Raw genomic sequence first — 280,468 nt, forward strand, 5'->3', positions numbered from 1 at the left:
AAGGCTAATTATAGCTTTATGGATCTAAATTGAGAAGTGGTGATTCAGTTGAGTTTAGTAGAGTGACTGATGGCGTGAGTTTAGGGGGGAAAAAAAACACAGGAAATGAGTTCTGTTGTGGAGTTTTAAAGAATGACCAGTATGGTCCGACAGTCGGAGAAGGTATAGCACAAAATTATATGGTGATAAGTAGCTCAGTGACGTTAGGGAAGAAATTAAAATGGGGCACAGGTAAGCTTTTCTATTTTAATCAGACTAATGCTTATAGACCAATTTTCCTAAAATAATAATAAAAATAGCTGACATCTTAAAGTTCTTACCCTTTGCCAGGCATATACATAAATATGTACATGTGGTTTATACGTGTATTATTATATGTATACATATTATTTCTTTAATCCATAGCAATCCTATGAGGTACTTACTTTTATGACCCTTTTATAACCACAAAGTGGTTAATTGAATTGCCTGAGGTCACCCAGCTGGTAAGTGATGAATTTGGTCAGTCTGATTCAGACCCTGAGCTCTTATCCACTATGCTACCTTTCCAATTTCATCTGTCTAGAAAGGGTATTCCATATGGCATAGCAAAGAATCGACAATTCTCAATTAAAAAGTGATATTACTACGGTGTAACAAATTCATTCTCCTAATATCTCTTGAATCTGTTTCTCTTTCTCTCCCTTGACTGCCACTGCCATAGTCCAAACCATCCTCACCTCTTACCTGGACAATCGCAGTAGCCTCCTGCTTTTACCTTAGCTTTCTTCCAATCCTTCTTCAGAATGATCTTACAATACATAAATAGGACCGTGTCCCAGGTCCTCACTTAAAACCCTTCCATGGGCTCCCATATCTCCACTTGTTTCAATGTTTTCCTCTTCCACTGGACTGCAAGCTCTCTGTTGGAGGCGACTGCTCCTGTCTTGTCCAAATGTTGTTATCTCCAGCATCTAGCATAGTGCCTTATACATAGTAAAAGCTAAATAAATTTTTGTTAAATGAATGGAATCTAAATGACCCTTTAAAAAATATATTAGTCACTTAAAGAGGAAACAGGCTAATAGGGGATAAGGGATGGGGGCATTTAATTAGGGGATAGGTTTTCCATAATTCTCATAAGTTGTAATCACATAACAACTTGTTTATTCTCTTCTTCTCTGTCTTGTTCCCTGCTATATCCTAGCTCTAGGTCAGGTTCACAGGAGGTAACCAATGAATATGTATTGTATGAATAATTTCAGTTACCAATGTGAATTGGAAGCTGATGAATCAAAGATGACAAATAGTACTGATAAGGACAGAACTGGAATTGGAACAGGAGACTATAACCATAGTTATGGGAGCTTTCGAGGATTAGGATTCTTTTTTCGTTTTAATTAAAATTCTTTTTGGACGTTTATTTATTTTTGAGACAGAGACAGAGTGTGAGTGGGGGAGGGGCAGCGAGAGAGGGAGACACAGAATCTGAAGCAGGTTCTAGCCTCTGAGCTGTCAGCACAGATCCCGACGGGGTGGGGCTGGAACCCATGAACCGCAGGATCATGACCTGAGTGGAAGTTGGATGCTTAACAGACTGAGCCACCCAGGAACTCAGGATAAGGATTCTTTTATTCATTCAATGAATATTTATAAGTCATCTATTATGTGCCAGATTCTGCTAGGTAGCCTCTGCTGTAAAGAGCTTACAGTCTAGTGATAAATAAATAGGCAATTAAATTCAAGGAGAGAACTTTCCTAAGGGAAGACAGGAAGAGTGTGCTTCAGGGAACATTTAGGAGGGGACATATAACCCAGACTTGGGTTGTCAGAAAGTAAATGTCTAAATTGTTAGTAGCTAAAGTAAGAGGGTATGGAAAGTGATGGAGAGGATTTGTATGGGAAAGCCCTGAGGTAGGAGAGCCCTGGTAGTTTCTCCTTAGCCTAAGGTTTCTGGTTAACTTTCGTCCATCCAACAGATTTTATTGAGTTCATACTATGTGCCAGGCATTGTTAGGCCATCATTAAATTTTTACTTCAAAAGTAGTTGTTGTGCTTCATTTTAAAAGCACACACACATATAATTTTAAATTCATTAATTTATTAAACTTCTTATTTGAAAAATTTTTCTTTCCCTTAGCCTTTTCGGATGACACAATATTTAGCTGGGCACCCCTCTGACCCCAAAAGTGCTTTGCAGATGCTTTATGAATATTTACGAATTAATAAATAAATGCATGTAAGAGTATCTAATCTGACTCCAGAAAGTAAAAGCCTTGCATGGTTGCTTGTCAGTACATCTTTCTTCCTATGATGGAAATGCTCCAAATCTCCACTGTCAGATGATATGGTAACCACTGGCCACACAGACTACCAAGCACTCAAGAAGTGGCTAGTGCAATTGAAGAACTAAATTTTAAACTTTTTTTTTTTTTTTTTTTTTTTTACTGTTTATTTATTTTTGAGAGAGAGGGAGCAACATGAGCGGGTGAGGGGCAGAGAGTCCAGGCTCTGAGCTGTCAGCACAGAGCTCGTTCCTGGGGGCTCGGGGCTCCAACCTTACTCGAACCCACAAATGGCCAGATCGTGACCTGAGCCGAAGTCAGAACCTGACCTGAACTGGGAACCTTAACCCTGAGCCACCCAGGCGCCCCTGAAGAAGTGCATTTTAAATTTTACTGAATTTTATTTTAAACTTAAATAGCCACATGTGACGTGGCAGCCTTAGACGGTAGTACAGTTGAAATAATGCGCTTGGCACTGGAACCCGGTAGGTTACCGGCCTCACGCTTAAAAATAGAGACTGTTAATAAATGGCAATAAAACGTCTGAATTCTGGGCTGTTGAATGCCACAGACAGCACTAAATATCTGTGCACAATGGCAAGCCATAATTAGCACTTCAGTCACCGAAGACTAATAAACCTTGCAACCTGGCATCCTGACAAGACACCTAACCCAGCGCCACGGGGTGAAAAGGTTGAAGGCCAGGGAACTGGACCGTAGGCGCGTTCGCGGCAGTCTGCGACTTCGAACAGCCTCATGGACTTTGTAGTTCAACATGGCCCTGACATCACTACCGGTGTCACCACCGCGTGACCTAGAGGCTCAATTTCCGGTAGCCTGTTGCTCTACGGGAGTTGTAGTCAATAAGTGAATGCTAGACTTGGGCTCTAGTGGTCTGGAAACTACAATTCCCGGCGGGCTACGGGATGCACAAGGCAGTAGTTAGCTGTGAGCGGGCGATTGCCTCATCAGGTGTAAAGTGTGTGCTTCAGTGTATTGGGAGGCCTGGCTACCCCCAGACGGAAGGGAAAGGTTGGGATCACTGCTTTGAGAGGATCGCCGAGGTCACTGTCGTGGGTTGCAGAATTGGTTGGGCGGTGCCATGGCGGTGAGTTCTGGCGGGAAGAGAGTCCGCTCTGCCCGGCCCTATAACCCGGCTGATCTGTTTCCTTTTGCCAGAAGCTGGGGTTTCCATGTGGTAGCCGTTGTCCTGAAAGGAAAAATCCTTATCTAAACACAGGGAATGCCTTGACCCCCACGTTAAAGGTGTGGATGTTGTGAGGATGCGCCTTTTCTTGCTATCTGTTGAGCCCGGAACTGGTATCTTTAACTTTACACACTACTTAATGTTACGTGTGTTAATTTCACGACGTGTCTAAAACCCATTTGGAGAGAGGGAAGTAGGTAACCTTGTTCCTCCTTTAAAAAAAGTTTTTTTTTTTTTTAATGTTTATATATTTATGAGAGACAGAGACAGAGCATGAGCAAGGGAGGGGTAAAGAGAGAGAGGGAGACACGGAATCCCAAGCAGGCTCCAGCCTCTGAGCTGTCAGTACAGAGCCCAGTGTGGGGCTTGAACCCACGAGTGGTGAGATCATGACCTGAGCCCAAGTCGATGCTCAACCCACTGAGCCACCCAGGCGCCCCCTTTGTTCCTTCTTTTAACAAAAAAAATTTTTTTAAACAGACACAAATCTATCTCTACATTCATGGTGTTTACGTGTGTGTGTATGAGAGAGTTACATGCTAAAATATTTGGTAAAATATGTCTGGTGCCAGTAAGTCCTATTGACAAAAATAGAGCAGGAAGGGGAGACTCTTAAGTGTGAGGTGGGGTAGGGTTGCAGTTTTAAAACTGTGATCAAGGGGCGCCTGGGTGGCTCAGTCGGATAAGCATCCGACTTCGGCTCAGGTCATGATCTCACGGTTTGTGGGTTCAAGCCCCGCGTTGGGCTCTGTGCTGACAGCTTGGAGCCTGGAGCCTGCTTCGGATTCTGCATCTCCCTCTCTCTCTGTTCCTCCCCTGCTCTCACTCTGTCTCTGTCTCTCTCTCAAAAATAAAGATTAAAAAAACGTTTGTTTAAAAAAAAAAAACTGTGATCAACAAAGGCTTTTCTAAGAAGGTGGCATTGTGGCAAAAAGGAGGTAAGGGAGCAAGCCATGCAGCTATATGGAGGAGACGATATCTAGGCAGAAGCCACACTGAGTGAAAAGCAAAGAGGATTGTATATCCAAAGGACAGTGATACTGGAAATGATGATAGTGTATGTGATGGATATTGATGGGCGGATGGATGTAGGTCATGTAAGGCTGCTGGGTTCAAGAAAGAATGGGAAGAGATGGACTGGAGATCATGAGTATGGATAACTCTTGAGGAATTTTATAAAGGAGAGCAGAGAATTGGGGTAACAGATGAAAGTCAAAAGAGGACTTTCTTTTCTTTTTTTTAGGTAGAAGAAATTACCAATACTTGTATGCTCATGGGAATTACCCTGTAGAAAGGAAACATTGAGGTGGAAAAGGGATGATTGCTGAAGTGCTGTTCCTGAATAGAACAGAAGGGATGAGATCCACTGCATCAGTGGAAGGGTTAATAGTAACAGGAAAGAAGACAGACTATATAGGTACACAGGCATGTGGGTAGGTAGATGTGAAGAGGGAGGCTGTGAAAATTTTCTGTTCACTTCTGGGTTCTAATTCAATTAAGAACCAAGATTAACAGCTAGAAATGAGGGTGGAAGAGGAATTGTTGGAGGATTGAGGAGAGAGGAGAAAGCATAAAACAATTGTCCAGGACATTGCCATCAATAGAACTTTTTATATTTGCACTAATTTGGGAGCCACTAGCCACATGTGGCAACTGAGCCCTTGAAATGTGGCCAGTGCAATTGAAGGACTGAATTTTAATATAACTTTAAAATTAACAAGTCATGTGTGGCTAGTGGCTACTGTATTGCACAGTATACACATTAAAGTTTGAGAAGCACTAGTCTAGGAGAAGGAGTAACGAAGTGGATTTCAGAAATTAGTAGTGTGGCTGGGCATCACTTGATATTAGTGGACATGAATTTAAATGGAGGCCAGTCAGCATGGTTGAGTGCTTATCTCTTGCCACTTTCAGCTGCCTAGGTGAAGGAACAGAGCAGTTGGATGGGGCGGATGGATGGAGTTTTGCCAGGCAAGAATGGTAAAGGGAAAACCGAAGAATTATACAGATGGATTTAAGGGACAGAAATGAGGACATGGGGTGGTAGGCGCCTAAAGATTAGCGAAAAAAGGTCATGATCAGTAGGACCCAATGGGGTTGAGGAATTATTAGAGTTGGAATTCTAGCAGAGTTAGGATCAATAATATCAATAACTGACATTTCTTATGTGTCATGCTTTTTGTTTAGCATTTTATTTGAATTGTCTTGAGTGTTCACACTAATCTATTTGAGTTAGGCACTCTTATTTGCAGTTTACAGATGAAGAACCCCATGCTTAGAGAGCTTACCTAACAGGTCTGATTTCTTATAACTAGGACAGGATGAAAGTGATCAAAACTCAAAGGGATTGATTCATTTTTTAGTCACTATGTCACCCTGCTTCCCAGGAAAACACATGCCTTCCAACTCCTGGTCCAGAGCTTTTTCTTCTGTTCTGAGTTGCTCATTGCCTCCCACCAACCCCTCTCCCCCATGATGATATCCTTAGCTGATGTGGAATTTGCAGGTCTTTCTTTCTTTTTTCTTCTTTTTTGGTGTTAGTGGGAATGAGCTTTTTCAGTTTGGAAGACTTTAGTACATTTTTATTCTTTTTATGTTTTGTATAAGGAAACTGGCAATATTTCTGGTAGATCTGATTGTTTTACTTTATTCACTTCTTGGCCTCTGCAAATATTCATGTTTTACACTGTCATGGTACTGGGCTGACCTTAAAGTTAGTTTCATTGCAAGAATCCAGTAAGATCTCCCTTTAGAAAGAACAAGTAACAATAAAAATAATAAAATGTACCGATTTTATTTTGTGTTTTAAATGTACTGATTATTCTGTGCCATGCATTAGTGTTTTACAAAAGTTTTCATCTGAACAACCCTATAAAAGTGGGTGCTTTATCCCCATTTTATTGATGGGGAAAATAAGGCATCAGGTCTACTCAGAGGAAGAATTAGAATTCATTTGGTCCCACACCGGAGTTCATTCTGTTAATCATTGTGTTACCCCCAATTGCAAGCTAATTAGGATATTTCTTTTTTTTTTAATAACTTGTTTTATTTTTTATATTTTTTAAAATTTACATCCAAATTAGTTAACATATCGTGCAACAATGATTTCAGGAGTAGATTCCTTGGTGCCCCTTACCTATTTAGCCCATCCCCCCTCCCACAACCCCTCCCGTAACCCTCAGTTTGTTCTCCATATTTATGAGTCTCTTCTGTTTTGTCCCCCTCCCTGTTTTTATATTATTTTTGTTTCCCTTCCCTTACGTTCATCTGTTTTGTCTCTTAAAGTCCTAATATGAGTGAAGTCATACGATTTTTGTCTTTCTCTGACTAATTTCACTTAGCATAATAGCCTCTAGTTCCATCCACGTAGTTGCAAATGGCAAGATTTCATTCTTTTTGATTGCCCAATAATACTCCATTGTATAGATATACCACATCTTCTTTGTCCATTCATCCATTGATCGACATTTGGACTCTTTCCTTACTTTGGCTATTGTCGATAGTGCTGCTATAAACACGGGGGTGCATGTGTTCTTTGAAACAGCACATCTGTATCCTGTGGATAAATACCTAGTAGTGCAATTGCTGGGTCGTAGGGTAGTTCTATTTTTAGTTTTTTGAGGAACCTCCATACTGTTTTCCAGAGTGGCTGCACCAGTTTGCATTCCCACCAGCAGTGCAGAAGGGTTCCTCTTTCTCTGCATCCTCACCAACATCTGTTGTTGCCCGAGTTGTTAATGTTAGCCATTCTGACAGGTGTGAGGTGGTATCTCATTGTGGTTTTGATTTGTATTTCCCTGATGATGAGTGATGTGGAGCATTTTTTCATGTGTCAGTTGGCCATCTGGATGTCTTCTTTGGAGAAGTGTCTATTCATGTCTTTTGCCAAATTAGGAAATTTCTTTTGCAAACATCTTCTGTAAAGAAAGTTTTCTGTTTCCAGAGGAAATCTTATCAATAATAAAGTGTGTAGGACAATGAACATGTGATAGCATGGATAGGATATTAGTTTTTATTTTATAATTGAATTTATAAATAATAAACTAAAATTTTCTTCATATCAGAGTAGTATTTATTTTAAAACATTTGTTTAATGTTTATTTTTGAGAGAGAGAGAGAGAGAGAGACAGAGACAGAATGCAAGCTGGGGAGGGGCAGAGAGAGAGGGAGACATAGATCTGAAGCAGGCTCCAGGCTCTTAGCTGTCAGTGCAGAGCCCGATGTGGGGCTCAAACTCAAAGACCATGAGATCATTTCCCGAGCTGAAGTTGGATGCTTAACCGACTGAGCCACCCAGCATAGTATTTATTTTTTAGAGCTTTTGACATTTCTGTTTTTATTTTTGTGTATTTAAAATTTTTATTTGTGTATTTTTGAGAGAGAGGGAGAGAGTGAGAATGAGAGAGAGAGAGAGATCTCGAGTGGGAGAGAGAGGTAGAGAGGGACGGAGACAGAGAATCCCAACCAGTGGCTTGAGGTCAAGCCATTAGATTATGACCTGAGCTGAAACCAAGAGTTGGACACTTAACTGATGAAGCCACCCAAGCGCCCCAAGCTTTTGACAGTTTTAATCTCTTCTAGTTACATATCAGACTTTTGGAGGGGATCTGGGGATGTGATATATGAACATAATAGCCAATCTAAAAAAATTATTGTTTTTAAACTTTCATTTGGAAAATTTAAATAGTGAGCAAAATAGAGATAATAGTATTATGTACTTCCGTGTACCCATCACCCAACTTCAATAATTGGCAGTTCAGGGCTATTTTGTTTCATATATCCCTTCCTGGGAGCCTGACCCTCCACCCCTCAGGATTCATTTTAAGCAGATTCCAGGCACTGTACATACATATTTGACATAGTTTAGTATAAGTTTTTACATCGATACATATTTTAATATTTTTTAATGTAATGATAACTTCTCTTAAAACATAATCCCAATGCCATTTTCATACCTAATAAAATCACATGATGTCTAGATGTCTCTTTGTGGTATCGGTTAACATTATCATGCATTTACCATGGGTCCAGCCCAAGGTTAAGTCCTTTGTCTGTATTAACTCTTTCTTTTTAGTGTTTGTTTATTTTTTTTTTTTTAATTTTTTTTTCAACGTTTATTTATTTTTGGGACAGAGAGAGACAGAGCATGAACGGGGGAGGGGCAGAGAGAGAGGGAGACACAGAATCGGAAACAGGCTCCAGGCTCTGAGCCATCAGCCCAGAGCCTGACGCGGGGCTCGAACTCACGGACCGCGAGATCGTGACCTGGCTGAAGTCGGACGCTTAACCGACTGCGCCACCCAGGCGCCCCAGTGTTTGTTTATTTTTGAGAGAGAGACAGCATAAGTGGGGGAGGGGCAGAGAGAGAGGGAGACACAGAATCTGAAGCACGTTCCAGACTCTGAGCTGTCAGCACACAGCCCAATGTGGGGCTCGAACTCACAAAGTGTGAGATCATGACCTGAGCCAAAGTCAAACACTTAACCGAGACACCTAGGAGCCCCTTAACTCTTTTAATTTTCATACCAATACTATAATGTTAGTATAATTTTTATTCTCATTTAAAGATAAAGAAGTAGAAGCTTAGAAAGCTTAAGGAATTTGTCTAAGGTTCTACAGCTAGTAAGTGGTGGCAGCTAGGACATGGCTAGAGTACTAGGAGGAAGCAGAAATAGAAGTCAGAAGATGAACATTTTTGTACACCTTGACTTTTTGCTGACACAATGATCTCCGAACTTCAGATTTATCATTTATCATCTTTGAAATGGTAATCACTGGTCTGCCTCCTTCTTAGGGTTATTGTTAAGATGCAAAAAGTTAATGTTCATAAAAGTTTCAAGAACTGCAGAATATTATGAATATATGGAAGAGCTTGTTATCTTTTTTAGTGGTTCTTTACTGGGGATGGTCTTGTCCTCCTGAAAACATTTGGTCTGGAGACTGTTTGGTTGTCACAACTAGGGGATTCTTCTGGCATCTAGTGGGCAGAAGCCGGGGATGCTTCTAAGCATCTTACAATGCACAAGACAAAACACAAAAAATTATTTAGCCTAAACTGTCAAAAATGCCAAAGTTTTGAACCTCTGACTTGTCAAATAACCTTTTAACTAATTATTATAACCAATTGTCTAGTTAAATAACCAGTGAAGAAATTAAGGCTCAGATTGATCAAGTCACTTCTCAAGGTCAAACAACAGTTGGTGGTGGGGCCAATATCAAGGTTTCATTACAATTGACCTTGGATGTTTTGATGGACAAGTTTTTCTGAGAAGCAGAAACCTCAAAGAAGAGACTTTGTGCATTTAATGTGTTCAATAACAGTGAAAAAAAAACATAGTTCTTAGTAATTTGTGAAGACTGTTTCTTTCATGTCCTTTACAGTGGGTGACCTGAGTGGTGCCTGGATGGCTCAGTCAGTTAAGCCTGTGAGTTCGGCTCAGGTCATGATCTCGCAATTTGTGAGTCGAGCCCCATGTCCGGCTCTGTGCTGACCGTTCAGAGACTGGAGCCTGCTTCAGATTCTGTGTATCCCTCTCTCTCTGCCCCTCCCTTGCTTGTGCATGCTTGCGTGCATGCTCTCTCTGAAAAATAAATAAACACTAAAAAAAATATATAAAAAAGGAAGGAGGGAGGGACTTGGCAGAAATGAGACGAGAAGGGCCTTAAGTGCCAGATTTAACAGGATAGACTCTATCCTGACTGCTATAGAGATCCTCTGAAAAGGAATTGACTTGATTATATTTGTGTTTTGATATCATTTCCACTCAGCAATCCTGTAAGGATTTATAGAAACAAAATATTTCCTTGTCACTTTTATTTTCCTTTAATTACTGGAGGAACTTGTTATGTCCATGATTTTTCTTTTTCTTTTTTATTTCTGTCTCTTTTTTTCAAAGAGTTTATTTATTTAAACTTTTTTTTAATGCTAATTTTTGAGAGAGAGAGAGTCACAGTTTGAGCAGGAGAGGGGCAGCGAGAGAGGGAGACACAGAAACTGAAACAGGCTCCAGGCTCTGAGCTGTCAGCACAGAGCCCAATGTGGTGCAGGGCTTGAACCCATGAACTGCAAGATCATGACTTGAGCTGAAGTCCGATGCTTAACTGACTGAGCTACCCAGGTGCCCCTTTAAGATTTTATTTATTAAAAAATTTTTTTTAATGTTTATTCATTTTTGAGAGACAAAGAGAGACAGAGCATGAGCGGGGGAGGGGCAGAGAGAGAGAGGGAGACACAGAATCCGAAGCAGGCTCCAGGCTTTGAGCTGTCAGCACAGAGCCCGACATAGGGCTTGAACTCACAAACCATGAGATCGTGACCTGAGCCAAAGTCGGACTCTCAACCAACTGAGGCACCCAGGTGCCCCTTTAAGATTTTAAGTAATCTCTACATCCAGCACAGGGCTAGAACTCACAACCCCAAGGTCAAGAGTTGTGTGCTCCACTGCCTGAGTCAGCCAGGTGTCCCCAGGACTTTTCAAAGTAGGGAATTCTTTCTCATTTCTTCTCTGCCTCTCTGGCAAGGTTCTTCCTTTAATCCATCATTTACCTCCTCCTTGTAAGCTGATATTTCATCTTTCTGTTGCTTGTCTTTGTCTCCTGTTTTTTTAACTACGTTAAAACTACGATGGGGCGCCTGGGTGGCGCAGTCGGTTAAGTGTCCGACTTCAGCCAGGTCACGATCTCGCGGTCCGTGAGTTCGAGCCCCGCGTCAGGCTCTGGGCTGATGGCTCAGAGCCTGAAGCCTGTTTCCGATTCTGTGTCTCCCTCTCTCTCTCTGCCCCTCCCCTGTTCATGCTCTGTCTCTCTCTGTCCCAAAAATAAATAAACGTTGAAAAAAAATTAAAAAAAAAAACACAAAAAAAACTACGTTTAACTACGTTAAAAAATAGGAAACCATTCTTTGGTTTAAAATATAGAAAACAACAGAGCTGATACCTTTTAGTAGATTTGTATTAAATCTTAATTTTAATAGTGTTGGTTATTTTATTACTTAATACACAAAGTATATTTAAGATAGTTATTGGAGAAATAATGTTAAGTTTGGGGGTTTTTTATTGCACATAATTCCTCTTTGCAAGTGTTCAAATTTGTGTAACCGTTTAAAAGTCCAGTATATTTGTGATACAAATAGAAAGCTTATTGATTGATAGATTCATTGATTGAGAGAGAGCGAGAGTGTCAGCTGGGGATGGTCAGAGAGAGAGGGAGAGAGAATCCCAGGCAGGCTCCACACTCAGCACAGAGCCTGATATGGGGTTTGATCCCATGAACCATGAGATCATCACCTAAGTTGAAATCAGGAGTCAGGTGCTAAACCAACTGACCACCCAGGTGCCCCAAAAGTAGTTTTTGTAAGCTCTACATACAATGTGGGGCTTCAACTCACAACACAGAGGTCGAGAGTCACATGCTCTACTGACCGAGGCCACCAGGCGGTCCACTTTTTTAAAAAGTAGTATAAAATATATGTGTGTGTGTGTGTGTGTGTGTATTAATTTTTTTAATGTCTATTTTTGAGAGAGAGAGTGAGCGAGGGGGAGACAGAGAATCCGAAGCAGACTCCAGGCTCTGAGCTATCAGCACAGAGCCCAGTGTGGAGCTCAAACCCACAAGCTGTGAGATCATGACCTGAGCCAAAGTCGGATGCTTAACCAACTGAGCCACTGAGGCGCCCCTTTTTTAAAAATTAAAAAAAAATTTTTTTTTATTTGTAAATTTAAAAAAATGTTTATTTTTGAGAGAACGCCGGTGGGAGAGGGGCAGAGAGAGGTGAGCAGAGGATCTGAAGCAGTGTCTGCACCACAGCAATGAGCCTGATGCAGGGCTCGAATTCATGAACTGGGAGATCATGACCTGAGCTGAAGTTATATGCTCATTCGACTGAGCCACTCAGGTGCCCCAATGTTCTTTAAATGTTTGTTTATTTTGGAGAGAGAGAGAATACTTTTTTTAAATTTAAAATTAAAAAAAAATTTTTTAATGTTTGATTATTCTTGAGAGAGAGGGACAGAGTGTGAGCAGGGGAAGGGAGGGAGACACAGAATCTGAAGCAGGCTCGAGGCTCTGAGCTGTCAGCACAGAGCCCAGCGCGGGTCTCGAACTCACAAACTGAGATCTTGACCTGATCTCACGTATATACATATGTGTGTATATACATTGTGTATCTATTTAAAGTTTATCTGAGAAAGAGAAGAGAGAGAGCATGTGGGGAGGGGACAGGGAGAGAGGGAAAGGGAGAGAATCCCAAGCAGGCTCCACACTGTCAGCACAGAGCCTGACATGAGGCTTGAACTCATGAGCTGTGAGATCATGACCTGAGCTGAAGTTGGATGCTCAGCTGGCAGAGCCACCCATGCACCCCTAAATACATATTTTTAAGTGAATTATATGCCCAGTGTGGGCTTGAACTCACGTACCCAAGATCAAGAGTTGTGTGCTCTCTGGACTGAGCCAGCCAGTCGCCCCAATGGAAAGCATTTTTTACATTGTTGGGTAAAAAAAGGACAGAGAGAGGCACTCTTAAAGGAGACTGAGTTGCAGTCTTTAGGTAACTTGGCAAGGTCGTCTTGTGTAGTAGGTTGTAAAAGTATGAGTAGAACCCAGAGGCACCTGGCTGGCTCACTTGGTAGAACATGTGACTCTTGATCTTGGGGTTGTAAGTTTGAGCCTCATGTTGGGTGTAGAGATTACTTAAAAAAAAAAAAAAATCTTAAAAAAAAGGTATGATTAGAACCCAGGTATTTTCTCATTTGAAAATGCACAATCTGGGAATGTTTGCACGTAAGAAGGGGGTAAAATCCCATTTCAGTTCAGATAACTATACCAGAAAATACATTTTAGAGACTAATACTAAATTTCAAAACAGAATTAGATTTGTGTATGGTCCATTAGTATCCAGCTTTCATACTTGTCTGCTCTGTGTTTCATTCCACGCCAGCTTTGGCTTACCTGCTTTTAGCATCTGTTTTTCACACAGTCACAAACTGAGAAGGAAGCTCTAGCGCTTCCTTTTCAGAGGTAGAATGATCATACATGTTTTTTTGCTTTTGCTTTCATCCACAGGCAGCTTATGGAAGGATGGCATTGTTGATGGTACATCTGATATATTAGAGACATGCTTGCCATTCTGTTTCATTTAAATTTCATGTTAATAGTCTGTTAACCATTTTGGAGAGGAGTTCTTCATCAGTTGCCTTGAAAAAAAACATGTAGATTACTAACCCTTCCTCAGCCTCTTCCCATTGGGTCTCAGCATCCTTTGATTGAGCATTATGGCAGCTTGGCCATCTTGTACTTTTCTAAGTATTTGTGCATCTTAACTAAATAGGAACAGTATCTGTTTTAGTGTCTCATTTAATAGAAGTATTTCAAAGCCCTTTATATATTTTAGTAATTCATTAACTATCCCTTTGGTGTTTAAAGTAGACAGATTGTGATAGCGCAAATTTTAAATCTTGTTTGTTTAAAGTTCATGATAACCATGGAAAAATTGCCTATCAGTAAACAGCTTGCTCTATGTGAACGTATTTTTTTTTCTTTTTTTAAAGCAAGACTGTCCAAGTATAGAGTGGATTGTTGTATCTCTTTTGTGTCCAATAGGAAAGAAAAGGAACAGCAAAAGTGGACTTTTTGAAGAAGATTGAGAAAGAAATCCAACAGAAATGGGATACTGAGAAAGTGTTTGAGGTTAATGCATCTAATGTGGAGAACCAGACTAGGTGAGTAGTACTTTATGAAGTTCTACACCTTGTGTTCCCAAAACTGTTGGCTACAGAAACTGCTTTGTGGAAAGGATAAGGCAGATTGTACTTATAATGTCTGAAACGGGCTGAAGAAGGTTACTTTTATTTTCTCGATTTCAAAGTAGGATTTTCTTTCCAATAGAATTCTTTTTTTTTTTTTTTTTTTTTTTTTTAAGTGAGCTCTGTGCCTAGTGTGGAACTTGAATTCACGACCTTGGGATCAAGAGTTGCATGTTCTCTGAGCGAGCTAGATGCTCCTCCTATAGAATTCCTAAAGGACTTTTTCTACATAGCTTTTTTTTAACTAATATTTTTCATATTTAGACAAAAGAGAAAGTTTTGAAGTTTTGTCTTTCCTAACTGATAAAATGAGATTATTCTAGTAGAGATTCATATTATGGTGCTAATTATCTCCAAAGACACCAAGTATTAAATTTTGAAGGGTTTCAGGGGCACCTTGGTGGCTTAGTCAGTTAAGCTTCTGAATTTGGCTCAGGTCATGATCTTGTGGTTCATGAGTTGGAGCCCCACATCGGTCTCTCTGCTGTCAGGGTGGAGCCCTGTTCAGATCCTCTGTCTCCCTCTCTTTGCCCTTCCCTTGCTTGCTAGCTTGGGTGTGTTCTCTCTCTCTCAGAAATAAATAAATGCTAAAAAACAAAACAAAACAAAAAAAACAACAACAACCCAACTCTTTAAAAATTTTTTTTCAAGGGTTTCTGTATTTTAAGATCTTATTTCATAAATACTGTATTGCCTTGGTTTTAAGCATCAATTATAAGACAAGCCACAGGTAATGATATGGTACTAGGGAAAAATAAAAACAAAATAACTGCCCCCAAACAGTAGTGTAATAAATGTATGCATCAATTATAGGAGCATCTCAATTTCAGATATGTTGAAATGTAGAAAAATGTTCTTGTTACAATGACGAAATACATTGACAATAATTAAAATAGTAGCTAATCTTGAAAACTTATTGGTTGTTATGCAAAGGCTTAGGAAATATTCCATTTTTAGTATGCCTATTATCATTTAATCTTTTTTTTTTTTTTTTTAATTTTTTAATGTTTATTTATTTTTGAGACAGAGAGAGACAGAGCATGAACGGGGGAGGGTCAAAGAGAGGGAGACACAGAATCTGAAACAGGCTCCAGGCTCTGAGCTGTCAGCACAGAGCCCGACGCGGGCCTCGAACTCACAGACCGTGAGATCATGACCTGAGCCGAAGTCGGCCGCTTAACCAACTGAGCCACGCAGGCGCCCCTCATTTAATCTTTTTAATAACCCTTTAAGGTTAGCAGTATTTTTATCCTTATTTTATTTTATTTTATTTCTTTATTAATATATTTTTTAAGCATTTATTTATTTTTGAGAGAGAGAGTCAGAGCACAAGCAGAGGAAGGGCAGAGAGAGAGGGAGACACAGAATCTGAAGCAGGCTCCAGGCTCTGAGCTGTCAGCACAGAGCCCGACATGGGGCTCAAACCCACAAACCGTGAAATCTTGACCTGAGCCAAAGTCAGATGCTCAACTGACTGGGCCACCCAGGTGCCCCTATTCCCATTTTATAGATGAGGATACTGAGGTACAGGGAGGCTAAGTAACCAGTTCAAGGTTGGATAGCTAGGAATTGACAGGGCCTGGACTACTTTTTAGGACATTCTGATTTCAAAAGGTACTTTCCTTGCTACTAAGCAACATGCTAGTGGAATTTTTTTATGTTTATTTTTGAGAAAGAGAGAGAAAGCGTGCATGTGCAGGGGGGTACAGAGAGAGAGGAGGACAGAGGATCTAAACCAGGCTCTGTGTTGACAGCAGAGAACCCGATGCTGAGGTCAAAGGCACAAACTGCAAGATCACAACCTGATCTGAAGTCAGACACTTAACTGACTGAGCCACTCAGGCAACTCTGAATTTGGACTTTTTTTTTTTTTTTTTTTTTTTTTTTAAGAAATTAAGAGTGTTGCTGTAATATAAAGTCTTTGATGTTATACTTTATAGCTTTTGCTGTTTCTAGAATTTTGGCCAACTTCAGGTAAAGTTATCGAGAGTGAACTGAAAACTTTGTTCCATGAAAGAAAATGAAGTGAGGGAACTTAGAAATGTAACATTGAATGAAAAAAAAGTTTTTTTCAGTAATATCTCTACCCGACATGGGGCTTGAAATCACAACCCTAGAGTCGCTTGCTCTACCAACTGAGCCAGCCATGTGCCCTGGTGTATAATTTTTAATGAAGCCCATAGGTGAGCAAAAGTAAGTGATAACATTGTTTAAGGACACAGAGATATAAACTATTCAGAATGAAGGGAATGACAAAAGTAGATTTCAAGATACTGGTTTTCTCTGTGGGGAGAGGGCTGAGGAGCACACAGTGTAGATTCAGTGGGCTCATCACTTGGATAGCATGCTTACAGGCATTCATTTTATTGTGCTTTGTAACTTTTATAGGTACGTTATACATTTGATTGTAAGAAAAAATAATGTAATAAACAGCTTTAGAGAGACACTTCTTAAATTAATTTTCCATGTGTCATGTAATACTGAAGATGTTTTATTATAGCTGATGGACTTTGAATTGCTTTATATATATCAAATGAAGGCAAATCTCATTTAATCACTAAAATATTAAATTAATCCAGTTTCCTAAGAGTATTAAAATTATCCTCAGTAAATTATCTTTACTCAGCATTTTTAAGTTAAACCTCCAGTATTTGCTGCAAGGATATTTATTTCTTTAATATCTAACCATAAACATTTTATTTTTTCTAAATCACAATTAAGTTTCAATTTCAGAGGGCTTTTAATTTCCACATTCATATGTTTACTTTTAAAGGTCTTTTAAATAATAAAATTTAAACAAGTTGTTTGTAATAAGCTTTCCCTTCACCCTACCTCCTCATTTTAAAAGGAACTTAACATTTTCTTTTCTGTACTTTGTTTTTTCATGATTGTTTTGCAGCAAGGGCAAGTACTTTGTAACCTTCCCATATCCGTATATGAATGGGCGCCTTCATTTGGGACACACATTTTCTTTATCCAAATGTGAGGTAATGTTTCCTCTGTGGTTAACATAATGGGATTGAGAGTCTTTGATAATACTATTTTGAAGAAAATGGCATATATGGGATTTCCTGTTAAGAGAACTTAGAATTCCTTAATTTTAAGCCTAAATTTTATATTTTTACCTATATTAAATATTCTTATATTTAATTTGTATATGCTGTGTGTATGTGTGCAGGGTTCTAATTATTTATGCATGGTCATAAGTAATTCCTTTTTGGTGAAAAGACAGAAAAAAAGAACAATGGGCCAGAATTTTGGAATGACTTCCTTCTTTTCTTTTTCTTTCTTTTTTTTTTTTTTTTTAAATATTTATTTATTTATTTTTGAGTGGGGCAGGGAAGGGCAGACAGAGGGAGACAGAGAATCCCAAGCAGGCTCCACATTGTTAATGCAGAGCCTGATGTAGGGCTCATTCTCATGAACCTGATATCATGACCTGAGCTGAAATCAAGAGTCAGACTCTTAACTGACTGAGCCACCCAGACGCTCCAGGGAATGACTTCCTTCTAAAGCAAGAGAGGAAGAGGAAATCTGAGCCCATGATCTTCATGAACAGTCAACATTCTGTATTCATCTAGCATTTAAACTTATAATTTAAATTTAGTTTTCTTTTTGTAGTTTGCAGTAGGATACCAGAGACTGAAAGGAAAAACTTGTCTGTTTCCCTTTGGTTTACACTGTACTGGAATGCCTATCAAGGTAAGATTGCTTTTGGGATTGGTTCCTACTCTTTTTAGCTTAAAGCAGATGTAATGTCCAATTTAAGAGCTTGAAATAGTATTTTCAGGTATTTATTATAATGCAATGTCTTGGCATGAGCTGAATTCATTATAGTGAAAACTATTTTTTTCAATTAGAAACAGTTAAAAAATATTTTTTTAATGTTTATTTATTTTTGAGAGAGAGAGAGAGAGCGTGAGCAGGGCAGGGTCAGAGAGAGAGACAGAGACACAGTATTCGAAGCAGGCTCCAGGCTCTGAGCTGCCAGCACAGAGCCCGATGCAGAGCTCGAACCCATGAACGGTGCGATTGTGACGTGAGACGAAGTTGCACGCTCAGCCAACGGAGCCAGCCACGCGCCCTGAGAAACAGTTTTTTAAAAGTTTATTTATTATTTATTTTGAGAGAGATAGAGAATGAGTAGAGAAGAGGGGCAGGGAGAGAGAGGGAGAGAATCCCAAGCAGTCTCCATGCTGTCAGTGCAGAGCTCAATGCAGGGCTCAAATGCATGAACTGTGAGATCATGACCTTGAGCCGAAGTTGGAAGCTTAACTGAGTGAGCCACCCCGTGTCCCATGAAAATTAAAATTTAAAAGGCATTTGAAGAAGTACTTAAATAAAGGGTACACGTTAAGGTCTAAGTGATTTCTTTTAACAAAAAAAAATTTTATTTTTTTATTTTTTTTAATTTTTATTTATTTATTTATTTATTTATTTATTTATTATTTTTTAATGTTTATTTATTTTTGAGACAGAGAGAGACAGAGCATGAACAGGGGAGGGGCAGAGAGAGAGAGAGACACAGAATCTGAAACAGGCTCCAGGCTCTGAGCTGTCAGCACAGAGCCCGACGCGGGGCTCGAACTCACAGACCGTGAGATCATGACCTGAGCCGAAGTCGGATGCTCAACCGACCAAGCCACCCAGGCGCCCCCCAAAAATTTTTTTTAACATTTATTTATTGTTGAGAGACAGAGACAGAGCATGAGCAAGGGACAGGCAGAGAGTGAGGGAGACACAGAATCCAAAGCAGGCTCCAGGCTCTGAGCTGTCAGCACAGAACCTGACGCGGGGCTTGAACCCACGAACTGTGAGATTATGACCTGAGCCAAAGTCGGGCGCTCAACCAACTGAGGCACCCAGGCGCCCCAGGTCTAAGTGATTTCTCAGTAATTTTTGTATCTCTATTGGTGACCTTACATATTGATATTTCTGTTTTCAAGTTAGATAATAACTATTAAAAAGTATTCATGACATACATAGAGTAATAAACAGTTTTTTAAATGTATAATACTGTTTGTTTTAGTTGTATCATATTTTGATCATGTTTGCAAATGTCTTCGTTTGTCATAAATTTATATTAGAAATAATTCTCAGTAAAGAAGGGGCCAGACAATTATTGTCGAAAGGATTCCTTAAATGTAAGAGGGTTGGGAAATTTAACTTCCCATTTCTTTTGCTTCTCCAACCTTTTATTTTGAAAAATGTCAAACCTGCAGAACAGGTAAAAGGATAGAATGAACAGCCATATACCCTTCACTCATAGTTACCGAATATTAGCATTTTCTATAATTCCTTTGGTTCTCTTAATGCACATGTAATACATGCATACTTTCTTTTCTCTGTTTCTGTGAACTCACTGAAAGTAAGTTACACATATCATGCTGTGTTACCTCTAACTACTTTAGCATGTGTCTTTTGAGAACAAAGGCATTTTATACATCATCACAGTTTCATTATCCCCTCCAAGAAATTTAACATTGATGTAATATTAGCATCTTCATCTAATCTCTAGTCAGATGTTTCTAGTTGTCCCAAAATGTCCTTTCCGACTTTTTTTTACTTTGTGTGTTGTCGGTCACACATTGCATTTGGTCATTAATTCTTTTTGGTTTCTTGTAGTTTGTCATGACGTTGATGTCGTTGAAGAGTGTATGCTAGTTATTTTGTAGAATGGTCCATAGTCTGAATTTTCTGATTTTTTCTTCATGATTACATCTGGGTTAAATATTTTGACAAGAATACTACATTGGTGAGGCGTAAACTTCCCATTGTATCACATCAAAAGGCATAGAATGGCACTTTGTCCCATTTTAATGATGTTGAGCTAGTAACTGTCAGATTTATTCATTCTGAAGGTGGGTTATTGAAAAGTAATCTACAGATGATACTTTGGGAGCCTCTGAATATCTGGTTATCCAATAACCCAGTGGTTTTAGCATCATTTGATGCTCCTTGTCTGCTTCACTTATTGAGTGTTTACAAAATGGTGACTTTCTAGTTGTGTCATTCTTTCCTTATTTGTTAACTGAAATTCTTCTGCATGGAAGAGTCCCCTTCGTTTTTAAAAGTCATAATCCTATATTTGCATTTTTCTCTTAACTTTAACTTGGTGTCGTCTTTGTGTGTATATATATATATATATTACATATACATATATACATGTGTATACATATACATATATAATACATATACTATATATGTAAATATATATACACATACATAATATACATATATATATGTATGATATGTGTTATATGTGATATTATAGTGTAATTGAGAGGAGCTGGGGTGGAAAGCCAAAGTTCATGTGTTATCTCTGCAGCTTGCTAGATTTATAACTTTTAGATAAATCCCTTCATCTCTCAAGTGTGTGTTTTCTAACTAAATACCTGTCCTATCTACCTCGGAAGGTTGTGATGATGATGGGGATATAAAATAGTAATCTTTAAATTGATAAATGCTGTGATTCATATTGTTATTCAAAATGATAACACTATGTCTTACATTTTTCTCTTAAAATTATTTTTTTTTTCATGTTTATTTTAGTTTTGAGAGAGAGACAGAGACAGAGTGTGAGCAGGGGAGGGGCAGAGAGGGAGACACAGATCTGAAGCCAACTCCAGGTTCTGAGATGTTAGCACAGAGCCCAACACAGGTCTCGAACTGGTGAACCACCAGATCAGGACCGGAGTTGAAGTCGGGTGCTCAACTGACTGAGCCACCCAGGCACCTCATGTCTTATGTATTTTTGAACTTTTAATGTCTAACAAAGTATACTACATTAAGAACTTTGAGTGTTGAATAAATGCTTGCTGAATAAAAGCAGTAAAATACTAATGTATAAATTAGTGAATTTTGAGGTACATGAATTTTATCATGTGAGTTTTCTATTGTGATCCACATGTGTATAGGTGTATTGCAGAAAATTTCAGAGTCAATTTTAGTTGGCTGTAAAAATACCAAAAAATTCAAATTGTTTCTACCTCAAATTTTGAACTTCACTCTAATGTTGTATTTGTTATAGGCATGTGCTGATAAACTGAAAAGAGAAATAGAGCTTTATGGTTGCCCCCCTGATTTTCCAGATGAAGAAGAGGAAGAGGAAGAAATCAATGTTAAAACAGAAGATGTAATAATTAAGGATAAAGCCAAAGGAAAAAAGGTTTGGTGGCTAATAATATTTATTTTGGTTGAAATTTTATATTTGTCTAATTTATATTTGTCTTTTTTTTTTTTTTAATGTTTATTTACTTTGAGAGAGTGTGCATGGGGGAGGGTCAGAGAGAGGCCGGCAGTGAGCACAGAGCCTGAGGCGGGGTTTGATCTCACAAACCATGAGATTACAATCTGAGCCGAAATCAAAAGTCAGACGCTTAACTGACTGAGCCACCCAGGTGCCTTGACTAATTTATCTTTGTATTTTCAGGACTTAGCACATAAAAAGTACTCAGTAATTTTGAAAATGTAACAAAGCCAGAAATTATTTTTCTGACTTTTCGATGGCCTTTTTTCCCCCTTTTTGCTTTTTTCGGCAATAAATTTTAGATTTAGAGAAGAATTGCAAGGTAGAGCGGAGTTCCCTCATGATCCCCTAAGTTCCCCTAAGGTTACATCTTATATAACCATGAAAGCTAAGAAATTAACATTTGAACATATATAACCCTGAAAGCCAAGAAATTAACATTTGAACAATCCTATTTACTGAACTACAAACCTCATTTGACTTTGAACAGTTTTTTCATTAACACCCTTATTCTGTTTGCAGGTCTAATCCAAGATTCCACATTGCATTTACTTGTCACATCTCCTTAGTATGTCTCCTTAGTCTCTTCCATCTTTGTCTTCCTTGATTTTCACACTTCTGGAGAGTGCTGGTCAGATAATTTATAGAATGTCCCTCAATTTGAGTTTGTTTAATGCTTTCTCATGAATCATGAGTTGATTGAGAGGTGACATGTCCTCCTCATTGCATCGTATCAGTGAGCGAATGATATTGGTATCTCATTACTGGTGATGTTAACCTTGATCATTCGGTTTAGGTGGTGTCTGTCAGGTTTTTCTACTGTAGGGACTCCATTTTCCCCCTTGATTTGTATATATTTTGAGAGATACTTTGAGGCTATGGAAATAGTATTATTTATTTATTTATTTATTTATTTATTTATTTATAATGTTTATTTATTTTTGAGAGACAGATCATGAGTGGGAGATGGGCAGAGAGAGGGGAAGACACAGAATCCGAAGCAGGCTCCAGGCTCTGGGCTGTCAGCACAGAGCCTGATGCAGGGTTCGAACCCATGAACTCTGAGATAGTGGCCTGAACTGAAGTTGGACGCTGAACCGACAGCCACCCAGGCGCCTCAATATCTTCTTTTTAAATATTTTCTCATTAATTTTAGCATTCATCTGTGGATCTTGCCTGCCTGCTATAGTTATTACTGTGTTCTTTTTTTTTTTTTTTTTAATGTTTGTTTATTTTTGAGAGAGGGAGAGAGAGAATTCCAAACAGACTCCACACTGTCAGTGCAGAGCCTGATTTGGGGCTTGAACTCATGAACTGTGAGATCATGATCTGAGCTGAAATCAAGAGTCAGATGCTTATTTGACTGTGCCACCTAGACACCCTATTACTGTGTTGTTCTAATAGTGATTTTCCATTTCCCTCATTCTTTCTCCATTTATTACCTAGAATTCTTCGGAAAAGAATAGTTGTCCTCTCTTCCCCAGTTACTTATTTATTCAGTCCCTTTTTATATCGGTGTGGATTCATGCATATTTATTTTATTCTTTGGGTTATACTCCAGTACTCTCTGGTGTTTGGGGGTTGTTATTGTAATTACTCAACTTGTTCTGATTTTGGTCATTGAGAGTCTTTTATGCTGGCTCCTGTGGCTATCTGATATGCTCCCATCTTTTTTCTTTTCTTTTTGAAGTCCTTTATTATTTTCTGGTGCCAAGATACTACAGCTTTGTCTTAGATTTTCCCTGTTCCAGCCCTGGAATCAACCACATCCCCAAGGAGGCCTGTTTCCTTTAGTTGAGAAATGGTATTTAGAAAACTAAGTTCTGAATGCTAGGTATACTCATTGTAGCTCCTTTCAGTAGAAAGAGCAAGGAAATATATATATTAACCCTGGTAACCCACATATATGCACCTGTCTATAATAGTTCTTTATCTCTATATATGTGTAAAAAGTTCTTACTGGGAGGTACCTGGCTGACTTATTTGATAGAGCATGTGACTCTTGATCTTGGGGTCATGAGTTTGAGCCCCACAGTGGGGTTAGAGTTTACTTCAAAAAAAAAAAAAAGTTCATACTGATAACTTTGGCTCCCTGTTAGCACCATAAGGCTCAGTCTAGCATTCTCCCTTTGCCAATTTGTGACTTCTTTCTCTGACATTGAGAAATCTGGCCCTCATTATTTATAGTATATAATTTATTCAGTCCTAGTCTACTGGTGGTTCAGAACTGCTTAACCCATACTCCTGAGAGGAACAGTTTTACCAACTAAAGTACAGTGTTTGTATATACTTTTTGTTCTTAGAATCTAGTCAACACATTCTTTTCCAAAGTTACTTTTTTTTGTTTTTTTTTTTTTAGTAAGCTCCATGCTAAACATGGGGCTCTCGAAGTCAAAGTCCCTGAGATCAAGTTGCATGTTCAACTGACTGAGCCAGCCATGCACCCCTCCAAAGTTGCTTTTATTTATTTTTTAAATTGTTTTTATTAGTTATTTTAAAAACAAAATTTTTTTTTTTAATGTTTATTTACTTTTGAGACAGAGATACAGAGAGTGAGCAGGGTAGGGGAAGAGAGAGAGGGAGACACAGAATCTGAAACAGGCTCCAGGCTCTGAGCTGTCAGCACAGAGCCTGATGTGGGGCTTGAACCCACGAACTGTGAAATCATGACCTGAGCCGAAGTCAGACGCTTAACCGACTGAGCCACCCAGCTGCCCCTTTATTAGTTATTTTTGAGAAAGAGAGAGTGTGAGCAGGGGAGGGGCAGAAAGAGCAGGGGACAGAGAATCTGAAGTAGGCTCTGTGCTGACAACAGTGAGCCTGATGTGGGGCCTGAACCCATGAACCATGAGATCATGACTTCAGCTAACGTTGGATGCTCAACCGATTGAGCCACCCAGGTGCCCCCCACTCCCCGACAAAGTTACTTCTAAAACTCCTTTTTTTCCCACTCACTTCAAAGTGTGGTTGTATCATATATTAATAATACTATTAGATACATTTGTCACAGTCTGCATTTCGTCTTTGGTTCCTCCCACATCCTGGTGGATTTTTTAAACAAATGTATATACAATAAAATTCAATCTTTTTAGTAGATAGTGGTGTTGGTTTGACAAACACATGGAGTTGTGTTTCTTTTTTTTTTTTTTTACTTTTTTTTTAAATGTCTAATTTTGAGAGAGTGAGACAGAGTGTGAGTGGGGGAGGGGCAGAGAGAGAGGGAGACACAGAATCCAAAGTAGGCTTCAGGCTCTGAGGTGTCAGCACAGAACCTGACGCAGGGCTCAAACCATGAGATCATGACCTGAGCCGAAGCTGGACTCTTAACCGACTGAGCCATCCAGGCGCCCCTGGAGTCGTGTTTCTAACCCCACAGTACCATACAGAGCAGTTCTATCACCTCCCAAATTCCTTCCCTGTCTTTATAGGTTTATAGTTCAACTTCTTTACCCACCTCCATTGCCTGACATTTGGTTGCCTTTTTGATATTGGTAAATATTAGAAGAGGACAAAACTCCTGTCAGTAGCTTATTCATAACTAAAAAAGATACATATGGCATTAGGAAGAAGGAAATCGAGCTTGGTGATGACATCTTATCTTTGATGATAATTCTTTATGGTTTCAACGATTTAGTTACCTCTGGTGTCAAGGTCTTAATATCAGACTGTTCGGTTTGACAGACAGAATAGCACATTTCAATTCGTTAGTAATCTGACATATCAACAGTATGTTTTGGAATGAAAAATTACTGCTAAATGGGATTATTTACTTAAAATGATTGTGGTCCTAGAATTTGGTAATCATTTGTTGGTTGGTTCTTGATGGAGTTTGTTTTTACTGGTTATTTTCAGAGTAAAGCTGCTGCTAAAGCTGGATCTTCTAAATATCAGTGGAACATTATGAAATCCCTTGGTCTGTCTGATGAAGAGATAGTCAAATTTTCTGAAGCAGAACATTGGCTTGATTATTTCCCACCACTGGCTATTGAGGATCTGAAGAGAATGGGCTTGAAGGTATGTCCATCACTCCTATAGTTTAAGAAAATGTGAAGAACACATTTGTATTTATGTGATTTCTGTGAGTTTGGACCATCTCATAATTTAGAATAATTTATTCCACCTGTATTCCAGTAATGAATTAGTTCTGTTATTGTTATGGGCCTTGATGTAAGCAGTGAAGTACTTTAATATTTGTTGTATTGAAAATGTTTTAATATGTTAGCAATTAGTAGAAGGGAATTCTGTTCAAAGACTATGAAGAAGGCAAAGGTTAGCTTGTATATTTAGGAATACACAAAGGTGTTATTTAAATGTTCCTTCTTAACTTATAATTTCTATATGTTTGTTATATGAATATGTGTGCTTAAAAACTTACAAGTTAAATACAAGTTAATATAATTATAATATATATTTAATAGGTAGAACCTGAATATTGTTCTCCTTTTAATGTTTGATATAATTTTAAGTTGGAAAATAAAGAGTGGAAGAGTAAATAATTGGTGGGAGCTTTTATTCATAGAAACTATACACATTTCTCAAAAATCACGTATTTTCTTTTCTGTAGGTCGACTGGCGTCGCTCCTTCATCACCACTGATGTTAATCCTTACTATGATTCATTTGTCAGGTGGCAGTACTTAACATTAAGAGAAAGAAGTAAAATAAAATTTGGGAAGCGGTGAGTTTGTCGTCCTTCAGGATAATAAAGCAAACATTTCACTCTGCATTGTAATTCAGTGCCCGATAGATAGCTTCTTTTTTTCATTATCCTTTCTCTTCTTATAACTTTTTTCCTTTTTGTTCTCATGTCTCCTTTGTTTTCCTTTTTGTCTTACCAGCATTTTAGTGTTTTACCAGTGTTTAATGTCTCTGAGCTGCTAAAAAGAGGGAGAATAGGAGTATTGGCTGTTATGATCTCCCTAAAGATTCTTTTCAGTATTTTCAGTCAAGCAGCAAAAGAATTTTATATATGTGTTAGTTTATCTACTTTTTCTATAAATTGTTTAAGATTCTTCCTTGATTCTATGGATTAATTAAAAACTATGTGTGCTTCATAACTGAATTTATATTTTAGAATCTGTTTCATACCTACTGGCACAAAAAGAGACACTTCGAATCTGTTTCATACCACCAAGCCAAGACCGGTGCATAGTTTTCAGGGGTATTACCTTTAATGAAGGCAGAAAGCTTTCATTAAATAGGCTGGCCACTACTCATAAAAGCATAAATAATTGATGTAGACATTTGTTCAGTTAAAAGTTTTAGTTAGAAGAAATATTATAAGATATTAGCAATAAAGGCAAATACATTAGGATAAAACTTGTATATTATAATAATATTTGTTACTTACTATTTATTTTTTAGGTATACCATTTATTCTCCAAAAGATGGACAGCCTTGTATGGATCATGATAGGCAAACTGGAGAGGTAATTATTTGTGACATAGAGTAGCTATTATAATAATTCTCACTATGGCCATAGAGTTTACGGAATAGATCAGGAACCTAAAAATAATTTTATTTCAGTGCTGAGGTGTATTCTGGTGGCTGTGAAGAGGGAAACAGAATGTTACTGTAAGATTCTGTGTCTTGTCTAAGACCTTGTTACTCCAAAGGTGGTCCTAGGACCAGCTGCATCTCATCTGCTTGTGAGAGAAAAGCACATTCTTGGGCCTCATCCCCAAATTGCTGAATAAGAAGCTCTGAGGGTGGAGCCCAGGAATCTGTCTTTAATAAGCTTTCAATATGACTCGCATGTAGGCTAATGTTTGAGGAGCGCTCCCTGGAGAATACACTGCTCTAAAAAGAGAGATGGGGCAAGGTAATGAGATATGTGGCTAACTGATGTGCACAGATTCCATTTATACTTGCTTTGATCATGTGCTTGCTTATTTCTGAAGTACTTCTAGTCATGCATGACATCAGTTCATTCTACATTCCTTAGTAACATTATTCTTTGTAATACTTGAGTGAAGCCAGGGTCATTTGCCTAAAGCTGTGGCACAGTAAATGAACAACAATGCCAGAATCTGAACTTAGGATTCCCTATGAGTGCATCTTCCTTTGTTACCATCTTTGAATGCATTTGTAGTCTAGCGACTACTTTTCGAAGTTTGCTTTCAATTATGGTGTAACTTATCTAACAGAAATGAGAGTTGATCAAAATTTTGAATTCAGAAGACCCAGTTTACTGACTGTATTAACTTTTAATATGGTCAACACCAGCAGTATCCTAAATTCCAGTAGTATGCCATAGTTTTTCAAAGCATTTTACTATTCATTTGTCCTATGTATTCTTTGGGTAAGTCCTGTGTGAGTCACAGTACGGTTATATTACAGTTGAAGGATTTGTCTCCCTTGGATTAAGATATTAGTAACAGCCCAAGCTAGGTTTTGAATGCTTGTGCTCTGGCCCCTGGTCCAATATGTTTCTATGATGCCTGCTCTGGGGGATTGTTTGATTACATATTCTGACTCCCATTTTGGTAAACACCGTTTTGGGTGATTACTCTAAGTCACTTTTTCCCTCCTCATTCTTCACTCTCAAGTGCATTCTTAGCAAACTGTCCTTACTTAGTAGAGTCTGGGCCTCCTTTACTAGTTCTGATTTGGTGTGGAGTGGGAAGGTGGTCTTTCAAGTCACTTCTTACACCTTAGACTTTATGGGAATATAGTCAGCTCCCTACTGGCTGACTCCTTGTAAGAAAGAATTATTCTAACAATGCAAGAATCCATCTAAGAAATTTGAATCCGATCTCTCACTTCTATGTGTGGGTTTAATTCAAGTCTTTTTTCTTCTTAAGGTTTGGTTTTGTTTATTTGTTTAGGGTGTGGGACCTCAGGAATATACTTTAATCAAGTTGAAAGTGCTTGAGCCGTACCCATCCAAATTAAGGTAGGTTCACTGCAGAGTTATTGCATTATCTTTTTGAAGTAACAGATAGATGCAATAGAATCCACAACACTTTTTTGCGTAAACATATATTTTTTTCTTCTTAGTGGCCTGAAAGGGAAAAATATCTTCTTGGTAGCTGCCACTCTCAGACCTGAGACCATGTTTGGACAGACCAACTGTTGGGTTCGCCCTGATATGAAGTACATTGGGTTTGAGACGGCGAATGGTGATATATTCATCTGCACCCAGAGAGCCGCCAGGAATATGTCATACCAGGGCTTTACCAAACACAATGGAGTGGTGCCTGTTGTTAAGGAATTAATGGGAGAGGTGAGTTGGGTAGCAGATTTTTAATTTTAGTGCTTAAATTTAGAGGAACATTTTATCCATGACACTTGAGAAAAGAACATTGGAAAAATCATTTTAATTGAGGAATACATGCAATGTGTAAATCGTTAAGTTCAGTATTTTGGTGCAGTTTTATTACATGTGTACACTTCACCCTAATCAAGATACAGACCAGTTCCAGTAGTCCAGAAGGTGCTCCCACGTCCATCTTGCAGTCAGTACCCACCCCTGTTCCACAAAGGTAACCACCACTCTGCCTTTAGTCACCAAAGATTGGTTGCTGTTCTTGAACTTGACGTAATTGAATTATATAATCTGTACTCTTTTGTGTCTGGCTTCTTTTGCTCAACATTAAGTCTTTGAAATTCATACATGTTGTGTGTAGTAGACTTGTTCTTTTTTTATTGCTGTGGAGTATTCCTTGTATGACTATATCACTATAGCATTTTTGACTCTTATGTTTCAGTTCAGTAAGTATCTGCTTGAAAAATATAGACAGTCCTCCCCGAGAGATTTAATGGTTGCAGTGTAATATGATTACCTGTGTTTCTGGTATAGAATTGCAGCTGTTTGTTTTTCTGAAGAATCTTGGTTGATGGTAACTAAATCTGGACGATTATATAGCTTTTATTCTTATACTTTATTTACTTACCAAAATTTCAGAGTATATTTTATTAAACCCTTTCATAAATGCTAATCTTAGGTATCTTGATAAATCACATTTTCAAATTTTTTTTAATATTTAGTTTTGATTTTTAAAAAAATATTTATTTTTGAGCCGAAACAGAGTGTGAGCAGGGGAGGGATAGAGAGAGAGGGTCACACAGAATCCGAAGCAGGCTTCGGGCTCTGAGCTGTCAGCATAGAGCCCAACGCGAACCATGAGATCATGACCTGAGCCAAAGTCAGACGCTTAGTTGTCTGAGCTACCCAAGTGCCCCTCTTCCTCTTTTTAATATACAGATGGCAGTATATTTTGGGGCATCTGGCTGGCTTAGTCAGAAGAGTGTGTGACTCTTAATGTCAGGGTCCTGAATTTGAATTCTGCACTGGGGGGGGGGTGGGTAGAGATTACTAAAAAAAACCCCCAAAACCCAAAAAACAACAAATGGCAGTATACTTTATCACATTTTTCTGCATCTTGCTTTCTTCTTTTTTCTTTTTTCCTTAGCTATGTCTTGGTATTTGCCTTGTGGGTGCATAGCTTCCTTATGTCTTATGTTTTGCAGCCACATAAGTAGTCCATTGTGTGGCTGTACCACAGCATATTTAACCATTTTCTATAATGCACACTTGAATAGTTTCCTGTCATTTTCTGTTACAAGCAGTGCTGCCACTTCTCATCAGCTGTTGGAGTTGTGTCTGAGAAGTTTTTAGGAATAGTGTTAATAACACAGATTTTTCCTGTTACTAGTGCAATTTCTTTCCCTGTAAATTTGAACAGATTTTGGAGTGAGGAAAATGGGTGGTATAAATTAAAAAATGGCTTTTAGCCCTTAAGACTCTTACGATATTTAGCCTTCACCCACGTGACTGTAAGTTCCATAAAAGCAGTTTCTCTTTGAATAAAGCGGGCCGGTGGGAACTGTGTGCAATTGAGAAGTGCAGTCTTTAGCTTAGTTTTGAGAGTATGGGTTCGGTATTGTTGAATCTTTGGATTTTTTTTTAAGAGAAACTAGATGTATGTTTTTCATACAATTTGTCTTCCTAGTCATTGTTTCTGTTTTTTTTTTTTTAAGTTTATTTATTTATTTTTATTTGGAGAGAGAGCTAGAGAGCAAGTTGGCAAGGGGCAGAGAGAGAGGGAGACAGAATCCCAAGCAGGCTCTGTGCTTTCAGCGCAGAGCCTTATGTGGGGCTTGAACTCACTGTGAGATCATGACCTGAGCCGAAGTCAAGAGTCGGATGCTCAACCAACTTAGCCACTCAGGTGCCCTGCTAATCATTGTTTTAAATGGATATACAGTATTTTATTTTGTTTATATCTCATATTTTGTTAAATGCTTTTTCTATCTTTTAAATTTTAGCTGTTTCCAGGTTTTGCTGTTGTAGTTAACACAGCATTGGGTAGACTTCTCAAAGAAAAAATGTTTTTTTCTTTTGAGGTAAATTCCTAGGACTGGCTGGATCTAAGTTGTGTGAATGTTTTTGTGTCTCGCTATGATTCTTACATTGTTTTCCTCAAGGAGTACAATGCCACCAGCAATGTATTAGTGTGTTAATTTCCTCACCACCTTATGACATCACATTTGGGAATTATAATTATTTACAACTATTTTTAGTCTAGTGTGTATAAAAGAATGAGTTTGCTTTACTTCATGTATTTTTGAATGTTAGCTTCTCAGGGCTTAAAAATATTAACACTTTTAAATTTGAGTAAAATAAGTTTTTTCACCTTTTATGCTGATCTTTTTGTTGCACAGGAAATGCTTGGTGTGTCGCTTTTTGCACCTTTAACATCTTATAAGGTGATCTATGTTCTTCCAATGCTCACCATTAAGGAGGATAAAGGTAAAGAGTTTCTTTCTTTCTAGAAATACTTTGGTGATTGCATTCTGGTTGTATTAATTAATTTCATACTTTCTTGTATAAGGCACTGGTGTGGTCACAAGTGTTCCTTCTGACTCCCCTGATGATTTTGCTGCCCTCAGAGATTTGAAGAAAAAGCAAGTGGGTATCTGAGTTTCATGTTGTTATTAATTCTTTATCATCTCATTATGTACCATTGAACCAACTATGAAATGAAAAAGCTATCATATCTTGGAACTGTTATCTCTACCTTATTTCTATATGTGTATATATTTGAAACATAATATTTCACAGAATTTTTAAGACTTCTAGAGTTTAGGTTTACAGTAAATTGGAGAAGAAGGTAGAGAGATTCCCCTTGTTCCCACACATGCACAGCCTCCCCCATTATCAACATCCCCCACCAGAGTGGTGTATTTCTTACCATGGATCAACCTACATTGATGCATTATAATTCCCCAAAGTTCATAGTTTACCTTAGGGTTCACTCTTGGTGGTGTATATTTGGGTTTGGACAACTGTATAATGACATAGATTCATCATTATTATATCATATAGAGTATTTTCGCTGCCCTAAAAGTCCTGTGTGCTCTTTTTGTTCATCTCTCTCCCTGTGACCATGCTGTCAGTGCAGAGCCCCATGTGGGCTCCATCTCACAAACCATGAGATCATGACCTGAGCTGAAATCAAGAGTCGGATGCTTAACTGACTGAGCCACCTCGGTGCCCAATGTCTTTTAATTCTTGGTACTGTCTGTTGCAGAGCAGCTTTTAACTTTAATGAAGTTTGATTGGTATTTCTTTCACGGATTAGGTCTGTGATATTGTATCTAAAAAGGCACTACCATACCCATGGTCATTTAAGTTTTCACCTATGTTAGCTTCTAGGAATTTTATAATTTTATGTTTTACATCTAGGTCTGTGATCCGTTTTGAGTTAATTTTTATGACAGTGTAAGCTGTATATCTAGATTCATTTTTTTTTTTTTTTTTTTGCACCTGGGGGTCTAGTTATTCCAGTAACATTTGTTGAAAAGACTATCTTTGAATTATTGTATTGCCTTTGCTCCTTTGTCAGAGATCAGTTGACTCTCTTTATGGGCTCACTATTTTGGTGCACTGAACTATTTGTCTCTTCTTTCCAGCACTACACTGTCTTGATTACTGTAACTTTATAGTAAGTCTTGAAGTCAGATAGTGTCCGTCCTCCAATTTTTTTTTTTAGTACTGAGTTCACTATTCTGGGTCTCTTGCTTTTGTATATAGCTTTGCGATCAATTTATTGATATTCATAAAATAACTTGTTTGGATTTTCATTGAGATTGTGCTGAATCTGTAGGTTAAATTGGAATTGGTAAGAATTGACATCTTGGCAATACTGAATCTTTCAGTCCATGAACATGAAGTATCTCTCCATTTATTTAGTTCTTTGATTCTCTTCATAGAGTTTGTAGTTTTTCTCACGTAGATCTTATGTATGTTTTGTTACTTTTGTACCTAAGTATTTGATTTTGGAGGGAACGCTAATATCAGTGGTACTGTGTTTTTAGTTTTGAATTCCACTTGTTCATTTTTAGTATATTGGGGTGCAATTAACTTTTTTAAAGTTTATTTACTTATTTTGAGCGAGGGAGAGAGAGAGAGAGAGAGAGAGAGAGAGAGAATGCGAGTGGGGGAGGGGCAGAGAGAGCGAGGGACCGAGAGAGAATCCTAAGCAGGCTCTGTGCTGTCATTGCAGAGCTTGATGTGGGGCTCAGGCTCACAGACTTCGAGACCATGAACTGAGCTCAAATCGAGAGTTGGTTTTAATTGACTCAGTCATCTGAGGTACCCCTGGAATGCAATGAACTTTTATATATTTTTTTTTTTTATTTTTTTTTTAATTTTTTTTTTATAAATTTTTTTTTTTCAACGTTTATTTATTTTTGGGACAGAGAGAGACAGAGCATGAACGGGGGAGGAGCAGAGAGAGAGGGAGACACAGAATCGGAAACAGGCTCCAGGCTCTGAGCCATCAGCCCAGAGCCTGATGCGGGGCTCGAACTCACGGACCGCGAGATCGTGACCTGGCTGAAGTCGGACGCTTAACCGACTGCGCCACCCAGGCGCCCCAACTTTTATATATTAACCTTGTATCCTGCAACTTTGCTACAATTGCCCATTAGTTCCAGGAGTTTTTTTCCCTTCATTCTTTTGGATTTTCCTACGCAGATGATCATTCCATCTATGAACAAAGACAGTTTTATGCCTTCCTTCCCAATCTGTATACCTTTTATTTTATTTTCTTCCCTTATTGCATTAGCAAGGGCATTCAGAACGATATTGAAAAGAAGTGATGAGAGGAACATCCTTGCTTCATACCTGATCTTAGTGGGAAAACTTTGAATTTCTCATCCTTAGGTGTGATATTAGCTATGGGTTTTTTGTAGATAGTCTATCAAGTTTTAGAAGGTCTGCATCTATTCCAGTTTACTAGGATTCTTTATCAGGAATGGGTGTTGGATTTTTTTCAAATGCTTTTCTTGCATCTCTTAATAGGATCATGTGATTTTTCTTTTTTAATGTTTTGCTGGATTCCATAAAACTTTAGAGAAAGTTGTGATATTCATATTCACATTTTCACTGCAACCTAGAATATGAACCTCATTTTCAGTGGTGTATGTGTGTGTGTGCGTGAATTTTTGCTTTTGGCTTGCTCTTTCTTTTTAATTTTTTAAAATGTTTTCATTTTATTTTTTTTTTTTGAGAAAGAGACAGAGCATGAGTGGGGGAAGGGCAGAGAGAGAGGGACACACAGAATCTGAAGCACAGATTGTCAGTCTGTGCTGTCAGTCAGCACAGAGCCCTACGCGGGGCTCGAGCTCACAGACCATGAGATCATGACCTGAGCCGAAGTTGGACGCTTAACTGACTGAGCCACCCAAGCGCCCCATTTGGCTTACTATTTCATCATTTAAGCAATTCACTGTAATTTAAACTGTTGAGTTTTTTAGTGACATAGATCTCTTCTTGAGATATTTGGTAAAATTAAAAAATTTCCATACGAAAGGGAGAACAAATAGTTTATATTTTAAATTCTATTTGTTTATTTAGGAGAACAAATATTTTTTAAAAAGTTTTGGAGTTTGTTCTCTCAATGATTATGCCAATAAAGTGTTGATCATTAGTGTTAATTTGTAAAATTTTTTTGTAGCCCTTACGAGCAAAGTATGGAATTAGAGATGACATGGTCTTGCCATTTGAGCCGGTGAGTACACTGAGGACTCAGAATATTCATACCCATCTCTTTGTCATTGAAAAAAAGAGCTAGCATTTTCCTTGTAACAAAATTAAATAATTAGTGGATATAAAAGTAAGAGGGAGTTTGCTTAGAGTTTATTTACTTTAATTTGCTATCTGTTGTGGCACTTAAGAGTGAGAGAAAGACCAAGAGTAAGTATTTTCTTAGCACCTGGCACCTGCAGTTCTGAAACAAACAATGTTTTTAGCATCACCAGTTTTATAGTAGCTTATTTTGCTAGTAGGGCCAATTTCCAAGCTTCTAAAGACAAAATTTTGCCATGTTAGCCATGAATGTTTATGTTCTCATATTAGTGCCTGGTGAAGAAAAAAAAAAATTAGTTACTAGCAAGTAACTTTCATGAAGAATCTAGAAGACTTTTTATAAACCAGAAGTAAGACCATCCTTAGATTTAGTTTTTTATATCATTTTGCTAGTTTTAGAATTATATGCCATTACAGGGTTGTGAGCTGGAGAAGGTGTGTTATATAGTGAGGGAGGGACAATTTAGGGGTTGGTGCAGAGAATTTGGGTAGTTCCTGTGGAGGAGAGTAAGAAGACAAATTCACAGCTGGATGTTAGTCACAGTGATTACCTAATGTGTGGTGCTCTTGTAATGGTGTATAAAATCTGAAATGACTTCATTGGACAGTAAAGGCAAATGAATTATGCACCATAGGGCCGTTTTTATGATCATTCAGTGTGAATAAGGTCCTGAAATTGCTGTTCTTTACAGGTGCCAATCATTGAAATCCCAGGTTTTGGAAATCTTTCCGCTGTAACCATTTGTGATGAGTTGAAAGTTCAAAGCCAGAATGACCGAGAAAAACTTGCGGAAGCTAAGGAGAAGTTATATCTAAAAGGGTTTTATGATGGTGTAAGTTATAATTTTTTAGTTTTGCTCTGTATATTTTTCAATGATTTAGAAGAAAATAGAAAGATTCAATATAGTTTCACCTACATACTGATTTGAGAGATGATATGAGATTGTGTTCTTCTGTTTCCAAATTTATTTATTTTTTGTTCAGTGGCCCTTATAGAAATTATATATTTGTGTCTTTTAGGAATGTCTAAGAAATGAGTTTCTTGAGAAGATTATTTAAAGTTAGTTCATGTTATTATGGAGTCAATTTCATAGGTTTATTGCATGGACAATACCTGGTCCCTTTTGCTCTTTTAATTGAGGAGTTCATATTTTAAATAAGCAGTTTTTCTCATTTAGTTGTTAATGTCCACTAAATGCCAAGGGAGTGCAACAGACATGTTTGGAACCTCTCTTTTCTCCTTAATTGTGCATGTGTTAATGTGGCTTACACATTTCCATGGAAAGAGGACTAGGCTAGAGAAAGTAAAAATCAAGCCAAGTTGCTAGTGACTTGAGGTTAAAGTGAAGATTTTTAAGGCTATAAATGGGAATTCTTTATTTTTACCTTCACTTTCATTGTTCTGGATAACCAACAATTGGTTATGTGTCTTTTTTTTAAGTGACTTACACATTTTGGGTGGTAACAAAAGCTACCGCTTATATAGATAGCACTTAAATGTTAACTTATTTAAATCTCAAAATAACCTCGTGAAGTAGGCACTATCATTCCTGTTTACAGATGAGGAAATTGACGCACTAAGACATTAAGTAATTTACCCAAGATCAGCAGATAGGTAGCCAGTGGCAGAACTGGTCTACCTGGGGAGCTTGGCTCCAGGGTTTGTGCTCTTAACCACTTTACTAACGTGATCTATAAGTATAATTTTATAGTGGTCAATTAAATTGATATAAAGCACTTCAGCATGTTAGAGGATTGGAAGGTCAGAAAACATCTTTCTTTTCCATTTAAGATAGAAACTGTTTCAGAGAGAAACAGGAGTCACATAGCTGGAGGTCAAAATATGAGCTGGAAGGGGACTGTGTGGATCTGGGACAACAATGGGCAAGCTAATACCTAGCCCCAGGATTAAATTTCCTCACTTCATTAAAGGCAGAGTTGAAAAACCAGCCTTCCTATAAGGGCCAGGTTTATCACATGGCCAAGCTAAGGAAAATGCTTGTTGGCAACAGGCAGAATTGGAAACAGAAGTCTAACTGGGGCTGAGCTGTGTGAGCTCCGTTCATTTTCCCAAAGCCTTCAGGAATGAACTGAGTGAGCCTATTGAAATTCTCTCCCCATGGAAATCTGAGAAGTGGGAAGGTAATGAGGGATCCTTCCTCATCTTGTTCGTGATAGCTATTCTAGTCATGGCAAAAGAAAAACCAAGTGTGTTGTATATATTAATCACCCAAGCTCTGGCAAAATAAAAACTTAAGATTACAAATGTGATAGATTTCACACTAAAAATATCTTAGTTGTGGATGGAAGTAAATTTAGGGAAAAATTTGGAGGGAACGCAAGGCAAATTTTAATTGTTTTGTCTGTGTTTTGTCCCCCCACTTCTCATCCTTTTAGGTAATGTTGGTGGATGGATTTAAAGGACAGAAGGTCCAAGATGTAAAGAAGACTATTCAGAAAAAGATGATTGACACTGTATGTGATAGGCCATCCTCTGAAGGCTGTTTTAGGAGAAAACCCTTTTTTTAAATTTATTTATTTATTTCTTTTTTTACATTTATTTATTTTTGAGAGACAGAGTGAGAACGTGAGCTGAGGAGGGGCAGAGAGAGAAGGAGACACAGAGTCTGAAGCAGGTTCCAGGCTCTGAGCAAGCGTTCAACACAGAGCGCGATGCGGGACTCAGACCCACAAACCGGGAGATCATGACATGAGCCGAAGTCGGACACCTAATGGAATGAGCTACCCAGGCATCCCTTTTTTTTTTTTTTTTTTTTTTAAAGTAGGCTTCATGCACAGCCCAGAGCCCAAAGCGGGGTTTAAAGTCACAGCCTTGAGGGGCGCCTGGGTGGCGCAGTCGGTTAAGCGTCCGACTTCAGCCAGGTCACGATCTCGCGGTCCGTGAGTTCGAGCCCCGCGTCGGGCTCTGGGCTGATGGCTCAGAGTCTGGAGCCTGTTTCCGATTCTGTGTTTCCCTCTCTCTCTGCCCCTCCCCCGTTCATGCTCTGTCTCTCTCTGTCCCAAAAATAAATAAACGTTGAAAAAAAAAAAATTAACAAAAAAAAATAAATAAAGTCACAGCCTTGAGATCCAGACCTGATCTGAGATCCAGAGTGCCCCTAAACTAAATTTTGATTTCTGACAGTTATATATGGCTTTAATACAGAGAGACTGTGGTCTGTAAAGCTTACTAAAATAAAAAACCAGTTTCCTCTCCATCCTTCCCACATTCTCTTCAGTTTCTCTTCCTTGGACAGGATTACTTTCAGCTGTTTTGGTTATTTCTTTTAATATTAACCTCCATCTCTCAGATCTCTAATGTAAATGCTCATAGAGTAATTTTTAAATTTTGATTTTCAGTTTTAGACATTAGCCATTGACTTTCTACCTTGGAAAATCAAGATTTAACTCTTTCTTCTACCTTGTGTCTTTCTTTCTGACCTCACCACATTTGTGTGCCCTTCCCTACCTCCCATCTTTTTAGTATAGGTACATTATGACTTACATGAGAGCAGTAATTGCATACATTAAAAAAAATATTTCTTTTCATATGTTATTGTGGGATTTCCATGTTCAATTTGCTAATCTCTTTTTTTTAAGTCTTTTAATTTATTTTTGAGAGAGAGAGAGAGAGAGAGCGCGCAAGTGGGAGAGGGGCAGAGAGAGAGAATCCCAGGCAGGCTCTGCACTGTCAGTACAGAGTCCGATATGGGGCTCAAGCTCACAAACCATGAGATCATGACCTGAACCAAAGCCAAGTGAGCCACCAGGTGCCCCCATTGTATACATTTTTGAGACATCACTGATGTACAATGAGAACTTTTCTTCCCCAGCTTTTGTTTTTCCCTGGTGTTAATAATTGTCCTTCTTGTTTTTTAATTCCTTTTTTAAATTCCTTACTTTAAATACAATGCTGTATTCCCAAACTCTGTCCCAACTCTTTATTTCTTCTTTCACTACTTTAACACATCAGTATGCTGTTGGTTCCTTCTGGGAGAAAGCTCTTCCCCTGCCTTCTGGCCTGTTTTAGTCTGGACTGGTTACTTACTGTCCTAGTGCACAAATATCTGGGATCTTCTTCCATTACTAAGAATTTTCTTTTTTTTAAAAAAAATTTTTTTTTTTTCAACGTTTATTTATTTTTGGGACAGAGAGAGACAGAGCATGAACAGGGGAGGGGCAGAGAGAGAGGGAGACACAGAATCGGAAACAGGCTCCAGGCTCCGAGCCGTCAGCCCAGAGCCTAAGAATTTTCTTTGCTTCTCTTGAGTTGGATCTCTTGTTCCCTTGATCCCATGGCTGCTGCTTAATTATTCCCTCTCTCATTTGGGTTAAGCTCTTACTCTAGTAGCTTTCCTGTAAAAGGGTACCTGGAAGGTAAATTTTTGTAAGCTTCCATGTGTGAAATATCTTGTCTATCTTCATACTTGGCTGCCTGGGGACAGAATTCTAGATTGAAAGTAGTTTTGCCTTAGAATTTCATGGACATTACCCACGGTGCTCTGGTTCAGAATGCTGTTGTGAAGTCTGAAACCATTTTGGTAATAACTCATTTTTTTTATAAATGCCCTGTTTGTCCCCCTCTCCTTCTCTTTGTATAGAATCTTGTCTTTCTTCCTGATGTTATTAAATTTCGTGATTTACTGTGGTGTAGGTCAATTTTCATTCATTTTTCTGAGTGCTTAGTGGGCTCCTTCAGCCTGAAGACTTAGGTGCTTTAATTTTGGGAAAATTTCTTGACTTTTTCTTTGATTGTTTCATCTCTTCCTTTCCTTATTTTTTGCTTCCTGAATTCTTATTCAATTATGGGTTCTCTTAGACTCTGGAAGTCTTTTTCTTTCTGGGAGAGTCCCTCAACTTTTTCTTCCTGAGATTTTGTTTGTTTATTGTGCGTTTTTTATATCTGCTATTTGTGTGTATGTGTAAAAAAAATATTTTTGTTATGGAAAATTTCAAATTAAAAAAGTGGAGAGTAGTGAGTTGAATTCCTGTATACTTATTATCCAGCTTCATCGTTACCAACGCAGGGCCTTTTTTTTTTTTTTTTCTCAATATATGAAGTTTATTGTCAAATTGGTTTCCATACAACACCCAGTGCTCATCCCATAAGGTGGCCTCCTCAATACCCATCACCCACCCTCCCCTCCCTCTCACCCCCCATCAACCCTCAGTTTGTTCTTAGTTTTTAAGAGTCTCCTATGCTTTGGCTCTCTCCCACTCTAACCTCTTTTTTTTTTTTTTTTTTCTTTGCCCTCCCCCATGGGTTTCTGTTAAGTTTCTCAGGATCCACATAAGAGTGAAACTATATGGTATCTGTCTTTCTCTGTATGGGTTATTTCACTTAGCATCACACTCTCCAGTTCCAAACACGTTGCTACAAAGGGCCATATTTCATTCTTTCTCATTGCCATGTAGTACTCCATTGTGTATATAAACCACAATTTCTTTATCCATTCATCGTTTGATGGACATTTAGGCTCTTTCCATAATTTGGCTATTGTTGAGAATGCTGCTATAAACATTGGGGTACAAGTGCCCCTATGCATCAGTACTCCTGTATCCCTTGGGTAAATACCTAGTAGTGCTATTGCTGGGTCATAGGGTAGGTCTATTTTTAATTTTCTGAGGAACCTCCATACTGTTTTCCAGAGAGGCTGCACCAATTTGCATTCCCGCCAACAGTGCAAGAGGGTTCCCGTTTCTCCATATCCTCTCCAGCATCTATAGTCTCCTGATTTGTTCATTTTGGCCACTCTGACTGGCATGAGGTGGTATCTTAGTGTGGTTTTGATGTGTATTTCCCTGATGAGGAGCGACGTTGAGCATCTTTTCATGTGCCTGTTGGCCATCCAGATGTCTTCTTTAGAGAAGTGTCTGTTCATGTTTTCTGCCCATTTCTTCACTGGGTTATTTGTTTTTCGGGTGTGGAGTTTGGTGAGCTCTTTATAGATTTTGGATACTAGCCCTTTGTCCGATATGTCATTTGCAAATATCTTTTCCCATTCCGTTGGTTGCCTTTTAGTTTTGTTGGTTGTTTCCTTTGCTGTGCAGAAGCTTTTGATCTTCATAAGGTCCCAGTAGTTCATTTTTGCTTTTAATTCCCTTGCCTTTGGGGATGTGTCAAGTAAGAAATTGCTACAGCTGAGGTCAGAGAGGTCTTTTCCTGCTTTCTCATCTAGGGTTTTGATGGTTTCCTGTCTCACATTCAGGTCCTTTATCCATTTTGAGTTTATTTTTGTGAATGGTGTGAGAAAGTGGTCTAGTTTCAATCTTCTGCATGTTGCTGTCCAGTTCTCCCAGCATCATTTGTTAAAGAGACTGTCTTTTTTCCATCAACGCAGGGCCTTTTTTATAGGATGCTATTGTTTCATGAATGTGAAATCTTAATCTTTTATTTCTGTGAGGAAGATTGTTGATATTTAAGAGTAGGTACAGAAAGATGATTGAAACCTTTTTGGATGTGAGTAGGGCTTCATTGGGGGAGATGTAGAAGGGCTTTTTGGGTCTTGGGGAAGCCTTTATATTAGCCCTGATGTCAATTAGTTAGAGCTTCTTGGATTTATTAGCTTCCTCCTAGAAGATTCTTCCACTTTCTAGCTTGAGAAGTCTAAGCTAATGGGGAGCTGAAAAAATTGCTAGGGGGAATACCAAAACTCATTGTGCTGACTCTCCACTGAATCTGTCTCTTCCCACTGTGATACCCATATCCTTAACTCTGTCTTTGGTTGAGTGACTCTTGTATCCTCTCCAGAGCATAAACCTTCATTGTTCTGCTGGCATAGGGAGGGGCATTTGCCTGTCTGCATAGTATGGGATTAGGGTGTCTGGGGTTCTGACCTCTTCTTTAGAAACTTCAGTTAGTCCTCTTTTCAGCAGAGTTCAATGTCTGTTTTTAATTTCCCTTCTTTATACCAAAGTCCTAGCTATTTAAGTTCAGTATGCAGAATTGCATTAAAAACAAAGAACAATGAATCATTTTATGAATAATTATGTTGAATTTTATCTTAAAAAATAGCCTGACAAGTGTGGGACCATAATACATTAAGAGGTATTTATATTTGGTAAACAGTTACATTCATGGTTAGTTTTCTAGTGGACGTTTTTCATGACACTATAAATCTTTAGCAACAATGTTTTTCATGTTTAGTTTTTGTGCATCTATTTTTTTAAAAGCAGTGGTTCTATGCGTTTAACTTCATATTTTCTTTATATTCTTTTTTTTTATTTTTTAGAGTGAGAGATCGAGCATGAGTGGGGAGAGAGGCAGAGAGAGGAGAGAGAGAGAATCCCAAGCAGGGTCTGCGCTGACAACGCTCACATCTCCCCCTCTTTATATTCTTACTATGACAAGGATAGGGACGCCTGGGTGGCTCAGTCAGTTAAGCATTAGACTCTTTTTTTTTTTTTTTTTTTTTTTTTTTTTTTTTTTTTTTTTTTTTTTTTTTTAAATTTTTTTTTTTTTTTTTTTTCAACATTTATTTATTTTTGGGACAGAGAGAGACAGAGCATGAACGGGCGAGGGGCAGAGAGAGAGGGAGACACAGAATCGGAAACAGGCTCCAGGCTCTGAGCCATCAGCCCAGAGCCCGACGCGGGGCTCGAACTCACGGACCGCGAGATCGTGACCTGGCTGAAGTCGGACGCTTAACCGACTGCGCCACCCAGGCGCCCCAAGCATTAGACTCTTGATTTCAGCGCAGGTCATGATCTCTTGGTTTAAGAGTTCAAGTCCCGAGTCGGGCTCCATGCTTATAGTTCAGAGCCTGCTTGGTATTCTCTCTCTCCCTTTCTCTCTGCCCATCCCCTCCTTGCTCTCTCTCTCTCTCTCTCTCTCAAAATAAGTAAATAAACTTAAAACAAAAATAATAAGGGTAAAGGGCTTCCATAGGCAATCTAACCTTCAAACCATAGAATTAGAAAGTATTGAACATCATTCATGTTCCACTGAAAAGGAATAATCGATAGCTAGGAAAGATGATCCATTTGACAGAGATACACACCTTTTCAAAAGCAAATGATGTATAGAAAGAATGGCAGGGCCACCTGGGTGGCTCAGTTGGTTAAGTGGCTGACTTCAGCTCAGGTCATGATCTCTCGGGTCATGATCTCACGGTTTGTGGGTTCGAGCCTCACGTCGGTCTCTGTGCTGACAGCTTGGAGCCTGGAGCCTGCTTTGGATTCTGTGTCTCCCTCTCCCTCTGTTCCTCCCCTGCTTGCACTCTGTCTCTCTCTCAAAAATAAATAAAGATTAAAAAAAAAATTAAAAAAAAAAAAGAGAATGGCAGATAACTTATACCGGGAAGACATACTGAAGATGTGGGGTTTTTGTTATTGGTGGTGTAACATTTTTTTTTAAAGTTGTTTTTTTATTGTCCCTGAGGAATAGAGATTGACTTGACATAATATCTGATATATTTTTATTTGCTTTCATGTAGGGAGATGCCTTTATTTACATGGAACCAGAAAAACAAGTTATGTCCAGGTCTTCAGATGAATGTGTCGTGGCCTTGTGTGACCAGTGGTTAGTTTCTCGTACAGCAAGACATTTCCTTCAGTCATTTTACTTATTCTTTTGAATTTTATGTTTTTTTTAATCAATCTGTCTACTACCAGGTACTTGGATTATGGAGAAGAGAACTGGAAACAACAGACATCCCAGTGCTTGAAGAACCTGGAAACGTAAGAAGGGAAAAAAGTGATGAGGGAAGGGAAAGGAGATCAGAAACATGGAAGACAGTGAGGATGAAGAGAGACACTGTACCTTTTACTCTCTCCAGATTCTGTGAGGAGACCAGGAGGAATTTTGAAGCTACCCTAGGTTGGCTACAAGAGCATGCCTGCTCGAGAACTTATGGTTTAGGTAAGCATGCTTCAAATTCTTCTGTTTGAATGACTTGGCCAGTTACCTGGCAAATTAACCCTTTTACTTTTTCTCTGTCTCTCCTAGTATTTTTCTGAATTGAGAGGTTTTGGTTTGAGGGTGAGGGAAACTGGGATGTGGTGCCCTACCGTCTATCTACCTGCTGGTAGAGTATGACCTCTCAAACCCACATAGCTTTATGGATTTTTTTTAATAGAAACTCTTTGTAGTGCTTCAACCATTTTGCCTTTTTAAAAAATGTTTATTTATTTTCAAGCAGGGAGGAGGGGGGCAGAGAGAGGGAGGGAGGGAGAGAATCCCAAGCAGGCTCTGCATGGTCAGCATGGAGCTGGATGCGAGGTTCTATCTCACGACCTGTGAGATCACAACCCAAGCCGAGATCAAGAGCTGGACACTCAACTGACTGAGCCACCCCAGTGCCCCTATTTTGCTTTATATTTACTAGTTCATTTTGTTAATTATTTAAGCAAATTTAAGACCTTCTTAAATAAGTAGCTTTGTAAATGCTATAGACCTTGAAGATACAGATTCTCCAGATGAAGTATCTCTTTTAAGTTCCTCAGGAATTAATTTCCTTCTTTTTATCTTGCAGGTACTCGTCTGCCATGGGATGAGCAGTGGCTGATTGAATCGCTGTCTGATTCCACTATTTACATGGCATTTTACACAGTGGCACACCTGCTGCAGGGGGGTAACTTGCGAGGACAGGCAGAATCTCCGCTGGGCATCAGGTTGGTGAATGGATGTGGCAAAGAAATGTAGTTTATTAGCAGGAGGTGTGATCTTTTGATTTACACATGGAAAGTTCCTTTTTTAAAATTATTTTATTATTTTATTTATTTTTTAAAACTTTTTATAATGTTTATTTTTGAGAGAGAGAGAGAGAGAGAGACAGAGCTTGAGACTGGGAGGGCAGAGAGGGAGACACAGAATCTGAAGCAGGCTGCAGGGTCTGAGCTGTCAGCACAGAGCCCAACGCAGGGCTCGAACCCACAAACCATGAGATAATGACCTGAGCCAAAGTCGGACGCTTAACTGACTGAGTCACCCAGGCATCCCTTATTTTTTAATATTTATTTATTTATTTATTTATTTATTTATTTATTTATTTAATTTTGAGACAGAGAGTATGTGAATGGGACAGGGGCAGAGAAAGAGAGAGAGAGAGGAAGAGAGAATATATTCTAAGCAGGCTCTGCATTGTCAGCACAGGGCCTAATGTGGGGCTTGAACTCATGAACCGTGAGATTATGACCTGAGCTGAAGTCACATGCTTAACTGAGTTATTTTTTTATTTTTTAAGTTTATTTATTTTGAGAGAGACAGAGACACTGCAAGCGGGAAGAAGGCAGAGAGGGAGACAGAGAATCCCAAGCAGGCTCTGTGCTGTCATCATGGAGCCTGACCTGGGGCACCATCTCACGAACTGTGAGATCATGACCTGAGCTGAAACCAAGAGTCGGATGCTCAACTGACTGAGCCACCCAGGAGCCACAAAAGTTCCTTTTTTTTTTTTTTTTTTAACATTTAGTTTTCATAAGAATTCATTTAGCAAATTTTGCTAATGATGTTGTTGCTTTTTTGCTGTTGAACTGAGAAAAAGTAATAAATCGTCCCTCTATTATTGTTACTGTTCTTTATTCTTAGGGGAATCTATTGTCATTTGTTATGGTAACTACATTAAGACAGAAATATCTACTTCATGGTTAGATGAAAATACTGATTCTTTCATGGAAAAAAATATACTTTTTTGATGCTGGTTTTTTTTGTTTGTTTGTTTGTTTTTATTTTAATTATAGACCACAACAGATGACCAAGGAGGTTTGGGATTATGTTTTCTTCAAGGAGGCTCCATTTCCTAAGACCCAGATCCCAAAGGAAAAGTTAGATCAATTAAAGCAGGAATTTGAGTTCTGGTATCCTGTGGATCTCCGAGTCTCTGGCAAGGATCTTGTTCCAAATCATCTTTCATATTACCTTTATAATCATGTGGCTATGTGGCCAGAACAAAGGTGAGTGCTAAAAAGGATGCAGACTAAACTTATGCCTTGTGGCTTCAAATATTTAAGAAGTTATCGTGCAAGGTATAGTTAGATTTGCCAGTTACTTTCTTTTTCTTCTATTAAATGTATACTGAAGCATAAAGCACACCTTCTCCTATCTAGTACATCCAGAAATCCTCCTACTGACTTTAGGCTCCCTCTCAGAGAGAGAGACACAGAATCAGAAGCAGACTCCGATTCTGAGCCATCAGCCCAGAGCCCGACGCGGGGCTCGAACTCACGGACCACGAGATCGTGACCTGAGCTGAAGTTCGACACTTAACTGACTGAGCTACCCAGGCGCCCCTCTAAGATCTTTTTATAGCCACACTTCTAGCCCTGCCTGTATTTTTTTTTTTAATTTTTTTTTTTAATGTTTATTTATTTTTGAGACAGAGAGAGAGCATGAATGGGGGAGGGGCAGAGAGAGAGGGAGACACAGAATCAGAAGCAGGCTCCAGGCTCTGAGCTATCAGCCCAGAGCCTGACGCAGGGCTCGAACTCACGGACCGGGAGATCGTGACTTGAGCTGAAGTCGGACACCCAACCGACTGAGCCACCCAGGCACCCCCCCCGCCTGTATTTTTTAAATAGTTACTACATAGTATTTCAGTGTATGCCTGCATCATAGTTTATGTAACCAGTCCTTCACTTAACACACACTTTACTTGTTTTTATTTTTTTCGTTATGAACAGCACTCAATAAATATCCTTGTACATTTGTCTTTGCAAATTTTTACAGATCTTTTAGCATTTACCTCAACTTTTTAAGCTTAAACTAGAATGTTTATGTTGTATTTTCTGTCTTTGAACATTTACCTGTAAAGTGACAAATGGCCTGCAGCTGTGAGAGCAAATGGACATCTCCTCCTCAACTCTGAGAAAGTAAGTAAGGCTTTTGGCCTCTCGAAAGTTTAAAATTCTGCAGAAAACTTTTCAGATACAGGAAGTTGTATTTCTTAAAGAAATAAAGAGTATAAAAATCAGAGTTAGTCTTCCATTTAAAATATATAGGACTACCAGCATAAATTAGGGAGTAGAGTGAATAGTATTAACTGAGGGGAGGGAGTGGGAAAATTTGTTATGTTATGTTATGTTTTGTTATGTTACATTACGATATGTTAGAGAGAAGGAGGGAGAACGTGAGCAGGGAAGAGAGGCAGAGGGAGGGAGAGAGAGAGAGAATCTTAAACCCTTAGGCAGGCTCCACGCTCAGCATGGTACCTGATGCGGGGCTGCATCCCATGAGCCAACTGGGATCGTGACCTGAGCCAAAATCAAGAGTTGGGTCCTCAACCGACTGAGCCACTCAGGTGCCCCAAAACTTACTTATTTTAACATTTGTGGTTAGAATGACAGAAGGTAACACAAATTGTGACTAGAGGAGATAGAGATAGATAAGAATCATAAAGATCCTAGCATTGTGACCCTAGAATATCTTTCTCATTAAGTTGAGAAGATCATTTGGTGGGATTTGTTTTATACTATGACCAGCCACTGAATTATAATAATAGAATTTTGGAATTGCCAGGATTCTTAACAGTCATATAATGTTTCTTCCCAGGCAATGTAATATTTCTGTTTATACTAGTACTGCTTCCAGTATTGTTAAAACTCTTAGTATATATGATTTTTAATAGGCTATGTAAGACTTTATGTCTCATTCATCAATATCTTCAACAGGAGGTTATGCAAACCTCATAACCAAGCCCTTGTTTGCTCCTGTGATGCTTTTGTGCACATTAGAAAGGGGTACCCCTCCTCAACCAAACCTGAAATTAAGTTACTATGTTATTTCTTAGTAATGACAATTGTAGCAAGTTGGATTTGTTACAGTTAGTGAATTTTGCTGCTCCTGTTGGAATATTAATGGTAAAACAGTATTCTTTGCTATAAATATCTGTCATAATGAGAATAGACATAGATTTAAACAAATAATAGATGGTCTGAATTGTAAAATGAAACATCATTTAACCAGTGTTCTAATATTGAAAGGGAATAAAAAAGTTCATTTAAAATAATCTCTATATTAGACCGAAAAACAGCTCTTTGATTAGAAACACGGGCTATTGGATGCGCCTGGCTGGCTTAGTCGGTAAAGCATGTGACCCTTAATCTCAGGGTTATGAATTCAATCCTCATATTGGATGTGGAGCCTACTAAAAAAAAAAAAAAAAAAAAAAGCATGGGCTATTTATAGATTTTGTTAGATCAACAAGGACTTTTGATTCTTAAATTCATTTTTACTTTGTAAGTCAAAGTGACACTATGTATGTTATATATTTATCTGTATGTATATATGTGTATATATGTATATGAATGTAAATTGTGGTATATCATGACATTCTCTTTGGTCTCAACATTGTTGTACTCTACACTGTACTGAATTTCTTAGAACTAGATACTTTATTGCCATGTAGCATAAAACTGGATAATCACCTCTGTTTGGTATCAGCAAAGTTATGATAAAGATACAACATTCTTAAATAGTAAAGATTGATAGGCTGTGCACAGTGCCTCCTTTGATGTGGTGCCCTCAGGTAAAGCACAGCTTGAACAAACAATTATTGTGACGCCGTTGACAGGAAGTTCCCTAAAAGCCTAACTCTGACTTCATACACTAGTCCTTTCATTTCTGAAGGAGTCTAATTGCTGTAAAGCTCTTCTTTATAACCAGCTGAAATGAAGTCACTTAGTAACCGGACTTTAGTTTCTATGTCTGGAAAATTAGTGCAAGGTATCTTTTCCATTCCCTCTTTGTAATATTTTTTGTCTGTGTTTATCTGATTGTGGCTAACCCATGTATTTTAATTTGGCTGATTTGGTTTATTTTACTTATATGCTTAATAATGCCTGGTCATTGACTTTTATTTCAGATGTCAAAGTCCACAGGCAACTTCCTCACTTTGACCCAAGCTATCGACAAATTTTCAGCGGATGGTGAGTATGCTTTTTTATTATTGCTATTATATAGGGTCTGATTCTCTTCAGATTATAGAAAACAAGTTAAAATTGTTTCAGTTTTACTGCCTTTTTTTTTTTTTTTGCTTTTACAGTAGTTTAAAATAGTCGTGTTTTCTTTGTGTACAAGCAATGTAATATTTAAAATGTAAGAATTGCTGACATGATCTTTTTAGGAACAGATTTGAACTAAGACTATTAGAGTCTTTTTTAAAAAAGAAACTCACTGTAATTGCTACCCGGCTTGCTTCAATTTCTTATTACTTGAAAGATGAAAGAATCGGTTTGTAGAGATGTTGACTGTAAAGCTTTTCCAAAGTATTTGCTTCGTACTTGATATAAATATGGGTCACTTAAACCTGGGAGCATTCATTTTTTAGAACAGTCTTTTCTCCTTGGCCTCAGTACTGTTCCATTTGATCATTACTCTGTCAAGGGAAGACATGCACTGTGTAACCTGAAGGAACCATTCATTACTTTGGTCATCATGTCACTTGTTTCTTCTCATCATGGCTAGCACAGTTTGAGGCCATACTGATGGGAATGGGAAAGAACTAACCTAATTAACTTGGAGAAACATTGCTTTGACTGGACACTGTAAACCAAAAAGAACTGCACATCAGTACTGTAATTGGTAAGACTATTTCTTGCGTGAGGTATAGGTTAGCAGTGTGTGCTGGGATTGAACAAATAAATCTATTGTAGATGAGAGCTCACTGTCAAAGAAGATGGAAATAATAAAGGGGGAATGCTAGAAGGCAGCCTGTGGTGTTGGATTGGAATTGGCAATATCTAATGGTTTTAATTTTATATATAGATAGATTAATGCAAAAATTAACATTGGTGTGTGCAGTGGGTTAGTGCATGTGCACACATTTCCCTAGCTGTGTGTGCCAAGAAGGCTTATGAGCAGTGACACCCCAGTGGCAGAGGCACACCTGGCATTCACATCTTGGTTTCTAACTACAGTTTTCCGATAAATGGAACTGGGGTGCCTAGGAGAAGTGACTGATTTGCAGGCTGGAGTAGGGAAAATAACAAGATGAGCATGGAACACATTGTTCCAGAAAATAAGGAAATGTTTCAATAAGGATGGGGACATTTGAAGGGCACACAGGTACTGAAGACAGAAGGTGGCAGCAGAGTAGGAGGATTCTCACTTGCCTTGTCCCATGAATACAGCTAAATAACTATCAGATCATCTTAAATAGCCCAGAAATCTATATGAAGACTGGCAGAACACACTCTACAACTAAAGATAGAGAAGGGGCCATATTGAAGAAGGTAGGAAGAAACCATGGAGACATGGTTTGGGAAAGAAACAGATCATGACAGCTGTTGGGGAGAGGGAGCTGCAGTCATGGAAAAGGATAAGACACAAACTAGCACACAGGGAGCACATGGGGAAAACAAATCCCTATAGCAAAGGGCTTGGAAAGTGAGAGAGCCTGAATTTTTGAGTACTTGTATCCAGTGGGGCTTAATTAAAGTTTGGAGTTTTAAAGGTCACTGTGCTTGGCTCTGGAATAGCCTGGAGGACATTGGGGCTGTGTTTGCCCCAATGGCAAGCAAACATCATGCAGACATATGGCAGGGAAACAGTGATCTGAAGAGCACCCGGGACACACAGTGGAGAAGTTAGTTGCTCATCTCATAGCATGTTCCGGAGTGGCAGCATTCACAGAGGGACCCCTCCAGGAACAAAGGAATTGGCAGGTGCCGTTCCCTTCCTCATCCTTCAGCATAAACACAGGGCCGCCAGTAGGAACTAGTGCAGTGCTGATACTTGCCACCTAACTTGCTTACATCAAGCCCCACCACTCTGCATTTTGGTGGAACCACACCTCCTGGTTATGCTTGCCTCAGCTCCAGTGCAGCAGGCCCCCTTCCTCAGAAGACTGGCTCAAACCCCTGCCCACACCATGTCTCTCGAACTGAGAATTTTATGAGGCCTTAGTGCTGGCAGCACCAGGTTTCATTTCACAAGCAGACCAGAGCACACCTAGTTTAAGTGCACCACATTCAGGGACCAAACACTGCCTACAACAGGCAAAGAGAGCATCTGTAGATGACTGGCCTGAAAGATAAAGCAGCCAGGAAAAACAGCAGAGCACACACAGCATACATTGGAGATATTCCTGGGAGCAGCAGGTCCTGGGGAAATGGGGATACTACACAGTAGGACACTATAGGCTTTTCTTCATAAAGCCTTTACCTTCAAGAACAGGAGACATTAGCTGACTTTCCTAATGCACAGAAACAGGCACAGAGACTCGGACAAAATGAGAAGACATAATTTGTCCCAAATGAAAGAATAAGACAAGGCCATGGCTGGAGATCTAAGTGAAACAGATATAAATAACATGCCTGATTAAGAATTTAAAGCACCGATCATAAGGATACTCACTGGATTTGAGAAAAGAGTAGAGAACATCACTGGGACCATCAACACAGAGATAAGGAATAACAGCAGAGATAACGGGCTCAGTAAACAAAGTGCGAAACACACTCGAAATGAACAGAAGGCCGGAAGAAGCAGAGGAATGAAGTAATTACTAGATGACAGAGTAATAGAAAGTAATCAAACTGAACAAAAGAGAGAAAAAAGAATTCTGCAAAGTGAGAGTAAACTTAGGGAACTCAGTGACTCCATCAAACATAGTAACAATTGTATTATAGAGTTCCAGAAGAAGAAGAAGAGAGAAAAGCAGGCAGAGAATGTATTTGAAGACATAATAGCTGAAAACTTACCTAATATGGAGAAGGAAACAGATAGCCAGATCTAGGAAACACAGAGAACCTCCAACAAAATTAACAAAAGCAGACCCATTCCAAGACATATTGTAGTTAAAATGGCAAAATATAGTGATAAGGAAAAAATATTAAAAGCATCAAGACAAGGGTGGGTCATTTGGTTAAGCGTCCCACTCTTGATTTTGACTCGTGTCCTGATCTCATGGTTTGTGGGTTTGAGCCCTGCATTGGGCTCTGTGCTGATGTGCAGAGCCTGCTTGGGATTCTTTTTCTCCTCTCTCTGCCTTTCCCCTGCTCATGTTCTCTCTCTCTCTCTCTCTGTCTCTCTCGGTCCGTCTCAAAAATAAATAAATAAACATTAAAAAACAGCAAGACAAAAGAAGATGGTTACATACAAAGGAAACCCCATAAGTTGATCAACAGATTTTTTAGCAGAAACTTTCCAAGCTAGAAAGGAGTGACATGATATATGCAAAGTGCTAAATGGGAAAAACCTGCAGCCAAGAATACTCTGTCCATCAAGGCTATCATTCAGAATGGAAGAATAGATAAAGAGCTTTCCAGACAAAAACTAAAGGAGTTCATGACTAGTAAACCAGCCCTGTAAGAACTATTAGAGGACTCTTTGAGTGGAAAGGAAAGACCAAAAATGACAGTATGGGGGTAGCAAACACAAAAGCAATAAAAAAATGAATATATCTGTAAAAAAAACAGTCAAGGAATTCACAAAATAAAAGGATGTAAAACATCATATACCTAAAACATGGGGAGGGATGGAAGTAAAGAATGGGTTTAAACTTAAATGACCATCAACTTAATACAATACAGACCATGATATGCAGAAGATGTTATGTATAAATCTAATGGTAACCACAAATAGAATACTAATAAATATACAAAGAATGAAGAGAAAGAAATCAAAATATATCACTAAAGGAAACCAACAAACCATGAAAGAGAGTAAGACAAGAAATGATCAGAGAAAATTTTCAGAAACAACACAAAACAAGTAATAAAATGACAACAAATACATATCTATCAATAATTACTTTGAATGTAAATGGACTACACACTCCAATCAAAAGACACTGCATGACATAATGAATAAAAAAAGCAAGAGCCATTTATATGCTGCCTACAAGAAACTCATTTTTTTAAAAATTCTATTTTTATATAATCTCTACACTGAAGGTGGGGCCCCAAATCACAAACCTGAGATCAAGAGCTGCACACTCCACTGACTGAGCCAGCCAGGCACCCCCTACAAGAGACTCATTTTAGACTTAAAGACACCTGCAGATTGAAAGTATGGGGATAGAGAAACATGTCTTGCAAATGGATGTCAGAAGAAAGCCAGAGTAGCAGTACTTATATTGGACAAAATAGACTGTAAAACAAAGACTGTAATGAGAGGTAAAGAAGGACACTGTGCAATAATAAAGGGGACAGTCCAACAGGAAGATATAACCATTATATCTGCACCCAAATACATAAAACAGTTAATGGCAAACATAAAGGAACTGATCGATAATAGTACAATAATAGTAGCGGACTTTAACACCCCACTTACATCAAATGAACAGGTCATCTAAACAGAAAATCAACCAGGAAACAATGGCTTTGAATGACACACTGGACCAGATGGATTTAACAGATATATTTAGAACATTCCTTTGTAAAACAGCACAATACACATTCTTTTCAAGTGCACATGGAACATTCTCTAGAATGGATCACATATTATGCCACAAAACAAGCCTTAACAAATTTAAAAAGATCCAAGTCGTAACATGCATCTTTTCTGATCACAACATTATGAAATTAGAAGTTAACTACAAGAAAAAATCTGGAAAGACCACAAATACATGGTGATTAAATACCATGCTATTAAACTTGGAATGGGCCCTGGGGTGCCTGCGTGGCTCAGTCAGTTAAGTGTCCCACTCTTCATTTTGGCTCAGGTCATATCTCACAGTTCTTGGGTTTGAGCACCACATTGGGCTCTGCACTGAGTCACAGTTTGGAGCCTGCTTGAGATTCTCTCTCTGCCCCTCCCCACACCTCTTTCTCAAAATAAATAAACCTAAAAAACAAAAAAACAAAAAACCCCAAAACATTGAATAGACCAACCAGGAAATAAAAGAAGAAATTAAAAAGTACATGGAAACAAATGAAAATGGAAATAGAATGGTCCAAAACCTTTGGGACACAGTGAAAGCAGTTCTGAGAGAAGTTTATAACAATCCAGTTCTACCTCAAGAAACAAAAAAAATCTCAAACAATCTAACATTACACCTAAAGGAGCTAAACAAAGAGCAAGAAGCAAAACCTAAAACGAGCAGAGGTTAGGAAGTAATAAAGATTAGAGTAGAGGGGCGCCTGGGTGGCTCAGTCGGTTAAGCGTCCGACTTCAGCTAGGTCACGATCTTGCGGTCCATGAGTTTGAGCCCCGCGTCGGGCTCTGGGCTGGTGGCTCAGAGCCTGGAGCCTGCCTCAGATTCTGTGTCTCCCTCTCTCTCTGCCCCTCCTCCGTTCATGCTCTGTTTCTCTCTGTCTCAAAAATAAATAAACGTTAAAAAAAATTAAAAAAAAAAAAGATTAGAGTAGAAATAAATGATATAGAAACTAAAACAAAAGCAAAAACCCCAGTGAAACAGATCAATGAAACTAGGAGCTGGTTCTTGGAAAAAAATCAATAAAATTGATAAACTTCTAAGTAGACTCATCAAGAAAAAAAGAGAAAGGACCCAAATAAATAAAATCATAAATGAGAGAGGAGAAATAACAAACACCACAGAAATACAAACAATTAGAATATTATGCAAAACTATATGCCAACAAATTAGGCAACCTAGAAGAAATGGATAAATTCCTAGAAACATATAACCTCCGAAAGCTGAAACAGGAAGAAATAGAATATTTGAACAGACTGATTACCAGCAAAGAAATTGAATCAGTAATCAAAAAACTCCCAAAAAATAAAAGTCCAGAACCAGATGTCTTCGGGGGCGAATTTTACCAAACATTTATTTATTCAAAGATTTTATTTTATTAAAAAAAATGTTTATTCATTTTCAGGGAGAGCGCGAGCAGGGGAGGGGCAGGGAAAGCAGGGGAGGAGCAGAGAGAGGGAGGGAGAGAGGGAAAATCCCAAGCAGGCTCTGTGCTGTGAGCACGGAGCCTGATGTAGGGCCCAGTCTCAGAAACGTGAGATCATGACCTGAGCTGAAATCATGAGTTAGATGGACGCTTAACCAACTGAGCCACCCAGGTACCCCACCAAGATATTTTTTAATCACAAAAGGAAAAAGTCTATAAGTCTATAGTGGAGAAAAGTCGGCAGACACTACGTCAGTGATTAAAGCTTGCAACACCAGTAAAAAGTCGTATCAGTATCTTGCACCTCCCTGATAGTGATGCACTGAGAAGACACATAACATCGCTTCTGCCAGAGGTTTATAAGCTCAGTCTAATCATGAGAAAACATCAGACAAACCAAGTTGAGAGAAATTCTATTAAGTAACTGATGAGTACTCATCAAAAATGTCAGGGTCATGAAAGACAAAGACGAAGAAACTGTCACAGATATGAGGAGACCAAGGAGGTAAAATGATTAAATGCAATGTGTTTTTCCAGATTGGATCCTGCAGCAGAAACAGAATATTAGAAGAAAAACTGGTGAAATTTGAATAAGATCTGTAGTTTCGTTAATACTGTCGTACTAATGTTAACTTCCTGGGTTTGAAACTGTGGTTAGGTAGGTTGTTAATGTTAGGGGAGCCTGTTAAATGTCTAATGTTTATGTCTATTCTCTTGCACCTTTTCTTTAAGTGTAAAATTATTTGAAATAAAAAGTTAAAAGTTTAGAGCTTCTTGTGTATTATAATGTATATTTAATGCGTACGTAACTTAATGTGACATGTTCTCATCTCCTCCCTTGTAGGCATAGATGGTAGAAAGCAATACCTACTCTTCTGAACTTGTACTTTTTCACTTAATTGTTCATATTTGAGATCATTCCATATAGATACATATCGAGTTTCCTCACTGTTTTGCAGCATTATAGTATTCCATTGTACAAGGATATCCTGTAACTTAATTAGGCTGTTATTAATGTTTTTTTTTTCAATATTTTAGAATAAAGATTCTGGTTGGAAAGCAAAATTTTGTTAGAAAGCTTAGAAGAATCGCTTTTAGAAATAAGAAATTAAATATATTTTTGTACATGGAAGGCACCAGTGTGTGTACTCATGCATTAAAATATAGTGTTTTGCTCCCTCTAAATGAGCCTTAGATGCTGATAGGGATCCCTATTACCAGTTTATCATTTTTTTCCCCTGCTTCATTAAAGACCACTTTATCTCATTAACTCAGCATGCCTGAGAAGAAACAGCTATTGATGCTAAGTGTATGCAAATAAATACATGTGATTCAAATATTTGAACAACATTGTGGATCCTACTTTTGGTGATTTTTATTTTTGTTTTAGATCCATGGCAGTCCTTTATTATTTTTTAAATTTTTTATATTTTTTTAATTTTATAAAGTTTATTTATAAAAGAGAGAGAGAGGGCACAATCAGGGAAGGGGCAGAGAGAGGAGAGAGAATCCCAAGTAGGCTCTGCACTGTGAGCCAAGAGCCCGATGTGGGGCTTGATCTCACAAACTATGAGATCATGACCTGAGCTGAAATCAACACTTGGAAGCTTAACCGACTGAGCCACCTAGGCATCCCCATGCAGTCCTTTAAAGCATCTGCTATTTCTTAATTTACATGTAGGTTTGCAGTATACCAAATTGGATACATCGTTGATATTTAGTAACCATATTTTGTTTTTAAATTATTTTTTAAAAGTTTATTTATTTACTTTGAGAGAGAGACACACACAGAGCATGAGCATGGGAGGGGCAGAGAGAGAGAATCCCAAGCCCCGCTTGAGGCTCAGTCTCAGGAACGGCAAGATCACGACTGGAGCCAAAGTCAAGAGTCAGACGCTTAAGTGACTGAGTCACCCAGGTCCTCACCAACCACATTTTAAAATCATCAGTGATCTTCCTTCTTTTTCTTTTTCCTCCTCCTGCAGGAATGCGTTTGGCTCTGGCTGATGCTGGTGATACTGTTGAAGATGCTAACTTTGTGGAAGCCATGGCAGATGCAGGTATTCTCCGTCTGTACACCTGGGTAGAGTGGGTAAAAGAAATGGTTGCCAACTGGGACAGCCTCCGAAGCGGGCCTGCCAGCACCTTCAATGATAGAGTTTTTGCCAGGTAATTTGTGGACTCTGGCCACTTTGTACTTCAGAGTTGCTTAGTCCTTGTGCATTTTTAAGTTTTCTTTTTTTTTTTTCCTCTCCTAAAATAAATTAGATGTTAATAATAGCTACTATTCACTGAAAGCTTACTTGTTCTAGGTACTCTGCTAAGCTCTTCGCATCCATTATCTGATTTTACCCTCACAGCAACCTTATGTGATAAAGATATTACTAGCTCTATTTTAAAGAAATCGAAGCTTAGAAAAATTAAGTATTTTATTAAGTACCTCAAAACTAATAGTTTCAGATGGAGGATATGAATTTGCTTTTTTCTCCAGAGCTCATTCTCATTACCATTTTACCATGCTGTCTTGGCATTAGAGTAGGACAGAATGGTTAAATGAAAAGTAGATTAAAACGGTAAGAGAATGTCATTTTTTTTTTTTCTTTCTAAAAGCACTTATCATCATCTTTGCATCAGGAGCCATCTTAAGAACTGGTGTTACAAAGTTGAATAGGACTTGACCCTTCACTGTAGTCTAGCAGGAGAAGAAAACACATATCCAACACATTACAAGTGTGACAATATAGGTAGAGGGAATTCAGAGGAGATGGCTTGTGAGTTCTGGGTTTCTTGAAAACTACATGGATTTTTACAGAGAGGAGAAAGCCATGGAGAGCGTGGTATTTGTGTGAAGCACCATATATGGGGGGGAGAGTAGAAGATCAAACAAGTTGGGGCCAGATTAGGCTAAATTAAGAAGGGCCATAGGTATGGGAATGCAAGCTGGTGCATCCACTCTGGAAAACAGTATGGAGGTTCCTCAAAAAACTAAAAATAGAATTACCCTACGACCCAGCAATTACACTACTAGGCATTTATCCAAGGGATACAGGTGTGCTGTTTCGAAGGGACACATGCACCCCCATGTTTATAGCAGCACTATCCACAATAGCCAAAGTATGGAAAGAGTCCACATGTCCATCAATGGATGAATGGATAAAGAAGATGTGGTATATCTATACAATGGAGTATGACTCGGCAATCAAAAAGAATGAAATCTTGCCATTTGCAACTACATGGATGGAATTGGAGGGTATTATGCTAAGTGAAATTAGTCAGAGAAAGACAAAAGTCATGACTTCACTCATATGAGGACTTTAAAAGACAAAACAGATGAACATAAGGGAAGGGAAACAAAAATAATATAAAAACAGGGAGGGGGACAAAACAGAAGAGACTCATAAATATGGAGAACAAACTGAGGGTTATGGGAGGGGTTGTGGGAGGGGGGATGGGCTAAAGGGGTAAGGTGCACTAAGGAATCTACTCCTGAAATCACTGTTGCACTATATGCTAACTAATTTGGGTGTAAATTAAAAAAAAATAAAACAAGTTAATAAAAAAAAAATTACTGACACAAAAGTAAAAAAAAAAAAAAAAAGAGGGCCATAGGTAGCATGAGAAAAATTTTTTTAACAGCCAATGTTAGTTGTTTAAAATGCAGCAAGTAAATCCGACTAGCTCCTTTGTTAAGCTGTTTTCATATTGTATTTTGGACTTCATGATAAAGTTTCCATCAAGAAATTGTTAAACAAGGACATCGCTAACTGCTGTTAACTGGTTTTGTGGTTGAGTGGTCTTAAATGTTTCAGGTGTTCTCATTATACTGCTTATTAGTATATGCAGCAGTTATTTATATTTTTGTGTACTTGCATTTAAACTCAGTCATCTTTTTTTCCCTATTCAATAGTGAGATGAATGCAGGAATTATAAAAACAGATCAAAATTATGAAAAGATGATGTTTAAAGAAGCTTTGAAAACAGGGTTTTTTGAATTTCAGGTAGGCCTTTCTTTTAGTAGCTGTAAGCTGTGTTAGTATGGATATGATGTATTTCACCCTTTTTCCCTCCTGCTATAACATAATAACTAAAATAGAGACTGACGGGGTGCCTGCGTGGCTCAGTCGAATGCATCTGACTTTGGCTCAGGTCATGATCTCACAGTTCGTGAGTTCGAACCCCATGTCGGACTCTGTGCTGACAGCTCAGAGCCTGGAGCCTTTTTCGGATTCTGTGTCTCCCTCTCTCTCTGTCCCTCCCCTGTTCATGCTCTGTCTCTCTCTCTGTCTCTGTCTCTCAAAAATGAATGAATAGAGACTGAAATTGTTCCCAAGCAGTTTTTAAATTCCTAAGTAATTGTGATTTTAAATATTTCTCTTTGATATTCTTTCGGTTGTGTTCACGTAATATAAGTATTTCTGTTTCTAGTAGAGCTGTGAGTTAATAAAGAGGTTAAGTCTAAAAACCAGCCACATTTTGCAGGAGAACATTTTAAATTGATAAAACATAAAGGCAAAACTGTAACTAATTGCCATTGGTTTGAAAAGAAGCGTGTTCTGATGTTTTCCACAAGGTGTCAGTATTTCCTCAAGTTTGGCAGTTCAAGTGCTTAAAGTAAAAATGTAGGTTTCCTCAATCAGTTTTGTAAAATATCACATTGGGATTTATGTAACTTGCTTTTCATAGATGTGGTTAAATAAGGATAAGTGCTGAACATAGCAGTGTGTCGTATTTATAGCCATTTTTGATACTTAATATCTTTCTTATAGGCTATTCAGAGCATCGTCAGCCCTTAATATGCAGTTTAAATTGTGCAGCCTTTATGTCTGTTAATGTATTTTTAAAATGTCTTAAAAAAATTTTTTTTGAGAATCATTAATATAAAACCATAATATTTTTTGACAATGATTGGTACACATTTAATTGCAAGGTGTTAGAAATGTAGTAAAACTGGGGTGCCTGGCTGGCTCAGTTGGTAGAGCTTGTGACTCTTGATCTCAGGGTTGTGGGTTTGAACCCCACATTGGGTGTAGAGATTTCTTTAAAAAAATGAAGTAAAACTTTTATGAAAATTCATTGTGGAATTTGGAAAGACTAAAAGCTTAAAAATGCATTAAAATAGAGGTACTGCATTTTTTCTTTTATTGTTTTTTTTTTAACGAAGTATGGGAAGAAAATGATAAATAATTTCAAATTTTGTAGGCTGCCAAAGATAAATACCGTGAATTAGCCATCGAAGGGATGCACAGAGACCTTGTGTTCCGCTTTATTGAAGTTCAGACCCTTCTCTTGGCTCCATTCTGTCCACATCTCTGTGAGCACATCTGGACACTCCTGGGAAAGGTATCTGTATACATTTAAGATTTGGGCAGTTTTGATTTGGCCCTTATTAAATAAATACAGAATAATGTTACTTAAGAGGAGAAGACTGAAAAAGAATATTTCAAGGCTAATGTTGGACTCATCATCTCGTAATCATTATAGCAAATTAAACCCAAGCTACCTTCTGTTTAGACAGATACATCATATACGTGCCTTAATTTATATACACGCCGTGTGTATATTTTAAAAACATGGGACTACGCATCTTATCACCTAATTCTTGTTAGGAAATTCTTGTTATCACCTAATTCTTGTTAGGAAAATACATTTTAATATATTTTAAAAATACATTTAATTTGAATACATAGATAACTAATTCTGTTTTTTCCAACTGTTAAAAGGTGAAAATCCTGAGAAATATATATAAATGACTGTTATGAGCAGCTTTTAACAAGATAGAAGTGTCTCTTTGCATAAATATTTTTGTTTTATATAAAATTTCTGGCATATGTAGGGCTGCATATTTAGGGCTTTATATTAGCATCCTTACTTACTGTGAAGGTAAATTCAATTATTTCTCCTAGGCTTGCAGATAAACCGATTGGATGGTTTAATAATTCCTTTTCAACTTTATAAGCCAAACTCCTTTGTATTTTTCTAATGCATGAACAATGCAAAAATGTGCCCATGATATATATCCTGAATAGCCATGCTTTCAAAACTGGGTGTATTAATAGGATAAAAACTGAGAGTTTGTATAATTTATGTAATAAAGATTAAATTTAGGCAAATTAGCATTACATAATTTTCTTTGAAAGTGAGCATCTGTGTGTGGGTATTAATACGCTTGTACAAATGGATGCTAATTAAGAATGTAGAGTCAGACTTCACAGCTTGAATTCTAGGGAACATTAGATCAGGGGCTGTGGAAGTGTGTTATGGGTAGTAAGGTTTGAACTTCGAGCACGCAATTACAGATGGTAGCCTTGGTATGGAAATGTAATCAAGAACCATAAAATAGTTGTGTTGTTTAATCCCCCTGAACTGTTTTTTTTTTTTTTTTTTTTTGTTTTTTTCTTAAAGCCTGACTCAATTATGAATGCTTCATGGCCTCTGGCGGGGCCCGTGGATGAAGCCTTGATACGTTCCTCACAGTATCTCATGGAAGTAGCACATGACCTTAGATTGCGACTCAAGAACTATATGATGCCTGCTAAGGGGAAGGTGAAGTCATTTTTTTTTTTTTTAAAGATTGTTCCTTAAAAGTTATTAGTTCAGTAACATTTGCTATGAATGGAATTTAAGACAATTATTGTTCAAATGTGTCAGGATATCTTTACTGCTAAGTCCATTTTGTAGTACGTGTGTGCTTGTTAACGTCCGAGGCAGTAGTGGTATGTACCAGGAGAGGGTTCTCTCATCTTTGATTTATACAAAAGTGATGAAATGTTGTCTTTCCTTTCTTTTGCCCCGTAGAAGACTGACAAGCAACCGCCTCAGAAGCCTTCACATTGCACCATCTACGTGGCGAAGAGCTATCCTCCTTGGCAACATATCACCCTGTCAGTGCTCCGTAATCACTTTGAGGTGATGCTCTCTGCAGACTTTCCCCCTACATTGTTGGGTGCTGCCTGTGCTGTTTTGTTTGGAGGGTGCTGACAATGTCCGGGAGAAGGAAGACGGGCGACTTTGTCTAATTGTCTTTAGGCCTGGAAAGTTTTTTGTTAGCCTTGCTGGCTCTTAAGTGGATCCTGAGGGAAAAGTTACTTTTTTTTTTTTTTATCATTTCTGAAGCTTTCTTACAAAAACACATTGGATCTAGTCATATGTAATTAAAAGATAATGAGACTTTCTCATATGTGGTTAAAATTATGAAGCCAAAGGACTGAGTTTGCCTTTTGAGTTGATTGTGGCTTGAACCCTGGGATTCATGAAGCCTTAACTTAGTTATGTTTTAAAAAAATCTGAAGCTTGGCTCTTGAGTAATTTAAAACAGAATGGTCAATTTGCTAATTACTCGTAGAAATGGAGAGCTCGTTGTTTTTGGCTCCGTCCGGTAAATAGCTATTAAATATGATTGTCGAATTTAAAGGAAACTCAACACTTAACACTTAGTTCTAAGTTTCCCTAAAGAAAAAAGTTCATCTATCTTTTTTCTTTCACATTGGAAAAATAGAAACTAAGTATATGTTGTTGAAGTTTTGCTCAGGAACAGTTATTGATAGACACAGACTGTGAAGGTACACTTAAAGAAGAGACAAAATAGTGATTATGGCCAAAGCATAAAGCAGTAACATGAAGGGAAAATTTTTAGCTTTAATTTTTGAGAATTTTATTGAGCTTTTATTTCAGAAATTTCCATACTTAATTAAAAATTTGTAAAATTTGATGGAAAGAGAAGAGCAAGTGTTTTTGTACTCCTTGTGAGCCTATTTTTATGGAGAGCTGCCTCTTCATTTGATTGTGTGTAATGGAAATAGAACGTGGTCTGTAGAATTGCTTGCAGATTTTGACTTACGCTAACTAAAAAAGTAAAAGCCATTTTGGTAGGTAGAGAAATGAAATTGCACCCAGTGGGTTACATATTCATACCAGCATTTTCAAGGAGGCAGGAGGAGAGCCAAATACAGAATGTAATGTTGCAGATATTTAAAAATGCATCTTTTATTAAAAACTGCTATTCTTTGAGAGGTTAATATTTTTATTTAGTAATCAGTGACTAGATATCATATGGTTTCATCATCTTTGGGCATTATTTGGAATGGTCAGCTTTTTAAAAAATGTTTGTTTGTTTTCATCCAAAAGAGCTAAATGTTAGTTTTTATAATAAAGGAGGATGTCCTTACGTTGTATACGGTACCATTTTGATGACATAAGGGAAAGGAGTGTTTCGTATCCTCTTTTCCGTACGTATTTTAAAACAGCACATTGACAAGTGGAGAAAGTTTTTTTCCCCCTGTACCTTAGTAAAGGTTAGAGTTGAAAGTAAATAGATTATCAGAAATTTTACTATACACTACTTTTCATTTAGATTCATTCCCAACCCTTGGTTTTGATGCCATGCTTTTAGAATAAGGAAAAAATAAGTCACCGAAAATTCTGAAAAGGCTACTTGCTTCATTTGTCACTCTGTAGAAGGGGCTACTTGTGTTTGCAGAAATGAAATGAAATTCAGACAGCACATTTGGGACTCAGCTTATTAGTGATATATGATATAGGCATTTATTTGTGAGTAGATAGAAATACTGTTTTTATTTTTATTTATTTTTTCAATATATGAAATTTATTGTCAAATTGGTTTCCATACAACACCCAGTGCTCATCCCAAAAGGTGCCCTCCTCAATACCCATCACCCACCCTCCCCTCCCTCCCACCCCCCCATCAACCCTCAGTTTGTTCTCAGTTTTTAAGAGTCTCTTATGCTTTGGCTCTCTTCCACTCTAACCTCTTTTTGTTTTTTTCTTTCCTTCCCTTCCCCCATGGGTTTCTGTTAAGTTTCTCAGGATCCACATAAGAGTGAAACCATATGGTATCTCTTTCTCTGTATGGCTTATTTCACTTAGCATCACACTCTCCACTTCCATCCACGTTGCTACAAAGGGCCATATTTCATTCTTTCTCATTGCCACATAGTACTCCGTTGTGTATATAAACCACAATTTCTTTATCCATTCATCGTTTGATGGACATTTAGGCTCTTTCCATAATTTGGCTATTGTTGAGAATGCTGCTATAAACCTTGGGGTACAAGTGCCCCTATACATCAGTACTCCTGTATCCCTTGGGTAAATACCTAGCAGTGCTATTGCTGGGTCATAGGGTAGGTCTATTTTTAATTTTTTGAGGAACCTCCACACTGTTTTCCAGAGCAGCTACACCAGTTTGCATTCCCACCAACAGTGCAAGAGGGTTCCCGTTTCTCCACATCCTCTCCAGCATCTATAGTCTCCTGATTTGTTCATTTTGGCCACTCTGACTGGCGTGAGGTGATATCTGAGTCCGGTATTTGTCCAATATGTCATTTGCAAATATCTTTTCCCATTCCGTTGGTTGCTTTTTAATTTTGTTGGTTGTTTCCTTTGCTGTGCAGAAGCTTTTTATCTTCGTAAGGTCCCAGTAGTTCGAAATGATACTATTTTTAAAGTTTATTTAGTTAGAGACAGAGAGAGAGAAAGAGATCAAGCGTGGGAGCACGCAGGCAGGGGAAGGGCAGAGAAAGAGGAAGAGAGGGAATCCCAAGCAGGCTCTGTGCTGTCAGTGTGAGAGATCACAACCTGAACCAAAATCAAGAGTTCGGACGCTTAACTGAAATGATACTATTTTTACTAGGTTGATAGCCAATAGTATCAACAGGCGTTCCTAAATGATAGTCTTTTTAATAGGTTGATAGCCAAGGATTTTTTTTTTTTTCACATTTGTGGTAACAATTTATAAGGAGTGTTGAAAAGCAGACATTATATAAATCTTGTATAATGGTTGTGTAGTTTTCATTTTGATATGACTAATGACATGTTTTTACAGGTTTGGAGACAAACAAGATCTTTATAAGACTATTTTGTTTTCTCACTGGATAAGATCTAAAGTTACAATCATGGAGGTGTTTTTAGTGTAAGGGAAAATTAAATGTTCAACAGGATGCACCTATTTTCTTTGCCTTCCCAAAAAACATATATCCTTTAAATTTAGAGGGAATAGGAGATTCCCTTCCATATTATACATTCATGTTTCATTTCCCCATGATGCTTGGGGCTGCACCATTTTCTACTGTATTCTAACAGACTAGTAGAGGCCACCATTCTATGGCCGACTTCCTGCAGGTACATGTACTATTTCGCATTATTTAAAAAATACTTTTCTCCACATTCTTCTCCAACCTATTTTTTTAGGGCAACAGCAGAAAATTGCCTGATAACAAAATCATTGCTAGCGAACTGGGCAGTTTGCCAGAATTGAAGAAATATATGAAGAAAGTGATGCCATTTGTTGCCATGATTAAGGTAAGCTGTGGACCTCATGTAGCAGTGACTATGTGAGTAATGGTTAGATGGTAGAAGGAAGGGGGAACTTTGAGTATAGTCTTTCCCAGGAAATCTGCTAAAATAGCACTTTTCAATCAGTGGTTGTGACAAATGAGCGATCATTTTGGGGGTTTATCTGTACAATTGCTGAGTATATGAAAATATGCGTTGTGGAAGAAAAACTAGAATTGTTACACTAAATGATTCTCTTCATGTTCTACCTTCTTTTCTGTTTAGGGGGGATCCATATTGTTTTTGGCTTACATTAGGGTGTTTTTGTTAGCTCCTGTTGCTGGAACCAAGGTAGTACATTTGGATAGGTTTTGCTTAAGAGGATAAACATTGATTATAGTGGTTAGACCAGAGTTTCTCAACAGTGGTCTGTTGATACTGTGGGCTGATAGTTCTCTGTTGTGGGAGGCTATCCTGAGCATTATAGGATGTTTTGCAGTATTTTTGGCTTCTACCCACTAGATGGCAATAGAACATCCTCCTCACCTGCTCAAGTTTGGACCCCAAAATGTCTCGAGACATTGCCAAATGACTCTTGGGGACATAATATGCTCCACCCCCCCCCCCACCTCTCCTGTTGAGAAATCATTGCATTAGACGCTTAGCTTTCTTCAGAGAAATAACTGATTTATTGCATTAAAAAAAATTTTTTTTAACATTTATTCATTTTTGAGAGTGAGAGAGACAGAGCGTGAGTGGGGGAGGGGCACAGAGAGTGGGAGACACAGAATCAGAAGCGGGCTCCAGGCTCTGAGCTGTCAGCACAGAGCCCAACAGGCAGCTCGAACTCACAGACCGCGAGATCATGATCTGAGCTGAAGTTGGACGTTTAACCAACCGACTGAGCCACCCAGGCGCCCCTGATTTATTGCATTTCTTAAAGAGAAACAGATGGCTGTATGTTTCTGCTGATCTCAGGCTCTGGGATCAGATAGATCTTGGTCCAAATCCTTTTTGTCCATCACTTCTTAGTTTTGAGACCTTAGATAAATCACTTAAATTCTCTGGGCCACATAGTTTTTCATCTGTAAAATGAGGAAATTAATAAAACCTACATTTTAGGAATGCTGTGAGGAATACATGAAGTAATATACTCAACACACTTTCTGTCAAAAGGTAGGCTTAGTAAATTTTTTTAATGTAAATTAGTATATTTCACTCTGCTTGGAACATGGTGGTTATTCTTATAGCTTAGATTAATTCTTTAATCTTCTAGGCTACAGATGCCTGCGTGATGGAGACCAAAATTCTAGATTGTCCTGTATTGGAGTAGATCGTATTCTTAGGAAAGCCTTTTCATTCTCCTAGACCAAAATCAACTCTCTGAGCCTATGGTCTTTGAAGTTTCAGAAATAATTTAGAATTTTGGATTGACCTACACCAATCAAGTTATAATATATATGCTGATATGTCCCTAATTCATTGGTTCCCTACTTAGCTAGTGCCACTGGTCAAAATGCCAGATCCGTTGTCAATACATGGATCCAACAAAATATTTCATTATTGATTGCAAAGGCAATTAAGTTTGATTATGTATTTTAAAGAATCCAGTGAAACTCATTTGACAAGTTCTGTAGTTAAATGATACTAGATCCAAGAGGTGGCTTTTTAGAAAACCAGTGTTAGATTGTTTCAGTAGTAGTATTTTTTTTTCCAGTAATATTGGGGACTTGCCAGGCAAATTAATGGTTTGAAACTTTTTCGAAAAGCGTTTTGTAAATCTGAGAATAAGAAAATGGCTTCTAGCACTTTTTCACAGGACAAGAAACCGGTTGGACAGTAAGTGAAAACAGTGAGTATTAGGAATCTTGTCAGGTCGCTTTCATTTAGTGCAGCATGTTCTAGGCAGTTAGCTATACTTGTGGATATAAGCTTGGCTCTCGAAGGTTATATTTTGAGTGGCAGATATTTTGTTTCATGTTCAAGAAAATTAAGAATAAATTGTTTATCATGTGCTATCAGATTATCTCAGTACCAATATAACCTAAATTTTTTTTTTAATTTGTAGAAATTTTTTGTTTGTTTATTATTAATTCACTATTCTCTGAACTAGCTTTAAAGATGTATTATCTTAGAAAATTAAAAAAAGATTTTTTTTTCTTTCTTTTCGGTTACCTGAAGGGATATTTCCACACATTTGTTTGATTCCTTGTCAAAGTGAATTCTTTGGGCTTGCATATTAAGTCATTCTAAATAAACAATGATAAAATGCTATTTCTTTTATAAATCTGAAAACCTTGTCCCTCCAGGCTTTTCGGTGTTGCCTTAGTCTTATCATACCTCAAATGATAATTATTCTGAGCCAATAATTTCATTAACGAACAAACATAGATAAGGGAAACCATGAGTCCAAGGCCTTTCCTTCAACTGTTCAAATTTGAAGATTTTATCAGTTGAGAGAAGAATGATTGCTTTGGAGGAAATGTATTCATTTCAACGTATTCTTAATGTGATTTTTATTTTTCAAAACTGTTTTGGCTATTAGGAAAATCTGGAGAAGATGGGACCTCGTGTTCTGGATTTGCAATTAGAGTTTGATGAACAGGCAGTGCTGATGGAGAATATAGTCTACCTGACCAACTCCCTGGAGGTACAAGGGGCCAGGGATTGTAACAACTAGTTCACTGTAGTAAATATAGTCCATTTTTGTTTTATATATATATTTTTAATGTTTAATTTTGAGAGAGAGAGAGAGACTCAAGTGGGGGAGGGTCAGAGAGAGAGGGAGACACAGAATCGGAGCAGGCTCCAGGCACTGAACTGTTAGCACAGAGCCCAATGCAGGGCTCAAACTCACAGACGGAGAGATCATGACCTGAGCCAAAGTCGGATGCTTAACCAACTGAGCCACCCAGGCACCCCATCTTTTGTTTTATAATAAACCTTTTTATAAACATCTTCTGTGTTTAGTACCTTTGCCAAATATACCTGTCAAAAATATTTTTGGAGGGAGGAGAATGGATGGGTATAGAAGTTGCAGGAATTAAAAAATGATTGTGATCTTATTCCATTTCTCAGTTACTTTATTTTTAATTAATTAATTATTTTTTTAAATATTTTTTAACGTTTATTTACTCTTGAGACAGAGAGAGACAGAGCATGAATGGGGGAGGGTCAGAGAGAGAGAGGGAGACACAGAATCTGAAACAGGCTCCAGGCTCTGAGCTGTCAGCACAGAGCCCGACACGGGGCTCGAACTCACGAACCGTGAGATCATGACCTGAGCCAAAGTCAGACGCTTAACCGACTGAGCCACCCAGGAGCCCCTATTTTTAATTTATTTATTTACTTATTGAGAGAGAGAGAGATAGAGAAAGAGCAAGAGTGGGGGAGAGGCAGAGGAAGAGAGAGAAAATGTCAAGCAGGCTACACACTCAGTGTAGAGCCCGGTGTGGGGCTTGACCCCATGACCCCAGGATCGCAACTCCAGCTGAAATCAGTAGTCGTTTGCTCAACTGATGGAACCTCCCAGGTGCCCCTATCAATTAATTTATACATAAAATACTAATTGTATGTGCCTGGTTTTTCCTCCCACAATTCTCCTTAAAAAAATGAGGGGAGACCTTATGTTTATATTTAAATGCTTTCAAAGTCTCTCATATTATAAGACACACTGAATTGCTTCTTTTTTTTCCTCTCTCCCATTGAGACCTCCAATTTACAGAATTGGCTTAATTAGAATCCTTTGTCCATGAGATAGTATCAAGGTCCATGCCTGGTCTTGTTCTGGATTTTTTTAAAGTTAATAATGTAATGAATATTCCTGAATTTACTCCTCAACTCAGGAACTAAGACACTACCAATAGCTTTCACCTAATTGTGAGTTTCTCCCCATTCTACCTTTCTGCCCCAGTCACTTCATATATAGTTTCTAAAAATGCTCTCGCTCAGACAACTTAGGCAGAAGGAAAGATAATTTGCCCTAGAAAACTGTGTTAGAGGACTCAAAAAAGTGCTTCAAGTGATAATGAAGACATTTGAGTTAAAACATGCAAGTGTATATTTTGAATGAAATTGTTCCATGAAATATGGTAATAAAGTTATTTCTAAATAAGCACTTTATGTCATATAATTACAAATGAGTTAATAATTAATAATGGTAGTCATTTGTGCATATTTCTAAATGTTCATATACCTGGAGGTCAAAAAAGTTCTTGTATTTTTTTCATTGGGACAATGGGGACAGGTTATATTGAAGGTCATCTTATATTCAGGCATATACATTATACTACATTTCTGAGGTTTTCCAGAAACCTCTTTTATCCTGTTTTTCATTTTCTCTGATATAGCAGGTAGATGCTAGATTTCACTATAGAAAATGGTAAACATGACTATGTCAATAATACCATGAGACATTTAAGAAGAGTTAAATAATTGATTATAGATTATAGATGTCATTTAATGTTTATTTGAAATTAATAAAGTCTAATGGTCTAATAATTAAAGACCATGTTCTTAAGAAAAAATTTTTTTTGATGGACATAAAAATGATTTAGTCTCTTTCTTTTATTTTTCTTTCTTTGTTTTTTTTAATGTTTATTTATTTTAGAGAGAGAGTGTGAGCAGTGGAGGGGCAGAGAGAGAGGGAGACACAGAATCCCAAGCAGACTCCAGGCTCTGAGCTGTCAGCACAGAGCCTGACTCCAGGCTGAAGCTCACAAGCCATGAGATCATGACCTGAGCTGAAGTTGGACACTTACCTGACTGAGCCACCCAGGAGCCCCATAGTCTTTTGCGTTTGAAACAATGTTATCTGTGGGAGCATTTGATCCTGAGTTTCAGAGCGGTCTCTTAGTCCTGTCCTGTGCTTGGCTGGCTTCCTGAGGAATACACAGACCATTTCATGTTAAGTGGAGAAGCTAGTTTTCCTCTTTGGTGAAATGAGGTGATGATTAATTGCAGTCATATTAAGTGATACTAATGACTTTCATTTTCCCTCCTTGTATTTAGCTAGAACACATAGAAGTCAAGTTTGCCTCCGAAGCAGAAGATAAAATCAGGGAAGATTGCTGTCCTGGGAAACCACTTAATGTTTTTAGAACAGAAGTAAGTTGAAATGATTTCACTGAATCATTGTATTTTAGAGCTAGAAGAGACCTTAGATATTATATCCAAGCTCGTCATTGAAAGATGGAAGGAAATGAGGTGCAGAGATGCAAAGTGATTGCTTTGGTCTAAGCCACAGTTTGTTAGATAAGAGGCTGGATTTGAGCTCTTCTAATTCTCTGGTTGATGCTGTGCTCACTTTCCTTCACTCTGCTCTTATGGGTGGCATCAGATGTTACATGTGGGTTTAAAAATCAAAATGTGATTTTCTTTTTTTTTTAATTAATTATTTTTTAAATTTACATGCAAGTTAGTTTATAGTGCAACAGTGATTTCAGGAGTAGATTCCTTACTGCCCTTTACCCATTTAGCCCATCCCCCCTCCCACAACCCCTCCAGCAGCCCCTCTGTTTGTTCTCTGTATTTAAGAGTCTCTTATGTGTTTGTCCCCCTCCCTGTTTTTATATTATTTTTGCTTCCCTTCCCTTATGTTCATCTGTTTTGTATCTTAAATTACTCATATGAGTAAAGCCATATGATAGCTGTCTTTCTCTGACTAATTTCGCTTAGCTAATACCCTCCAGTTCTATCCACGTAATTGGAAATGGCAAGATTTCATTCTCTTTGATTGCTGAGTAATAACCATTGTATATATATAACTGTTAGGGTCAGGCGTAAGGCAGGGTAAAGATAGGAGTCAGAGGCTAAAAAATTTTAGCAGTCAAAGGTTTTATTTGGGAACTAAGTTCGGGCAAGGTTCCGTGACTCAGGGAGAGAGAGAGAGGAGTCAGGGAAGTCGCACCCAGGTGTGGTGGGGTGGGGTTTTTAAGCTGCAGCGGTTCCGGGTTTAGGTCTGGGTGGGCCTTTTTCGCATCAGGTCGTGCTGTCGCTCGGTGATTGGTTGACCTCCAATTTGTTCTGGCAACTTTTCGTTGGGTTGAGCTGGCAAGATGGCCGTCCCCTCTACTGTGGTTCCAAGGACATCCTAACATACACCACATCTTCTTTATCCATTCATCCGTTGATGAATATTGGGGCTCTTTCCATACTTTGGCTCTTGTTGATAGCATTGCTGTAAACATTGGGGTGCATGTGCCCTTCAAAATAGGATTTTCAAAACCTGATTTTTTTAACCTTTTTTTTTCTTTTTTTATTAATTTTAATTCCAGTATAGTTAACAGTGTTATATTAGTTTCAGGTGTGCAATACAGTGATTCAACAATTCTGTACATTACTCAGTACTTGCCATGATAAATGTACTCTTAATCCCCATCACCTATTTCAACCATCCCCCCCAGCCACCTCCCCTCTGGTAGCCATCAGTTTGTTCTCTATAGTTAAGAGTCTGTTTTTGTGTTTGTCTCTTTTTGCTTTGTTCGTTTGTTTCGTTTCTTAAATTCCACATGTGAGTGCAATCAGTATGGTATTTCTCTGACTGACTTATTTCACTTAGCAGTATAATCCCTACATCTGTGCATGTTGTTGCAAATGGCAAGATTTCATTCTCTTTTATGGCTGAGTAACAGTCCATTCTATATATATTTATATATTTCTATTTATACACACACACAGACACCCCACATCTTCTTTATCTATTTATCAATTGATGGACATTTGGGCTGTTTCCATAATTTGGCTATTGTAAATAATGCTGAATAAACATATGGGTGTATGTATCCATTTAAATTAGTGTTTTCCTATTCTTTGTGTAAATACCCAGTAGTGGAATTACTGGATCATATGGTAGTTCTATTTTCAGCTTTTTGAGGAACTTTCATGTTGTCTTCCAGAGTGACTGCAACAGTTTGCATTCCCACCAACAGTGCATGAGGGTCCCTTTTTCTCCATGTCCTTGCCAACACCTGTTGTTTCTTGTGTTGTTAATTTTTAGCCATTCTGACAGGTGTGAGGTGTTCTCATTGTAGTTTTGATTTGCATTTTCCTGATAATGAGTGATGCTGAGTGTCTTTCCATGTGTCTGTTGGCCATCTCTACATCTTCTTTGGAGAATGTTCACGTCTTCTGCCCATTAAAAAAAGTTTTTTTTTTATGTTTATTTATTTTCAAGAGAGAGAGAGAAAGGGGGGGGGGGAGACCAAGACTGAGTGAGGGAGCGGCAGAGAGAGAAGGAGACACAGGATCCAAAAGCAGGCTGTCAGCATAGAGCCTGATGCAGGGCTCGAACTCATGAACTGTGAGATCATGACCTGAACTGAAGTCGGAAGCTTAACGGACGGAGCCACTCAGGCTCTCCTGCCCATTTTTTAATTGGATTATTTGTGTTTTGGGTGTTGATTTGTGTCAGTACTTTACATATTTTAGATACTAACCCTTTATCTCATATGTCATTTGCAAATATCTTCTCCCATTCAGTAGGTTGCCTTTTAGTTTTGCTGTTTCCTTCTCTGTGCAGGAACTTTTTATTTTGATATAGTCCCAAGAGTTTATTTTTGCTTTTGTTTCCCCTGTCTCAGGAGACATACCTAGAAAAATATCGTTATGACCGATGTCAGAGAAAGTGCTGCCTCTGCTCTCTTCCAGGATTTTCATGCTTTCAAGTCTCACATTTAGGTCTTTAATCCATTTTGAGTTTATTTTTGTGTCAACACCTGACTTTTATTAAAAAATAAAGTGGAAATTGATATATAAGATTTTTTAAATAGTGAAAAGGAGCTTTCTTACTTTAGATGAGTCTTGGTTCAATAAGGTTATTTAAGATTTTTTAGCTTCTGGCATAAACCAGATTGATGAATCATCTTACATTATACTAGAAATAACTTTTATTCCCTTAGTTTTTGGCCAGTATTGGTGAAGATAAGCAGGTTTTAGAGTTTTGGGAGATTCTGTTTATTTGCTCTCAATCCATTGCCTGGTGGAGTGCAACTGTGGGAGTCCATAAAATGCCCTACTTTTCTTGATAAGTATCCTGTTACCTTTACCACATTTAATTGAAAATGCAACAAAGAGAAAAAGCCTATTTGAAAGAATGAAGGCCTCATTACATTAAAAATATGTGGTTATTTATTCATTTATTTATTTTAAAGGTTTTTTTCTTTTTTAAGTTTGTTTATTTATTTTGAGAGAGAGGGAGTAGGGGAGGGGCAGAGAGAGAGAGGGAGACAGAGCATCCCAAGCAGGCTCCGCACCGTCAGTGCAGGGCCCGATATGGGGCTTGATCCTGTGAACCATGAAATCATGACCTGAATCAAAGTTGGATGCTTACGTGACTGAGCCACTGAGGTGCCCCTATTGTTGCTTTTTATTTTATTTTTTAAAATTATTATTTTTTTTTTCAACGTTTATTTATTTTTGGGACAGAGAGAGACAGAGCATGAACGGGGGAGGGGCAGAGAGAGAGGGAGACACAGAATCGGAAACAGGCTCCAGGCTCTGAGCCATCAGCCCAGAGCCTGACGCGGGGCTCGAACTCACGAACCGCGAGATCGTGACCTGGCTGAAGTCGGACGCTTAACCGACTGCGCCACACAGGCGCCCCTATTGTTGCTTTTTAAAGTGTAGTCCTTTCGGGGCGCCTGGGTGGCTCAGTCAGTTAAGCGGCCGACTTTGGCTCGGGTCATGATTTCGCGGTCTGCGAGTTGGAGCCCCACGTCGGGCTCTGTGCTGACAGAGCCTGGAGCCTGTTTGAGATTCTGTGTCTCCCTCTCTCTGACCCTCCCCCGTTTGTGCTCTGTCTCAAAAATAAATAAACGTTAAAAAAAAAATTTTTTTTAAAGTGTAGTCCTTTGGCCCATTGGATAGGTACATGAAATAGAGTTCCCTTTACAAATATGTTTTTGTCAAGCTACTTTCAAGCGTTCCCTTAAGCTACTATGTTTTAAGTTTTTCCTAAGACTCAGTTGACTTTTTCCACTTAAAATAATGAGCAAAGTCTTTGGCTATATAGCTTATATAATGTAGGAAATAGTATGGTATATGATGGGATTTAATCCGGGCTCTGCTTCTTACTAGCTCTGTAACCTTGTTAATGTTTCTGGTTCTCAGCTCTTATCTGTGAAAAGAGGTTTTAAAGAACTACCTTTCAGCTTATAGGAATCATGTCTATAAAATGCTTAGTACAGTGCCTGGTACATAGTAGAAACTCAATAAATGATGGGAGTTAAAAGAAAATATAATTGTTGTTGTTCTCCATCATCAGTATTGATATATATAGTCAGTCATTTTCACCTAGGCATTTGGTTGTAAGCATGAGCTTTTGTACATCTTTTATTTCATATTTGAGTATCCCTTGGTCTTGATATTAGACTACCAGCATTAAATTTTTCATTGAGCATTACTAACTTTTATAGAGATTTTCCCTCCCTCAGCAGTATTCAAGTTTGATTTTGTAAAACAATCATTTTCTCTTTATTTTCCTAGCCTGGTGTGTCAGTTTCCTTAGTAAACCCCCAGCCATCCAATGGCCACTTCTCAACCAAAATTGAAATCAGGCAAGGAGATAACCGCGATTCCATAATCAGGCGTTTAATGAAAATGGACCGAGGAATCAAAGGTAAATGGTTTTCCTGAAATGCACATTTGGCAGTAGTTTGCAGACATGAGTTTTTTTTTTTTAAAGGTTTTTTAATGTTTATTTATTTTTGAGAAAGAGAGAGAGAGAGACAGAGCATGAGTGGGGGAGGGGCAGAGAGAGAGGGAGACACAGAATCCGAAGCAGGCTCCAGGCTCTGAGCTGTCAGCACAGAGCCTGACACGGGGCTCGAGCCCACGAACTGCGAGATCATGACCTGAGCCGAAGTCGGGCACTTGACAGACTGAGCCACCCAGGCGCCCCTGGACATGATGAGTTCTAAGCAGAGGGGAGAAAGGAGCATCTGGTCTGCTGAGGGACAGCAGTGGCATGTTATGCAAAGAGTATTGGGCTCAAAATCAGGAAGCCTCTATTCTCTTTGGGATGTTGTGGCTATGCAGCTTGGTGACTTGGCCATGTCACTTAAACTCTAAACTGACCTCTTTTTTAGTAAAAAGAGGACAGTTGGATTAGATAGTTATCCAAGACTCCGCCTAGCTTTAAAATTGTAGCAAGCAATTTCCTTCTCTTAAAGGTTTTCAGACGGAAGGTGTACATACACGTAATATTTCAAATTAACCTGCTTACTAGGTCTGTTCCTGGGGAAGGAAGAGAAACAGAGTGAAACTTATTGAGCATCTTCCATGTATTAGCCATTTAATCCTTTTACTGCTCTAGAATGTAGAGGGTATTATTATTCCCCTTTTGCAGATGATGAGATAGAGTTCTGAAAGTCTAAATAACTTGCAGTTTCATTAAGGTAGTAAGTACATCCTTGAGTTGGAATCCAAACTCAGGTCTGTTTGACTCCATAGCTTGTATTCTTTCTTCTAAACAATATGCTTCCAGTTAAAATATGTAATTAATCTTAATTTCTTACCAAGAAGAAGTCTAGATCTTCTATGATTAGATTTAATATAATAATTTACAGCTTCTTTTTCTATCATTCAGCCACATTTAAGGGGGAGCAGTGTGAAGGGAGTTAGTGTGTCTTTCCATTATTTTTCTTCTAAATTATAAAGACAAATTAATCTCCAGATTCCCTATTTTGCATTCTCGCTCTCTCTTCTTGATGGCAATCAAGAGTTGATTGGGTTACATTCTATCAGTATAGAAATTTTCTGAAAAGATTTCGAAATCTAAGACAGTGACCTAATTTATGGAACGATATTCAGGCCAGCCATATCACATTTACATAGAAGACTTAAAATAGCTCTTTGGAATTCATCCTACACGTATTTTTTGTTCTTTTGAGGTCATTTGTTCATCTTCTGTGGACATTTTTTGAGAGACTATGAGTAGAGTGTATGCAGTATACATGTGGCGGCTCGTGTGTGTGTACCTGGGGCTTTGGGGAGCCCACAGAGTGCTGCTCTTTAGGCGGCTGTGTCTAGTGAAGGAGCAGGGTGCGAAGCTATTCACATACATGATCATAACCTAAGGACAAACTGCTGCATACCATAAGGGAGGTGTAGATAAAGTTTATAGCACAGAAAACAGTGAGATTATTTCCAGCTCTGGTGACCAGGGATGAATTTACAGAGAAAACACTGTTTGGATGGGACCTTGGAAGTTACATCCAAGAGGGCGAGGGGAAAGGGCATGCCAGCAGGAGGGAAACACTAATGTCTCCCTGTATAGCAGCAGTAGGTTAGGGCTAGGGAGTTTTCATTTGTAAACATTTAAAAAAATTGTGGTGAAATATCCATAACATAAAATTGGCTGTTTTTGTGCTTTTTGAACGTACAGTTCAGTGGCATCAACTTTACTTACATTGCTGTGCAACTGTCACACTGTTCATCTCCAGAACTTTTCCATCATCCACACTGACACCCTGTACCTGTTAAACAGGAACTCCCTGTTCGACCTCTCTCTACTTCTTGGTAACCACTGCTGTCCTGTCTCTTTGCATTCCACCGTTCTAGGTACCTTGTAGAAGTGGGATCCTACAATGGTGTGAAGAGGTGGTTTATTTCCCTTAGCAAAATGTCAGGGATCGTTAATGTTGTTACAGACATTTATCACATTCCCTCAGTAAACCAGGCAGTGCCATCCTTAGAAGTCACGGGCCACAAAATGCAGAACTTGAAAACTGTGCGATGTTAACGTCTTGGGAGCCTTCCTGTGGCCTTCCATTTGGCTGTTTTGTGTTGCATATATTAAGTCACGAGAAGATTTGGGGAAAGGCAGAACTCTTATCTTTGAAGAATAATATGGTGGCATTTAAAGAAAATAGCTGTGGGGACCCACGCGATAGGATTACTCTGAAGTTGTACTGTGTGAGAGGATGTATTCCTCTATTGAACATTGTGTTTTGTAATGTTAAAATTGCCTCCCTTTAAAATATGCTCAGATACAGGGCTGACTAGTTTCTTCAGCATTGTGCTGAAACGTGTTTTCTATATCTTGCTTCTTCTCGCTGGGCCTCTGGCATGATTCTTATATCCTTTGTCATACTGGCTGTGAATAATATTATCATAAACTACTTTAAGTTTGATGTTTGTAGCTGCTGTGAATTTTCGAAAATGGATAGAAACGTTAGGGTGGAGTTAGAAATGGATATTCCTTCAAGTATCTGCAGAAGAGCTCTAACCTTGAGACTTTTCCAGGAGCCCTCAGGATGCTTTGATACCCAGAGGAGCTGAGTATATTGAGTGTATGAGATGGGAAGGGAGTGAAATTCAATAACGTATTTCTCACTCTGTTTGCTGCATAGCCAGTAAGTTGTCCAATTAGTGCCAATTGCATTGAGGGTGATTATAATCTAGGTCCAGGAAGAACTGGAGTAAAACCATCATTTCTGTCCACAAAGGCCACTGAGCAACTATTTGAGGATAATGACTTTAAATCACTCCCAGCCCATGCCCCATATGAACTGATACCATGGAGGTGAAAGGCTCCATTTCACATTATCAGTCCCTAGGGACTTTCAATCACTCTCATCTTTTCTCTAAGTGCCTTAATTCTTGTGTAGTTGCAGACTTAAATTTCTACATTTGCAGTGACGAGAGAGGTCTGGGATAAGAAAAGATAGTAAAATCGCTCCAAGAATTATTGGCAGTAATGAGCTGCATGGTGAAACATCAAAGCAAATAATGTTTTGTCACTTAGATGCCGGATTGAGTATTAAGGTTTCTTTGAAATAGTTTGATTCAGAATTGCTTGGAATGATAAGGGAGGTCTGTTTCAGAGAGGAAGGGAGAGAGAGAGAGAGAGAGAGAGAGAGAGAGAGAGAAAGAGAGGAGGAGGAGGAGGAGGAGGAGGAGGAGGAGGAGGAGGAGGAGGAGGAGGAGGAGGATGATAGTGAAGGGCGGGGGAGAGGGAAAAAGTGAGAGCGAGAGGTGGGGGTGCAGACCTACAGTATTTCATGTATTTTATGCCTCATGCATAAAACCTGCTGGTAGAACTTCTCACCACATCCATAGCAAAATATTTAGTATCAATGTGCATGTTGAATTGTAATAGCTGTTAAGATAAATTGTACTCTCTCCCCCAAATAGGACTTGCAGGCAGGGTTTGCCTTCATGGTAGTCTGAGGTAATTGTTCTGTTAGCTTCACTCTCCCTATGCTAAACTTGCCGCCTTTCAGTCTTTGTCTCCCAAAGAAAACATAATGCCTAGATAACTTGTACTCCTGGCATAGCCACCAGCTGCATTAATGTCTGCTTTTATCTCTTATCCCTCTCATGCTAAGCTTCATACTCTCAAGGCAACATGAGAGAGTGTAGCTCTCAGACCACCTAGCAATCTGCTTTAGAGAGGGGTAGGAAGTAAATCAGAAAATATCTTCTATTTCTGTTGATCGGGTTAAGTATAACTAGCCATGCTACACTTAGAATGAGATATAAACGCATTTGTAGTCATTTGTGATGTTTTCCCACTATATAAAATAAAAGCATTTGATGTTGGGACATCTCAGAATTGCTGAAATAAATTTTTTTTCAGGCTCAGTTGTTGGCAGGATTTTTGGATCATAAATTTGTTCGAGGGACAAGTGCGTTCTTTGCCAGGAGCCATCTTATCAGCTTGCATAAGAGCAGATCAGGGAAATAGCAAGCAGGGTAGGGTTGGAGCTCATCCAGAAGCTCAAACCTCTGGGAGCTGTGCCCTTTCCCCTGTCCTTCCCTGTCTCTCCTTGTCTCTCAACAGCTTGGTAATACAAACACTTTTCATCCTTTGAGCAAAACAAGAAACTGGTAATGCTATTTCTTAGAGTGGTAATTCTTCCTCTAAAAGTATCTTTCCAAAAAAGCTACAACACTTGCAGTTTTAATGTATCCCAGGAGCAAGACAAGAAAGAGAAATAAGTTTTGGACTGATTGATGTTTTGAAAAATGGTTAATTGAAGCATATAAAAAGTGATTTGAGAAACCGTATAGGATAGTGCTCAAAAATATACTCCATCCTTCCTCTTGGTTTATAGTTTGAGGAGATGTGTTATGTAGAATCTCTGTATCTCTGAATCTTTGATCTGAGTAGAAGCTGACAGGATGGAGATGTGTTAGATTTAGCTTGGCTTTCTGAGATGGAGTCTTATTTAATAATCTCATGCAAATATCTTTTAGGTAAACAACCAATGTGTTTAAAACATGAATTGTCAGGTTTAGGCATGGGTTTGAGTCAGTGACTGTAATTAAATGCTCAAATTGATCTTTTTTTTTTTTTTTTTTTTCTTTTGCTGTAGACCTTTCTAAAGTGAAGCTGATGAGATTTGATGATCCACTCTTGGGGCCTCGGCGAGTTCCTGTCCTTGGAAAAGAGCACACCGGGAAGACCCCCATTTCTGAGCATGCTGTTTTCCACGTGGACCTCATGAGCAAGAAAATTCATCTCACTGAAAATGGGCTAGGGGCAGATATTGGTGATACAATTGTTTATTTGGTTCATTAAACTCATGCAAATTGGAGATATATCCTGGTTTCTGGAGATACGACTATTCTGTGTCTACAGATTGGCTATGAGAACCTAAGACTGAACCTTGATAGACTTCATTTCTAATGATCAAATTCTGCATGTATTCATAATTATACCAAGTCATCTTGGGTTCCTAGACCTAATAAATTATTTTTTTCCTCCTTGGGACTTCTGAGAGAAGTAGTTTGTATCATTTTTTATTTTTTATTTTTTTATTTTTTGGTCTTTTAACAAATTACTGCTATTTCCTAGAAGCTTCCTTTTTTAAGTTTATTTATTTATTTTGAGAGACAGAGACAGAGACAGAGAGCAACTGGGAGAGGGGCCGAGAGAGGGAGAGAGAGAATCCCAAGCAGGCTCCACACTTTCAGTGCAAAGCCTGGTGTGACTCACCAACTGTGAGCTCATGACCTGCGCTGAGGCCAAGAGTCAGATGCTTAAGCAGCTGAACCACCTGGGTGCCCCCAGAAACTTCTAGTCTTTCAGATTAACACAAAAGTGTCAGTATGTTTCTTTCATGAAGGGTACTTTATCTAGCAACTTTTCATATTATATCCATTATGGAGTTAGCGGTAAAGAGAAAAGTGAATTAGCTTGTTTTACTGTTTTAAAAAAAAACAGAACTCATGATGATTTAAAAAAACACATGAGAATATTTTGACTTAATTATGATCACTAAGTATTTTGTATAAAGAATAAATAGGTCTTGTATTTATAAGGATTTTTTTTAACTTTAATATATTCGATTAACCACCAATAATATTTTTTTCAAGGCTAATATCAATGGTTTAGAAGCAGTTTATGTAACCATCTACACTAAATTTAGGTATTTTAATATTTGTTTTTTTAAGTAGGCTCCACGCCCAGCACAGAAACCAATGTGGGGCTTGACCTCACAACCTTGAGATCAACACCTGAGCTGATATCAAGAGTCAGACGTTTAACTGACTGAGCCACGCAGGTGCCCCGAAATTTAGGCATTTTAAGAAGGATTTTCCCCCCAGAAATCTTCATTTATCAAATTTGTCTCAAGTCCAATTGTGTTTAAAGATCATGCCCACTGTATTGCAGATATATTCCTTTATTCTCGCTGGAATGTCTTGATGATATTGTCTGTGCCGTTCCTTGTCATATGAGGAAAAAGTATTAGGTATTGAATGACATTGGAGAAAAACATTTCCATTTCTTGAAGGGCTCAATTTGTGCAGAGACCAATTCTGATAACCCTAAGAAACCTGAATTCTAATCTTCAGGATATGTCAAGAGATTTTACTGAACTTCTTTATTTTGCAACATTTTGACATCACTGGGCCAAAATGAATGCTGTGTCATAGAGTCATTGAAGTAAGTCATAGAGTGTTAGAACTGAAAGATCCCTCAGAGATCAAGTGTAAGTCATTATTTATCTGCTGCAGCCCGGCAGCATAGCCTGGCAGGTAAGCTTACATACTGTCAAGCTAGGTAAACCAGGTTAGTTTTCCAGTTTTTCCATTTGCTTCTTGGGGATCTTGTCCAGTTACTCAGCCTCAGTTTCCTCATCTGTAAAATGGAAGTAATAATGTGTCTACTTTCTAGTCTTATTGTGAGATATTTAGATGAAACAATCTTAGAAAATCCTGTATATAGCATAGTAACTGGCGAGTGGTAAGCCTTCAGTAGGTGTTACTTATTAATAATTAATTTAAAAAAAGCCCCAGGATATATTGGCTTAAGATTACTCTCAGCTATAATCATGTCCTTAGTATTGGTTTCTGTGAGGCCACCATCATGTTGTTTGTCCTCCTTTAGATTCTTTTGCTGCTCTCAATCTGCACAACCTTGATTATTCCCCAAGAAATTATTCCTCAAGTAATCTTTCCTGGTGCCTAAATACAAACTCACTTATGTTTAACTTAACTTATAGGCAAATTAAACTATATGTGCTTGGCAAAAAATCAAAAAGCAAATGAGGAAGGAAAATAATTTTAATATTGTGCATGATTATGCCTATTTTATAAAATGAGCCTGTGAACTTGTGTTGCTTTGGATTAAGTGTGTGTTGGGATTCATGGATCCTCTGTTCCTGCAAGTTCATTTCCTTGGTCTCTCTTAGAATGAACATCTTGCTGGGCTGAACATGCTTCTTGTGTTTAAAGATATCTAAGTTTCGTACAAGGAAGCCTTTAAGCATAAGCCTGTTGCTTCACCTGGTGCTCCACTGAAGGAACAGCAGTTAGTTGAAATGCCAAAGGAAAAACAGGTTGCTTTGGGCTAATGGCATTGATAGGAAATTGATACCTTCCTAAAGGATTTTACTTCTTTTTAAGTTGTGAAATATGCCCAGACACAAAAACTGAATAACGATAAGAAATATTTCATATACACACAAAATATTAAAAGCATTAAAAGTTAAATTCACAAAAATATTAGCAACAGCAAACTGATCTGCCAATAGAGCAAAAACCTATATAATCACCACTCAAAGAACAGCACAACGCTGGCACTTCAGAAGCCTACCTAGTGCCTTCTCTCGTAAAGACAAGCTTGCGTCCCGTTCAGTATACAATTGTTTCTATACATGTTCTATGTGAACCTGCAAACAGTGTCTATTCTGCAGTTATAGAGTTCTGTATATGTCCTTCAGGTCATAGTTGCAGACTGAACTGTTCAAATGTGTATCCTACAGTTTTCTTGCTTTGGTTTTGAGAAGGGTACTAAAATCTACCAAGATCATGGATTTACATTTTCCTCCTTACAGTTCACATAGTTTTCGTTTCATATATTTTGATGCTGTGTCATTAGGTGTGTATCAATTTAAATTGTTATCTTCCTGGTAAATTGGCCTTTTTCCTTTTTTAAAAGAATGTTTATTTTTTTGAGAGAGAGGGAGAGAGAGCGCAAGAGACAGCGCGTGTACAAGTGGGGGAGGGGCAGAGAGTGAAGAGACAGCTGCCAGCACAGACCCCAGTCTGGGGCTTGATCTCATGAACTGTGAAATCATGACCTGCACCAAAACCAAGAGTCACACGCTTAACCAGCTGAGCCACTCAAGCACCCCAAACTTTTAGGAAGTGTTCCTCTGTTTTTAGAAGTTTTTTGCCTAAAGGCTATGATATTATCATAATAACATCAGTTCCCTTTTGGTTAGTGTTCCAGTGGAATATCTTTCTCCATCCTTTTAACCTTCTGTAGCTTTATTTTAACATTTTATTTTGACAAATTTTAAACGTACAGAAAAGTGGAAAGATTGACCAACAAGCAGCCATATACCTGTTACCTAGATTTACCAGTTGCTAACATTTTGCCACCTTTGCTTTCTCTCTCTCTACGTATGCAGTTTTTAAAGTTTATTTATTTATTTTGAGAGAGACAGCATGAGCAGGGGAAGGGCAAAGAGATAGAATAGAATCCCAAGCAGGCTCCACCCTGTCAGCACTGAGCCCAGTGCAGGGCTCGAACTCACGAGACATGAGACCACGACCCGAGGGAAAATCAGCAGCTAGATGCTTAACCGACTGAGCCACCCAGGTGCTCCTCTAAATATGCATTTTTATTTATTTATTTTTTATTAAAAAAAAATTTTTTTTAATGTTTATTTATTTTTGAGACAGAGAGAGACAGAGCATGAATGGGGGAGGGTCACAGAGCGGGAGACCCAGAATCAGGAGCAGGCTCCAGGCTCCAAGCTGTCAGCACACAGCCTGACGTGGGGCTTGAACTCACAGACCGTGAGATCATGACCTGAGCCGAAGTCAGATGCTTAACCGACTGAGCCACCCAGGCGCCCCTAAATATGCATTTTTATATAAAGCTTTTATTTTGGGATACTTTTAGATTTACAGAAAAGTTACATCTATTAAACAGAGTGTTCCTGTACATGCTTCAATCAGTTTCTTCTCATGTTAACAGACATCTCATATAATAACCTTGGTTCTGTTGTCAGAGGTGAATAATTAGCATTGGTATTTTACTATTAACTACATTATAGGCTTTATTTGGATTTCAGCAGTTTCTCGACTGATATCATTTTGCTATTATAGGATCCAACCCAGGATACCATTTTGCATTTAGAATATACTTTTAAAAAATTCTGAACCATTTGACGCTTAAGTTGCACACACCATGACACTTTACTTTTCGATACTTTAGCACGTAACTCCTAAGAACTAAGACAGTCTCCTGTATAATCACTATATATACACACACATGCATATATTTTGCTCAAGAAATTTAACGTGATGCAATAATTTTAGGTAATAAGCTTTCTTAATAAAAATGAAGTAATAAAATTTCCCGATAACTCATTAATCATTTTTTTAAAACTCTTAGGATCTAATTAAAGATCAAGCATTACATTTTGTGATCATGTCTCTTGACCTCCTTCAAACTAAGAAAATTTCTCAGCTTTTCTTCTTTGGTCTTTCATGACTAGCATATTTGAAGACTGTGGCAGTTATCAGTACTTTGTCTCACAATGTGGATTTGACTATTTTCTCATTATTAGATTCAGATTTAAAATTTTTGGCAAGACCGACTATATGGGTGACATTTCCCATTTTATCACATCAGGATGGCTATATTGATACATTGGTGTGTTTCCATTACTGGTTAAAGTGGTGTTTTCAGGTTTCTCCATTGAAAAGATACCTTTTCCTTTTTATAATGAGTAAGGTGATATTTTGAGACTTACATGAATATCCTGTTTACCTGCAAACTTGCATGGAATGGTAGCATTCATTGGTCATGTTTTCTGCCATTTATTATTACATGGGTAGTTGTAATAAGTTGATTCTTTTTTTTGGTTTAATGTTTAGTTATTTTGACAAGGAGAGAGAGGGAGAGAGAATACAAACAGGGGAGGGGCAGAGAGAGAGAAAGAGAGAATCCCAAGCAGGCTGTGTACTGTCAGTGCAGAGCCTGACGCTGGGCTCGATCTTGAGATCATGACCTGAGCTGAAATGAAGAGTCAGATGCTTAACCAACTGAACCACCCAGGCACCCCAGTAAGGTGAGTACTTAATTTTACCATTTCTTTTACATTTATTAGATATTGTTCTTCTGTAAAGAAGAGTCTTCCCTTTTGCTCTCAATTTTTTTCTTTCATCATTCTTTTCAAATCCCTATGTACTGATGGACTCTTTCTGTTCATATATGCTGTAATCTCAATACATTTACTCATTTCAGAATTACCAGTCCAATAACCACTGTTGACAGCACATCTACTAAGTAGAGGTCAGGTTTTTTTGAGTAAGTAAAATAGAAGGTTCGAAAAGTCAAAACTTGATCCACTTAGAGAATTTTTACTCTGGTTGAACCATATTACCAGCTAACCATTCTCATTAGTTTCTGCATTGTCTTTCCTGTGTTTCTTTTTCCAAAAATAAGCATGTGTTTATATGTACTTTTTAAAAACTGCGGTAGAGTTGACGACACACAATGTTACACTAGTTTTAGGTGTATAATAGAGTGATTCAGCAAGTGTTTGTGTTAGGCTCTGCTCACAAATGTAGCTACTGTCCCTGACCGTACAACACTGTTACAGTCCCACTGACTGTCTTCCCTATGCTGTGCCTTTCATTCCCATAATGCATTCATTCCATAACTGGAAGCCTGCACCTCCCACTCCCCTCCATCCACTTTGCCCACCCCCCCAAATCCTTTTCCCTCCGGCAACGATCAGTTTGTCCTCTCCATATATGTACTTTATTTTCTCTTTTCTCATGCAAAAGCAGCATGTTATATATAAGTATTTTACACCTTGCATTTTTAAGTTAACATAGCTTGGATAGTTTTTCACTTCAGTTCATAGTGATCTTTTTCTTTCCTTCTCTTCCTCCCTTTCCTCTCCCCCCGCCTCTGTCTCCCCCTGACCTTGTGTCATACTATTGTAAAGGTGTACCACAATTTATTCAACTAATCTATGGTTGGGCGTTTAGACTGTTTCTAAGCTTTTGCTATTTTATAGACTTTGTATAGAATTATATAGTAACTTTGAGAATACATAGTTTTATATTTGTGGAGGTCTATCTTTTTCTTTTTTTTTTTTAAGATTTTATTTTTAAGTAATCTCTTCACCCAACGTGAGGCTCAAACTCAACCCTGAGATCAAGAGTTGCACACTTCACCGACTGAGCCAGTCAGGTGCCCTTATGGAGGGATATCTTAAGAGTAGCTTTCTAGGGGCGCCTGGGTGGCTTGTTAGCCTCTGACTCTTGATTTTGGCTCAGGTCATGATCTCAAGGTTCATGAGAACTAGCCCCATGTTGGGCTCTATGTTGACAGCACAGAGCCTGCTTGCGATTCTCTTTCTCCCTCTCTCTCTGCCCTCCCCCCCTCAAAATAAATAAATGAACTTAAAAAAATGTCTGTTTAAGAGTAAATTTCTAGAAGTGAGCTTGTAAGTCCAAGCGTAAATGTATATATAGTTTTGTTAGCCTATAATCCGGGCAAAAAGGCATTTTAGGCAGAAGTTACAGCAGGTATAAAGGCTCTGAGGCAGGGGCATGTAGCTGCTGTGCTGAGGGAATAGGCAGAGTCCCCATGAAGCAACAGGGATGAAAAGTGACCTGCTGAAGATCTTTGCACCAGTGGCAGAGCTCAACTGGGGCCCTGGCTTCCATATAGTCAGTCCATTGCAACACACTTATTTTGTTTGTTTGTTTTTTTAATGTTTGTTTATTTTTGAGAGAGAGACGAAGAGAGAGCAGAGGAGGGGCAGAGAGTGGGAGACACAGAATCCAAAGCAGGCTCCAGGCTCCGAGCTGTCAGCACAGAGCCCGACGTGGGGCTCAAACCCACAGACCCCGAGATCATGACCTGAGCTGAAGTTGGACGCTGAACCGACTGAGCCACCCAGGTGCCCTGCAACGCACTTACTAAACAAAGAACACATGCATGCAAAACAGGAATGTATTTGACCGGAGCCTGTGTTGTCAGGGCTATCAGGGAAGAGTGGAGAGAAGTTTATATGGACCAGAGTCCAGTAAGACTCCAACGATGAGGCAGAACATAATGTTTAAGATTGGAGTAACAGTTGAAGCAGAGCAGGGCCATATTCCTAACTTTTAGAACTAGGTGTGGATAAGGGCTTGGAGGTAATGCCAGGAGTGGAATCTTTATCTGAGAGGAATGAGAAGAAAACTGGAAACAGGTGAGTAAACTGGGCCGTATTATAAAGATTTTCAGATTCCAGGATGAAATTTGAAGCTGATTTGTTTGGAGAATTACTGCCACTTTTTGATGTGTGGATGAGGTGCTAAGTGTCTTCTCTAGTTTGTGGTCGTTTTGTCCATCCCTTTTCACCGTGAAAAATTCATTCATTTAGTTGTTGTAATGATTATTTAGGAGACATCTATGTGCCTGGCTCTGGTAGGGTCTCATTGTTAGCTGATACTTCGTCACATTGTTTTCTCTCCTTGATGTATTTGGACATAACTTCACATCAGGGGTGCCTGGGTGGCTCAGTCAGTTGAACGTCCAACTCTTGATTTTGGCTCAGGCCATGATCTCACGGTTCTGAGATCGAGCCCGTGTCAACATGGAGGCTGCTTGGGATTGTCTCTCTCCCAGCTCTCCCCTCTCTCTCTACCCTTCCCCTGTTCTCTCCTTCTCTCAAAATAAATTAAAAAAAGGAAAAAAAAAAGACTCAGAGGCCACCTAAGACTTGCAGCATCAATTAAGTTTTCTAATTGCCCACTATTAGGCTTACAGCTCGATTGGTTATAAGGTGGGAACCCCTTCTTTAACTTCCAAAACAAACAAACAAACAAAAAACAACAGGCTAGGACGTGATCCTTGCTCCTAAGGGCTTAAGGAATGTACTGCATTTTCACTTTGGAGGAGCAGGTGGTATTTGTTCTTCTGTCCCTCATTCTCCTTATCCTGGGTCCTGTTTAGAGCTGTCCTGTGCAGTAGTTGAGCTACTAACCACGTGTGTCTAGAGTACTTGGAAGGTTGCTGGTCTGAACTGAGGTGTGCTGTAAAGGTGTAGAACATGCTTTCCATTTCACAGACTTAGTATGACAAAGAGAATATAAAATGTCTCTGTAATAATTTCCTTTGATATCAATTACATGCTGAGACTATGCTTTGGGTAAATTGTGTTAAAAATACATTAAGGGACGCCTGGGTGGCTTAGTCAGTTAAGCGTCCGACTCTGGGTTTCAGCTCAGGTCATGATCTTGCAGTTGGTGAGATCAAGCTCCAGGTAGGGCTCTGCACTGACAGCATGGAACCTATTTGGGATTCTGTCTCCCTCTCTCTGCCCCTCCCCTGCTCGTGCTGTCTCTCTCTAAATAAATAAACTTAAAAATACACTGAAATTAATTTCATATTTTTTGTTTTTACTTTTTTAAAAACATGGCTACTAAGAAATGTAAAATTGCCTATGTGGCTTGCATTATATTTCTGTTGGAGAGTGTGGTCTAGTAACTTGATGAAATTTAGGGTAAACATTACATCATATTGCATCATATCAAGTGGTACATAGGATGAGCTTGTTCCACTCTTAGTAATACTAAATTTGGTATTTTTCCAAACTCTCCATTATAAAGACACATTTTGATAACTTTCAGAACTTTCCATTTTAAAGGTATATATATTTTAAATCACTTCCAGAATTTTTGTTGTAATGATACTAAAAAAAAAAAAAAAATAGCAACACTCAGAACTTTCCATTTTAAAGATAGATTTTGAGTATTTCTGGAACTCTCCAGTGTTAAGATATGTTATTTTCTTTTGCAATTAGAAATCTGTGGAGTGATATTTTGGCACCTTGGGAACATCCTGTTTCCATTCTTTTTTACCTAGTGGTTTTAGTACCCCTTGAAGATCCTTTCCTGAATAAGTTATGTTAGAAGCTGTTCAAAATGGTGATTTTTTAAATGCTATTATTTCTTTTTCACAAACAGTTGTCATTCTTCTGTAAAGAACACTCCTTTTTCTTTTTTTCATTTTATTTTTTGGTGAACCAGTTATGTGGCATGTGGATTAGTCACTTCATATAATCGATGTTTGATTAGAAAAGTTAGGTGCAAGTGAAATTTTTCTTTAATATAATTTATTGTCAAATTGGCTTACATACAACACCCAGTGCTCATCCCAACAGGTGCCCTCCTCAATGCCCATCACCCACGTTCCTGTCTTCCCCAGGCCCCATCCACCCTCAGTTTGTTCTCTGTATTTAAGAGTCTCTTATGGTTTGCCTCTCTCCCTCTCTGTAACTTTTTTTCCGCCTTCCCCTTCTCCCCTGGTCTACTGTTAAGTTTCTCAAGATCCACAGATGAGTGAAAACATATGGTATCTGTCTTCCTCTGACTGACTTATTTCACTTAGCATAACACCCTCCAGTTCCATCCATATTGCTACAAATGGCATGATTTCATTCTTTCTCATTGCAGGCACATGTACCCCAATGTTTATAGCAGCACTTTCAACTGTAGCCAAATTATGGAAAGAGCCTAAATGTCCATCAACTGATGAATGGACAAGTGAAATTTTAAAATACGGAATCAGGGGCACCTGGGTGGCTCAGTTGGTTAAACATCTGAGTTTGGCTCAGGCCATGATCTCACGGCTTGTGGGTTCGAGTCCCGTGTCGGGCTCCGTGCTGACAGCTCGGAGCCTGGAGCCTGCTTCAGATTCTGTGTCCCCCTCTCTCTCTGCCCCGCTCATGCTCTGTCTCTCTGTTTCTCAAAAATAAATAAACATTAAAAAAATTTTTTTAAATATAAAATATGGAATCAGCTTACATGTACAATGGTTGTTCACTGTTTAAAGGAACCTTATTGTAAGTCTTTTTTCGCAAAGCTAGTAATCACCCATTAATTTCTGCTATCCTTACAAACTTTAATTTTCATGTATAACACATTTATTCAACAAATTATTGAATGCTTATTATGTTGCAGACACTGTGTTAAGCATTTAGAGTCGAGTGGTTAGCAGAAGAAGCGCGGCTGTCCTTCGTGGAGGATGCATCCTTCCAGATCAGGAGACAGAGTTGCCCAGAACTGAGTGAGTGAAGGCGAGTAGGAAGCTGTCTCTGCAGCATCTTGATTCGGGAGGTGTTATATAGGCTTTGCCTCACAACCCTGCTTAACAAATGCTTTGAAATTCAGAACCTGCAACAGTCATTCTCCATGGGATTGATGAGAAGGGTATATAGCAGAGCTGGCAATTCCCTCCTGTTGTCTTTCTAATGTAACGCTGAACTATGATTGTAGACCTTTTCCCTCAACTGCACTTTTTTCTAATTTTCTTTTCTCTCTGGACATTTCCCCAGCATTGCTGGGGTCCACACCTCCATAAGGCATGTCTCAGAGGCTTACTTCGGAGACTCTTAAATACCCTGAACGTGGACATGTCCAGTTAGATGTATACCTGTCTTTAAAGAAATAAGATGTCTGTTGTTACAGTGCTATGACCTCAGGTTCCAGAATATCAGTGCAACATTCTTTAGAAGGGATGTTTCACTTTGGATTAAGTCTACGTTTGGAATCAGCCTATTGTCAAGGGGAGAAGGTTAATCCCGGTGACAGGAAAACACCCCACTATGAACTGGTTTGGAAATTACTTCTCTAGATTTCCTGAGGATGTTTCCTTACTCAACATACACTCACCTCTGTTGCTTTCACTCAGATCATCCGAAGATGAGCAACATTTTATTTCCAGCACGAGGTAGAGAGTTTGGTGATACCCTTTTCTTCCAGGTTTTTCTCTTTGGGTAGCATGTCAAATCTCTCTCTCTCTCAATCTCTTTAACAATCAGTCTCTTCTTATAAGGATCCAGAGAGAAGAAAACTGGGCTTGAGAAGAAAGTAGTTGCTATCCTTTTCTATGGGTACTTGAAAAGGGACAACCGATGAGTTCCTTCGGGCCGTGCTTGGCTAGTGAAAAGAGAAGGGCTGGCTTGGGTGAAAGAGTGTCTCTTTACCCTTAAGTTACAATGTCGAACCCTGACCAAGTGAAACTATTTCTGGTGGCTGCTAGTAATTTGTACCCTTTTGAAATAAAAAACTCGAGGGCTTTGGCTTCAGTTAAATTTGAAGTAATCAAGGAGGCCTGAATGGAAGGTGGAATGAAACCTTAGAATTGCAAGTTTCATCAAGGGAGAGAGAGAGTGACAGGAAACCCCCTTCAGGCAGAAGCACCAGGCAAGTGGGGCCGTGGCCTGGGGAATGCGTTCTGCTTCGAGAAGGACAGAGTGAGGTCAGAAAGGGGGAAGGGTGTGCACTTTCAGTAGGAGCAGAGAACTGGAATGACTTGAGTCAGTGTCCTGCCTCCCACCAGATGAAGCCTCCCTCTGCTTCTGTCTCTTAGGGTGACCTCACTGCTTGGTTCTCCTGGGACTGTCCTGAGGTTCGCACTGGAAGTTCTCCATCCTGGGAAAACTGGGATGATGGGTCACCGTGGCTGAAGTTTTAGGTATTTGGGCAGCACACATGACACCTGGGAAACTGCCCCAGTTCTCTTCCCTCTGTTCTTTGTTTCTCAGAAAAGGGTACAGAATGCCCTCGGCTAAGTGCAGGATCACTAAGTGACAATAACAACAACCGCCATCAACTGCATGTCTACTATGTGCCCAGTGCCTGATCTTGTTTCACCCTCCAGGCAACTGGGGAGGTGAGATGTTTTTAATCCAGTTTTATGGAAGAGAGGCCAGAGCTGAGGGCTCTGACAGGGTGTGTTTTCCGAGGTCAAACAACTAGAAAGCAGCTGAGCCACATTTGAATTTTAGGGTGCCTGGGTCTAAAACCTGTCCTCTTCCACTAAATAAAGAACTTGCTCAATTTGATGGCAAATGGACCGCTGCTCTGATTTAGCAAAGCTCTGTGACCATCGGCCTCATCTTCTGTTTCCAAACTCTTTCCTGTTCTTTTTTTTTTTTTTTAATTTTTTTTTTTTTCAACATTTATTTATTTTTGGGACAGAGAGAGACAGAGCATGAACGGGGGAGGGGCAGAGAGAGAGGGAGACACAGAATCGGAAACAGGCTCCAGGCTCCAAGCCATCAGCCCAGAGCCCGACGCGGGGCTCGAACTCACGGACCGCGAGATCGTGACCTGGCTGAAGTCGGACGCTTAACCGACTGCGCCACCCAGGCTCCCCAAACTCTTTCCTGTTCTTAATGGTAGTCGAAGATTCCCCGGGATATGCGGGGAGCTCAGAGATGTGCAGGAAGCTACAGTAGGTGCTTTAGTCTGATACTTGTAGCAGCCCCTGATTAATTATTCAGTTTTTAAAGGACCTACTAAGTGCCTGGCACATAGAAGGTGCTCAGTGAAGGGAAGCTATGCTTGTTGTTTTAATTATGACACATGAGCTATAATCTTGAGCTGCAACTTTTTAGTGAATGCATATCAATTCGAACATTTTAATATTAAAATCACCAAGGATTCAGGGTATTAAGACACTCAGTAATACACTTGCTGAATTCAGAATTAGGCAAACACACAAAAAACAACTTTTTTTTCCCCCACCACAGAGAAGGTGCTTGCTCTCTTTGCTGTTTGATTTGGAATAGAGGACAGCCTTCCTTGCCATCATAAAAGCTGTTACACACAGAATGCTGAGATGGAAGCAGAAATTGTTTTCTAGGGCTGAAAGCTGTAAATGGTTCGTTTCAGGGAAAAATCTAATCCAGAGGCTCAGGCCTATGAAATTCCTTTACTAATATCAGAGATAATTGGAAGCTCCCAGTATAAGGACAGAAGCCCCAAGTTGTGAGCGTCACATTGAGAGATAAATGCCTTGGCCTGTATAGAGGGATGCGGGGAGCTCTTAGGCCAGTCTCTGCTTTTATTCCCTCTTTCAACACCTGAGAGTTGTACATTTGCTAGAGAAGGAAACACAGTTAAGATCACATGATTTATAACTAGATTTGAGGAGGACTCAAAGAGACATGGGCATTCAGTTTGGTCCGGTTCAACAAATAACCAACCACATGGCCCTTAGGTGTCAAGGTCGTGTGCTGGATTCTGGGCTTATATGGAGAAGCAGGATGTCCCTGCTGACCCCAAGGAGCTCACACGGAGACGGAGGAAGTAATAATAAATTAATTATAAAGGTGGTTTCCTCGGGGCCAATTTGAAATCTTCATGGTTGTCTTAATCTGCTTGGGCTTCCATATCACAATACCGTAGACTGGGTGGTCTAGTGGACAGAGATGCATTTTCTCACAGTTCTGGAGGCAGGAAGTCCAAAGGTAAGGTGCCAGCAAGCTCAGCTTCTGGGGAGGGCTCTCTACCTGGCTTGTATCCTTCTCACTGGGTACTTAACGTGGGCTCTTGACATGGCACTTCTATCTGACTAGGATCCTACCCCTATTCCTCACTGAACCTTAATTACCTCCTAAAAGCCTTCTCCAAACAGTCACACTGGGGCTAGGGCTTCAACATAGGACTTTGGGGGAACACAGTTCATATAACACAGGCCCTAACCCACATCATTAAAATGTTTTAAAATGTAACTCATACCATAGGTTATATCCACAGCCACATTTTTTTTTTTTTTTTGCTGTCCAGTAAGTGAAAGGATTTTTATAATTACTTCTGAAATTATTCGGCTAGTAGTAATTAATTCATTTTATGATTGGCACTTGTTTCTTAGTAATCATTCATACTTGGGATTTTCTGCAAAATGAGAATTCTAAATTGTTTCTCAGTGTAATGAAATATTTGTGGGTTTGTAAATTTGACGGTTAATGAGATCGGCATAATGCTAGATTTTTGTGTTTAGTTGAGCATTAGCTAATTTTGCGGTCTGTCTTATAGTTTTTATATTTTGGAGCCACTATTTTTTTCCAGGTCTCAAATACTTTTGCAGGCTCTTGGAAAGTGTGTTAGCCTCTAAGCATTGCCTGTAAATACCTAAGGGATAAAGGGGCTTCTAGCCAGGGAGCTCCTGACCTTAAGCTCTCTTCCAGGCTCTCATGCCTCTCCCAGCTCGTGTCTCACGGGCCCTGAAGACTGACTCTGTTCCAACCGTCCTCTTCCCCTCCAGCCTACCTCCTATTCATTGTTCCTTGCCATCTCTGTTACGTTGACATCACCACCCACCTAGTGGGAGACTCAGAGGTTCCCGCGGTCATCATCAGTGATCTCCATATCCACCTGTATCAGGTTTCAGAATGGTGTCAGGAAGACTGCATAGCTATTGCCTGGCAATTCTGTTATGAGTACTGATTTCTGTACCTCATGTCTGGAGACCTGTGCTGTTGGCTTGGGGCGAGACTTGGGCATTTGTGTTTTTAGCAAGCTCATGTGCTTATTAAAAAGCACACCAGATTTGGGAAGGTGTGGACGTGGGTAGCGTTGGTGGAATGAAACAGAGATATAGATCTTAACAAGAACAGTGCACCCCCGTTGCATTTATTGCCCCAGTTTAGAGATTCTCAGAGGGCCCTTCTGCTGTTTCCAAGATGCCCTGAGGGTGTTGCCTTAAGGGTCCCCAGGAATGTTCCACTCTGGCCTCCAGGCTCTAGGTCCCAGGTGCTGAGCGTTGGTGACTAGTACCGCAACAACAACAGCTGTTACGGGAAGAAATTCTGCTGTCTCTTGTTTATTTTGTCTCAAGGATGAGGCAGGCTCTTTAATTCTTCACAGCACACCAGAGACAGGTACAAACTGTTAATGAGGCTTGCCAAAAGGAAAGCACAATCTAGAATAATTACTACCATGTACAGGCTCCCTCCTCTCCATCTGCCCCTTCTGTAAGGCTAGGTACAACTTAGCCTTCACTGTGGGGCTTGCTCCAGGTATCCCCATGGTAGGAGCTCAGGTCAAACTGTCTCCAGAAAGAGAAAGACGTTTTTCCACCTCACTTTTAAAGTCCATCCCCACCTGTTGGGATGAGCACCGGGTGTTGTATGGAAACCAATTTGACAATAAATTTCATATTAAAAAAAAAATAAAGCCCATCCCCTGGGCCCATATTTCCTACTTCAGAATGATAGAGTAGAATATCTATTCCCTTCAGTGAAAACGAACCCAAATTGTACTTTGTGGGCCCAGTAGGACAATCTTACAGTACTTTTATATCAAGACATCTTCTTTTTATTTTATTAAAATTGTTTTTAAGTTTATTTATATATTTTGAGAGAGAGAGCAAGCCGGGGAGGGACAGAGAGAGAGGGAGGGAGAGAATCCCAGCCAGGCTCCGTGCTGTCGGCATAGAACTGCATGTGGGGCTTGAACTCACGAACCTGAGTTGAACCTGATCAGACTTGAGCTGAAATCAAGAGTCAGACACTTAACCAACTGAGCCACCCAGGCACCCCTCAAGACGTCTTCTGAAGTCTTGGTTGTTCACTTAAATGATACTGCATGTTCAACTTCCATAGCCTAGTCCTGATTTCCATGTCTGATTCCTTATTAATCTCTTCAACAAAGGCTCAAAACCCTTGGGGTGTATGTAGCCTCACTCAAGTCACCTTGTTACATACTCTCTGGGCATAGCAAACTAATTATATGTCCTTCATTTGACATAATAACCCTATGAGGTCAGTTTTCTTTATCTCTTATTTGGACAAACAGAAACAGGTTAAGCGACTTCACCAAGGTCACTTTTCCTGGAAGTGGCATGCTGGGATTTGAACTGAAGCCTCTTGGTTCCAAATTGTGAATTTAGCTATTAGGAAACACTGAGGAAATAGGCTGGGCATGAAGGTGGAGTGACAGGATCTGGAATAATCATGCCATTAACAGAGATAGGGCACAGTCAGTGGAGAAGGAGTGATGAAGTAGGAGGGGAGTACATGGTGAGGAGCTTGGGCTATGAAGTAAGAACCACTTGGCATACTTGGGTCCCTTTCTCCTCTTTATCACTCTGTCTTGGCTTAATGGTTATCCTTCTGAACCATTATCTTTGTTTTCAAGTTAATCACCATTTTGACTCTCCAGGAGCCATGCACCAGCCCAGGCCGTGACGAAGCAGCCTGTCTGGGGAGATACCGGCAGGACCACAATCATGATTGTCCAGACAGGTGGAGACTGGAGCACTGGCCTCTTCAGTGTCTGCAGGGACAAGAGAATTTGTATGTTTTTCCTGTTCATTTTGAGTTCTCCTTTACTATTTTCTTTCCCCAGGCATCAGATGGGTGCAAAAGCTACGTCAGGCACAAGGACAGAAATATAATGTTTTTAGAATAACTGGACTGATCTTCTAGTGACTCATATGCACTTATTGGCAGGAAAAATCCTGCTTTTCAGGGATGGGAATGCTTTTATAGAGTCAGTGGTGACTTCAGAGATTTTTTTTAAATGACAAAATTCACTGTTGGCAAAGATGCCTTAGTGGGCCCCCCCATCTGCTGCTGGTGGGAGTTTAAATTGGTATAACCTTCCTGCCGGATGGCTTAGCAATACATATAAAAAGAACCTCAAGTGTTACATAGTGTTTGACCCAGTAATTACATTTTTAGGCATTTACTCTAAGGAAATAAATCCACGTGCAAAGATTTAGCAACATTAAATTTTGCGGCATCGGATATCACAGCAACAGTCTGGAACAACCTAAAATATTTGATGGGGGCATGCATACAAGGAATTATTATACAGCCATGAAAAGTCATGTCGTAGAATAACATTTAATGGGATGAAAGATGTCTTGGTATTTTTTAAGTTTAAGAAGCAGACTATAAAGCCAAGCATGATAGATACCATTTGTGGAAGGGTGGGGGCCATACTTGAAAAATGCCAGGCGGGATACAAATACAAAAGTTTATGACATGTCTCCAGATGGTAGGCTAATGAATCATTTTTATTTCCTTTTTTTTGCTTATCCCTTACTAGTATTTCTATGAGAATGTGTGGTACTCTTATAAGAAAAAGAATAATCACAAAAGAAGCCCCCTTTGTTGACTGAAATATTTTCATATGCTTGTTCAGCTATAAAGATGTACCAATAACACTGTCCACCAGCTATGTGATTTTCCTCTGGGAATGAAAGTTCAAAGCACATTAATTTCATTTTTATCTTAGGACATTCTGATGTGTCTCTGGTACCACACGTCAGCATTCCCTTCCAGGTCCTACCTTTGCCCTAGGGAGCAACTCGGTCACAGGGTCTTTCTTGTATATGTTGGGGTGAGGTGTGTGGGGGGGTCCCTTTGTTGGATAAGCATTAGCTACTAATGTTGAAAATCCAACAGACCCTGGATCTAATATTTTGGAAGAATATGGCTTTCCGTGCCCATTGCAGGTTTCTGAGAAGGTCTGAATTTGTTTCTAAAGCCTCACAGAGTTGATCAATCAGCAATTGATCTCAGCTGTTTCGTGGTCCACAACCCTATTCAGCCGAGAGTCTTGCTGAGACCAAAGCTCTCCCACCATGTTTTGGTGCTCTGGTCATCCAGCCTTGAGCCCTTCACCGTCTGCCTGGGCCTCACAGAGGAAAGACTGCCCAGTACAAAACCTTGCCCTCCATCCTGTTCCTTTGTCCATCTGACCCAGAGCTCAGCAGGCTTCTTCCTGCCTCTGCCATCTGTGTGGACTTCTGACCAGATAATGATGGCAGCCATTCTCTGATTCTCTCAGCATTCTTCTTTGTTCTCTTCCAGATACTATGACTTTGGCTGTCCCCCAGTACTGAGGTACAGAGAAGACAGAATAGCCATGTGGAGACATAGCATTGAATTGGGAAGTGGACCATTTTCCTTTCCTAGCTTGTAGGTGGTAGTTGGGGGGACCACCAGTGCATTTTCTAGTAGGACAAAGCCTCAAATATACTGTAGTGGTGAGGAGAACATGATTATATGAGATAGACCTTGCCAGATAGAGATCCTGACTCTGCCTCTTCCCGGCTATTTGGCCTTGAACATATTCTCTGGAATTTGCCACCTCTAAAGTGAGGATAATAAAGGTGCTTTCCTCAGGGGTTGTTGTTAAGATTAAAACATAATGTCTGGAACTTGGAACTTAACTGAATCAGAGTTTTTTGGGTCGCTTGCTATCGTTGAATAGTCCTTTCAAAATTCTTGTCTACCTACAGCTTCTGAATGTGACCTTATTTGGAAATAGGGTCTCTGCAATGTAGTCTAGTTAAAAAGAGGTTATAGTTGATTAGGGTGGAACCTAATCCAATGGCTGATGTTCTCATAAGAAGCAGGAAATTTGGACACAAACACTCAAAAGAGAAAGCCAGGGGAAGAACAGAGGCAGAGATTGGGATAATGCATTCCCAAGCCAAAGAATGCCAAAGATTGCTAGCATCACCAAAAGCTTGGAGAGAGGCATGGACCAGACTCTTCCTCCTGGAGGAGGAACTTCTGGAAAGAATTAATCCTGCTAACACCTTGATTTCATACTTCCAGCCTCCAGAATTCTCCAGTGAGAATAGTTAAAAAAAATTTTTTTAATGTTTATTTATTTTTGAAGGAGAGAGACAGAGCATGAGCAGGGGAGAGGCAGAGAGAGAGGGTGACACAGAATCCGAAGCAGGCTCCAGCCTCCGAGCTGTCAGCACAGAGCCCGACATGGAGCTTGAACTCATGGACCACGAGATCACGACCTGAGCCAAAGTCAGACGATTAACCTACTGAGCCACCCAGGCACCTGGAGAATAATTTCTTTTTAAAATTTTTATTTAAATTCCAGTGAGTTAACATACAGTGTAATATTAGTTTCATGTGTATCATATAGTGATCTAACAATTCCATACATCACCCAGTGCTCATCACAAGTGCATTCCTTAATCCCCATCACCTAGTTTACTCATCCCCCCACTCACTCCTCACCCCTTCTCTAGTAACCATCAGTTTATGAGAGAATAATTTCTATCTCTTAAAGAGGCCCTGTTTGTGGTATTTTGTGATGGCAGTGCTAGGAAACTAATACACAAATATTGGACTTCATTAGAAGGCTTTGGGTAGCTCACAACATAAAAAAATCAACTAAAAACTAGGCTCAGAACAGACAACCTGCATTATCAGGAGCTAGCCGACTGTCTGGTTAATTCCAAACATTTTGATCCCTTTGAGAATAAAAGGGATAAAAATTTCCTGTCTGAGCATTGATGGATCAGATGGAGTGGAATTTGCCGGGCTTAGGTCATTTGGAAGGGCAGTCCCATCAGTATTGCCCACAGTAATGAAGGGATAATTTCCCGAAATTATTGTCGGGGTACTGTTAACAGGAAATGCCCAACAAATACCCAATGAACTTAGTGAATCTAAGGTATTAATATTATCGTTCCTGTAAATTGTTACTATTCTCTGCCATTTTGGGAGCAAAGAGTAGAGTCAGGAGACTTCAACTGGCTGCTGCACCATGATTTGTACTCAATCCCAAGGGCACCTAAAAAGTTGGCTAAAGCAATGACTATCCTCACCATCCCCTCTGCCTTAAATGTTGCTTCACTGCTTAGCTCTGTTCTCCATGCTCATTAATGTTCCAACCAACTGCATTAGATCTCCTGAGGAGTCCTAGCCTGTTCGTTTGAGAGCCCATTCTGGGGGCAAGGTGAGAAGGGAGAAAATGCAGAGAAATAGAATATTCTTTACATTTTGGCATGATCCGTGGAGGAGAGGCCCAGGATATACAGTACAAGGTGCTCTTGAATGTTCTATGTTCCAATTGTTATAACCTGGATGGGCCTCCATTTTATGACTGCGCAGTGTGTCTCTAATCTGACTGTCTCAGAAGAAAACTTAAAGATAATATCACTTTCCACCCTCGTTCACTGCACTGTGATTCCCAGGACATGGGTGGAGTAAGAGGGCTATGCATCCTGGGTTTCTTTTCTTCGTTGTGAAAAAGGGCTACTTTATCCACAGAATTCTGATTCGAGCAAACCACTGTGAAAATAGTTAACAAACTTGGGAACAAAAAGGAGAGCTGCTTTCCATGACCTTGTCCATGCCAGATTCCCATCCTGGGACAGTTTTCCATTGAATTTTGAGAATTATTGCTACAATTTGTCCTCCATTAGACAAAGGGTACATTATGAACAGCAATGATTTCCATTTCTTTTTGACATTTTGCTTCTTCATTTTATTGCAATTATTATTTTTTTTTTAAATGGCCTCTCTCTCCCCACCTTGGTGCTTTTATGTGAATTCACAATGCGCTGCGATTGGCAAATGGGTGCTTCTGCGTTCTTGAAGATGGGGTTTCTGAAAGCTCAGCTGTGAAGATAAAGTTGAGGGGAAATGCATGGCTGCTAAATGGCATTGTGAGTAGAAGGTGAGGTGTCCCAGCATTGGGAATGTTTGTGATGTTGCCCCAGAGAAGGTTTATATAGAAGGTGTAATCAACATTGGTTTGTCATTCAACCCCTGTTTACTGAGCTCCTACCTGTGTGCAGACAGATGGTGGGTGTTACAGACGTAATAGTGAATAAGACGGAGATGGTTTTGCATATAGACAATAAGCACGTAAATCAATAAACAAAAGCATGGCAGTTGTGATAAGTGCCATGAAGGAAATAAATAGGGTGCTGTGGAAGGAATCCATAGCGAAGTGGGGTCAAGGATGGCCTCTTTGAGGAACTGACTTAAGCTGATTCCTGAAAGATGGGAAGAAAGCAGCTACTCAGGCAACCTCCCTGTGGAGGGCACCATAAGCACCAGGGGGTAAAGAACTTGGTGCGACTGGTAACCATCAGATGCCCAAGATGGGGAGAATGAAGAGGGCCAGGATTTTTGTGCCCTAGAAGAGGAAAAGGCATTGAAAAGCCTTCAGCCTGGGATTTGTGTCCCTGAACTGTATCTTGGGTAAACCATAGACTCCCTGAAGGCAGGGACCACTGTTGTCTCGCTTACCACTCCGGTGCCCAGCAGAGCACCTGACCCACAGGAGGCACGAAGAACTATTTCCCGGACATTCCATCAATGAATGAACCTTAACCTGTATTCTCAATTCTTTCTTTCTTGCCCTTCATTGAAAGAATAATAAATCCTCTGAGTTGGAAGGGCTGTTGGAGTCAGCTGGTCTGGCCCCTCACCTGCTTGGTTAAATCTCCTCTGCATTATGCCTGGCGAGAAGAACCTGACAAGTTTGGCTTTCTGAACATTTCCAGGAAGGAGAGCTTCTCTCCTTTGGAGCCAACTCAGTGCTTTGAAGGAAAAAAAAGAAAAGAAAGGAAAAAAAAAAAAGAGAAGATTTTGAATAGGTTTGCCTGCACATGATGCAAAATTCAAAAGTACCTACGCCTTTGATATATTTGCCATCTGTCCACCCAGTTTCCACCAGAGGCACCTGCTCTTACTTGAGGCCAGGTAGAGTCTATATGATTGTAAAGATATAAAATAGTTTTAAATGAAAATACATTAATCTTTTTGTTATAAAGCTATCATGTAATCATCATAAAAAAGGAAAACACACAAGGCTTATAAATGAAAAAAGCAGGATCCTGTAATCCCACCTGTCAGAGATAATCATTGTCAATATTTTGGTATGTGTCCTTCCAGAAGTTTTGCTGAATGTGTCTGTGTATAATTTCCACAAATAGTAGAATTGTAAACACACACCGTTCTGCACCTTTGTTTTCAATTTAACGGTATATCCAGGGTATCAGACCATATCGGCACTTCTGGAGCTAATATTTTAAATTGCTGCATAGATTCCCTTGTATGAATGTACCATGATTTATTTATCCAGAAATCCCCATTGGTGCACCTTCATGGGGCCTCCAGACTTTTTGCTATTCACACCAATGCTCCGTGAATGTCTTCGTACAGATGTCACTTTTGCATGTGTGTGAGTTTACCTGTTGGATAATTGCTGAGGAATAAACCTGCCGGCCAAATAGTATGTTCCATTTTAAATCTTGATAGTTGCTGCCAACTGAGTCTCCATTTGGAAGTTGTACTAATGTACACTCCCGCCCACATTGTATGAGTGTGCCCCATTTCTTTTTTGAGCATCTCTTACTGGTAGATGGTTCTGACTTTTTGTAATAATTGATCTGAGCTATTGCTTTGCTGCAGCTTCCTCCCACCTTCCCTACCTTTGCTCTCTGGGGCTCCGCGCTCCGGTTTTGTGTAGGCTTTTTCTTTTTATCTTGCCTCCCCTGTGAGTTAGGAGGATGAATAATGAACCACATTTCGTGCATGAGGGTGGAGCCCATTTAGGAGGACAAGCCAGGAACATTTAAGCTGTGGGTGCTTACATAACTACCAGGCCTCTGGGTGTAACATAAGAAGAAGAGGCCAAATTTATGGTTCAAATCCCCTTTTGAGCCCGAGCTCCTTTAAACAATACATATATATAAAACAATACATTTTTACATATATGTATATACACAACACGTGAGTGTGTTCACCTTATAAAAAAAATGGAACATTACAGAACAGGAAACTATGTCTCCTCTTTTTTATTAAATCAGTTTGGAGGGTTTCCTTCCAGATATTTTTCTCTATTTATATATGTATCCATGAGTAGTATATACTATTGTTTTGTAACTCTTTAAACAAAGCATCAATAGTATTACGCTGTACATATAATGAATTTTGATTTAAAAAATTTTTATTTTATTTTTATTTATTTTTGAGACAGAGACAGAGCGTGAGTGGGGGAGGGACAGAGAGAGAGGGAGACACAGAATCCGAGGAGGCTCCAGGCTCTGAGGTGTCAGCACAGAGCCTGATGCAGGGCTTGAACCCATGAACTGTGAGATCATGACTTGGGCCAAAGTCGGCTCAACCGACTAAGCCATCCAGGTACCCCCACTTTTATTTTTCTTAACTCAAAATATGTCTTAGAGATTTAACTCTGTTGGTTCTGAATCTTCCACTGAACTCTTAATTATTCCATAGTAGGATTTATACCATCATGGCCTATTTACACTCTCATCTATTAGTGCACATTTAAGTTTTAAATTTCAAGCTGCAGATGATGCTGCAGTGGACATCCCTGTGTTCCCTCTTTGTGTGCACGTGTAAACATTACTCTAGGGTAGATACCCCTAAGTAGAATTACAAGATCCTAGAGTGCTTAAAATTTTACTAGATTCACCCAATTGCCTTCCAAAGTGATTGTGCCCATTCCTGCTTCCAGTGGGTCCCTGTTCTCTATGGTTCTCAGCAATTTACAAATTTAGAAACATTTGGCATGCTTATGGGTTTCCAATCTGTCTTAACATGCATTTCATTGATTACTACCAACAATGAGTAGCTTTTCGTGTCTTGTTATTGGCTGTTTGTGTCTCCTCTTTGGTGAATTACTTGCTCATGTCCTGTGCCCATTTTCTTCCTTCCTTTCTCCCTTCCTTTTTCTTTCTTTCTTTCTTTCTTTCTTTCTTTCTTTCTTTCTTTCTTTCTTTCTTTCTTTCTTTTTCTTCTTCTTCTTCTTCTTCTTCTTCTTCTTCTTCTTCTTCTTTGTTTAGTTCTTTATCTATTATTATTATTATTTAGTTATTTATCTATCTTTGCATGTTCTGGATACTCACCCTTGGCCTGTGATGTATGTTGCAAAATTTTCTCCTACAGACTCTATGGGACAGGGTTCCATCTTCCCACCTCAAGGTGTGAGCCAAGAGTGTGTGTCCTGCTCACTCCATCACACTGGAGCAGTAACATCTGACAAAAAGGAACTTTCCTAAAGTTGCATGGTGTAAGAGTGTTGCACAGGAATAAATACAAAGTAGTGGTAGTAAGGGTGCTGTCTTGAAGCAACAAGCACTGTGGCAAACTATGTACACAAAACATGAGGACATGTGGTGTTATGTGTAGTGGTTAAAACTTTGGGGCCAGACTGCCTGAGTTCAAATCAGGCCTGTGCTCTTTCCCTTTTTTTTTTTTTTTTTAAGTTTATTTATTTATTTTGACAGAGAGAGGGAGGGAGAGAGCATGGGCAAGGAATGAGTATAGAGAGAGGAAGAGAGTGAATCCTAAGCAGGTTCTGTGCTGACAGCACGGAGCCCAGTGCGGGGCTCGATCTCACGAACTGTGAGATCATGACCCCATGATATCATGACCTGAGCAAAATCCAGAGCTGGATGCTTAACAGACTGTACCACCCAGGTACCCCTGTCTATTCCTAAAAAATGTATGGACTTGGGTGAATTACTTTTTTTTTCTTTTCAAATTTTTATTTAAATTCTAGTTAGTTAACATACAGTGCAATATTGGTTTCAGGAGTAGAGTTCAGTGATTCATCACTTACAACACCCAGTGCTCATCCCAACAAGTGCCTTCTTTAATGCCCATCAGCCATCTAGCCCCTCCCTCACCCACCTCCTTCCATCAACCCTAGTTTGTCCTCTATCATTAGGAGTCTCTTATGGTAATTTGTTTCTTAAATTCCACATATGAGTGAAATCATATGGTATTTGTCTTTCCCTGACTAAATTATTTTGCTTAGCATAATACACTCTAGCTCCATCCACATTGTTGCAAATGGCAAGATTTCATTCTTTTTGATGGCCAAATACTATTCCATTGTGTGTGTGTGTGTGTGTGTGTGTGTGTGTGTGTGTGTGTGTATGTGTGTATATAAACCACATCTTCTTTATCAATTCATAAGCTGATGGAAATTTGGGTTCTTTCCATACTTTGGCCATTGTTGATAATGCTGCCATAAACATTGGGATGCATGTACCCCTTTGAATCTGTACTTTTGTATCCTTTGGGTAAATACATAGGAGTGCAGTTGCTGCGTTATAAGGTAGTTCTATTTTAAACTTGATGAGGAAGCTCCACACGGTTCTCCAGAGTGACTGCACTAGTGTACCTTCCCACCAACAGTGCAACAGGTCTCCCCTCTCTCTGCATCTTTGCCAACACCTGTTGTTTCTTGTGTTGTTAATTTTAGCCATCTGACAGGTGTGAGGTGGTATCTCATCATGGTTTTGATTTGTATTTCCCTGATGATGGGTGATGTTGAACATCTTTTTATGTGTCTATTAGCCATCTGGATGTCTTCTTTGGAAGAGTGTCTGTTCATGTCCTCTTCTTCACTGCCCATTTCTTCACTGGATTATTTGTTTTTTTGGGTGTTGAGTTTCCTAAGTTCTTTATAGATTTTGGATACTAACCCTGTATCAGCTATATCATTTGCAAATATCTTCTCCCATCCCGTAGGCTACTTTTTAGTTTTGTTAATTGTTTCCTTTGCTGTGCAGAAACTTTTTATCTTGACTAAGTCCCAATAGTTCATTTTTACTTTTGGTTCCCTTGCCTCTGGCAACATGTCTAGTAAGAAGTTGCTCCGGCCGATGTCAAAGAGGTTGCTGCCTGTGTTCTCCTCTAGGATTTTGATGGTTTTCTGTCTCACATTTAGGTCTTTCATCCATTTTGAATTTATTTTTAAATATGGTGTAAGACAGTGGTTCAGTTTCATTCTTCTGCATGTTGCTGTCCAGTTTTCCCAACACCATTTGTCGAAGAGACTGTCTTTTTCCCATTGGACATTCTTTCCTGCTTTGTTGAAGATGAATTGATCCTATATAGCTATGAGTCCATTTCTGGGTTTTCTATTCTGTTCCACTAATCTGTGTGTTGGTTTTTGTGCCCGTACCATACTGTCTTGATGACTACAGCTTTGTAATATAGCTTGAAGTCTAGAATCATCATGTATCCAGTTTTACTTTTCTTTTTCAGGATTGCTTCAGCTATCTAGGGTCTTTTGTGGTTCCATACAAATTTTAGGATTGTTTGGTCGAGCTCTGTGAAAAGTGCTGGTGGTATTTTGATAGAGATTGCATTGAATGTGTAGATGGCTTTGGTAGTATACACATTTTAACAGTGTTTGTTCTTCCAATCCATGAGCATGGGATGTTTTTCCATTTCTTTATGTCCTCTTCATGTTCTTTCATAAGTGTTTATAGTTTTCAGAGTACATATCTTTCATCTCTTTGGCTAGGTTTATTCCTAGGCATCTTACGGTTTTTGGTGCAATTGTAAATGGGATCAATTCCTTGATTTATCTTTCTGCTGCTTCCTTATTGGTGTATAGAAATGCAACTGATTTCTATATGTCGATTTTTATATCCTGTGACTTTGCTGAATTCACATATTAGTTCGAGCAATTTTTTGGTGAAGTTTTTCAGGTGTTCTACATACAGTAATATATCATCTGCAAATAGTGAAAGTGTCACTTCTTCCTTGCCAATTTAGATGCCTTTTATTTCTTTTGGTTTGATTGCTGAGGCTAAGACTTCCAGTATGATGTTAAATAGTAATAGTGAGACTGGACATCCCTGTCTTGTTCCTGACCACAGGGGAAAGGCTCTCAGTTTTTCCCCATTGAGGATGATATTAGCTGTGGGTCTTTCATATATGGCCTTTATGATGTTGACGTATGTTCTATCTTTCCTTACTTTGCTGAGGGTTTTTATCAAGAATGGATGCTGTATTTTGTCAAATGCTTTCTCTGCATCTATTGACAGGATTATATGGTTCTAATCCTTTCTTTTATTAATGTGGTATATAATATTGATTGATTTGTGAATATTAAATCGCTTGGGTGAATTACTTAAGTCCTCTTGCCATCAGTTTGCTTATCCATTAAAATGGATATAATAAGAGTATCTATATTATAGGATTATTGTGAGTATTAAGTGAGTTAATGAATGCAAAGTATTTTTAGCAAGGTGTGGCACATGGTGAGGTCTAATATTAGCTATTACATAATAAGAATTTGGCTTTCATATTGTTTTTGATCATATCTGTCTTGTGTACTGAGGTAATTGGATGTGTGTTTTGTTGTGTTGCCTTCAGCATCGAGTACTGCACCCTAATGAACACTTAGACAACATGGTTATATGATGGAAAGGATTAAAAATAAAAATAACAGCATGTATTTTTTAAAAAGACATGATAGTCAGAAAGATAAGGTATAGGAATTCCAATGGAGAAAAGAGCTTCTTTACAATATATTTACTGAGGATGGTGGGCATTTCTCTTTTCCAATTAAAGTGGTACAGCTTGGGCAATTGTGTAAACACAATTTATTATTCACTTAGTTTGCCAGCTTTATAATTATACAATTTTGATTAATTTTTTATTTGCAGGCATTTACACTATTTCATAATCCATGCATAAAATGAGATTTGATTGATTTTTTTTTAATGTGCCATTGATTTCCAAGTCTCCTAACTCAGGGTTGCATACAATGTGACTACTGTGAACTCACAGTAAGTTTACTGGGCCATTTGTCCTCTGGGCTGTTCATGCCAGGGGTCAGTGCTCAGTGGGGCCCTCTGATTTTTTTAAAAAAATTATTTATTTATTTTGAGAGAGAGAGAGAGAAGAGCACGCAGATGTGTGAGCTGTGGTGGAACAGAGAGACAGGGAGAGAATTCCAAGCAGGCTCCATGCTGTCACCATAGAGCCTGATGCAGGGCTCGAATCCACATGATCTGATCATGATCAGATCACGATCTGAGCTGAAACCAAGCGTCAGATACTTAACGGACTGAGCCACCCAGGTGCTCCTGTGCATTTTCTTGTGTATAAATTATGTCTGAATAACATTTATTACATACATGCTTTAAAGGTTATGACTAGCTTTTTGGTATTTAATTGTTTGTTATTATTACTGCTATTTTTTGCTGTTTCATAGTCCTAATTATTTGTATTCTTCAAGGTCGTCCTCTTTTGCGATGCTGGATGACTTAACATCTTAACTGTATATCTGGGATTCTTTTTTTTTTTTTTTTTTATATTTAAAAAAAAAATTTTTTTTTCAACGTTTATTTATTTTTTTGGGGACAGAGAGAGACAGAGCATGAACAGGGGAGGGGCAGAGAGAGAGGGAGACACAGAATCGGAAACAGGCTCCAGGCTCTGAGCCATCCGCCCAGAGCCCGATGCGGGGCTCGAACTCACGGACCGCGAGATCGTGACCTGGCTGAAGTCGGACGCTTAACTGACTGCACCACCCAGGCGCCCCTATATCTGGGATTCTTAACCTGCAGTTTGTTGATAGCTTTCAGTGGATCCTTGGACCCCACGAAACTGAATGCACAATTTTGCATGTCTGGGTATCCTTCTTTTCCCTTGAGGAGTGACTTCACAGTTATCATCATATTCTTAAAAGGGTTTGTGACCCAAAACATATTTAAAACAGAACCTCTGAATTAGATGTTTCATGCAGAATATGTAGGAAACAGTATCAGGAGTTAAAGATCAGTGGTTGAATAAATGAGAGACTGTTTCCAGTTGATGCTAAAGGAACCAAGCCTCTATTAGTTTACAGATTAAAACTGGCAGATGTCGGTGGCTCCATGAAACTAGCAAAAATTAGAGTAACCTTCTGGCCTGAGAAATAGAATACAGTCCTGATGAGAACAGCAGACAGAATCCATGCAGCATAAAAGATCTTTCAATCACATTGACAGAAAAAGATGCCTGTTATTCAAAAGTATCGTATACTGGGTCTATTTTAAATATTGAAAATAGATAGATGAACATAATAGAAGCAACAGCTACAATTCAACTGTAAAAAATTATTTAATGCTTTTCTCTTGACAGGAAAAAACAATTACCATCATGAACGCTAGCAGAATTGTATCAGGTTCAGCTTTGCCAGTGTTTAACAAAAGAAGACAATTTTGATGTGGCTCAGTTATGGCAATTTTCATACACTGAGTTTTGACAATTGGTTATTCATTCTCAGTCCCTGATTGCAGGGAGGCAGTGTAGCATTAAATTGATGGCACGGGGTTGTAAATGCTCTTTGAGATGTGGAGTTGCTCTGAGCACATCTGAGAACCTTGGTTTTCTTTTATGTGGTTATTGACAGGTTTCTGTGGTCTGTTTTGTCCAATGTGCCTCGAGTGTGACATCGCCAGGCATCACGGAGAGTGCCTTTGTTGGCCATTGTTACCTGGGTCCACCTTTGCACTGAGAGTTGGCACCAGAGAGAGACATAAAATACGGGTAAGTGTGTTTGAAAGTATATGTGAACTTGGATCTCTATAAGAACCTGGATGTCTTTCAAACCTGCGAGTTTCAAAAAAAAAAGGTCTGGATGAGGATGCTTAAAAACACCACACTTAGTGGAAGACTTTGGGAAAGGAAAGGGAAGAAATTTCTGATTTCATTCATTACGAGGATGTATGTTAACCAAAATGCCACATTATGAAGGGTACTTCAAGTGGCACCTATTATAATGCTGATTGCCAGTCACTGGGCAACTTCTGTTTCTCTTTCTCTTACTGCATCAAGAGAAGATGATGGGTAGAATAGCACCAAATTTGGAGTATATACTTGGGATGGTCTGACTTCAAATGAAGACTATGTGGCATATGCAGAATTCGCTTTGGGGGTTCCTGGGGGATGCTTCAGAGTCCATCAATATCCAGGGCAGCTGAGACTGAGGCACAGTGAGAGACTGAGCCCAGACAGATCAGACCTACCAAGATGTGGACAGTTAAAGATAAAAAAGACATCTCCTTATATATTCATGTGGAATGATCCCTAGAATATATTTTGAAGTGAAAAAAAAAGTACAAGGCACAGAAGTACGCAACTATTTACATAAAAGGACTCTATATATACTTGTGTAGACACTGAATTTATGTTGGAAGTGCATATAAAAACCTGCCAACAAAAGTTACCCCCAGGCAAGTTCACTGGGTGGCTGGGGACAGCTGTGGAGGAGGATGTTCTTTTTACTTCCTGTGCCTTCTTACTGTGAGAATTTTGAACCATATGTACTTATTACCCACCCCAAAGAAATAAATAATTATACATATTAAGTCCTAACAGAAAAAAAAATGACATGGAAAGAGAAGTCAGTGGCTTCCAGTATGAAGTCTATATCAGAAGCCCTAAGTAAGGACCGGTCTCTGAAGTGCAAGGATGGATACGCGGTTGAGCTGCTTGGCACTTGGGTATCCTGGTGGGTCAGTGTCCCTGGGCATGGATTTAGGGTATTGACTTGGTGGATCTTGGAAGCCATGGGTGGGCTAGGCCTTCAGGAAATATCGTAGAGGCCCCCGGGTAATGGTCATGAGTCTGTGTGGTTGGGCCACAACGGAGACCTGGGTCTCGCCCTAGGGCACACTGTGTGAGGACTGGCTGGCGGTGCACTGCTGTTGGCCCTTTTCCATCTGTCAGGTGGCCCGGGAACTCAAGATGAGGGCCTCCCAACTCTACGAAATCTGTGCAGCTCCGTCAACCAAGGACAACTTTATCTGACAGAGCCAGAAAACTCTTCCTCCTCACCACCGCCCCCACCCCCGCCCTCCTCTCAAACCCCTCTTAGAAGAGAGAGTTCTTTTCACTGAAATAATATGAAAATAAAGGATTTCTCCCCTACTGTCTTTCCTGTTGTTCTCTCTTTACACGCACCTCCGGGGAAGTCTCTCTGTCATTTGTCTGGATTTGCTCTTCCAGCCTCGCCACATAAGGCAACTTCCAGAGGTGAGTCTGTGCCTTCCACACCCGCCTGGCGTTTGAGAAGGTGGCATTTCCCCCTGGTCTTCCTTCTACCATCCTTTCACGGGAAGCTTTCTTTTGCTCACCCCCTGTTCCCAGAGCGCCAGCAGTGGGGCAGGAGATGGTTAATCTTAGCACCTGGACTGGACGTTGTCACTAAAGCAGAGAAGCATTGTCTCTCCCTTGTCCTGACCCCTTCAGTCCCCACGGTGCAAAGGAGACCGTCTCAGGTTGCTGCTGCTCTTGAACGCCTCCCCACCACCGGCAGATCTTCGACCTCAGGCTTGAAGTTTTAGGTGGGCAACTGAATTGTGTCTGCCCCATCCGCACCCCCCCCAAAAAAGATGTGTTTGATTTTACTCATATGTGATATTTGAGAAACTCAATAGATAATCATAGAAAAGGGAAGGAAAAATAAGGTAAAAACAGAGGGAGGCAAACCATAAGAGACTCTTAAATACAGAAGAATAAACTGAAGGTTGCTGGAGGGGAGGTGGATGAGGGGATGGGCTAAATGGGTGATGGGCATTAAGGAGGACACTTGTTGGGACAGGCACTGGGTGTTCTATGTAAGTGATGAACCACTAAATTCTCCTGAAATCATTATTAATATACCTATATGTTAACTCGCTTGGATTTAAAAAAAAAAAAAGATCTGTTCAAGTCCTAATTCCTGGGATCTGTGAATGAAACCTTATTTGGAAATAGGGTCTTGGAGATGTAATTAAGTTAAGTTGACGTCATTAGGGTGGGCCCTACTCCAGTATGACTGCTGTCCTCACAAGAAGAGGAGGAGACACGCAAACATAGATGCACAGAGGGAAGCTTCTGCAGAGCTGAAGGCGGCGGAAGAGATTGAAGAGATGCGGCCACAAGCCATGGAGCGCTGTGGGCGACGGGCAGCGAGAAGAAGCAAGACAGAATCCTCCCCTAGAGCTCCCTGCCCACACCTTGATTTTGGACTTCTAGCCTCCACAACCTGGACAGAGCGAGTTTCAGTTGTTCTGAGCTACCCTGTTTGTGGCCCTTTGTTACTGCGGTCCCGGGAAGCTGCCACACCAGCTGTCTGCCACATGAATGGCACACTCCTGCTTCTGTTAGGGCAGCAGCATGGAACAGGGCTGGGAAGTCCAGGTTCTGAAGCCCAGACTACCTCCCGCATTTGCTAATTGTGTCACGATGGGCGCAATGTCCGTGCCTCAGTGGTAAAATGGTAATGCTGACCTCACAAGGCTGTGAGGATTCTAACAAGTCAAGACTCTTAGCGTGGTGCCTGGCAAGGCGCAAGGACTCCGTAAACATAAGCGGTTGCACCTGTTTAGATGCAACTTCAGATTCACAGCAAATTATGCTGGTTTTCCATTTACAGTTGAGATCTACAATTATCTTTTCAACTAAATTTTAGATTAAAATTGAATCCATGAAAATAATATTAAGTAAATAATCATCTGGATGGTTGGTGGATGTGGCAAACATTTTGAAGGTGGTAAGGCACATTTTATTGACTACTTGTGTATGTTCAGAGTGCTCTACACGTTTTAAGGCATTTAAACCATACGTCCCTCAAGAAGATGCTATTGTAGCTCCATTCTCCAGAAAAGGAAGCTGAGCCACAGAGAGGTTAAGTGACTTGCCCAAGGCCACATAGCTGCTAGGTGACTGGCAGTTTAGGTTCTTGAGGCTGTGCTCTTGACCTCTGCATTCTGACTCGAGCAGAGATGGTTTCTGGCCAAGAGGCCTTCCTGGGCCCACGTGGTTGTACAAACTGGAAGTTTGCTCTACAGAGATGAGCTGGCCTGGCGAGCACTGAGAGGTCGCGGGGGCCATCCCCACCCATCCTAAGCAGTGGCCGTCTGACAAAGTGATACCTTCCTCTCCTCTCAGCCCTCCCTTTTGGATGTCCAGAGCAGCTGCCAGGAACCAATGCCCTTTGGGAAAATTAAATGCTCAATGTTGACTTTTAATCTGTGATAAAATGCTCCCCCTCCAAGCCAGCTACTGAAAGAACCAGACCTGAGGGACGACTAAACCGGTTTTATTGTTCCATGCTAAAACACACATTGGGCTTCACAAGCTTACAGCTGGGAACAATATGCATCTCTGATGACGGAGAGTTGGGGAATGTCCTCACTTTGGCATATGATGGGCCTCTCCCTGCGTGGAGAGCAGACGGCAGTGCAGGCCCTGGTTTCTGGTGTGGATCTCCTGTGTCAGTGGGAGGTGCAAACGGCCCTGTCCAGCAAGGGGGCCCCTGTTGCCTTTGCTTCTTTTCCTCAGTCTGGCTGATAAAGAGTAAACTCAGCACTTCACTAGAGCCACAAACCCAAACAAAACTCTGAGCTCTGAAAGTCATTGAATCTACCACCGAATCACAGAACAGAAAGCAGAATTAATATGTGGACAGTTCTTTGGAAACTGATGGTGGAGAGTCGTCCTGAAGCAAGGCAGCTCAGGGCCCTGTCTTCCGGTTTCCTCCGGAACATGTCATGTCCAAGAACAAAGGACTTAACAAAAATATGTGCTTCCTTCCCAGGAGAAAAGTTAACCAACACCCAATATTTAAGTGAGAGACAATAACTTTGGTTTTAAACTTCCCATTTCCTCAGACTTGCAAAAAGCTACCAGTGGTATAAATCTGAGGTTTTCCCAACAGTGAAGGCATGTTCGAGGTATTTTTCATCTCACTAGAAAATTCCTTTTGGTTTTCCAAGATGCAAAGTGTGGAACAGATCTCTGACGACTCCACATGGGCAAACAACACCAACACACAAGCAATAGACATTTCAAAGTAATCCATATGGATTATTATAAATTACAGAACTAGAAAACACATAAAACCCCACCAAACTTGTTGCCTTTACAGTGGAATATACTAAGGAAATAAGCTGCCAGCATTGGAGCTTTCTATTTTTTGGAACAAAGATATGAAACTTTGGAAGTTTAAGTGTCTACTGCTCCATAAAATAATTTTTTATAAGATTATGTATTTTATATATCTAAGATTTATTTACACAATAGCCCATAATAGCTAAGATATTACACCTTATTTTATAAACATCATTCACATACGTATTACCACATAAAGATTCTCTTTTGGTCCATTAAAAATACTAAAAAAACCCAAGAGACACAAGAGTCTATAGCTTTTCTGCTTATATTTCCATGGAGGAGTGAATTTTTCTCCCATTTTTTCTTTCTGCTTTTTCCCCTAAACGATACCCTCTCCCCAGACCCATGTATAGTAATAAGAAACAAGAAATGCAGACTCTGTGGTTAGTAAACTATTTGAGGGTCAATTTCCGGGCTGACCTCATTCTGACCATCCTAATTCATCCTCACCTCCTCCGCCATCCCTTATGCTGCTTTTCAGCCCATGACTATTTGGAATCTATATGGTGGGATTGACAGTCTAGAGATGAAAACTTTAGGAAATGGGGGACAGGAGGGCAGCGATACTTTTCTTAAGCTTCTGGGTTTGGCTGGGAACAAATCAGATTTGTTGTTTGATGTTTTAAAAAAGTATTTGGTCGGGGCGCCTGGGTGGCTCAGTCGGTTAAGCGTCCGACTTCGGCTCAGGTCATGATCTCACAGTTCGTGAGTTCGAGCCCCGCGTCGGGCTCTGTGCTGACAGCTCAGAGCCTGGAGCCTGTTTCAGATTCTGTGTCTCCCTCTCTCTCTCTGACCCTCCCCCATTCATGCTCTGTCTCTGTCTCAAAAGTAAATAAACGTTAAAAAAATAAAAAAAAGTAAAAATAAAAAAGTATTTGGTCTATTGGCTAAGTAGGTTCAGAGGAAGAGCTAAATTTTCATGAAACCTTCCACTTGATAAGTCACGGAAAGTTCCCAGAGACTTAAAAAAACAACCAGTGTAAAAACTAGGAGTGGTGATTTCCTGTCACTGTTAACGTGAAAGGAAGAAGAAAGAAAATGTGAGAAGAAAACAGGAATGAGAGGCTCCTGAACACAAGGCTTTCATGAGCTGATGTGGTCTAATGGTTTCTGGGGTTTAGGAATAATGCTGTGTGTTCACCTCCCCCCCCCCACCCCGCTCCACCCCCCAGTTTATGCAGCTTGCTTTCGTATGGGCAGCTTGCCTATACTTCCCTTTTCATACATCATCTATGAAAGTAAAATTCCTTCCAACTCTGACATTCTATGACTTTCCTTGGAAAATGAAGTCACTGAAACCTATTTATACGTGGGCTATAAGGCCTCACGGTAGTAACAAGTCAGTTCCAGAATATGAAGGCGGCATCTCTATACTCTTTGCTGCTGAGGCTAAAGAGGGGCCAACCAAACCTGAACTCATTCCAGAGGAAATGGAACTAACATTTAGTCATAGCAGTTAGGAGACAAGGGATGGTGGACAATTGGCAACAGCATCACTGACCATGTGTGAGAGGCAATGTCATCACTGTACTATTCTCTCTGTGGTCTCCCCCTACTTCTTGCCTTCTGACTCACCACCTCTCAGATACTGCCAACACAGCAGGGCATGTTGTTGCTTATTACCACTTTCCACCAGGGCTGAGAGTAGGTTGTGGTAAAAAGTCCAAGTTATTCATTTAATTAGGAGATGGGTGCTAGGTTGAGTCCTCCATGTGGCATCTTCACATAGAAGAAACCAGCATTTCTGTAACCACAAAATCTATCCTTTACTCTGCTCACGGTTTGGCTGATGCTTGCTCCTGCTTACCAGCAGGGCTGGATGAAAGACTCAGCTGTTTAAGTGCAACATAATAATTCTGAACTCTAAAACAACCAACATATCCAAATACTGCTGTGCTCTTGTCATTGTCTTTAAAAATCAGGGCAGAATGTGCTTTGAAGAAATTCTCACTGATGTCTTAAGATAGAGGAGAAGATGAAAATGCACAGCTCAGAGTCTCAGAGTATTTCCAAATTGCATTTATCTGTGCCATGTCTCTCTCCAGTTAACAGAGACAATTTAAAATTTGTATTTTAGGGTCAGGGTGCCTGGATGGAGCAGTCAGTAGACAGACCATACCACTCTTGACCTCAGGGTTGTGAGTTCGAGCTCCACATTGGATGTAAAATTTGTATTTTAGAGTATTTATTTATTTATTTATTTATTTATTTATTTTAACGTTTACTTATTTTTGAGAGAGAGACAGAGCATGAGCGGGGGAGGGTCAGAGAGAGGGAGACACAGAATCTGAAACAGGCTCCAGGCTCTGAGCTGTCAGCACAGAGCCTGATGCGGGGCTTGAACTCACGGACCGCGAGATCATGACCTGAGCCGAAGTCGGCCGCCCAACCGACTGAGCCACCCAGGAGCCCCTAGAGTTTTTTTTTTAAACCAGGCATAGAAGATCTTCTAGTGACTTGCCCTTTAGGATGACTTACTCTGAACAGAAAAGAATGAATGGTTATAATTGATTTTTGTATCTTTAGATTTGAAATAGCCTCACTGTGAGCACTGTAATCTGTGGTATCTCTATTATTACATCATCATTTTCTTCTGAGATTTCTTATGTACCAATTCCTCATTTCTTTGATCAGTATGTTGGAACAGAAATCCTCTGAACCAGAGAGTGTCAGGGGGAAAAGACAGCATGGAATTGGAATGGAAAAGAACAAAGATGTGGTGGATGGACACAGGAAGCTTGGTGGGAGTCAGGAGAGGGGGTGAAGGCTAGGGGTGTTGTGAAGAAGCATTGGCTTCTCTGGCTTGAATATCCAAGAGGAGAATGTGATACCATCCCCTACCTGCACTGCTCCAAATGTGAGCTGCACAGACTGGCCAGTCACAGAGTTGGAAGGAATCTGAAGTCTAGTCTTCTCATTTGTCAGTGAGGTGCCAAGGTGTGAGAAACTGGCAAGACAAAGCCTGGCTTTGACAACAGAACAGACTACCAGGAGAGGCGGGAGTCTGCTGTAACCTGAAACAGAACATGGCTCATGTGCTGTTCCCCATCCTGGCTCACCATCCACGGATACTCTGGATGAAGACAGATTTGTTCTTTCTCCTATTGCCCTTCTGTCCCAGAGGCCAGCCTGTTGGTATTCCGGTACCATCCCTGATGTCCAAGGAATATCATGTGGTCCACAAACTCTCCACTGAGCAGTTTCCATCCCAGCAGATCATTTGTGCTCTTCAGCATCCCGGTTGTTGCTAGCTCCTCCTGGGAAGATGACCAAGACCGGGTCTGTGAAGGTGAAAAAGATTTCAGAATGTATTGTGTGTGAATGGACCCTGGAGAGAATGATAGTTCTTTAAAATTCTTAAGCCTTTTGGACAGAAATCTGTCTTGTCATTTCCCAGAAGAGGTGTTGTGTCTTCAGTTCATCGTATTGGGAGGTACATGGTGTCTATTTCCCCACTACTGGAGATGCTAACTGGGGTCTTTTGGTTACAGTGGTTCTCTACCAGGTTTCTCCACTATGAAGTTGCTCTTTTCCCCTCTGTGATTAGTAAGTATCATGTGAGGAAATACTCTGAGTTCTTCAAGCTTTCATCCACTGATTTTAATACCTGTTGATGTTTCTTACCTGAACCAATTATTAGTGTGGTGGTTGCCAAATGGTAATTTTTAAAAAAAATTCCATCATTCCTTCTACATTTAGTAGTTGGCACTCTACTGTAAGGAAGAGCTTTTCCTTATATTTATATAGCATGGACTCAGGCATTTCTATCTGATGCTGAGGATTATTTTGTTACTGACAAAAATGAATAATCTGAGTCTAATGATGGAGGAATATCAGACAAACCCCAACTCAGACAGATTCTATAGAATAAAAGGCCTCTATTCTTAAAAATGCCAAGGGCATGAAAGGCAGTGAATTTTTCTTAAGTTCATTTATTTAGAGAGACAGAGAGCATGAGTGAGGGATGGACAGAGAGAGGGGGAGACAGAATCCCAAGCAGCTTCTGTGCTGCTAGCATGGAGCCTGAGGTGGGGCTTGATCCCACAAACTATGATATAACGACCTGAGCTGAAATCAAGAGTCAAGACGCTCAGCTCACTGAACCACCCAGGAGCACCAGAAGGTGGTGAATCTTGAAGAACTGCTCCAGGTTAAAAGAAAGCGAAGAGAAATGTGGGGCACCTGGGCAACACCCCGGGCTGCCCCTGTGCAGGTGGTTTGAATGCTCATCCCAGGAACTGGCTCCTGGCCCTCCTGGATGCAGATGAAGTTCCAGCTGATCCTGCTGAAGGGGGCAGGAGAAAGCCAAAAGGATGATGGGAAATTGGTCCAATAACATTTAGAAAGACTTGCCTTCTGAAAGACAGCCTCATCCTTTGTCTGTGAGTGAGTTCCTATGAAAATCCAGTAAAATAGGAAAGGAGCAGGAGAGAGACTTTTCCATCTCTTGGCCAATTTCTTTCATCTGGGGACTGATTTCTTTCCTCTTCGAGGACTCGAGCTGATTTAACCAGTTTTCTCTTTGGGGAAACTTTCATGATGATCCCAGCCTCATTCTTTGCAGGAGGGTGTGGGACTGATCTTGCGAGGGATTTATGGGAAACACTGATTTTGGGGAGTCTTCCCCAAACCCTCACTCTCCAAAGGTAGAGTTCTGATCCATCGCTACAGAGTCAGCACTGAAGAACCCTGAGCTTTCCAGCAGGCAGTCATGCTTGGGCTCAACACCGAGCTGCTCTGAGCTCTCAGGGCCTGCAAAAAGGAACGTGGCGCTTCCTCGTTTGCTGACGTGCTCCGTTCAGCACAACAGCAAGTAGGAGCTGTGGGAGTCTCCAGGTGTCTGTTTCCGTTCAGCAGGAGAAGTAGGCATGAACACAAAGTCTGCGATTACTAGGATGCTTTCTGCTCCCCACCATACCAGTAAATTCCCCCGGATTTCGAATTAGGCTCTCTTCACTCTATACCACCAAACATAGGCAGTTTTATCCTGCTCTTCATGACTGTTAGCCCTTAAAAGAGAAGGCACCTGTGTTGGATATATCCTGCTTGTCTTCCCTCTGCCTAAATTGGTGCCAGCGCTAGTGCTGGGCACATGCCTTTGGAGATGCGTTAATATCACTTGGGTCTGGAAATGGACGCTCTCATCTGCAGATCGGCCCAGAGTCAGCAGCCGGAGTCTGTCCCTCGGAGACTGAAGGTAAGGTTATTTGAGATAACTGCATCTGGGTCCCAAGGAGTAGTGGTGGTTTGTCTGCTCTTTTGAGTACATTTATTGTGACGTAGCATTTCCGAGAGGGAGTGCGGGGCCCTCCCGGGCTGAGAAAGGTAACTGCCAAGGGAAGGCTGACTGCCATGTGGATCTGACCTTCCAGGTTGTGCTAAATGATGTGGAAAGGACTTCAACTCTAAGATCCGCTGACATTTTAACAGGCACCCGAAAATCCCATCAAGTGGTAGGAGGTGTGAATGGCTGGCGTTGTGTAGCACTGGGTGGGAGCTCTTATTAGTGCTGTGTCTACAGGCCTGAGGTTTCATGATTAGGCAGGTAATAATTCTTTGTGGACTGAGCACTCAGAAGACAAGTCTATTTGAAGTAGAAAACCCTGATGTCTTTAGGAAGGCTTTTGGGTTTCATCTTAAATGAGGTGGCAAGCTGTAAGCAGAAGAGACTGGAGTCAGGCTGCCTGGGTTTATTCCTGAACCCCACAGATTCCTAGCTGTGTGGCCCTGCGGAAGTTATTTATTGTCTCTAGGTCTTAGTTTCTTTATCTGTAAAATGGGGATAGTAATAGTGCTTACTTTGTATGGTCGTAGTGGGATGTTTAAATCGGTAAATGTAAGTAAAGCACATAGAACAGTGGCTGGCACGTAGCAGGTGTTCTATGATTATTGGCACCAAAGTATTATATATTAAGGGCCCTCTTGAATGCTGTTGATTGTGATGCTGCTTCTTATCCCAAAGAACGGAAAACGCCACAGGTGGATACGGATACAGATCATTAAACTGGCTCCTTGCTCCACTCATTGCTTGAGTTTCTTTTGCCTTAAAGACTTAAATCTCCATTCTCTAAGCCGGGTTGTTAGGGTTTTACACACTTTCTAAAAATAAGGATAATAATAGCTTAGTGTTTACTTTATCTGGTTGTTGGTGAGATGGCCTCCATCATATAGATGAGAAAATTAAGACTCTGAGAAGTGAAGCCACTTGCCCAAAGTCACACAGTCACACCTGAGATACGACTCAAGTGTTCCAGTTCTATAGCCTGGGCTTGTTTGTTTGTTTTTCACTGTGTGATCCTCCTTTTATTGAGGAGGAAATTCAGGTACAGAAGTTAAGGAACTTCACTCATTTAACATACCTAGATGGTAAGTGGCGGGGCTAAAGTTTAAACCCATACAGCCTGGATCCAGGATGTGATCTCATAGTCAGTGAACCATAGTGTGTTCTTAAGTGGGTCGTAAGGAGAGTCCTTTAATGCAAAGAATGTACAGTAAAACCCTGGATTGCGTGTAACTTGTTCCGCGAGTGTTCTGCAAGACAAGCAAACCTTTCTAATAAATTTTAATTTGATAAATGAGGTATGTCTTGTAATAGGAGTAGAACGTGATACCAAACATCACATGATCACAACTGAACCAATGGTTCTTTTCTCTCTCTCTCTCTCTTTCTCTCTCTGCGGGGTTGTGGGTGATGGATTGTCTCCCATATTTGGAAGTATAGCCTGAGCTCTTAACTGCTCTGTCTGAGCAAGACTGGGGTTGGAATGGGGGAGGAGCAGAGGAAGGAGGTGGTGGCAATGGGGAGGGACACTCACAACAGAGCAATATTTTCAGAGTAAGTGGACGTGGAAATTCAGTCAGAATGTCCTAATGGTAACAAAGCAGATGACAGGCCTGGACTACACAATTCCAAACAGCCATTCTGACTGCTTCTAAAAAAAATGACAGATTGCTTTTGCTTGCTGTGTGGTCATTGCTTAAAGAGCTGTGAGTGCGAGGCCCCTTGGAAGGTGTTCTAATCCTGTAGTCCCGGAATGTAGCGTATAGGCCCAGCACCCTGTCTTCGAGTTGGGGCACAGGGCTTGAGAGAGGCCAGGCACTTGCCTCTACACTTGTGGCATCTCACTGAGTTCAACCTTCCTGTGAGGGTCTTTCTTGGCAGGAACAAAGAGGAAGAATCTATTCTTCCATTGTTGGTTCGACGCACATTTGTTGCCACACTGCGTGTCTGGATCCTTCTTAGCCTTCAGTCTCAGCTCCCATGTCACCTCCTTGGAGAAATCTTTCCTGGCCACTCTACCTAATGTAGCTTGTCCCTCTCAGCTGTTCGTTGGCAGATAATTTTGTGTCCTTCATAACATCTGTGCTATGGAAGCAGTCCTGTGTATTTAGTTGTTTATCATTCACTCCCCTTCGCGAAGGCAGGGACTTTCCTTGCACCGTTCACTGCCATATCCCAACTGTATGGAACAAAACTGCACATGGTAGGTGCCCATTCAATATTTGTTGGATGGAAATAAATGAATGAGGGGACAGTGATTTCTACTCAGGAGGAAAACATTCTGTGCCTTTAAATGGAGATGGGGCGAGGGCAGGATGCTGGCCTGCAGCCCCTTGGTCATAATGGTGTGTCCAGCAGGAGATTAACTAATCAGCACATACGTTTTCTGAATTACAAAGTGTGCCAGGGACATTTCATGTCTGCTAATTGGCACCAAGGAGGAGGGGTTTTTATCGAAATCACAGCCAGCTGGAAGCATGTCCGTGTCAGACCTACTTGCAAATCAGAATGGACATTTCATAAGCCCTGGCCACCTCGTGAACCTGCAGGTCCCCACAGATGCTTCCACCGGCTGTGCTTGTGGACCCTACACCTTACACCGTCTCCAGATGAGGAGGTGAGGTCATGGGGGGCAATCAGAAGAAAAAAGACTGTTGAGGGTTATGGCATAAGGTGCATTTAAAGTAACTGTCATATTGCCTCAACCCTGGGCCATTTACCAGCTTACCTAAAAAGTAAAGAGAACAAAAATCCGGGTTTTCTAGTTTTATGAAACCAGCCCTGTGGCTTCCTTACTGTGACCTTAGCCAAGTGATTTACCCTCTGAGCCTCAGCTGTTTGATTGAGTGAACAGAAGATACTAACACTTAGCTCCTGAACTGTTGTGAGAGCTACGTGAGCCACACACATGTCAATACTAATGACAGCTAACACCACAAGCACTATGTGTCGGGCCCTGTGCTCGTGACCTGTGTCCATTCTCCTGTTTGCTCCTCGCCGCACTGCTCAGGGAACGCACCCTTGCCGCTTGCCCTTTACAAGCAAGGGGACTAAAGGCTGGCGAGATTCAGTGACTTGCCCACAGTGACACAGGGAGGAAACAGAGCCTAGATATGAATCCGGGGCACCTAACTTGCTGGGCTCTTAACTGCCCTTGTAAGTCACCCTCTGAGGGGTTAGCTCAGTACCTGGCATTCAGTACACATGTAATGAATGGCAGCTCATGAGATTCTGTTCTTAGAATTAGCATTTCTCCTGCTCCCCTGCTTTCAAGCCTGCAAACTCCTCCAGCAACCACCACTTACAGGGTTCCTTGTGCACGCCAGCATCTGGCCTCCCTGGCTCAGTCGACGTTGCCAGTAACCCACTGAAGTGCTGATGGTTGTTTCCATTCTTCAGGGGTTAGTTAGCTTGGTCCCGGATCAGAGAGCCAAGGAGACCGGGACTTGAACACAGGGACTTGGGATTCCAGAGCCCAGATGTTTTCTCTGCACATGACACTCCTCGGTGCTAGCATCTCTCAGAATGTGTTTCTCCTCACTGAAGCTCCCCGACGTCCGAAACCTGCCCTGGTTGCCCCCCTCCCACTTCTGTCCGTACTTTCAAGCCTCGTTTTTTCCTGTACTCTCTGATGTGGGGTTGTGCCTCCATATCCATTTCTCGGTACTCCCCGCCGCTTATTAAACACTTCAGTGTACCCCATACCATGATCAGTGCATGATTTCGTTTAATCCTGCTGAGAACCCCACGATGTGGAGGTTCTGATCCCCATTTCACAGGCGAGCAAACAGGTTTGGGGAGATGTCATAACTGTCCAACTTTGTTTAGTCATTTGCCAAAGGAAACATAACTGGAAAGGGACAAAGCTGGGATGAAACCCCTTAGGATTTGATTCCAGAACCCATCACCTGAGCTATTATATTATATGATTTTCCATATCTTGTAAAAGTTCTAGTGGATTGGGAACATAGCTGGTATAGCTACTCCCAAATCCTGGTTGACCAAAGCTTTAAAATCTAGTCCTTTGTTTGAAGTCTCCATGATAAAGAAACCTAGGTTCTCAAAATTGCCAACATGTAAAAACAGCGTACGCTTAAAAAAGAACTCGGCTTATAAATAGAATGTGCAGAATGGGCTATTTGGAAATGTGGTACTGATATCTGAAACTCCCTTCCAACCTCTGACTGACTGCTCTGTTCCTCGTCATGGAAGCTGGTGCTTCTCTCTCTCTCGAGCTGTGCCTGACATGTCCTCTTCATGCAGTGAAATTTTTTCCACTTTTTTCTTGACAGAGATGCGAAACATCTCCCCAAGAAACTGGGAGTAGGGAAGGGGCAGGAATCAGGGGCAGGTACAACCCTCTGAAGACCATATTTGAATTTCTCTTTGGCCCCCCCACGTATTTTTGCTGCCTCCTTATTTTTAGATGCAGTCTGCCGAATGCCACTAGCTGTCACGATCCTCTTGGGTGGTCCAGGGAGTCGCTGTTTTCATGGCGGTGGCATCAGGACGGCTCTGACCTCCAGGGCATGTGTGACCTACAGCAATTGAACTCTGACATCACAAATGTCCTTCATCAAGCTGGTTGGTCAAGCTACCATTGATTCTAATAGCATTAACGGAGGACACACAAAATGGCTTTTGCAAATGCCCTTTGCCTTTCTCCCTGGGTCTTGGCTAGCATCCTTTTAGTTCTTACTGGGCTGTAGTTCTTGTCCATCCAGCAGCGACCCTATTTGCATAATTAGCTTGCCTCTGTGGGTGTGTATTTACCCCTGAAAGCGATCGCCTTTGAACTTAGGATGAATACCAGCATGGAGCACTGGAAGATGTTCTTGCTTTGGAGCCCTCTTGTTCCCACAGAGCAGGTGGAAGTGGAAGATCACTTTGGAGGTCATGCCCCCATCTTCAGGGTCTCTGCTTGTGCCATTTAGAGTGAGGGCAGGCAAAACCAGAAATAAACTCATGAAGAGGGAGGGGTCTAGGGGATGCAAAATGATTATCGTGTTTTGACGTCAACGATGCAGAACCACATTGTAAGCTTCGGTTCTTTTTAAAGTTGTTTGGCTGTATCTGGCTGCCCTTGTAGCAGGGGTACGTTTGCTTCTTGGATATTCTGTTCAGAACACCCTCAGTTACCTTCCTTCCCACCCCTGCTTCTTGATGGCAAGACCCTTACAGTTTTTCTCTTGGAGGGCCTGACCCTCTGAGTTAAGCTATCCCCTGACCCTGACCCCGACCCTATCCTCATCCCCATTTTTCGGAAGCACATGCTCATTTGTCCATCCTCTCCAGTCTCATCCATGTTGTGTGCTACTGGTTGCCACTGAATAAGAGGGATGAGGTGATTTAAGATTAAGGTTTGGGATTAGAGTGCTGGGTTCCAGTCCTTTTTGCCTTAGATGGGTCATTTGACCTCTGAGCCTTAATGGTAATCTCTAAGATGGGATGATGCAACACCTCCCCTCATAGGGTTGGATGGAATTACATGGTATAAAGCATGTAAAGTTCTTGATACATAGTAGGTGCTCAGTAAATGGTGACAATTATTGCTGAATGGAAAGTCATAGACACTTTTTTTTTTTTTTTTTTGGTCTCCCTCCTATCCTAAACTAATTATGCAACCTTGCAGCATTGAAACATTCTGAGTCTCAGTTTCTTGATCTGTAGTCAGGGGACAAAAATAGCTTTTCCCTGTAGACTTCACAAAGTGGTTGTGAGGGTTTTTCAGCAGCAGCAGCAGCAGCAGGAGCAGCCAGATCTGTTTTAGTATCAGACTCTGAGGACCTGCTTCTGGTTTCTGCAGGTGGCTCCCCAGAGGTGCCAGGCAGGGCCCGGAGGAGAGCTGCCTGGAAAGTCCTGTACTCAAACCATTTGGCCACAGCCACAACCCATATTTTCTCTATTCGGGTGCAGCAAGGTCTCTCTGTAAACAGCTGTACTGGGAACAGTTCTTATAAAAATCCCTCTAAACTAGAACTTCTTAAAACCTGACATGCTGTACATCAAAATCTCAATTCCCAGCCATGACCCAAAGCCTTAGAATCCTAGTGACAGAAGCCAGATGGGAGTTCAAATATTCAGCAGGGTATCTGTGGCCTCAGGTTGTAATAACCGCTATGACTAGTGTTTACTGAGCAGATCTATGAGCGGCACTGAAAATTCCATATGGTACACGTGTGGAAAGCTCCCAAAGGAATGATGAGCTCCGAGTTCAGGATAGTGGTTGTGATAGAAGTGGGGAGGAGGGGAAGAAGGAGTGAGGTTAGATGAAGCACACAGCAGGCTTCAATGGGATTGATAATGATTTTTTTTTTTTTTTTTTACAAAAGTTGATGGTAGGTATATGGTTATCTGTTTTATGATCAGTCATATATATGTACATGTGTGTGTGTGTATGAGAGAGAGACACACACGCATACCATTTAATTTAATAAAGGGAGAAGGCAGAAAGGAGTCCTCAAACCCAGTAAAATTAATAAGAAACAGCACTCTGTGAGGCCCACATATATTTTCTCTCTCTTTTGAACCCCTGAATCCCCACTGTGTTTCACACAGCCTGACTCAGAGTGAGTGGTGGATGATTGTTACTGAATGAGTGTACAGGTGAATCTGCAGCGCTCCCCCTCCCGCGCCCCCCCCACCCCTTGTCACCTTTGGTCCCACCTCTGCTGTGTTTTATTTGTCAAAGTGGAGGTCAGTAAGCAGAAGGGCTTCCTGAGAACATTTTGTTTCTGCTCTGGTCTAGGACACAATACTATGGCCTGGCAAACAGATGGCTTGCTCATTTAACATTGTTCTATTTCAAGCAGAATGTCCTTGTAAGATTTATTCTCAGGGACACCAACCCGCTGGAAAGGATCTTTGGAGTTAACTCCTCTGATTTGGTCTTGCCTGCCAGATGCATTCCCCCAGTGACTGTCATTCATGGTCACCTGAGAGGTCGCTGGAAGTGCTAACACTCCCTTCTCTTCGCCAAATGCACAACTGGGTTCTTGACTGTCAAGACAAAACAAGAGAAGCACCCGTGGCAGCAGCTGCCAGCTCTGGGATAGCCTAGCTTGCTCAGCACTTGCTCCCAGTGGGGAGACTTGATAGGACGCCGCTCCCCTGCCTGCCACAGCTGTTTACTTCCTGGAAAGGGAGTTCAGGGGCTGTGAGGCTGGTCTGTATGGGCAGAGGCGAGCGAGCGGATGAGGATCATGTCTGCTCATCGTACTGAAACAAATGACCTCCCTGACTGCCCGGTTGATGCCAGAGGAGCTGGGAAGCTAACGAGCATTGCTTGTACCTATGAAGATGTTTGGCGAAAAAGGTAGAGCGGTGAGCAAGGAACTGCCCGCCCTCTAAGTCTGCGCCTTTCCTAAGCCAACAGCCTTGATGGAAGTGATTGTCAGGGAGCTGGACAGTGGCTAGGATTTGGGGGGGAAAGAGTACTCCCAATATCTGAGGGACCTCTCTGGGCCATGTTCTTTCTGTATAACAGGGTAACAGTGGAGATACATAACAACCAGTATGGTGTAGTCACTAGCCAATGAGAATGAAAAAGGCCTTTATTGCTGAGGTCTTAGCTGCACCTGGCCTGAGCCCTTTAGCGGTTGGACGATGGGGAAAATGGCGAGAAAGGGCAGGAGTGGGGAGAGGCCTTGGGGAGCTCAGGGCCCCTGTTCACCTGTCACTATAGGCAGAGTTCAATATATTAGCCACCAGTGAGGCCACATTCCCATCTGACTATATGGTATGAGGAAGGTGGATTTGATTCTTGTACATCAGAATCACCTGGGGAGTACGTTGAAAACACAGGTGTCTAGTCCCTGCCTCAAAATTGTTGAGCCCTGTCAGGCCATGAGACCTGAGTGCCCGAGTCAGCTGATCTCTAAGGGTCTAGCTCTAATGATCAGTGCATCACTGAAGATTCTGAAGTGAAGTCCAGCTCACTCTAGGACTCTAGGAGAACACACCTCGTCCCAAGTGTAGGTCATGTGAGTGAGTGAAGCAGGCTGTTGGGGCTGGGACAAATTGAAGAGTCCATGTCTATCTAACAACAGCTCGACCCTGACCCAGCACCCCTGGATTGCTGCTGCTCTGGAACGCTGGCCTGACACGGACAGACCATGTATTGAGTCAGTCCTGAAGCTCACCAACCCACAGGTGGGGCACTGTTTTAAACTCTTCCTGCTCCAAAAGCCCTGTCTGTGGAGGGTGGAGGGTAGAGGAGGTGTCACTGGTCCCACATGAGAAAGGAAAGGAGACAAGGTCTAAGTGAGGGTCCTGATGCTGTTTAAGGAGACCATTTCCTCAAGTGTGGCCCTGAGAGTCTGTCCTCAGCTGCTTGTGCCCCTCCATCACCTCTCAGATGTCCCCCGACCCCGTCCTCCCCAGTCAGAGCCTACCCTCAGCAGCTTTCCTAGCACTGAGATGCGAGCTTCTTATGAGGTGAAGGGGCACTTTCCTAGCCCCTCTGAGCCTTAGCTGAGGGGTGGAGCTCACACAGGATGGGATGCTTGATGTGAAGTGCTTGTTTCTACCTAGGATCCCTGGAATGTTCCACAAAGAAATGGATTCCTCTAAGAGAACTTGGCTTGATTAATACATTTAAATCCAGATGTCAAATGCTTCTATCTCTGCTTGGGATGCCATTCTCCCCACGCTTTTTTCTGACTCCTATATGTCCTTCAGGACTTAGTCTAGTCTATGTTCTGACCTCCATGATGGGGCTACACTGGTTTCCTCCTAGCACCTTCACCCTGGCCATGCCCTTGCTTTAGATTTTCTCACCTGGAATTTCAGGGGCCCGCTCCCTTAAAAACATCCAAGTTTGACATGTGTGGGGTGTGCACGATGTCACTTTATAATATTATGTCAGTTAATCCTTACAATAGCCCAATGAGTTTGGCATTATTATCATTCATAGGTAGGAAAACACGGCTCAGAGAGATTAAGTAACTTGCCCAACATTACATGGCTAGTAAGTGGTAATTGGGAATTGGATCTGAAATTATTCTTTGTGTAGCAGAGCCTACCTTTGTAACCACTGTACTATGTCATGTCCCTGCAGCCTGAAGTCAGTGGCCTGAGGCCAAGGATGGTCTCTTAGTTCATAAATCATAGTCCCACGTTGGGCTTTGAAATCATAGACCTTGAACTCAAGGGTGTGGGCAGCTGTCAAAATCACTCTGCTACAATCTGTGGTTACCCTTTAAGCCTTGGTTTCCTTGGCTCTGCACTGGGACACTTACAGTTGCCTTATAAGGTTACAGCAGACATTATAGGAGAGGATGTATCTGTTGTTCTCACTGCAGTGCCCTGCTCACAGGAAATGTCTGAAACACATTGGTGGAATAAGTGATTGGAGGTGCCAGTGGGTTCACCTTTTACTTGGAAATGACACTCTCCTGCTCCTTTCAAATCCTCATATAACCCTACAGACATGGGGTTTAGTTTGGGAGGGAGGAAGTGGGATGTTGGGTATTGGTGAAGAGCCTGGATGGAATGGGGGTATCAAACTTTTGGAGTTGTTCACATTTCTCAGAAAGGCAACCCTCTACAGAGAGTGCACAATTGGAAGAATATTCTTTTTCATTTGGAAGTCAAGGATCATGTCTCCACTACTCCTGTACAACCCGCTTGTCAGCCACAACAGTTAAAAATTAACTGGATCCATTGTTACTGAGGCACAGAATAAATACTTTATTGGCTGGTCATCTCATATACCTGTCACCCTGGTAGTAGAGCAGCTTGCTAAACTCATCGCTAAACTCATTGAGGGTGTTCTTTTGAATAGAGAAGCAGCTTAGGTACTTAAATTTTGACAAATCACAGGATGCCTCCCTGTCCTTGTGACCTTCTCCCAATTCTCCATGTGGATTATTTTTCAGCTCAGTGAGGTAAGGAGTCGTTCGTGTTGCTTCTGCAAAGTAGGCAAGGGTCACATCTCACAGAAACACTAGAATGTGTCACCAGGTTGGCTCTACCAACTCCATAGGTGTGACATACGTGCAGTGTCCTTGGCAGGATTATGGTTTTGTTTTTGCTTTATTAATATCTGCAAAAGTATGTGGACAATTCAGTTGGCTGTGTGTGTGTGTGTGTGTGGGGGGGGGGTTATGTAAAAGATAAATGTTTTTAATCCCAGGATTTCAAGAACTATCCAGGGAAAAGGTCTAATTAGACCAGCCTTGTTTTTTTTAATGACACCCAGCCTTAGTGGCAAATGGCATTTATGTACTAAGGTGCCCACATTGATGGGCAAGCAATAAATGTTAAATCACAACAGTTAAGTCTAATGAGAATTAATGGGTTGTCTTACAACATTGCCTCAGCTCTCTGGGGTGCCCCCTCAGCCCCGTTTGTAAGGCTTTCGCTTCAGTCCCGTCTCAATGCAGTCATCTGCTTTTGCAGACTCCACCCTTCTGTTCCCAGTTGTCATGAGTGTCAAAGCCGCTCTTCCCCTTTTCCCTTCTTCCCTGACAGATCCACCCAATCTATCTTCCTCTGTTCTATTCGCCATCCCCACCTTTTCTCTGACTGCTTTTGTTTGTGTCTCACCCTTTCCTCCTCTGTTCCCCCTTTCCTCTCCTACCTTCTCTGCTGGGTCCCTTTGACAGCAGCTGTTCTCTGGGGAATGTCTCCACTCCAGCTTTGGACTGCCATCTCCTCACTGACCCTGCTGCCTTATCCCACAACCCAGTGAAACAGCTAGTCTGCCCCAAACGGGAACGAATCAGAGAAGGTAAAGAATGTTGTCATGCAAATGGAATATATATCTAAACTCAAGCCCCTTACGGAGTTCTTTTTAAGCATGCCGTGTTTTCTTGGGGAAGTCAGGCTGGAGCCAGGAAGAATGAACTATCCATAATTCCACACAGGACCCTACCCCCAGCTCTGTGCTTCCTGCTTTATGTGTCGTGTAGGATTATATGTAGGGAAACAGATCGAGAGGCTTAAATTGTGATCGATCATCACTTTCTCTCTGACCTTCTTGTTTGGACCAAATCCACTAAGCTGACTCCCTTTGGTTTTAGAGGGTTCTCAGAAGATCAGAGTATCCACCATACATCCTTCCCCCCAATTTTCCCTTGGCAGCCAGGATGATGACTCTGTGGAGGGAACAACGTATGGCAGCCACTAGCGGTCAGCGTACAGGCCCCAAAGATGGCAGAAGCTGTCCTAATGCTCGTTGAGAACATGGTGATGACGTCAAAGAAGCAATGCCAACATTCCCACCATTGTGAAGCCCCTGGCTGAAGCCCCTTTGAGAGTGCCGTAGAAATGCTACAGGGAACACAAGGGATGAGGGAACAGGGTGGGCAAGACTGTCTCCCACTCCTTGGTCTGAGTAGCGGCCTTGCTGCATCAAAGCATTACGTGTAGAAGCCATGCACTCTATCTTCCCACCCAGGGCAGGAACCCTGCTCCCGGCCTTTCCTCTCCCACCTGCTGGCGGAACAAGGGCCCGAGCTCGAGAACCCAAAGAATGGCAGGATGTCACCAGTGGAGGCAGACTGTATTTAAATGCAATTCACCTCTTTGGGGTCTGGGAAAAGCCACCCGTAGATTCATTTGCTGGGAAACACGGTCTGTGTGGCCGAAGCAGTGGACACTGGGGTGGTGGTCTTGCCCAAAGTCGACTTCCTCCGGAGGTCTGTCTGCTGTCCCGAATGGCAGCCGCTTCGGTGGGCGAATAGGACGGTCATCTCTGGGCCTGAGGGGGCGGCTTCGGGCTGGGACCCCTTGGGGATGGCAGGCTGTTCAGGCTTTCCTGACGGGTGGGAGGTGTACTGTTTGGCCGGAGGAGGGCTGTAATTCTGAAATCGCACAGTTTTGACTTGCTGCAAGAGAAAGGAGAGCACAGGGGCCCAGGTGAGGCAGGAGCTGGGAGGTTTTCCCAGGGACTTGAGTCCTGCTGCTTCTCCACACATGTCCCTACTTAAAACACCTTATTTCTGTGTTCCCTCGCAAACGCCTGTGTCTACTCTGAGGGTCTCGGATGCACTGCGCTGTTAGGTGCTGCGGACCCAGGAGGGAACAAGACTGCCCTGACAGGCAGTGGTAACACATGCAGAAGCCTCTAGGGGTGCGCAGGGGCCTATCTAGCAGCAGTGGGGCATCGGGGAAGGCCTCCGAGAGCCACAGCTATTTAAATTGAGAACTGAAGAACGATTAGAAATTACCTCGGAGAAATGGGAGAGGCAGTCACTTGAGAAAAGGGCTGAGGCAAGAGGTTATGGCTCCTTCCAGAAAGTACAAGAGGTTCACCTTCTCTCTCTCCACACCACCTGCCCTTCAGGCCTATCTGCAGGCCCACCTCTTCCTTGAGGCCCCCCCACCTGCTGACTCCCAATTCAAAAGTCTCATGATGGCCTTATATCCTCAGAGCAGAGGTTGCAAAGTGGACTCCTGCTGTTTGAATTTAGTCTGCAGCATGTTTGAGAGTCTGATTTAGTTGCCAACACATACAATTGGGAGATTGCATATAAAAATTAGAATTTCATATGTCTCTTAAAAAATCAAAGCTGGTACATTGAGGCCTGTGCCCCATTCTGGCAATAGCTGTCTGGAGCTGATGAGCAGGACTCCTTCATATGGGAGGCATGGTCTCCTGTCGCCCAAGCCCCTTCTCTCCCTCCCTTTTATTTTATTTTTTTAATTTTTAAAGATTTTTTCCTCCCTCTTTCTTTCACCTCTCCTTGTCTCTTATATAGCTACCTTGTACCAACAGATACTTTTTTAGCGCAGCCCTGATTTAGGGCTTAATAGTGTTCTGTGCTACTGCTTAGAAATTTCTTTCTTTCTTTCTCTTTCTTTCTTTCTTTTCTTTCTTTCTTTCTTTCTTTCTTTCTTTCTTTCTTTCTCTTCCTTCCTTCCTTCCTTCCTTCCTTCCTTCTCTTCTTTTTCTTTTTTCCTTCCTTCCTTCTTTTCTTTCTTCCTTCCTTCTTTTCTTTCTTTCTTTCTTTCTTTCTCTCTCTTTCTCTTTCTTTTCTTTCTTTCTTTCTTTCTCTTTCTTTCTTCCTTCCTTCCTTCCTTCCTTCCTTCCTTCCTTCCCTTCTTCCCTTCTTCCTTCCTTCTTTCCTTCTTTCTTTTTCTTTCTTTCTTCTTTCTTTCTTTCTTTCTTTCTTTCTTTCTTTCTTTCTTTTTTCTTTCTTTCCTTCCTTCCTTCCTTCCTCTTTCTTTCTTTCTTTCTTTCTTTCTCTTTCTTTCTTTCTTTCTTTCTTTCTTTCTTTCTCTTTCTTCCTTCCTTCCTTCCTTCCTTCCTTCCTTCCTTCCTTCCTTCCTTTTTCTTTCTTTCTTTCTTTCTTTCTTTCTTTCTTTCTTTCTTTCTTTCTTTCTTTCTTTCTTTCTCTTTCTTTCTTTCTCTATGACATTGGATCCTAGTGTCCCCCACTGAAAATCCAAGTTTCTTCATACTTTTGACCCTCACCACATCTCACAGAGGTCTGGGCACTTCTTAAATGCTGACAATGTGAGGGCTGTGTCTAACAGCTTGGGGTAAAAGGCAACTGGGGCCTAGAAAACTCTGAATTATTTGAATGCTAAAATCCAGAAAAAGAACTCCCAACATTGGTATCAGTCAACACTTTTTTTCCAAATGCTTTTCCTTACAAGCTTACAGCTTAGTGTTAAGAGCATGAGTTTTTGTATCAGATCTGGATTCTACTCCAGACACTCACATGTGTCAGCTGTCTTTTGGTAAAGCACTTTAACTCCTCAAGCCTCCTTTCCTCATTTTAAAACGAGGATGACAATAATAATATCTACTAGAGGGGGGTTGTTGAAAATAATAATAACCACTTCAGAGGATTATTGTCAGGATTAAATGAGATAAGGCATGCACAGTAGTCAGCACGGTGCCTGCCAAGTTGTTAGCATTCAGTAAATGCTTAGCAAAGAGGAGGAGACCACATCATCTTTGCTTTTGGCCTGGAATGCGTCATGGTGGGGCTGGTGGTGGAGGTGATGGTCAGTAAACTAAAAGATAACAGTCACCTAATTTCCTTAATGTCACCTCCTCTATCTCGCTGTTCCTCCTGCCTTAAAAGGATATTATTGAGAACATAAAACTTTTATAAAAACCCATGGCTTCTAGTGGGAAAAGCCCTGCACTAGAAGTTAAAAGATCTGAACTCTGCCACAGAGGTTACAGTAAAAGTTAGTTGTTGGAATCATTATAATTTGGTGTGACTTTGATAAATCCCTTAAATTTCTCCTGTGTCTCAGTGGCCTCTTCTATATCATGAACGCTTATGATCAAGCCCCGTTTAACTACTTTACACGTCTCATCTCGTTTCATCTTTGCATCAGTCCTAGGAGGCTGTTCCCGTTCGTACTGCTATTTTACAGATTAAGCAAAAAGAGTCTAAGAAAGGTGAAGTGTTTTGGTTAAGACACCAGACAGCAAGCAGCTGATCTGGAATTCAAATCAAGAGAAGGCTGATGACAAAGCCACGTTTTTTCCAACTTACCTCTGGGCCTCAAAAGACACACGTACGAAACGTTCAGGAGGCATGAAGGAGAATACAGTAACACATCTGCAGAGGGTGTCAGTGGCCTGAGGGGTGTGTGGGGGGACACTGTGTGTGAGGATTCTTTTGAGGCAATTTTGATACCTCGTCCAGGTAAAACAAACCTCGGGAGCTGGGACGCTGTGCCAAGTTAGGGATATAAAGACTTCATACGCCCCACCCCTCATGTCACCTCACTCCTACCTTTTCGCTGCCATTTCTGGAGTTTTCTGGTTTCACTAGGATGGATGGTGGGGCGGATGCAGGTGGTTTAGGTAGAGGCTCGCTCTTGACAGGGATTTCCTTGCCTTCCATGATGAGGGAACTGGCGGCTGAGCGGGTCCTGGTGTCGCCGCCTCTGCTGACACACGTGAGGGCAGGCTCCCCGGTGGGAGCGGGCTGCGGTCCCAGTTCCGCTGCCACCACCGTGGAGGGGGCAAGGGGGACCCCCTGCGGCTGGTAGAACGGGAACTGCTGAGGCCGTACCACCATGGTGGGGCTGCGTCTGAGGGAGCCCACCACCAGGGCGGGCATCCCTGACTGGACGGGCCTCTGCAGGGATCCATCTGAGGAATTACAGGACACAGATATCAGCACCGGGGGCTGCTGACAGTGGCTTCGCTTGGTCTTGTGTGGGCCGTGTGTCCTGATAGCCCAGAATAGTTAAGTACTTTCCCCATTTGAGTGTGCTCACATTCTCGCAGGGTCTTTCAAAGGTGACCTTATTCTTTTTTTAGTGCTGTTTGCTGATGCTGGCAGGAAATAACTGGCTAGCCGAATGTTTGGCGGGGGGCGGGGGGGGGGGTAGTGTCAGAAGGTGTATTACTTCCATTTGCCTCCTCTCTCTCTCTCTCTCTCTCTCTCTCACACACACACACACACACACACACACACACACACACCTACTCTCTCACTTCGGGGCCTATAAGTTGTAAAGTGAAGAACACAAACCTGAGGAGACAGCTTCACAGTGAGAAGCAAACAGAGGCGTGCAAACCAAAGAGGAAACAAAACAAAAGAAAGAGATGGAAGGAATTGAAAACACAAGAGTCAGTCAACTGGGAGGGATGAGAGGGTGGGAAAGAGGGAAGCAGAGAGGGCAGGAGGGGGCTCTGACCAGCTACTTGAAGACTATTCTAACAGGAGCAGTAGGCATAGGGCGGCGGGATTGCCCTTGCTGGGGGCGGAAGGGCAAATGGAATTAAGGGAGAGAGCGTGCAGGCAAACATGACACCACACGGAAGCAAATTTGGAAAGATTGTTCCAGAGTTAGGGCTGTGCATGGATGAGCTTTGCAAAGTCCCATGACAGAGGTTCTGGAATCAGACTTCCTCTCAGGGAGCCTGGGACAGGTCAGCCACATTCCTTCTCTGCATCTCAGCCCCTCGTGTGTAAACCCAGCACCTTACAGGGCTGCTGGGAGGCCGACATTTTACGATGTGTGCAAAGTGTTAGGACAGTGCCTGGAACATAATAAATGCCCCGTGTTTCTAACTCTCACTGTTTTTGGGTAAAGGACAACAAATCCGAAAAATACAAGGTCCAGGACTATGGTTTTATCCCTTCCTTGGGCTTTGTTTGTTTTGTTCTGTTTTTGTTGTTAATGGAGATGATCTTCCCTCAGTAAAAGGAAGCCATTCCTCCCCCTCAAATTCTCTGGAAGACAGGACATACATTGTTTTCATCTCTCGGGCACATGTCCTGTACGTGATAGGGACTTCAGTGCGCTCTGTGGGGAGACAGGAGACACACCCCTGGGAAGCACCTCAGTCCACTTCTCCGTAAGGGTCTCCCAGCATTTAGGGAGCATCAGTGACGTCCGGTCAGAGTTGTTAGTCCTTTGTGATAGCCTCTGGACACGTGTGTGAATCACAGACAATTGTGTCCAGCACAGAGGGCCTGAGCCAACACCATGTTCTGTGTCACGCCTCGTCTTCAAGCCAGATGTGAACATGAAAAGCAGAAGGCTCACTAAACGCAGTCGGTGTTCTCAGCTGCCGTGAGCAAGCCAGGCGCCATTTACACAAGTCTGCCCTTTCAATGTAGACATTTATTTTTCCACTGACAGCCCTATGGGGTGCACAGTCAATTCTCCTGTCATGTGTCTTTGCTGTGGTGAGATTGATAGCTGGACCAGCCTCACCTTGGGGAAAAGGGGGACAGAAAGCCTCCGGGACTTGAGAAAGTCAAAGCAGCGCTGTGCAGGCCTGTCCTTAGGCTCCTGGAAACGTGTGAAAAATCGGTTTTATGCCTCATCTGTTGATCTTGTCAGTTCTTATTACCAAGAGATTTAATGCTTTCTTATTTAAACGTGCATCCAGTGCAGTCACAACTCCAAGTCCGGCAAGATCTTTGCAAAGGTAGAGGCAGTGTGTGAAAGGAAGTGTGAGTGGTTGCCAATGGGGTACAGGCCTCAGCACTCATAAGTGGTGTGGACTGAGTGTGAACGTTTCAACACTGAGTCACTCACACACTGGATGGGCCAAAGAGGACCTGCTTAGTTGTAGTAGCAATGATAGTACTGATAAAATGATCACTCTATAAAAACAGCTATTATTTCTTGAGCCTTATTATGTGCCAGGCATGGTGCCATCAGTCTTACATGGATTCTTTTATTAAATTCAGACAATACCCTGATTTTAATGTTTATTTATTTTGAGAGACACAGAGAGACAGACAGGCAGAGTGTGAGTAGGGGAGAGGCAGGGAGAGAGGGGGAGAGAGGATCCTAAGTAGCCTCCATACTGCCAGCGTAGAGCCCGAAGCAGGGGCTCGATCTCACAACTGTGAGATCGTGACCTGAGCTGAAGTCAATAGCTGGATGGTTAACTGACTGAGCCACCCAGGTGCCCAGGCAGGTATTATTTTTATTTCCATTTTACAAATGAGAAAACTGGAGGCTGATGAGGTCCAGTCACTTGCCCCAGGCTTCTGTGGTGGGATTATTTAGGAGGTGTTTGCGTGTGGGCAGGGAGAAGGAGGTGGAAGGTCAGCAGGGAGGAGGGAGGAGGGGCAGCTGGGTAGAGGCAACACAGTGGGAGGTCAAGTACATGGTGGTGGGGCAGGGGGTCAGGTGAGCACCCCGGGAGAGGGCAGGACTAAGATACCTATTTTAATTTTCTTGGGACCTTTTCCTGTGCGGCATACTGACCCACATGTTACCCTCTTGCTTTGAGTGGTCATACTGCATTTTCATATTTAATCATTTTTTAAGATAGAGAGACTGTGGAGCCCAGTTTAAATCAGAAAATGTAGAATAAATCAAATTTACTTGGCTTGGCTCGTGGTCTTCTAGAGAGGTATGCAAATATAGAACCTTCGTGTTTTGTAGAACAATGGGTTCCAAACGCTTTTTAAAGTGCCTGAAAATGAGGTCTTATGTAGTGGTTCAATATTTTAGGGGATGAAAGCATTGCCACGTGAGCAGTGTGGATGTTACACAGGTAAAATAACAGCAAGCTGCAGAACAGTGCATGTGGTGGGTATGATTACGAGATGCTATGTATATACACAGAAGAGCACTGGGGACAGGGGTTATGGATATGAAGGAGACTTCCTTTTGTACAATAAAAATGCTTTTAACCTCATGTATATATTAGTCAAATAACAAAGCAAGATTTGGGGACTCTCAGCATTGACTCTCCAACCCTCTTTACCCCCCTCCCCCACCCACCTCCCCGATATTTCCCACGTTTCCCTTTTAGCACCCCTGAGGGGTTCCCTGGAGCAGAGAAGCCCTGATCCAGCAAGTACTTTGCTCGTTCTGTCTTAACTACAGCCAGCATCCACCTTGGCTGTGTTCTAATTATATGCTGGCACTCCGGGCTGCTACCATCCCCACCATTCAGTATACGTGTGTGGAGTGACCAAGGGCAGTGACCTTAAGTCGGTCTGGCTTCATCCAATAAGACCAGTCACTATTTGGGAATTAAAAGCACTCTTTACAGAGGCTTGTTTTAAAGCCAGTATCCTCCTTTTGCAAAATGTACTCTGTCTACCCCAGAGCCAGATCCCCCCATCACTTAGCTCTAGGCACGTACCTCTCTGCCACCACTTACTCTTTCTCATGCTGCTCCTCCCGGATCTCCGAAGAGAGCCCTGTCCTAAAGTCCCCGGGCTGGTTGTGCTCCTCACAGGGTTGACTATGGCGGTGGGCACAAAGACGGACTTGAAGGGACGGTTCTGCTGGGGATCACCTTCTGAAATGCTGCCTTGGGAGGACACAGAGGAGTTGGATAACGTCCATGTGGCGTAGAGACCAGGACTCCGAGAATCTGGAAAACTAGATGTCTTTCTGGTTGTTGCAAGTGTTTTAAAGAGAAGAAATAAAGAAAATGTTCAGTTATGAGTCCTATTTAAAAAAGCTCTCAACCATATACTGAATGTGGTCTCTCTTCACTCCCTTCCTATCATATATGCTCCCTTTATTAACCACACAGGCTTGATCATGTGGGTCTCACGATTTACAGCTGGGCAACTGTGCAGGTGTGCAGAGGGCAGGGAGAGGGGCTCATACTGAGGCCCCATTGGAACGAGAACACTTGACTTAGGTCATCTTTCATTCCAGCTCTAATCACTCCTAACCCCAAGAGTTTGGAGCACAAGGTTTGTACATGTTCAACTCATTTTGTGGTTCTGATTTCCTATTCATTCTGTGACTTTCCCCTTTGATTCTAAACTCAGGGAAGGCAGAGATATTTTATGCCTTATTTTATATGCTTTGTGTTCTGCATCTATTGCTTATCAAAAGTTTGTTGAATGATTTCCATGATGCTTTCAGCACTGATGCCAGTTGTTTGGGCTAACACATGTTGAGCACTTACTGTATGCTGGGCATTGGGCAGTGCTTTGCCCCCATTATCTTGTGGGTTCTTCACAACAGCCTTCTGAGGTACGTACTATTAGTGCTACTATTTTTGTTTTAATTTTTAAAAATGTTTTTATTTATTTTTGAGAGAGACAGACAGACACTGAGTGTGAGCAGGGGAGGGGCAGAGAGAGAGGGAGACACAGAATCTGAAGCAGGCTCCAGGCTTTGAGTGGTCAGTACAGAGCCTGATGCAGGGCTCAAACTCAAGAACCACGAGATCATGACCTGAGCCGAAGCTGGACGCTCAACCAACTGAGCCACCCAGGCACCCCAAGTGCCACTATTTTATGGATAAGAAAATAGAGGCTTACAGTTACTTGGCCAAGCAGCTACAAGACCTGAGATTTGAACCCAGGTCCAGGCTGGCCCTCTCCTCTACCACTGAAAAGATCACCGTCTTACCACTGAGCACACTCCCTCCTGGCTAGGGAGAGTGTTCATCATTTAGGTAGCAAGGTAAGCCCTGAATCCTGCTTGAAAGAAACAAACTGAAGCAGTGGGGAGGCCCTACACATGCCTTTGGAAGACCCTCCCTTTTCAGCCTTGGGTTCTGACTTTTAAGACTAGTATTAAAGTTTTATAAAACACCAATCTCCATTCACTCGCTTCCAGATTGCTACTCCCTGAACCCTATGGGGAATGGCTGCCATTTTACATGCCCTTCTTGCCCTTTTACTAATCCTACCCCAAAATCACAGCGCCGATTGAGTAGTCCATCGATCAGCTTGTCACTCGGATGATGAAATAACCTCCCTGGGAACAATCAACTCAACCAAGACCCTGGCTCAGAGATGCCCTCCCTGATGGCCTTCCCATTAATGCCTACAATCATTTCCCTTTATTTCTTCTCCTCCTTTTCTCTCCTTCTTTGGCTGAAAAAAGTGATATGGAGCTTAACAATGAGCCAGCCAGTGGTACAAAGATAGGTAAGGCGTTATTTAACGTGACCAACTCTGCCCAAGAAGCATATGCAGCCAAATGCCCAGGAATGATGCTTACAGTGATGGGACTTCTATCCACAGCCATCAACCTGCCTCTGGTCCTGGTGATGTCGTCAGTAAAGGGGTGTAGGCTTCCTGCCAGTAAGAGCTCCCACTCTATTCTGGAGCTGAGGGCTGGCAGTGGAGAGAAATCCTTGGCCTGGGCCTCCATGGTCATGTGCTACATCTGCCTGTTTTTTGAATGGGGGGCCTCAAGGTGTTGGATACTATAAAATGGGCTGGCCACAGGAAAGACAGGTTCCATAACCATTCCCAGCAGCAGCAAGCACAGAATACAGTTAATTAGGCCCAAGCCAGCCTTATTCCACAAGTCTCTTCTCTGAATGACTGTTGATAGACCGAGCTGCAACCTGATTTTTCTGAGCCCAGCACTAGGTCAGGTTCCAAAAACTCTTAAATCCAAAGTCCTCCTTCCAACAGGAGTCCCTCTCTGTCTTTTGGCAAAAAGCTCAGCACTTACCCAGCGCTTTCTTCTAATATCAAAGTACTTTGTGAACATATATTAATTAATCCCCATTACACTCCAGACCTGTAAACATTCTGATCCTTGTTTTCCAGATGGAGAGACTGAAAGAGGGGTTGCGGGGGGAGGAAGGAGTGCTATTGCCTCCAACTTGCTCCATTGTGCTGCTTTGAGTGTGCAGGTCTGTGTCCCCTTTCCTGTCTGTTATAGGAACCCATAAGACCTAGCCCCCTCCCCCCACCGTATGTGAAGGGGCATTTGCAGCTCTACTGTACTCACCACTGGCAGCAGCCTCCTGGTAAGGGAAAGCTTGCACCCTGGCAACTTTATATAGTTCTGTGTAGAAAGTTCAAAGAACCGAGTGTTGGCCCCTGTATTGCTTTTTCCATCCATAAGGCACCAGGGGGGTGCATGTGCCTGGTGAAGGTTGTAAGAAAGAGGAATATCCTGGATACTGGACAGAAGGGACTGTGTTGGGAGAACATGAGGGGCAGAGAGGCCTTGGAAACAGGACCTGAGGGAGGCTGCTGAGAGTCTGGCAGCAGATACCTGAGATAGGGGGCAGGGGTCTGATCAGACGTTGCTGATTGTGTTCTTGCCATGAAAGGTCTTCAACTGCAACCACATTCTTTCCTCTCTGGTTCAAGCTTCCAAGCCCTCAGAGAGAGCCTCAGATGGGCTGAGCCTGTTTCTTAGCTGGGGTGATGGGAGGAGAAGGAGAGGGAGGATAAGGAGGAAGAGCAGGATAGAGAGGAGGAGGAGGGGGACATGAGAAGGAGGAGCTAGTTTCTTAAGCCTCTGAAAAGAGAGGAAACTTGTGCCTCCCACCAAGACTATGCCTGAAGGAGGAAAAGTATGTTGATGCTAGTCAGAGGGGATTTAGAGGGAAACTTGACAAACGTTCTGCACAGTCTGAGCCTGTAGCTGCCTCCAGGGCCTGGGAAAGCATGTCACGGTGGCAGAGATTTACTTGTGGTCAACTCGGCTGGACAGGTGGGTGTCACTATCTAGCATTGAGAGAGGGCTGGCACTCTGGAGGGCACAGCTGCCTTTTATTCTCTTGGGAATTAAAAGGCTCACTTGCTGAATCTTAAAACCCTGGCATTTGGGTCAGCACTAGTCTTTGTATAGAGTTAGTCCCCAAGCTCTGGCAGGCCCAGTTCATTGGGGCATAATGCTAATAAAGCAAAGGTTCCAGTGCGCAGGGGGGACCTCATACTGTCGAGCCCTGGCTCTTTTATAAAAGGCTGCCTTCTAGCCCAAGGGGGCTGCTGGTGGTGACAGGCATCGCTGCAAACAGAAAACAGAGATGGGAACAAAACCTCACACACATGCAGAACCAAAGAGCAGAAAGGGGCCTTGCACATGTAGTCCAACCCACTCAGTCCTATCACAACCTGCTAAAAGGAGTGGAAACTAAGCTGACAAAGGACCACATCATTCAGCCCCAAGAAGCAAAAGGAGAGGGTGGCTAAGAACAAGGATGAGCTGCTCCCAGGTAGATAAATCGGGCATCACAGACCCATGTCGAAGATTACTGGTGATGGGACCTTCCTTTGCATCAGAGGACCATCAAGGAGAACTTCACACAGAGAGAGCACCAATCCTCTGTCACTTAACAGCTGTCAGGAGAATATACTCTGACAGGGATTTCCTCTTTTTGGAAATGTTGGTTCCCTAGAAGCAAAACCCACATCCATGTAAGTAGCACCTCAGTATACACATATGTTCAGGATTCTATCAACTGGAGGGGAGGGACAGATTCAATGGCAACCTATGGCTGAAACTCCATCCACTGTCTGATGTGGCTGTCTCTGAACAGGTGAGTCTAGATGGCTCATGGCTTGCCTAAGGACACAATACATGTACCTAGGAGAAAAGCCAAGGAGAGAAAGGGAAGCTGGAGCCTTGGAATACACTGGAATGGAATCCTCCATGCATTCTAGTGAGGGTAACCATTTGTCCAGATTTTCCTAGGAGAGTCTTAATTTACATCTGCTCTCCTGGTGTATTAAAAGTGTGTGTGTGTGTCTCTCTCCTTCTTTTCTTAAAAGTGTCCTAATCTGGGGGTGACTGGTTGGTTAAATCAGTTAAACATCCGACTTTGGCTCAGGTCATGATCTCGTGGTTCATGAGTTCAAGCCCCGCGTTGGGCTCCGTGCTGACAGCTCAGAGCCTGGAGCCTGCTTCAGATTCTGTGTCTCCTTCTGTCTCTGTTTATCTCTCTCTCTCTCTGTCTCTCTCTAAAAAATAAAGAAAATATTTAAAAAAGTGTCCTAGTTTGGATGATAAATTATATGGTCACACTTACTCTAATGGTGTTTTCATGGAATAACCAGGACACTGGGCTAAGGCGTGATGCATAAGCAAATGCTTTAGTAGCAGACATGGGCCTTACAGAATTGATGTCAGATCCCATGGAAGAAAGTGTTCCTGAGTTAGGGTAGATATCCTTCTTGCTCTTCATTGGCACCTCTAGACCATTCCCCCACCCTCCTCAATCCTTCCCAGCTTTGACTCATAGTATCAGACTTGACCACCTGTCGCATCACTTTGTCACCATTTCCTCTCTCAGCCTCTCTCCACTCATTCCATGAAGATTTTACCCTCTGGCCATGGGGGAAGGGAAGAAAAAAAAAGTTACAAACAGAGAGGGAGGCAAAACATAAGAGACTCTTAAATATACAGAGAACAAACTGAGGGTTGATGGGGGTGGGGGGGAGGGGAAAATGGGTGATGGGCATTGAGGAGGGCATTTGTTGGGACCTGGGTGTTCTATGTAAGCAATGAACAAGGGAATCTAATCCTGAAGCCAAGAGCGTGCTGCATACACTGTATGTTAGCTAACTTGACAGTAAATTATATACACGCGCGCACACACACACACACACACACACACACACACACACATAAAATTTGGCTTCTGGCTCACTGTCATTCTCTCTAATGCAATTGATCCTACCACAATGGTCTCATCTAGTCCTAGGGTTTTAAATACGTTCTCAAGCCTGGACCTTCTTCCTTAAATGCTGGGCTTGTATACTCAACCATTTGCCAACATCTCTACCAGGATTGCTAACAGGCATCTAAGACTTAATCTGCTGGAAACTTAGCTTTTGCTTCCCCTCACATCTCAGAACCCAATCCTCTTGGTTTCCCCCTCTAGCTCAGTAAAAGGCAACTCCATTTTCCAGTTACTTGGGGCAAAAAACTAGGACTCACCTTACTCCTCTATTCTTTCACACCCGATATTTGATTTGTCAGAAAATCCTGTGGTGTCTACCTTCAGAGTATATCCAGAATCTAACCACCTCTCCCTTCCTCCTTGGCTAATGCCTTGGCTCCATTCACCATCACTTATCCCCCAGAGTATTACAGTATCTTCTTAATTAGTTTCTCTGCTTCCACATTTCCTTTCTACAGCTTACTCTCAACCCAGCAACTACAGGGATTTTGGTTAAAATGTAAGTTAAATCATGTCACTCTTATGCTCAAAACCTTGCAATAGCGTTAAAGCCAATTCCTCATTATGACCTAGGAAATTCTATATGATCTGGCTCACCTGTTACCATTCTGACCTCATTTCCTGTTAACATCCCCCTGACTTGGTCTAAACCAGTCCTACTGGTCTTCATGTCAGGCTCACTCCTACTTCAGGGCAATTGTACTTGCTGTTCCTTGGTCTGGAATACACCTGCCTCATTTCCTTCTTCTCAGTAAGGCCATCCCTGACCAACCTATTACAATTTTAATCACCACCTCTACTAATTCAATCCTTTTCTTGTTTTTCTTCTTGGCCTTTACCATTAACACACCATTTGCATTACTTATATACCTTGTTTATTATCTGTCTGTACCACTAGAATGTAACTTCTGGTGGGCAGAGATTTTGTGTGTTTTGTCCACTGGTGTTTCTCCTGTGTCTAAAAAGGTGCCTGACACATAGTTTATGCTTGATAAATATTTGTTGCCTACAGCATCAGCTATAGACACCCTTAGTTTGCCTTTGGAGATTTTGCAACTTTCTAACAAATTCCAAGAACCTTCCACTGAAGGAGATAACTTCCGGTTCAACTTTCTGCCATGTGAATAAATCTTTTTATCTAAGCCTGGGTCTATGGAAACCCAGACTTTGCCTGTACTCTTCCTAGAAAGGGGGTCCTACCACCTCACCAGCCAACCTTATTGGAAAAAAATCTATGTGTTAGAAAGTGCAAACTTTTACGGATCCAACTTCTAAGTTGTATCCACTGGTTCACTTTCCCCTCATGGAACAGATTTCCTGTCTCCATGGCTTGTTATGGTCCCTCTGACCCTGTCTTCTGTAGCTTTACCCAAGTGTTTCTATGACTGTCTACTGTGGTGTAGTGTTCTGTCTCCTCACCATCTTTGTGGCCCTCCTCCGGACACTGTGCCCCACCTTTATGAAGCTCCCCCAAACTGGACATAGGACTCCAGCTCTGACCCCCCCCCCCCAGAGAGTACAATGGGTTATCACTTTCCTTGGAGTTATGTCATAGAGACAGTGTTTGATGTGTGGGGATGGCCTCACTGCCTTGTGACAGGCTGTGCCTGGGTGGATGTGGGATGGAGGAAGGCGGAGCCATGGGCAGTGCAGGGATCTGTGGTGGTGGTTTAAGTGAAAGGGTCGGGTGTGCTGGAGAATGAAAAAAGTTGGGAACGCTGTTAGGGACAGGGACCTACAGGGTAACCAGCCTTTGGCCTGGGGTGTGGATGGACAGGTCGTGGTCTGAGTCATGGAAACTCTGCCTACTGGCCTAGTGTCTTACGAAGTTTCCTGAAGTGCTCTGAGGGGTCTTCTGATTATCACAGGCTCCCATTATTCGGCTATACAGGAGAGTTGGGGTGCAGGATAGGAATGGGATTTTGGGGGTTCGTACTATAGAAAACCTGAAACCCAGCTCTTGAGCAGGTTGCTTAACTCTGTATATCACTTTCCTCATCTGTAAAATCACATCTCCCTTACAGGAAGGACTCTTGAACACATCCAATGAGTTAAATAAAAGATGTGAAAGTGCTGTAAAATGTGAAGAACTCTAAAAAAGATAACTTTCTACAATTAAAAAAAAAGTGTTAGGGGGTTACTAAGGCCATTTCTTGGCCTACGCTCCGAAGGAGCACTGAGTCCTTGAGCAGTGAAACCACAGATGGCCCCGGGCCTAGTGGACCCGACCTCCGCTGCCTGAGAATAGAGGGCACGCACCTGAAAATGGGGATGACATAGTTGTTGGGGAAGGTGCCAACCCGCCCAGTGACCAAGGAGACACCCCTGAGCCAGCCGTCTGGGTACTTGCCCAGGACCCTGATGCCTTCTCCCTTCTGTAGGTCCAGCTCATCGGGTCCATGGGCTGAGTAGGAGTGCAGGGCCACAAACCTGGGGAGACAAGGGAACTGGGTGAAGAAGGGGAACGTGCCTGGAGGAGGGCATGGAGACAGCAAAGAGTGAAGGGAAATGGAACCACTGACCCAGTGGTTAGAAATAACTAACTTCTTCAGGGTGAAATGTCGGTACGGAAGGCAGGTGATAGTGATGGAACCTATAGTGATAGAAGTAGCACTGGACAGGCCAACATCCCTGCTTTTCCACAGAGTGCCACACAGCTTCAGATCACTAATTTAGGCCACCTTGGCGTTTTGACAATGGGGAAACTGGACTAGGATAGAGAAAGGAGTTGGTGACCCAGAATTAGTGGCAGAGCCTGGTCTCAAACCTAGAAGTTATGGCTCTGCCCAGGATGCTTTTTCATACTGCTTAATGTATCACCCCAGAACATGTTTGCAGCCAGCAAGTGAAGGGAAAGGAGAGGTCAGAACAGAAGACTCTCTGATCCGTTCCCTCTGCTGAGAGCGGGGGCACATTTGATTGCCAGGAATGGCCAGAGGAGCTAGCTTAATGTAGGGAAGCAGACATTGGGGAGGGGAGGTAGGAGTTGATTTTAGTTTGTTAGCAGACAGTGGAATCCTGGCTGCATGGCCGGATGGAGGGCGATGATGCATTTGTAACATGGCAAAATGTCCTTGGGTTAGAGTCGTGACTTTCCAGTTTGCAGTCTACACAGGCGTCAGGCAGATAACATCTAGTTATGAGCCGGGGTGAAGACACAGCGAGGGTGTGGAAGTGAGAATATATGCTTGACTAAAAGCATTAAAAGTAACCCATGTGGGCTTGCCAGATTCAGGTTACCAATGTATGGCCTCAGGCTGGACATCAAGAAGTCCTTCTAGGCTCCAAGGACTATGAGACACTGGAAGGTTTTATCAAAGGGGCTGGGCAGGGTATTCTCTTCTACAGGGTTTCCCTCCACCAAAATGCTATATTTCAACATCTATTTATGACCCAACATTTTGATTCTAGAAGAAGACAACAGAAATTGCTCAGTATCCAATCTCCCAGCAATGTTTTGGTGTCTAATCTTCCAGGTCCTTTCTACTTTTGTAAAATAATGAGCTAGGATGATGTGGCTTGCCAATCTGTTTTTCAGCATTATTTCCTTTGAAGGATATAAGGAAGGGGATTTGTTGTCTCTTTGTATGGGATGGTCTGGGAGTGGTGATGCTTGAAGGCAGAGGGGTGGCAAAAGCGGCCTCTCTGGCCAGGACCCGGGGTGGAGAGCTGAGCTTGTTACTCACATGTTTGCTGAGAGGTGTTGCTGGGAGCTGGACAGATTGACGATGGTCGCGGAATGTCCTGGGGAGCCAGGTATGGGATGGTAAGTGCTGACCTACACAGAAAAGACAGCCAAGCAGAACCAGTGAATGCTACACGCCAGACCCACAGCAGAGCTGCTGCAGAAACCATGCAGCAGCTGGTTTCTGAACCAGAAACGATGCAGCTGGAAACCAAGAGCCTTGCCCAGTGCCACGCATCATGCATCTTCTCTGTGGTTTGTGGCTGGAGGCAGTTAGGTGGGGATGGACTGGTTTATGGCCTGCCAGGGTGTCATGCCAGGGCTGTCTTCCCAACGACTGCTCCAACATGGTAGAAGATGAAGACTCATCCAGTCGCTGGTCAACAGGACACTACTGGGCTCCTTGATCTATTCCCCCAGCCTCTCCCGACCCACCTCCCAGTGCACTTGCTCCCTCTATGGAAACTTACATTCAGAAAATGATATCATGGCTACTAATGAGAACTTGACACTGGCTAGGCACTTTTCAGTGCTTTACAAGTATCAGCTAATTTAATCCTTACTAAAGGTACTATGGGCATCCCTAATTGCGGATGAGAATTTGCGGATCACCCAATTTGAAAGAAACCAAATTTTAAACCAGGGTAGTCTAGGTCCTGAGCCCACACTCTTAATAATGCTAGTATTAATACACACACACACATACATACACACACACACACACACACACACACACACACACCAGTTTATCCAGTGACTTATGGAAGGTGAATCTGAATAGTGTTCACTTCGCCAGGACAAAAGAGTGAGCAACGCTGCTAAAAATACTTGGAAACTACTATCCTGGCACCTTGCCTATTTATCATATTACCTTATTTATTTCCTTCTTGACACATACCACAGTTGACTGCCCCACCACTAGACTATAAGTTCCATGAGGGCAGGGACTATGTCTTGTTCATCACTGTGTTTTCTATGTGCCCAATATACACTTGTAGCTTAAAGAACAAATAAATGAATGAAAACATCTTCCTACCCAGTACACCAAGGATGAAGGTAATCTCAATCATCTCCTTGTCATCCAGAGTAAATACACTCAATTTATGTTCAGTTACCACCCCCGTAAGTGATGATAACTATATATGTGTGCCTTTTTTAGGACTCTGCTTTTGTGGGCACAACTGTCATTTGTATATGTGTGTTCAGGCAAGAGTGAATGCGTTATTGAGTGCACATGTCTCTGGTTCTGTGTGCATGCTTGTTCACAACCCATGACAATCGTATGCACATGTGTGACAGCACTGGTCTACTGTACATCTGATGACATTCCCACATGTGAGTCTATGCACTGACAGGCATGTGCACTGTGACTGTACATGAGCTTGTGATTGTAAATGTCTATGCAGGGTTCTATGTATACATATGTGAACTCTAGAGGTATGTGCTGGTATATGCCGGTATGCATGACTTGGTAGTTTTGTGTGTGTTCTCTGGTGATGATTGTCTAAATATATGTGTGCTGTGCATGTATGTTTGACGTTTCGAAGCTATAGTTGCAGGATCAAAAAACCATTCCAAACAGATAACAAGTGTTGGTGAGAGTATAGAAAACTGAAACTTTGATGCAGTTGCTGGTGGGAAGGTAATAGGGTGTAGCTCCTTTGGAAAATAGTCTGCTGGTTCCTTGAATGATTAACCAGAAGTAGCATATGATGCAGTAAGTCTACTCCTAGTCCATACCCAGGAGAAATGAAAACATACGTCTACGTGAGAACTAGTACACAAATGTTTAGAGCAGCATTATTCATAATAGCCAAAGGGTGGAAATAACCCCAACGCCCACTGACTGACGAATGGACAAACAAAACATGGTGTATCTGTACAGTGGCATGTTATTCGGCCATAACAGGAATGAAGTATTGAGACGTGCTAGAACATGCATAAACCTGGAAAACATTACACCAAATGAAAGGAGCCAGGTACAAAAGACAGTGTTATATAATTCCGGTTATGTGAAATGTCCAGAATAGACAAATCTGTAAAGATAGAAAGTAGATTAAGGGTTGGGGATGAAAAGGGGTTGGAGTGCTGGTCACAGAGTACAGGATTTCTTTTGGAGGTGAGGAAATGATATAAAGTTGTGGTAATGGTTGCACATACCTGTGACTCTATTTAAAAAAACACCGGGGCGCCTGGGTGGCTCAGTCATTTGGATGTCCGACTTTGGCTCCGGTCATGATCTTGAGGTTCCCGGGTTCGGGCCCCGCATTGGGCTCTGTGCTGACAGTTCGGACCCTGGAGCCTCCCTCGGATCTTGTGTCTCCCTTTCTCTCTGCCCCTCCCCGACTTGCACACTGTCTCTCTCCCTCTCAAAAATAAATAAAAATATAAAAAAAAACCCCACATAATTATATACTTTTTAAAGTAATCTCCACACCCAATGTGGAGCTCAAACTCATGACCCTGAGATCAAGAGTTGCACACTCTTCTGACTAAGCCAGCCAGGTGCCCCTGAACTGTACACCTTAAAATGAGTGAACTGCATGGCCTGTGAGGCATATCTCAGCAAGGTCTTAAAAAAAATTCCACAGTCACCCATCTTGTGTTCTCTATCACTGTGTAAAGTGTTTTGTGCTTTGCAATCAAATATTGTCACACCAGTTCTCTTGAAGAGAGAAGAAAAGTTCGCCAGCTTTGGGCTGGGCTACTCCTTCCCTGTGACTCGACAAAACAAATCCCTGCTGGGCTTGGGACTTGTGCCAAGGGAGAGCCTTGTTATGAGAACAATTAATCTTATGTTTGTGGAGACTGTTGGACCACTGATTAAGCAGGATGCACTTAACACCCATGACTTTCCAGTGTTAGGCTTGAGTAAAATAAGCCCTTCTATCTATAAACACTATTAATCATTTAGGGAAGAGAAAGATGTCAGAATGCAAAGCCATCCCTCCATTACACTAGGCTATGTCTTTTTACTTCTCTCAGTCTTCATTTGGAGGGGGGGGTGGTCCTTCCTCCTATTTGGAACACTGAACCTGGCCAGGACTGAAATCAGTGGGCTTGTGTTTAGTGGGTTCTTTCTAATATGGAAGAGGAAATGAGGCCAGATTCTCAGGTTTTGAGATGTCTTGGAGGTGAAGGGAGAACATCCATGAACAAGGAGGAAAGAGGCCAAGAAGGAGGGAGGAGAGAAGGGGAGACAGTGGACAGTTCTGGGGGTGGGGGAGGTGTCAGAAACTGGGACCGGGACACAGTGGGAGAAAAAACAGAGCCAGAGGGATAGAATGAGGAAGAAAGAAGAAAAGGCAGATGAAAAAATATCAGAAAACTCTTACAACCCACAGAGAAAACGACAATCCAATAAAAAATGGGTAAAAGATACCACAAAAGGAGATTGAGTGGCCAAGAAGCACATGAAAAGATGCTCAACACCAGTAATTATCAGGAAAATGCGAGTTACAACTACCATGAAATATCACTACACATCTATGAAAGTGGCTAAAATGAAAACGACTGACCATACCAAGTGTTGGTGAGAATGTGGAGCAACTATAACTCTTACATACTGCTGGTGGGAAAGTAAAATGGCGCCACTGCTTTGGAAAACAAGTTGGCTGTCTGTTATAAAGTTAAATATACACTTATGCACTACTTAGCAACCCTACTCACAAGCAGTTATCAAAGTAAAGTGAAAACATACGTCCATACAAAGACTTGACATGAATGTTCTTAGCGGCTTTCTTCATTTTAGCCCTGAACTGGAAACAACCCAAATGCCAATCAACTGGTGAATGAATAAACAAATTGTGGTAAAACCACAGGGTAATGTTCCTCAGCAATGCATGCAATGGCATGGGTAATCTTAACATCATCCTAAGTAAAAGAGGCAGGACACATAAGACTACATATTCTACTTTGCTATTTGTAGGACATTCTTGAAAATACCCAAACTAGTGACAGAAAACAGATGGAGGACTGCCCATGGCCAGGAGTGAGGGGAGAGGATTGACTGATGGCAAAAAACTTTCTGGGGTGATGGAAGTGTTCTATGTCTTGATTTTGGTAGTCATCATATGCATTTATGCATTTGCCAAAAGTCACTGAACTGTGTACTTAAAATCGCTGAACTTTATTGGATGTGACTATGCTCAATAAAGCTGATAAAAAATAGGAATATATTATCTAGTTGGCAGGAAAATCCAAGGAGCCTGAGCTTGACCCAGCCCAAGCTCTGGGATTGGTCAGAGGAGGGCACAGGGATGGTTCAGCTTATTACTGGGCAGCTAGCAAGCAACCCTCATAGCAGAGGGCCACCTGAATAGGAGAGAAATCAAGAATGGAAACCTATGTATCACGATCTCGCGGTCCGTGAGTTCGAGCCCCGTGTCAGGCTCTGGGCTGATGGCTCAGAGCTTGGAGCCTGTTTCTGATTCTGTGTCTCCCTCTCTCTCTGCCCCTCCCCCGTTCATGCTCTGTCTCTCTCTGTCCCAAAAATAAATAAACGTTGAAAGAAAAAAAAAAATTAAAAAAAAAAAAGAATGAAGGAAGAATAAAAGAGGTGATAAGGGAAAGAGCAAGATAGCTAAGGGCAGAGAAGAGAGAGCCTGGTAGGGAAGGAGGACAGACAGAACAAGACAGAAATGAAGGCCCCACTGGAAAAATGGGGGACAACCAGGTGGATGGCCAACTTCTGAGGAGGCATGTATGTTCCACCAGACTAAGTGAACAGGCCTCTGGCAGGTGGTTCCCTGCGGTCAGTTGTGACCTCAGGTCCCTATATCAACAAGGAACCTAAGGCCAGATGCAAGGCCCTCCAGCAACTGGTGCTTCCTGGCATAGTGTTTGGGGGCTTGAGCAGGGTCAGACAGGATGTATATTTGAGGGTGGGGGTGGATATTTCTGCTACAATGTGAAAACAGTTTTTCCTCTTTTTTGAAGGAAATGACTCATTTAAAAGAAGTCTTTATCAGTAGCAGAAGAATCCACAGCTGTGTGGCTTCTAGGCGTTTTCGGGTTCTGGGGTATTAAATGAGGGAGGAAACAGGCCTGCAGCCTGCAGAGTTGTGGCAATGTTCTGTTGGCCCTGCACCTTCACCATCAGCCATACAGGGAGTGTGGGATGTGGCACTATCTCAGAATCTGGAGGGAAGTCTAGCTTAGTATTCAGCCATGTGGTTCTAGCATTTACTAGGGTTTGTGATTTGGGCAAGTGACTCTCTTCGGAGGGTCCTCCACTTACTCATCTATAAATTTTTTTTTTACATTTATTCATTTTTGAGAGACAGAGAGAGACAGAGCACAAGTGGGGGAGGGGCAGAGACAGAAGGAGACACAGAACCTGAAGCAGGCTCCAGAGCCCAACTCGGGGCTCGAACTCAACAAACTGCAAGATCACGACCTGAGCCAAAGTCAGACGCTTAACCGACTGAGTCACCCAGGCGCCCCTCCACTTCCTCATCTATAAAATGAGGGCAATAATGGTATTTCTGTCGGAGTTGTTAGGAGGACTAAGTGCAGTAATCAATGTAAGTTATTTAGCATACTCTAAGAGCTCAATAAATAGTACTTATTTCCATCTGGAAAGAGATTAGCTACTGTACAGGGTGAGGATGGAACATCCATCTCCTTTTATGCAACAGCTCTGCAAGATCTGGCCTTAAAGTGGGACCCAAGAATGTGATGGAGGATAGGAAGAAGCAACCCTATTCTTCTGGAGGACAGTGTCCCCAGCTCTCCGAAATGCAAGTTTGCTGTCTCTCTCCAACTCATATGGTGGCACTCAGCTATTTCTTCCTGGGTTCATGCCTTTCAGTAACTTAGTGGGCACAGGGTGACTGTCTTCCTCCAGTGTAAACTACTCTGGAGCCTGTTGTGTTTCTGTATCTCCGTATTCCCAGGAGCTAACAAGGGCCTCGAACCTACAGAAGGTTCACTCAGGGTTAGGAGAAGGGCTGCATTTTCAAGACAGAAAATTAGGTATTTTTATTATAGTTTTTGTACCCACCACCATGGATAATCCAGAGTTGGCCATCAAGCTTCATAAAGTTAAAAACCCATTTCCCTCTACATATTAAAGGAGTCTTAAGAGTCACATTCAGCACTTGCCTTGTGTGGACCTTATATGGTTCTAGCACTGGGGTTAATGCAGTGAATGAGACACATGGGGCTCCTTCCTCATGTGCAATTCACCACGTATACCAGGGAAGACAGTGAAATCCATAAGTATATAAGCATGACGTGTGCTGGGGTAGGGGAAGTTCACGGTGCTCTGGGCACTGCCAGGAGAGGCTTGCCTTGATCTCCAAGAGGTATTTCACTCTCACACCCTATGATTCCAATGCTAACTTACATAACATTCTCATTGTCATTATCCCCATTTTTCCCAATGAGGAAACTGAGATAAAAAGATTCCATGATTTTGTGGAGGTGGCCAGCAAATGGGTAGCCAGGAAGAACCCCATGCTCAGAGCGTGTTCTGTAGGACACCAAGGTTAACATTTCTAGATCTCAACATGGCTAATGGGGTCATATGTATGAGGCAGATTTGTATATCCTAGAAAAAAGCCACCCAGTCAAATTCAGTGTTCTGTTTTTATGCTCATAGATCTATTCTATTCATGATGACTTCCATCCATGCCCAAGGCCCCACGTAATGTGGAATAGATCTGACAGCAGGTAGAATAATGGTTGTTTGTTTGTTTTTCTTCTTCCTTCTCTGGCAGAACCAAGGCCCCAACAGAGTCAGGGCTCCTTCTGCCAGACTGCTCTCCCCTTCCTTCCTGTCTTAACCTATCTCAGAGGCAACCCAGCCCAATGAGTAAAGAGTGGCCACCTAGTGCTACTTATCTGTCCTGTGAGTGAAAACACCATCTGAGAAAGAGAGCTCATTTGTGAGTTGGCAGCAGTCCCTTTAGATCTACCTCAAAAAAAAAAAAAAAATCTTAAGAACATAGGTCAGCAAAGTATCTGTGAAGACCACTAATTTTACATCTTCGAGGTAGTCATCAAAGCTTAGAATATCCCCTGTGATCTGGCTCCTGCTTTTCTCTCCAGCCTCACCTTCCTACACTCTGCCACTCACTTCTTCACCTCCTTCAGCCTTGGAGTCTTTTCTCTGCTCTCTGAGCAGGTCACGCTTTCTGCTGCCCCGGATTTTTGTGTGCCTCCCCTCCCCCATCTCTGTTATTTCCCTTTGTTATGGAAAATTTAAATTACATTATGCACACAAATAAGTGCATATAATTTTATGTATCATTGAAAGGAGAAGAATAAAACTAACACCTGTATACATACCGCCCAACGTAAGAACCAGAATAAAAATAGAAATTGAATACTGCTTTCTGCATATTCCTCCATAATCAGATCTCCTCCCTCTGGCCCCTGTAACCACAGGGTTGAAATTGGTGCTCATCATCCCAGTGCTTTTCTCTGTAATTTTACCACCTTTGGCATACATCCCTAAACAACATGTTGTTTAGATTTGCCTGTTTTTGAACACAGTATGAATGCATTCACGTTGAGCGTATTCTTCTGCGAGTTGCACCTTTGGCTGAATCCTAAGTTTTTGTGGTTGATTTTCACTGCTGTCATGTATTTCATTGTATGCATATGCCACCTTTTAACCATTCTATCATTTATGTGTCATTTGGGTGATTTTCAGTTTGGGGCTGTTATGAACAATGTTGCTATGAACAGTCTTGTATATGTCCCCTGGGCCCCTGTGCAAGAGTTTCTCCACGATATATACAGACAAATAGAATTGATGGGCCATAGGGTATGAGCCTGCTAAGTTTTATTAGGTAATAACAAATTGTTTCCCGGTGTGGCTGTAACAATTTACACTTCCACCAGCAGCAAATGGCAATTCCTGTTACCCCATAATCTTGCCAACATGTGGCAATGCCCAGCTTTTTAATACCTGTCTATGATGGGTGTGAAATATCTCACTGTGGTTTCAAATTAATTTCTCTGAGTACTAAAGAGCTTGAGTTTCTTTTCAAACATTTATGGGCCATTCTTGTGTCTTGTATGAAATTCTTGTTCATATCCTTTGTCTATTTTTTGCCCTCTGTTGGGTTATTTATTATTTTCTTATTAAGTTATAGAGTTGTAATATTTTGGACATGAATCCTTTGTAGCTTGTATTTTTACTCTGTGGTGTCTTTTGATAAACTGAAGTTCTTATTTTTAATATAGTCAAATTTACAATATATTCCTTTATGGTTTATACTTTTAAAAATCTTGAATATGATTTTTTTTTGTCCCAAGGTCATAAAGATGTACTTTTCTATAGTCTTCTAAAAGTTTTATAGTTTTGCCTTTCACATTTAAGTCTTTAATCCACCTGGAATTGATTTTTGACAAGGGAGGAATCCAATTTCATCTTTTTCCACATGGATACCCAATTAGCCCAATGCCATAGTTCATCCTTCCCTTCTGATCTGCAAAGCCTGCTCTGCCATAAATCAAGTCTCATTGCTATGTCTATTTCTGGGCTCTCCAGTATTTTCCATTGGTTTAATAGAATCTCTATGCTAAATCCATGCCATCTTAATTAGTACAGCTTTGAAATAAAATTTGGTAGTTGATAGGGTAGGTCCTCACCACAACCAAATTCCATCTTCTTCTTTAGAAACATCTTGGCTATTGTCTTTCCTTCCATTTGAATTTTAGAATTACCCTTTAAGTTCCAAACAAACAACTCACTGGGACTTGAATTTATAGATAGATCTGAGCAGAACCAACATCCTTAAGATTACTGAGTCTTCTTACTCAAGAACATGGCACAATTCTTCATTTATTTTAGGTCTTCTTTAATGTCTTTCAGTAATGTTTTACAAATTTTTCCCACAAAGGGCTTGCAGGTCTTTTGTTAGATTTATTCCTAGAGATTTAAAAAATTTGGTTGCTGTTTTAAATGGTATCTTTTTAAGAAAATGTTTTTCTGTGTGTTTTCTTTTCAGAGTACAGAAATGTAATTAACTTTATTGTATTGATTTGTATCTAGTAACTTTGCTAAACTCATATTTATTCCTAATATATTTTTCCAGATTCTTCTGTGTTCTCTATATAGATTTCATTCACAACTAATGACAGCTACATTTCTCTTTTCAAATACTTAACCATTTACTTCTTTTTCTTGCTTTTACTATATTGGCCAAGTACGCCAGAAGGGACAGTGTTGAGCAAAAACACAATAGACATTCATTATGTTCTTTTTCTGAATCTAAAGGGGAATGCCTTTAACACTGCAATATTAAATACGATGTTTGCCGTGTATTTTTATAAATACCATTTATCATGTTAAGGAAGTTCCTTTTTATTTGAGTTTTGCTAAGGTTAAAAAAAATATATATCTATATAATGAATGGATATAGAATTTCTTCAAACATTTTTTTCTATAGCTATAGAAAAGATCACATGGTTTTTTCCCTTTCATCTGTTAATGTAATAAATTATATCGATTAATTTTGGAAAGTTAAACCAACCTTTCAATCTTGGGAAAAATCTACATTAATCATGATGTATATTATTTTCATACCTTCCAGGTTTGGTTTGCTAATATACACTTGAGGGTTTTACATCTATGTTTAAGAGTGAGGTAGAATTCAAATTTTCCTTTCTTACATTGTTTTCTGGTTTTGATATTAAGGCTACCTTAGCCTCATGAAATGAGTTGGGGAATGTCTTCTTTTCTTCCATTCTTTGGGAGAGTTTGTAAAGAGTCAAAGAGCTCACCTGTAAACCTGTCAGAATCTGGGGTTTCTTTGTGGGAAGATTTAAAATTTTTTTATGGGTTATAATACTATCCCAAAGGGCTGCCGATGGCTGTTTACCAGATGTCAAATGTTTTTCATAAATCCTGTTTGCTGAAGATAAGTTCCTGATTAACTTATTCCCCTGGAAGACTTCTGTTGGGGAAAAACAGTGGTGCTTGGAATATCTGCATAGAAGCTTGGAAATCCTAGCCACCATGGATCCCCATAATGCCAGTTCAAGTCTAGAGTCTACGGAATCCTGCTCTTTTAGTCAAGAAAAACCCTATGAAACAGTCACTGATTAGAGGGATTTCTGTAACTCCACGAGACACTATGCAGCCATGGCTAAGAGAATGAACTATTGGGCTGTCTGAAGTGAGTTTGAATTCTGGCACTGTAACATACTGGCTGCGTGAAGCTCAGACTTAATTCCTCTGAGACATAGTATCCTCATCTATAAAAGGGGGCAATAGTCATAGCTACCTCATAGCATTCTTGTGACCATTCATTCAGAACCTGCATGCAAAGTACTTTGCACAACGTCCGGCTGATAAGAAGTACCCAATAGGCAGTTGCCATTGTAACTATGATGTGATAGGAAGCAGACAAGACCGATTTGTCAAAGGAGGGCAGCGATAGGACTTTCTTACTGGGACTGGATGTAAGAAGGAAATATTCATTCTCTAGGACACAAGGGCCAGTCACGATAGTCCAGATTCCCTTTGAGGAAGACTAGGTGACAGGTGACTGACTGTGTATGTGGGACAGGAATTTAAGAGTCTCTTTCCTGACACTGATTGGGCTAATCGCAAGCATCCTAAGGCTTCCAAAGAAAGATAAGGACTGGCACCTCTATGTAGCTGTGCTCTGCATCGGCGGCTTCTCCTTCCTCCTCCTCCTCCTCCTCCTCCTCCTCCTCCTCCTCCTCCTCCTCCTCCTCCTCCTCCTCCTCTTCTTCTTCTTCTTCTTCTTCTTCTTCTTCTTCTTCTTCTTCATGTTTGTTTATTTTTGAGACAGAGTGAGCAGGGGAGGGGCAGAGAGGGAGGGAGACACAGAATCCGACGCAGGCTCCAGGCTCTGAGCTGTCAGCACAGAGCCTGATCCTGATGCAGGGCTTGAACCCACAAACTGTGAGATCATGGTCTGAGCCAAAGCCAGATGATCAACCCACTGAGCCACCCAGGTGCCCCTGCATTGGCTTCTTGGGACAAAGATGAAAATGCGACCCACACTTAAACCACAAAGACAAAATACTCTTTTTCTTTGTTTGTTTAAGTTTATCTATTTTTGAGAGAGAGAGTGTGTGAGCAGGGGAGGGACAGAGAAACAGGCAGAAAAACAAATCCCAAGCAGGCTCTGCACTGTCAACATGGAGCCCAACGGAGGGCTTGAATCCATGAACCATGAGATCATGAACTGAACCAAAACCAAGAGTCGGACACTTAACTGACTGAGCCACCCAGGTACCCCCCAAAATCTTCTTCTTTAAGCTGGGTCTTTTGGTTGGGCACAGTGATCCTGGCCCCACCACTCCCCTTTCCATTTTTCTATGTCATGCTTTCCTGAACTTAGAAGCCTGCTGGTAGGTTTTAGTACCAAAGCAGAGTCTGAAGGGGCACATACTATTAGGGCTTGTTCAAATGCTAGGGTATATCCATACCTTAATTATGACCCTTGCCCTCCTAGTCATAACAGTCCACTTGAGAAGGAACTGCATAGCAATAATTACAATTAAATCTTCTCATTGGGCTTCATTAAAGGTCATAAAAATTTAAAGAAGCAAAGTTCCTCTTAAATTTGGTGTGGGTCCTTTCATGGCATTTATTTGCAGAAGATGCTTGTTATGTAGCTACTAAGTACCGAGTGCCATGCTTACCAGGATAGTGCAGACTGTACAAGAAATCTTCTATCTGTCCTACACCAAGGTCCTGCCCTCACATTTGCCAGATAAGAGCATCCCAAAGAAGAGCAGTCTCTGAATATTTAGAAATTTAGAAATACTCTACTCACTTCTGATAGGCTGCACATAGTCTTTAGAAAGTAGCTTTTCACAGTGGAGAGAGTGGGGCTGACAATTCTTTCCTGGGCTAAGGAAAATGGACCCACAGGGAGAGTTGGATAGGGACAGTAGCGGACTAAAATCAGCCAGGAGACAATATAGCATAATTGTAAGGAACTGGGGTGCTGCATTCAGATTTCCCTGGGTCTGGCTCCCACTTTGTTACTCTTTTGCTGAGGAACCCTGGGCAAGCCTTCGAACCTGCCCATGCCTAAATTCATTCATCTGGTTTAGGCTAAGTTTGCTAGGTTTTCCTCCAAGGACTTGTCAATTTTTATGGGACTTTGGGGAAGATAGCTGGACAGGCCAACTGAAGTAGGACTAAGAATTAATTTTAAAAATCCTTTCCAAAGAATTGAGGAAGGTCAGAAATCATTTGACAACGTCAAATTCACTTGGTATCTTCAGAAAGTTAACTTCTTGCCATGTGTTTGCTGTCTCTTAATATTTTTTAAACTTTCTCAGTGGATATTACCACAACCACAATGGACATTTTTATTTAAAAATTTTTTTCTAATGTTTATTTTTGAGAGACAGAGAGACATAGTGTGAGTGAGGGAGGGCAGAGAGAGAGGGAGACACAGAATCCTAAGCAGGCTCCAGGCTCTGAGCTGTCAGCACAGAGCTCTATGCGGGGCTTGAACCCACGAACTGTGAGATTATGATCTGAGTCAAAGTCAGACGCTTAACCGACTGAGCCACCCAGTCACCCCACCATGGACATTTTTAAAAAGAGAAAAAAGAGAATTGTTCACTGGCCCACCACATTATCAAAGCAGTTGTCCTTGCTCCCTTTGAGTAAGTAAGTCCCTTCAATAAATGAAGGATTTATGATCTTAGAGACCACAGAATCTGGAGCTCTCTTGGGCTGATACCCTTTTGTTGGCAAGTCTGCCTTTCTTCTGCCTCGCTATCATAGGTGACAATTGGGAAAGCACCCCATACAGAAGCTAAGGCCTCTGATGTGGTTGGTCATGTGACAATTTTTCCTTCTCATGGGATTGATAGAATGTGGCTACGAAGTCCTTTCTAAAGACAAACTCAGGTATCTACAGTGCATGAAAAGGACATGTGATATTTTCCAAGCCAGTGCTTTAAAGCCCCCTCTGGATAGTGTGCTTGTTGTCTTTGTGATTCTGCTGAAATCAGGAGAAGCTGGTCCTCTCATGTATCAAATGAGATTTGAAAAGTTTTGATTGGCTGCCACTGCAGACCACCACCCCTCCCCAGGGGGCCCAGCCTGTGGTACTGAAGAGGCTGACTACCCTTTGGGTGAGCACTCTGTCTTCTCCCTTCCTGAGTGAACCACACAAGCCCAGGGCCCCAGGCTGTTTGTATAATTGATGCATCTCACCTTCCAGGGCACTGCATCTGACAGGAAATAAAGAGAGAGTAAAACCTTTCCAGATGTCATGATACATGCTAAAAAGGGATGAAGACACGGACTTGGATTCAGAACGGGATCCCTAATTTTGTCCTGTCCTGTCCTTGTCCTTAGAGCAACACTAGAAGTATTTGTATCCCCAGTCTTTCAAACAGTACCTCAGCACTCAATAAAGAAGGTCAGTGTCTAAACCCTCTGGGGCAGATGTGAGGAGACCTATCCCTTCTCCCAATTCTCTCTTCTGCTGGTGGTAAGAATCTGCTAACATCAAACAATCAAGGTGTATTTTTTGGGAGAAGTTTTACTGCTTGTTCTTTACCTTCCCTAGATGTTTCCTAACTCAGTCTCTTCTCCCAACAACGGTTTTCCACAAAATGTGAATGTCATTTGTCTCAAAAGGAGGCTGTGTGCCATTGCTGTCGAGTTTGACTCACAGACCTCCATCAACATTTGGAGAGCAGCGATTTGTGAATGTCTGATGCCCTCCACTCAAGAAGCATCCTGAGTGTTCTGATCCCAAGATGAGGCAAGGTGAGCATGAGGTCAAGGTCGAAAAGAAGGCATAGTTGCTGCCCTTAAGAGGTATATAATCTCACTGAGATAAAATGGGAACACCCAAACAGATTTTGGAAATCAAACAACCTCAAAGTCTAAAACATACTCAAGTAATTTTCCCAAGGCCATAGAGCCAGCAAAGTAGGCTGAGCTGGGAGTCAAACCTAAAAATCCTGAGTTGAGAGCCAGCCCTCTTAGAGGTCTCTTCAGTATGCAAAGCAGTGTGTGTACTTTGGAGGTTGGACCAAGTGGCTCTGACTGCGAGGGCAGGAGGGTTCTCAGGGTTCAGGAGACAGTGAGGGCTGAAACCCCCAGATGAGCCCTCTTTAGCTCCCTGTACCTCATTTGCTGGGCTGAGTCAGGAAGAGTGTGTATGGTTTCTGGAAACTCTACAAAAAGGTCTGAGAAGAGATTTCCCAGCCATGGTGTCTTGTCTTGTCTTGTCTTGTCTTGTCTTTTCTTTTCTTTTCTTTTCTTTTCTTTTCTTTTCTTTTCTTTTCTTTTCTTTTCTTTTCTTTTCTTTTCTTTTCTTTTCTTTTTTCTTTTCTTTTCTTTTCTTTTCTTTTCTTTTCTTTTCTTTTCATTTCCTTTCTTTTCTTTTTTCTTTTCTCTTTTCTTCTTTCTTTTTTATTTATATTCATGTTACTTAACATACAGTGTAGTCTTGCTTCAGGAGTAGAACCCATTGATTCATCACTTACATATGATACCCAGTGCTCATCCCAAAAAGTGCCCTCCTTAATGCCCATCATCCATTTAACCCATCTTCCCATAGACCCCGCCTTCCAGCAACCTTCAGTTTGTTCTCTATATTTAAGAGTTTCTTATGGTATGTCTCTCTCTCTCTGTTTTTATCTTATTTTTCCTTCCCTTCCCCTATGTTCATCTGTTGAGTTTCTCAAATTCCATGTATGAGTGAAATCATGTATCTGTCTTTCTCTGATTGACTTACTTTGCTTAGCATAATACCCTCTAGTTCCATCCATGTTGTTGCAAATCAGCCATGGAGGTTTTATGGCATCCTTTTACAGCTTTCTAGAGGCATGGGCAGCAGGATCTCAGGGTGGGCTTTGGCCCTGTGCAGAGGCTAGGCAAAGCCTTAGAGAGAGGACTGACTACCTTTGGATAGTCACACATGATGCTCAGATGGCCAATGGCCAAAACAGAGATGTCACCACACTCAGGGTCACTTTACCCCATCACAGGCTGGCTGTCCCTTTAATAAGCAAACTTTTTTTTCTTAAGTGCTGAGGCCAGGGCACTCAGGTTCGTACTAACCATGTGAATCTTAAAAAATCCAAAGGCCCCTCCCTTGGCTTTAGAACCCTAGTATGTGGGAGCTGAAAGTGACCCTGAAGATAATCTCATTTGGTCCCCTGAGCCTCAGAGAGGGCAAATGGAGTGCTGAAGGTCACACGTACCAGTTGGTGGTAGAGTTAGGTCAGGCCCATCACTGGGTGAGGGAGTCATGTTGGGGTAGCTGGTTCAAGGGGTTGGTTTACTTGTTTTCCAGACAATTTTTCACTCACTTTCCCCAAATATTTATTGAGATTTCCATGTACCTGTCTCTGTCCTCATGGAGCTTACATGGTAGCGAGGGAGCAGGCAACACAACAAAAACACACAAAACAAAAAGCAAGAAAACAGACAAAGTACGCACTCTAGAGGCCACAGAGTTAACTGTAGGGACCTGCTTTAGATAGGGTGTTTTTGAATCCACATTTTCCCACCTTGTTAGGATGACCTTGGCCATGAACTTCACCCAAAATCAACATGTTGCCCATCCCTTGTACCTGGAAAGTGTGCCTTTGTGGGGCACTCAGCTTTTGGGGTAGGTCCTGTTCACCCTGTAGTACATGGCGGAGAGGGGCCTGAGGATGCATCAGCTGAAGGCTTATTTTTTCCACATATGGGAGGGAGACTGTAGTCTCAAAGGCAGGGCTGTCTGGCTTCTAGCCCATGGGTGCAGGTGTTTTTGTCCTTCTGACAAAAGCCCCAGACACTAAAGCTGTAAAGTATGGATGGGTACATCCTCAGCAAGGGAGAGCATTGATTAAGTTCAAAACCCCATGGCTGGCAGGGTATGAACAAGCCAGGCAGAATGACAGCAGAACTTGGCAGTGACACCCTGTGTCCTTGTTATGCGGCATCTGTAGAGACCCAGTAGCCTGCGCTCACTTGCTCACCCATCTATCCCACAGATCTCTCCTTCCTACATTCGCTTACATACTTATTTCTTTGTTCAACTTCTCACTTTTACGAGAATCCCCTCACTCATACACTCATTTCTGTCTTCTTTCATCCAGTCCCTTAGTCACTTAATCATTCGTTAATTCACACATGTATTCAGTTTCCTGTTTATGTTTATGGACTCACATACATTGGTACATATACATTCACTGGGTTTTGCTCTCTTCCTCACTCAAACATTCGCCCGACATTTACTAAACATCTCTCGTGTCAAGCTCAACTGGGCTTAACCCCGGAGGGGCCAGGAGGCACCACTTATGCTGTCCTTATGGAGTTCTTGGCAATAAAGCAGCATTTAGATAAATGCCAAAATGAGGTGTGAAATGACAGATGTGCATCTGGAGGCAAAGACCACTTACTGTGGGGGTTTGGGTGGCACCCTCTCAGGTGATTCTTCTTCCCTGCAATGCCAGAAATGACCAGATACACATGGTATCACAAAGGCATTAAGGGCTTCAAAAGTTGCTAGACCAGTGGGTATTTGCATTTTAGAGGAGCAAAGAGGGGGCAATGTTTCAGCCCAGGGGTCAGTATGCTCTCTCTGTAGAGGGTCAGATAGTAAATACTTTCAGCTGTGTGGGTCTCTGTCACAACTACTCAGTGTTGCCACTGTGGTACCAAAGCAGCCACAGACAAGTCATAAAGAATGAACATGGCTGTGGGCCAACGAAAGTTCATTTTTGGACATGGAAAATGGAATTACATACAATTTTTGCATGTCATGGAGAATTATTCTTCTTTTCATTTCCCCCTATATAAAACTGTAAATACCAGGGCACCTGGCTGGCTCAGTCGGTGGAGTGTGCGACTCTTGATCTTGGGGTTGTGCGTCCGAGCCCCATGTTGTGTGTAGAGATGACTTAAAAAATAAAATCTTAAAAAAAAAAAAAAAGTAAAACGTTCTTAGATGGTGGGCCATGCAAAACCAGGCTATGGACTGCCCTTGGCCTGTGGGCTGTAGCTTGCCGATCTCCTGTTAGCTTAAAGAAATGAACATACAAAGGATAATTTTCAGGTGCCACTGGTGCAGACAGTTTGGGATGGGTAGTCCTTCTCCTGGTGACCACCTTCTCTGCTTATGTAGAGAGATGAGAGCCCAGATCAAAGCCCTTGATTCCAGGCATAGGGAACGTGGCTTTGAAAATAATGGGATAGGTATTCTCCAACCTCATTAATGGCCAGCCCACTTGAAAGTGACCCAGGAGAATGACTGAAATAATGAACTCTCTCCATGACCCAGTGCATGCTGGTTCACATGTTTAGGGTTTGTCTCCTACTGCTTGCCTAGAACTTGGCACATAATAGGGACTTAGTAAATCTTGAATGCCTGGCATGTGGCAGTTACACTATGCTTATGAACGGGACCACAAGGGTGGTGAGACTTCTGTAATCTGTGTCAGCTCAGGTCAAGGCTGAGGTGGCAGAGAAAGGCCTAAGAGCTCAGTTAGGTAGACTGAGCTGAGCCCAGCGAGTGGGGATGATTTATTCACATTTCTGACTCTGCCCTCTGTGTCCTCAGGGTGGCCCCAGACGCGGCTGTGAGAAAGCACACCTTCCCTAGCCCAAGTGTCTGCAGACAGACTGGTGTTTGCAATAGTCTCTGCATATGTAAGCAGGTTTTATTATGTATCTAGTTGTGCAATTTTCCACCAGGGCTTGATTGTTTTGGAGTAGGAAGAGAGGATGAAGGATGGATATTATATGCCCCAAAGCTTATGCTTTGAAATATAATAAACACTTTTTTCTCCGAAAGAAAATGGCCCATTTCCTTGGAAGTTTCCTTTTTCTTTTCTTTTTTGAAAACACTGTTCCTCATCAAAAACAAAATTCATGAAGCATTAACAAAAGGTTGTGATAGGAGCTCCTAACTTGCTTTTGCATGGAAATTATCTAAGAACGTGGCCCTTTTGTGCCTTCTGTAGAAATCCTCACCTGTGAAAAAGACCTGTTTTTCAGCTTATGCCTTGAGAAAGTATATAGCAAAGTAGCTTTTTTGCTGAATAACCCCAGGGATGCACCCTTAGCTCAGTGTAGTCCCCAGATAACACCAGAGAGGAAGGTATAGAATCACTGAATTATGGATTATGGGCCTGTACATGGATGGCAAACTCATGGCACATGTACCTCCATTTCCTCTTCCTGGGCCCATAACAGACACTGGTACTCAATCCCATCATTCTTCCTGGTAAGCCTGGTTCTTGTCCCAGAACTGCTCCTAAGTTAAGTCAGAATGTGGGAAGCCCCACTCTAGCCGCTTGAGTGGGGAAAGAGGACTTGGAGGACAGTCAGGCCCAGATTCTAAACACCCGACAAAGCACAGGTCACTCCCGCCCTGAAGAATTATGTGGCCCAAAGTATCAACATTGCAGAGGCTGAGAAATCTTGTATGTGAGTATCTCACTCAATTCTCTAATAGGTCTATGTGAAAGATGCTAGTAGTTTTACCACTTTAAGATGAAGAAACCGAGGCTTTGCAGTGTCCAGCCACATGGCCAAGGTCATTGTGCCATTAAAGGATAACACTGCCCCATATGTTCCTGTATACTGTCCTCCTTGTCTCCTGACTATTGCCCTGTACAGCCCTCTTTTTCTTGCCCTTTTAGTTTTCTGATTTTGGGAAGGGGAGGGGGAGAGCGAGCAACGGGGTTTGCATGCACATGTGTTGAAGCCCCAGTGGCCTTGGATATCAATTACCCCTGCTTCTGGCTCCCAGAGCTGAAGAGTCTATGCTAAAATTCCTGAGGTACAAGCTTGGCCGCTCTGTCTTTCACCTGGGCAGGGGCGGGTCTCCTGAGTGGCTCACCTGCTGGGATTAATTAGGAAAGTGATGATGTAAAGTTCAACTTCTCATTGGAGACATGCTGAATCAAGGAAGCAAGCTGAGCAGCAAGGTTAATTAGTGAACCTGCTTTGGTCACCAGAAACCAGAGAAGCTTCTCCCCAGAGGACCTGAGGGAGCTTGGGCGGGGTTGGGATCCAAGTGCAGGTGTGGCAGGTGGACCGGGAGTGCTGGCATTTGCCAGCGAGACTTTGGGATAAAGGCAACTGGACTGCCGGAGCTGAGGGGAGGTACTCGTGAGGCCTTGCTTCACCTGTGTTTCTGCTTGTTTGTTTTAGTGAGTTTCGTGCCCATTGTGGGGCTCGAACTCATGATCCCAAGATCAAGAGTCACATGCTCTACTGACGGAGCCAGGCAGGTGCCCCGCTTCACCTGTTTTTGTTTGTTTTTTGTTCTTTTTTTTTTTTTTTTTTAATTTAAAAAAAATTTTTTTAACGCTTATTTATTTTTGAGACAGAGAGAGACAGAGCATGAACGGGGGAGGATCAGAGAGAGGGAGACACAGAATCCAAAACAGGCTCCAGTCTCTGAGCTGTCAGCACAGAGCCCGATGCGGGGCTCAAACTCACGGACTGCGAGATCATGACCTGAGCCGAAGTTGGCCGCTTAACCGACTGAGCCACCCAGGCGCCCCTGTTTTTTGTTCTTTAAACCTAGCTGCCTTCTGTCATCCTTCAGTCTCTACCTGGAGATCCTTTTGTCAGGCGGGTTTCTCCGACCTCCCAGATGAGGTGGGCCCTCTCTAACAAACTCCTTTCGTTCCTCATCCTTAGCTCACAGCATGTCACACATTCACAGTCTTGGAATCATGTACATACAATACTTTGTTTCCTATTGCTCTTCCCTGTGAGCCTGCAGGCTCGTAAGTACAGGGACCACGTCTGTCTTGTCCACTGCCTCACGCGTGCCTAGTGCATGGGGGGCACCCAGAAATTTCTTTGTTGGCTGCTTCACTGATGGGCTGTGAGGAGCTTGGGCAACCACACAGGGGAGGACAGGGCCCACACAGAAAGCTGAAAGGTATATGCAGAAAATGGTGGACAGGTGGCCCTGCCTCAATCTTCACCTGGTCTCTCATCCAAAGCCATTCTTCCTGGAGTCATTCTTGGCTTCCTTCCCGTGGGTTCCCCCTTGGGATTACAGCTGAGGGTCTGAGCCGAGCAAGGAAAACTGCCCCAGGAGTCCCCTAGATAGAAGCCAAAAGTCATGCCCTTCCCTACTTTGAAATTGTCACTGCTTATCAAGGGAGCACAGGGGCTTTTGGAAGCGTCTGCACTGTGAGGCAGATCATCCTTCTGAAGTATGTGGCTCGTGAATGTTTTTCTCAGCAAGGCCTCAGGATGGGGGATGGTGATCGCTTCCTGACTTGACCTAACATTAATAGCAGAGTGAACACTTGTTGAGCTATTTACCACTGCCAAACCCGAGCCATTATCTCATGTACATGTATTGCCTTGTTTTATCCTCATAGCAATCTTATGCAGTTAAAAAAAAAAATTACCATCAGTCCCATTTCACAGATGGAAAAATGGAGGCCCAGAGAGATTATATAACTTGCCCCAAATTATACTGCTCAGTAAGAAGCAGAGTGAGAGTTTCATCCCAGATTTGGGGGCTCCCCAATCCCATGATTTCTCACTATACTGCCTGTGCTGAGAAACATTGCTAAAAAAGCTCTTTGCCTCAAAGAACTCTACCTGATACCTGATGGGGCTGAGAAAACTTTGCAGTAGCCAGAGAGAAAGCAGGTCTCTTATGTGATGGTGTGCCTGAGCGCAACGAGGGACTGCAGCAATGACTGTCTTTAACTAACAATAGGAACAGGTTTTCACTGTGTTACCTAGCTTTAGAATGCACTGTTAACTAATTAAGCAACATAATTCTCTATCAGATGAGTTGTATCATTCCATCTCAATAACGAGAAAACTAGGATCTGGAGAGGCCGTGCAGCTAATGGGTGGGAGTACTCAGATCAGATTCTCTTTGGCCTCCCTGGTGACATAATGGCATGTCAGATGATGACGGCACCTGCCTTGTGCTAATAATGGCTACTGCAACCTGGGACTATATGACTCAAGGATGAGACATTAAATGATATGTCGTAAGGACTCCTAATTCTGTCTTAAATTGTAATTGCTTTTTTTGGAAGACCTTGAATCTGTCATAGAAATACCTTTCTCTGCCAGTTTTCTTTTGTATGAAATGAGACAAGAACCTCTCTCATCCCCCCGTATCTGCTAGTAGTTGCGAAAAATGTACTTTAGGAAAGTCAAGTGGAAGAGGACACCTAGGTTTTCGAAGATGTTTGGCTTGTTGCCTGCTTTAAGTCAGGGGTTCTGCTCAGTCACACAAATGATGATACATTCTAAAAACTCTGCTTGGAGGAAAGAAGGTAGTAGCAATGGCTATAGGTAGTAGCAGTAACCCTGCATGGAAGGACCTACCCCTTTTGCAGGTGAGGACACCTAGGATCAGTGGGGTAAGGTACTCAGTTCGTGGTTACTTCGGTATTAGATGGCAAAGCTGTGGCATGCAGCTTTGCCTGACTCAGAGCCTTCTTATTTGTACTAAGCTTCCTTCCTCTGTAGGGAAAAATAAAAACCAAACCAAAACCCAGCAGTATTAGGTTCCATAAGCTCCTTCAGCATTTTCACTATTTACTTTCTCACAATCTGTGTGATGGGAGAAGTTTTTCCTTGGAACTCGTGAAGTCCTTCATGTTCTGATTTATGTTCTGTTCCTCTTCTGGACCCCAGGAGTTTAAAACCAGTACATAAACCTAAGTTTGGAAAAACAAAATCGACACTCATTCCCACATGAATCCTGAAGCCCTTTCTTCTTCAGGCTGGAGAAGCCTGGGCCTTTTCTCCTGGCCTTAGCCCAGGGGTGGGATCCAGACCTCAGGAGGGGCAGAAGGGTGACCATGTGGCTGAGGAGGCCAGGATGCTGAGGCTGGCCTGAAGGCAGTGATAAGGATGTAAACAAGAAGACTGGCACAGGCAGGCATCGGGAGATTAGCTCCGCTGGCAGCGGTCAGTGGAAAAAGGGGAGCAGTTTAGGGATGGTAAACACGCCAAGCCAGAAGGTGGTGAGAAGTGAGTCCTGTCTTTGAGCTAGGGAAACGCCCAGGAACAAACAAACAAGAAAGACACACAGAGAGAAACAAAGAGAGACAGAGATAGAGGGGATATAGTGGTTGAGGCATGAACTTTGGCTTCCTCAGTATATGCTGAGCACCTATGATATACAGGTTTGGAAATCACTGTGAAATAATTTAGGTACAACTCACAGTATGACATCTTGCGCACATTAGCTCTTAGAAAGTAGTAGTCAATCTTGTAGAAGAATTGTAGCTTAAAAAAATTTAGGAGGAATGATAGATTTGGAATGTCACCATTTTGCAACCCCAAATGAATGTTCATGAATGGCACCTCAAACCATTAGATGAAAGGCTGATGGGGAACCTTATAATGGGTGGAGAAGGCTGACAACACCTGAATCTGAATAAACTTTAATGCAAAATGAGAGACATTCTTTTTACATGTAAAAGAATGAATTTGGACCCCTACCTCACAACACACACAAAAATTAACTCCAAATGTATCATACCCAAATGTAAAACTATAAAATTCTTAGATGAAAACATAGGGGTAAATCTTGTGGACCTGGATTAAGCAATGGATTCTAAGATATGACACCAAAAGTACAAGCAACAAAGGAAAGAATAGATAGAGTGGATACCATCTAATTAAAACTTTTGTGCCTCAAAGGATACCACCAAGAACATGAAAAGGCAACCAGAGAACAGGAGAACATTTTTGTAAGTCATATATTTGATAAGGGACATGCACCTAGCATATATGTACATAGGTACAGAATTATTTTTTTGGGGGGAGGGTTATTTATTTTGAGACAGAGGGCAGAGAGAGAGGGAGAGAGAGAATCCCAAGCAGTCTCTGGATTGTCAGTGCAGAGTCTGTTGTGGGGCTCTACCTCACAAATTGTGAGATCATGACCTGAGCCGAAATCGGACACTTAACTAACTCAGCCACCCAGGTGCCCCCATAGGTACAGCATTCTTAAACTCAGTTAAAAGGTAAGTGACCCATTAAAAATATAGCAAAGGATATGAATAGACAGTCCTCTAAAGAATGCATATCCAATAAACACATGAACAGATGCTTAGCCATCAAGGAAATGCAAACCAAAACCACAATGGATACCACTTCATACCCATTAAGATGGCTACAATAGAAAAGGAAGATAATAAAACAAGTGTTGGTGAAGATGTGGAGAAATTGGAACTCTCATAAACCATTGGTAAGGATGTAAAATAGTGTAATCACTTTGGAAAACAGTTGGCAGTTCTTCAAACAGTTAATAAAGTTACCATATGATCGAGTAATTCCACTCCTAGTTGTATAACCATATGAAAACATGTGCCCACACAAAAACCTGTACATGACTGTTCACAGCAGGATTATTTATAATACTAAAAGGCAAAAAAACTCCAGATGTCCATCAACTGATGAGTAGGTAAACAAAATGTGGTATATCCACACAATAGTCTATACAAGGGAATGTTATCAATCGTAAAAAGGAATGAGGTACTGATACCTGCTCTAACAGATGCACTTGGAAACATAATGCTAAGTGAAAGAAGCCAGCCACAAAGGACCAAAAACTGTGTGACTCCACTAAAATCAAATGAACAGGCAAATCTATAGAGACAGAAAGTAAATTGGTGTTTCCTGGGGCTGAGGTGGGGGTGGCGGGAAATGGGGAACTTGGGGTGATGGTTCAGAGGTGTGAGGTTTCTTTTTGGAATAATGAAAATGTTTTACATTAGGGTAATGGATGCATAACGTCTGGATATATTACAAGTCAGTGAATTGTGCCCTTAAACAAAACAAGACAAAAACCACAAAAGAAGTACTTAGCACTACCCATGACGTAGTCTTGCCAAAAACCAAGTCTGAAGCTGATTAAGCCCCTAGATGTAACTACCAGTTTACAGAAAGCACAGGGGAGAGAGGCATGTGTTAAAAAATGCTGCAAAGAGGCAACTAGCAGTATCCAGAATGCAAAAATCCAACAAGACACACAACTTGGCTTCTGTAACACATGCATGGCCAAGGACAAGACAAGGAGAGAGAGGGAGCTTGTGGAATAAAAGAAATCTAAGAGACATATCAACCCAATTCAAAGTGTTTACCTCATTTGGATGCCATTTAAACAAACCAACTGTAAAAAAAAAATTATAAGGCAAATATGGACATGTGAACACTGGCTAAATAAAGAAATTGGGGCAAGTGCTCTCAAAAATAACTAAATAAACATTAAAAAAAAACCCAAAAGAAATCATTGCCCATTTTCTAATGTGTGATAATGGGATCATGGTTATGTTAAATTCTTAGAAATAAATACTGACTAAAATGTGTAAAGAGATGCTGAGATATGTGTGGATGAAGTGATAGGATGTCTGAGCTTTGCTTCAAAATAACCCAGTTGGGGAGCAGGTTCGTGAGTGGGGATATAACTTAAATAAGACTGGCCCATGAGTGGATAATTGTTGAGACTTGGTGTTATGTATATGAGGCTTCATTATACTCTTCCTTCTTCTTTTACAATGTTTAAAATTTTCCATTACAAAAAAGCTCAAAAAAATGTACAGCATAGTGATTGAAGAGAAATCTAAAACTTGACCTCTAAGAAATTTTGACTGCTAAAATTTTTAGTAATAATCACAACAATCCAAATGCTAACCAAGCACTTTACATCCACTTTGCATCTTCTGATTTTCCCAACAGCCTTTCAAGGTAGGAAACCCTTTCTGGGTTCAAGGCCAGAGGAGGTTCTCCAGCACAAAACACTGCTTGCCTAGGTGGCTCCTGATGGTTCTTTCCCGGGGAGGGGGGCTGGGATCTGGCAGAGTAGAGGGCAGTAGATGCCCTGTGGTCCCAACCCGTGTCCGTTTTTGCTTTCAGATGTCCACCAGGGAACTCCTGCTAAGGCATTACTGATAATTTATGAGAACAGTTTAAGGGGCTGTCTCTAGCCAGGGATATACTCTTGAAATTTTCACAAATTTCAAGCACCTGTTAGACTCCACACAAGGCACTTTGGGGCAGATAAAGATGATGTGGAACAAAACGGTTTGAGGGGACAGGTATCAATAAAATGGAGCCTTCCCAATTTTTACCCACGACCCTTGGGGACCATTCCATCAGTTCAAGAGTGCTCGGATAGGGGCGCCTGGGTGGCGCAGTCGGTTAAGCGTCCTACTTCAGCCAGGTCACGATCTCGCAGTCCATGAGTTCGAGCCCCGCGTCAGGCTCTGGGCTGATGGCTCGGAGCCTGGAGCCTGTTTCCGATTCTGTGTCTCCCTCTCTCTCTGCCCCTCCCCCGCTCATGCTCTGTCTCTCTCTGTCCCAAAAATAAATAAACGTTGAAAAAAAAAAATTAAAAAAAAAAAAAAGAGTGCTCGGATAACTTAATTTATAAATAGGGATTTACTGAGTGAAAATTGTGAAGATGGAACATTTATATTGGGAGATATTAACATAAGACTAGAAGCATAGGATCAATCTATTTCTGTAAATTACCTTAGAAGGAGGGTTAGCTAGAATCTTAAGCATAAATTTGCATTGAGACGGTGTCCAAAGGAAAGAAATTTTCTTAATGCTAAGTCAAAACCATCTCTCATGGTAGTCCTGAGTGCCATGAATTTGGGCTGAGAAACTCCCATCAAAGAGAGAAAAGGTGAGGGTCCAGACTTATAGTTCAAGATGCTGAAAGTTACTTTATCCAGAATATTTCAAATATGGGATTGAAAGGAAAGCTAGCTTTATAGACTTCAGAATTTCCCAAGATGTGTCACAGCTCATCTCCCCAGGAGGCCAGGAAAGATGCTTGGACTTGTCATTATCAATGGGATGGAAGAGGTGTGGGGAATGGAATTACACTTCACTGATCTGCCTTTGTCCTTTCTTTAATCAGAAGAAGGGATGGGGATTGGTAATTATTTAAAAATTTGTTTTTAATGTTTATTTATTTTTGACAGAGAGAGAGAGAGAGAGAGAGAGAGAGAGAGAGAGAGAGACAGAGCATGAGCGGGGGAGGGGCAGAAAGAGAGAGGGAGACACAGAATCCGAAGCAGGCTCCAGGTCCTGAGCTGTCAGCACAGAGCCTGACACGGGGCTTGAACTCACAGTCTGCGAGATCATGACCTGAGCCGAAGTCAGATGCTCAACCGACTGAGCCACCCAGGCACCTTCTGTTTTTTTAAAAAAAAATTTTAATGTGGTAATTATTTTAAAAAGTCAGAGGTCTCTGACTTTGTTTTTAATTCTTGAGGCAAAACATGTTATTAGAAACCTTTGTTGGGGTTTTGGAAAGTGAGCAGTAACCTAAATGAATAAAACACCATCTCCTCCCTTAAGAAGTATTCAATCTTCGTGAGCTTGGTGAGAAGATATATGTGGGGTATTGACAGTACAAAGAAGAATGTGTTATAACTTGAGTAAAAACAATGTGCCGTGAACACAAGGGGAGATATTAATTTTGCAGGGGAGAACTGGAAAAAGGTTCCTTGCAGAAATGATATGCATATAGGGCTTGGGGTCTGGATATGATTGTGACAGGTGAATGCACCAAAAATAAATTCCAAGAGAAACAGCCTTTTGTTCATTGCTCATAATAATGCAGGCACCATGCTGGGTACAAGGACAAAAAGCAGAGAGGTGGCCTAGAATAGATGTACTGTGCTTAAAAATGTCAAGTAGATCAGGCCGCCTGGGTTGGTTGAGTGTCTGGATCAGGTCATGATCTCACAGTTTATGAGTTCGAGCCCTTCATGGGACTCTGTGCTGACAGTACAGAGCCTGCTTGGGATTATTTCTCTCTATCCCCTCCTCTGCTCATGCTCTCTTTCTCTGTCTGTCAAAGTAAATAAATAAACTTCAGTCTGTCCTCAAATCCTGACTCTGTTTCTAACTTTGAGACTTTGGACAAGTTACCTAATCTTTCTGTCCCCGAGTTTTCCTATTTGGTAAAATGGGCATACCAGTGCCTACTATGAACAGTTGTGAGGCTAGTCATAATGTCTGTAAGTTATCAGTATAGATGCTGGCTTTTAGTGGCCATTCAATAAACGGCAGGTATCACTTCTTCTGTGGACTGTAGGGAACCACCGGCAGTTTGGGCAAGAGAAGCAGCTTCATGGATTTGGGCTTTCAAGACATTGTGATAGAGGCCACGACTGGAAGAATGCATGGGGGTGAAGGGGTGGGTGGGGTGAGGTGTAGTGATTGAGCATGAGCTCTGTGAGACCAAGGAGGAGGCTGAAGCAACAGTCTAGGCAAGAGATGAGGACCAAAAGTAAGGCACTGGGATGGAATGGACAGAAGCCATGACAATTCAGGTGGGAAAATGAGCTTGCTGACTAACTGATGTAAGAGGTGAGGGAAAGACAAAACTCTGGAATGATGACAGGCTTTCTAGTTGTTTAGCAGTTCCACTAACCGGCATCTGTGATACAGGAGGAGGGGCAGGCTGAAGGCGGGGGTTAAGGGGATTAGTAGGGGGGTGGCAGGTGAGGGTAGGAGATAGGGGGTATACTGAGGGAGCAGAACCTCTTAGGAAGCCCAGCATTAGAGAAAACAAGAATGCCTCATTGTTCTGTGAGTGTGGGAGACAGTGGGCAGGCAGCCTCCACATCGTGAACAAGTGAATTTTAGAATCTCTAGGGTGGGCCTGGCAGTTGTGACTTCAACTGCTCAAGGACATCTTTCTAATGCGTGCCCCATGCACTTGACTTTCTCCTTCTAAGGCGTCCCTTCTCAGTGTAGACCTTGAGATCATCTTCAGGACTCTCCCAGAGGCCAACTACATGAGTTCCAATCCTCCTACTTAACCTTCTCACCACAATTTCCCAGGGAATCTACTCACCCTCTTCAGGTCTAATCCTGAATTATTTACGAGTACAGTTGTATTTAGTGCAAAGTTCATCTTTGAGGCCATTTCCTGATGTTCTAGCCAAATGTGTCAGGTGGTTTCCCACAGGTGAGAAGACACAAAGACAACAGGAAAACAAAATTCCTTACTCTGGCTTCTCTTTTCATATACCGCTGTGAACATAAAACTGATACCACTTATATGGAAGATAACCATCAGACCACATAATAAAAACATACAGTGTTGTTCAGTTCAGAGATGGGCAAGAACTTGCCAGAAGCCCTGGGCCCCAGGCCTTGCTCTCTCTTCCTTACCAAGGCAGACTGTCAAGTGTCAGTACCAAATTGGGACCTTCTCGATATCATCAATGGACTTGGGGAAAATTGGAAAGGAAATGACTTTCTCAGTCTACAGTTCTGTGTTGTTAAATTCTGAGTCTCTGTACTGCTTAAGTCAGTGCGGGTGCCAGCAGGTCCTCAACCCATGTTAGGAAGCCCTCACTCCACTATAGGCAGTCATTTATTTTTTGTGTCTCTGCCAGAGGGCGTTCCTTGATGGTGAGAGTTTACTCTTGGTACCTCAGCAGCATACACAATGGCTGGACACAGTTGGTAGTTCATAAAGGAACAAAATGATAGTAAACAAAAACGTTTAGATGTAAAAGACTTAGGGCAAATTCTTTACTGGAGAAGGGGGTGGGCAGGGAAGAGAATGGTGGAGGGCCTCGGTGTCTAAAGCGAGTCAGGTGACAAGTCTGAAAGAATAGAGGCTACAGATATCCGATATGAACTGCACTGACATAACACTGTTGCTTGATGAGGTCTCTGTTGATGGCATAGTGTAGTGACAAGAGTGTATGTTCCAGCATCACACAATTCTAGGGGTAATCCAGACTCTGATTGTTTACTAATTACATGAACTATGGAAAAACTATTTTTTTGGGGGGGCAGCTTAATTACCTTAAAGTAGTGAAGTACTAAAGTACTTTAGTAACTACCTAAAGTAGTGATAATATCTCCCTTACAAAGGCTCTTATCATCTTTCAGGATAGAGGACAGGACTTACGAGACTAGCAAATAAAGACTTTGCTATCAGAGTATATCATCCTATCTCTCTATTTCTCTATCCATCAATCATATTAGTCTCAGTAAGTGTTCAAGATGACTATTGTTCCTGTTGTTTTGGTAGTAGAATCCCCAGTACTCACTATGGTTATGAGCACACTATAAGCACCCAACAGATGTTTATTGGTTGAAAAAGCTACACTGACCTGTGAGATCTCTACAGGAAATTATTCCTTCTCCAGGCTTTCCTGTCTGAGTATACATCACAACTATCTGTCCAGATGTTTAAGTCAAAAGTCTTGATTTCCTGATTTACTGAGTGCCTATTACAGAGTAGACACTGTGCAGGGTGCTGGGATGGGGAATAGAGGGGAAACCTGAAAAGTTAGATCCAACCTCAGCTCTCAAGGATGTTAGAGGAAAAAGGAAGCAAAAGAACTTGTCATTTGCTCAATGTTTTACCCATCTTTAGATGTAGCTTGTAAATGAAGTATTTTAAGAGCATTTTTGACAACACTTGGGCAAACATGTAGAAACACTTAAAATCCACAGCCATCTGAATTGAGAAAGGCTATTATCAATACCGTGCAAAGGTTCCCTGGGAATAGGATATGCAAATGCCAAATTTTGGAATTCTCACCTCTGTGAAAACTAGGAAGAAACACTATTTTACTTTAAATTTTTTAATTAAAAAAAATTTTTTTACTTTAAATCCTACCAGGATTCTCCACTCTGCTCTAGCCTCTCTATGGATAAGGTAAATGACTGGAAAGAAGAATTTAAAAGGCATATGAAAAGTGACTCTTGGCTAAATCTCTTGGGAAACCAACTTACAGCTGAGTGAGCTTGCTTAGATCTTCTGAGTGTGGGCTGTACTTTATAAATATCTACCTATCTCTCTCTCTATATAAAAACGGCTTTAGAAAAATTCTGTTAGTCTTTGGCTTAATTGTGAGTCACTAGGCCCCTCATTTTAGAGAGAGAGAGAGTGTGTGTGTGTGTGTGCGTGTGTGTGGTGGAGGGAGAACTCTGAGCACAAAGCGTGTATGTACTTGTAAAAAAGCATTTGGAATGTGTGTGTAGGAAGGGAACGTTATAGTTTTTTATGTAAGGAGAGAGTATGTGGAGGGGAAAATGTGTGTGTGTGTGTGTGCATGTGCGTGTGTGTGTGTGGGCATGTAGTACAGGTGGTGGGCTGAGGCACGTGAAGAACCAGCCTCTTGGAGATCCAGACGGTGGTATGAGATAGAAAATGTTGTTGATGGTGATTGTTTTCATTTTCGACCAGCATACAGGTCTTTGAGAAGCCCTTGACTTTCTCCTCCTCCTTGTCTTGTTAAAAAGGGATTAGAGTCCAATTAAGTCCTTTAATCCCAAGGTAGAGATTCATGTTTAAAAACAAGATTTACAGCTTTAAAAAAAATACATCCGTGCAAGTTGAAGTTTGTCCTTTCAAGCTGCCACCTGCCCAGTTCCAAAGAGTGTTTTCAGCAGAATCCCCAACATGGAGTTGTTCTTAATTACTTTGCCTCATACCTCCAGTCCTTCATCTTTCAAAGTACCCTCCAACCTAAATAGCCACATGCTGTTAGAAGTACTTCTGTTTCTGGATTGCTACAATCGCCCCTTGGTGTATCTCTCTTCATTTGGCAATTCCGTGATTGGGCTGAATAATAATAGTATTAACAGCTAATGCTTACTGGGGGCTTAGCATGTGCCAAGCACTGGCACTGAGCACTTTCCTGTATTATCTTATTAGGTACTCCATATAAAAACACGCAGGGCTGGCTTTGTGTGTGTGTGTGTGTGTGTGTGTGTGTGTGTGTGTCCATGTGACATGTATAGTCACATGGGGCTCTGTATTGAGAAGGGCTCTTCACTCGGTTTAATGCTCTGCTGTTGATGTATCAAAATTCTTTAAAAAAAATTTTTTTTTAACATTTATTTATTTTTGAGAAACAGAGAGAGGCAGAGCATGAGCAGGGGAGGGGGAGAGAGAGAGAGAGATACAGAATCTGAAGCAGGCTCCAGGCTCCGAGCTGTTTGTTAGCACAGAGCCTGATGTGGGGCTTGAACTCTCGAACAGAAAGACCGTGACCTGAGCCGAAGTCGGAACCTCAACCAACTGAGCCACCCAGGGGCCCCTTGAAATTCTCAGTCATTTTTGAGCAAGGGGCCTGCATTTTCACATTCCACTGGGCCCTGCAAATTATGTAGCCAGTCCTGAAAACACCCAGTAACCCACAATTTCTCTTTCCCTCTTTTCCTTCCTTTCCGCATGATGCCTAAGACATTGTCAGAGGATAGAATGGAACAGTGAATCTCTAATCATGATGCCAAAACTCTCTCTAGAAAATGGGTGCTATTGTCTCCTGGGAGAGAAGTTCTTTATGGGATGGAAACTATGTCATGGCTTTCAGCATGGGAAAGCACAGTGTCTGTGAAGATCTCGAAAGTTGTTTAACTCCTCTTGGCCTCAGTTTTCTTATCTATAAAATGGGGAGAACAGTAATAGTATCTAACTCAAGAGGCTGGTTCAAGGATGACATGGAATCATGTGTCTACAGCTCTGACATATAATATACACATTAGTTGTTATTAGTGCATTATGGATGCTCAGCAGGTACTAAATATCCAATACTGTTTATGACATGGTGTGCATCACCTGCCTGACTCCAACGTGCCCTTATCCCAGGGGTTTGTTTCCTACCTGCCCCACAGAGCTGGGAGGAATATCTCCTTTTTCCGTGTGCTGGGTGATCACAGAGGGGTTGCTGGAGCTGATGAGCACTGGGGTGCTGATCTCCACCATATGGCGTCCTGAGGGAGAATGGACCATCCTGTTGAGAGTGTTCAAAGCTGTTGTGATGGAGAACTGCCCGGGCCCTTTCCTCCTGGACCCAGGGCCCCTGCGGAGGGTGGGCGTGTTGGCTGCTTTGCCTCGGGAGGATGAGGGTACCACAGACAGGTTCTTTGTGCGGACCGATTGACGGCCTTTGTTCTTCTCTAGGAGGTGTCTTGCAGTGAGGTTGGGCTGAAAACACAGAAGGTCCATGAGAGGTTAGTCTTCCTGATCTGGTGTGAGCAGCTAAGTCCTATCCAGGCTAGTCTGAAGCGGGTTCGGATGCCGCCACCTCAGCCATCACTCTGGTCAGCTTCCTCCTTTTATATATATGTCCCAGCTACTTGGCTGCATCAAGAAATTCCGACAAGTCTCTTGCAAAGTAGATATTGCTCTCCTTCCTCACTGAGGTCTCCAGGGGTTAAAAATAAGTCATGATACTCTTCCCTGATCGGGAGCGCTCTTCCTTTACCCATTTCTCCCAGGCACACCCTCCCCTTTTCCTCCTTCAGCCACTCCTGAATGCCACTGCGTGGGCTGCAGCTTCTATCCTCTTCCACCGTGGCACTTTACACAACACACTGCAATCATTTCCTTCCCCCACTGGACTGTTAGCTACCTGATGGCAGCGAGCTCATACACGTTCGTCTCGGCCCTGTCCCACAGCGGATGCTCAGTGAGTGCTTGTGGAATCACGCATGGATGGACTTGGTCAGGTTTTCTCATCTTATAAGCATTTGAACCATAATGTAAATGTATTTGGGACTTTGAATCTTTATGCTACTTTTACTACTTTCTTTAAACACTTTTAACTCCTCACATTTCTCTCTTGTTCCATACCTCTTAGTCTCTAATATGCTGGTGTTTGGAGAAAGAAAAGAAAAGAAAAAACGTAAGTGCAAGCCCTGATTTGTAGAGTTTCCCAATTTCTACGGTGCAAATACCTACCAATGGTTTAACAACTAGCTAGCAAAATTCCTGAAAATATAAAAACCAGCTCTGACAATTTAGTACCAGCTAGGTCTAGCACAGCCACCAGCTGTGTTATATTTTGGGTTCAATTCCTTTGGAAGGCTGGAATACATGGACAGAGTTGTCCTCCAAAGCCATGTGTCTCATTCCACTTTACAGATTCATCTGTAAAGATAAAAGGGAATTTGCCCATTTCAGAACGTTTTAATGACAATATGCAGATGATTAACATAGCCAAGATAGAAAATTTTATTTTATTTTTAAATGTTTATTCATTTTTGAGAGAGAGGGAAAGAGAAGGGGAGGGGAGGGGCAGAGAGAGAAAGGGACAGAGGATCCAAAGTGGGCTGTGTGCTGACATCAGCTGGCCCATGTGGGCTTACACTCACAAACCATGAGATCATGACCTGAGCCTAAGTCAGATGTTCAACTGACTGAGCCACCCCAGGCATCCCCCAAGATAGAAAGTTTTTAAAGAAGATACAATTTCTACCTCACAAAGCTTGTAATACTGTGAAAAAGAATCATTGAGTAGGGGAAGGGGCATTACTATGTCCAGTTTATTTTATCTATTTAAAAATTTTTTAAAAATATTTATTTATTTTTGAAGGAGAGAGAGACAGAGCGTGAGTGAGGGAGGGGCAGAGAGAGAAATGGAGACACAGAATCTGAAGCAGGCTCCAGGCTCCGAGCTGCCAGCACAGAGTGCATTCAGAGGCTGATGGGGGGCTCGAACTTAGAAGCTGTGAGATCATGATCTGAGCTGAAGTTGGACACTTAACTTAATGAGCCACCCAGGTGCCCCTATTATGTCCATCTTATGTATGTATGTATGTATGTATGTATGTTTATCTTTGAGAGAGAGAGAGACAGAGCACAAGTTGGGGAGGGGCAGAGATAGAGGAAGACACAGAATCTGAGGCAGGCTCCAGGCTCTGAGCTATCAGCACAGAGCCCAATACAGAGCTTGAACTCACAGACCATGAAATCATGAGCATGGCCAAAGTCAGAGGCTTAACTGACTGAGCCACCCAGGTGCCCCTATTATGCCCACTTTAAAGATAAAAGGGCTGTGGCCCGAAGGGGTGACTTATAAATGGCACAGCCAGCAAACAGACAACCAAACAAGAAAATATCAGACAGAAGTAAGTGCTTTGACGTGATAAAGACGGGTTGGGGGAGATGCCTACTTTAGATGGGGGTGGGTGGGTCAAGGAAGTTCCCCTGAGAAGGTGGCATTTAACTGAGACACAGATGACAAGAAGGAACCAGCTGTGTGAAGATGGGGGTAAGAACATGCCAAGCAGAGGGATTATAATCAAGTAAAAAGATCCTAAGGAGGGGGAAAAACAGTCTGAGAAAAAAGCAAGAAACAGAAGCTGGAATGGAGTGAGGAGCAGGTGGTAAAGAGACCACAGAGACAGGCAGGGGTGGGGTCACAAAGGTCCTGGGAGGCTCAAGTTTATTCTAAGTGTAAAGGAAGCCTTTGGCAGGATTAGGTAGAGGAGTGACACAATCTGATTTCTGCTTTTAAAAGCTCATGCTTTGCTTTGGCAGTTTCTTACAAAGCTAAACCCACACTTGGCATCTGACCCAGCCATCTCACTCCTAGGTAATTACTGAAGAGACAGGAAAACTTATGCCTGCTCAAAAATCGGTACGCAAATGTTTATGGCAGCTTCACTCGTAGCTGCCGACAACTAGAAACAATGCATTGTCTGTCACCTGGTGCACGGACAGACTCTGGCACATCCATGCAGTGGAATGCGGCTTAGCAATAAAAAGGGAAGAGCTGCTGATATACCTAACTACATGGATCAATCTCCAATGCTTTGTGCTAAGTGAAAGACGCCAGACTCCAAGGCTACATTTTGCAGGATTCCATTGCTATGACATTCAGGAAAAGGAAAACTATAGGAGCAGAAACCAGATCAGTGATTGCCTGCTATTGGGAGTCAGGAAGGGGCTGACTACAAAGAGTCAGCATGTTGTTGCACTTTTTGGGGATGTTGGAACTATTCTAGATCTTTTTTTTTTAATGTTTATTTTTGAGAGAGGTGGGGTGCAGAGAGAGACAGAGAGACAGAGAGGATCCGAAGCAGGTTCCGCACTGACAGCAGACAGCCCAATTCGGGGCTCAACTCACGAACTGTGAGACCATGACCTGAGCTGAAGTCGGACGCTTAACCGACTGAACCACCCAGGCACCCTGGAACTATTCTATATCTTGATGGTCGTGTGGGTATACTGGATGCCTTTACCAAAATGTATAGAAGTGGACCCGAAAAGAGTAAATTTTGCCATATGCAAATAAAAACAAATACATAAAAGTTTAGACTTTTATGTATTTGTTTTTATTTTTTTTTTGTTGAGAAGTACCAGCGTACCAGCGTAGAAGTAGGGAGACTACGTAGGAAGTTACAGAAGTTGTGTCGGCAAGCTCTGATGGCAGTGCGGGCTCGGGACAATGTCTACATTCCCCAGAGCACCTCTCCCTCCATTGTTGATTTAGTAAGAGGGCAACATATACTCTTTGAGTTGAATGAGTAAAGTTCTTTATGGTCATTCACAGCTAGAATGAAATCAATTAATTTTTTTTTTCCTGCTTCCTAATTGTTCTTTTTCCCCTGGTGAGCAACACCTTCAGTGTTTTCATCAGCAACATTGACAAAGGGCTTTGTGTGACTCTTGGTCTGCCCATGTTCTGCCAACGTGATTAATAGCTCGGTTGGGGAAAGACTGCACATCTCTTAAATTTGTACCCACTCATTTGAAACAATATCCTTGAGGTTCATTGGGCTGAGCAAGGTTCACATAACCCAGGCAGGCCTCACTGGAGAAGTCCTGACAAGAATGGGTATAAGCTCAGCATTTGTTTTACCACCTTTTTATTCAGGTGTAATTCAATAAATCAAGTGATGCATTAACAAGAAAAATCCTGTTTATGCAAAAAAGAAAAAAAAAAACCCATGCCACTCTTACCAGAAAGCTTTCCTTCTTTTCAGTTGCTTTGCATGGCACTGATAATTCAAAACTTGTTTAAAGAGTTCTTAGCAAGTGCTAGTCTTAATGAAATGACTGGAGTCAAAATTTAAGTACTGCTTTAAAAAGCTCAATTTAGATTTCAAGTAATTTTTGAAAATCAGGTTTCCAGATTAGAGCAACCACTTGATTATCTTTTTCCCCTCCTAGCAATTAGGAGAACAAACGAAGCAATGGCTAGTTTGATGATAATCTTGAGGGTTCTCGTAATCACTAATTTTAGAGGTGAAGGGGTGGGGAGAGTGTCCAAATGAATAATCATTAAATGTAGAAATTTTCGAAAAAAGAGTACCAAAAATGGGTAATAAAATCAATGGTGCTTTTTCCCCCCCAGAGCTATGGAGAAGCTTCTTGAAATTATGCAGGGGACCACGCAAGCTCTAAAATGCAAAAATGTAAGCACCTCCTATGTATCCAATTTGGTATCGATTGTAGCTGATCTCTGTCCTTGGAAATTTAACCACTGTCTCCCCATCACTGTAATTGTCCCTCTTTGGTAGCGGCTCCACCACTAACCTAGGCACATAAAGCAGAAAGTGGGGCATGCATTCTTGACCACTCCCTCTCCCCTGTTCCTCACTTTTGTCAACCTCCAAGCCCTGTGGATCTACCTCCTAAATGGTGTTTGAATCTGTCTACTTGTTTCCAATTTCCCGGTCCAAGCCACAGTCATCTTCCAACGGAGCCATGCGCCAGCCTCCTACCTGGTCTTCCTGTTTTTTCCTCTCTCCTCCTCAAATTATTCTTCTTACTATAGCCAGAAGAGCAGACTTTAAGAAATCCAAGTCTGGGGGCACCTGGGTAGCTCAGTGGGTTGAGCATCTGACTTTGGCTCAGGTCATGGTCTGGAGCTCTGTGAGTTCGAGCCCCGTGTCGGGCTGTGTGCTGACAGCTCAGAGCCTGGAGCCTGCTTCGGATTCTGTGTCTCCCTCTCTCTCTGCCCGTCCCCCGGTCTTTCTCTCAAAAATAAATATACAACAACAACAAAAAGAAACCCAGGTCTGATGGAGTTACTGTGTCCCTTAGAATCTTCCAGTGGTGTCTACTGACTTCTGGATCAAGCCCAAACTTCTTACCATGTGGCACAGACCACCATACTTATCAGATGTTCCTCGTGCTCCCCTGTACTTCTCAGCTGCCTTGAAGACAGGTGGGGCTAGGGGACTGGTTCAGGCCCACGGGCCATGAGTGGAGTGACAAGTGTCAGTTTTGAGCTGAGGCATTTGCTGATACACAACTCAATCCTCCTTACTCCTCCCCTGCTATGAAGACTGGGGAAGTCCATGTGCTCCAGATGGCAACTACAAGGTGGCCCAGCCTCAGTGTGGGTTTCTAGAGTGACTATGTGAGCACAGCTTCCCACTGTTCTGTGCCAAACATGTAATGTGGGTGAGAAGTAAGTTTTTCCTTGCTAAGTCACTGGCAGTTTGGGGCTATTTATTACCATAGCATAACCTAGTTCATCCTGACGAATACAGGATGATTTATAAAGCCCTCAGTGACCTGTCTCCCACTCACTTCCCTGGTGTGTCAGGTTACTGTCTTACTTTCTAAGCTCCAGCTCTAGTATTCTTTCAGTCCTGTGGATACACTATGCTTCCTCAACCTGCCAGACTTTTGTTTATGTTACCTCCACTCCCTAAAACACTCTTCTCTCGGTGCTTACCTACATAACTCCTATCCATCTGGGTGATCTTGGCATACAAGGTATTCGCTGACCTCCTTCCCAGGTCAGTTGCACATCATTCCCTCCTCCCCCCATTTATTTCCCTCCCTTTCATTCTTTGCATCATTCATCACACTTAAAAATTACTTAATGTCTGACTTTATAGTCCCTGCAAGTAGGAACCCATTATCTCTTTTTATCTTTAGAACTTAGCATACGACCTGACTTAGCAGGTACTCAGTGAAACATTAGTTGAGTGATTGAATATATGTGTACAGGACAGGGTCACACTGAATGGTTTGTTTTCTTTTCTTTTTTTTTTTCAATATATGAAATTTATTGTCAAATTGGTTTCCATACAACCCCCAGTGCTCATCCCAAAAGGTGCCCTCCTCAATACCCGTCACCCACCCTCTCCTCCCTCCCACCCCCCACCAACCCTCAGTTTTTCAGTTTTTAAGAGTCTCTTATGCTTTGGCTCTCTCCCACTCTAACCTCTTTTTTTTTTTTTTCCTTCCCCTCCCCCATGGATTTCTGTTAAGTTTCTCAGGATCCACATAAGAGTGAACACCTAAGGTATCTGTCTTTCTCTGTATGGCTTACTTCACTTAGCATAACACTCTCCAGTTCCATCCACGTTGCTACAAAAGATTTCATTCTTTCTCACTGCCACATAGTACTCCATTGTGTATATAAACCACAATTTCTTTATCCTGAATGGTTTGTTTTCTAATTTTTTTCTCTTCATTCACTTTTTAAGCTTTTTTTTTTTTTTTTTTTTTTTACAGAGAGCCTTTCTGTGTCAGGCTAGCCTGTGGGGAATAAGCAATACACCCCTCAGGTGTTTGGAGAAGAAAGAGACAACTGAGTGTTCAACTAGTGGTTAGAAATTTTATGGAGAAAGCAGGTTTCTAGTTGAGCCTTGTAAAATGAGTGAAATTTGAACAAGTAGAGAGAATTGGGTGTGTTTGCCTGAAAGGGGCCTCAGCAAGATAAAAGGACTGGTAATGAGAATACTGTTGACTAGAGATGGTAAGATGACCAGACTCTCTGGACCCTTCCTCTATCCTTCCCTTCCATTTTTCATCCCTTCAGCATCAAGTTAGAAGAGCTATAGAGAACCTTGAAAGCTTAGAACCTGCTTTGGCTCTTATGAATGAAAGAACTGGCCCTTTTTCTCCAACTCTGCCCCATTCTATTTTCACCCTGCCTTCCTAGAGGGTGGAAAACATGCCTTTTCCTTCTTTCATAGCTCCGCCGTGCTCACTTTTAATGCTTTGTGCCTGGTAAGCATCCAATTAATGCAGTTAAACAATGAAGCCTCTCTTAAATTTGTAATGACCTGCCTCAAGCTAGGGTGAGGCTCAAGGCTAGAGAGGTTGGGAACTCCAGGTTATAGTATTATACTTGAGAAACAGGCAGATAGGGTCTAGTATGTGCTCTTCTTTTTTAAGGGAGCTTAAAAAACCTCCAGAAGTAATATATGCTTATTTCAGAAGATTTACAAAATATAGGGCAGCAGAAGAAAGTGAAAATTATCTAGAATCTCACTATCTGGTGATCACCACTGTTAACAGTTTTGTACATATCGTTCCACTCCCTGTCCATTTATATACACACATATTTATGAAGCTAGTTTAATATAGCTCCATTTGTTAATTGTGGCAAAAAACATGTAACAGAAAATTTACCGTAACAACCATTGTAAAGTGTACAATTCAGCAGTGTTGACTATGTTCATATTGTTGTGAAACAGATCTCTAGGACTTCTTCACCTTCTAAATCTGAAACTCTATGCCCATTAAACTTTACTGAATAACAAATCATAAACGTCTTTTGATAATATACCAAATACTCAAAAATACTGAATTTTCTTTAACATTATGTTTAATGGGTATATATATTTTTTCCTCACCATAATTTAAAAAACTGAAATCCTTATTGTCGGATGTTTAGATTACTTCTGGCTTTTCACCATTACACACAACGCCATGGTGAACACATATATCTTTGTGTACTTGTTTGAATATTTCTTTACAATAAACTGTCAGATTGATGCAACTGCTGAATCAGAGGAGATGTAGGTTTTTAGTGTTATTGACATGGGTTTCTTTGAGTTTGGGTATGAGACACTGCACTATTTACACTCCCATCAGAATAAAAAGGTCCATTTCACCACATACTTGCCAGAACTGAATGTTATCTTCTGGAATCTTTTCCTTGGAGACTTTAGTTACTTCTGAAATAAGCCTCATATCAAAAAGGAATTTCTCTCAGGCATCCCGGTGGCACATACATACTTCTGAGTGGGTGTGAATCAGATGTAGACTTGATACTCACGTACCTCTACAAACAAGATTGGGAAGATGCCGACTTTATCTCCTAACTTGCCTTCTGCCCAGTTCTCATCCACTCGGCTGATCACGGTGATGATATCGTCCTGAAAGAGAGAAAGTTTCATGGTCAGCATTTGCTCTCAGTTTTCAGGTGGTGAAAGCTTTTAGTGGAGAGCAGTTTGGAATCCCAGATGGTGTAAGGTACAAGAAACGTAACTCTTTCATAATTTATTTGTAAAATCTTCTTCCATAAAGGGCATAAGTATTGGGCCACCAAGACCACAGGAGGAGTAGAAATAATTTGGAGGACCAGTGGAATCCAATAGAAAATTTGGAAATGTTTCTAATTTTCAATCACCAGCAGATTCTGAGCTTTCATTTATATTAATCAGATGGAGAAATCAATATGGGAGCCACAGGGAGATCTTTAGCTTAGCAAAAGGAAGAATAAATTTCACTCTAATTTTGAAGAATTTTCAGAACCTATTCAATTTTTAATGTATCAAATGTGAGGTGGCTTTTTATTCAAAATTTTCCTATTATAAAAGGTTATAGGGGTACCTGGGTGGTTCACTTGGTTAAGCATCCAACTCTTGATTTTGACTCAGGTCACGATCTCACGGTTTGTGGGATCGAGGCCTGCATTGGGCTCTGTGCTGACAGCACAGATGCTGCTTGGGATTCTCTCTCTCCTTCTCTCTCTGCCCCTCCCCTCTCCAAGATAAATAAACATTTAAAAAAGGTTATATGAAGATTTGTAGAAACATTTGAAAATATAGTATGCAAAACAAAGAATTTTACCACAGTATATATACACTCATTGTTAACATCCTGATTAGCACATTTCCCAGCCAGAGTCTTCTCTCTGAGGATAAAACATACCCAAGTATACATATATATACATTGATTTTTAAAAACTTTGATGAAAACATACATACATATATACAATAAAGTTCATAAAGTTTAGATGTAAAGCTTGATGAATGTTAACACTAACTATACGCACGAAACCCCCATCCAGATCAAGAGATATAGACCATTTCCAGCACCCACAAGGCTCCTTTGTGCCCTTTCCCATTGCCTAGCAAGAAGTAAGCACTATTCTGACTCCTAGCATATACACTCATTCTGCCTCTCCTTATATTTCATACAAAAGGAGTCATGTAAGACACACTTTTCACTGTATACCATATCAGGAACACCTTTCCATATCCATACATGTTCATCAATCCAAATCTGAATATCCATCCACTGATTGCTCTGGCCTTCTGATCCATGCCCCTCAGCAATTTAGATGAATCAGAATCTAAGGTCATTACTGTATTATACCTTTTCTTACCTTTCTCTGCCCCTATCACAATTTACAATTATCCATTTATAGGTTATGATTTCTTTAATGCCTGTCTACCCCCTCAGACTATAAACTCCATGTGTTCAGGGCCTGTGTCTGTTCTGTTCCTTTCTGTGTCCCTAGCACCCGATACAGTGGTTCCCATTTAGTAGTCATTCAATAAATTTCTAAATGAATGTGTGCATGCATGAATAAGTCACTGTGTGAGTAAATTGTACAATTTACTGAGATAGAAAAACACTAGGAAAAGAGCAGCTTTGGGAGGGAAGATTTTTGGTTTAATTTGGACACGCTGAGTTTAGGAAGACCATGAAATTTCCTAGTGTAGCCTAAGCCTTTCATAGCTTCCAGAATGGATCAAATCTTCTCTTCTGGTTCCTTTATCATAATTTTCCATTCCCATGTCTGTTCTTTCCACTAGTCTGTCAGCTCTCTGAAGGTAGGAACAATGATTCATCACTTTAATCCAGCAGGCAGCTTGGCACATGGATGAGCTCAATGAATGAACAAGCAGGTGGAGTAAGTGTCCCAGTTTGCAAAGTCCCACAAAGGGGCAAAAAAGGAAGATGACGCTTCCTGCCTCTGCCTTCTTCCGGCAGTGTCCCCAGGGCTCGGTGTTTAATGCCTGGCCCAAAGTAAATACTCAGTAAATGTCTGTGGGATTGAACTCCCCTTCCTGTAAGTGTGATTGAAACACAGACTTTGCAGTTTGGGCTACAGAATGGCCTTCCTTAAGGGGCTCATGCTGAGGGGGCTCAGTGTTGAGTGTCGGACTCTTGATTTCGGCTCAGGTCTTGATCTCATGGGTCATGGAATCAAGCCCCTCACTGGGCTGGCACGCTGACTGGGATTGTCTCTCTCTGCCCATCTCCTGCGCGTGTGCGTACACTCTGTCTCCCTCTCTCTCACAAAATAAATAAATACACTTAAAAAAAGAGGACTCACTCTGAGGTGCCAAGGTAACAATGATCAGTATTTCAAAATATGGGGTACAGTGAGGATATCGAGACTGAGGCAATCTGCAGCAAATCTCATTTCTGGTAGTGGTGGAATAAAAATGTTTTGCAAAAGAAAAGACCTTTCCTGAGCTGCTATACCAGTGCCACTTCTAGTATTGATGTACTTCTCGTAAGCAGCGAAGAGTGAAAATCACCTCAACTTTGGCTTCTGTGAGAGAATTTGAGTGTTTAAGGAATCATAAATACCGAATACAGAGAATTAAAGCAGTCTAGACTTTAGTAGAAGTGTTGTTACTTGCACATGAGAAGAATTATCTGATAAAAAAAAGGCAGAAAAAAATCTTAATTAATGTGCTTGGAAAATACAACTTGTAAGAGGTTAGTTATATATAAAGGTATAATTATGTTATTGAATGTGTTTGGAATGTTTTGAATACAATGTTTAGTATAAAATAGAATGTTGTAAAGAGTAGAATTAGATGCTCAGAACTTGGTCAGCAACAATGTACTTAGATAAAAGGGTAAAGAGGTAAGATTTGTAGTTTTGCACAGCACACTGTCAAAATGTATTTGTAAACTGTTGTCCACATATCTGTCTGTCCCACTACTCTGCCTATGGGCAGAGACTGGGACTTGTTCAGGCTGCATCTCCAGGGCCTGCAAAGAGGTGTTCAAGAGTGACTAGAATGAATGAATGAACGAATGAATGAATGAATGTGTGAATACCTATTTTTGTAATTGCAATAGAAAAGGTTTAAGGATTTGCATCAAACTCTTTAGTAGATTTCTCTGGCAACTTCCATTTAGTTTTGAATTATACACACACATACTTTACATACATATGCACACACACACACATATATAAACATTTCTGTGTAAACTATATATGTTTTAAAAATTAGCAAGTGTTAAAAACTCCAGGTTGTGGCACAGTATCTGTGTGGTCGCTGGTGACCTCCACGGCTACCTAGAATTATACCTTGAGGAAGCTCAGGCAGTCCTGGCTCTCACTCTTGTCTTTGTCTCGTAGGTCAAAATTGTAGAGGGCCCGGCAGAGCGGGGGTGGCTGGGGCAGCTGCTTGATGACTTCCACGGAGCTGGCTGGGAAGATCCCACTGATTCCATTGATCTCCCCCTGGTACCAGTTCTCATCCAGCTGTCTCCGCAGAAGGATGACATCTCCCTTATTAAACCTCAGGTCACCGGGATTCTGCCCTCGGTAGTTGCATAAGGCCTTTGCTCTTGGCACCTGCAGTGGCACAGACCAGTGAAATATGTACTTAGCTTACAGATTGGAGGGACAGAAGTATGTATAGCATTATTAACTGATTACTGAGCACTCCCTATGTGCTAAGTGCTGGATGTAGATCATCTTCTTTAACCTTTGAGATAGACATTCTTATTAGCCCATATCTAAGTAGGGCACCTGAGGCACAGAGTGGGTTAGTACCTTGCCTAAGGGGACACATCTGGGAAAAGGCAGATAGTGGGTCTGAACTCAGACTATCTGATTTTAGAGGCCCTGTTCTTAATCACTCTGCAGGGAACAGGATTTTGGCCACAACTCTGTGAACTTGAGTGAGTCAGTGACTCTTTCTGGGGCCTGAATATTGATTTGGAATTCTGGCTTGACCTCTTTCCTGTCATGTGACCATGATCAAGTCATTTAATCATTCATAAATCTATCCATTTATAAAATGGGATAATAATAGAATATGTGCTTTATCAGGGCAGTTGTGAGGACTACATAATATTCACAATGAATTTAGCATATTGCTTGATACATAGTACATACTCCATAAATGGCATCTCTTATAAATTTTTTTTATTACATTTCTTTATTTTTGAGAGGCAGAGAGAGAGCGTGAGTGGGGGAGGGACAGAGAGAGGGAGACATAGAACCCGAAGCAGGCTTCAGGCTCTGATCTGTCAGCACAGAGCTCGATGCGGGGCTCAAACTCAAGAACCATGAGATCATGACCTGAGCTCAAGTCAGATTCTCAACTGACTGAGCCACCTAGGCGTCCCTAAATGGCATCTTTTATAATCATCATCTGTAGGGAAAGGTTAATAATATCAGTTCTACCTACTCCTCAGTGTTGACTGGGAGACAACTGAGGTGAGAAGTCCCTGAAAATACAAAGTGCTGTATGAAGGGCATCTGGCTGGCTCATTTGGAGAAGCATGAGTTTTTTTGTTTTTTTGTTTTTTTACATATTTATTTTTGAAAGAGAGAGAGATAGAGTGTGAGCAGGGGAGGGGCAGAGACAGAGGGAGACACAGAATCCCAAGCAGGCTGCAGGCTCCGAGCTGTCAGCACAGAGCCCTTTGCGGGGCTCGAACCCATGAGCCGTGAGATCATGACCTGAGCCAAAGTCAGACGCTTAACCTACTGAGCTACCCAAGTGCCCCAGAAACATGAGATTCTGGATCTCAGGGTTGTGAGTCTGAGCCCTATGTTGGGTGTGGAAATTACTAAAACCAAGCTTTAAAAAAGACAAAGTGCTATATGAGAGTGATTGCAGCATGATTTGTTCTCAGCCTTGTCTAGAAAGTGTAAACCTTGTGAGGGCTTGCATCATTAGGGAGCATTGAGACAAAGAAACATTTAGTCAGAGATCAGTCAGCACTTTAAAAAAAATCAGCTAAAGAACTGTCAAATTAGTTGTCTATCCAAATAATTATTTTAGTGAAGGGCATTTTTTTTCTAATTGAAACTGGTTTCTACACAGAGAAATGGCCTCACTCTCGTCTTGCTTGGAGTCAGTTTGGCAAACTAAAGGTTCTAATAACTTATGTTTAATAGCCCTTCATGGTCACCTGCATTGTATTTTACTTTGTGCTTTCCTCAGCAGTGGGGTGACATAGTCCCCTTTCTCGGGGGGTGGTCTTGCTACTCATAAGGGGGTGTAAGCAGGCAGTGTTCCAGTTCTCCAAGAACCTTCCGAGACCGCAATGTTACTTGAAAAGGAATTTCAAGCAGTTTAGGGGTAGAGACAAGATCTGAATAGTCCCTTGCTGACAGGATGATAGAGAAGTGCTTTTCTGCTGGTCCCTGGATACAGTAAAGGGAGCCTAGGGAAAAAGAAAACCACAGGAACACAGCTCATCCTCAGGAAACTTGGGGACACGTGAGCAAAGATGCGTGGGCTAGGAGGTTTAGCACAGCGTTATGGAGATTATAAACGGAACTGGTTGAATAAATTATGATACACCCACACAGTGGAAAACCCTGCAGTCATTAAAATTGATGAGAGAATCTATATGAGAATTACTCCTGATATATACTAAATTTAATAGAAGAGGTTAAAAACAGTTATGTTTTCATTATAAATGAAAACTAGGCTTTCCTTGTAAACACATACGTATGTTTTTACCTTGAGAAAATGCTGGATGGCCAGACCAGCATTTTAAGAGTGATTATTTCTAAGCAGTGATATTTTTGAAAATTAAAAAATTGTTTTTCTAAGTGCTTAGCCATGCTTTCTAACTATTCTACAATGAAATAATTGTATTGTCTATTAAAATTGAATAGTAGAGGGGTGCCTGGCTAGCTTAGACAATAGACCATTTGGCTCTTGATCTCTGGGTTGTGAGTTTGAGCCCCATGTTGGGTATGGAGATTATGTAAAAAAGAAAATTGAAAAAAGTTGGATAGTAGAAATAAAATGAATGAAACCGGGGAATGAAAAGTAAAAGGTATGAAAGCAATTTAGGAAGAAAATAAGCCAAGCTGAGTAGGATCCACAGATTATGCAACTACCTCTCTGGAGAAGTTTCTTATCTGAGAAATAAGCAGGTGGAAGCAGAATGAGAGCAGAGGATTTCTGAAGAATGATTTGAATCTGTTAGACTCCCCGGGCTGGGTATAGCAGGGAACAACAGTTGTCCCTCCATATTTTTTCTCCCAATTTTCCATTGTAAAAGTAAATCACGTTTTGGGGGGTACATGGCCACCTGGAACGCCGATCACATTTGCCAGCCTCTCCGGACAGCTAAGTTTTGGCTAATGGGATATAAGCGAATTTTAGGAAGTGTCGTTACTGAGAGAGATTGATTTTCTCTTTCCTTTCCTCCACTTTGCCATGTGGAATACAGACATGACTCCTGGAGTTCCAGCTGCCATCTTGAACAGTGAGGATGAGGGTCACACTGAAAGAGGGAAGGAAGTAGTCTGGGTTGCAGAGCTGTCACACAAGTCTTGAACTACTTTCACTTCCAGACTTTCATCTGGAAGCTAAATAAACTTCCGTCTTGCTTAATGCACTGTTAGTATGGATTTGTAAAAGAAAAGGGAGGAAGAATGAAAAAAATTAAGAAAAGAAAGAACCGAAGCCCTTTTCTTTGACTTTGCATAATCATGATAGTGTCAATAATTAACATTTACGGAGTGCTCCTTCCTACGGGCCAGGCGTTGTGCTCGGTACTCCACAATATATCTCAATATATCTTATTTAATCTCATGCCAACCTGTGATTAGACTCCCATGTATCAGAAGTTACAAAGTTGCCCAAGTTCATGAAGGTAGGAAGTGGTGGGTTCAGGATCTGAGGTTGAGTTTGTCTGTCCCGAAGAGCCCAAGCCAGTATTTTTCAAAATGAAGTTTGTGGTTCACCTGTATCAGACTCCTGGACCACATCCCTGATCTATTTGACCAGAATCTCTTGGAGTGCGATTCGAGTAGTTACTTTGTCATCAAGCTCCCCAGCATCCAAGTTTGATGCCCTGGTCTGAGTTACATCTTATTCTGACTAAAACAGGAGCAATGGAATTTTGATGTAGGCTTTGTAAATGGCTAAGCTGCCTTTTTTCTTTCTTTTCTGGAAGATACTCCAGTGCAAGTGGCTACATATTTTATTTATTTATTTATTTATTTATTTATTTATTTATTTATTTTTCGTGGCTACATATTTTAATGACTACTAAGCAAGTATATTAAAACTGAAATTGCACAGAGTGCTTACATCTTTTTGAAGATGTATGTACGTTGAAACCCTGAGATAGTTCTAGTTGCCTGACCACCTTCATCTTTGTGGGAGCGAACTGTCAGTCCATTCTTAACATCTTCTTACTCTTCAACCTCCCCTGGCATTCTCAGTTCTACATTCATACTTATAGGAACTACGGACTTCCTGCTGAAAAAAGGTCGGTGGGGCGGGTGGGTGCAGAGAGAGGGAGAGAATGTGAAGAAAGGAAGGAAATTAACGTTTATTGTGGTACTGGCAGGCCACAGAAATTTGTCTCACATTACCGCTTTACTGCACTCTTCATGTATTGTCATTTACATCATCTCAAAATCCTATGAAGTCGGTGGTGTCACCCCATTGTACTGATGAAGAAACAGAAGCTCTGAGACATTCAGTGTTATCGCGCAAGGTCACATAGCCAGCGTGTGGCAGCCCCAAGACTGACTTAGGCTCTTTTGACCTCAAGGCCTGGTGTTTCTATCATCCTCATTCTCTTTCATCCAGCTGAAGTCACCAAGTATGTTTTTCCATCATAAAACTCATTTGGGTCTCTGTTTTATAATCAAAATCTGAATAGAGTGTGAATGCAATTTGCTTGCTGCTGGCTGCATTAGCATGAATTATTGAACTCCAGAGCCCTCACATAAAAGTTAAGCACCTGAAGAGACTCAGCTGGTTGATTCTATCCGGTTCTCAACTGTTCTCTCAGGGGAAAATGACTCTGCGTTCCACATCAGCTATCACCTGTCACATTGTTGGTAATAGGTTTTATCACCCACAATTGTTTTCTGTCTCTACAGGTGTGGGTGGGAGGGGAATGGGGATAAAGTGGGTGTGGAGGTCTCAAAGCCAAGCCATTACCAAACCCTTTTTCCTGGTGATTTTCAGAAAGCCAGATGATCCAATGGAAGCTCGCATGTACCCCCGAAGCTTTCCTTCTCTGAGATTCAAAAGGCTCAAGACTTCTATGGTATTGTAACTTGTCTATTCATTTGTCACCGCAGTAGGGTCTGAGAGCCATGAGGGCCATGCTTTTGATGGAGGAATAATACATGGAACCAAGAAACAAGGAAACACGGAAACACGGTCATGCAGAGACATTAGCAGTAAAAGGAGGAGGGAACTTGTCCGGATGAGCACTGGGTGTTGTATGGAAGCGATGAATCACGGGAATCTACTCCCGAAGGCAAGAGCACACCATATACACTGCATGTTAGCTAACTTGATGATAAATTATATTTTAAAAAAAGTATGTGGTAGTAATGAATGTTAGTAATAAAATCATGGCAAGCATTCCTTCTTTGAGGAACCACCTGTTTGCTCTCATCTTCTGAATGGCATAACATTTACTCTGGTCATATCACACACACAGGGCTATGTGGCCCAGGCCAGCCAGGGAACCCAAATCCCCCTAGCATAGTGCTTTGTACAGAGCAGTCATCTGCCACAAACAGGGCCAACTAGAATCTTCTCAGAGGTTTGATATATAGATGCTCTCTTGAATCATGTGCCTTGAGGAGGTAAGCCTTGGAGTACTAGTGGTGATATTTCCCGACCAAAAGACACATCTTCCTGAATGAAGACACAGGAGGCAGCAGAAATAGAGATATGGATAGATAAGAGAACTAGACAGACAAGAGACTTGACAATAAAATTTGAATGCCTAGGTCCAGCTGTGCTTGAAGGACACTTAGTTAAATAAGATCAACTTACTTAGCTGCAATGTTTTGTTTATTACTTAAACTACTTGGGAGTTACTTTCTGACACCTGACACTGTACAAGTCCCGACTAGGACATATTAAAAACCCGGAAACAATAAGACTGCATAAAAATGAAACAGCCAAATAGTAGAATCCAGAAACAGCAGGAAGTCTCGTTGCCAATGAGCTCGGAGCTTATTTCCAATTTGAAAATACGGAAGGAGTCATGTGGACTGGTAACAGGGTCAGAGAAAAGGAGCCCAAGTGCAAAAGAATCACCACAGTACAAAGGAAAAGGCCGAGTTGGGATGAGAACTCCATCTGCTACTATGTACTGAGCTCTTCACTGTGCACTGGTGACACTCCCCACTGGTTTAGAAAGGGCTTGGCCTGCTTCTCTCTATTCCTGGAATCAGGTGGGGCCAAAATCAACATGCGGAGCTAAGTGCTTACCTTCCTGAGCTGGTTATGAGATTGCCCATCACTGGAGAGTGGAGCCAAGAAAAACCATCCTGGCCTTTGGCTCAAGTTATTATTCAGTAGGCTATGAATTCTCTGCTGAAGAGTTCAGAATGTGTGTGTAAAGCACCTCTGTATCTCTGTCTCTGAGACCTGGAGACAAGCAGGTTTTTGACAAATGCTTGAAGAATGAATGAATTTGTGAACTAACCAAGAAATATCCAGAAATTCTCATTCCTGGAAGAAATGGGTATGTGCCAGGTGAATCAATATGACTGATAATAACAATTTGAAAGTAGGTTTATTGGCATAAGCTGGGAAACAAAAAAAAAAAAGAGAATTTGGGCCATATTTTCCAAATTGTCCTGAATTTTAATAATTTGGTCCTACACATGCTCAAAAAAGCGTTCTATACTCAAGTTCAGGAAACACTGAGTTAAACAAAGTCACATAGATTTCTTTGCTGACTGGCTTCTCAGGAGCTTTATCTGCTAATGTGATTTTGCATTTGCATCTGGACCACTCTACCGGATTAGCAGAACAGACCGTGGGAATGCTGGGTAAGATAAATGTGATTTTACTCTACTGGTGAGAAAAGAGTCAACTGACTGTCCTGGATCTTAACTTCCTAGTTGGTGCTTAGCCAGTTGGGCCACCCTACCTCCCTCCCTCACCATGATCATCCTTTTGGAGCAGATTTTGGGCATTGGAGTGTATGTTAGAATGTGCTGGTTGGCCCTTGTGCACACGTTTTGTCTCCTCTGGTGAGAAGGGGGAACATGCCAGTACCCAATAGGATCAAGACCATCTGCTAGTTGGGGACTTGAGATCACCAGAAGGTTCACAGTATTATGCTCTTCCTAAGTGGAAATCCCTGAATCTGGGCATTCATATTTGAGGCCAGGCTTATGAGATACTCTATGTGAGTTACTTTTCTTCATAGAGAACTTTACTTCTTTAAGGGAGACACGAGGGCACAACAGAACATAGATGTTACATTCAAGTAGGATGTCTGTTTGCGTTGTGGCTTTTGTTACTTTGACCAAATCACTTAGCCTTCATGATCCTTGGTTTAGATCATCCACAAATTAGGACTAATACCATACCTCCGTGTGCAGTACACAGCAAGTCTAGGTTATTCAAACCCTGCCTGTTCCAGAGAAATGTTTGGCAGCTGACGTGGGAGATAGCCTCTAAGCCCTAGGAATATCCTGCCTGTTTAAGAGAGACTTTGTATACTGGGGGCCTCGGGTCACACCAGAGAGTCTAAACTAATAATGTGATTTATGGTGGGAGCCTGGAGCCATGTGCTGGTAGAACCTTGACCTCTGGAGAAGCTGGAGACTAAAGTCACCCACACAGGAGGTCGGTCATGCCTACCTGACTGGCTTCCAATAAAAACCCCAGACGTCAAGTCTTGGGTGAGCTTCCCTGGTTGGCACTACTTCACGGGTGCTGTCATGCATTGTCGCTGAGTGAAGCTAAGTGTTATCTGTGCAACTCTTCGGGGAGAGGACAACCGAAAGTTTGTGACTGGTCCTTTCTGGACTCTGCCCTGTGTGTGTGTGTGTGTGTGTGTGTGTGTGTGTGTGTGTGTGTGTGTCTGATTCGGACTTTAATCTGTATTCTATCACTGCCGTAAACTGTTAACTGTGACTGTAACAGCTTGCTGAGTTCTGTGAGGCTTCTAGTGAATCACTGAATCTGAGGGGGGTCTTGGGGACCTATGAACACACTTCCTCATGGGTTTGCTGGGAGGACTAATGAAATAAATCACATAGAGTACTTGTAGGATGCTTGGCAAATAGTAAGTGTTCAATAAATAAGGATTTTTCGCCCAAAGGAGGAGAGAGGAGTGATAAGCTTGTTGTTACATCTTCTGGCCTGACTTTTCCAGTCCTACTTGTCAGTCATTCAGTCTTTCAGTAAATGGATTTTTGAGGGACAACTATGCCAGGTATTGTCTAGTTGTAGAAACAAAGATTAAATTTATAAGTAAAGATATAATTACAATTTTAAGTGTTATGGAGGAAAAGAATAGGGTGATGAGAGATGGGAAAGGAACCAATGTAAGGAAGGTTCTTTTTAGTGGCCCTGTATGTCCATCTAAAAGTCCATTCTCTTCTGTGACTTTTGTCATATAGCTTTCTCTTTATCTCATCTTCCTTTAGTCCTTTGTCTCAGACCTCTCTTCTTCCAGTCCTAGGTACAGAGCTGGGACACTGCAGCTTGACAGTTTCCTTTGTTATCTATCTCTTGCCACTTTTAATCAGTGGGCATGGCATTCCTGCCTTCTTCTATCAATCAAATATCAATCAAGTATGCCAAGCTTCTTTCCCTTGGTTCCTCCTACCTCTTTTCTGGATTATCAAGGGTCTTAGAGCAGGAAAAAGTGCAAGAGGCAGGAGTCTATGCCAGGGGACAGAGAAAGAACCATTCACAATTCTTAGCCCCATTTTAGGGTCACCCTTAGCATGCTTTCGTTTTTCCCTGCAAATATTTCTTTGAGATTGCTTTGGGGTGATCTCATTCCCCTATCATAGGAGGTAATCCCAGACATGTTCATAGCTATATCCCTGACTCCTAACATAAGCTGGTTCTTAGTAAATAGCTTGGGATTGTTTTTGAAATGGGCTGGGTGCCAGGTCCCAGAGCTGTTCAATGGGATAGCACTGAATTCTTCAGGGAATCAAAGCATTTCCATTGAAATGCTCTTCTTCTAGGAGGGCATAGGCACCTGTGAGGAGGCTCCAGAGGTACATGGGAGCGTAAGAGACAAGGCAGTGGGGGGGGGGGTAGTTTTCTCACATCCTGGGAGGCGATTCTGCTCCCTTCCATTATCCTCATTTCCAGAGTGAGCTTTTCCATTTGGTGTGGCACGTGGTGAATGAGTCTCTTTCCATATGCTCTGAGAGTCTGAGCCAAATCCAACATGCACAGGGAGAAAAGATGAATCAAATGACTGTCCCACCATCACTACCTTCCCTGGCTTAGGAAAACATAGTAAAAAGCTCTGGTTACATGTACACTGGCTTCTTCCCCCAAGCCTTTTCTCTCTTCCACCTCCACGTGAAGATTTCTGCAGCTGAAGGAGGAATGGCCAGGGACAGTATGACCCAGGCAAACAGCAGACATTTCTCATGACAAGGCAATATGGTTGGGGGCTAGAGGTAACGCCTAGAACGTGATACATAACTTATAAATTTGTGTCCGTGAGTGACACCCTGAACCTCTCTGAGCCTCAGTTTCCTCAACTTCAAAGCAAAGACAGTAATTCTTACTATTCCTTCTCACTCTAAATACAATAGGATACTAAGGTGAATGGTCAAGGCTCCAGGGACATCTTTAAAACATTCCAGAAATAAAGGTGATGTATGAGACAAAACCAAATGAGCAAAATGTTGGTAACTGTTGACATGTGAGTCATGGAAAAAATGTGATTTATTATGCTACTGTTCTCTCTATATCCGTGTACGTGGTCCTTCTTAGATTTGCCAGTGAAGTCAAGGTGCCACTAGCAGGATAGGCTGTTGTGGTGAGGCATGAAGTGATGGGGAGTGCTCCCAGACCCTCAGCGAAAAGGACTTTGAAGACAAACACTGAGGTGGCTGTGCTTGCCCTCTACTGTCACAAGTTACATCTTGATTTCAGTTTGCTTCTTAGTTCATCTCAATCCCATAAGACTTGCATGTTGTGTGTGTGTGTGTGTGCGTGTGTATTTATACCTATTAGCCCTTTAATTTGGTGATACCAAAGAAAAAAGCCCACATGACCCCTGTTGAAAACAGCAAGCTCTGGGAGGTTAGAAGTCTTTTCTTTCAGTTCAGCTGTCCTTGAAGTCAAGATTTTCATCATAAGGACCTTCTGCAAATCTGCAGTTTGTCTGCCTCTGTCAAATGAAAATTTAGAGCATTCCTCTCATTTATACCACTGGGAGAGACATGACCTGGGGGAAGAAGTACCTGCCTGCCTATGGAGCTGGTCCCCATGTTGGGAGTGAGTGACACTGGAGACCTTCATGTCATCTCTCGCACTGGGCGCAGGGTCATTTAAGTAGAAATCCCGAATTTAGGAAAACTTGCTGAAAGTCCCTGAGAAATCAAAGATGTCTCTGATGATTAAGCTACAGAAGTATTCTGGAAGTTATTTGCAATCATTTTTCATTCTAAGATAGAGCCTGTAGTCCTCCTAGGAATACGAGATACTGCAAATTACGAGAACAGTTTTCTTTTTTTCCCATAAAGTCATATCCAGATAGGTGCCAAAATCTTTGGTATTGCATCTCTGTCTTCAGAAAGCCTTCACTGTCTCCTCCCCCAAGGCTGAGTTGGGTCTCCTTTTCTTGTGAGCCATTGCACCCAGCAACCCTGCCAGTCCCCCTGTCACAGCACTCTTCACCCTGTGGTGTAATTGCTGGTTTCCTTGTCTGTCTGTGCTCCAGACATTGAACTCTGTAGCATCAGGGCCTATTGCTTGTTCATCTCTATACCCGTGACTACTGGCAAAGTGATGCCATCCATGCATTCCTCCAACAGAAATGTATGGACACCCCTACAGTATATAAGATAGGCGCACTCTCTGCCTTTGTGGCATAGAGTTTACATTCTCAGAGCACCCAGAAAGCCCAATAAGTATTTGTTGAATATATAAATGAAACAAACAAACCAATAAATAATATGCTACACCATGTCATTTGAACTGATTCCAACTTCGTCTTTTGCCATCTCTGGTCCTCAGGTAAATTGCTAACATGCTCAGCTAGTTATTTCTCTAGGATTGGGGGTGTGCAAGTGTGTTAGCCTCAGATATCCACAGATAAATATAGTATTTTTCTAGGTCACCCTTTAGAAAGGTCCCATTGTTTCAAATGTGCTTTGAGCTATATCCATGTCCCGGTTTTTCCAGCAGATACCTGCCTTAGACCCTCCCACTGTTGAAGACTCTTTCTTTCCCACATGTTCTCTTCACCAAGTGTATAATCTCCACTGCAAGCAACCATGATGAGTGACAAGAAATACCAGCTGGCAGCTCCAGGAAAGGGAGCAGAGGGGAGCAAGGAGATATCTTTTTCCGCCTATTCAGAACATTGAAATCCAATTTATCGTTGGCCACATGAGCCAAAGAAAGCAGCTCTCAGCAGCTGTTGATCTGAGAGGCTCCAGTCTCACTTCTGTGACCTGGGTGTCACTGATACTCCTTGGTCACGTCTGGGAATGGGTTGGCATGAAGGAGTGGCTCTCCCGTTCTCTTTCCTAAGGGCTGGTGTTGGGTAGGCCTGTTGCAGGTAGCAGAAAGTGTGAAAAGAGTCACTCTTTCAAAACTATTTTTTTTTGTTGTGGATGGACATTCCTTGGTAATTGCTGGGCAGGTTCTTATTCATTTCATTACTTTCACCTTCACTGAGTGGTGTGCTGGTAAACCAGCTCTCAAAAGCAAGCAAAAGGCTCTGATTTGCAGCGTTTGCCAGTTTTCATGGTGTAAATACTCCTACCTTGGCTACCAACCTGACGTTACTGAATATGAAGTTGGAAGGACATAAGACGTGCATTATTGCATTTTGTGAACCAGCAAGTAGCTTGTTCCAACACTATTACACAGCTCCCTAATTCACCCGTGATCCAGAGGTGAAATTGGACCATATTAGAACCTCTTGTCTTTCTATAACTGGGATTTTAGGATATAGTTTGGAAAATACTTTTGCATTTGCTATGTCATTGGGCTCTACCCACAACATTGGATGGTCATTATTATGCCTGTTTGGTGGAGGAATAAACTGAGGCACAGGAAGATATGACTTACATTGTGGGATTTACTCAGTTCTTAGCTATCTACTCTTTTTGTTTAAGTTTTTATTTTAATTCCAGTTAGTTAACATACATATTAGTTTCAGGTATATAATATAGTAATTCAACAGATCCATACATCACCCTGTGCTCATCATGACAAGTGCACTCCTTAATCCTCATCACCTACTTAACCCATCCTTCCATGATACTAACCTCTGGTAAGCATCAGTTTGTTCTCTATACTTGTCTGTTTCTTGCCTTCTCTCTCCCTTATTTTATTCCATTTGCTTGTTTGTTTTGTTTCTTAAACTCCTCATATAAGGATCCTGAGAAACTTAACAGAAACCCATGGGGGAGGGGAAGGAAAAAAAAAAAAGAGGTTAGAGTGTAAGAGAGCCAAAGCATAAGAGACTCTTAAAAACTGAGAACAAACTGAGGGTTGATGGGGGGTGGGAGGGAGGGGAGGGTGGGTGATGGGTATTGAGGAGGGCACCTTTTGGGATGAGCATTGGGTGTTGTATGGAAACCAATTTGACAATAAACTTCATATATTGAAAAAAATAAAATATAAATTAAAAATTCCTCATATAAGTGAAATCATATGGTATTTGTCTTTTCTGACTAACTTATTTCACTTAGGGTTATACTCTCTACCTCCATCCATGTCATCACAAATGCCAAGATTTAATTCCTTTTTATGGCTGAATAATATTCCTGTGTGTGTGTGTGTGTATATATATATATAAGATCTTTTCCATTCATCAGTCCACGGATTATCTCTCTACTCTTGACTCTGGCCATTCTCCTCTCACACTGCCTGCTGCAGCCAAACCATACTTTGTCTTCTGCCAGTGCCTCATGCATGCTCACCTCTTAAGTTCTTCCCAGAACATTCTTCCTGCACTCCACCCTCTCCTTCTGTCCAATTCCTATTTGTCTTCTAGGTCTCAGCTTCAACTTCATGTCCCTTCACATTCATGGCAGGGTCAGGGATCTCTCCCAGTTTTATGTTTTATGACACTCTCTAGCATCTTGATTATGGTATCTGTCAGGGGGTGTTAAAGTACTGATCTGTCTTCTTCAGCAGTCTGGAGATTTTATGAGGGCAGAAACTTTAATCTAGCTCACCACTGATCCTAGTGCCAAGTGCCAAGTCTGGCCCAATGAGTACTTCCAGAATGAATGAATCCATGAATGATGGTCTCCTAACCCTCACTAAATGCTTTGTTTTCTATACTATCTCCTATGGACTCAGAAGCATCCATGTCCTCATAGTTTCGTTAATGTTTTATTGGATACCTGTGGAGGCCCCTGCTAAAATGCACAGCCAGTCAGATTTCTCCATTGTCAGTTGCAGCTGACATCCCCTACATCCCCATAGCCCCTCTAGACTTTGCAAAATATCACAGAAGCAAGTTAAGAGACCTGTCTGGTGCGCTATGGAATATGCTCATTATCCACATGCCAAGACAAAGGCACAATTCAGAAAGAAGGCTCCAGCCAGAAGCACCTGCACCTCTGACAAAGGAGAAATGTTTAGGAATATCCAGGAACCAGCGTGTCTTGTAATAATTGCAAGACTAAGCCCTCACAGATTCGCATTGATACCCTCAATTTCCCTCCAAGGAGGCGGGAAAGGATCAAGGCTGCTTGCATGCCAGGGAGCTGCTGACCTCTGACACCACAGAATCTCATACATACCTGAGGCACTCATTATAAACATCTAATCATCTTCTGAAAACACAGCCAGCTGCCACTTAAAACAGGCGGAGTAGAGTCTGGCACACATAAGATACTTCCCTTATATTACCTGAGACTGCCTAGTAATGCAGACTCCAGGGTGTTCATCTTTGCTCTTAAGCATATATGAGAAAAAAAATAATTTACTAGTCACCATAGAATCCCATGATGCCTTTGGAAGCATTCTGTCCAATAGAACTTTCTGTGATGATGGAAATGTGCTATTCTGTACTAATACAGTAGCCACTAGCCACATGTGGTTACTTAGCACTTGTCATGTGGCTAATGTGACTGAGAAACTGGACTTTAGGTTTTATTTACTTTAATTAATTTAAAGTTAAAGAGAAATGGCCGCATGTGACTTGTGACTCCTACATTGGACAGCATAACTCTAGATCTAATGATCAGTTATAGGAAATAGAGAGGATTGAAGAATATATTAAATGATACCAGAGGGATACAACAAGAAAAATTCACAAAATAGGAAACTACATGACAAAATGACCCAATTCCTCTCATATATTACAAGACAAAAAAGAAGAGGGTATGTGTGTGTGTGAAACCCACAGATTAAGACACTTAAGAGGCATATCAACCAAATGCAACATATGGACCTTGGTGGATCTTGATTCAAACAAACCAATTATTAAAAAATCATAAGCTAATTGGGAAAATTTGAAAACCAACTGGATCTTTGATGATATCAAGGAATTTTCAGATGCAATAATGGTACTGAGGCTAAGTTTAAAAAAATAGAGTTCTGGGGTGCCTGGGTGGCTTGGTCCATTGAGTGTCTGACTCTTGATTTCAGCTCAGGTCATGATCTCAGGGTCTTGGAATTGAACTCCATGTGGGGCTCTGGGCTGAGTGTGGAACGTGCTGGAGGTTCTCTTTCTCTCTTTGTCCCCCTCTGCACCTCTCCCCAGCTGGCGTGTGTGCACTCTCTCTTTCTCTCTCTCAAAAAAAACAGGTAGAGGGGTGCCTGGGTGGCTCAGTCGGTTGAGCGGCCGACTTCGGCTCAGGTCATGATCTCACGGTCCGTGGGTTCGAGCCCCGCGTCGGGCTCTGTGCTGACAGCTCAGAGCCTGGAGCCTGTTTCAGATTCTGTGTCTCCCTCTTTCTCTGACCCTCCCCTGTTCATGCTCTCTCTCTGTCTCAAAAATAAATAAGTGTTAAAAAAAAAAAAAAAACAGGTAGAGTCCCTACCTTTTAAAGGTACTCACTGAGTTGTTTATTGATCAAAGAAAAGAACACATGGGCTTTGTCTCAATTTAACTTTGAGGGAGAAGGTGAGTGAGGTTTAGATGAAATAAGATTGGCCTTATGTTCATTGTTGTGGAAGCCACATGATGGGTACACAGTGATTCAGTACTATTGACTCCTCTATATTTTATGTGTACACATTTTTATAATGAAAAGTTTTAAAAAATCATCAGAGGAATGCCAATGTCCGTGAGAGGATGGACAAACAAGACACTTCCCTTCTTGAATGTTGGGAGCTTAAAATTTTACTTTGAGAAGCAATTTGGGTATATTCATCAAGATTTAAACTGTATTTTCTTTTTGACTCAGGAATGGTAGTTTTAGAAATTTCTCCTACAGATCTTTGCAGGAATCTATATAAAAGATTGTCAAGTGCAGGATTGTTTAGATAAATGATGGTGTGTTACTACTGTGGAACGCTAAGCAGATTTAAGAGAATGAGATATATCACTGTGGACTGCCACCAGAAAGATGTCCATGATGTATTCTTATGTTAAAAATAAAAGCAAATTGTAAAAAAAAGTGCTACTATGTCCCAATAAGAAACTACCTATGAGTATGTGTACATATATTGGTATATAGGCACAGATAAAACTTGGAAAAAAACATATATCAAATTGATATGGGGACAGGAAGAGGAGCTTACAACTCTATCAAGATGAGTCTGAGTTGCTGTATTCTCTGTGACTATTAGGCGCTCGTCCTCTGTTTTATGAATAATCAACAGCCCGTTCTCCCATCAGGCAAACTGGCTGACATGGTCTGAATATTGTGTGTCCCCCCAAATTCCTATATTCAAATCCTGACCCCCAAAGATTATGTTCTTAGGAGGTGGGGCGTTAGGGAGGTGCTTAGGTCATAAGGGTGGAGCCTTTAAAAATGGGGTTAGTATTTTTATAAAAGAGATCCCACAGAGATGCCTAGCTCTTCCATCATGTGAGAAGACACTGTTTTTGAACAAGAAGATGGCTCTCAGCAGAACTTGACCCTGCTGGTGCCTTGATCTTGGACTTGCCAGCATTCATAACTGTGAGAAATACATTTCTGCTACTTATAAGCCACCTACTTTGTGTGTGGTATTTGTTACAGTGGCCCAAATGAACTAAGACACTGGTGCTTCCTCTCGGAAGAAAATGAATGTGGCTTCTGTGACTGAGAAAATGCATTTAGCATGAACTCTTGATCCTTCCTTCCAAAAGAATAGGGGCATTTAGGAAGTTCATTTCTATCAAATAGCTACCACTTACTGAGTGATGCCTGGTGCCAATCACTGTGCTAAGAAGTCTGTGCACATGTCTCTCACCCATAGGCTCTGGAATCAAGCTGAGACTCTCCCACTTGGTGGCTTTGTCCCTTTGGACATGTGACTTCAGCTGTTTCCCCATAAATAAAATGTTAGGAATAAGAGCTGCTATCTCATGGTTATGAGATAGTGCATATTCAGTGCTTAGCACATGGTAAGTGCTCAAGAAAAGCCCACTGTCATTATGTTTCCACTTCCACATTCCAACAACCCTGTGAGGTAAATATGACATTTCATCCCTATGACAGATGAAGAAACTAAGTCCTAGAGACAGTGGTGTGCTGACAGCAGCTCACATGGGTAGAGCTCACTGTTCAATTTTCATGATTTTTTTGACTTGACTGACCATCACGCAGGTAGCCTGAAATTATCCAAGATGGGAGTATTCACACCATGGCAATGGGCAAACACTCTACTTCCCACAGAGAGCTGTTCGTTAACCAGCTGCTAGCACACTGCTGCTCAGAGAGGTTCAATAACTTGTCCAGGGCTCCGTGGCTCCTGAGTGGAAGAGCCTGAATCTAAATCGCTCTCTGCTCAACTCCAGAGGTCTTAGTGTTTAGATATGCATCGTTTGAATAAATCTCTCTTTAAGAGTTAGGACTCTCACCTGGACAAAGCTAAGCAGGATAATGCTCTTCAACATCATGCCCCTAGAAGCAGTTCCCAAATTTTCGGGTGCATCAAGCCTTGTTGCCACACAGATCACTGGGGCCTGCCCCCAGAATTAGGTTTTTTGTGGGGCCGGGTTCAATAACTTGCATTTCTAACCAGCTCCCAGGCGGTGCTCATGCTGCTGGTCAGGGACCATACTTGGAGAACTACTGTCTAGTAGGAAATCTGAAGCTTTCTGCTGTACTTCTTGCCGTAAGCTTATTGGGACCATGGCTTTCTCAATTCTTCTCTGATCTCAAGATGAGAGGATTTAGGTAGTAGTTCTAAGCCCTGAGCTTCCCACAGGAGACCATTTTGGTAAGATATTTGTGTTCCCAGCAGTGTGAGCGCAGGAAAACAGGAACCAAAGCTTGGTGCCTCCCTCTCTAGTTGGCCCCCATTTAGCTCTGGCCTGTGTCCCAGGAGCCTCAGCCACTCCCCACACACAGCAGGAGGCAAATGAAAAAAGCAACATTTCAAAGTCTATCTTTAAAGCCTGGCAGAAAACTGCCCTATAATTACATGAAGTGAACTAGTTACAACTTCTCTCCTATTGATGTAGGATTATTAAGAGATTGCTCACACAGTACCGCGGAATTCAGCGAATGAATTTGGAGATTTTTGTTTTAAACACGCTTCTCTTCGAACTACCTCCTGCCTCCTAAATATTATAGAAACAAAACCAGGAAGGAAAATGAGTTGAACCCTGAGTTAATGTTTCTCATCAGAACCTGGCCGCTGCTTTTAGGAGCAACTTTCCCAGCTGAGTTTTCTAACTTAAGTTTCTCACTTTTTGTAAACCTTTAGACAGGGGAGAAGGTAGGAAGGCATGGAGGTCCTTATAAAAACTGGCCTGTGGCCATCACTTCAAAGGAATCTAGAGAAGCTAGCATGGGGATCTCACTATCCAAGTTTGCACAGATTTAATTTATTCTCCCCACAACAGTGTTCTATGAATACACCCAGCAAATGGTGTATGCAAGGCAATAAACGAGGCCAGCGGACCTTGGCGGGCCACTTTTATAATCCTGGGTTTGGCAGACAGGACAGGCACTCTTGGCTTAAAATGTACCATGGGCTTCTATCATTTGGACTTGTGGTGTGTGAATAAGGGAATATGATTCCAGGAATATGGATTCTTGCAGACAATTGCTATCCCATCTTTTTGAGAGTAGGAACTAAACCTTATTCATCTTTGTAGCCCCAGATTCCTGAGCACATAATTAGAGATCAATAAATTCAACAAATGGCTAACACTGACAGAATGTTATTTTGGAAAGAAAAAGAGCTTTTTTTTTTTTTTTTAATTTTAATGTTTATTTATTTTTGATAGAGAAAGAGGCAAAGAGAGAGGGAGACACAGAATCTGAAGCAGGCTCCAGGCTCTGAGCTGTCAGTATAGAACCCGATGCAGGGTTTGAACCCACAAACTGCAGATCATGACCTGAGCAGAAGTCAGACAATCAACTGACTGAGCCACCCAGGCGCCCTGGAACAAGAGCTTTCAAGTCAGAGTGGTTTGCATTCAAATCCCAGCAGTTATCTCCTACTATCTGTGTGACCTTAAGCAAACCATTGAGGGGGTTGGTTAGTTAACAAAATTTACTAGTGCCTGTGTGCACTGACCCTGTTCTGGATACTAGGACGACGTCAGTGAATAAGGCATTCGGAATTTCTGTCCTCAAGGTATATGTAATATTAAAGCTTATCTCAAGCTGCTCTCAAAAGGCCATTTATGGGATTAGAGTCAGAATACCTGGATTCAAATCCTGCCTCTACCACTTCTAGCTATGACAGATAAGCAAGTGAATGGCAACAGGAGCAGCCACATGAGGATGCCGTCAAGACTTCCACCATACCTCCCTGCGTGCCTCTGTGTATCTTTGGAAAGGACATCTCGTTGGGCAGATGAGTCACACAAAGAGACACTCCTACCACAAGGCTGATGTGGTCCCATTTCAGGGCTTAGTACATGTATGCTGCATTCAACCTCCAGTGTACATCCTTGGCCGGGTACCTTTTGCAAATACATGTAAAGTCCCTAGAACAGCACCCAGCACATAGTAAGTAATCAGTAAATACCAGCTTTTATGATTGTAGGCGTGTAGTGAGAATTGAATGCAAGCAAGGCATCAGCTGTGTATAGCTGGTGGACGGTAGTTGTCAGTTCCCTCCCTCTTAGGCTGTGGAGAAATGGTAAGCGTACAGGTCACAACAAAGTGCAGGTGATGGGCACCCATTAGCTACATTGTCTTTTCTGCATGTGCGGGAGACAGTTTGACCTAAAAAAAAAAAAGAGCCCCAGGCCGGCAATCAGAAGCCTTGAGTTCTGGCCCCAGCTCACCCACCCATTGCCTCTAATTGCCCGGCCCAGACCTTTACCAAACCCCATTTCTCTCATGTGTAAATGAGATGAGGGTGTGGGTTGGCCTAGGTCACTTGCAGGTGTTATCACATGAATGTATTTCACTCTAACAAGTTCTTACTTTGCCTAGCGTGTGTACAGACAAAGAGGGGTAGGAGCCAGGCTCACGCAAGTGGTGAGTGGGTGAGCAAGCCTTAGAGGGACTTTCTGTTCCAACATGCTTGGTTATAAAGCACTAATTGAGATGACAGAACTTGCCCAGCATCACATAGTGGGTCAGTTCTGGATGGTTTCAAATGGCCTTTAACTTGGAGAACCATGGAGGGAACTGGCTAGAGAGCCTGGCTGCAAAGTAGATGGCTTGGGCATGTGAGATTCTGTTTCATGTTCTAGGCTTGCTTTGGCTAACTGGGTGACAGTGGCTACATCACTTCTGGCTAATTTGGTCTAAGATTCTATCCGGCTCAGATATTCTATCAATCAGTGACTAATATCTTCTATTTCTCACTGACTTTTCCAGTTAGAACATGACTCTTTACATTCCCATTCAGGCACATGAATGAGGCATTCTTTGTCCCAATTTGGGGAATGCAAGGTCGTTTCTAAGCACTTAGAGATTTTGGCCTTTAGGCAAGTGCTTTTCAGAAAACTCCTTTTTGTTTTCCCTCCTTAAGTCCATGAGTCTGTAAGACAGCTAACGAGAGCCACCATTTATTAAGTAAGTGCTTACTGTGGGTCAGGAACTGGGCCAACATATATCTAGATTGAATATCTCATTCAATCCTCACAAGCAGCCTATGAGGCAGGTATTACTGTTATTTTACAGGCGAAGAAATTTGCGATTCAGACAGAAGAAAGCTGCTGCGGGTCACATAGCTGATAAGTAAGTGGTGGAGTCTGAGGATAAGACTGGCCTCCTTCCTCTGCAGCACCCTGCATTTATTAATGATCTCCTTCCATGTGGCATTATAAGAGTGGCTTATCTGTTGTAGTTGCTTAATATTCCAGGTCAATTCATGTTCCACAAATATACACTAAAAATCACCAAGTGCAAAGGAAGAGTCTTTACTGGTATGTGTGTGACCTTTTACTATCTTACTAGAGCTGCATAATTATGTATTTATGTATGCTGTTTGTTGCAGATGTTGAACATTTAAAAAAATCAACACCATTCATTCCTTACTGATAGCCTCTTATAAATTACATTTATTGGTCAACTAGTCCTGTCTTCTAATGCAGTAGCTCATGTAAGCCTCACAACAGTCTGTGAGGTTGGTCTATTATTATCCCCACTTTCAGATAAGGAGTGTGAGGCACAGAGCAGGGATCAATGTACAGCCCACAACTTGCAAATCACAGAGCCATGTGCTGTCCCAGGTAGGAGAATGCATGTCCTCTGTTGCCTCTGACTCTCCACCAAGGGTCTAGGGCTTTGCATAAGGTTTGAATTTAAAGTAAGTTTATGACTTGATGGGACTCCGGCAGGGTTGACCATAAAACATGAGATCAGTGGTTTTACTCATCTTGCTCTGGGCAGGTGGGAACCAGCTGGAGGGCTTTGTCAAGTCATATAGCCCAGGCAGCTAGGATGGGGGCTGGGATTAGCCAAACTGCCTGCTCTGAATTGGTGCAAGAGGGATCCAATTTCTAAGCCCTTCCTTTGCACTACACTACAGTGAGTCACCTTGTATTGAATGAGGAGGGTTCCCGTGGTGCTTGCAGCTGCCGCCCCTTTAAGACACTAAGAGGTGCATCAGGGGTAGGCCATGTTCAGCCATCCTTCTTAGAGCAAGTGTGGGAACAATGCTAGTTTCCAAGGGCTTGACACTGAGCAGCACTTTTGGAGCCATCTAGTTAAAGTAGCTATTGGGAAACTGACTCCAGTGTCAGTTGGGAAGGACGGAGTGTCCAGGAATAGAACGGGACATTGCAAATGAGCCGTGAAAAACAAGCCCAGGCCCCGCTCAGTCGCCTGGGCCCAGATGTGCTCCTGCAGACATTTGGCAGAATACGGGTATAGATGCTGCCTGGATAAGCCGGGCATTTCTGAGGTCCTGGGTACAGCTTGGCTGTAGTGTTTAGTTCTAGATTCTGAAAAACTCAGGTGGGTCAGCAAAGGGTACAGAAGCATGAGACTCCATCTATAGGCCCACTGGCTTTAGCTCAAGAGAATGTTTTTCTAATTGGCCACTTCCTGCTGAAACCAAGCCAGTATTGTAGACCTACAGGTTTCCTTACTGATTGCCAACTCTTTTAGGAACAAATTTGCATTTGTTTGGAAACTATGTTCTCTCTCATTTCTCCATTCTCTCTTTTATCTTCTTTAAATCTCCCCTCCCTGCTCTCTTATAGTAGTTACAAGCTGAGGCTGTGGAATCTAATAGAAATGAGTATGAATTCTGGCTCTACTTTTTACACTATGTGAACTTGAGAAACTCACTTCTCTGAACTCTAGTTTTCTTTTTTGTAAAACAGAGATAATAGTAACACCTACCACACAGGGTTCAGAGGAAGATTAAATTACAAAATGCCTAAAGATAACTGGCATAGTACCTTGCACATAATTCATAGTTAATAAATATTACATATACATAGATACATTTTTCTTATCCTTCCATTTTCTTTTCTTCTCCTTGCTCTTTTCTTTTCCTTCCTTCCCTTATCCATCTGTGGCAGACAGACTTGAAAATGACCCTGTGGTCTTGCACCATGAACATGGGTGTCCATGCCTTTGTGTAATCTCCTTCCTTTGAGTGCAGGTGGGATCTGTGACTTACTTCTAAGAGAACATGGCAAAGGTGATAAAAAGTGCCAACTGTGATTGCTTTGCACAACTTTCCATCTTGCTACAGATTCTCTCTTTTGCTGGTTTTACAGAAGTAAGTAGCCATGTTAACGGGTCCGTATGGCAAGGAGCCAGGGGTGGTTACTATGTAGGAGCTAAAGGCAGTCTTTGGCCAACAGCCAGCAAGAAGCCTGGGCCCTAATTCTTAGAGCCAAGGAAACGAATTCAGACAACAACCTCTGTGAGCTTGAAAGTAGATCCTTCCTCAGTCAAGCCTCCAGATGAGAACCCAGCCCTGGCCAGCCCCTTCGTTGCAAAGGATCCAGCTGGTTGTGGATCAGCTGACTGACTGAAATGGTGAGGTAAGTGTGTATTTTTTATGCCTCTAAGGTGTAGGAATTTGTTACATAGCATAAAAATACGTATTCTTTTGCGATTATTTGTCTTCACTACTTCAAAACTTTCATAATTGCTACATATACGCCTTAAGTAGAAAATGTGGTAGAACCACATCTGTATATCTCTTGCTGAAGTATTTAGGAGAACACAGTTTTGTCTTAAAGTCAAAACCAAACAAACAAAAACAACCCAAACAAACAAAAAACAAAGAACAAACTGAGTTGGGTTAAATGAGTCAAGTATCCTTGCAGAAAGACCTAGAGAAGCTGAGTTATTTTTATGACATAATAAAAGTGGCATCTCTTTCCTCCTATATGGGTCTCTAGAGATTTCAGCAATTTCTCATCTTTCTCAAAATGATGCATCTATTTTCAGACACTTCAACAACTACTACACACATAACGAAAAGTTTGAAAGAGATTTGAAAGACTTATTTTGGAGAGAATCTCAAATACTTTCACATCCACTTTCTTTCTTGGATGGTGTGGAAGATAACATTGAAAAATGTCTAATTCCTAAATGGTCATATCACTTTTTTTGATCAGAATTCCTTAGCAGTCTCCTCATTGCCCCCAAAACAGAGTTGGCACTCCTTAATATGTCTTAAAGGCCAATGTCAACTTCTTTAGCTTCATTGTTCTTCTTTCTTCCTCTGATGTTCTGAGTTTCAGAACTTTTGCACATGCTGTTCCTCCACTCTTACCACTCTTTCAAGTTCCAGTTGAGAGGTTATTCACTCCAGAAGGCCTTTCTTGACGCCTAAGCACAAAATCAGGTGACTCTCCTTGGGCCTTGTACTTCTCAAATCACAGCCCTCATTACAATGCATTTTGCTTGCATGTTTACATGTCTATCTCACTCCAGCAAACCATGAGACCCTTAAGGGCAGGGTTCATACTTGGTTCCTCTTGTATCCTGCATGCCTAACTGTGTGCCTGGCGGTATGAATAAGGCAGCAAACAGGACAAAGTCCTACCCCCTTACAGCTCAAACCAGGACTAGACTAACATACATTACCAGTCCAAACTCACTTTGGCCTCAACAACCCTCTATCAAATAGACCAAGTAGCTTCCATGATGGTATACCATTAGTGGTAAAGATAATACATGCCGTAATATCCTGCAAAGGTGCAAAGGTGCAAAGAATGTAGGAGAAATTGCAGAGAAGATGCCTATCTGTGGGGGTGACATGGCCCAGCAGATACTTGTGCTTCCTGTGACACCCAGCCCTTGAGGCAGTGCTCAGGTTGGGACAGGACTTCGTGTCCAGTCCATTGCCCCTCTTGTGGCTCTGGGCCATCACTAGTGATTGCCATGTGAATGGCACTCTGGAACCTAATCTACAGGGAGCAGGCCAAGTGTCATGGTGGGTAGTGGTAATGATGGTGGTAGGGTGGGGTGGGGGTGGGTTCTGCATCTTTCTAATGGCTTTGCTTCTGCACTCACTTCTTTAGGAGGCAGCAAACCAATTTGTCCTGAAGACAAATAGAACCTCTGCTATTCTGATGGCATGCAAAAATACACTTTGTCCTCTCTACCTAGTTTATATAATTAACATGATCATTGTTTTCTTTCTTTTTTCTTTTCTTTCCTTTCCTTTCCTTTTTCTTTTTTCTTTGTTTCTTTCTTTCTTTTCCTTCCTCCCTCCCTTCCTCTTTTTGAAGTTTATTTTTGAGAGTGAGAAAGAGAGAGAGAGAGAGAGAGAAAGAACAAGTGGGGGAGGAGGACAGAAAGAGGAGACAGAATCCCAAGCAGGCTCCCTGCTCTCAGTGCAGAGCCCAAAGCAGGGCTTGAACTCATGAACCATGAGATCATGACCTGAGTTGAAGTAAAAAGTTGGATGTTTAACCAACTTTTTGTATTATTAGGTTTATTTTATTTTATTTCTAGATGGATTGATGCAAGATAAGTTAAATAACATTCTCAGAGTCATCAGATAATGAGTGGTACAGTAAGGATTTGAACAAAATCTATTTGGTTCTGAATCAAAGAAATGTACTCTGTGAAGACAGACCTTTTCCACTTCTAGTTGGGTGACCTTGGCCCCAGGACCTCTTTAAAATGAGGATGATAGGGGCACCTGAGTGGCTCAGTAAGTTGAGTGTCTGACTTCAGCTGAGTTCATGATCTCCTCGTTCCTGAGTTCGAGCCTGACATTGGGCTCACTGCTGTTAGAGAAGTCTACTTTGGATCCTCTGTTCCCCTCTCTCTGCCCCTTCCTGGCTTGTGCTCTCTCTCTTAAGAACCAAAAAATAAAATGAGGATGATAATGACATCACCCTCATACAATTTTTGTGGGACTAAATGAGCTGGTCTATATACAATGCTCTGAGGTTGGTAAATGCTCAAAATTGTTACCCATTATCATTATTATTATTACTTCTTGACTATTTCAAGCCTGACGTTTCATCTTAAGTCCTAACCTTCGGGACTGATCTTAGTCTGGCCATTCCAGAGTTGGCAGTCTTGTTTATCACCGCTGGAGTCAGCTAGGACCATGCAGTTTTCTTCCTGGCACCCACCATAACACCTAGCACATAGCTGGCCACAGCAGGCCTTGTGGACTGATAGAATGACTGAGTTTCTTTCATTCTGACTTTGGCTTGGATGCTTTGTCTTCCTGCTTGGCCTCCCTTGTCCTAGAAAACAGCACAGTATTGAGGAATAAACAGGTTCTGGGGACATTTGCCAGGTAGGAGACTTTGGAAAAATAACCTATGTCTTCCAAGCTCCACTGTCTACACTAGTCAAGTGGAAATAATATCCCCCACCTCGTACAGTCACTGTGAAGGTGAAATGACACATGTGAGGAGAACTGTATGTGATGGTCCTTCCTCCTCTTCCTTCGACCATCTCCTGTGACTACACAGTCACCTTCTCATGCCTGGATCCATGGTGAAGGAGAGAGGCAGACTATTGCTTATTGCTTCATTTACTTACAAACCAATAAAGCCTGCTCATCAGCTTTTGGCAGGTAGGAAAAGTTTCCAAGCCCAAGGGCTCAGTTTGTAGATGGAACAAATATGGCTTCTTGCAGAGCTGTCAAGTTCAGACGCAGCCATGCAGGTAATATTCACAGATTGTTTAGGGCTGGATTTCTCAGTTCTTACAAGAGAAAACAGAGCCCCGGCCTAAGGAGAACCAGCCCAGTGCAAAGGAAACCTCTAGGCTAGAGGCTGTTGAGGTTTAGAAGTCCTTGGAACCAGGTCCCATTAATATTACTTATGGCTCAAAAAATGACTCAAAAAAGTTACATAAAGAGGTTGCCCCTCCCCCCTTTTTTCCCAAATGCTCTGAGAATAGTATGGAAATAAAATTGTATTTCTAATCCTGTCATTCAAAACTGGGTGTTCATTAATTATTAGAACATCTGATATACATCAAGTCTATAAAGTTCACTTCCCTCTTTAAAAAAAAAGTTCTCAAAGCTCTGAACTCAAGTAGTTTCCAGTGGGCAGAGAAAACTGAAAGAATATTTATTTTTCTTATACTATCTTTCCATTTTATTAGGGTAAGACGGGAGACAGTGAATACCCAATAGGAAAGGAAAGCAGATATAGAATTGTGGTGAGGAGGACTGGTTTGGGTGTAGATTTTATCAAATACCAGCTCCATCTGTTGCTGGCAGTAGGAATTTGGGCAACCAAGCCACTTAGTGTTCCCGAGTCTAAGTTTCCTAAAACCTAAAATGGCATAATGATGGTACATCTGCAAGGGTTTCTGTGAGGATTAAATGAGTTAATGCATGTAAGGCCAAGGTGAGTAAGGGCTAGGTCACAGTTAGCCATTATTATTATTATTTGGCAATATGAGCAGATTTCTTTTGCACTGGAATCTCTTCTTTCTTGGTAAAGTGGATGGGGCACCTGGGTGGCTCAGTCGGTTGGGCGTCGGACTTCGGCTCAGGTCATGATCTCACAGTTTGTGGTTCGAGCCCCACGTCAGGCTCTGTGCTGACAGCTCGGAGCTCGGAGCCTGGAGCCTGCTTCAGATTCTATGTCTCCCTCTCTCTCTCTCTCTCTCTCTCTGCCCATCCCCCACTCATACTCTGTCTCTCTGTCTCTCAAGAATGAATAAATGTTAAAAAAAATTTCTTGGTAAAGTGGAAAATGTTCAGATTAAAGGGCTGGGGAGAGAATAACAGCATATATGCTCATGATGTGCAATGCCACCACGTGACCTTGGTCATTCAGAATCCTAGGAACCACACAACAATGTTAGACTGTGTACTGACCACCCCCAGCCTGAAGTACTTGGTCCACTTTATCAACGAATGGCTTGGGTCTCCTTTACTCTAACCTGCTTTGCGCTCTCTCTTCTGTAGCTACTCCATCCACAGGTAGACAGTCAGGAAGTGTTGGAATCTGCCCTCTGTGCCTTCTCCATCACCACTCAGTGACACAGGGGAACCTGGACTCAACCTGCCCCAAGATGCACATAGTGAATATCTTTTGTTTCTCCTCTCCCTTCTCCCTTTCTTCCTTTCCTCCCACCTCCCACCAAACCCCTTTCTTTGAATTCCCATTGCACTGTCAGACCTACTTGATGATGATATTCAGCCTTGAGTTTTTTCTGTAATTTTTCCATAAATAGGCCTTTCTTCCATCAAAATTCTAAATTCAAAGGCAGGAATTCTGCCTTCTGCTTCTTCATAACCTCCATGGGGTCTAGCTCTCAGTGTGATTCTTTTCACACTGTAAATTTTTAATAAACACTTGATAGCTTGATTTATTTTCTTGGGGATGTATATGTGTATGCATAGGTATAGGTATAGATATAGGTATAGATGTACACATATTTACATACCCTTGCTAATGAATCCTTCATATTATTAGCCTGGGTGGGTTATCTGATTAGACCTGAGAAGCAAATTCATGTACCTATATGTTCCTCCTGACAGTTATATGAAATATATGTAAAAAAGAAAATTTTCTTCCCTATAAAGAAATATAGGCACTATAAAATGTATAAAGAAAATACAGCTCCCCTTTTTGCTCTCTCTTGAATCCTACTTCCTGATCAAGATAACCTCCATCTACAGTCTGGCAAATAAGCTTCAAGGTTTTCTCTATCTAATATGGAAGCTACTAGCCACATGTGAGTATAAAGGGCTTAAAATGGAGATAGTTAAATTATAATGTGCTGTAAGTGAAAAATGCACACTGGATTAAAAAAACTTAGGAAGAAAGTATGTAAATTATCTCAATAATTCTTATATTGATTACATGGTCAAACGATAATATTTTGATATACTGGACCAAATGAAAAATATTTTTAGGATTACTATCACCTTTGTCTTATTTAACGTGGCTACTAAAATTTTTAAATTAGATGTGTAGCTCACATAGTATTTATATTGGAAAATGATGTTCTAGATTAAGTGCTATGCATATACAAACCTGCATACATGCACAAACACATATGAAACATAATTTTAAACAAATATACATATATAGCACATGTAGATATGTTCTGCAACTCGTTTTTCTCATTTAGTGGTAGTTTATGGACATGTTTTATTAGTATATGTAGAGCTACCTTGTTTTTCAAAATGGCTATAATATCTATAATGTATCATTGTTTTGTTAAGTCCCTACCTATGGGATTTGGGGTTGTTTCCAGTGTTTTTTAGAAACAATGATGCAATGTTTGAGAATGTGTGCACAAATATTGTTAAGCATTTTGCTAGTGTTTCACAAGTGAAATTATTAAATTAATTAGTACATATATCTTAAATTTTGATAGATGAGGAAAAATGTTAACATTTTGTAGGGTCATGAACTTTTGGACAATCTGAAGAAGGCTATGTATGGTCTCTTGCCTCAGGAAATATCACAGAGGCACACATCCTTATGGTTTTTTGTAAGATGTCAAGAATTCACAGATCCCTTGAAATTAAAGTTGAGAAGTCCATTTCTAGGGAAATAATTCACCACAAATTCAGCTCCTAAGTGTCCTCATTGTTGACTATGAGAGAGAGAGAGAGAGAGAGAGAGAGAGAGAGAGAGAGAGCTACAAAGTAGTCAGCAGATAATCCTACAGAGTGGTCATTCTGCACCCCGGCATTAGATAGACCTGTGTTCAAATCCCCTTTCTGCCACTTTTAATCTCTGAAACCACAGGAACATCCCTTAAACTCAATAAACCTCAGCTTCTTCCCCCACAAGGCAGAGGAATAGTGCCTACCTATGGGGTCTGGCACTTGGCACGTAGTAAAATAAATATTACTTTATTTTTGGCACTTCTGTGGAATGACTTTAACTTAAGGCACCTTGTTCCACCGATAGAGCTAACAGACGGCTTTCAGTGTCCAGCCACTGGTCACTAACTAACTTGGGCAGAAGTGCTAAAAGGGCAAATTAGGAGAGTCAACTGATATCTATTTAGAGTTTACTTAAACACCGGGAGCCTTGTCTCCAATAAAACTCTTGTTTTGAAGCAGCTGCCTAAGTCGGAACCTTAAATAGTATTCAACTTATATCTGGACTTCTATTTCATTATCCTTGCTCTTGTTGGCAGGTTTTAACCTAAAGTATAAAAGCTAAACAGTTCTTATTCCCTTGAAGGGTCTACTTATAATTACTCCTGTTTGTGTCATGAGTTTCTGTCTTACATCTCTTCATTCCCACCTATAAAATTTAGATTGTTCTCAGTGTCGGAACCCTATCTCATCTTTCTTGGATTCCTCCAAGTGTTTGGTACAGTGCTGGACATAGAATGTATATTTTAATTCTTGTAAACTAGAACCCGTCTAGATGGTTCTTAACAGAAAAGGGAATTTTTAGTCAAAGCATTCCCATCGGTCTGAAAATAATGACAATAGCTAACATTTACTGAGCACTTATAATGTGTCAAACATCATTATAAACTCATCACATACACGGTCTTCCTTGATTCTCACAACCTCATGATATGGCTTCTTGACTACAGCTGAGGGAGCCAAGTCTCTAAAATGGATCTCAAAGATGTCACTGCTCTCTGTCTCTGCTGCCACCCCATCTCCCTATACCATGTTCTCCTAATAGGTCTCCCTATTTCCATTTTGCCCTCAGCCAGTCCTTCTCACCAAGGCAGCTAGAATGGTCTTGAGAAAATGTAAACTGGATCATACTGTTCTTATCTAAAATGTCAGTGGCTTCCCATGGTCCTTAAAATCTGACTGGGTCCCTGCTGCTTTCTTCCCTCCCCTGAGACTCCTTTCCCCTTCTTTACAAGGCCTGGGTCCTGTCCTCTACCAGTTCATTATCCCCTCCTCAGCTGCACAAGCTATTCCCTTTGTTTCAAATACCCTTGCCCACCTCTTCAATTGGCTCGTCCCTACTCAGCCTTTACTTCCTCAGGAAGTACCTTTTTTGGTCTCTGATCCTCATTTTAATTATGTCTTCCTCCTCAAATATTGTCCAAATATCCCTCCCCTAGAGTAAGCCACAGCTTTCAAGACTTTTCTTTCTCATGACCAATTACACCTTAAATCACACCTTAAAATTATATATTTATTTGTGTGTTTCACTACCTAACTCCAGACTGCACGCTCTATAACAGAGGTAACTAATTGCATCTACACTTTTCTCCACTGTATCTCCTCCCCACCAACCCCCCACAGCCTAGCAATCTGTCTGCCATATGGTGGTGGCTGATAAATAAATATTTGTTGAAAGGATGAATGACACTTAGCGTAGTTCATGTAAACACTGACTGTATTAGTTCTTTTCAGCTTTAAAAGCCCCACAATGCAGTCTACTGCTGTCTGTGCAAAAGGCAATGTTTGTTGAAATGATTAAAACTGAACTTCAACTTTCTTTTTCTTGTCTTAGTTTCACAGAAGACTGCCATCACCCTCATCCAAAATGATGATTGCTCGGAACAGCTTTACAGTGATTTGAAACACAGTGTGTGAACTGACTGTTGACCATGGGGCTAATATAGCCCCAGATAAACAGTGAACTCACATCAATCTTCATTTGATGGCCACTTACAGAATCAGATATAGCCTGAGGGTAAACAACGCCGAAAAAACAGGGTAGTGTTATTTCTAGGAGAAAAACTGAAAAGCTGCAAATGGCTGAAACAGGGTCTTCTAATTTTTGCTTTTTGAACGGCCTTGTCACAAATAACAAACCCTCAAAACTGAGTTTACTACTTCATTTAATTGTTCTCAGAACCTACAAAAAAAATGTGTTTTTCTACTGAAGCATTTTTCATGGAAACTATGTGGAGCCCTGACGTGGATCACTCAAGGATCCACAGTCAAAACTGACAAAGGCAAGTCTCTACAATCTGCTTACTTCTTTTTCTGTAAGCAGAACTTAACCAAAACTGCACTTTTTGGATGTTCTGGTGATACGGAGATGCTGCAGTAAAACACACACACACACACACACACACACACACACACACACACCCAAAAAACCCCCAAACAGTTAGGGGGAACTCCAAGGAATCAAAGAACTGGGGGTGAGGGACATGGTTACAGGTCACTTGATAATATTTACTCCAGTGCCTGTTGTCAGGAAACTTGGAAAGTAATTACAAGTGATGGTAGGAGGGGTTCTCGTATTTAATCAGCCTGACAGGAGGGTAGTTTGTCATTATGTTAAAACAAATTCTCTTTTGCAATAATTTAAATGTATTATGTCCTATTTGTCTCAGTGTGGTTACAACACTTTGTACTATAAAATTTTTGGTTGCTCACTCAGCTGATCTTAATCCCTTCATTCTTTGGAACTCTTTCTTATTGGTACAGTGGGAAGGCTTATGCCAGCCTACAATTAACTCCAAGAGTCTTCCATTTATCCCTCCATCCCTCCATGCATCCCTCCCTCCCTCCCTCCTTCCATCCTTCCCTCCAGGCATCCATCCCTCCACCCATCCCTCCCTCCCTCCCTCCATCCCTCCCTCCATCAATCCCTCCCTCCATCAATCCCTCCCTCCATCAATCCCTCCCTCCATCCATTCATCCATGTACTCAGTATTTATTTTGTGCAAGCTCTAAAAAAAGGAAGAGTTGAACAACGCAGAATCATTGCCCCACTAAGAACTGAGTCCAGGAGGAGAAACAGACAAATACTCAGCCTCTTTTTTTCCTCCTTCACTTGCCCCCTTATTTCTGTTTCTTTTTAAAGAATTTTCTGGGGCGCCTGGGTAGCTCAGTCATTAAGCATCTGACTTTGGTTCATGTCATGATCTCATGGTTCATGAATTTGAGTCCCCACTGGGTGAGCTTGAGCCCCACTCCAGGCAAGAATGAGCCTGCTTTGGGTGAGCCCCTCTTCTCTCTCTCTCTCTCTCTCTCCCTCTTCTCCCCTTCTGCCCCTCCTGGAATTCTCTCTCTCTCTCTCTCTCTCTCTCTCTCTCTCTCTCTCTCTCTCTGCCCTTTGCTCACTTGCACCCTCTCTCTTTCTGAAAAAATAAAAAAGTATCCTCTGAGTGCAGGGGGCAGAGGGCATAAGGCAAAACCATGCATATATAATACATATGAAGGCAGGGCAAGGTAGTGCCAGTTCATACAGGAACAGAGCAGGCAGACAGAGTGTCACGGGACCAACTGAGAAGATTTTCTAAAGAGGCAGCATTGGAACAGGACCTTAGAAAGTTTGAGCAGGATTTTGATAGACTGATTTGTGCAGTGGTGAAGAGGCTGGATGGAAAGTGAGAAAGTTCGGGGAAATAATAAGGTGTTGGTGGGGTACTTTGAATTTTGGTTCTTTTTGCTTTTAACTTCTGTGCATAAAAAGTTAATGACCTAAAAATGTACCCAGGATTTAAATGTATTCTTACTGAGACATTGGTCTGCACAGACTCTCTTCTCTCGTGAACTAACTCTCCTTTACTCCCTAGTAATTCTGCTCAGTCCCTGAGGTGTTTAGGTGGGCTGACCCTGCTCTGCCCTCTGGCTTTAGAGTTGGCCATGTGACCTAGTCCTGACCAATCAGAGTATTCCTTCTATCCTATTCGCCTCAGTCACTCTTAGAGAAGCACTGGAGACCAAGGTAAGCTAATTGGAGTCTCCTTGGTAGAGCTGTCATGGAAGAAGAAACCCTCAATTTGTCTAAGATTAACAGCTTTAAGAATGACATAGACTTTGGCTGCCAATATCTTTCTCCAGGAAAGAACTTTCCTGAGAATGAAGAAAGCTGCAGTAGGCAGGGGTGAGAGCCAGAGAGTTACATACAGAATTCAGATGACTGTGAACTCCTAGATACTGCCATGCCTAAGATCCACTTGTCACATCTCCACGAAACCATCTCCCATTTTTTTTTTCAAGTTAGTTTGGCAAGGAACTTTTCAAATTACAACTGAAAAGGCCCTCATACATACAGCTGATAAACTGGGTTCATGCAGAGGAAATTTCCTTGGATACATTGGTCTAAACAGTATCAATAAAAATCGACACTTGAGGTTAACGACTCTGGCTTGGCCAACTTCTCTTTCTTGCTGAATTGACAGCCTCAGTCAGCAACTTCACTTAAAATGACAAAACCACTGTGGTTACAGTGCATGTGCCCAAGTGGATGCCCAGACTCCTTCTATTTTTAGATCAAAGCTAAAAAAAAATTCTTGTCACCACCAATCAAAATGATTATTTCCTGTATTTCAGAAATTGGAGTCCTTTCATTCCAGAGAATCCTGAAATGGTTCCCTGTCTGCACCTAGAATACTGAGCATGACGGCATCTGCCTCTGCAATGTTCTCTCTCGTGGGCTCTCTCCCCTTCCCCAGGCCAGAGTCAGGAGTAGTCTGGAGAGGAGTTGAAGAATGTGCTTTACTGAGAAATGAGAAAATTCTCATGACTCAATATGTTCTTATCTTTACTACCAAATTAGGGAAACTGTCACAAGTGACATCTAAAGATGACCCCCTCGGGACTTTTCCCCACCACAAACTCTTTTGAACTGACATGACGGGGGAGAGGGGAGGATAGAGGCAGGAATGCAGTGGTTCCTGAAAAATCCTCCTGTCTTCAGAAAATGTTATCACTTAGCCCTCTTCATTTTATCTCTGTGGGCAACTTTGCAAGAGTCAAGGTTGGGTAGTGCTCACCACAGGAATATGTGTTAGCAAAGCTAATTTCAGCATCTGTATAAAAATTTCCATCAGTTGCTTGCTGCTATCAAATATCACACTACCTGTGAAAGCTCTTTGAGGGATTGCATTTTAACTTCCTGCCCTGTTTTCAATGAAACTGAGAATTGTATGTGCCATCTGCCTTGCCTATTGAGTTCTTTTTGATCCCAGTTTTGACCCTGCTAATGTATCTTGAAGTGCCAATAGCAATCTTACATCCTGTTAATATTCTTCCTAGGTAAGAGTCTCATTTTCTATTTCAGTAGACTGCCATTGGTAAAAATGCCAGATTTCCATTTGTCAGAAATACTATGTCCCTTCCCCCTACCTCCAAAGAAGAAATTAAACAGCCATAAAAGTTAGACCAAGTGAGGTAGGTCAACCTGGCCATCTTAAACTAAAGGTCAGGGAACAAATCTTTCAGACACAGGGAAATGAAGAGAACAGATGACTTTAATTCCATCTTAGTCTCATCAGCATCAGACACAAAGGAGTCTTAGGATTTGGAATCAGGCTTTAATTGTTAAAGCTTCTGGGTCATTTCAAACTGGCACATATTTACTAATTGCTAGGCACTGATCTAGGTGGCGCTGAAAGAGACCTTCCTTCTATCCCCGTTGTAGGGGTGGAGCAGTGTAAATCTGAGCTGTTGCCATGTTTTTTACAGTACGTATTTGTGATTCCTTTGAATGCCTGTATCTGAACCCCCTTTCTATGTTTGGGAAGACGCCCACCTTATAAATCTTGGTGGGTGGCAGAAACTGCCTCAAAATTGAGAAGTGAAGATGCCTTGCTTTATCAGTATGGCTTGGACTCAGGGGTTTAGGCTTTGTCAGTTGCAGAGACCTGACTTGAATTTGAAGTGGGAGCTCGTGACATGAAGAGGGGACCAGGGTAGACTTGTCTCCACTCTGTGGGACGGTGGCAGAGTTTGCTAAAGCCAGGGTGACCTCCAGCTGCAGTATTAGGAGCAGGGCTGGGAAGGGCCTCACTGTTCAGTGCCAGTCAAGTCAGCCCTGGAGGTCAGCCTTTGATCACCGGGGGGGCGTTGTTCCTGGTAAGGTGGCCTCAAATCAGGCTTTGCGGCCCTCCTAGAAATTCTTTGAACTACTTCATATCCTCTTTTTTTTTTTTAAACAAATCCTGTCTCTTAAATCTGTTTTTGCAGTAGATTCTATTGTTTGTCACTAAGTACCTGGGAGGATGCACCTTCTTCTATGTGCATCATGGAAAATGGCCTTTGCACTTGGAGTGAATGATGCCAATATGTAGAAAGAGGTGGAATCAAGACAGAGGAAAGTGATCTGACAGGACAATCTGGGTCTTTAAGAGGCCCTGCGGTTCCCATTCTTTGAGCTAACACATTCACACTTGTAGTTGAGCTGGTTTGAGGTGGGTTTCTGTGACTTGTGATTGAAAGTGTTTTGTGAACACAGATGAAAGCAAATTAATATTATGTAAGGGAGCCTCACAAATATCATCCCCTGTGACCCAGTAATCACTTCCATTCTTTGGAAATAATTTTGAACATTAAAAAGCAACACTAAAAGAGTTGGGATTAGGCAAAAGGTTGCTGACAAAAGTGATTTTTACATAATGGTGTCCATGAAGTCGGAGGCATTTGCTGCCAATTCCACATGTACCGTTTTCAGACCTTTTGCTTTTCATTTGAAACATGTTTTCATTGCCACTTATTTTTATTCTCTCTCTGTATTGCGTCTCCCTTTTTCTATCCCCTGAGTCTTTGGAAACTGCCTTTTGAGGCTCAAAATTGGCATAAACTGTGAGGCTACGTAAATGGTTATTTGCTTCTCAAACCAAATTGCAGTGGGCGCCAGAGGTCTGAAAGTGCCCTGAAGAGGCCACGCTGCAAAACACTAGACATGATCTGAATGTGTTCATGTTTCTAAAAATATTCTTTATGCTGAAATCTGGTTTGGAGGCCTCTGACCCAAGCCCAGCAAACTAATTACAATGACACAGCAAGATGCAAGGCAGTTTGGTAAAATACAAGGTGCTTGGACTGAGATTCAGGAGACCTGGACTCTGGTCCTTGTGCCTATTTACTGGCAAATGTGAGGCCTTGGAAAGTCTACTCCTCTCACTAAGCCTTAGACTCCACGTTTGTGTGAGACATTGGACTAGATGTTTTTTACAGTCCTTGGTAGCTCTCAGCACCTATGCTTTATGATCCCTTATAAGGTGGCATTTTTCAAAAAAGCCTGAGATGAACTTGGTTCAGGAGTGCCTTTATGCAGTACCCAGTCTAGGTCAGGCCGCAGACAGAGTTGTGGGAGGAATTTGCTTAGATGAGTTCCCCTTTGAAGGAACCCGTCCCCGAGTCTGCTCAGTCAAGTCTTCTGAACCAACTCCTAAAGGAGGGAGCCTGACTTGGCCCCAGTTCTGCTCCCAGGTGGGGGCACCTGGGGACACGGTCTGAATTGATGCTGGGATACCCTACTGATTGAGCTTTACAACGTACCACTTAATCTCAAGAATAACCATTTGAAGTAGGTGTTTTGTGACTTTATTGGGAAGGAAACTGAGGCCAAGAGTTATAATGATAGAAAGTGAGAGAGCTGGGATTCAAACCCATGTCTTCTGTTTTTAATGCCTATGATTGTTCCTGTGCCTCATAGACATCCTACAAGTGCTGCCACTGAAGTGAACGGTGATGTGCACATTCCGAGAAGGGGACATGCAGCTGACCCCACCTCTCTGTTTTAGTGCTACCAGAGAGCTCTTTAAGAGCATCAGCTTTGGCCACATCCACCTTTGTCTCTTATTCTTGGTGTGACCTCCAGCAAATTAATCTTTCTGAACCTTGGTCTTCCCATCTGTAAAATGGGAATGAAGGTAATACCTCATGCAGCGGTTGCAAGAGTCAAATGGAAGTGCTTATTAGCACAGTAAAAGTTAGTGACGCTTAGAGTCCAGATTGTAGCAAGTTCTCCTGTTTCTACTTCCAGATTTGCTCTCATATCCATCCACTTCTCTCCATCACTGCCACCATCTTAGTCCGGGCCACCCATCGAGAAGACTAGAATTGGTCTTCTGCTACCATTCTTGTCCCGCAGATGTTAATTTCTCACACAGGAGCCAAAGTAAATATTAAACTGAAAATCAGGTCAAATTACTTCCCATCTTTGATCTTTCTGATTGCCAGTAGGATCCAATCTCTTTGATCACCACAGCACCTTGGTCCTCTAGACCTTCCCCTGTAGCCATCTGGGTCTCCAGTCAGTTCCCTAGACTCACTAAGCTCCCTCTGCCCTCTGGGAACAGAGCTCAAGATGTTCTCCAGAGCTGTACCCCAATTCTCTGCCCTTCATGGAACTGTCTTCCTCTCATTCTTCAGGTTTCAGCAAAAATGCCTCCTCTTAACAAGGCATTCTTTGACTACTCTGGTCAGAAGCCTTCCCTTTCACCCTTTATTTTATACCTTTGTGTAGAGTTAGTTTATTCAGTAAACTGATCACAATTTGTGATTATTTTGGTAATTTGGTGTGTGTGCATGATGCTGATGGTACTCTACCCTCATCTTTTCAGATCACTTTACCATTTCTGTGTAATCCAGCCTCACTTCCAATAGTCAACATCTACAATTTTGTAGGAAGCCTTCCCTTGAGCTTCTAGAAACTATTTTGGCCCATGAGTTCTTAGCCAATGAGTAACAGGTACATGGGTGTCAATACCCCAGATCTTTCATCTGTTGGCCAGGATGATTCTGAGGTCTGAGTTTTATACTGTTTCCCAGAGCTTTCCTGAAGGATTGAGCTCTAGTCATCCCCTGTGATAAATGGCTTCATAACACCAGCCACCATCCCTCCTTTGTATGATATCCCCACTCTCCTGCCAATGTCATTATACTTCCCAAACAATCTGTAAGCACTCAGTGTTCATGATAGGGTCTGATTCTGGGGGGACCTAAGACCATGGGGGTCTTGGTTCTTTTTATCTACCCCAGAAGAGTGTATATTATATGTCTGTATTGCTTATGGTTATAGTACTCAATACATATTTATTTAAGCACTCAATATATATTTATGTAATGAGTTAATACTAGTGGTATTATTATTTCAGTGCACAATTTCTTCCTTTTATTGAGTTTATTTTATACCAGTAACCTACCATGCACCACAGAAAGGTTAAATGTGCCCTCCACAACTTAGAGCATGATGAAAAAGGTATTTTCTATGGTGTTTTTAAGAGTAACGTTCCTATAATACTGTTGTTGTAGCAAGGCTTGTGATAGCTAGAGGCTCTCTACCAGGAAGAGATCCCAAGAGAGAGAGTGTGGCAGTTGTTCCTGAAGCTACCTGAAAGCTAGTGTGGAGTTAATTTGGAGATCTTTCATAGGACAAAACTCTGTTACGTTTCTTTGTGGGCAGTTTAAACAGACAGCAACTGGACTCTGGAGCAGGTGCCCTCCGTGAAATAAGATGGGTACCGATGCAGAGAGACTGGCAATAATAATAGTGAAGAATAATAAAAATTATTAACATGTCTTAAGTATGCATTTATGGATCAGTCCTTGAATGCGTCACATGTACTATCTCATTTAATCCTCAGAATGAATGCATATGGCAGGTACTGTTACCCCATTTTCAGAGGAAGAGATCAGGGCTAAGGGGGATTAAATGACTTGCACAAGGTCACACAGCTAACAAGAGGTAGAGCTGGGATTTTCAGTCAACTATTATGACTTCAGAGCCCCTGCTCCTCTTCTTGGATCTCACCCCCTGGGTTAAGACCAGCTCACCAGGTGACTTAAAACCTGCTCACCAGGTGAACTAAGTGAAGTACTTCAGCCTGGAGAAAATAAGACATAAGAATAAAATGCACACCTTCTAAGTTGCCTTCAATGACCTTTGGTCTCCCTATCCAAAGAAAGGATAGTTGTGTCTTGTTGGCTCAGTTGCAGGAAGACTTTTCTAATACTGCTGCCTAGAGGTTGGGGTAATAAGAGTGGGTTCAGGCATAGAAAACTCTCCCATACTGGAGATTTAAATGCACCGGTTATGTGGGAAGTCCAAGAGAGGACTGAAGCATAGGAGAAATGGTTGGCTCGGAGGACTTTTAAGATCTCTTTCAGGCATGTGATTCTAGAATATTAAAGGAATCAGAGGGCTCACTCAATCCTTGTACATGTGGTTGGTACTATGTAGTTCTAGAGTGACAACATTTACAAAGGTAACATGACTTGGAGAAACTTATAAAAGCCACGTTAATAAGTTACAGAAGTATGTTCTAGATATGCTCCTTGCGCAAGAGAGGAAGAGCTACTGTTGCTGCACGATTAACCAGTATAATGTCAAGAGTGGTCAAGAATGTGGGCATGCACTTAATCTATGTGAGTAACTGTGGGCAAGCTACTCAGTATTTCTGAGCCTCAGTTTCCTTATCTGTTGCTCTGTGGATTTAAAAGCCTTTGCAGGTAAAGTATTTAGCACAGTCCCTTGAAGATGGTAAAGGCTCAAAAACGGTACCTATTTTTCTGAAAACCTTTATATTTTATTTCTTTAAATTCCGATTCTTGTGTATCATTTGTATAATCTGTAAAATATAAAAAGGATAAGTTTTAAATTTGAGACGCTAGAATCTTGAGATTTAAAGAATCTGGGACTTTTCCTGTAAGTACAGTAATTGCTCACACGTTAAGCGCTCAGGTACATTTCATGTCACATGGTTGGTTTTCAGCTAAGGCAGGATTAGAAGCTGACTTTCCTGAATTTCAGGCTCTATTTGTCCCCACCTAGGACCATTTTGCCAATCCAGATGACAGGTTTCCAAAAGGAACAGAACATAAATATTTGTTCTGACTCTGTTTGCATTTCTAGGCAAAGCAGACCGGTTCTGGATCAGAGCTTGTCCTAACTCCTGATAACATATCTCTCCAAGTATTCTGCCCTTGTGCATGTGGTCCCTTGATCAGCTTTCCTCCCTTTTCTCCTTCTCCCTTGTTGGTTTTTGTTGCCCCAGTGTAGATCACAGATGCAAACTTTTCTGCCTTTCTCTTCTGTACCTTCCTCTTTTCTCTGACTCCATTCCCTCCCTCTCATTTCCGTCTCTGTTCACCTTAACTCATATCTACCACTTAAAACCTTAAATTTCTGACCAAGAAGCACCCAATTAAGACACAGCATATCATTAACGTGGAACTGGGTTGGCCACAGATTACATCATGCTCTGAAAGCTTATCAGCAACATTAGAATGGTACTTTTGGTGCCAACAGGTACCAACCAGCTGTGGTAGAGAGTGCAAAGCTGTGTGGAGCTCCAAGGGAACAGCCATACTTGGGCAACCAGTCTTGGTCACCTGGACTGATCTGGTTAAGAGCCCAGTCCTTGGATGCAGGCAGACCTGGTTCATATCCTGTTTCTGACACTTCCTAACAGTTTCCTCATCTATTAAGTGGGAAAATACCACTGACTTGCATGGGTTGTTAGGAGGATTCAAGGAAAACCATGTTTATTTTGCACAGTGTCTGGCACATGGTGTAAATGATGTGATGGATGTTGTTATTAAGGTGCTAATATCTATTTCCACCTCCTCTCTGGCTTCTCTCCTCCCTGGTCCATCACTCCTTGCCCAAGCAATCAGGACAGTCACTCCACACGATGAAGTCTGCTGGATTCGCTAGGCCTTGGGATAGCAGCTAGAATGGCCATGTTAGGAAACCCAGAACATGTTTTACGATAATGAAAAAAAAATCCTAGTGTTTCAAAATCTTTAGAAAACAAAAATAAAACAATAAAAAGGTATTTAATCAGAAATTCTCTAATACCAAAGGAGGGGATGGGACATCTTCTTTCTGTTAAAATGCAGGCTCCTGGAGCCTGGATCCTTTTAGGATCTCTCAAGAGGAAGAGAACATGGCCATCTCTTTCCATTCTTCAATCACCCTATTCCCCCTCCCATGGAACCAATTGCATGGAACCAATCTACTTGGATTTTCCTCATCTATGGGAATTTACCAGTCCAAGGAGAAATTTGAAATCCAGAAGACTGTCTTTCCTGCTTCTCCAGAGAGCCAGCAAGGGAAGATTTCTCCTCTGCCCCTCCTTTTCTCTGCCATTCTTGTTTATTAAGCAAAAGTCCCAGATAAGATTTATTGTAGCCTTGCCTTTCTCAGCTCCACGCAGCTTGTTAATATCACAAACACCCCTCCTGAACACAGCTCTGCAGAGTTCTATTCCTGCCCCATGCCCACTGATTCTGCTGCATTGCCTTGGCAACCAATTAAAATACTATATGCACCAATATCATCTTTAATTCTGCAAAACCAGGGCAACTTGCTCAGAGGTTTGTGGCACATCCTTCCATTGGTGTTCCTACCTGGCTCCATTCTGGTTGGACTTCTTTTTTCACCTCCCAATTACCTCTGAAACCCCTGAAAGCACCTATGTGCCATTCCTAACACACCTGGCTTGACATCAAGAAACACCCTCGTCAACGAGACAGGGGCTAGAGAGGATCCTGGGGACAAAATGGCTGGTATATCCCCTCTCCTCTAGCCTCAGGGGAAGACACCAGGAGCTCCTCAGCCATGAAGCTGCTGAATCTAATTGCAGTTTCTGGCAAGCAGTATGCATTCAGTAATTAAATACTTACTGAATGCTGTTTGCATTTCATGCACTGTGCGAGTTACAGAGGAGACAACATACCTCCTTAACCACATGGGGCTTATGGTCCAGTAGGAAAGAGAAGTGAGTGGAAAACGCCATATAGTCTGATGCATGCTGTGGAGGCCGGGGGACGACAGCACTGGGGACTCTGGGGACTTGAGGAGGAACCTATGGCCAGCTACACTGAGACCTAAGGATGGGCTGCAGTGGCCACATGGGCCAGGTTTCCTGGTTGCCAGAGAGCTTCATTCTTGCCTTCTCTAACACTGGTAGTTTGGCTGAAGCCCTGAGCTTGGGTGATCTGTTTCAGGCACTCCAGGAGTATGTGCCTTATTTCTCATGATCTCCAGGCTAAATTTTTCCCATTAGCCTCTCGGGGAAGGGTAATGGTGAATAGTCCACGTTCTCCCACCTCTTCTCTTGGCTTTCTATGCTGTGTCTGTGAATGATGGCTGACAGGCCCATTTTCCAAAACCAGCAGCATCAGGACTGTGACACCAGAACTCACCACCCAGTGTATGTGCCTCTCACTTATTCTGAGGGTTGTAATCCTCAGTGTCATGGGTTTCTGTAAATGCTTGGGCACTTAGGATTAGACCATCTGCAACCTCCATAACTGCCCCCAAACTAAAGAGAGGATGCTGTAAATTTTTATCTGTAACCATTTTCTACCCTTTTTTTTTGTCTTACACGAACATGTATTGAGCACAAATCTTTTATGAGAAAATAGAGACAACAGTTGCACCCATCTCACTGCCTTAATTAACTGCATCATAATGATTACTTTGCATGGCTCTCTCAAAAGATCTTAAGTTCTTTGAGGACAAGGATCATATCTTATTTATTTCTGTTCATCACTAGAGCCCAGCCAAGAGTAGTATTCATAAAAAGCATTCTGTACGTGTCTGTTGAATGAATGGGAAATAGTAACAACAGTTCCTCATATTCACTGTCACTGGGTTTACCATGTGTCATGTCCTTTGCTAAGAACTTTACATGAAGGATCTTGATTTATCCTCCAAGTGATGCCCTGATTGCTGTAGCTCTGTGTTTACATGCAGTAAAAAAGCAGTCCAAATGCAGGAAGTGTGGTAGTACTTTAAAAGAGAGTGCAAGCGGACAGTTAACCTTTACTAGAACCTTTCTTTGTCCAGACCCTGGCTAAGCACATTATAGATATCACCTTGTTAAATCCTCCCAATAACCCTGTGAGGTGAGCTGACTGTTTCTGTTTTATAGCAACAATGCCTGGAGTCACTAAGTAACTTGCCCAGAAGCACACAGCCAGTACATGAGTAGAGAGCCATTGTCCTGAATCACAGCATTGTCTTATTTACTTATTTTATTGGAAGACTAAGGTCAGAAGCAACAGAAAATTGAAATACATATTTTAAAAATGATACTAAAATGCCTATTTCTCTTATTTGGAAAGAAGTTTTTTTTTTAAAGTTTATTTATTTATTTTGAGAGAGAGAAGGAGAGGGAGAGAGAATCCCAAGCAGGCTCTGTGCTGTCAGCGCACAGCCCCACGCAGGGCTCAACCTCATGAATTGTGAGATCACGACCTGTGCCGAAACCAAGAGTCGGATGCTTAACCAACTGAGCCACCCAGGTGTCCTGAGAAAGAAGTTGAAAAAAAAATACATATGGGGCGCCTGGGTGGCTCCGTCGGTTAAACGTCCGACTTCAGCTCAGGTCATGATCTTGCGGTCCGCGAATTCGAGCCCCGGGTCGGGCTCTGGGCTGATGGCTCAGAGCCTGGAGCCTGCTTCCGATCTGTGTTTCCCTCTCTCTCTGCCCCTCCCCTGTTCATGCTGTGTCTCTCTCTGTCTCAAAAATAAATAAACATTAAAAAAAAATACATAAATACGTACTGAGGGCAATGTAGTTACCACTTAATTGGTACATTTCAGTAAAGAATGATGAACAACTTCTGGAGACCAACAGTGGCAACAGTTGCACAATAATGTATTAATTATCAATATATTAATGGTAGCACACCTAAAATGACGGAAATGGTAAGTCTTATGCATGTTTCATATATGCACGATGTAGGTTTAGCAGCATGAAAGGTACAAGGGCCATGTTCCTACTTGAAATGCTGCCTTCCCTTCATATTGGGGGCCAGGTCAATTCAGCTCATAACTCCAGTAGCAAAGTCTTTTAGAGGCTCTACCTTTCTGTCACTGGTATCTCTGTGACTCAGTGTCAATGAACTCCAGATAATGTTTCTCCCAAGATCAAAGGAGCACATAAAATTTGTGATATCTGACGCGAAAGTTTAGCCATACATGGAGTGGCATTTCCTATGTTCTTAGGGTTAACAATTCATGAGCCAAGTGGTTTTGAACTTGGACACTGTTTTCTGGACAGTGCTGTCTGTCACCCAAAAAGGTATTTCATGAAGTGATTCACCTCTAGAAGGTTTCAGTCACTGCATGACTTTACGCCTAATATAACGTGCTGCTCATTGCTCACATAGCTCTCTAATGGCTTGATCCATGAAGAATTCATTTCTGCATCATTAGGAGTTATTTCATGATTTCATGAGCTCTACCATAGACGTGAATGTATTTATTTATTCACTCATCCACAAAATATCCAGGGGTTCCTAATATGGGTCAGGCTGTAGGCTGGGTGCTCTGAGCACAGTATGGAGACATAAAACAAGTCGCTCGTTCTCCTTGTCCCTTGCGTGAAAGACTGGAGCAGTGACAGAGATGGGAGGGGAACTCAGCTGCTATTTGAGTCCCGCGGTCTGAGTCCATGAGCACCTCCGGTATGAGGTTTCGATGGTGTGAGCTTTCAAGACAGAGCCTGGTACAGAGCAGGCACTTAGGAGCAGTCTGTTAAATGTCCTGGCCTCTGAGCGTGGGGATCTGGAGCTGTTTGACCCTGGGGCTGACAAAGACCCAAGTTGCAGGAAGCTGCTCATGACAAATGGGCTTGTCTGTCTTTCCTTGCCTGTGTTCTACCACTTCCTTTGTACGCGCTGGCTGGCATTCCTACCTGATAGGGGTATCGGGTACCCCAAATATGTCTATGGGAAAAAAATGGCTTTGTCTCTGTCAGTGAAGTGGAGGCTGCTCCTCACTTGGCCAGTAAGCTCAGCCGTCCCCTTGGAGCATTGTCTGGCTGCACTGAATCCATTAGGCAGATACAGCCCATAGGCTGTGAAATGACATGGAACCGGTGTGGCTGCAGGGAGAGTAGTACACAGAGTCTACATGTGTCTTCTCAGTGGTGGTTTGAGGCTAGGGATCCACTCACCTGGTCTCTTCTCCATCTGTTTCCTTCTCTCTCTCCTCCCACTTTGATTCTATTTGAGATATCCCTGTCCCATCCTGCCTTTCCTAGTACCCACATGCCCAGAACAGATGCTGCCTTTTCACCCCTTGGCCATGTTTTTCTTGATGATTAAAACAACTATTTTTTTCCTAGGAAGATTCTTTTTATTTTTTTTATTTTTATTTTTTTAATATGTGAAATTTATTGTCAAATTGGTTTCCATACAACACCCAGTGCTCATCCCAAAAGGTGCCCTCCTCAATATTGGCTAAACTTCATTTCCTTCAGAATGAACCACCTCACTGACATTTTCAAAAACCATCATTTCTTGAGTCTAAGACTTCTGTATCTTAATTGACTTTACTGGGTTATAATTTATACAGAAAAAAAATGCACTCTTTTTTAAGTACAGTTTGATGAATTTAGACAAACCTATACACCATCATATAAAACATCTGCATTATCCCCCAAATCACTATAGTTGATAGTTTTGCCATTTCTAGAATTTTATATAAATGAAATCAGACAGTAAGACACTCCTTTTTTCATATCTTAACATTTCTAAAATTGGCTGTATCTTAAAATGAACATCTAACATGGTACTGTTTCCTTTTTCCCTTAGGAGATATAACTAAAATGATAACGTATCTTCTAATGGGTAATATCTTTAAATCAGGGATATATATGTGTGTATATGTATACGTAAGTGTATTTACGTGTATACTGACTAGTTGGTTTTACACCTAGAGAGTAAGCACTGGGAAGGTGAGAATCTTGACTTTGCTGTGTTCCCATAGTACTTATAGCTGGACATCAGTAGGAGCTAAATAAACAGTATAGAGGGTGGTGATGGTGAGTTTTAAATAGCACTCCTAAAATATCTTCTAATGGCAAGGACTTGCCTAAAACTCTTCTTGGAAAGAGTTAGTAGTCCTAACTGCCATAGGGGTTCTCTTTGGGGGCTCAGCTGCCTTTGCATTAATATGAGACATTTTCCAAAATTTGTTGCATGGACAATCAATATTATCCAAGGTAGTAATAAAAGGGAGGAGAGGGGCATGCCACTACCACAGAAATCTGGGGAACATTTCTTACTATAATTTACCACTTAGAGACTCACAATTCATTAGCTTGCTAAAAATTCTGAGAAGTGTTGTCGCAAAGAAACAATGCTCGGCTCTGTTTTAAGCTTAGGTTTGTTTGACCCTGGAGCTCTGTGGAACATCCATTCGTAGTTTGCAGAATATACCTTATGAAAGACTTCTCTAATATATATGCAGGATTTTTTTTTTTTTAATGAGAAAGAGAGAAGACAAGGAAATCGAGAAGAGCTATATTTGAGCTGGTCCCACGTAAGCCTAAAGCTATGTAGTGGCATCTGGAATGGGACAGATGAGGATGCTTTTTGTGAGTAAAAGGGCTGAATAAGCACTCTCTGTGCTCATAATCTCTCTTTATCCTATGAAGGGACATGTGGGCAGGCAACCTTTCCTAAGAGGAAAGGAAAACAACAGAAAAATAGGCATTGGCTAATCCCTTAGGTGAGGTGGATAATTGAGGTTGCATAAGGAGAGCTGCCCCACCCCTCTGGTCGCGCCATCCTGTGGGGACTGAGCTGTTGGGTTTGTCCACACTTGGGCCAAACAGCTTTAACTGATAAGAAAACCTGAAAGAGGTAATAGAATGGCTCACTGAAACACAGAGAAGCCCACCGGCAGGAATTTTCCTGATCATTCAAATGATGGCAAAGTCCTTCTCAAAACCAGCACTAGCCCAATATATAAAGAGATGAAAGGAAATCAGAGTGGGCTAGGTGAAATCAGGCAGAGACTAAAAGAAGCGTACAAGAGCTAGCTCCCTTTCTGTTTAGAAAAATATTTTAAACATCATTAGGCAGCAAAACAGACTTTTTTTCTCCTGGTATATATGCCTATGAATTTCAACAGATATATAGACTCCTATAGCTGCCACTGCTATCTGGGTACACAACGGTTCCCTCACCCAAACTCTCTTGTGCTATCCTTTTGTAGTCACATCCTCTCTCACACCGTAACCTCTGCCAACCACTGAGAATTATTTTCCATCACTGTAGTTCTGTCTTTTTGAAAACTCCCTTTCCTTTTGCTCTCCCTTTTGCTTCATGCATGTTTAAGTGTGAGTGCAAAGGACTTTAGATCCCATGCCAGCAGACTGTCTCCTTTACAGTTATTGTTTTGTTATTTTCTGTTGCTAACATTTATTAGCATCTGTGATGTCCCAGGCATTTGTGCTAAGCTTTTTACATACATTATCTTATTTTAATCTTACAAGAGCCTGATGATATATGCACGCCATTATTATCTCCACTGTACAAATATGGAAACTGAGGGTAAGAGAGGTTAAGTGACCCTGCCTAAGGCAAATAATTGAATCCCAGCACAAACCCAGCTCCATCTGATGACATATCCTTAACATTATGGTAAGCAATAAAAGGGAAGGGATTGTGACTCGGAAGGAGGTACACAGAGAGAGGTTGAGGGCAGAGCCAATTTGGTGCCATATGGTTTTTTGAAAGATTTGCAAAATGTGTGTGAAAGTGGAGAACCATCGGGGTCTTCTGACTTCTCAACCTCAGCTCCTGCCTTTATGTGTTCCTCCACCTGTCACATGTGGTCCTTGCTGACCCAGGTGGCATCTGCTTGCTGTTTTCAGGGGCTTCAGACAGTCTCACTCCCCTTGCAAATTCAGCAGAAAGCACTGTCTGTGTCACAGGACACAGCAGCTGAGACCCAGGAAAGGAGTTGGATGCCTTCTGGTTTCTACTCAGCCTCAATTCCCTCATGTGTTTTCTGACCTGATTTTCCCCCCCTTGGGGGCTTGCAACACCAGCTGAAAAAGTTTCCAGGACACAGTCACCTGGTCTGTGTGCTGGAGGTGGCAGGTATGTTCTCGCTGAGCTGGGGCAAGTGAGACAGAAATGTATGTGGTTGGCATGATGTGTAACAAAGAAGGGAGAAAGTCCGGCCTTGTAAGACCTGGGGCAGCAACATTTGTGTCAGGGATAAAGAGACAGGAGAATAAAAAAGAGAGAGAGAAGTTAATGAAGAAGTTGGAGATGCCGGGAAGTGGAAGGTTCTTGCCCTGCATATGTGTTCATTTGAGCTTGTTATTTGGGGAAGTGAAGTTTGCTAGCAAGTTACCTTCTTGAATCAGTTCCTGCCTCCTTTAGAGTCTTGGAAATGTGCTGCCGAGCCAGCATAAGTTGGGGAGAATCACACATCTGAATCACAGCCATAGGTCATTTGGAGAAAAATCAAACAGGCTGGAAATCAGGGTACCAAGGGCCATCTTTGGTCCTTAACAAAGGACCATTAACAAGCCGGTGAAAGAGGATGTGCCATTTAGAGTAAAAAATATTAAGTCACTTCAATAACAACAACAACATTTACTGAGCACTTAGTATGAGCCAGTCCCTGTGCTGAGAGCTAATTGGCATGAATCATTTCATTTCTTTCGTGCAACACCCCTCTGAAGTAGGTACTACTGTTACCTCCAATTCACAGATCGGGACTTGGAGGCCCTCAAGTTTAAGTGACTCACCCACAGTATACAACTGAGCAGCACAAGCAGGATTTGAATTCTTCTATTTTTCAAACCTAAGTTCGCAAGCTTCTCTGCTTTACTGCCTGTCTTAATTCAGAAATATTTCTAAAAATTAACACAGCGAGGAGGCGAGATCAATTATTCAGAAGCCTGTAATCTTCTGGAAGACTTGCCAAGATCCTTTGGCTTGACTGCTGTAAGGGAAGGAGTAAGAACCTGTGGGATTTGCACAGCCAGGGGCCGTCCAAGAGTCTTTCGATCTCACCTGTTGGTTTGAAATAATTGCACGCTGTAGAAATCTACAGCCATTTCCCAAGCTTTCTTTTTACCCAGTAGGCTTGGGAGGGTTTCAGGCAGGTAGGCACAATGGACTATTTTTTCTCTCTTGGGATGGCACCATGAGGTGTGACTGTTGGCTCCACCCTGGCATGCTGGCTGGCACAGGGAGCACCCGGCCTCTTTGAGCCAACAAAAAATTCTCGATGAGCCCGTTTATTAGATGAGCCTAGGTGAGCACAACAGTCTTTGGGCTTAACAAACTCACAGGCAGGAGGTTAAATGAACTCTTTCAGAGGGCCAGGTTAACATCGGGTTCTCTGGAAGAGGTGTTTTACAAAATGGTACCCTGGGACAACAGGTTATTTATGCCCTCTTAGGGCAGTACTTTATACTTAGTATTATCCTGGGCTGGACTCATCACAGATTCAAGTTCAATAATAATACCTATTACACTCTCCTGCAAGGGCTATCACTCCTTCTGCATTTTGTAGAATTCCTCATGCACGACAGGGCACAATAAACAGTCAATAATAATGTTTACTATGATAATGATCTTCCAAATGCCTTTCATCTGAGGATCCCAAAGTGCTAGGTAAACACTAATTAGTTAAGCCTCACAATGGCTCTCTGTTTTTACAATACATTTTCCTATTTTATAGAATTTTAAATTGAGACCCAGCAAACTTAAGTGGCTTGTCCAAAGTCATACAGCAGGTTTAAATTAATGATAATGATGATGCTTTGCATTCACACAGCATATGTTTTCTAAAGCAATAAGAGTATGTTGCAAAGATAATTTTCACACCATCCCAGAGGAAGGTGGGTAGCAAGTATTATTAGCTGTTGACTAAATTGGGTAAACTGAGGAGGCAGAGAGGGTAAGTAACTTGGTAAGGATTAGACCGAGGATATGAGTGCCTCCTCTGACTCTCAGGGCAGTGCAGCGTCCCAGACAATCCTCAATTCTCTGAACTGAGGGGTGCATGCCTGCTTTTGCCCTTACGGGAAAGATAGCTACATTCGTGGAAGCAGAGACAGGTTGCAGAATGACAGCCATATTTACATCCAGGAACGGGTTTGTTCATAGTCCCGGTGAGAGAGGCAAAAGGGAGGAGATGAGCCACTGCAAGTAAGGATGGCTTGGAAAATGAAGGGAACGGGGGTGGCTGAGGGAGGCTGCCAGCACCGCTCTCTCACAGAAACATCTTTACCAACCCAGGGCCCGCCTGAAAGCAGTAGCCTTCAACAGCCTTCTTCTGTGTTTCAGCCTCACGACAGGACTTGCTCCAGTGCAGCTTGGATGATGGGCACAACCCCGTCACTGGCACCTTCGTCTGATGTTACAAGTCCTTGTGAAAGAGTTCCAGGGACATGCAGTATCTTACCAGCTGTCTCTTACATATTATCAGCTCTTAATCCCACGGCTCCCTATGCTAGGAGGGGCCTGGGAATCTTCTATGTTCAAAAACTTGGTAGCTGGGGATACATTCGCTGCACCTTTTCTTAGCAACATAGCCACATCGAAAAAGATGAAAACATGAACGAAAATATATGAAGATGATAGAGACTTGCCTCCTGCCGGTCTGGCAATGCTTTCTTAGTGAGTGATGATACTCCACCAGGAGGCAAGTCAGACTTTGCTGGGTGGGGGAGGAAACAGGCTGCTGGGTCTTAGGAATTCACAGGGGGATTTGCTGACCCCAGATAGAGCCCTACTCTCTACAAACAAGACACTTGAGATAAGTTTGCTGCCTTACCCCCCCCCCCCGCCTTCTCCAGGCGTGTGGATTCTGATTGATGACTAGACCTTGGGCTAATGGGAAGCCTGAAAGGAGGGCGCCAAGCCCTTTTCTGGAATGTGGTCACACATACAAGCACAATGGCAATAAAAAGTCTGAAGTGAAGAACTCACACCAATGCCCACGTCTTCCTGCTCTCCTTTTTGACTGTTTCCACTTTCCCTTGCTGCATGGGCAACTTGGAGGTGCAGTGACCGGAAAGAGGGGTGAGCCGCTGGAAGGAATAGTTTAGAAAAGTGTCCTGAATGCACATCATAAGCCTATTCTGCTGTGCGGAAAGGAATGCGCAGAAGACCCTCCCACCCACTGTTACTGTTCACAATGGAGTTGAGAGACTCTGCTGTCAGCTTTAAAGAAGTTAGCTTTAGGTAAGAACTTCACAGAATGCAGCCTTGACTTTCTAAGTATGCCAGCGACCCAGGTCACAGCTTCCCGTGTCTACTTTGACATGCTGACTCGTGGGGTGACAGTGCACAAAATCTCGCTGGACTCACAAGGACTGCATCATCCTCTCGAGATGTGCCCTTAACACAGCCTCCCACAAAAGCTTTGCAGCCAGGTCAGACACAGTCCTCAGGATCCATTCGCATGGTTGGCCAGAGTGATTCGCATTATCCAGACACCAAAAAGCATTAGTGTGATCTCCTGCGTGCCACTACTGGGTCCTTTGGTTTTATGGCAGCCTTTCAGGTGCATTTTATGAATGTTTGATTCATTTTGTAAATGAAGACACCTGTAGGGCTCCTGTACACATGGGTTCTACTTCACAGCCCAGCCTTCCTGTCAGTCACAGACACGCTTTCCTCCTGCACAGTCTTTGGGCATCAAGTATCAGAATAGCTTTGAAGGGATCATGAATGAGCACCGTCATAATAGCGCTTTAGGACTTGGGGTGGGAAGATGGGAGTTGGGTAAAATTGAAACAAGACCTGACATTTGCAAACTCCTCCAAGATCTCAAAAGCAAAAAGCAGCTGGATTTTTTTTTTCTCTCTTTTCCCCATCCTCTGGTTTGGCCTCAAACAGCAGGAGTGAAAGATGAAGAATAATCACGAAGGCTTTCTTTGTACTGTTACCTTCTAGACAAGGGAGACAACCTGGGAGACTTTTAACAATTCTAAGAATTCCTGGATGGATTAGATAGGCTCAGGATTCCACTGAGTTTCCGTAAAATGGCCACTGCCCACAGAAACTTACCTCTGGGGAATCACTGGCAGACCTCTTTGAAATGTAACTAAAGAAAGGAAGATGTTCCCTAACTGCTGGTATACACAGACCCAACTTCCAAATGGACACGAAATGAACAAATAAGATCTGTCTTACCCCATCCATGTGGATTCTGATATTAGGCACCAGCCGGAAAGAGCTGGACTGTAGAGCTCTGGGGTTACTCTTGCCTCTCCTGCCGTCCTGCACAGTCAGCACACCAGGCCTGCGGAAGGAGCCCCCTCTCCCCAAGCTCTGCCCCGAGCGCACACCGTCTAGAAGACGCACGAGCAGCAGGTTGGCCGGCAGTGCCTCGATGCTGCAAAACACCAGGGTCCTGCATTCCGGGCACCTCAGCTCCTTGTGGGCCTTGAAAATCCTCTGGAGACATGGTTTGCAGAAGGTGTGCTGGCAAGGGAGGACTTTGGCCGTGACATCGAGTTTTTCAAAGCACACGGGACACTCCAGAAGATCAAGTAACGTCAAATCATCCATTTTATTTTAACACTCCACTCTTGACCTGGAGGGGCAAAGTCCGCATGGTAGGGTGAGCTGAGCCGAGGGGGCAGATCCGGGTCTATCCTATCCTATCTGGAGCTTCAGAATTCCTGCCTGTTTGAATGAGAAAGGAAGAGAGGAAAAAAATGTGACTGCTCAGAGAGGTATATCCCACCTACATGGAGGCAGTGTCTCATAAGGCAGTTTGCAAGCACTTTGTTCCAGCACCCAAGTTTCAAATGACTCATTCTGATTCAGTGCTAGCAGGTAATAAGGCTCAACTCCTGCCTGCTGAAGGATCTGAGGGAGCATTCAGCATGGTGACCGACTACTTACTCATTGCCTCTCGGCGTGCAAACAAGAGCAGAGACAAAACGGGCCTGCAGAAGAGCCCTCTCGGCCTCGAAGGGGGTTCCCCCCACCCCCCCGCCGCAGACAGTCAATTTCAGTTCCCACAGCAAGACCCCCATGGAACACAATTTCTGTGAAGCTATCTATTCCTCCTTCTTCCCCTACTTTTATCTGTTATCTGCAGCACATGCAGACAAGTTGTGTAGATAAGTTTATCTGAACCTTCTGCAGATGTAGAATTATTTCCTTCACAGTGCACCTTCCCCCATTATTTTGTCCTAGTACTGCACAAGAAAAATTCTTACTAGAAACGCATTTTCAAATTGTTTGCCTTAAGTACAGGCCAGGGTGCTTGGAAGCTTTTTTTCTTTTTTTCTCCTCTCACTCCCTCCTTCCCCTTCTTTCTTTTTTTCTCCCTCCCTCCCTCCCTTCTTTCTTCCCTGATTATTCTAGCCTCAGAGACGATATTCCACCCACAAGACGACGTCACACAGCCTGTTTAGTTTCTTGGACAATTGTTCTCAGTTCCACCTGAAGCAGATAGGAATTCTGGATTGTGGTCACAACCTGCAAAAATCCAGACAGAGCAGTGTATACAGGTGTGCGTGTGTGGTCTGAAAACATCCTTACTCCAGTAACAATTTCCTTTTAAATGTCTGAAAAGAAGTCTCCAGTTGAGATAAGTCTCCCCGGAAGAGGTCACCTGTCCTCACAAGTGCCAAATTTTGGGTGAGCACAATGCCCAGGAGGTTTGGCTGGAGGGTGGGTGGCCCCGCCAGTAAGGGAAGCAGACATGACTTACGGGGATGAGAGATGGCGCCGTGCCCTCCTGAGACAACTCTCCAAAGATGTCAGCTCTGGGGAGACGTGCGGGGGGCCACTAACCTTGAGCTTGTAAACCCAGCTGTGTGCAGCTCAGCACAATCCTCTGATCCTCTGCTTGGCCAGGCTTCCTCCAACTGGCTTCCTTTCCCCCAAGAGCGGCTGCCACGCTTTGAAAACTTTAACAACTCTGAGTCTTACTCATTTCAAGGATCGCCTTACTCAGCCTTTGTTAACCCTTTCACTGCCTGGCAGCTAGCAGCAATTTCTGACTTCACTCTGCTGACTGATCCTTCCTTCATGTAACTGAGTTGATTTCTGGGAAAAGATTGCAGGGGACAAAATATAAGCCAGCCCCCAAGGCTAAGTATTTACAGTTTATATTTTCACTTTTCTCATTGTCTCTCTTATCCAAGAAGTTGAAACACAGCTCAGTTATAAACATGCCAGGGTGATTGTGTTTATTTTAAACCTTTATAAGGATTTGCTGAAAAGGTCAAACATATTAATGGCAGCTATAACAAAGATAACCCAGTCACCTAAAAAGTACTGCTCCTTAAAAACCAGAGTCAGTACTTGAATGTGTGGATTTGAGACGGACTTCAGTGGTCTTTTTGCTCAATCTCTTTAAATAAATTTAAAAAAAAAAATCTCATTATGGTAGTACATACACCTCTTTGAAAAACCAATGCACAGAAAGGCTTTGAAAAAGGAAAAGCAATGGTTCCAGACTCTCTCCCTGCCAGTGCCTATTGGAATCTTTTCACAGCACCACATAATACTTATATTTTCATTTCTTGATTTACCAATAATAAAGTCACAGAGGTATTCAATAAAGTACATAATAATAATATTACTGAACACCATAGTAGCCCTTATCTTCACTAAGCACTGTTCTACCTTTACCTGTATTAACTCATTTAATCCTTTTAGCAACCTGGTAATTCACTATACTCTTCTTTACCCTCATTTGCAAAAGAGGAAACTGAGACACAGAGAGGTTAAATAACTCATTCCAGGAGTCACAGCCAGCAAGAGACAGGTGTTCTGTGCTTTTTACTACCATGTCATATGGTGATACAGCTTTAAGGGGAGGAGAGATGGTTGAAGGGAGCTAAACCTCATCTGAGATGGCAGGAAGTCAAAAGATAATGACCCAAACTGACCAATCAACTGCTTTTGCAGGTGAGACAGCTATGCCCACAGACATCAAGAGATTCCTTGAAGTTGCCCAGTAAGTTAGGTAGAGCTGAGAGAAGAAACTGGTGTTTGTTTTTTGAACTATATCTTCTGTCTCAACTTAAGGATGACAGTTCTTTACTATGCGGAAAGCACTTAGCCACAACTCCATGGGAAAATCTTAAGAGGGGACCAAGAGGCCTGAGAACGGATGGTGATGGATTACATGTTTTACAAAGTTCTTCCATGTTATTTCTGAAAAAGCAAAGACGCATGGAGCTCAAAACAGGAGGGGGCTTTAGGATGGAGCAGACAAAGTCACATGTCTTCTGAGCACAGACACCAGATTTGAGTACGTGTCAATTTCAGAGACCATTTTCGAGTCTTTTTTCATCTCTCTTTTATGAAGGTTTTTTTGGGCTTCAGTGACATCAAATCCCATTCTGTTGCCTGTCTCCTTCAATAATTTCCACTTTTATAGGTTCTGTGCTCATCAGGAAGCCCCTTGTAGTCTGACACCCTTGTTCCTTGCTCTTTTCCCCACTTGGTAAAGCTGGGCCCTCTGCTCTGTGAGCTGCCCCACAGTGGCCTCACCCTCTAGAAAGGTCTGCTCCAGTGCCAGAACTCCTGCTGCAGGGGTGGGCAACATTTTCCCTCCTTCCCTCTCTTGTTCTTAAACACTCCACCTCCCTTAGATGTCCGTACCTGCACCTACGAGCACATGTACACACATAACTTGCATAAACATACATATAATCGTAACAGTAACTTTTATGAAGCACTTGCTGTATGCCATGGACCAGCGCTAAGACTTCAAACAGATTGCTCATTAAATCCTCCCAACCACCCAATAAGATAGGTGCTGTAACTTTGCCAAGATTGCAGAGCTTACGATCTGAACTCAGGTTGGCCCAATCCCAGGGCCTATAAAGTTATGTGCATGCCGCAAGTATACTGATACATCTTTACTGTTTAAATCCATACACATCTATATATATGTCCAGACTGTACATATCAGCTGATCTCAGATCCACCCTAAGCCAAAATGATATAACCTGTCCAGTCTCATGGCTCCTCTATGCGACTACATAGTCAGTGGTCTCAAGTAACTTCAAACCCTCCCAGCCCTGACAAAACTCAAAAACCCAGTTCCGTTCCAGGAAGGCGGGATAGATCCAGTAGGCTGTTCTGCGTTAGCTTATCTGGCAGTTGATGATTCAGCAGAATGGCAACGTGATGGGAGAATGTCAGGCACTAGTGAAGGACAGACAAAGTTTACACTGAGCAGGAGTGGTCTTTTAGCACCTCTCAAATCAAACCCTGTAGGTGGTCCCCTATACCACCCACGGATGGGGTTATCTCGGTAGAAACTTTAGAAGCTTTTGAAGAAAGGGGAGACTTTTAAATGGGGATTTCATCCTGGCTTACCCAAATACTACCTTGGCGTCAAGTCAGATGAACAAGTAGTTCCCCAAAATAAACAGAAAGGTGGATGATGCCTGCCTTCCCAGACTCCAGGCTCAGGCCACCACCTCCACTGCTCCCATCCCATCAACACTCCTTTTTATATTTATACTGTTACATAATGAGTACAGGCTGTACTTTTAAAATACCTGTGTGATATGTTTAGGAGTTTTCTTGCTGCTTATATTTACAAGTATATGTCCATTTATGTAAAAAAAAAAAAAAAAAAAGAAAGCAAGCCAATCTGATCATACTGCTACCCTGTTCACAACCTTTTAGTAGGTTCCCACTGACTTTAGGTAATACCCAAATCCCTTTTCTGATGTAATCTGGCTCCTGCTTACCTCTCCTGCCTCAACTTACCCCACATCTCTCCTTCACTCACCCACACCAGTCCCACTGGCTTTCTCTCTTTACTGAGGAGTTCAAGGTTTTCTGCCATGAGGTGTTTGTTGTGCTCTTCTTTCTCTGTGATTCACAGTTGCTAGTTACACTCTTCCTCTCTTCCTACTTACTCTCCCCCACCCTTTGCTTTTTTTACCCCCTCCTCTGCAAGTTTTAGCTTAAATGCCACTTCCTCAGGGAAGCCTTCCTTGATTCTCATGACTAGAGAGTTTATCATCCTGTACTTGTCCTTCATAGCAGTTATCACAATCGTAATTTGGTAATTATGCTTTAATGATTTAATGCCTGATTCCCCAAACAGACAAGCTCCAAGAAAGCAAGGCACTTATGTGTCTTGTCACTGCTCTTTCCCTCAAACCTAACACAGTGACTGGCATGTGGTTGTTTAATAAATGTTTTTGAAGGGTTTATTAATGAATGAATGGTATTCTCAAAAAAAAAAAAAAAAACGTGTCTGGACAGATGTACAACAAACTGGTTTTTGTGTTTGTTTGTTTGTCTGACTAGGCTCCACACCCAGTGTGGGGCTTAGAGTCAAAACCAGGAGTCACGTGCTCTACTGACTGAGCCAGCCAAGTGCCCGCACCAAACTGTTGATAATCATTTTACCTTGGACACCTCTGGGGAGCCACTTGGAATATTGTTAGGCTCATCTCTTAGTCTAAGAAATTTTTCAGATTCGGGTATATGCTACCTGGAAGTGTCTTTGCTCAGGACCCTGCCATACATCTCTTGCCTCCTGCCCTGCTGCTTCCCTGATGCTGCTGTATGGGATACCCTCAGGAGCTTGCTATACACCCACATATGCACGATCCAGAAGTGCGGACCACCCTTGACTAATGGGGAATCTATGGATAAACACCTTCCCCTTTCATCTTTTGGAGCACGTAGTTCTGAGATTTCATAACACTCTTCATAAGGTTCTGTGGGACGAGTACCATGCATCCACTGAATGGCTAATGCAGTAATGTACCCCTGTACTGTCTCTTCCTCATTCTCTGTATCACTCCACCATCCCTAACCCTTGCTCTCAAATAAACTGCCCTCAAACAAGCAACCCTTTGTTTCAGGCTAAGATAGTTTCTTTCCAATTTAAAATTAGGTCACAAAAGAAGTATGCCTTTTTTGTCAGATTTACTTATTTATTGGAATTATAATTTTAGAGTTGTGTTATTTTCATTTGGCTGGCTCTTAACTCTTTGGTGGTCTCAGGCTCTTTGCCCTAAAGTTAATCATTTGTAAAGCAATCCATAAACCCACCAAAGGGGTTCAAGCAGTTAGAAATCTAAAGCATTGTAACAGAAAGGGTCAGGAGGACTTTCTTGACTTACTGGACTCTCTTTGGCAGAGGCCAAGTTTTGTACTTCTTCGCCATCTTTCCTCAGTACCTAGTATAAATGTGGAAATGTTTTCAATATTTAAACGAAACTTCATTTTTATGTTCCTCTGATGCTAGGTTTGCCTCTGTGAAACCTTTGGAAGTATCCAAGGAGAGGAATTATTGGAGGAAAATGGGAAGCTTTCCAGTAGTGGAAAAATGGAGGAAAGCAGAATGGCAGGGGTTGAATGCCTATTAGATATTCTTTCCTTCTTTGAAAGATGCAGGCCCCAAATGAAGTTGATTGTGAAATTTCCTCCCCAATCAGGAGGATGTCAGTAGGTGAGCAGTGTACTTTAGGGTATTGGTATGCAATCACTAGACCCACAGTCAAATGACCCAAACTTCTAGCAAAGAGAACTCCAACCGACATTTTATAGAGATGACTTAAGGTCCTTAAGTTTAACGAGAAACCAGCAGTCAAGAGTATGGCTTTAAAGTCTAATAGACCTGCTTTGAATCTCAGCTCTGCCAGTTACTAGATGGAACACTTGGTCAAATTACTCCATTCCTCTGTTCCTTGAATTCCTTATGTATAAAATGAGGTTACTAATAGAGCCTGTCTCATTGGGTTGTTCTGAGGAGTCAGTGAAATGATGCATACAATAAATGCTTAATAGATGTAGGATTCTTCTTATCTTCTTTTTTTGCAGGCAGATCCTATAAGAAAACCAAAAATCAGATGGTTCTCCTCTAATCCAAACTAAACCCAAAGAAGAATATGCCAGAACATGTGGTTGGTCAGTTCTTTACGGACCAAGATGCTCTAACCCCGTATATCCCTAACTTCAGTCATTTGCATCCTATTCTTTATGCTGTTTACCATAGACACACACTGAGGCTTTCTCTTTGACAATCAGAAGAGTGAAGGAGAAAATAGTAACTTCCTTACTGTGTGATTTTGTGTTAACCATTTTCTGTTGGGGTAACCCAGGCTTTGGGATACTCTCTTCTAGTGTATTCTAAACAAATCACAAGCACTGTGAAGAACCAAAAGAAGGGCAGAGCCCTACCCATTTTATGCACCATAAATCATAGTTCACCATTTGCACACCCGGGGAGGGATTCTTACTCATAGTTCTTCATCTTCATTTTTTTTTTTAATTTTTTTTTAAATTAAACGTTTTAAACGTTTAAAAAAACGTTTTTTTTTTAACGTTTATTTATTTTTGAGACAGAGAGAGACAGAGCATGAACAGGGGAGGGGCAGAGAGAGAGGGAGACACAGAATCTGAGACGGGCTCCAGGCTCTGAGCTGTCAGCACAGAGCCCGACACGGGGCTCGAACTCACGGATCATGAGATCATGACCTGAGCCGAAGTTGGCCGCTTAACCGACTGAGCCACCCAAGGCGCCTCTTCATCTTCATTTTTAATAGAAGACATTAATCTACTTTTTAATTTTTTAAATGTTAGTTTTGAGAGAGGGGGAAAGAGAGAGAAAAAGAGAGGGGGGGAAGGGAGAGGAGAGAGGATCTGAAGTGGGTTCTGCACTAACAGCAGAGAGCCCAATGTGGGGCTTGAATCCATGAACCTTGAGATCATGGCCTGAGCTGAAATCAAGAGTTGGATGCTTAGCCAACTGCGCCACCCAGGTACCCTGAAGACAGTAATCTAATAAACACAGTTGTATTTCTTCCTCTAAATGATTAGAAGGGAATCCTAAAGGCAATTGTGCAAGAAGGGAAAGTAGGAAAGTAAGTAAGAATGCATCTTACCATTCTGTTAATATTAAAAATCAGCTGGTCAGGGGCGCCTGGGTGGCTCAATCGGTTGAGCGTCCGACTTCAGCTCAGGTCACGATCTCATGGTTTGTGGGTTTGAGCCCCAAGTTGGGCTCTGTGATGACAGCTCAGAGCCTGGATCCTGCTTCAGATTCTGTGTCTCCCTCTCTCTGCCCACCCCCCACCCCCCAACTCACACTCTGTCTCTCTCTCCTTCAAAAGTAAATAAACATTAAAAAAATTAAAAAAAAATTCAGCTGGTCAAATCCAAGTAAAGTCTGTAGTAACTTATTGTATTGTGCCAATGTCAATTTCCTAGTTTTCATACTGTATTATATATAAGATATTACCACTTTATATACAGAAGCTGGTTAAAGGATGTAAGGGACTTCTCTGTACCATTTTTGCAACTTCTTGTGTTCATAATTATTTCAAAATAAAAAGTTAAACAAAAAAAGAAAAAAGGAAACAAGGAAAAAAGATATACTCAAAACCTTGTAAATATGTCCCTACCCTTTGACCCTAAAATAGTACTTCTAGAAATATATACTAATGTAAATAAATTTATACCCCAGTATGTTCCTCATATAATCACTTTTAATAGTGAAATGTTAAAAACATTCTTAATGTTCAACAGGGGAGTGTGTAAACAGTATATATATATATATACACATATGTGTGTGTATACTATCAAATATACATATACTATCAAATATATATATATTTGATATATACTATCAAAAATGATAGTGGAGATGTATATTTATTTTAAAGTTAATTTATTTATTTTGAGAGAGACAAAGAGATGCAAGCAGGGGAGGGGCAGAGAGAGAGGGGAACAGAGGATATGAAGCAGGTTCCACACTGACAGCAGAGAGCCCAACGTGGGCTTGAAGTCACGAACTGTGGGATCATGACCTGGGCCAAAGTTAGACCCTTAACTGACTGAGCCACCCAGGCGCCCCTGGGGAGATGTATATTTAATGACATAAAGGACATTCATAATGAACTAAATATAGAAATTTATAAGCTGTATGAGCCTAACTTATTTAAGAATAATACATAAATATATAATATTGAGACTAGAGGAATGTATGCAAAACCATCAGCAACAATTATTTCTGGCTTCTAGACATATTAGTTGATTTAAATTTTTTCCATTTTGTTCATGTGTTTTTCTAATTTTTCTACAATGAGCATATGTTACTGGTGTAAAATTTTCAAAGATAATTAAGATGGCTGAAATCACTTTAGCTTTACTAAAACATTTACAACAGGGAGAGTTAAATCCGGTAACACTAATACCCTATGCATTACCATTGATAACACAGCCATTAAAAAGAAAAATAAATTACAAAGCTCCGAAACTGCTGTATGTAGATGTTAAGCCATAACAGATACTGTGCCTTACAAAGGGAAAGGGCTGTGATCACTCCTAACCGGTCTTCCTCCTCTTCCTTTACTGTTTCCTTTCTGATGAAATCAGTAAATGTTTTTATTCAAAACCATAAGCAGGATGCAACCTTAATTCTTATTAAACTCGGGGCAAGTCTGTGCAAAAGCTGACAGTTTGCCTAGGCTATTGGGTAACCACAATCTTACACTTTTGATCATAGGTGGGAAAGTTGCAAAACCGAGTAATCCCCTAAATACCCTGGTTAGTCCTAGATGTCTTTCTTCATAGATGGGGTCTGCTATGATAACAAATACATGAGAAGAAAATGTCTTTTTTTTTTTTTAAGAATTAGAATAATTTTCCTATAACTGACTATAAACATTTGTCAAATCAATTAGACATTTCTTGAGCCCTGTAATGGTGTTAATTATATATTAATTATATAATATTATGTTATTTACTCACTTGGCCTTATAAATTGTATCTCTCTTCCACATAATCTCTGTTCCATAGTGCTGGAACCATCTCTGTATTGTTCATTTGTGCCTGACTCTCTAAGTGCTTAATAAATATTTGCTGAGTGATGAGGACGACTCATTTGTGTTTGGAATTCTTAGTGCATTCCTAGGGAGAAAGCTTGGGAATGCTTTGGAAACCCACCTCCAGTATTAACAAGTCTGTGACCCTGGGTATTAAACAGCTTAAGCCTCATCCATAAAAGTGCTCTCAGTAATAAGTACTTCTCAGGCTTGCGGTAAGGAATACGCTTCCTAACATGTATTGGTACCACTTAGAAAAGTGTCTGGTGCGTAAAAGTTGCTTGAACGATACGAGTTGACGATATCTGAATTCCTCTTTTTGTCCTGTGATTTACCTTTTTTCTGTGATTGCTTCTAACTTAATATGGTGGTTAAGAGCAGAAACTCTGGAGTCAGAAGGTCTGTGTCATCTTATTAAATAACAGTGTGACCTACAGCAAGTTGATTAAACACTCTGTACTTGGTTTTCTCATCTGTAAAACGGGGATGATAATAATAGCACTTACTCCATAGGATTATTGTGAGCATGTAGTGAGAAAATGCTCATAAAATGCTTCAAAGAGTGTGACAGAGAGTAAGTGCTCAGTAAAGGTCAGCTATTATTCTCTTACCAGGCCTCTTATTATCTGTCGTTTTGCATCTAAAGTATAGTTTCAAACTGAGACCAACTCCTGGTTTCTTTTCCTGAAGGAGTTATTCATTCCGATTTAGCCATGACATGAATGTCAACTCAGAGTAGCTGCCTAGAGGCTTATATGGTTTGGGGCACTGCAGCACTCTGCAGAACTTTCAGAGCTGGCTATTATGCTAGAATAAATAATAACAATTAACATTATTTTGTGCCAGATTCTGTGCGAAGAACTATAACCCTATTATTACTCCCATCTTCATAGATGAGGAAACAGAAGCATAGAGACAGCATTGCCCTCGACAGTGCTTGGGGAAGTCAGGCTTGATGCCCAGGCAGTCTGCACTTCTAACCTTCAAGACATCCCATGTGCTGCATTTATCGTAAAAAAGAGGCTATTTTAATCAATACTGTATTGCAATTTTGACTGCAGATTTTTATCTTTACTTCCATTCAGAAGAACCCAAACCTTGGAAATATAAGCGGCCTGCACACAGTAACATCAGGTTAATCTACTAGAAACAGAAAGGGAAATAAGCCTGAAATACAAACAGAAGGAATATCAGAGGGTACTTCCTATTTATTTATTTATTTATTTATTTATTTATTTATTTATTTTAATGTTTATTTTTGAGAGAGAGAGAGAAAGAGAGGGAAGGAGACAGCGTGTGAGTGAGTGGGACAGGGGCGAAGAGAGAGAGCGAGACACAGAATCTGAAGTAGGTTCCAGGCTCTGAGCTGTCAGCAAAGTCCAACACGGGGCTCAAATTCACAGACCGCGAGATCATGACCTGAGCCGAAGTCTGAACGCTCAATGAACTGAGCCACCCAGGCGCGCCGGGGGGGGGGGGGGGGGGCAGGGGGTACTTCCTTTTTAGATACAATAATAAGAAACGCCAAAAAAACTAAATCAAAACTGGTCAAATATACTGATTTGTTATTTTACCCAAATATATTTGGATAAAAGGTTCTTTGATTTTTAATAACAAATGAAAAATCTCATAAATATAACTAGAGCTGTTAGCTCATTTTGTTTTTCAGGCCCCAATTTATGACAGAATTAATTTGTCAGCCAGAATCCTAATATATACTTGTCCTGTGAGGTCTAGTTCTCCATTCACAGTATTATCTCTGTAGTCGTTAGCCAGGGGTAGAATAGGAGTATACGGGTATGGGTGTTGAAGAAGAGGGCTCCAATGGTGGACACTTCATCTCTCGATGCCACTCTTGAACCTCAACCACTCCTTATCCCTTGCTTTGGGCTAAAAAAAGTCTTGGATTCTAAACCAACTTCAGCATATTGGCATTATCTATTGAAATTTTATACGTGCGTCCCTTTGACTCAGTAATTTCCCATTTAGAAGTTGATTCAAGAGAAATGCCCACAAGATATGCAGAGTTACAAACAAGGGCATTTATTGTTACACTGTTTGTAACTGAAGACAAATGGAGCTGACCCAAATATCCAGCAGGAAGAGACTGTGCATGTACCATAATGTAGTCATAACAGAGGAACAAATAGGTAGAGTTGTGTATATTGACATGCATATAATGGAAAAGAAGATGGTAGGCAGTGCTCATATTATTCACAATATTATAGAAGGGCTTCGTAAGGAGAGACATTGCAAACTCAGATGCATAAGGGGGCCAGATGCATAAGGGGGCCAGACTGGTTTTATAAACAGGTCAGGTGGGGACTGTGACAACCTTGAGAGCACACTCTATGTGAAACCAACTGACACCACTCAGCCTCAGCTATTCTTTGCTAATGGGTTGACAGAATTTGGATTTTCCCAGAAAATCTATACATCATGGTCCTGTTCATGCTACTTTGTGATAGTCTATTTACCTCTCTTCCACCTTGAAAGCTCCACGAAACTATTTCAGTTACATGAACCTTCTGATTTTTATTTTGTGGCAACCATTAGAAATATTAAAAAACATATATTCTAAGTGGTCATCTGCAAACTAGATGTGTCTTGCAGGCTCACTGCCCATCAACCTCTAAAATACTCTTACCAATAGCCCTCTCTGGGGAATCATGTTTTGGGCCATTATCAGAGTGGGGTCTTTCACTGTACCATCTATACATTGCTTTATATTTGAGGGTGTTTGGGTTTGTTTGTTTAACCATGGCAAGAACCAGTTTATTGGTCCAGGGGAGACGCAAAGGATGTATACAATGAAGAGTGAGGGCTCAGGCCTCCCCAGTGACCTAGAAATTCATTCCTCCACCAGGTCCTGGAGGCAGGCCTTGTATCAGTGGAGGAGAGGGAGAGTGGGTTGGTGTTGGAAATATGGGGTCCACAGCATTCTCCAGTAAGGAGGCACCCCCTAATAGGTCCATGTCTAACAGGGCCCTGAGTCACGTGGGAACAACCGTGAGCATCACAAGCCTCTTGATCCACACCTGGTCCTGGGGCCATGACTTCCCCGTGAAGAAACAGAGCGTATAACTTGGGGAGTGTCCACTTCCTTGGATGAAGACAATCGGATCTGCCAGGAAAGGGCCGTGGCCAAACATGCTTCCTTACTTGTTCCTAGTGACCTCACCATTGGCCTGTGACCACTACCAGGAAGGAGTGTCTCGCTCACAGCCCAGCTGATCTGGCTGGCAATGCCCCAGCCTCTGTGGCCAGAGGTGCTGGCTTGCCCTCCACAGAACCAGATTCTCGTCCCCACCCACCCTGCCCTCAGGGAGCCCAGCACAAGCCTCATCTGGCAGGTCATGGCCCCATCAAGGGCACCCCAGGTCTGGCAGTCTTATTAGCTGCCCAGGCCATGTCCTATCCCCTGCTTCTGACCCCACCAACCAAGGGCTCCTAGGGCAGAAGACAGCCGGTGGAAGACATGGGGGCCAGGGGAGAAGGCGGTAAAAGGTGGAACTTTCACTCTGAGCAGCTGCAGCAGCGACACGAAGGGGGAGACTTTTAAGTGTAGAGGGCCCATCGCCCTGGCCCCGGCCCCTCCTGGCACTCACCTTCCTCGGGCTCCAACAGCCTCCTCAGGTGGGTTTTCAGTGGGTTCCGAGTTTGAGCAAACAGCAGAGATGCCCAAGTTGGGGCTCAGCAAGAACTGAGGGTGGTGCTCAGGGGCCACAGGTAGGCCCGAAGGCCTCGCATCTGGGAATGGGGCCAAGACCATGTCACTCAGCAACTCTTCCAGAATGTTCTGCGGGGTAGCACAGGTACTGCTCTGCCCTTGTTGTCTGGAGAGGTATCTGGTTCAGGAAAGTCCCCAACTCCTGAGGTGACGAACTTGAAGAACTGGCCCGAAAGTCGTGGGGGTCCTCACTGGGTCCTCGGCTGAAGACTGCGCTCTCTTCCGGGGGAGGGCGGACCGGAAACTCCTTTTCCGGGGCGAAGGGTCAGCGTGCAGGCTCTGCGCGTCTCGTCTGGGTGGGGGCCTGGAAGAGGCGAAGTCCGCCAGCCCAGGGTCCTGCAGCCAGTGGGGCGCCCAGGAGGTGCGGATGTGGACGCTCCTGCGGGCCCCGGGCCCACCAGCGCCCCTCCCCCCTCCCCGGCCGCGCCTCAGCGAAGTAGGATCCTCGGCCTTCCCCACGTGGGGGTGGGGGTGGGGGCAGGGGGGGGGGGGCTGGCGCACCCAGGTCTCTGGAGTCCCGGCACCTCTCCGAGTCGTAGGTGTGCACCCCCTTACCCGCAGCAGAGCTCTAGCGCGGTGGGGCTTTCTTGTCTACCTATTGCTTGTATAATAATCTACACGTGTATAATGAAAAAATACGAATGCTGAGAGCACATTTACACTGGCCTATACTAACAAGGTCTGAACCAAAGGGAGTTTCCAGATTAGTTCAGACTAAAAGCAGTTTCAGGAATTTGACCTAGCTTTGGTTGTGTTACCGACCTCAAGAGTCTTGAATTGGGGGTGGGGGGTGACCTGGATGGCTCGGTGGGTTGAGCGTTGGAGTTCGGCTGGGGTTAGGATCGCCTGGTTGGTGAGTTCCAGCTCCGCATCTGCTTGCTGCTGTCAGCGCACAGCCTGCTTTGGATCTTCTGTCCCCCTCCTTTGTGCCCCTTCCCATGCATGCATTCTCTCTCAAAAATAAACATTTGGAAAAGAAAAAAAAATGGGGGGGGGCGTCTGGGTGGCTCAGTCCGTTAAGCATCTGATTTTGGTTCAGGTCATGATCTCACGGTTAGTGAGTTTGAGCCCCACATTGGGTCCCATGCTGACATTTCAGAGCCTGGAGCCAGATTGGGATTCTGTGTCCCCCTCTCTTTCTGCCCCCCCCCCCCCACTTACCCATTCTAGCTCTCTCTCTGGCTCTCAAAAATAAACATTTACACTTGATCTTAGCCAAAAGGCCAAGAAGCATCAAAAATAAACATTTAAAAATTTTTTAAAAAAAGAAAAAAAAAAAGAATCTTGATTTGATGGATACCCCTGGGCTCATCTAGATATATCTAGATAATGATAATGGGCTTATCTAGATAATATTTTGGACTCGGGTTTCTGTGGCCCTGAGATACTTCTGACTATGTTGGACTATATGAGTTTCTGGGGGTGAAAGTAGCATCTTCAGGATATACTGAGAGGACAATCACATCTCTCATTTCCAAGGTGTATCCTGAGCTTGTGGGAAAATGAATAAGGGATCATCATTCATTAATTTATTCATTCACTCGTTCATTCCACAAAGATGCTTTGGGTGTTTACCATGCACCTGTTTGGCTTTGGGCCACAGATGCCTTCATGGAGCTTGCGTCGTTGAAAGTGTTACCAAAGTAAATAGACGATCACAAAATAGGGTGAAAAGTAGTGTCGTGAGGGCCAGCACACCGTGTCGTGAAGAGACCCCACTGGAAATCCCTAAAAAGGTGGCACCTGGGCTGAATTTTGGGGGATGAGCCGGAGTTGGAGTCAGCCTGGTAAAGAAGACGAGGTGGGGATTCCAGGTGGAGAGACCCACAGGTATGAAGGCGTGAGGGCAGGAGAGGACTTGGGATCTCCTGGGAACAGCCTGTGTTCTGTATAGCCAGAGCATGCAGTCTGGGGCAGGGCAGGCTTCAGGACTGCAGGGTGGGTCGCCATCTGATCACAAGTGCTTACGAAGTAGTCTGGGATGCCTGGGCTCTATCCTAAAAGCAGCCCAGAGCCAAAGACAGATTTTAGGCTAGGTTGATTTGGGAACTGTTTTATATATTTATGTCAACACATATTTTCGCCCAGAGTTTTCACTTTATGTTTCCTCGATTTTATGAACCAAAGGGGAAAATACTGTGTATTTAAGCAAGACAGAGAAGTAACTTGTTTTTAAAACAAACAAACAAACAAACAAACAAACACCTCTGGGGCACCTGACTGGTGCAGTTGGGAGAGCATTTGATTCTTGATCTCCGGGTCCTGAGTTGAGCCCCACGTTGGATGTAGAGATTACTTAAGAATAAACTTAAAAAAAAAAAAAAAAAGAAGCTCTGCAAACTGATGGCTGAGAAATTGTAGCTTCTAAGTTTTACACCTTCCTGTGCTCTTGGATTTTAGAGACATTTCATGACATGGCATACACAGCCCACAAGTTAATTAAGCCATCGGCTTAGAAGGTTGTTGGTAGATTCCAAGCCAGTTTCGAGGGTGTGTATGTATTCTCTATGGGGAGCTGGTTAAAGGCATCCATAACATTATGATAATCCTCACTGAATATTGCTAGCGTTCCAACTGGTATTTCATGTCATTCCTGGCGTCCTTACCCACTAAGGGCCTTGCTTCCCTGGAAAGGTAGGTGAATACTCAATTAATAGGAAGAGCATAAACATGTTCAATTTGGTGAGAACTTGACTTCCCTGTCTCTCAAGGTGAAAGGGAAAAGTCTGTGGTTTTTGAGAGGAGGGACGGGAGGGAGGAGCAGACTGGGGTGACTGATGACGCTATGAAAGCCACACAATTGCTGTCAAGGTGGTTTTTCACCCCTGGAGCAGGGTGATCTCATTTGCTGCTGCATGTGCATTCATCCTTGGTTTTCTGGTCTTTTGGCCATGAGGACATGTGTATCTGCTGAATGTGTGAGTGTGTTCCAGGGAGGCTGTGACGATTTTAGAGACAGACTAAGCAGGATTCAGATTCTTTGCAACTTGCTTAAGCTGTGAGAGCCCGGCACGGTTGCTCTCCCTCCCTGATCTGATTGCAGCATGCTTACATGGCATGGGCTTTTGTGAGAATTAAATGAAATGAGATATGTATGTGTAGCGACTGGCACATAATTGATGTTCCATAGATGTTAATTTCTTTTGCAACCCTGGACTGAAGCTGCCTTTAATTGGTTTCCAGGGGACTAGCCATTTGTCTCCTTTACTCTCTGTCACGCTTCCTTTTCACGGGTAGGGAGACACATTTAGGGTACTCAGAGGGACCTGCCTTCCAGTCCTCGTTACTACTTACTTTGGATAGGTGACTCCGTACTTTTGTGACTTAAGATTCCTCCTCCTCCTCTTCCTTCTTCGTCTTCTTTTCTTCTTTGAGAGAGAGAGAGGGCACAAGTGAGTGAGGGGCAGAAAGAGAGAGGGGGGGGAGAATCCCATGAAGCACATATAGAGATTGGCGGGGGGCAGAGAGAATGAAGTGGGGCTCATCTGGGGCTAGTGTTTTACCCAAAGTGCGGTGAGATGTAGATTCCTTCCCTATAGAATGGGAACAGTAATGCTCCATGTTTCTGTACCTTTCTACAGTCATTGTGAGGATTCCGTAAAGTAAGGCAGGGTTCTCAGACTTTAGAAGGCACCAGAATCATTCATTTAAAGCTTGTTAAAACAGATTGCTAGACTCCCTCCTCAGGGGTTCTGATTCAGTAAGTCTGGGGTGGGGCCTGAAAATTTGCATTTCTAACAAATTCCCAGGCAGTGCTGATGCAATAGTCCCAGGCCACACTTGGAGAACAGTGCCTGGCACACATTGAACCCAGATGGATGTGAGCGACTGTCACCCATTGTCTTTTGGGGCAGGGGTGATACTATAGACACCACAACATGGCTATAATTCTAAGTTTAGGGTCCTTATTTTGACTATGTGAAATAATTGTTTAATTTAGTGTGTTTAGGGGGTTAGAATTTACAAGTCATTTCTGTCTAAGGTATCCATGTGACTCAGACACAGGAATGAAGGGCCCAGACTGACCAGGTCCCATTGGCAGTTTTATCAGTCTGGTCCCCTTGAGGCATGCCTGGACTCAAAAGACAAATTCCTGGAATATTCTCCTATTGCTTTCTACCAGGTGTTGAGGACATGTTTGGGGGGAACTGGGGAAAATGACAGGAGACTTCCACACGCCCGAGTCTCCTTTGGTCTTGTATAAAAAGTCTCATTATCCTCAGGGTTTTTAAGTCTGTGAAGGAAGGATCTTCCCACTGAGGAAATCATAGGCCCCGACTCTTTTATTTTAGAAGGTGGATGGCAAAGATTAGGGGCATGGTGACACCCCTGCCACTTAATGAGCAGTCTGAGTTACAGATCTAAAATTAACAGCTTCTCCTCCTCCCTCCCTCCCACCCACCCAATACTTAAACTCTCCTTTGTCATTGCTTCTCAGAGCCCTCAGAGTTGCAAGAAATGCTGCCCGGATCCCCAAACCTTCGAAAATGGCCAGGCGTGGGGCTCAGTGTTGCATTAGGGTTAACATTCTAGGTCCTAGGGTCTGATAGATGGGGCCCTTCTCCTCATTTTGTGGCTTGGAGTGTGATCTCAGCAAGTGACCTTCTGAACTCCATTTTCTTATCTGAATTGAGGACGGTAACAGCACTCATTTCAAAGAGTTCTTGGGAGGGACAATTAGATAAGAATGTGAGGACTCAAGGAGTGACAGCTATTGTTACTGTGGGGGGATTTTTAAGAGTTTGGGCACCGACTCCTGCATGCCATCCCTGAGCTATCACTTTTACAGAGTTATCCAGTAGTATTCATTTGGTTTGTGGGGCGTACCTAGACTCTCAACTTTTCTTCATTTGTTTATATAGCTTTGGGCCACAGGAGAAGGGAGAAAATCCTTCGCATGAGGCCTGGGGAAAGACATGGGGACACGGACGGTGGCAGGTTCTGTGAGGATCCCAACCCTGCCTAACCCTGAGAACTTCTTCTCAGTCCCTGTGAAGAAGGGTTAGAGCCATGAGCTGAAGGATCTCTTCTCACCTGGTGATATGGGACACTCAGTGGCTCCAAGGCCAAGCAGACAGAATGCAGAGCTGGGGAAAGGGGTGCATTGAGAACCTAAGGGAACCCAAGTCTCTTAGCAGTCCCAGGAGGCTGAATCCTTGGTGGCACAGCCGGGTGTTCATAGCAGCCACGGCGTTCATGGGACAACAAGGTAATTCCTATAGAAACCCGTAGGTGGGTAGGATGTAGGAATGAATATGAGGGGGTTGTTCCAGGGTTCTCCCTCTAGATGGGGAGAAATCCATAATGGGGGCGGGAGGGACTGCAATTATACGGGTGTGCATAGGTGAGGTGAGGGACATTTGGGTGATGTGGCTGAAGCATGCTGCAGAGTGCTGGGTACATGGTGAGCACCCAGGAACCAGTCATTATTACTAGCTGTTCCCTGACACCCTGGTCTCTCCTTGTGCCCACAGGGCAGGGCAGTCAGAGCTGTGAGTATTGGAGGACGTGAGAGCCCTCATCCCCTCACAGACCTCTTTGAGGGATGCAGAGTGGGATGTTAACCCTATTTCAAGTTGATTTTCTCCACCAGAAGCATGAAGTATCTAATTTTGAGAGGAAAGAGTAACTTTTTCTTAGTTGAAAGGAAGTAATGATGGTCCTGGATGGCTTTGAGGAACAATAGATTTGAGTCAGAAGACCTGGGTTCAAGTCCTAGCTCTGTTATCTTTGAAATGTGAGGCCACAGGCTAATTCTTCAATGTCCTCATTTGTAAAATGGACAAAACTGCCTGTCCTGCCAACAGATAATCAATGTAACAATGTTTTGTAAATGGTCACGTTCTGATAAGGCAGTTAAGGAAAGTGGTTTTGGTGTGGCTGATGATGTCTTCTAGGGCTACTGGCCTTCAACGAGGGGATGATCTCTTATTCCGAAATGAAGACTAATGAGGGAGTTCGGGCATGGAACCAAATGAGGGATATAGACATATTTTGGGATATTCTTGGGTATTCACTACCTACTCCTAAGGCTGGTTCCCAGGACATGAGCCTAATAGTCTTACCGGAATGTGTCACTGGGCCAAACCTGAGAACGTGACAGGTTCCCCTCCCCCCCCTTCTGCTATGGCCATGTATGACAGTCTACCTTCTAGGCTGGGAACTTGTAGGCTGTTAGCCCAGGGCCTGTAACACAGCAAGGTTGCCATCAGGGTTCACAAAATGACTCAGTAAGTGAATGAGTGCTTGGAAGATGTGGTTTCTTTTTTTGGATCACGCTCCTTGACTATATTCTGCACACTTGCTCTCATTCTCACACCTCTTCACACCTCATCAAATATCCTCAAAACTGTGGATACAGACTTGAACATGGAAACACCCCTACTTGGGTCTAAAAAGCAGGAATACCTGAGAAAGAACAATATGAATTGCTTTCTTTCCTGAGCCATTAGTGCCTTGGGGATCAACTTTGGGGAAGAAGGGAGATTTGGGAATTGGTTGCTGGTGACGGGATGGGGTGGGGTCAGTGGGCAAAATCTGTGGAGAATGTGTCTGTCTTAGCACAATACCGTTTTGTAACTTAAAAAAGAGATGTGGATTCTAGGGACTTCCAGTGTTTTCTGAAGGCTTTTATGATTTTAAGCCAGGGCACATCTTAATTTTTTGCTGGTTTCCGTTGTTGCTCGCATAACCTCTTAGAAATGGTGATAACAATGACATCAGTGAGGATGTGATTGAGGGCTTGCTCTGCACCTCCCCATGCATACTTTGTCTCATTTTCCACAACAACTCTGTAAGATCGGTTATAATCTCCACCCCATTTAACAGATGAGGAAACAGAGGTTCAAGGGGTTAAGTGATTTCCCCAAGGTAACATAATCAGTCACCTTAATTTGAATTACGTTCAAATCCTGGTCTGATAGTTGCATCCATGTCCTTCTTCATCTCCTTGAACTAACTCCTTCAAGAAGTGTAAGGTTTTGGGGCTCCTGGGTGACTCAGTTCAGCTTCTGACTTTGGCTCAGGTTATGATCTCATGGTTTGTGAGTTCCAGTCTGCTTTGGATCCTCTGTTTCCCCCTCTCTCTACCTTGCCCTCTCTCTCTCTTTCTCGCTCAAAAATAAACATTAAAAAAAGTTTACGGTTGTCTCTGAAGTATTTTCTAAGCAGTTGAAATAAAGCCCTTCACAATGTAGATTGTGTTTCCTTGACAAGAAGTCCTCCGCCTCCCCAGTACATCCCTTCAAGGGCTTTTTCAGACAGTCCCCCACCCCGGAGTTCAGCCTAGGGCCTGGGGGAGAAAATGGGACAAGAGAACAATAAAACGAAAGATCCCAAGGCCTGTAACCGATCATGACTGAAACACACTTTCCCAGCTTCACAGAAATGTCAATCTGAATCTCTTTGTTCTAAAAGTTCTAGTTTCACAAAGCATCAATTTCCCCTAATAATAAGCCTTTTTATTCTTCATCTAATGATGCAGCTAGGTCTTGAGAATTCTTATGATCTCTCTTGCTCATCCAGGATGACAGGTGCACGCACAGTGAATTTATCACTTCCCTCCTTTTCCTTTACCATCATACATGATTTCCACCCCAGCACAAACAGGGGTTCTTAGCAGCCCCCCATATCCTCTGCCCCCTCGCTCTCTTACAGCCATGCACAGCTCTGAGCTCTCTGCTCAGCACCATCAGTTCTCCATGAATAAGCTTGTCCTATTTTCTTTGCCCACCCCTCCACGGTGACTCTTGTGTCAGCTGAGTGTACTGTGGGCACTTTCTCATGGCGGGGGGGGGGGGGGCGGTATTTTTGACTGGTTGTATGTTTGAACTAACATCACTCATGAGCTCTGTTCCAGGCACACTCTGAGAGCTTTGAACAGATGATCTCATGTGCTGCTCACAACACCCTGATGAGGTGGGTCCTGATAGTAAATCCCCTGTACAGAGGAGGAAACTGAGGCATGAGCAGCCATCCAAAGACGCAAAGCCCTCTAAGTGTCTAGATTCTGGAGACTGTCTTAACCACTGGGACTCACTGGCTTGGGGTTGTTCTGGAAACTTCTATGTGAATGTTGGACGGTGTTGAGCATAATACCTGGCTTTTGAAGTTTTCAGCCCAAAGGGTTCTAGAGAACCAGTGTGGACAATAACCTTGAAAAGGTCAAGCCAAGCAATAACAATGACTATAGAGGTTTACAGAATAGCCATAGACCATTTGAAATTACCAAGAAATGACAGAAAGCAGGGCAAAGGAATGGTAGTGGGAAATGCCCCTGCTCCTGCCTCCACCCGTCATCACCTGCAAGACCTTCTCCCAGTCATCTGCATCTTCCCTCCCCTTCTGTCTTGTAGTGGCCATCCCAAGTTCTCTAGGTTTCAGGTACATCAGTAGCACTTAGGGAGCCTATCTAAAATGCAGATTCTGTAAATTCTGATTCAAGAGGCCTGAGAAAGGGACCCATAGTTTTTCATTCTTACTGTGCACCTCAGAAAGTCCTAATATAAGAAGTCTCCAAACCACTGTTTAAAGTCACCAGTACTGTTTGGATTACAGCGTTAGGGGAAGGAAGCAAGGAGTCCATTTGGTCCATGGCCTGGCTTGGCCTCGAGCACTCCCTCACGGATGGCTGTGAGCATAACTAGTCTCGTGACCCCATTGTTGTTGTTATTTACCTCTGCTGCTGGGGAGGATCCAGCTGAGTAGCCGTCATCTTGATCTGTTCTGCTTATTGTGGGAGCTCAATAATATTTGTTATTATTTTTTAAATCTTCTTGACTAGAATCAAGATTTTTGTCTGCTGGTCTGAGATATCCGACCAGGGGATTACCTTACCTTTGAATCCACATTTAGACCTACTGAAATGATTGGGGAAGAATAGGGAAGAGATGCTGCACGAAAGAATGACAGCTGCTTGTTTAGGTGTGGACATAACTGAAGTTGCCCCCACACTCAACTTTCCTCTGATTGATTTATGCTGGAAACCTCACCTTTCACAGGAGGGTTTTTCCCAAGAAGAGGAGTGGCCACCCTTCCCATCCCAGATACGATCTCCTGCCAGGCACTCCCAATTGTTGCACTCATTTTATGGCCAAATCAATGTCTAGTTGCCTTTAATCACCAGCTCCATCAGGTTAGTAATAAATCTCTGAACAGGTTTTGCAATTAGTTTCTTGGTTTTTCTTGGTCCATATCATGCTTCTAAAACCAGTATTCATCTAATGTCCACATTGGCTATAGGCTCGACTAGGGCAAGAAACACATCTATCTTGAGAGGCTCACTCAGTGCCTGAAATATACAAGGTGTTCTGCAAATGTTTGTTGATTACGTGATTATAGTTTTATAAAGCCACAGGTTTTTTTGTTTTGTTTTGTTTTGTGGTAGCTGCCGCCAGACTCTGTGGGGCTGGATAGATAAAACTACAAATAAAATTTCATCTCGGACAAAAATGAGAAGATTTAAGGCATTTGTTTTAATTTTTCTGTAAAGCTAAATTTATGTTGTGTAAAAATACAGCCTATTCTGAGACTGTGTTCTTCCTTCTCTGTGAGTATTAAAATTACCTTTATTTTATGAGGTGATGGTAATAGATGTGCCTGTATTGATAGAACTGACTCCCATCCTGTTCTTTTGAGGAGGTTCCCACATCTTCTGCCTAGATAACTGAAGCAGACTAGTTAACTTGTCTAGGTGACTCCAGAAGTAGCCTTCCTGAGTCCACTCTTCCCCCTGATCTATCAGGACTTCTCATGACAAACCAGAGAAGTTGATCCTAGCTTTCACTCTCTTGAGGTACTTCCTCAAATATAGAAAGGCTTTTTAAAAGACGATGGGTTTAAATCTAGTGTGTTCTCCTCAGTCGGATCCTGGAACAGAAAAAGAGCACTAGTGGAAAAACTGGTAAAATCCTAACAAAGTTTGTAGTTTAGTTCATGGCAATCTACCAGTGCTAATGTCTTTGTTGTGCTGGATGTACCATGGTTATGTAAGATATTAATAGAAACTGGGTGAAGAATATAAGAAGTCTGTATTATTTTTTGTAACTTTTGTATGAATCTAAAATTATTCCCAAATAAAAAGTTTATTAAAAAAAAAAGATAAATTCTCATAGTCTTGTGTGTTAAACAATCCAGTTGACTAGAGTTAGACTTTAAAAATGTAAATCAGAGGGGCACCTGGGTGGTTCAATCGGTTGAGCATCCGACTTCGGCTGAGGTCATGACCTCGCGGTTTGTGAGTTCAAGCCCTACATCAGGCTCTGTGCTGACAGCTCAGAGCCTGGAGCCTGCTTCAGATTCTGTCTGTCTGTCTGTCTGTCTGTCTCTCCCTGCCCCTTCCCTGTTCACACACTATCTCTCTAAAAGAATAAACATTAAAAAAACTTTTTTTAAATGTAAATTAGAGCCTATCAGAATCTTTCTTAAAATTATCAATGGCTTCTCATTGCTCTATGAGTAAAATTCCAAATCCATACCAGGCCCTTGAGAATTGGCCCTGCTTATTGTCTCCCACCTTATCTCCTATCTGGCCCCTCCACCTTTGAGCATTTTATTCTGGTCACACTGGTCTTCCTTCAGTTGCTCAATGAAGCCATGCTTGTCCCTGCTTTAGGCCTTTGCCCTCGCCTCTGCCTTGGACCCTCTTCCTCGAGGTCTCCACATGGCTGGCTTGTCTTGATGTTTGGGTGCCTTTGCTGCCCACCTGCTCGAAAGTAGCTTCCCTTCATTTCACCTTGCTTTGTGTTCTTCACCACACTTAATACTATCTGTCAAATTATTTAAATGGTTTATTTGATTATTATTTATTTGTTTATTATCTTCTCCTCCTCCTGGGATGTCAGCTCCATGAGGACAGAGGTTCAGTTTTCATCACCGTATCTTCATCCCCCTTCATAATAGGGGCTCTGGATTTATTTGCCTAATGAACCAAAGAAGGGACATTTCATCCATTCCTAACTCCTGGTTACGGGTGAGAACATTCAGCTTCCATGGCCTCTGGCACTTCTCTTTCCCACAGCTCTTGCCCACCTGGATTGTAACCGTCCAGTGACCCATTTGTTTCCTTCACTAGGCCCTAAGCTCTGGTGGGTGGTACAATGTCACTTGCTTTTGTACTTGCAGAGGTGGCACAATGCCTGGGACAACACTGACACCCAGTAGTGGTAAAACTCATTAGGACCCCTGCCTCAGACACTTGCCAACTTGGGGAGTCAGAAGTGAACTGTATTCTAGATAAGATCAGTCACTGACCACTTAATTCATCTTTGTATTGTCAGTGCCTTGCCTTGGAATACTCTCAATCTGTGCATTTGAAAAAAAAAATTTTTTATTAAATTTTTTAGAAGGTTTATTTATTTATTTCGAGAGAGAGAAGAGAGAGCAAGGTAGGGGCAGAGAGAGAGAAAGAGAGAGAAAGCATCCCAAGCAGGCTCCACACCGCTGGCACAGAGCCCGACGTGGGGCTCGAACCCACAAACCGCAAGATCACAACCTGAGCTGAAATCAAGGGTCAAATACTTAACTGACTGAGCCGCCCAGGCTCCCCTTGATCTGTGCCTTTTGAATGAATAAAGGAGAGGATGGGGAAAAGACAGGCTGGCTATGTGATTAGAGGGAGTTCAGAATGAACTTTGAAATTCAGCCACTATCTAAGTACTGGCCAGAGTGTATACTCAAGGGAAGAGTGAATTGGAGGTCTCACGTTCATTCTGCCTTCCTGTGTTTTATCTCTTAATCTATTTGCTTGGGCCTTTTGTCAGTCTCATTTTCTCCAGGTAGACATTTTCTTGGCCATACTGTCTTCATTTCAGTCTCCCTTTCCTCCTTCCTTCTTTCTGTTACCGAGTTAAGGTCTTTTCCAAACTGTAAACCCAAAGCTGCTGCTTTGGCTTCCCCGGCAACCGCACTCAGCAGTCATCACAACCTGCAGGGGACACCCAGGGGGAGAAACGACCTCTTGCCTAATTAAGCAACAGTCCTTCATTCTTTTGATTTAAGCAAGAGATGGCATAAAACCATGGAAAGAGTCTGTAACTCGGAGGCAGACCAAATGGGTTTCAGAACTCTTAGATATGCAGGTGGCCAACAGACCCATGAAAAGATGCTGAAAATCAGTCATCACCAGGGAAATGCAAATCAAAACCACAACAAGGTATCACTTTACACTTGTCATAATGGCTAAATAAAAAATGTACTAAATAACAAGTGTTGGCAAAAATGTGGAGAAAAAGGGACCCTTGTGTACTATTAGTGGGAATACAAATTGGTGCATCCACTGTGGAAAACAGTAGGAAAAATTGAAAACAGAATTACCATATGATCCAGTAATTCTACTACTGGGTATTTACTTTAAGAGAGAAAAAAACACTAATCCAAAAAGATATATGTTTATTGCAGCATTATGTACAGTAGCCAAATTATGTAAGCAGTTCACGTGTCCATTGATAGATGAATGGATAAAGGAGATGTAGAGTGTGTGTGTGTGCATGTGCGTGTGCGTGTGCATGTATACATATATAAAATGGAATATTACTCAGCCATAAAGAGAGTGAAAGCTTGCCATTTGCAACAACATGGATGGATCTAGAGAGAATAATGCTAAGTGAAATAAGTCCGAGAAAGACAAAAGTACCGTATGATTTCCCTCGTATGTGGAATTTAAGAAACAAATGAACGATGAAAAAAAAGAGACAAAAAACAGACTCTTAAATACAGAGAGCAAATCGGTAGTTACCAGAGGGGAGATGGGAATGCAGATGGGTGAAATAGATAAAGGGGATTAAGGATACACTTACCTTGATGAGCCCTGAGAAATGTATAGAATTTTGAATCATTTTATTGTACACCTGAAACTAATATAATGTTGTATGTTAATTGTACTTCAATTAAAAAAAACACCTGTCTTGTAATAAGTGAGTTATTTGGCACAGGAAATTTAAACTCCTAGAGCCTTGGTTTCCTCATCCACAGAATGGGGAAAATGCACACCTCTTTGCTTGGTTAATGGAGAGTAATTTAGATTCACAAAGGTCAAGCCGTGGTCTGGGGGTGCTGACCAAGAGGATCCTATCTTCCGAAGAGGGATGCATGTGTTTCAGTGGCTGTCAATTTATGAGTGGCCCCCGAGTTTGAGAAGATAAAGTCTCTTGGCTGTTTCCTGCCCTCCAGTCTGCTTGTGTAGTTTCGATTTATTTTAGTAATGAATTCAGTTGGCATTTTCCCTCTGGAACCCTGTTATTAAAACAAAGTTGACAGAGACCCTGCTCGCAGGTACAACAGCGTAGGAATGAAATGAACTCCTATGTACAATATGAGTCTCAATATTGGTTCAGCCTTGGCATGACACTTAGAACGAGTGAGAGCAGTGGGAATCTCATTAATCCTCACAATTTAGCACCAGCCTCCGGGAGAGGAGAAAATCGTGTCTGATCGTACTGTCCTGTTAGCCTTGTAAATTCACAGGGGAGGGCGGTAAAAGGAGCAAGAGTATTTATCCTAACTCTTTGGTCATTTGCTTGTGGATCTAAGACCAAAGACTAATTGAACTTACAGAAGTAAAATGGTGTTGTCGTGAGAAGCCTCAGGTAGGTGGAGAGAACTGTTATCGGTCAGCCCTTCACCTTTCATTTAATGAGCATCTGGTATGTGCTAGCCACTGTTCTGGGCACTGTGAATGGAAAGGTTAAGAAGCCAGTCAAAATCCTTGCCCTCAAGGAGGTTACATACTGGTAGGAAGAGGTGGACAACAACCAAATGAGCGAGTTAGCTAATAACTTCTGTAATGAAAATAAAACAGCATAATGTTAGTAGGACTCCCATATGGGAGTGGTGGGGACTTTTAGGTGAATAGTCAGGAAACACTTCTCTGAAAATGTGACACAGGAGTGAAAAGTGGATTTTTGGATGGAGGCAGCTGCAGAGATGGAAGTTACCAGCATCTTGCTAAGGAACAGGATGAGGGGAAGCCTTGTGCCTGGAATGGGTTCAACATTAGGGAGAAAAAAAGACCCCTCAGTCTCCTCTAAATGCTAACATACAAGTACTTAACATTTCCACATTCTTAACTACTTACTAGTGATGTTTATTACTTACCAGCAATGTGACCTTGGACAGGTTATGCAGTCATTCTAATTTGACAGGTATAACCTGACAGTTGTAAAGACTCCACAGCTCCATAGCCTTCTTACAAGAAGTATACATGATACTAGCAATAAATGCTAGTAACTCTCGAGTGCTTATTATTTGCTGGGCACTATGGTAAGTGGTTCACATAGAATACCTCGTTTGATCTTGATAACTTTCTTAATAAAGTAAGAATCATTGTAATCCCTATTTTGCAGATGAAGAAACTGAGTGCAGAGAGAGTGAGTAACTTGCTCATCCAGAGTTGGGTAAAGCTCTCAACTTTACCCCCATATCTTAGAACAGTGCCCATCGGGTGCTTAGCCCAGTGTCTGAAAGTGGTGGCTCTCAGTGCTTCTAGATCTATCGTTACTACGAACATTTTCTTTCTTCCACTTTATCACAGCTTTGATTGATTTGAGAATCTGGGTTTTAGAATGTGACTTTCAGGAGTCAGGGATTTGCCATAGAGCCAGAGCTGGAAGCCAGACCTTCTGAGTCCTGATCCCTAGGTCTTTCCCCTATGGTGTGCCCCCTGGAGTTTTTGCTTATTATAATTAGGCATATTTTGAAAGGAACCCTCAGAAATACACCCTGAATTTGCTTCAGTAGATCCAGCTGTTTGCAAAACAATAGGTTCAATTTCTTCCTTAATACTGCTTCTATTAACATTTAAAAGATGCCTCCATATTCATTGTTCCTATTTTAAGCTAAAAAATCATCAGAGCATTTCAGTATTCATCAACTGATGAAGCCCACTGGTTTTCTGAATCGACACCTCCTCTGCCACCTGTTACCCAGGCATGACTGTCTAGCTCCTCCTTGTGTACGTCCCAGGAAGTTCAGGTCTCTTTGAGACTTCACAGGTAGGAAACTTTTTTCCTGGTAAGTCTGTTTGGTTTTTTTGCATATGGTCATTCAAATTCTCTTGGATTTCTACAATGGAAATTTAAATGGGAATTTTTTTTTTTTAAGTCCTCTTGTATAGGATTGTTGGATGCTATCCTATCTACCTCTGAGAGTGAAGGAGAGCACATCTGACCTCCCTTCCTTGCCAGGCAGTTGTAGTTATAAATGGAAGGAGGACATGACAGAAGAAAAGTAAGGCAATAAGGGTCTCTTTCCTCTTTATTATCCATGAGGCTAAAGCTTCTTCTGATCTTTCTCTGAGACTGGGGCTGATGTTATCCAATGTTATCTTTGGACTTGAGATGCCTACTCCATGTCTCTGCTTAGAAGTCTTAACAGGCAACTCAAATTTAACGTGATGAAGACAAAACTGCTGACCTTCATCCCCAGATTTGGTCATCTTTCAGACTTCCCCATATGTGTTAATAGCAACTCTGTCCTTTGAGGTGCTCGAGTAAAAATTTTCGACTCTTCTCCACCATTTTGCCCTCCCTTATATGATCCTGTGTCCAGTTCATCAGCAACAACTGTTGGCCTTCATCTTCCAAATAGATTTGGAAGCTGACCATGTCTTTTGCCTTTGTAGTTGCAACTGTGGACCAAGCTACCATCCTTTTTCCTGATTTCCATGGTCTCTTAACTGGCCTGCTTTCACTCAAGCCCTTCTTCTTCATACTCATTATGATAGCTACAGTGATCCTTTTAAATCTGCATTGGTGAATGCCCCACCTTTGCTCAAAACACTCCAGTGGGAGCGCCTGGGTGTCTCGGTTGAGTGTCCAACTTCGGTTCAGGTCATAATCTCATGGTTCGTGAGTTCAAGCCCCATGTCGGGCCCTGGGCTGACAACTCAGAGCCTGGAGCCTGCTTTGGATTCTATGTCTCCCTCTCTCTCTGCCGCTCCCCCCACTGTGCTCTGTCTCTGCCTGAAAAATAAATACACATTAAAAAAATTAAAAAAGAAACCACTCCAATGGCTTTCTGTCTCTTAGAATGAAAATTAAATTCTTAAAATGGCCTATTAAGCCCTCCAGGATCCTACCGCTCCCCTTATAATTCTAATTTCAGTTAATCTACCCCCTTATCCATTCTAGAATGTAAATTCTATGAGGGAGGAATATTTGTCTGATTTTTCAGTGCCAACAATGGTACCTGGCACATAGTTGGCACTTAAGCATATTTTTTTTATTTATTAAAAAAATTTTTTTTAATGTTTATTTATTTTTGAGACAGAGAGAGACAGAGCATGAATGGGGGAGGGTCAGAGAGAGAGGGAGACAGAATTGGAAGCAGGCTCCAGGCTCTGAGCTGTCAGCACAGAGCCCGACGCGGGGCTCGAACTCACGGACCGTGAGATCATGACCTCAGCCAAAGTCAGACGCTTAACCGACTGAGCCACCCAGGTGCCCCCTTAAGCATATTTTTTAAATGAATGCATGAATGACTGTTAAAAGAGATTACCATAGTGCCAACTGTATTGTCAGGAATCATTTCATTAAAAAAAGAAAACCAATTCAAATTGAATGTGGTTTCATCACTTCTAATGTGATTGGAAATTCAATGTATTGCTTTTAGGGTAGCTCTGTGTAGGAACTCAAATGAACCCACTGGTCCTTGACTACCTTTGACCAATGTCTCTTTTTCTTCCTTATTAGCTTCATTCTCAGGCAGGCTTTCTTGGTCACTAAAAACTTTAGCATTATGTAATACTACCTTAACAATACCAATGGACACAAGTCCAGGAGACAATCTAATTAACCTAGGTCGATTCAGGTGCCTCTTTCTAAACCAATCACTGTGATCTAGTGTGATAAAATGCTCCTATTGGCCAAATCGATTCATCTCACCACCCTTGGAGTAGAATGTGAGAGTAGGGGTTTCAGACCCACCAACAGTCCACAGACTGAGAAAGAGAGAGGGCTGCCCCTGTAAAGAGAAGTATAGATATCATTGTCAGGTTCATCCCATGATACCACCAGATGTTTGCAAAACACGGTTCTGATCTTGTCACTATTGTGCCCTAGGATCCTTGGTGACTCCCTGTTGAAATAAATGCCAGAATCCTTGGTCTGGTATTCAAGACTCATTGTAATGTAGTGCTAGCCTGGTCCTCCAGTTGTATGTGTCACCATGCACTCCCATATTCCCTTTACCGCAGAACCCCTGGACCGTGTGCTATTCTTGGAATGCCATTTGTTCTTTTATTGGTCCAAATGTACACATACATGTACTTATATGTCTCCCAGCGTTTGTTCATTTAGTGACTACTCTGTAGAATGCCTTTTGCCTTCTCTATGTATATAAAAGCCAACACATTCCTTTTTAAAATGTTTATTTTTGAGAGAGAGTGCACATGGGCAAGTGAGTGGGGGAGGGGCAGGGAGAAAGGGAGACAGAATCTGAAGCAGTTTCTGTGCTGTCAATGCAAAGCCCAATGTGGGGCTTGAACCCACAAACTGAGATAATGACCTGAGCCAAAGTCAGATGCTCAACTGACTGAACCACCTAGGCACCCCAAAAGCCAACACATTAATGGCCCAAGTTAAGTATCATCTTTTCTAGGATGTCCTCATTTTTCTCCTTAACCCCCATACAGCTCAAAATGATTTATTCCCTCCATCTCTCTCCATAGTACTTTATTTATTCCTCTCTTAATAAAGTAGCATTTTTTATTTTTGGCCTTGGTTGAATGTTATATCTGTACATACCTATTTCCCCTCTTGGACTCTAAAATCTTTGAGGGCTTGGACATCTTTTCCCCTACATAGCCAACCGGTTATAATAGTATTGTGCACATAAGAAGTATCTGAGAACTGTTTGTAAAATGAGTGAATAACAAACTGAATTGAGTGAAACTTTCAGTTTGTCCTTTTTCCTTATCACTGTGATCTGTTTATTTTTGTAGCACATGTATTTGTAGAGCACGTTTGGATTTGTAAATTGTTCTGAGGCTTTTCAACTTACTAATTTTTCGTAATGGTATTCTGAACTAAGTATTATCCCTATTTTAAGAAGAAAGAAGCTGAATCTCAGTCCAGGTAACTTTTTGGTTGTGCAGTAAGGTAAGGACAAGAATTGAATTCAGAACTTTTTTTAAAAAAATGGTATTAAGGTTTGTTTTTATTTTAGAGAGAGAGAAAGCATGCATGCCAGTGCGGGAGAGGAGCACGGGGGTGGGGGGTGGGAAGAGAGAGAGAGAGAGAGAGAGAGATTGAGAGAGAGAGAGAGAGAGAGAGAGAGAGAGAGAGAGAAATTCCAAGCCGGCTCCATGCTCAGTGCAGAGCCAGACGCAGGGCTCATAAACCATGAGATCATGACCTGAGTAGAAATCAAAAGAGTCCAACAGTTAACCGACTCAGCCCCCCAGATGCCCCTGTTTATTTATTTTTAATTGAAGTAGACACATTAGTTTCAGGTGTACAAAATAGTGATTCGACTGTTCTACGCATTATGAAATGCTAAACACGGGTGCAATTACCATGTGTCACCATACAAGGTTATTATGGTATTATTGACTATATTCCCTGTGCTGTACTTTTCATTAATTCAGATATTTTGACTGTAATTAGTCATGAGTCTTTTGGCAACAAGTGGCAGCAACTCAAACCAGCTTAAGCACAAAAGGAAATTTATTGGTTAATTGGTGACCCCAAAGAACCATGCTTTTCGGTATTCATGATGTTGTGTAGTGTTATCCCTTAGTGACTCTTGGCTTGGATGTGTGACTTTTTTGGCTGATGGGACTTTAGCAAGCATGATGTAAACAGAAGCTTGATTAGTTGCTGGCAAATTGGGACTTGTCTTCTTGGAATGATCTCTCTTGGAGCACACCTGACATGCCCTAAGAAGCCCAGGCTGTAATGAAAGACTACGGGGAAGAAGAAGTGAGATGCTCGGTCAGCAATCACAGCTGAGGCTTCAGCTGCTACCCAGCACCAGCAACCACCATGAGTGAACACAGGGTGTGAGTCAGCATCCCGGCTGTTCTTGCCCAGTCTAGCCTCCACATGACTAAAACCCTGAACAATGACAGAGAATAAAGTGGTTGTCATTTAAAACTATTAAGTTTCAGGGCATTATGGTCTTAGCAATAGGTATCAAAAAGGTAAGGTGAGCATCTGATATATTCTTTTGTTTTTAATGTTTATTTATTTGTGTGTGTGAGAGACAGAGCAAGGGGGGGGGGGGCAGAGAAAGGGAGAGGCAGAGAATCCCAAGCAGGCTTCACACTGTCAGCATGGAGCCCAATGTGGGGCTTGATCTCAAGAACTGTGAGATCATGACCTGAGCCAAAAGCAAGAGTCAGATGCTTAACTGACTGAGCCACCCACATGCCCCCCTGATACAATCTTTTTGAGTTCACCTGCTCAGCCCTGAAACAATCATTGTGGACAGGGTGGTAGGGTCTTGTGCTTCCTACAAGGGCCACATGGAGCAGGGTGGAGAGATGCTCAAAAATCCTCCCATGATTGGGAAATTGTGCAGAACAGACAACAATTGTAGCTACCAAAGCCTGTCCAAGCCTGGAAAAAGCCAGCTTAGCTTCTCAGTATGTCAGGCAAGAATCATAGTCAGTTAACAAGTTCAAGTGCAGCTGTTTCACTTTACAGATAATGCAATTAAGGCCCAAAGAAGACCATTTCCAGGGTCAAGACCCACTGGTTGTCAGGCCACAATCACAGCATCCCGGCTCCTACTCTGGGTCTCCTTTCAATCTGTTTTCTCAGCAGTGGTGGTTCTCAGGAGTAGAGTGGATGTGGGGTTTATGTGTGTGAGTGTGTGTGTCTTTCTGGGAGTCTGACCTTTGTAGGATGGAGGGGATGGGGGAATTGATGTAACCCTGCCAAAGTTCTGTTTTCAGCATACTCCTCTGGGCAGATACCCATACTCACACATCAGTCAGCTCCCTGGATTTGAAGTCAAACCACACTCAGCCGCAGCCACACATGCTCTTCGGCCTTTGACACGATTGATTGTTAAACCAAGCATCCCAGGACACATCTCTGAAGTGTTGTAAAATTTCACTGGGGAGGAACACTTACAGACACCACTGGGGACCTCAGGCTTCATGTAATGCCCCACTTGATGTAAATTTGTAGGTCTTTAGACAATTTAAGAGCAATTTTTGTGAAATTTCCCAGGACATTTTGTTTCCTCAGGCAAAAAATGGCTTTTGCTGCGTGGACAACAGTTGAGCATCCAGTCCAGCGACAATCAACAGTGGCCTCTCACAGATCAGTAAATATGGGCAGGAAACCAGATTCTTCGTGTTCACTATATCCACTCATCACTCTTCCTTCTCATCACTACTAGAGATAGAGTTGTAAGGTGTTCATTCTGAGAGAGAATTTAGAGTTTAGTCAACTAACATTTTTAGAGATGAGGAAATAGAAGCCCAGAGAGTGCTAAGGGCTTGTACCAGTTGTCCAGTAATCTCATGGATTGACTTGGGATAAGAGTTCTCATCATTTGACTCTAAGGCAAACCTTGCCAGGGCCCTGAGATCTTTTGGTGCCTTCAGGGGCAGCTCTGACACAGGATAGGGAGGGATAGGGAGGAAGGCATGAAGAAGGAAGAGAGGGAGGGTGCCGAATGTCAACGGAAACTGATTTATAACAGGGGGACCTCAAGGAGTGAAGAGAATGATCTAGATTTCACCCGTAGACGCTCTGGACCTTGTTGCCAGTCTTAAGCCACAAACAGGATGCCTGGATCTAAAATCTTTAAGGTTTTTAAAAAATCGAAGTATAATTAACATACATTGTTACATTAATCTTTAGGAGGTTTCTATACTCACAAGTGCCTCTAGAAATTTAGCCGTGCTACGTTACATTTTCTCAGGTCCCTGACTCACCAACCTAAGATTCAGAGAGGTTAAGCTGTTTACCCAAGATCGCACAACCAGAAGGAGCTAACTCTAAAGCCTATGCCCTTTGCATTACCCTGCACTGGCTTTAAGGGGGCTAGACATAATCTTTACTGTAAATGCAATTGAAAGTATTTGTTCCAAAGAAAAAACCCACAGGAATAATACAGGAGCTTATTTATATTTAAATCATGCCTAGTACAGATGGTTGAGGTTGTGGGCTCCAGCGTCAGATGGTCCAGGTAAAATCCAAGTTCTATCGCTTGCAGCTCTTTGACCCTAGGGAAACATTCAGTCCCTTCAAGGAATTCTTTTACTTCTTCTTCTTTTTTTTTAATGTTTATTATTTTTTTGAGAGAGAGAGAGAGTGCAAGCAGGAGAGGGGCAGAAAGAGAGGGAGACACAGAATCCCAAGCAGGCTCCAGGCTCTGAGCCGTCAGCACGGAGCCTGATTCGGGTCTTGAACCCACGAACCGTGAGATCATGACCTGAGCCAAAGTCAGATGTTTAACTGACTGAGCCACCCAGGCGCCCCTGGAATTCTTTTACTTCTTACCTTTACAATGGACGTAACTTAAACATTTACTTCATTGTGTTGTTATGAGGATAAAAGGGAGATAATGCTTGTGAATCGCTTAACACCGCGCCTGGCACTTAAGCACTCAGAAATGTTAGCTCTTATTTGGTTTTATCATGCACAGTATCAATTGGGGAATGGGATGATGCAGAAAGGGAAAATACAAAAGAGAAAAGACTACCTCTTCTTCATGTTTCAGTTGGCTTAGCTCACTGATTCCTTTGTGTGTCCCCAGAAAAACACCTATCCTCCCTGGTTGGTGAGATTAGATCAGCTCATTCCAAAGGTGAGAGACAAGTGAAATCCTTCAGGGGGAAACCCAGCTGGCTGTGCACAAAGATACATGTAACAGGAAAGTCTTTGTAGGATCATTTATAATAGAGAAGACCCAGGAATAACCTAAATGTGAGTTTATAAAGAACAGGTACATCTCAGTCAATGCACGAGAGTATTTCCAGGTGCTTAGGGTAAAACATTGGAATTGTGTTTGATTCCATTTTTTTTTTCTCTCACTCTGCATGTGAATACCATCAGTAAATCCTGTTGACTCTACCTTTAAAATATGTTCACAGTTTGACTTGTTCTCATTACCTGCACAGCTATCACCCTGTTCTCAAGCCACTGTTAGCTCTTTTGTAGATTTCTGCAATCACTTTCGACTTAGTCTTCCTGCTTCCCCGCTTGCCTTTCTACTGGCAGTAGCATCCTTGCTGTTCTTTGAAACCTACCTTAGAGCCTTTCTACTGGCTTTTCCTATTGTCTGGAAAACTCTTTTCCCCCGTGTCCTCATAGCTCCCCCCATCATCTGCTCAAGCCTGCTTCTCACTAAGGCCTGTTCTATCTGCCATTTTTAATTATGTTCTACCTCACTCTGAATTTAGTAGTGCCAATCCCCTTTACCCTGCTTTTTCCTAGCATTTCTCACTTTTTCATGTACTGTATATTATTTACTTATTTTTTAAGTGTATTGTCTATTTCTTGCAACTGAAATATAAGCTCTTTGAAGGCAGGATTTTGCCTTTTTTTTTCTTTTGGTTTTGTGGTTTCCTATTATATCCTTAGCCCGTAGAATAGTTTTAAGCATATAGTAAGTGCTTAATAAATATTTGTTGAAGAATGAATGAATTATTTACAATGAGTTAGTATGGACTCTTGAAATCAATGAGAGGGAACTGTAGGAATTGACACAGAAAGATGTCCAAGATATATTTTTAAATTAAGTCACATTGTAAAACTATTAAAATATATTTAAATATAAATGGAGTTATACACACATATCTATACACACGTATACACACATGTGCCTGTATGTATATAATTTCATTTATGTTTCATTTATGTTTAAAAAACAACCAAGCCATTTATTTGTATTTGCATACTTATGTATAGAAATGCATAAAATGTTGGCAAGGCCATATTCTAGACTGAAAATAATAGTTATTTTTGGGGGGAGGAGTGAAGCAGACTTTTTGCTTTATTCTTTATACCTGTCTAATTTTTAAAATTTACCCTGCAAAAGGCTGTATTCATACAACACTTGTGTTAAGTTTTTATATAAATTTTCTCAGTTGGTATAAATTTTGAAAAAAAATATGTGCATAAAATTTAGCACTCTTGTTAGATTTTCCTAGATCAGCTAACCTGAACAAGTTGCCAGCAGAGAGGTTTGAAATGCATAGAAATCATCATTCTTGCCCACATGACCTGATCCTTGCCTCCCCAGACCCACATCCAGTACTAGACTGTGAACTGCTTGGGAACAAAACCGTGATTGTTTGGTCACATCCATAGCCTTATCTTCCAGAAGCACAATACTTTGGACCTACTGGTGCAAAATACAGATTTGTTTAATTGAAGCAGCTCTTTCCTTACCCACATTCTTTCCAATGTGGCTTCCTTAATGGAGCCTCGGTTCGCTTTCCTCCCTGCAGGTGGCAGTCTTCATCGGCTAGAACTAGTCATGCTTCCTAGAGCAGGATTCTCATGCATCAGGTGCAATGCATGCTTTCAGTAACTCTTATTTCATAACACCTCCTTTACTATTCTAGAATGAAACTAATAGATTAGGGGCGCCTGGGTGGCTTAGTCGGTTAAGCGTCCCACTCTTGATTTCAGCTCAGGTCATGGTCTCCCAGGGTGGGATCGAGCCCCGTGTGGAGCTCTGCGCTGACAGCGAGTGGAACCTGCGTGGGATTCTCTCTCTGCCTCTCTCTGTCCCTCCCCTGCTTGTATTCTCTCTCTCTCTCTCTCTCTCTCTCCCTCGCCCAAAATAAACATTAAATAAAGAAACTAATAGGTTAATCTACCTAGAAATATAACTTGAAAAACCAATACAACACCCTGTCCTTGAAAACCCTTGAGTATGAATAGAAGTAAAGGGAAAATAATTGATAATAAAATACTGTGTATTGTAATAGTAAATGCTTGGGTGTGTTTTCCCTAGGAGATATTGTGAAGTAGTCGGTCGGATGGTCTGCTTATGTCTAGGACCCCTGTGAATGCAACAGCTATCTGATGTAGGAGCAGCATTTCAATCTGTGATGTGATTTTCTAAAATGGTAGACAATTCTCAGCAGAGCTTTTTTTAAAAAAATGTTTATTTATTTTTGAGAGAGAGAGAGAGAGACCTCACACACATACACACACACGCATGCCCAAGTCGGGGAAGGGCAAAGAGAGAGGGAAACAGAATCAGCCCAGAGCCCAACACAGGGCTCGAAGTCACGAACAGGGAGATCATGTCTTGAGCTGAAATCTGATGCTTAATTGACTGAGCCATCCAGGTGCTGCTCAGCAGAGCTTTTAATTAAAGTACAAACTTCCCTTAATTTATTTGGCTATTTGGTCCCCAGAAATGTACATTAAAGCCAAGCTCCTCACTCTCACCAGTAAACAAACAAACAGATTCTAGACTCAGATAATTATAAACAGGTGTTTTACCTGCATGAGAGTCTGGGGTGTGGGACAGTTTTTGGTTGTGTAGGACTGCCCTTCTTATTGCAGAATGTTCTGCATCCCTGGCCTCCCACCCACTAAATATCTGTGGTGTTCATTCATTGTGAGTACAGTACTGAGAAAGAAGCATTTCCACATATTTCCATAATGCCCCTCAGAGGGCACTCCTGGCCCTCTTAAGAACTTCTGCACTGTCTGTGCTGTATGGTAGTATAGCCACATGTGGATACTGAGCCTTGAAATGTGGCTAGTGCAACTGAAGAACTAAACTTTTTGTTTTTTAAATGTTGATTTATTTATTTTTGAAAGAGAGAGAGAGAAAGAGCAAGAATCCGAAGCAGTCTCTGAGCTGTCACTGCAGAGACCGACATGGGGCTTGAACCCACAAATGTCAGTATGTCAGTGCAGAGCCTGATGCGGAGCCACGAACCCTGAGAGTGTGACCTGAGCTGAAGCCGGATGCTTAACCAACTGACCAAACCAAGTGGCTCTTTTTTTTTTTTTTTTTTTTTTTTTAATGTAGGTTTCAATCCCACCATGGAGCCTGGTGCAGGGCTTGAACTCAGGATTTTGAGATCAAGACCTGAACCAAGACCATGAATCAGATGCTTAACTGAGCCACCCAAATGCCCTAAAGAACGAAACTTTTAATTTAATTTACACATTTAAAAACTAATGCTCTATTCAGTTATTGGGAAACTTTTAAGTATGATCGGGACAACTTAGTTGGGTAGTGAATCTACCTTGTCTACTGTAAATTTCCTGAACTCTGAATACAGATAAAATATTTCTAATAAAAGGTTTACTGAACTAATTGAGATGCTCTAAGTGTAAAATACCCAGAGGAATTTGAAGATTTAGAAAGCAAAAAAGAATATAGGGACTCCTGGCTGGCTCAGTCAGAAGAGCATGTGACTCTTGACCTTGGGGTCGTGAGTTCAAGCCCCACATTGGGTGTAGAGATTACTTAAATACATAAAACTAAAAAAAAAAAAAAAAAAAGAATATAGAGTATCTTATGAACACCATTCCTATATTATATTACATGTTGAAATGAAAAAAGTTTGGATTTATTGGATTAAATGTTATTAAAATGAATTTCACTTGTTTCTTTTTATTTTGTTAATGCTGCTACTAGAAAATTTAAAACTACATATATGGGGGCAACGGGGTGACTCAGTCAGTTAAGCGTCCGACTTCGGGTCAGGTCACGATCTCATGGTTTGTGGGTTCAAGCCGTGCATCAGACTCTTTGCTGACAGCTCAGAGCCTGGAGCCTGCTTCAGATTCTGTGTCTCCTTCTCTCTCTGACCCTTCCCCACTCACACTCTGTCTCTGTCTCTCTCTCAAAAATAAACATTAAAAAAAACTACATATGTGGATCACATTATGTTTCCATTGGAGACTGTTGGGATCGAGAAAAGTCAGGGCCATTTTGTGGCCTCTGAGATCCCTTCTTGCTTTTTGTCTGGTAGAAACGCACAGTGAGTCAGATGTGAGAGAGGAGTTTGAAGTATTGGTTCCTTATTCACTAGCTGGCAAACCAGGGGCTGCAGGGGCAGGGTCTCTGCAATACTAGAATAATCCCAAGTGATTATTAGTTTTTAATGAAGCCCCAGATTTTCGCCTGTGGTTTCTGGCAGGGTTGATGTTTTTCCACTACATGCACCCTCTGCTCGGTCCTCTGGGAACCTTCCCTTTACATTCTGACGTGGGGCTTTTGGCCTGTGACACAAAGACTTGTGCCAGCTCTACTCAGAGGCAATGAGGAAAAAGCATTTCAACGTACGCGGAAGATGGCCTATCGCTCCATTCCGGTGATTTACAGATAATACAGGTGGTTAAGTTTCAAAGCAAACTGTGGGGTCTCCTCTGAGGCAGAGCATAGAGAACCAACCTAGCGTGTGGGCAGCTCATTTACATTCCAGCCACAGAGAGGCCTCCCTGATCATATATTCATAAGTCTATTACGGGTTTTAGATTACAACTAGACTAGTTAAAATAATTTTCTGTTCTACCTTTAAGGAAATGACTTCTTTTTCCTTAAGTGGTCAATTTGGTGATAGGAGAAGAGGAAAAATGGTGGCAAGCTTGAGCTTTAGGGACCAAACTCAGAGTACCAACTGTCAGATTTCATGGCTGTGGAACCATGGGCAGACAGCTTAACCTCTCTGAGCTGCAGTTTCCAGTTTTCCAATCTGAAATACCTCTTCCATATATAGCGTGTACTCAGTAAGCAGTAATGGTTGTTCACTACCAAGAAGTAGGAGTGGGAGGTGAGGAGAATTTTTAAGCGAGGAAGCATCTTAGAACAGCATCTCCAACACTATATTCCTCAGAACAGTGGTCCAATGAAGTAGAATCCCAACAGTAAAAAGTTTTGCAGTTACTACATTTTGGAAATGGTGTATCCCTCAGCAGAGACTGGTAAAGTACATTAGCATATTTAACATTCTAAGAAGTCCTGCAGCAAAGAAATCAGTTAAAATAATTTTTTAAAATGTTTGTTTTTGAGAGAGAGAGAGAGAGAGAGACAGAAACAGAACATGAGTGGGGGAGGGGCAGAGAGCCGGAGTCACAGAATCCAAAGCAGGCTCCAGGCTCTGAGCTGTCAGCACAGAGCCTGATGTGGGGCTTGAACTCATGAGCTGTGAGATCGTGACCTGAGCTGAAGTTAGACACTTAACTGACTGAGCCAGCCAGGTGTCCCGAAATGAATTTTACTTAGCTGAACCCAGCCTTTCCCAAACTTATTTTATTAGTTCTTTTTCCCCCTCAAGGAATAACTATTACCTCTGTGAAGCCTACTTTGGGAAATAATGGCATGAGAAAAATATCTAACCTTCTAATCAGAATCCATTGATCCCACACTTCGGATGGGCTGGAGTCCTTGTCAGATTGTCCTGTGGTGTGGGGGGAAAATGAGACAAGCCACTAGACTATGTCCCATGTCACCTAGGTCTATAATGAAAAACTCATCTGTGAGGGAAAAACTTAGGGGGAAAAAGTAGTGAAATGAAATGTAGTTTCTTGAAACATTGCCTTGGAAATTTCTGTTTTGGTTGGTTTTGGTGCAGGGGGAACTGTAAACTAGATATAAAGTCCCGTGA

At 41.8% G+C, this 280,468-nt stretch overlaps 3 protein-coding genes, 1 long non-coding RNA gene and 1 pseudogene across 10 annotated transcripts; 2 read left to right on the top strand and 3 right to left on the bottom strand.

Annotated features, from left to right (window-relative positions):
- The first annotated feature begins 3,193 nt into the window (after nt 1-3,193).
- LARS1 (leucyl-tRNA synthetase 1) lies at nt 3,194-79,360 on the top strand. Its single transcript, XM_086701308.1, has 32 exons — nt 3,194-3,372; nt 14,071-14,189; nt 17,173-17,260; nt 17,895-17,975; nt 21,304-21,441; nt 25,375-25,536; nt 26,087-26,199; nt 26,886-26,949; nt 28,349-28,416; nt 28,521-28,746; nt 31,188-31,275; nt 31,358-31,434; nt 34,487-34,540; nt 35,310-35,450; nt 37,015-37,092; nt 43,053-43,138; nt 43,231-43,296; nt 43,395-43,477; nt 44,091-44,229; nt 45,298-45,510; nt 46,368-46,425; nt 48,417-48,480; nt 56,340-56,523; nt 58,262-58,352; nt 59,554-59,694; nt 60,757-60,897; nt 61,150-61,260; nt 64,561-64,671; nt 67,190-67,294; nt 69,655-69,750; nt 74,128-74,260; nt 78,963-79,360. Exons 1-32 carry the CDS (start codon nt 3,367-3,369, stop codon nt 79,166-79,168), a joined length of 3,531 nt encoding a protein of 1,176 aa, XP_086557434.1. The 5' UTR covers nt 3,194-3,366; the 3' UTR covers nt 79,169-79,360.
- Nucleotides 38,545-39,058, bottom strand: LOC147584392 (uncharacterized). Its single transcript, XR_015249275.1, has 2 exons — nt 38,861-39,058; nt 38,545-38,703 (listed from the first exon to the last, which is right to left on the bottom strand). It is a non-coding gene; the product is annotated as an uncharacterized LOC147584392 (long non-coding RNA).
- Nucleotides 79,361-87,526: 8,166 nt separating the features above from the next.
- Nucleotides 87,527-109,372, top strand: PLAC8L1 (PLAC8 like 1). 2 transcript variants are annotated; one of them, XM_086701333.1, is made up of 4 exons: nt 87,527-89,845; nt 95,068-95,201; nt 107,851-107,987; nt 109,170-109,372. In XM_086701333.1, the coding sequence occupies exons 1-4, from the start codon at nt 89,721-89,723 to the stop codon at nt 109,248-109,250; spliced, it is 477 nt and encodes a 158-aa protein (XP_086557459.1). In that variant the 5' UTR covers nt 87,527-89,720; the 3' UTR covers nt 109,251-109,372. The 2 variants fall into 2 exon arrangements, with proteins under 2 accessions (XP_086557459.1, XP_025780673.1); XM_025924888.2 differs by having other exon boundaries at nt 88,858-89,845; nt 109,110-109,372.
- A 5,430-nt stretch (nt 109,373-114,802) lies between these two features.
- SH3RF2 (SH3 domain containing ring finger 2) lies at nt 114,803-241,305 on the bottom strand. Of its 6 annotated transcripts, XM_086701351.1 has the most exons (11): nt 241,097-241,271; nt 239,563-240,057; nt 188,157-188,426; nt 184,876-184,971; nt 176,720-177,043; nt 145,147-145,238; nt 143,720-143,890; nt 136,202-136,455; nt 132,366-132,727; nt 129,186-129,491; nt 114,803-115,660 (listed from the first exon to the last, which is right to left on the bottom strand). In XM_086701351.1, the coding sequence occupies exons 2-10, from the start codon at nt 239,938-239,940 to the stop codon at nt 129,219-129,221; spliced, it is 2,220 nt and encodes a 739-aa protein (XP_086557477.1). In that variant the 5' UTR covers nt 239,941-240,057; nt 241,097-241,271; the 3' UTR covers nt 114,803-115,660; nt 129,186-129,218. The 6 variants fall into 6 exon arrangements, with proteins under 6 accessions (XP_086557477.1, XP_086557482.1, XP_086557492.1 ...); XM_086701356.1 differs by lacking the exon at nt 114,803-115,660 and having other exon boundaries at nt 129,148-129,491; nt 241,180-241,305; XM_086701366.1 differs by lacking the exon at nt 114,803-115,660 and having other exon boundaries at nt 129,148-129,491; nt 136,220-136,455.
- A 10,635-nt stretch (nt 241,306-251,940) lies between these two features.
- On the bottom strand, nt 251,941-261,643 carry LOC112860605 (interferon regulatory factor 3-like; annotated as a pseudogene).
- Between the last annotated feature and the right edge of the window lie 18,825 nt (nt 261,644-280,468).

Source organism: Puma concolor, chromosome A1 (assembly GCF_028749965.1).
Source record: "Puma concolor isolate L17-30 chromosome A1, mPumCon1.1.hap2, whole genome shotgun sequence".
NCBI lineage: Eukaryota > Metazoa > Chordata > Mammalia > Carnivora > Felidae > Puma > Puma concolor.

What these genes read in the sequence shown, in the direction of transcription:
- LARS1 (XM_086701308.1), top strand. An exon ending in TAAAAGGGTTTTATGATGGT is followed by an intron (nt 35,451 to 37,014) that starts GTAAGTTATAAT and finishes TCATCCTTTTAG; the next exon opens with GTAATGTTGGTGGATGGATT. An exon ending in CGACAAATTTTCAGCGGATG is followed by an intron (nt 48,481 to 56,339) that starts GTGAGTATGCTT and finishes CTCCTCCTGCAG; the next exon opens with GAATGCGTTTGGCTCTGGCT.
- SH3RF2 (XM_086701351.1), bottom strand. Translation starts at nt 239,940, where the DNA reads ATGGATGATTTGACGTTACTTGATCTTCTGGAGTGTCCCGTGTGCTTT. An exon ending in TCAGAATCCACATGGATGGG is followed by an intron (nt 188,427 to 239,562) that starts GTAAGACAGATC and finishes GTGCCACTGCAG; the next exon opens with GTGCCAAGAGCAAAGGCCTT. An exon ending in TCCCAATCTTGTTTGTAGAG is followed by an intron (nt 177,044 to 184,875) that starts GTACGTGAGTAT and finishes CTGTGTTTTCAG; the next exon opens with CCCAACCTCACTGCAAGACA.
- PLAC8L1 (XM_025924888.2), top strand. Translation starts at nt 89,721, where the DNA reads ATGAACTGGTTTGGAAATTACTTCTCTAGATTTCCTGAGGATGTTTCC. An exon ending in CATTTTATTTCCAGCACGAG is followed by an intron (nt 89,846 to 95,067) that starts GTAGAGAGTTTG and finishes TTGACTCTCCAG; the next exon opens with GAGCCATGCACCAGCCCAGG. An exon ending in GAGAGAGACATAAAATACGG is followed by an intron (nt 107,988 to 109,109) that starts GTAAGTGTGTTT and finishes GTCTCGCCCTAG; the next exon opens with GGCACACTGTGTGAGGACTG.